Source organism: Bos indicus x Bos taurus, chromosome 23 (genome assembly GCF_003369695.1).
Source record: "Bos indicus x Bos taurus breed Angus x Brahman F1 hybrid chromosome 23, Bos_hybrid_MaternalHap_v2.0, whole genome shotgun sequence".
In the NCBI taxonomy this organism is placed as follows: domain Eukaryota; kingdom Metazoa; phylum Chordata; class Mammalia; order Artiodactyla; family Bovidae; genus Bos; species Bos indicus x Bos taurus.
The window spans coordinates 52,952,166-53,240,523 of record NC_040098.1 but is presented as its reverse complement, the minus strand read 5'-3'; the positions used below and the strand labels follow the sequence as shown (position 1 = coordinate 53,240,523).

At 48.7% G+C, this 288,358-nt stretch overlaps 2 protein-coding genes across 10 annotated transcripts; one reads left to right on the top strand and one right to left on the bottom strand.

The window, feature by feature from the left end:
- Positions 1-21,691: 21,691 nt before the first annotated feature.
- Positions 21,692-38,837, top strand: IRF4 (interferon regulatory factor 4). 2 transcript variants are annotated; one of them, XM_027525032.1, is made up of 9 exons: positions 21,692-21,739; positions 22,916-23,191; positions 24,170-24,356; positions 25,099-25,187; positions 25,826-25,967; positions 27,927-28,034; positions 30,040-30,393; positions 33,440-33,552; positions 35,442-38,837. In XM_027525032.1, exons 2-9 carry the CDS (start codon positions 22,976-22,978, stop codon positions 35,583-35,585), a joined length of 1,353 nt encoding a protein of 450 aa, XP_027380833.1. In that variant the 5' UTR covers positions 21,692-21,739; positions 22,916-22,975; the 3' UTR covers positions 35,586-38,837. The 2 variants fall into 2 exon arrangements, with proteins under 2 accessions (XP_027380833.1, XP_027380832.1); XM_027525031.1 differs by having other exon boundaries at positions 25,823-25,967.
- A 31,124-nt stretch (positions 38,838-69,961) lies between these two features.
- Positions 69,962-193,520, bottom strand: EXOC2 (exocyst complex component 2). Of its 8 annotated transcripts, XR_003508148.1 has the most exons (30): positions 193,139-193,520; positions 168,892-169,049; positions 163,775-163,951; positions 161,226-161,352; positions 154,041-154,154; positions 152,581-152,705; positions 151,094-151,174; positions 144,209-144,354; positions 143,999-144,080; positions 143,148-143,250; positions 139,838-139,956; positions 129,618-129,743; positions 126,656-126,780; positions 121,639-121,704; positions 121,307-121,464; positions 120,825-120,946; positions 119,492-119,553; positions 114,245-114,325; positions 113,948-114,007; positions 113,197-113,258; positions 111,644-111,710; positions 108,877-108,993; positions 102,711-102,852; positions 80,544-80,599; positions 78,529-78,651; positions 75,250-75,311; positions 73,890-73,949; positions 72,160-72,286; positions 71,410-71,478; positions 70,815-71,360 (listed from the first exon to the last, which is right to left on the bottom strand). XR_003508148.1 is itself a non-coding variant. In XM_027524838.1 (29 exons), the coding sequence occupies exons 2-28, from the start codon at positions 169,007-169,009 to the stop codon at positions 72,193-72,195; spliced, it is 2,775 nt and encodes a 924-aa protein (XP_027380639.1). In that variant the 5' UTR covers positions 169,010-169,049; positions 193,139-193,520; the 3' UTR covers positions 69,962-70,638; positions 72,160-72,192. The 8 variants fall into 8 exon arrangements, 5 of the variants coding, with proteins under 5 accessions (XP_027380639.1, XP_027380638.1, XP_027380640.1 ...); XM_027524838.1 differs by lacking the exons at positions 70,815-71,360; positions 71,410-71,478 and adding an exon at positions 69,962-70,638; XM_027524837.1 differs by lacking the exon at positions 193,139-193,520 and adding an exon at positions 192,496-192,667 and having other exon boundaries at positions 70,722-71,478.
- Between the last annotated feature and the right edge of the window lie 94,838 nt (positions 193,521-288,358).

The following is a 288,358-nucleotide window of genomic DNA, read 5'->3' as shown; positions in this document are numbered from 1 at the left end:
TGCCTGCTTTATGGTGGCACCCCTTTTCTCCAGGTTTCTCGGGGAAAAGTCTACACTCTAGGTTGTCTCTCAACAGGTTCTTCCTGAGATTATGAAAATTTATCCACCCCCCACCCCGCCCATAAAAGGCATCTACAATGGCATTCAGAAAAGTACTTTGGCTTGGTCAATTCATTTTGCTTCGCAAAATGCTCCCATGCAGAGAGCACCTGCAGGCTCACCTATTCGTCTTCCCAGCAGAGCTGCGTAGTGGCCAGCACCGGCGTTCAGGCAACCTGGAACTCAGGTCCGACTCCTAGTCCAGTGCTCTTTGCTCTACAGCACGTCAGAACCAACGGGCTCTCCGTGTGAGCAAAACAAAGATGACCGCCAAAATAATTTGGGCACAAAGGTTGAAGCAGTGTTGCCATGTGACACAGCCAGGTCCCAGCGGATTGATTTATGACTTAATAAAGCAGAATTGAATCGCAGAATCGCAGGCTGCAGTTACCTGGTCTCCACATGATCCACTCACATAGGAAAGTGTCATTCCTGGAGGAATGTGGCTCTGAAACTGTCTTGAGGCTTGTAGACTGGAGCTGGTTGTGTCACTGACGAGGCCCAGAGAAGCCAGTGGGTAGAAGGGCAGCAGGTAGAGAGGGGTCTGCTGGGGGCACTGTGGGAAGAACCGAGGCAGAGGTGCAGACAGTAAGCTAGAGGGGAGCGGCAGCGGGCAGGCGGCCTGGGAGCCAGAAAGACAGGGAGGGGGAGTTGGTCTAGCAGAGGGACGGACCAGGAGCGGGGCCCGCGGTCCTGGGGGCTGCCCAGGAGGAGTGCAGTGTGCTGCTATCGTGCTGGACAGGTCAGCGTGAGTCACACATTCTCCAGCGCAACTCTAGACCAGTGGCGGCTCCTCAGTCTCCACCGAGGCATCAGACATACCTCAACATACCTTTAAGACCAGAGACTTGGTCTCCTCTTATCCAAAATTCTTTTACCCTAAAACTTAAAAAAAATAGATCTCAGGTCCATGGAAAAGAACTGACTTTTTCAAGAGAAAATTTGAGTAGGAAAGGAAACCATGGGGCAGTTGAAAAGTAGTTACAACAACCTATCTGAAGCGGCAATGGCAACTATTTTCATGGACAAGGGTTAAGTATGGTGGTGACAAGGGTTAAGTATGGTGGTGACTACATCTCTGATTCTCTTCACTAGAATAAACCTAGCTGAGTTGTTGAACCAGTAACCCTGCCTCCCGCTTTGGTTTCTGTAAGTTTATAACTTGAAGCGTAGAAAGCGAGTCACCTAGCTTGCATCACTTGGGCGGTGAGGACCATGCTGCTCACTCTGGTCATGGCACTCGACAACTGTCAACATTTGGAAAGAGAACTTTCAAAATTACTCCTGAAGCTTATCTTTATGTATCTGTCCAAAAGAAGTAGGCAAGGAAGCCCCAACTCTGGGTCTGCTCTGGCAACGTCACCTTCTCCCCCAGCGTTAGAACGTGCTTGTTTTTGCGTGTTCGTTGCCCGGACCCTACTCGGCAAAGCCCCCTGTGACGCTGTGTGTATTTCACAGGACACGCGTGAGGCAGCCTCTGTCTTTCACCATCCGTTGTTGTGGCTGATCCGCAAGTCAAAGAGAACACTCTACATGACACTTTCTAGGAAAGCAGTGGGGTTTAATCGGTAGGTCAGCATCCTTCCTGCCCTCAGCTCACTTTGGAGGTTAGGCCTAATCAGAATTATTGATCATTCATTCAGTTGCTTTTCCTGAGACGTTGGCAGGCGTTGTTGGGTGAACCTCCTCCTAGCGCCTTCCATCGGGGCTGGTGTGAGTTCCCATGTCCTCAGTTTGCTGGCCTTCAAGTAGGGACAGGACTTCTCAGAATTTCACTGTCTTGTAACATATCAGATGTAGAATCATTAAAACAGAAAGTTGTCTTTTTGCGTGAGAGGCCTTGGGGGAAATTTAAATTGTTAAATTTAAATTGAAAATGAAATCATCTCTTCTCTTCCACAAAGTCCCCACAGCTTCCAGCGAAAGGAGGTGGGGGATGAATTCAGTATCAGCACCTTTATCCAACACTTGGCCACAATGAAGTGTTGGGATAATTTACCCAACAGCCTCCATCTCTAACCCGCTGTTCACGTTTCACAGGTCCATTAGAGCTGAAGATTCTAGAAATGTCAAGTGCTGCCTCATGGAGGGTTGAATATGTATTGGGTATTTATGGTAGGCAATTATAACTTCACCAGGAAGGCTCCAAACCCCTGGGAATAACCAGGATTCCAGGTAAGGGAGAGTATTTCTGTTCCCCAAGAAGAGGCCCCAGAATTGTTTGAATAGCAACAGTAGCTGTTGTTTAACACATAGCAAAGGAGATAGGCTTCTTTTTTCTTTTTTTTCACTGTGGCAGAGCTTTGAGTCTGCCATGGGGGATTCTGGGGGGTTTCAGGCCTTTTTCCCCTTTGCATCTCATGTCACAGTGGGCATGCTCCATCACGAATGCCCCCCCACCCCGTGAAGAATGCACAAGGTCCTCCAGGGCAGACCCCGCTGGCCGCCTGTCTTCTTCGTGGCCAGGTTGGACATGGGTGGCCATGCGTGCACGTTGTTTTCCATAGAAGACGCACATAAGCACTGACTACACAGCCCGTTGAGTTGCATCAGGTGCTAACAGACGGTGCAGCTGTTTGACCGGCAAAAACATCTTGCTCGCTCTAACGGTCACTGTGGTCAGCGGCATGCTGGGGACTGGCCTCGGTTTGGGGGGACCACGGCCCAGAGCCCAGGGAAGTCCCTGGGACGGGGCTGCCATCCTTCTGCAGTGCATTTACCCTTCTATTGTTTTGTGTTTTTTTCCATTTTTTAAAAACAGCTTTATTGAGGTCAGATTTACATACTGTAGACGTCGCTTGTCTGGAGCGTTCATCTCAGTGAGGCTGAGAACCCAACCTGGCTGTGCAGCCGTCACCTAAAGCAGATGCGCCGTTCCCACCAGCCCGCAGCCCCCACCCACCCCGCTGCCCACCCGTGCACTGGCGTTCCCTGTGAACTGCCTTGCAGAATGTGCCACATAAACAGGCCCATGCAGTGTGTGACCTCTGGGTCTGGTGTCCTTCCTGGCATAAAGTTTTGAGAGTCATACATGGTGTAGCATGTGCTGCTGTTTCTTCCCTTTTTATTAAACAGCCTTTGTTTTAGTTTAGTTTTGTTTTGCTTTTTACCAGAGTTAAGGATTCACCGATAGTTCTCCACTGGGATGTCTGGGGGCACAGTGCTGTCACGTGTGGAGGCAGGCTGCTCCCAGCATCTGGTGGAGAGGCTGGCGATGCTGATAAACAAGCCCAACAGCGAACGTGACCTGTGCCAACATGCCAGCGGTGCTGAAGCTGAGACTCCCTGAGCTGAGCCTCAGGAAGCATCCTCTCACCCTCTAGGCACACGTTCAAAGCCAAGCATCGCCTGCGTACCACGTATCACTGACGTTCTGTTTGTCTAATTTACATGTATGTTTAAAACACAAACTCATTTGTAAAACTGATACTCTTTTTTACCATTTGGGAAAATTTTGCAATCTCCAAAAATATTATTCGACAGGCTGCATTGTCCACCAGGGAGAAAGAGGAGGAAGAGGGGTACACAGTTCTCGTTTCCTGGTTGAGGTCTCAGTAGAACTTGGTTCTGAAAATTTATTGACAGAAAAGGGGCAAATGGTGTGGCTTGTATAGCTTAAATTCTAGGAGCTTCAAGAATCGTTGAGGGCTTATAATAAAGGAATTTAATAAAGGACATTAAGTTTACTTAGGGAAACATTGCACCATAATTTCTGTGGCATAACAGCATTATCTACTCTGGTTATACTTTTCCATTTCATCTCCAGACCTTTGAATCTCAATGTTATTCTTAACATTAATGAATAAAGTTTACAAGGAGTTAGACAGATCCAAAAAACAAAACTGAAGACTTTCTTATCACCCAGCCTAACACCTCTCTTGAGAAAAGGAAATCAACCAGAATGGAAATACTTTGTTTTCCCTGAGACTAGGGTCCTTGCTGGACTTTCCCTCTCAAGCAGTTGAGGTGCCAAGAGATGGGACTGTCTCTGGGTCCCTTTGAGCTTCGTGTGGTGATGAGTAAGAAACAAGGTTCTCTGGAGCTTAGTAACTCAAGAGGGGACCCAAGTGCTGCGACTGGAAAAGCCGCCCCAGCAGGGGCACCTCTGGGTATCTGGCAAATAAGCAGTGTGCTCCCGCCACGCTGGGTGGCTTCTCGCTCAGACCTCAGACCACTCCTGTGTCCCCGCAGGTGAGGCAGGGCGCGGGGCAGGCTGGGTGGGGTCTCCTGGAAGCTCGCCTGCTTTCTGACCTCCCGTATTGCCCCTGGGTCTCATCAGCTCCTCCTGCCTTCACGTCAGAACTATGTGGTGGAGGTAAACTGAGGGCAGATGCAAACATACACGTGCTGCTGTGCACACATGTATGCACACGGGCGCGTGTGTGGCCACATGACACACACGACACACACATGTGCGTGTGCACAGTACACGTGGTCACGGCACAGGTGCACACATGTGTGCACACATGTGTGCACACGGGCACATATACAGACACATGACACATGACACATGACACACACGTGCGTGCGCACACAGTACGCATGGGCACGGCACAGGTGCACACATGTATGCACACGGGCACGTGTACAGACACATGACACATGACACACACGTGTGCGCGCACACAGTACGCGTGGGCACGGCACAGGTGCACACACATTCCTCAGAATGACCATAAGCACTGTGGAGACACAGGCATCACCCTCAGGTAGTTATTTTGTGTCTGTGTTACAGTTGAGGACCCAGGCTCAGAGAGGTCGAGTGATTTTAACAGGGCCACACAGCTGGTAAGTAGTGGAGATTAGAATGGAGTTTTCTCTAAATACAAATTCCCAAAAGAGAAGCAGTACTAAAGGAGATCTGGCCTTTAAAATCTGTACCCAACATAAACAGACCAGATGATGACAAGCATTTATATCTCCCGGTTCTAGAGGCAGAAGTCCAGGGTCAAGGCGTCAGCAGATGTGGCATCTGGGGAGGCCCCTTCCCGGTTCACAGATCTCCGTCCTCGCTTGTGTCCTCTTGCGGCGGAAAGGCCGAGGCAGCTGCCTGGTCCCCTCTGCTGCTGCTGCTGCTAAGTCGCTTCAGTCGTGTCCGACTCTGTGCGACCCCATAGATGGCAGCCCACCAGGCTCCCCTGTCCCTGGGATTCTCCAGACAAGAATACTGGAGTGGGTTGCCATTTCCTTCTCCAATGCATGAAAGTGGAAAGTGAAAGTGAAAGTGAAAAGTGAAAGTGATCTGTGGGGATGCTAATCCCATTCCTGAGGCTCCATCCTCAGGACCGATCACTCCAACCCCCAAGTCCTAGCCTCCTAACACCTTCACCTTGGGGGCCAGGGCTGCAGACGCGAATGCCTGTGGCACCGATGCTTCAAACAGCCGTCTGGGCAGCTCACCCTTGGGCACCCACGCTTCAAACGGCCGTTCTGGGCGCCTCACCCGTGGGCACTGACTTCCTGTAAGGTTAGCACTGCACGTTCCTCACCTGGAAAGGCGGTGGACACAAGGCTTGTGTTTAGAGTGAGGAGGCTCTGCCACTTCTATCCGCTTGCTCTTCATTCCTGCCGCCTTCAGTCACAGTTTCTTGCTAATGGTTCTTTGGGGGCCTGTCTGCTCAAATCCACACACAGGGCTCTGCAGTGCCCATGCTGGTCACCTCTAGGAGGGGCCACTATCACTCTCTTGGCTAAGCGAGGCGTCGGCTCATTTGTTTAAAGTGAAGTCGCTCAGTCATGTCCGACTCTTTGTGACCCCATGGACTGTAGCCCACCAGGCTCCTCCATCCATGGAATTTTCCAGGTCAGAGTACTGGAGTGGGCTGTCATTTCCTTCTCCAGGGGATCTTCCTGACCCAAGGATGGAACCCAGGTCTCCCACATTCCAGGCAAACACTTTACCGTCTGAGCCACCAGGGAAGCCTTTGTTTAGACTTTGCGTTAAAACAGACAGAAGTTCTGGCATACCCATCTGGAGATCTGCTAAGAACACACAGCTGGCCTGCGGTGCTCTGGCCCCTAGAAGGGAGCTGTGCAGTGGCGGGTGCTGACACAGGCTCACTGGGAGAGAGAAGGAATTTGGACAGAAGTCACCTTCCTGTCAAAGACTAACAGGGCCAGGTGATAAACCTTCAGGTGGAGCTAAGCCTCGGAGCTCCGTCTAGTCTAGGGGGCAGGGTGCTCAGGCAGCTTTCCAGACTGTGCCTCATGGAGTCTGAGCCGTGAAGTGGTGCCTCTGGATGGGCAGGGAGTAATGGGGGGCCAGGGGGAGACTCGGGGTGTAAACTCTGCTTTCTGTGCTCTCACCTCCCAAAGTGAATCGGGGGCCAGGCTGACACAGACAGCACATGTGCCCTGTAAGCTTGCCTCACACCTTCAGCACCGGGGCCCTAGGAGTCCTCCAGGAGCCCTGGGTACCACCCTCACACAGAGGTGGGGTTCACTCAGGCCTTGTCTTAGAGAAGTCCGGTATCAGAGTATCTCACAATAATAAAGATACAAGTAAAAGTGCTTCATTTTAGGTGAATTCAACAGTCACGCTCAGGACGGTGTGTCACCCTCCAACTCGCTCCTGGGGCTGCCCGCCCCCAGCTCTGGATGCCCCAGTTCTGGACGCCCCCAGCTCTGGATGCCCCCGGGCTCTGGAGGCCCCCAAGCCCTCAACGCCCCAGCTCTTGATGCCCCCAGCTCTGGACGCCCCCAAGCTCTTGACACCCCAGCTCTGGACGCCCCCCGGCTCTGGACACCCCCAGGCTCTGGACGCCCCCCCCCCCGGCTCTGGACGCTCCCTGCTCTGGATGCCCCCAGCTCTGGACGCCCCCAAGCTCTCGACACCCCAGCTCTGGACGCCCCCAGCTCTGGACGCCCCCAGCTCTGGACGCCCCCAGCTCTAGACCCTCCAGCTCTGGACGCCCCCCGGCTCTGGACACCCCCAGGCTCTGGACGCCCCCCAGGCTCTGGATGCCCCCCACTCCCCGGCTCTGGACGCTCCCTGCTCTGGATGCCCCCAAGCTCTTGACACCCCCAGCTCTGGACGCCCCCAGCTCTAGACTCTCCAGCTCTGGACGCCCCCCAGCTCTGGACACCCCCAGGCTCTGGACGCCCCCCAGGCTCTGGACGCCCCCCCCTCCCCGGCTCTGGATGCTCCCTGCTCTGGATGCCCCCAGCTCTGGATGCCCCCAAGCTCTTGACACCCTCAGCTCTGGACGCCCCCAGCTCTAGACCCTCCAGCTCTGGACGTCCCCCAGCTCTGGATGCCCCCAGGCTCTGGACGCTCCCAGCTCTGGATGCCCCCAGCTCTGGATGCCCCCAAGCTCTCGACACCCCCAGTTCTGGATGACCCCCAGCTCTGGATGTCCCCAGGCTCTGGACGCTCCCTGCTCTGGACGCCCCCAGCTCTGGATGCCCCCAAGCTCTTGACACCCCCAGCTCTGGATGCCCCCAGGCTCTGGCTGCCCCCAGCTCTGGACGCCTGCCACCACCACCCCCGCCTCCCCCGTGGGCTTGTGTGTCCCCCACGAGCATGCAGAGGAGCCCTGACGACCTGTTGCCTATGTGCCCTAGCGGCCCTGCCCGCCGATGTCCTAAGACACACCTGTCCTGAGTCCTGGCTGCTCTGACAGCGCTCAGGGTGACTTACCCTCTCCTGGACTCTGTTTCCTTACCAGCTACTTTTAGAATTATGAGACGCTTGATTCCTAGTTTCCGGCTCCCCAGGCTGGCAGAAGCTGGAACTGCCTAAAAGCCTGATTCCTTCTGTGTCCCACATGCAGGCTTGGCTCCAGAGCAATTTGCGGGCAGGGGTGGGGGGAGGGGGATGGGCGAGGGTGGGGTGAGGGGTGGATAAGGGTCGAGGTGGGGGCTGAGGGGCACCTCTGCCAGGGATGGACGCAGGGGCCTTGCTCCAGGAGGTGTGGATTGGGCACAACTGTGGTTGTGAAACAAGACTCAGAAACAGTCAAGTTCAAGCCCCGCCGCCCCAAGGGCTGATTCCAGCAAGATGACCTGCTGTGGGCGAAGTGAGGGAAACTACCCAGGAACCCGAGATGAGATGCGTGGGGCCAGAAACCTGGCCGGCTTGAGGAAGAGAGGGAGGAGCTGAGAACACAGTGGCGGCACAGGAGCCCGGCCACTCCCACCCCCAGGCAAACGCGCCTAATGTGAGCGGCCAGCAGACAGGAGCTTCCAACCCATGGATTACAACTGTTGGGTCCTAATCTATGGAACAAAGTAAGCGTCCATGAGTCCACAGTGATGGATATAAACACATAAATAGATAAGCAAAGGACAGAGCCAGGCAGCTCCTCCTTACAGAAGAATTCAAGCCAACAAACGTGGAAAAAATGAGGAAAGGGCCGAATCACCAACAGGCAAACTTCACAGTAAATGACATTGCAGGAAAGATCTGCTCGTGGACACAAGTCAGGGGACTTTGAGAGGAAAATAGGATGTTTTCATAGTCTCTTATGAAAGATACGTCTTATGATAAGACAGGCAACTTATCGCTCCCCAGAGATTGATCAGTTTAAAAGAAAGAAAATAACCGCACAGTCCGAATCGTGGAGAGCACCGTGGTAACCGGTGAGGAAGGCCCATCTCCAGGAAGAAGAGGCACCCCGAGGTGATGCTCGCAGAGGACCACGCACATCTCTATGGGATTCCTGCCGAAATGCGCCACCTCAACCACTCTGCACTGAGGAAACACCAGGCAAGTCCTCACGCTGACACTTTCCACAAGAGCATGAGCCCAAGGGCATGCAAGACAAGGAAACGTTGAGAAACCATAGAAAAGTTCTAATGATCTGCTCTCCTAAAAAACAAAGAGATGATGAGGGTTGAGATGCAGAGAAGCTCGTGAGCCTGGCCTGAGCTTGGCCTCACCTGGGAGCCTCGCCAGTCCAGGGCAACGTGGCCCCGAAGTCTCTGTCGGGATGAAATGAGGCGTGAGGGAAAAGCACCTGAGTGTGGAGGTGGAGACGGACAGTTAAGATGGTACAAACGCAGATGTCTGTTTTTTTTAAATTAATTTAGTCTTATTTGAAAAACTACCTGAATTCTTGTTGCCTGCCTGAGAACTTGCTTCGTGTAGAGCACTATTGTAAGTCCTTGGAGAAAGAAAAGAATTAGAAAACACGATCCTTACCCTTAGAACCTCAGGGGAAATAAGGCATCGCAAGATGAAGACACAAATCAAAGATTAAAATATGCCTATAATCATTAACCACACACTTGCCTCAACTACAGCACTTGCTAACTCTAGTCGTCAGCCTCCAACTTGCGAGTGGTTGGGGGTTAAATCGCTGTCTGCACGTCTTTGGCAGCGCTCAGCCTCTGCTGCTGGGTGCAGCCTGTCTGCAGGCGCGGGGCAGCCTTCTCGTGCGGTGGTCTTCCTCATTGCGCAGCGGGTGCTCGGGGGCATGTAGACTGCAGTATGTGCAGAGCGCAGGCTCGGAAGTCCTGGAGCACTGGGGGCTCAATCGCCCCAGGACATGTGGGAGCCTCCCAGATCAGGGGCGAACCTATGTCTCCTGCGTTGGCAGGTGGATTCTTAACCACTGGGCCACCAGGGGCGCCCTAGCGTGCGGTTGTTTGAAGATGGTGCCAACCTGCCAGTGCCGGCCTCACAGCCCAGGGAGTGCCGTGCATGTTGTTAAAGGTACTCAGGAATATTCGATCCATGAATAAAATGTCTGACAATTTCTAAAAATGCTTATGATGAGTGGATAAAGAAATGTGTTATATACATACATGGGAATTGTTTGACATGATGGACGGACCTTGACGATGGCTGTTGTACTCGGTGAGGTGGGCAGATGCTGAACCCGGGGAGGAGGGCAGACCTCGTACCTGGGGAGGCAGGCGGATGCAGGACAGATCCTGTGTGGCCTCACTTGTGTGCAGAATCTCAAGTTGTCACACTCACAGCAGAGGGGAGAAGAGTGGCCGTGGAGGCCAGAGGAGGAGAGCAGGTGATGCTCAGACAGCGCCGGCAGCCGCAGGCACCAGCTGCACGCACAGGTCCTGGAGTCAGTGTTGAGCCTGGGGCCTGCGGCTGACGGCGCCGTGACGCAGTTACACTTGGCTGAGGTGATTGGCCTGTATTAAGTGTTCTTGCCGCAGAGTAACAACAACAATAGTAGTAGCAATAGTAATAATAAAAGGGGTGGGAGGAAGCTTTGGGATGGATATGTTTGTGGCCTTGATCACGTCCCAGACGACACTTATTCCCAAACTCAAGTTATATACATTAAGTAGGTACAGCTTTTCACAAGTCATTCAGACCTCAATATAGCAGCTCACAATTTAAATACATAATTAATTGACTTTCAGAAGCCATGCACAGAGACATGAGATGAACTCTGAGGTGGAACTCCTGCTAAGCAAAGGGACAGCCTGTTAAAAGTGAGCAGCACAGACAGGGCCAGTCCAGGAAGATGCAGTCGAGAGCTGTGGGTGAATGCTCGAATTTGGGCTGCAAGGAGAGTATTCTGGGATGGAGCGAGACCTGCCTTTTTCCACAGAAGACACAGTACTCGGGCACGAGGAGACGGAGGTGGTGGAGTTGAGACACATCAGTGAGGTTTGAGCTTCTGGTTAAAGAGAACAGAATAGGCCGTTGGGTCCAAGGTCACGAGGGTGATTGTATCAGGAAGATGGATGTCTCCGAAGTATTTGGTCAGATGATCAGGGCTGATTCGAGAGTACTATGAGGCCAGGAGATGCTGAGAAGCAGGAAAGGAATTTAGCTGGATGCCAGCGGAAGATGAAAGCAATGAAGACAGAGCAGGAGGTCTGAGCCCATTGTGGAGGAGGGGTTGGTCGGCCTCTGCAGAGGAGCCGAGAGGCCCTGAGACTCAGAAAAAGGAGGGGGTGTTGGATTTCTGCCAGGAGAATGTCCTTGGTGGTTTATTAATAAAAGTAGCTTCTTCATGGTGAAGACCAGAGAACCGACGGTCAACTGAGATCACGTCAGGGGCAGCAGGCTCGCTGTATTTATTACATCTCTGTGCACGCACGCTCAGTTGCTCCGTGTCCGACTCTTTACGACCCATGGACTGCAGCCCTCCAGGCTCCTCTGTCCATGGGATTCTCCAGGCAAGAATACTGGAGTGGGTAGCCTTTCCCTCCTCCAGGGGATCTTCCTGATCCAGGGATCGAACCCAAATCTCTATTGTTTCCTGTACTGGCAAGTAGGTTCTTTACCACTAGAGCCACCTGGGAAGCCCAGTAAATCTCTGTGTTTCTGCCCAAATACCCAACGCATCCAGAAGACCATCCTGGAATTCTGACAGTGGAATTCTGTGTTTCCCTGCCAAGAGCTTCAGTCCAAGCCAGACTTCAGACAATCCAGGAAAGCATACCAGCGTGAAGATGCATAACTTGCATCAAAGACGTTGGAGGAGAATTTTACAGCAAGAAGAAGGGGAGCGTGGGGCTGGCATAGACTGAGGGGCTAGAAGAACATGCAGGGCAGGAGGTGGCATCAAGCTGTGAGCATCTGGTGTGTGCAGACACCGCCCCGCCCTCACGGGCTGCCCTCCGGAGAGCGAGCATGGGTGACCGGCCAGGACAGTGACGGGAGCGGAGGCCAATGGTCTCCGACCTGAAGGACCGTCTGACCCAGGGCTGTTCCTGTGCCGTGGTTTTCATGCCGGTCGCACTGGGCTCCGCTCACAGGAGGCAGGTGGCTGAGGGGCTCTGTGTCCCGCCCATCTGTTGACATGGGTGCTCCTAGCACCCCCTGATCTCAAGGGTTCATCCCTAAGGAGAACCCTAGCACCCGCCCCGTCCTGCCTGCTCTCTGTGGGCAGCCCTGTGTGGCAGCTGCCGGCCAGAGGCGAGGTTGGCCCCCTAAGCCAAAGGTTCACCTTGTGGGGACCTCTGACCTCCCGACACGGGCAGGCCACGTGGGGACAGTCGTGGGAGCAGGTCCCTGACCACACGCAGCCAGCTCCCCACTTCCGGGGTGGGGCAGCGTCACAGTCCAGGCTCGGTTTGGGAGAAGAGCCTCCACAGAGCTGCTGCCTCCTCGGGGCGCCCCTGCCCTTCCCCGCCGACCCTCTCCTCCCTCCTGCCCCAGCGCATGTCCTTCCAGGACCTGGAGCCTTGAAGGAAGTCGCCTTGGGTGGCTTGCATCAGGGCCACCCCAAAGCTGTGCTAGGAAACCTCCTGGAAGGGAAGTGACAGGACCACGTTGGGGACCGTGTCCCTCCTGACCTCCACTCCCCAGCCTGAGCGCTCTGGGGTCCCACCATGCCAGAGAGGCTGGAGTACCCCCACCTCATTGCCTGCCAGGGCCTGTCTGCCCGCCCCCAGGCTTCTGAGGAGGACTCCACTGCTCTTCAGAGGACAGTCCACCCCAACGGCCCTGACCCCCCGTCCGGCTCCCATCCTCCACCCTGAATGCGGTCACCCTCTGAGCCTGCGTCTTGGCACCCCCAGGCCAAGCAGCGCCCCATCTCTCACCCGCTGAGCCGGCTCCTCCGACCCCTAGTGCCCCCGCTGTGAAGTGGCCTCCTGACCCCCGGCCCCCTTCTCCCAGCTGTGTCCAGAGTGAGTGGTCCCGGGACCCCAGAGACAAGTGGACAGAAATGCAGTTTTCTGGGCCCAGTGTCCAAGTCTGCACCCTGGACTCCAGTGATGCTGGACAGCCAGGGTCCTGCCCACACAGTGCGGGTCCCACGGCTTCCCTCCCTGAGGCTCTCGTGGGCTTCCTGGCCCTTTCTCCCCGAGTCCCCCTTCGTCCGGACCACGCTCTCCCACAGGGCCCCAGCTCGAACGTCCTTCCCGTCCTCTGTAACACTGATGCCGTCAAGCTCCAGGTCAAACACCATCTTTGTGACGCTGAGTTCCCTCAGTGCCGCCCCCTTCCAGTGGCCTGACCAGATTTCCTCTGGGGGCAGGCGGGCCCTCCTCCTGGGTTCCTAGGAGCCTGGCTCCAGGAACCCCGAGAATGTCAGAAGAAGATCTCTGCAGAGATCCAAGGTATGACTGCAGCCTGAAAGGGAGAGTAGGGTCCTTACTTCCGATTTCAGGAACCCTGCTTCTACAAGCCCTGCCTCCCACGAGAGGGGCCACAGCAGAATCTTACTGAGAGAGGGGACCCTGAAGTCGCAGGACTGTCCACTGCTGCGAGGGGAGGACCGTCCCTGACCCATGGAGGAGGGTGGGACCTGGACAGGTGCTCGGGCCTGGATCTCTGGGGCACCTGCTTCTGCTTCTCCGAGACCTGGTCCCACAGTGGGGGTTGCAGCCTGTGGCCAAGCCTGGGCCTGAGGTTCTGCTGCTGCAGGTCGAGACACCTGGACAACAGAACAGAAACCTCAGGATGAACAGACGGAGGGACATGGGGGGTTCATGGGGCCTCCTCACAAAGGACTGAAGCACCACCCACTGAGACCTGTGCGTGATTTTCAGGGCTTCAAGAATAAGCTTTTTTTTTTCTGAGCATTATCCTGTTAGCTAAGAGAAAAAAACAGCACACTCATCATACTCACTCATACACACTCATCAACTGGATGCTTTGAGATGCAAAGGAAACAAATAAGGACTTTGCTGATGGACCCTGAACTTGATTTTCAAAAGGAAGAAATTTTGAAGTAATTGGGAAATTTCATTGAGCTTTTTTTTTAGTAAACTTTTAAAAAGGATTTTATAAAGATGGAAGCACAGAAGAATGGGTTAGAAGACTTTCATTATCGATGCTACAAAGTCAAGGAACAACAAAAATGTATCCCCCAGAGGGATGACACATTAATTTATAAAATAAAAATTGGTATAAATCACAAACTGGCAAAATGTTAAGCCTCCTGAAGATTCTATGCGGGTCACCCAGAACAAACACCTCGGAGAACAACCTGTAAGAATCCATTCACCACTTGTGACCATCAGGGACGCTGGCAACACTTTGTTCAAGATACAAGCAAAGTGCATGAGCCAAAGAAGTGTGACTAGGGTGTGCACAGCACTGCTCCTGTGAGGCCTTACTTCTGTATAAGCTGGTTCCAGACAATATCGACCGAAAACAGAACAGAATTCAGTGAGCAGAAAGGGACACTCAGGTCCATGGGCTTATCCAAAGTGCCCTGCCTACTGGCTTTGAATGACGATTTTGCAAAGAGCTGAAGAAGCACAACCTTTAGAAGAGAAAGGGATTTTCTGAGGGGAGTTTCAAGACAAATTTCACTTTAAACAGGAGGAAGGACACAGGCTACTTCCGTAACCCATGAGAGCCTCCTGGACACGGGGTACCTAGGAGGAGCTGCTGGGGTCAGACTTCCCAGGGTGCTGGGGGACCACACCCAGCAGAGAGGACAGAAGGCAAGGACAGCCGGACACTGGCAGGGCCAGCAGGGGGAGAGTGGGCACCCGCGGGGACCTCGGTCATTCCCACAGAGCTGCCCTGGCTGCTGGCGTCGGGGCCGCGGCAGGGTAAGCCTTATGAAGACCACCCACTGCAAGCTCTCAAGAAGCTGGACAGCTGCCAGTGTCCAGCCCACCCCTGTCACTCCCCAGGGGCCATGAGCACCCTGCTTGCCTTGTCTCCCTGGCCACACAGACCGTTCAGACCTTTGAAGGCTGGAAGTCCAGCCCCCAGATGGGACTCCACGGGGGGACCTCCAGCCACCCCTCTGCTCCCGCCATGGTCGCTGGACAAAGGTGAGCTGGGCAGCAAGCGCTCTGATGCGGGAAGCACGGGAGGGCAGGAGGGTGGCTAGGGCGGTGGGCAGCTGTTCCTCAGGACCAGCAGAGCCGGGGATTTGGCACGTGAGGGCCAGGTCCTGGAGGCCTCGCAGAAAGGCCGGTGACAGATCCGAGGCCGGGGGCTGCAGCAAGCTGCATGGCCTCACGGACCAGCAGGTCCTGTTGACATCAGTGCCCCAACCCCACTCACGAGTGTCTACCTCTCAGATGGAGCCCTAACACCTGTCTCATTTCCCCACTAGCACGTGGACAGGCAATGGCGCCACCCTGCCACCCACCGAGCTCGGAAGGGGCAGAACAGCGTGGTCTGCGGCGTCCTGCGTGCATCTTCTGAGGGAAGACCCAGGCCTGGCCCCCCCAGAGCCGAGAATCCACACTGCACTTCCCAGGGCATCTGCTCCCACAGCCCTGGGAGCGTGGCGGGCTCAGTGGACAACCTGTGTCCTCAGACGCAGTCAGACTTGGCCCCCTCACACTTCAGAAACAGGGTGAAACATCCTCATTCATAAATGAAGACCTTAGAGCATTAAAGAGAAAATACGTTCAGATTTTTTAAGCTGTGGAGAGTAGCGGAAAGAAAGTTTTTTAGTATCCAAATTAAGGTTAGCAACTCAAGCTAAAATCACTTAATGCGTACAGAGCCTCTAAACAGCTGAGCGTCAAGGGCGTCTAACACAGAAAGCACAGAGCAAGCAAGGAACCGACAACTTCCAGGCAACGGGGACGAGGCTGCTTCCTGGCCATGGAAGCCCCCTCCAGAGCCCGGCCCCACTTCCAGGCTCCCCGAGTTCCTGTACCGTCGCCCTCGGCTCCCCTGCTAGAACCTCCAGAGAGGTGCCGGCCTCCAGACCCAGGGAAGCTGGCCAGGCGCAGCCCGTGGTGGGCACAGGTGAGGATGAGGGGGCTTGCAGGGTCCCTGAGCGGAGCCCAACCGCAGCCTGTCCTGGAAGCTGTGAGCAGGCAGGAGCGCCCCTTCCTACGAGGCTGCTGCTCCCCTATCCGGAATCGACACAGACAACACGCATCCCTCAGACTTAGCCCCGTTGCTCCTCCAGGCTGGCCACTGGGGTCAGGGTCCTAGACAGCCTGGCTGGGGGTGAGGAGGACCCCAGCCCTGCCCAGGGGAGGCACTGGCAGGATGCAGGCCAGTGCTCTTGGATGGGCTCTGAGGGCACCAGGCGTCCAGTCTGGGGACCTTCAACTAAGGCAGACGGGACTGAACCCCCAGCGAGGCCCCCCAGGAGACGCCGGCCACACGCAGGCAGGAGGCGAGAGCAACAGCCCCACCCAGGGGGCAGCGGTGGGAGCAGGGCAGGACCTGCAGGTCACAGTCTTCACCACTGGCTGCCCAGGTGGCTCAGGGGGCCAGCGTGGGAGCAGTTAGGGGGAGCGGGGCCATCACCCCCCGCGACCATGTCGGGGAGGTGTGCCCCCAGTGTCCTCTTCACCCCGAAACCTGCTGCCCCCACCCCCAGTCTCTGTGCCTGGAAACACCTTATTTCAGCTCCAGCTCTCTGCACCCAGGCCCCCTTCTGCCCTCCTCTGACCACCCTCCACACACCCTGGACTGAGAGCCCCTGCTCTCCCTGGGGCCCTGGGTTCTTGCCTCACCCAGGCCCTCCTGCTTTCCATGGAGAGTCCTCACCTCCCACCAAGGGTGCAGGGGTCATGGTGAGACAATGCTCAGAGAACCAGCACCATCTCTACATTGTGTGACCAGGAACGTTCTGGGTGCATGCAGCTTGCTTGGCCTGAATTCTCAGAGTGGTGATGGCCACGTGTAAACAAGAGGCAGCCTGCGTGGTTCCAAGACCCTGAGACTGGAGGGACTGGGTGCCGGGCAGAGCCAGTTATCACAGCCTGCCCCCGACAGGACCCGCAAGGCTCAGGGTGACACTTCTTATGTGTCAAGTGACGCGTGCCCCACAGTGTCCAGCTGGAAGAAGGGGTGAGCTTGAGAAGAACCCAGCTGCAAACGGGAGGAATTGGCTTTTCACCTATTGCTTCAACTTTCAGAAAATTGCCCAAAGTCTTTGCAAACCATTTGCCCTTTTGTTGGCTTGGTGAAGGGAGCTGGCAGAATCACAGGGTCCCTTGTTCAAGCCACGTCACTGCTGATGCAGAGTCAGGAAGACACGTCACAGAGGCTTCTCAGAACACTGGCAAGAAGAGGAGACAAGAGGGAACAGCTGTTTATACAGTATCTTTGATTCTGTGACTTTCTGTCATGTAATTGATTAAAGTCGCAGACCCATCTTCCTGCGTGCCTGGCAGGGGGTTGTTCTCTGTGCCTGCACGCAACAGGGTCCCCAGCCAGGCCTGGGCTCTGAGAACGCTCCAGGCTGCTCTGTTTCATGGAAGAAGCTCAGGCCACTGAATTAAGTGGAAAAGTGTACACAGACCTGCATAAAAAACGATCAGCTTTAGGGGTACTGTTGATATTGCCCAGGGATTCGTCATGGTGGAAAGTCCAGCTCAGTGCCTTTAGACTGGGTGTGTGGTGGCGACAGCATTTAAGGTTCTTGTCTTTTCCATCCAGAGCATTCCACTGCAACTTCTGTTCTGTGGAAGTGGTTGATAAGGTTAGACTTCCCAGAGGATGAAATATTCGCGAGCAGGATGCTCTGAGTGTGGAACGGAGCTGTATGGAGAAGAATGAAGTGGAGACCAAAGTTAGGTCAGCGGCTTGAAGAAAAGGCCGTTTTTCTTACTCTGAACTCACTGTAACCTGAAAGGCCGCTGGTTCTGAGAGCAGACGAGGAAACAGTTGTTTAGGGTTGGGAGAAGTCTCCCTGGTCCCTGCAGCCAGCCTCTGCAGCGGAAGGCCTCTCCTCTCTCACCGGAGCAGGGGCCTGGCTGCCCTGGGAGTGCTGCCCCCAGCAGACAGACCCGCCTAGGAGCCATCTCGACAGCAGCCAAGGCCCTGCAGGCGGCAGGGAGGACGGAACGTGGCCAAGGGGAGCCGCAGGGGTCTCGGAGGGCGGCCATGTCTCTCTCCTTAGCTGGGCACAGCCTGGGTGCTGCCCGCCCTGCCCCCGGGGCAGCTTCAGCTGGAGATCAAGTGAGGAAAAGTCTCTGAGGTTTCTCTGGATGTTGACGCATAAGTGACAAGAGTCTTGACGGGTTGTACACAGGGTGTGTCAGGCCTGGGTTCCCGCAGGACGCTGGGAGACAGGAAAGCCAGGAGCGCCACTGAAGTCGGAAGGGAAAACCTCGGTCAGTTCCGGCCTCGGGAGTCGGAGCCAGGGCTGCTGCCTCCGTGCCCGAGCGTCGAGTTGTTAATGACACCACACAGAAACGTTACTGTCTGCAGAATCCAGCCCCATGCCATCACAGAGCACCGTGATGCCTTAGTGGCACAGACGGTCTACTACTTGAGCACCATAACACGCGCGCACAGCCTCACTAGAGGGCCGGGGTGTGCTGCCCAGCACACACAGAGGCGTCCCCGCACTGCGCCAGTGGCGTACACTGTGTTACTGTGCTACCACGTAGCATGTATAACCAATCAGCTCAGTTCAGTCGCTCAGTCGTGTCCATCTCTTTGCGACCCCATGGACTGCATTATGCCAGGCTTCCCTGTCCATCACCAACTCAGGGGCTTCCCTATAGCTCAGTTGGTAAAGAATCTGCCAGGTAAAGGAGACCCTGGTTCAATTCCTGGGTTGGGAAGATCCCCTGGAGAAGGGAAAGACTACCCACTCCAGTATTCTGGCCGAGAGAATTCCATGGCCTACTATATATTACTAATAATACAATAATAACATAAAAATACTGTCATATAGGGTGCCACGGTCAAAGGTAATAATTAGCACTGCATACAAACAGCAATGGCACCCCACTCCAGTACTCTTGCCTGGAAAATCCCACGGGCGGAGGAGCCTGGTGGGCTGCAGTCCATGGGGTCGCTAAGAGTCAGACATGACTGAGTGACTTCCCTTTCACTTTTCACTTTCATGCACTGGAGAAGGAAATGGCAACCCACTCCAGTGTTCTTGCCTGGAGAATCCTAGGGACGGGGGAGCCTGGTGGGTTGCCGTCTATGGGGTCGCACAGAGTCGGACACGACTGAAGCGACTTAGCAGTAGCAGCATACAAACAGCCAAAGAGTGTTAGAGGAGATATTTATCTAAATGAACTACATCATAACAACCAAACATTTTTAGTATTTTCCTGGATTTTTATAAGCACCTAAAACCACTGCCCTATAAATGTTTTCAATGATACACGTAGTTGCACTGTTTTTAATACATTGTCGTTCCCGCCTTGGGCTTCCCTGGTGGCTCAGTGGTAAAGAATTCACCTGTAATGCAGGAGATATGGGTTCGATCCCTGGGTCAGGAAGATCCCCTGGAGAAGGAAATGGCAACTCACTGCAGTATTCTTGCCTGGAGAATTCCATGGACAGAGGAGCCTGGTGGGCTACAGTCCACGGGGTCACAAAGGGTCGGACACGGCTGAGCAACTGAACAACAGTTCCTCCCTTCTTGAAAAATAAATTAGTGAGAAAATAGTTTTATCCAAAACAAGTTTTTTTTGTATCTAGTATGGGTTTTTCTAAAATACTTTTCTTGCATGTGAATGTATAATTTTAAAGATTGATTTCTAAATTACTGAATTTAGGTAAATTCAACTTTTTTTATGGTTTCTCTATGATAAATGTGAAGTGAAAATTGAGCTCCTGTGGCGCCGTCTACGACAGCACTTGGACATCCAGACAAGTGGCTGAAGCAAATAACCCCTCACAGAACACGCTGATGGGCTCTGTTTCGGATGCACGTTCAACTAACTGATTTCCTACTTGCTTTCACCTTTTCACAGGTTGCGCCATTTGAAGGTAAAGTCTAGTCTTCTCTGAGGGGCACTCAGATCTCCTCAAGCGTGTGGGGGAGAGTCAGTCTAAACCTTCTGTCCCTTCTGTTTCAGCCGTGACTAAGAAAAGTCTGCAGTGAGCAGCTAACTGGTGAGGCCAAGCCCTCCCTCCCCACCTCCTGGGGCAGTGAGGACTTCAAGAGTTCAATAATTAGAACACATGATTCTCTGTATCCACCTCATCATAACAGAGAAACTACCACTTCTGGTAGATCACTATGACAAATGAGTAAGCCAGAAGATGGCGTTGAAGGTTTGCAATCACATTTTAAAACAAGGCCGATGTGGTTTTCAGTGTCTGAAAGTGCACGAGGGGAACGGTGAGACAACCGAGTCCTGGCAGAGGACACGTGTGCGAAGCGCAGAAAGCTCTAGCTGGCCGTATTTGTTCTGAGCAATCTCCCTTCTGTTGCTGGTGAGCACGCTGGGGAAAGCAATCCACTGGTTAAAGCACAAGGCAGAGGGGAGGCAGCCACGTCCACTTTGTTGGCTGAAGTATCCAAGTGCTGAGCTCAGCTCCTGACAGGTAGAGGGGCCCCAAAAATATCTGTTGAATGAATGAATCCATGAAAGAAGAAAGGAAGGAAAACCGCCGTGACCAGAATTTTCTTTGAAAAATACCCTGTTGTTTACTACATAGACTCTGATAGTGGAAAACTTACTTGAGTGAATAAAAACAGAGCATCCTGTTAATTTCTGAGAAAGTCGTTAGTTTGAGGAAAAGCTTACCCACTCTGTACCTCATGGCTGTTTTGCTCTAGGCTGAGCTTGGTTGTTTCTTTGGATGGGAGACAGTGGCCTGATATTTAAAAGAAAAACTGAGAAATAAGTGAAATCAAAAGCTTTTCAAAAGTTGCGAGTTGACCTAGGGTGGTGGTGGTCTAAAATCATATAGAAACCAGTGATCTGACGGTTTACCTGAAATTGGTAACTACACAAACATGCTGAAGCATTCAAGATGCTGTGGGGGGTGGGGGGGAGGTGGTTAGATCTTGGAACATGAAGTAAAATCCCTCTGTTTAAATATTGTTCTTATTCTGGCCATTTAAACTCCCACTTGTAAATCGTTTCTCCCACGTTGAGGTTAAAACTATGCCACTGAGAGGTGGACCAGGGCACTTCTTCCAGTTCTTTCCTGCTGCCACAACTAAAGCTCTGGGGGTGCTTGTCTCAGTTACTGAAGTCCTCCAGTTGAGCCGACCAGCAGGATGCGAGCATTTCAAGAGCAGACAGCGTGTGAGCGCAGTTTATAGCTCAAGGTATCTGGGCCATTTCCTTTTTTCTTTTCAATGAGTGTGATGTTCTCTAAACACGGCGGAGGGGCGGGGCTCTCGGTGACAGCCAAGGGTGCCCCCCACCCACCCACGGTCGGTCGACACGGACAGTCCTCTGTCTTTGGTTACGAGCTCTGCAAGCCCAGTCCCCTTCGCACCAGATTCCCGCTCCTGCACGCCCCCACTTCCCGCCCTGGCAGCGCCGCCGTAGCTGAGCTGCTGCTCAGCGGTCCCGGCGCGGAGGCGAGGTCCCCTCGCGCCTTGCCCTCGGCAGGAAACCGCCCGAGTGAGGTTCCCCTGGCCCGTGCGCCCGACTCGAGGTGCGTCCCCAGCGCCGCCCGGCCCCGGGCCCCCGGCTCTCCGTCCGCAGCCCACTACCCCATCCCGCGCACCCGGCTCCCTGCCCAGAGCCCCCAGACCAGCCCCGCGAGCCCAGCTGGGAGCCGGCGCTCCGCCAGCCCGGGTTCCGACCCGGCCCCGCGCCCCCCGCTCTGCGTCCGCAGCCCGTAGCCCAGCTCCGGCCCCGCGCCCCCGGCTCTCTGTCCGCAGACCTCGCCGCACCCCGCGCGCCCGGCGCTCTGCCCGGAACCCCCAGACCAGCCGCGCGCGCCCAGCTCTGCGCCCGCAGCCCCCACCCCGCCAGGTGGCGCCCCGGTTGGCCCCGCCCCGCGTAGGCCCCGCCCCAAGCGCGGCTTTTAAGCTTTATAAAGTTCCTCTTTCGTACCTCGGAGGCTTAGTTTCACTGCTTGGACTTGGGACTCACCGCTGCCCTCAGCTCGAGTCGGGGCGAGGTAAGACTTGGGTCGGGAAGGACCAGGGCTGCGAGCCGGGGAACGCAGGAAGCCGGCGCGAGGCCAGCCGTGCGGGGTCCACCTCGGGGCAGCGCAGGGCACCCCAGCGTCGGCGCCAGGAGAGAGCACGCCCCTCGAGGGAGCCCCGACGCCCACCCCATCTGCTCTTGGCCGGGGAGTCCCGCGGCCCCAGCGTCCGTGGGTCGGCCGAGCCCGGGCCCCGGGAGGCCACGCGCGGGACCGGATGTGATAACGAGGTCGCCGGGCCATCAGCGGCCGAGGGGGTCGTCGAAGCGACCCACACCGGGCGGCAGGCTTAACCGCGGGGGACGGACCCTTCTTCCTCCCGAGGCTGTTTCTGTTGCTCCTCGCTCTTGGGCTCAAACTCACCTCGGCCCCGAGCTCGTGGCTTCCCAACCGGTGGTGGAAGAGGAGGCGCTCCAAATTCAGGCCACTAGGGGCCCCGCGCTCCGCGACCCCCGCCTTCCCGGCACCTTCCCGCCCCCGCTCCGCCCGCGGGCCTCCCTGCCCGGCTGATGCTCGGCGCGGGGATCCCCCACGACTAGGCTGCGCTCGCCGCCTGAGGCCAGGTCCCTCTGTCGCATGTGGCTCCCGGGCCACCTGGTCGTTGCTACCTGCCTGGGGCTCCGGGGCATTCTTGGGGCAAAGAGTGCGCGGGTTTCAGAGAGAGCCGCGGGGGAGCTGCCGCCGCCCGGCACCTGGAAAGCCAGGCCACAGGGGAGCCCGCGTGCGGAACACGCGGGGCCACCCGGGAGTGGGGGCTCGGGAGAGGGCGCGGGCGAAAACTGACCGTGGCAGGGGAAATGGACCGTCCACGGCTTGGGCCTGGGCAGGGGAGCGGGAGTACGAGTGAGCAAACGGAGGGCCACGCGTGGTGGCGGCCGGATTTCGGGGGTGCGCGAAGATCAGAGCCCTGAGTCTGGGCAGCGCGCGGGCCGCGGGGGAAAACGCGAGTGGAGCGTCCAGAAGGTGAGGTCGCGGACGGGCTCAGGGTGGCGGCAGGACGGCGCGCCAAGGGCATGCACGAGCCGGGGCGGCCGAGAAGGGCCTTCTCTCGGGTCTTCGGCGTCACAGACTCAGCGGCGCGCGCCTCGCCGCCTCCGAGACTCTGCGGCCTCGTGGTCATTGCCGGAGGGCCTCCTCCTCTCCCCGCAGCGCAGAGCGAGTGCCGGAGCGGAGCCTGGGTTGCGAAGGGACAGCGTCGGCGCGCGGGGCATGAACCTGGAGGGCGGCAGCCGAGGCGGCGAGTTCGGCATGAGCTCCGTGAGCTGCGGCAACGGGAAGCTCCGCCAGTGGCTCATCGACCAGATCGACAGCGGCAAGTACCCGGGGCTGGTGTGGGAGAACGAGGAGAAGAGCATCTTCCGCATCCCCTGGAAGCACGCGGGCAAGCAGGACTACAACCGCGAGGAGGACGCCGCGCTCTTCAAGGTGCCCAGGGCGGGACTGGGAGGGGCCAGGGCCCGCGCGCAGCCCGACCCGGGCTCCGGGGGCCGGTCCGCGCCGCGCGCGCCGGGCCTCGTGCGGGAGCGCGGGTGTCCCGCGGCTCCTCTGGTAACTTCGCAGAGGGCGGACCCGGTGCCACGCCTGAGCGCGTGGAGCGCGCGGTCCCCCGGAGTCAGATGCCCGTCCGCGCTCCCGCCGGGTAGAGGGGTGGGCCAAGGCCGCGCCTGTCTTTCCCTGGGGCCCTCTTTCTGGAACTTTGGATACCTCCTCGCCTCCGCGGATCGACTGTTCTCTTCCTTGCGCGCGGGCAGGCGTGTGCGCTGCGCCCCTCTCCACGCTGTCCCTCCCTCGGGCCCCCTCTCTGGCCAGCGCTCTCCTAAAGGCTCTCTCTAGTCCTTCGGCCGCGTCTCTCCCTCTACCTCACTGTCTCTGTGTGACTCCCTCTTCCCGAGTCTCTCCCTGGAAAGTTTTCTCCGTGTCTCCCTTCCTCTTTCTCCTCTCTCTCCCTCTCAGGGTCTCCTTTGGGCCTCTCTCTGGGGGTTTCTCTTTGCCCTGTGTGTGTGTCCCTGTCCTGACCGTTTTCCCCTTGGGCAGTTCACCCAGCGGCCAGTGCTTTAAGGCCCAGCCCCACCACCTGTGGGCAGAGCGTGGAGGGGACTTCCTCAGGGAACTTGCCCGAAGAGTAAGGCTTGCCTCAGGCTCCCTAACGTCCAGAGGTGCCCTGTGGTGGTCTCTCAGCCCACAGCTCTGCCCTTGCTTCCAGCCTAACTGCTCCAGTGGGTGGGTGGGCCTTGCGGGTCCTCAATCTTACCTGTCTTTCATAAACACATTGTGTGTGTGTCTCTGTCCCACATTCCTGTGGATCTGAAACCCCTGCCGCCGTTCTTTCCTTTAGAAATACAATTTCCAGATTCTTTTTCGAAAGACCTGCATTTTAACTTTTCCCCGCTTCTTTCCCACCAGGCTTGGGCACTGTTTAAAGGGAAGTTTCGAGAAGGCATCGACAAGCCAGACCCTCCCACCTGGAAGACACGCCTGCGGTGTGCTCTGAACAAGAGCAATGACTTCGAGGAGCTGGTGGAGCGGAGCCAGCTGGACATCTCGGACCCCTACAAAGTGTACCGGATCGTCCCCGAGGGAGCCAAGAAAGGTGGGCTTCCCGGGCCGGGGCCGCCTGCACCTGTGCCTCCCGACGGTTCCCTGTTTTGCCGCTTTTGTAGCCTCCCACTCAAGCCTGGCAGGCGGTTTTCCCAGCTTCTCTGGGTCACAAGTTGAAGTTCCCGTGGTGTCAGTGCAGGATAATGTCTCAGACTCCTGGTCTCCTGCTGTGCATGTGCATATGTGTGTGTGTTCTAGTTTGTTCTCCCAAGATATGGGCCAGACTTCCAAGCCAAAAATGGGAAAGCTGTTTGAAGCTTTACTTATTCATCTGTCTCTCGTGATTAGCCATTTTGAGGAAGGGAAGGTTCATGACCTACACATCGTTACCATTTGTAGTAAGAGAAGTGTCAACATTTAGACTTTGCCATGGTCAACTGGGCTGCTTGTTAAAACTAAGGTTCCCACTTTCCAAGATTCTGACCCAGAGCAGGGCCCAGTTTAACAAACCACAGGTGACCTCACTAGATGGACATCTGCTGGGGGAGCTCGTGCCACGAGGCCCATCGTCCTCGGGCTTCTCTACTTGTGCTCGCTTTGTGGCACCTTGTAGGAACCAGTTTAATGGCCCAGACAAACAATTGCCCAAGGGAATTGCAGAAAAATGCCTTATTTGTCAACACTGTGCTATGCATTCTAGGAATTAGACTCTCAGGTATTTTTCTAAGATTTGGTATTTCATCCCGTCAGTTCCTTTTTCACACTGTGCATTTCCCTTTTCCCCAAACCCTCAGGAGCGAAGCAGCTGACCCTGGAGGACCCGCAGATGCCCATGAGCCACCCGTACAGCATGCCGACTCCTTACCCCTCACTGCCTGCTCAGGTATGGGAGGGGCAGGGGAGACTCGGCCTGCGAGAGGCACTTGGGCCAGACCCTACGTGCGGGAGAGACCTGTGAACAGAAGCAAACAGAACTCTGTTTTTGCTGTTTGTCAAACTGCCAAGCCACATCCCAGGTCACTGGATGAATGTTTCAGTCTCTACCTGGTGCTGCTGGTTTGAGGAGAGGGAGATGAGGGTGGGTGTATCTGCTTGCTGGTTAGATTTCCCCATTGACTCTGAAATCTTCTGGGAAACAGACCTTTTGTGGAAGCCAAAGGTTTTGGAAGCAGGGCTTTATCATGTGAAACCACAGGGCAGCTGACCCCGTCAGACTTTTCGATGTGAATTCCAGCTCTGTTTTATTCACTTTGCTGGAAGGGAGGCAGAACCCCCAGCAGGGCTCTTGGTTTAGCCATATGATGAAGCGTCACATAAAGCCTCACATAAAGCGTCGCTTTACAGCACTGTCTCATTTGTGCTTTCGATTCTTCGTGGCGAGTTTCCACCACAGCTTTTCTGATAATAAGAGGATTTGGCTGCCCGCCACACAAGCGGTCCCCGAGGAGTCTGGAGGGCTCCCCCAGGCCGACCCTGAGCTGGCCGCTCTCCACCCCAGCCCTCCTCTGATTCCTCCAGCAGGTTCATAACTACATGATCCCGCCCCACGACCGGGGCTGGAGGGAGTTCGTCCCAGACCAGCCGCACGCAGAGATCCCGTACCAGTGTCCCGTGACCTTCGGACCCCGCGGCCACCACTGGCAAGGCCCAGCCTGTGAAAATGGTAAGGGCAGGGCCTGGGGCCAGAGGGCCCCTCCTGGCCTGACCTCAGGGCAGTCGCGTGGCTCTCTCCCTGCTCAGAGCTGCCGGGGAGGGCCCTGCATGCGGTAAAGGAGGGCACGTGTCCCAGAGGACTCCAGGTCCACGGTGCCCAGCCCACCGTGTGCCTGGACAGACTCGGGGCTGCGTCATGGAACCAGGGGTTACGCCAGGCCCCAGGAAGCTGCCCTGCTTTTCACAGAATGTAAGCAGTATGCCCACAGCTGCCCAGTGAGACTGAGGGCTGGGGACCACTTCCAGGTCCCCTGACCCCAGAGCCCAGCTACACAGGACAGGGAACATCAGAATTCAGACTGGCCGACTTTATGTTTAGTAAGCTAACATGTTTCTCCCTCCTTGAACAATCTTAAATTTTATTTTTAATCTTGGGCAAGAAGTAGTTGATTTTGTTAGTGTTCCCAGAGAAGGCTGGACCGTCCTTTAATCCTGACTGTCTCTGTCTACACATCTGTAAAGCTGGCATCCCACAGCTGTGGCCCAGCCCCCCTGCACCCAGGTCAGCCCGCAGGGACCCAAAGGATTTCTCTTAAGCAGCGGTGTGTCCAGGCATTCGTTCCTGGGATTAGAGGTGATAGTAGGAAAGGGCCGTGTAAATCCTGTGAAGGAAACACAGAAGGTCTCCGCAGAAGAGGGCCTGGCAGGTGCTGCTCTTGGACTGGACGCCGTGGCCCCTGGAGGCCTTCCCCCACCCTCAGAACGAGGCCCGTCTCAGAAGCACTCGTCTGCTAAGTGCAGAGAAAATTCCACGCAGTGTGTCCAGGGCATCAGAGCAGAAGCCATCAGGACCTGTGAGTTAGTTGTTTACACAGCAATCCTGAGACCCGTCAACACCTAGATCTTTTGAATATTCTGGTAGTATCGGCTCCTTTTCCCAGTCATGTCCAGCTCACTCTTGGCTTATGGAATTGAAGAAGTAGCCTATGATTTAAGATTGGTTTTGAGTGACATATTTTTTTTTAATCACAAAACTTGGTTTTATTAGCTTTTTAGGAGTGATTTGAAGCAAAAGTCGGTTTTCCATATTGTGGTGGGAGAGTCAGCTGATGCTGGACAGGTTTATGCAGCTCAGACCCGGGTCTGGTGCATCAGCTCCGCTGAACTAGTGACCCGGGTGCAGAGGGCAGGCTGGTGGACAGATCTTGACACATAAGTGACCTTACATGATGCGCCAGCCAACTGAGGTTCTGGCACACACTCTCTGTTAACCTCACACAATACAGCTGCTGTGCCGGCTGGAGACGTGGTTCCCTTTCCTCCTGAACCCAGGAGCAGCAACTAATGAACCGGGCCTAGCAACGTGTAGGGTTTTGGAGGTTGGAACTCATGTAGAAACCTGGGCTCAGCTCTGCGGTGAGCTCGCTGTGCACATGGGGTGAATCGCACAGCCTCTGGACTCAGTCACCCTGTCCATCAGCTGTGCAGGGACAGGGCACAGCCTTCCAGCCAGGAGACGAGTGACACCTGGGGGTTGAGCCTGGCGTGCACGGTGAACGCTGCCCTGTGGCCTGGAAAGTGACCAGGACAGTAGGTCTCAAACATTCTCAGCAGACTCACACACACACAGGTGACTGTGAGGCGCTGGAGGGGTTAATGACAAAAAAGCAGGGAAGGAAGGAAGGGAGAGAGGGAGGAAGATTGCAGAGGCAACGCCAAGGTTCCTTCCGGCTACGGCTACGAAAAGGCTCCGTCCTTCTTCAGCCTCGGTTTTTCAGTAGGACCTCAGCCTCCTTGCCTCTCGGGAGGGGTGTGTGTGGGTGGGCAGTGTCGCACTAGAGGGCCCAGGCCCTTCCCTCCCAGCCTGGTGCACCCCCGGGGCTGACGGGCCACCCTCAGGCAGAGGCAACTTCCCTCTGTGTCCGAGGGACTCTGTTAGACGGCATCTGATTTTTATTTGCAAATGCAGGTTGCCAGGTCACAGGAACCTTTTATGCTTGTGCCCCGCCTGAGTCCCAGGCCCCCGGGATCCCCATAGAGCCAAGCATAAGGTCTGCCGAAGCCTTGGCCCTCTCAGGTGAGTGGGGCCCCCCGGAGGCGGCGTCTGCGAGGGTCCTCTCACTTTGGGTGGATTTGAGGGGTCCGTGAGCGCAGCTGGGGTCTGGAGTGGGTAGAAGAGTTAGCATCCGGGGCCAGCTTCCCAGGCTGGCCCACTTCTCCAGGTGGATCTGAGCCGTGTCAGCTCTTCAGGAATGTGCAGTTGCCCCAGTTCCGTTTGCCAAGGGCCCCCCACCCTTCAGCAGCTTCTCATACCACACAGCAGGGCTCCTCATCGTCCTTGCAGGCTTAGCTGCAGACAGGTGGCCTGTGGGCTTCCCAGGATGCTAGCTCTGGGTTCTTTCTCCCCATCACGTACAGTGCCTTCGCAACCAGCATCTTGCTCTTCCTCTGAGTGTGGTGTGTCTAACAAACAAATCCAGATCAGATCTGGTCTTTAGAGTTTCATCTCTAAAAGAGGCCTGGATCTCAGCCATCTCACCTGTTTTATGGAAAACACCTTGAGCTGTACTAAGCAGGTGTGATATATGTATATTTATCTTTTAGATAATGTTTTGATTGTTTTAAAATGAGACTTGCATATGTTAAAAATGAATAGCTTATGCTTTGGAATTCTCACCCTGCTCCCTGCCCTTTTTGAAAATCAGCGACAGGAAACAAGCTGGATTCTCCAGGTTTCAAGAGAGCACAGCTGGGGCCCTCCCTTGCTCCCGGGAGAGCTGGGCTGGCCGATGGGCTCTTTCTGGTTCTGAGGTTCTGAAGAAGGCTTGCTGCCTTTCTCAGATGCTCCTGGATGGTGGAGGGAGCAGAGGTGTCTGAGCAGAAAGGCCTGTGTTGTTTTTAGAAACTTTCAAACCCTTTCCTTAAGCACCTAAGACTTGAGTGTGTGCCTAGAAAGTAGGAAATAAACAGCTATTTATATCCCTGTGACCTCGTGATTTCGGATGACGTTCAACGAAATGAAACCCTGGGTAGCCAACACCCACTCCTTGGGGTTCACAGCGGCAGAGGCGGCTGGAGGCAGTAATGTGGATTGTCTGAGTCTCAAAACCTACCCTTGAGGAATGAGAGGCTTTCGTGGGTTTCTTTGGCTGCGCTCAGTACAGATTACCATCCTAGCCGTTTGTCCAAGGTCGGCCACCCACTCAGGCTTGAGCCCCACACGGTTGCCCCTCGTATTTCAGGTCTGGGGCCCTCGGCAAACCAGGTTGGTCCTTTCAGGCCATTGGTCAGATTTTAGAGAGGATTCTAAAATCAGCAATATTTCAGAAATGAGCTCATATTGTTTAGTTTTGGAGAAAGCACGACTCTAGAGCCATCCTCAGACTCAAACAGAAAGCAAGGTGCGTCTCAGCTGCCTTTACGCTTGGGCTGTTTCCTCCACGAGGTAATTTTATAACAAGAGTAGAATATGCACAGTGGGAAAATAAGGTAAAAATCAGCAAAGCAAAAATGTGAAATAAAAACAGTGCCGCCACTCAGAGCTCACCAGTCATCAAGGCTTGTCCTTCCCCAGACTTCAGTGTGTTTCTATGTGTGTGATTTTCTTTTCCTAAATGACATCATACTGATGTTTTTAGTGTAGTTTTGGATTTGTGGACATATTTGCCTTTTTTCTGAAAGATCATTGTACTTTTTTGCTAATAAGAATTATTTAAGGTAGGGTACTTCTTCCAAAGTCAAAACTGACGGCCAGGCTTAAAACGACCTCTGTTTGGTGGCCTGTGACGTGGTGCGTTAGACATGAATGCTGTCATCACCACTACTGAGCTCTCCCCCGGATTCTGTGTCCCACACATTTGGAGAAATGCTGGGTTAGAGAGCGTCACAGACTGATGCAGAAGTCCTCCACCATTGGGCGGGCTCAGGCTCAGAGAGGGTCATAGGCCTTGCAGTGTCTCCCCCCAGACTCCTTGGTACAGGCGTCCCACCAAGGATGCTCTTTTCGGGCAGTCGCCCGGCCCCCTGCTGAGTATCAGCCCCAGGCTCGGAGCCCGCACTGACCGTCAGCGCTGTGCTTGCAGACTGCCGGCTCCACATCTGCCTCTACTACCGGGAAGTCCTGGTCAAGGAGCTGACCACGTCCAGCCCCGAGGGCTGCCGGATCTCCCACGGCCACACCTACGACGCCAGCAGCCTGGACCAGGTCCTGTTTCCCTACCCAGAGGACAGCAGCCAGAGGAAGAACATCGAGAAGCTGCTGAGCCACCTGGAGAGGGGCGTGGTCCTCTGGATGGCCCCCGATGGGCTTTATGCCAAGAGACTGTGCCAGAGCAGAATCTACTGGGACGGGCCCCTGGCGATATGCAGCGACCGGCCCAACAAGCTGGAGAGAGACCAGACCTGCAAGCTGTTTGACACGCAGCAGTTCCTGTCAGGTGAGGTGGAGAGGCTTGGCCGGAATGGGGCGCCTGTGCGAGCTGGGCCTGGGAGTGTGGAGCTGCTGATGGTTGGTGTGCCCCCTCGAGGGTCATGGCAGCAGGTCGCTCAGCAGGGCTTCCTTCTCTGCGGCCCTGCACCCACCAGGCCCGACTCCGGAGTAGGTCTCCTGTTGGTTCACCTGTCACCCCATCTGCGGGGGCCTGGGGACAGTGGGAGGTTGTCCCGGGGCTGTGGTTCAGGCTGAGGTCTTAAAATTTTAGGATGTACCTACTCCTCACCGGCCAATAAGGCTCCTGTTTTACTGGCACAAGTGGTCTCAGCAAGCATATCTGCTGGTGTTTCAGCTCTTTTACGGTTCCTAGAAAAGTTTAAGGTAGAGCTGTGTCGCCAACGCTCATGGTTGTGAGATGTGTCACCCTCAGCAGATGTCTCCCAGCAGGTGGGACCCCGGTGAGTGTGCTGAACTGATTTTGCAGAGGGGAAATTATGAGTTGTTTCTAGATTTCAAATCACATTTTCCAGAGTCACCAGGTTTTGTTTTCCTAGTATTGATTTCGTGGCAGCTAAATCGGGTCTGGGCTTTTGTGAGTCCTGGGCCACCTTGTGGGGGAGTCCGTCCTGTGCCCATTCGGCTGCCCCCATCATCAGGCCTCTTCTGGGCAGAGAGCTGGTTCTCCCTCATCCTTAGCTCTTTTTGTATAAGCGCCTCCTTCAGAAACAGCCTGTATCTGGGCTTTCCTGGGCCTCCCCTTCCCCAAAGCTGCTTCTTGATTCAGCTCACCTGGAGCACAGCCCCTGCAGTCTGCCAGCAGAGACCATGCTCAGCTCCAGGGTTCGTGGCTCACATTTGCTGAGGCTGCTCTAGATTCTCTTTCGTTGCCCAAGTAAACATGTCCCTGGTGACTCACCCTCCCCCAGAGGCAAACCGGGAGGAGGAGGGAGAGCTAGCCTCTGGTCCCTGGCAGCAACCCCCAGGGCTCGCGACACATGGGGCTGTCCACCCTGGGCCCAGCGTGTGGACCGCCTGCCTCGGGGCTCGAGGAGGAGCCGGGAGTCTGAGGTCCGTGGCCAAGTCTGAAAGAGCCTGGCTCTGGGTCTCTTCGAGGTAACAGGTCTTGGATTCAGAAGGTTCACTGTGGGTGGGAGGGGCTTCATCCTGGAGAAGGGGTCCTCACTTCTTGGGGTGTCTCTGGCCCCGCAGCTGTAGGAAGGGAGCTCTGTTGGATATGGCTGTCAGCCTCTGGGACTGTGGGCCCCATCATGTGGGGCTGTGTGCTTCTTCATGGGGGGCTATACGCCCCCTCATGACGGGCTGTGTGTCCCCTCATGTCCTCATGGGGGGCTGTATGCTCCCTCTTGTCCTCATGGGGGGCTGTGTGCTCCCTCATGGGGGGCTGTGTGCTCCCTCATGTCCTCATGGGGGGCTGTGTGCTCCCTCATGGGGGGCCGTGTGTCCCCTCATGTCCTCATGGGGGGCCGTGTGCTCCCTCATGTCCTCATGGGGGGCCGTGTGCTCCCTCTTGTCCTCATGGGGGGCCGTGTGTCCCCTCATGTCCTCATGGGGGGCCGTGTGTCCCCTCATGTCCTCATGGGGGGCCGTGTGCTCCCTCTTGTCCTCATGGGGGGCCGTGTGTCCCCTCATGTCCTCATGGGGGGCCGTGTGCTCCCTCTTGTCCTCATGGGGGGCCGTGTGCTCCCTCATGTCCTCATGGGGGGCCGTGTGCTCCCTCATGTCCTCATGGGGGGCCGTGTGCTCCCTCATGGGGGGCTGTGTGCTCCCTCATGTCCTCATGGGGGGCTGTGTGCTCCCTCATGGGGGCCTGTGTGCTCCCTCATGTCCTCATGGGGGCTGTGTGCTTCCTCTTGTCCTCATGGGGGGCTGTGTGCTCCCTCATGGGGGCCTGTGTGCTCCCTCATGTCCTCATGGGGGGCTGTGTGTCCCTCATGGGGGGCTGTGTGTCCCTCATGTCCTCATGTGGGGCTGTGCATCCCTCATGTTGTCTCCGACCAGGAGCTGCTTCGGTTTTGCTCTTTCCCTGTGACCCAGGGCTGTGCTCTGTGCTGGTGCAACCTCTGTCTGAAGTGTTTTCTGAGGTTCGAGGAGGAAACTGTGAACTAAAAGCTGCAGCTGTGCAGACAGGCCCCTCCAGTCAGGGATTCCCGCGAACCTTCTCGAGCCTCCAGGCCTCTCAGCCAACTGTTTCAGAGAACTGAGCCAACGCAGAGGCGTGGGTGTCACCCCCGCCCCCTCACAGTGTGGAAGCCTGGCACATGTTCTGCTGAAGTCAGTTAGGTTTGATTTGAATTCTGGAAGAAAAAAAAAAGCAGGAAGTCAATGGTCCACTGAGTTAGCTAGAAACTTCTTCGGTTGAAGAGAACAGTGGAAATCTTTGATATCTACCCATTCAGGATCTGCAACCTCCTGGGGACAGCCCCGCAGCCCGCGCGCACATCTGATAAGGCCACCACGGCTGTGCACATGCGGCCGCGCCCATGTGAGCCTCTCCTCTGCGGACTGACATGTGCTCTGGGGGCGGGGCCAGGGCGCTGGTGAAGGTGGGCCGGTGTGGGCCGGGGCCGGGGCCTCATCCCACCCTCCCTTCTGAGGGAAGCAGCTCAGAGTCACTGGGTCTCCAAGATAACATCCTGCACTCTGCGGTGTCGGAGGTCGTGGGCACCACAGACTGTGGCTTGGAGGTTCTGGGTCAAATCAGAAACTTCTGATTTTTTGGAAAAAGCAGATTGTCCTCTGTGTAAACGATTCTTTTGGCTCAACATAGCTCCATTTCCTTTTCGGGCTCCCCTACTCCTTCTAAGACCTTTGCCTCCTTGTGGGTCCAAAGCTGCAAAACGAGCACCCCCTCTTGGGGTGCAGCCCCCTAGAGGTGAAGGCGAAGCGCCGGGGGAGACCCGTGGGAACACTCATGTGCACCCCGCCTCTGGTCCCACCCTCACTGCTGTCTGGCCTCCACATCTGCGTGGGCTCCCATCCCCGCCCCGTGTCCAGCGTGTGGGTCTCTGAACCTCTTCCTTGGTCTGCAGAGCTGCAGGCGTTCGCGCACCACGGCCGGCCACTGCCAAGGTTCCAGGTGACTCTGTGTTTCGGGGAGGAGTTCCCAGATCCTCAGAGGCAGCGCAAGCTCATCACTGCCCACGTGAGTGTCCGGTTACCTTCACGTGAATCAGGGCAGGGCCCCACTTAGAGGAGTTCAGATGGGAAATAAGCGCTCCGGACCCTGGGCGGGTTGGGAGGGAGGGTGTCCGGCGAGCAGGGCCTCCCCGCCCTGGACACCTGCCCATCACCACCGGGGGTGACCTCTGGCCTGTACTGTACCCGTCCCATCTGTTTTGTTTTCCAAGGAAATAGTCATATTCCCATTTCATAGGGATTTAAAAGGATGGGGCTAAAAGTTGCCCTTTAAAATTCTTGACATTTAATGTTACTTTAAAAATGCCTTCTAGCTGATCTTCCCTTAAGGGGAAGCTTTCCCCCTGACTTGAGTATTGTGTAAGCCCCCTCCAAAAGGCCCCCATCCTCTTTTATTTCTGGTTATTAGAATTTATTTAATTGTCAGGAGCTGAGGGCTGTGTGTGTTTGGTGGAGCGGAATCTCTTATGGCCTTTGGGCAGCTCAGGCCAGGTCACGCTTTCCAGCAGAGTCTAGCGTGGGCTCACCTGCACTGAGTAAACACCTTTCACAGAAAAGGAAAGAGGAAGGTTTAGAGAAATAACATGTAGCATTGATTGGCCACAGAAAGCAGAGTTTTGAGTACTTGGGATTTTCAAATTTGAAATTGAAGCGTCTGTGTGGTTGTGACCTGTGAAAGTTATTAACAGGCCCAGGTGACAAATAGCAGCAGGGAAAGTCACACCAAACAATAATAGAATTCAGGTCACGTCTTTTAAGAAAGATTTTAATTAAAATTTAAAAAAACTTTTAGTTTTATTTTAGAGTATAGCCAACTAACAATGTTGTGATAGTCTCAAGTGGACAGCAAAGGGGCTTGGCCATACATGTATATGTATCCACACAACCCCTGCTTCTTGGTCATAAAATCAAAAAACAACTGACCAACCAGCAGAAATGTAGTCCCCATAAACCTTTGGAGTTTTCTCGTGAACTCTCACTGGCCAACAGTTACTGATATGATAACGGCTTCTTGTTAACAACTGTCCAAGGCCTGGATGACCTCGGCGCGGGCACACAACACCTCGGAAGACGGTGGTGAGCCCTGCGTCTGAGTCTCGGGGCTGGCACGCGCTGGCCTGGGTCGGCCGGCACCCTGGGTGCACCCAGGAGCCTTGCTCCTCTTACCATGAGTTGGATTTGCTTCAGTGGCTTCAGATGAGTTATGCTCAAGCCACTGTATGTGGACTCGCACATCTGCCAGGACGAATGTGCTTCGTTTCTTACTGTGATTCAGAAGAAGCTGAGCACTGAATTCTCTTCGGTGAATGTGCTCCACCCTCGTACTGAGACTAGAGGCATCTGGGGTCAGTTAGCTTCTCTTTTTCCACCATCCCTGTTAAACGGCAGAGGTGGAAAATTAAGTCCATTGGTCTAACTTACCGGATTACCTTAAACTTTAACGAGATTCAGCTTTGATCCCTGGGTCAGGGAGATCCGCTGGAGGACGGCTTGGCAACCCACTCTGGTGTTCTTGCCTGGAGAACCCCATGGACAGAGGAGCCTGGCTAGCTACAGAACATAGGGTTGCAAAGAGTTGGACGCAACGGCTGTGACTGAGCACGCACGCACCGTGAATCCACCCTTAATGTGGTCATTTTACCAATGTGCTTCATTTAGTTCTAGTTTAGTGTACATTTCAAGCGGCAGTTGGTTTACAAACAGCATTATTACCTTTCCGTTCAACTGAAGCGTAGAATTCAGTAGATCCTGTTTGTAGGTCGGTGTGTCCTCCAGAAGGCTCCTCACGTGACACGTCTTCACGGTCGCAGCACCTGACTGTACGTGTGACCGTGTCCTTAGGTGTGGAGGGTTATTGCCAGATGGCCATGATGTCTTGTTCAATCTTCACTGCAGGTTGAGCCTCTGTTGGCCAGACAGCTGTATTATTTTGCTCAGCAAAACAGCGGACACTTCCTCAGGGGCTATGACCTGCCCGAGCACGTCGGCGGCCCGGAGGACTTCCACAGGCCCCCCCGCCACTCCTCCATCCAGGAGTGAGAGCCCTGGGGCCAGAGACAGCGCGCGCGTGAATACGCGCGAGGAGAGCGGCTGGCTGGGCCCCTGCTCTTTCTCTGTGAAATGTGGGAACGGGGACTTCCTCCTGAGGAGAACATTGGTAGAAAATCAACCTGACACATGAGCTTTTTCCAGAAGAAAGAATGCTTTTCAGGGTCTTCTGTGGACCCTGATGACAATGTGAAAACTCATCATCATGTGGTTTACATTTACTGACTTGCAGTCTTCAGTCTGATGTGAACTCTTTCTTTCATGAAGACCGAGAAACCTGTGCTTCATCGCTGACCACTAGGATGGCACGGAGGTACCCAAGTGCCAGTCTGTTTCTCAGGGAAGTAGAATCTACGTGTGAGGCCGTTCTGCCCAGAGGAGGGGTGCGCCAGCCGCTGTGGCTGACGTGCCTCGGGACGCTGACGGCAGGACAGACTCGGCTCCGGGGGTCCCCACCTGGGTGGCCCGCCACCTCCTGTCTGCAATCCCCGCACCCCCAGGCCCAGAACGCAGCTGGTGTGACCCTGTGGTGTTTCTCAAGCCAAAAGCATTAGGGCCACCCTGAGCACTGTGTTTTGTCACTTCGTACTGACTGGTTAAGATATTTTTTGTTTGTCTTTTTATCTCTAATGCTATAGAAATTATTGCTATAGCAAAAAGAGAAAGATTGACAGATCAACAGCCCAAGATGTGCTTCTGCAGCCTGGTGAGCGTTTCCCCTCTTGTCCTGTTTGTTAGGAGACCGGCTACCGTGGCAACACTACGAGGAGGAGCCCTCGCCTGGCCTGGGGGAGGCCCCGAGCGAGGGCAGGACGGGGCTCTGCAGATTGAGCAACTGCAGGCCCAGGGAGCTGTTTTTGCTTATTTTGTATATTATACGCTTCCTCATGCCAGTGACAGTTTGACAGGGCCTTAAAATTATTGGGCTTTTTCCAAACACAGCTTTTTATAGAATTACTAAGATATCTACTTGCTTAAGTGAACCTGACCACTTATTCATTGTTCCTTTTGGAAAAGTACTGATATTTGGACCATGGTATAGCAGCTTATTTTTGTCCTGCTAGGAAGTAATTGGAGAAGGCAATGGCACCCCACTGCAGTACTTTTGCCTAGAAAATCCCATGGACGGAGGAGCCTGGTGGGCTGCAATCCACAGGGTCGATAGAGTCGGGCACAACTGAGCGACTTCACTTTCACTTTTCACTTTCATGCATTGGAGAAGGAAATGGCAACCCACTCCAGTGTTCTTGCCTGGAGAATCCCAGGGACAGGAAGCCTGGTGGGCTGCCGTCTATGGGGTCGCACAGAGTCAGACATGACTGAAGCGATGCAGCAGCAGCAGGAAGTAATTGCCATGACTTCTAGGCTCGGTGTTCGAACCAACATTCTCTTATCCTAGTCTGTGTCTTTAAGTCATTCAGCAAACTTGCATTAGACAGATTGTCGCTTTTATCCAGCTTAGTAAGCAGTGAGGCCTGGAAATGTCATTTCTTCTTCTTCTTTTTTTTTTTTTGGCAGGCGTTTTTAGGGATGAAATAATACATATTAACTACAGAAATGTTAGACAGTATAAAAAGGCAAAACCCTTTGCCAATCCAAATTCTCCTCCTTAGAGGTACCCATAAGAAGAATTTGATTCTTCCAACAGATTTTACTTTTCTACAGAAACACACAAACTTAAAAAATCTCAGGGGTCCTTCGTGCCCCCACACGTGCAGATTCATCTGCTCTGGGGCACTTCTGCCAAGCCCACCTTGAGGCCCTCAGCGCAGTTTAAGCAGTTCATTAGCCACGCGGAGTGAACCCCTTCTGACAATAGATTGCACTCCGTGGGCTACAGTGACTTATGCATCTTATAGATGTGAGCATCTGGGGTACATTACCCCCAGGGGGCAGGAGACCACGGGCCCACTGCGTGGCTCTGCTGCGTGGCCGGCACCCCGCCCTCTAAGCAGACGTGCGGCTCCCTCGTCTCCTTTTCCAACATGAAACTGCTCTGACTCGAGCTCCGTGTCTGGCAGATGCTGTTGGCTGGGGCCACAGCCCGTCCACATGCATAGCGCATGTGTGTGGTGGCTTTCTGTGGTCTGGGGGACCCACAGCGTGGGGCAGCAGATGAACCATGAAGCAGTCTGGGTGAGGGACCCCGACGTGGGCTCAGCAGTTCAGTCTAGCCTGTTGTTAGTGGAGGATGCTGTCGAGTTTAGGCCCTTGTTATTTGGAAGAGTTTTAGGTCCGCGGGGAAGGTCTCGGGGGCACCCCTGGCTTGTTTCTTGTTCCTGAGGTTTGGGCACACCGCGGGCAGACACCAGTGTCTTTGAAGCACCACGGAGAGCTCCTTCACACCACGGCTTCGGAAGCTCCTCAGTCACCTTGCAGAGATCCAGCCAGGCAGTTGTTTTGCAACGGAGGAACTGTTCCACGTGGCCCAGCAAGCCCACGACCGTGGGGACCACCTGAGTCCAGCTGTACCCAGCATGAGCAGAGAGGCATCTATGGGCTCAGCTGTGAACAAGGCTGTCTTCCCAGGTCCCTGCGAGCAAGCACGGGTGCAGGTCTGACATGGGCTGTGTCCTCAGGCTGGTGACCGAGCTGCATCCCCAGGGAAGCCTGCACCAGTGACCGTCTTTTATTTCTGTGAATCATTTTATTCGTGAAAATCCAGACACAGCGTAAGCCCTTCCATTCTCCTGTGGTCACATCACCCCCCTTTCTCCACAGGCAAATCCCCTCTGAAGGTGCTGAGATTCCACAAGCTCAGCATCTTTGTTACCTGTCTCCCTAAATAGCTGGAGCTCACTGGCGTAGCTCACACGGTCTGTCCTGCCGTGTGCATCATCTTGCAACTCACCTTTCGGGCCCCAACTCGGAGCTGGACATGTGTCAGTGTGTGGGGAGTGGTCTCGTCTAGCCCTGTTTCCCGATGTGGAAGACTGTGAGGGCCGATTCCCGGTTTCTCTTTTCACGGCTTTTAAGAAGGCAAGTGTGAGGAGCACAGCTGAAGTACAGGAGAGACAGGCCAGCCTCCTCCAGGGCAGACTCGCCATTGGCCTCTTGGGGAGGGGGCTTTGCAGGTGCAGAGGGCCTCCCACAGCCCAACCTGCCTCCTGGGACTGCTCCAGGCTGAACAGTCCTTGGACAGTCGTACATAATCTTGTCATGAATTTTGCTGTAAATTGCTTTTCAAAGCAGATTTATATTTGTGATATTTTAGAATCTTAATAAAGATTTTTTTAAAAAGCAGTCTTTTATGGGCTGTGTGTGTTATTAAACCCTCATCTTGATAGCTTTTTAAATACTTCCTCCTTCTGTTGCATTTGGCAGCCTGTTTCCTTCCTGGTTGCTGTGAGCCTCCCAAAAATCAGATCTCACATGTTCAGCTTGTTTAAAAAAAAAAACAACACACACCCTGCCACGCATCCCAGTGTCAAGCAGCACCCTGCCTCGCTCCCTACCACCGTGAGGGTCTCAGAGCTGAGGACCTGTGTCGACGCTTCCTTCTGTTCCGTCGCTGTTGCTAACGGGAAGGGGGTGTCAGTTCACCAGCATCCAGACCGTGGACAGTGATAAGCTGCGTGCGGTGGGGCACAGATGAGACAGAACCCCACCCCAGGGCCTGCGCCCCTCCCCCAGATCTTCAGCCCCCGGCTCCTGCCCCGGCTTGTGCTGTTAAAATCCTTGCAGCTGGAGACTGTGTGATGCTCTCAGAAGCCTACGTGTCCTTCGCATCTAGGAATCCTAGAATGCTAGATCTGAATAATTTCAGATTTGCTAAGTGGTAACCAAATCAAAATAATGGGGAAATAAACTATTACACTGCTCTGGGGGCTCTGTCTGCTCAGAAACTGTAGGTGGACTTAGTCTCACAGCAAGTTTTATTCAAACAACCTGTCTGTGCGTTACATCTGAAAGAGGCTTTCAAGGGATTCTGTGCCCTTGAGCTTGGTCTCAGGTGATTCTCCGCATCTGTCAGGTACCACAGGGGTAAGCCTTTCTCCACCCACAGGGCAGGTCTGGCTGTCCGGGTTCAGTCTCCTCGACAAGCATTTCCTTTTACATGAAGCATGCCTCTGCTGGGAGAATCATCATCTTCCATGTCATCTCTCTGCAAAGAAGCTCCAGGGGTCAAGTGAGGTCATCTTTTTCCAGGAGATGCTGTCCCTGAGCTGACCTGGGCAACTGGGTCAGTGTTTTCTGAATTAGTTATGAGTCCTGGGCTGTTCCGGGCACCTGGTGAGCCAGGAACTCTTCAGTGACCCCCATCTGCCAGGGGACAGCGTGTGGCCCACAGCTGTCTGGGCAGACTTTCTGGAGGGTGGGGACCCTGGAGCTGTCAGTGGGCGTCTGGTCCAAAATATTATAAGGTTCATTTTATCCCAGTCCTTGAGCTAATGGTCAGAAGTTTGGAATCTGTGGACATCTTATGATCTTTGAAAGCTGTTGCTTCACTTCTTTAGAAATTACCGTTCTCCTTCCCACCTACCACCACCTGCCCCTGCCTTCCCATCAGGTGGGCATGACGGTGGCTTCGCAGAGAATCGTCTCAGCAGATAAGGGGTCTTTGCCTCCTCTGGTCTCTCCTCCGGGTCAGGATCGCACAGCAGCCTGGTGCCTCCTCTCCCGGAAAGCCTCTCCTGGCCGCCCGGCCGCTGCCCCTCACCCAGGGCCCAGCTCCGACTGTGGCCCTTCTGGAGGCGTTTCTTGCCCCACTGTGTACACCCCCCACACCCCGCCTGGCTCACTCCCAGGCAGAAAGACAGCACTGGTCCTTGGTGGGAAAAGGGAGGGCTCAAGGAGGCTGGGAGTTTAAGAAAGATCAACCGCTCCTTCAGCCCTCTGACGCTCACCCGGGCCAGAGAAAGATACTCAGAGCTGAGGAAAGGGGCCACGTGAGAAGGTACGCGTGTCCAGGCATCAGCTTCTCCTGGGTGAAGGCCAGCTGTGCTCCTGGAAAGAGACACCGCGGAGAAAACCTGAGAAGAGTGTGCCGGAGGAGCAGTCCATGCTCCACGCCGGGCTGGGCTGAGCCGCGGGTGTTGGGGGTGTCTGAGTGGAGGCCACACTGAGGGCCAGCACCAAATTTAGTGCCAGCTCGAGTGAAGGGGTGCGACCCGAAGGGAACAGAGGTCGAGCTCCCTTGGTGGACTAAGAGCTAAAATGAAAATTGCACTGCTAAGTGAAACACGACGTATTTCTTAAAAACATCAGCCACGACTTAGATTTGCACCTGCTGTGTGTGCGGCGCAACCCTGGTCACGCTGCATTCTGTGCTGTAGTCTCTGTTCATTAATTTTCTTTCATAAAGTCCTTGAAGACAGGTGCTGGGCCTCGCATCCTGGTGCATGCGGGGCCTGCCCTCGAGACTCAGAAGGCAGTGTGGGACGTGTGGGTTACGCAAAGGCCACTGCAGCATGTGCGGTGGAGAAACGCTCGTCAGGGTTGCACGGTGGCCTGTCTCCCAGGGCACGGAGCGTGAGCACGGGGCCCTGCTGGCGGGAAGCAGGGGCCTGCGCGCTCAGCCCTGCCCTGCCGGCCCGCCCCGCCTTGGGCCTTTGTCTTTCTGCTGTTTCCCCTGGGACACTCTCCTCTCAAAATGATCTCTTCACCAGGGAAGCTCTATACTGTGCTGAGCTCCACTCTGGCCCCTCTGTGTCTGAGGTGACCCCTCTCTGCATCACCCCACCCTCCCTGGGGACCTCCCCCTCCCCCATCCCCCACCCTCCCTGGGGACCTCCCCCTCCCCCATCACCCCACCCTCCCTGGGGACCTCCCCCTCCCCCATCCCTCCCACCCTCCCTGGGGACCTCCCCCTCCCCCATCCCCCCACCCTCCCTGGGGACCTCCCCCTCCCCCATCCCCCCACCCTCCCTGGGGACCTCCCCTCCCCCATCACCCCACCCTCCCTGGGGACCTCCCCCTCCTCCATCCCCCCACCCTCCCTGGGGACCTCCCCCTCCCCCATCCCCCCCAACCTCCCTGGGGACCTCCCCCTCCCCCATCCCCCCACCCTTCCTGGGGACCTCCCCCTCCCCCATCACCCCACCCTCCCTGGGGACCTCCCCCCTCCCTCATCCTCTTTGCTCCTGCAGGTTCACCCTGCTTTTGGTTCTACTGTTTACCTCATGTGAATGGTAAAAGGGAAGGTTGCTTGAAAACAGGAAGGAAAAGAACAGTGATGTAGATTTTTAATTGCGGTCCAGCACTGAAGTAAAACGTATGATTTTTAAGTGCACAGCTCAGTGGCACCAAGTCGTCACCTAACGCTGTGCCATCATCACCACCGTCGTCCCCGAGCTCTTCATCTCTCAGACTGAAATGGTCCCAAGAATACTCCCTCACCTACCCCTCCCTCGGGTGCTGGAAACCACCATCCACTTTCAGTCTATGAATCAGAGGCTTCTAGGGCCTCATGTAAGTCAAATTCTTCAGGACTTGTCCTTTGTGACTGGTTGATTTCATGAACATAATGTCCTCAAGGTCCAATCATGTTGTGGCCTGTGTCGGGACTTCCTTTTTAAGGCTGTGTGATGTTCCTTTGGGGGAAGGACCACATGCTCATCCATCATCCTTGCACAGATGGGCATTTGGGTTGCCTTCACCTTTGGGCTGCAGTGAATAATGCTGCTGTCAATATGTGAATACAATACCTGTTTGAGAGCCTTCTTCTAAATCTCTGGGGCATATTACCAGAGGTAATTCACTTTTACCTTTCGAGGGCCCTCCGATCGCTTTCCACAGAGCTGCATGGGCTCACATGCCCACCACCACTGCACAGGTGCTCCAGTTTCTCCACGCCCTCGCCACACTGGTTGGAACGTTAAACCAAATGCTATTCACTCTGAAGCACTTCCTGAAGACCCACTGTGTTCCCGGCCATCCTCATCCAGGGATGGTAGAGCAGGGCGTGGGCAGGCTCTCCCTGGCCAGTGGCAGGATGGCCTTCAGTAAAGGAGGTGAAGAAACTGAGGCTCAGGAACCCTAAAGTTACTGTTGGGTTGGCCAAAAAGTTCCCTGGGGTCTATGACAAATATCCTTATTCAATTCACTGTTATCATTTAAAATGTGACTTTTCAAAATACATGTAAAAGTACCTAAAAAATAAACCCTTTAGGTTGACTCACTTTTCGAGTTTAAATGTCTGCTTTAGCGTCACTGTAAGCAGTGGCAGTTTGTAAACACATAGTGGGTGTGATTGTTTTATTCCCATTTCCCAGCATCCACCGAAGCAACATGACTGTAGAGACACCCTCCCCTGAAGCATCTGAAATGTGCCTCCAGGGAAGACACCAGCCTTCTTGGTCCTCAGCTTCCCAGGAACACGGCGTGGTCTTTGTGTCAGTGTTTGTCAAATCAATGGATTATTTAACCAGTTAAATTAATTAAATAAGTTAATTAAAAAGAATTAATTTCTTAATTGACTACTGACTTCACGGGAAATATCAATATGTTCCATCTCTAACCCGGTGCCTTTCATTGGCAATGAAATCTCCTATTAGTGAAAATGCTGTAATACATCTCAGGTTCTTTTTCTGAAAAAGCTTCAAGGGTTCAGTGTGTAGAAATGGGTCAAGGCAGCTCCTAACGCACCCTGCGCCCACGGGCGGCTCCGGGCCCCAGAGGGTCCCCAGCGCTCAGGTGGGACAGGCCTGGAGGCTGGGGCCTCCCTGACTCTTGCCTCCCGCCTGCCTGCATCCTGGGGGTTCTCCACGCAGCTCCTCTCTGTAGACCGGGACTCGCCAGCGACTTCTCCCTGCCAGAGGACCAAGAAGGGCGTGCACAGGGCTCCCAGGCCCAGCAGCCCCGGCTCACTCTGGGACCCTGGTCTCCCTGGGACCCTGATGCCTGGACCCTAGCTGCCTGGGACCCAGCTGCGAGGGCTGCTTTCCCCTTGGGAAACAAGCTGCAGCAGCAAAGTCAAGGTCCACGGACACCCAGGCCCCGGTCATCTCGTGCAGCGCTACACTGTGGGGAAAACAGCTCCCGTGTGGATGAAAGTGTCTTTTCTCCTTCTGAAGAAGGTGTTGGGGTGTGGGCAAAGGGCCGGACGCAGGCCCTTCTCGTCACCCCTCCTCCTCCCTGTCTGTGACCGCGGCGGCCCTCGGGGCTCCGCACTCCTTCCAGCTGGACCCAGGACTCCAATACCCTGGGGACCAAAGATTCTGCCGAGGGCGCTTCCCCACTTGAGAGTCTAGGATGGGTCAGGGGAGGGCAGGGGTCTGCACCCTTCCACTAACACCGACGTCTTCTTGGGAAAGGGTCCTCAGGAGCCCCCCTGGAAAGGCAGCAAGACATCCAACCATTTCACACGGCCGTTTAGAGACTAACAAGACCTGTGGGGCAGAAAACGCAGTGGGCGCCGGGTGGGCCCCATGCGCCCGGGTCCAGGCGCCTGCGGAGGCGGCGGGCCGGGGAGGGGGCGGGCGGGGGCAACAAATGCGGTCTCCCAGGGCGGCCAGGCCAGTGCGTCTCTGAGGGACCCCCAGCGTCTTCCCCTGGCCGGGCGTTGGAGGGCACTGGACCCGCGGCAGCCCTTCTCCCGGACCCCACCCCCGGACCTCCACCGCCGGACCCCCGGGCGCCCCCAGCCCCGCCGCCGAGCAAGAAGCGCCCGCCTGTTCCTGGAAGCCCAGCAAAAGCCCCCGCAGCCGATGAATAACTGCTCCGCGATTAGAAAGCACCGCCCGGCAGCAGGCAAACCTCAGGAGGGGAAACACAGACCTTCCTCCTCTGACACCCGGGCCCGGGGCCCCGCCCCCACCCCACGCCCCGCCCCCACCCCACGCCCCGCCCCCACCCATCCCCACACCACCGCCACCCCCACCCCATCCCCTACCGCCCCACCCCCCATCCCCCTGACCCCCAACCCCCCATCCCCCTGACCCCCAACCCCCCATCCCCCTGACCCCACCCTTGTGGCTCTAGGTCCCTGCGGGCCATGAGAGGGAAGAGCCGTGGCCCCCATCTGAGGGCTCCACACCCCCTCCCCCGGGGGTTCCGCAGGGTGTCCACCTTCCCCTTCCCCTGGGATCAGGGACCCAGGCTTTCTCAGGCCACCAGGCCTCCTGGGGCTGGGGCTGCAGCTCCCACCCTCCTGCTGAAGGCGGGGGGCCTGTGGGGCTGTTAGGCCCATGGGGAGGGCCCGAGGGACCGGGGTGCTGGCCAGAGAGGGGGCTCTGAGGCAGGAAAGAGGGGCAGCTGGACGGGCCCGCAGGGCGCCCCTGGGCCAGTGGCTGGGCTGGACACAGGGAGCCAGGCCCAGGGAGGCGCCCTTGAACGGGACTGGACTCCAGGCTGCCCTCCCAGGTGTCTCCACGTGCCTCCCGGGGTCCGCTGCCTCCTCGAGAGATTTCCCATGAGTCAGAAGCCGGCGTGCCCTCTGCCCAGACAGCCCAGCTCTGCTGGCGCTGCCGTGAGGGCCCAGGAGGCGGGCGGCCAGTGCACACGCGTGGCTGAGCGCGAGCTGGCATCACGGGTCCAGCCTCCACCTCCTCCCATCTTGAGGCCGGGGCTCGGTCTGCTGGCTCCAGGGTCATTAAACAGAGCCATTATTGAAAATTAAATATCATAAATTATAATAAGAGAAAAATAGCAAATTCTCATTATTTTCAAATTACCTGGCCACCGTTTACTGCCATCTCTGCTCTGGAGTTTACAGGTGGCGTGTCTGTGCTGCGGAACACGGCGCAGCCCCAAGTCACTTTCTGCGTCTGTGAGCCCTGGGGGCACCCCTTCAAGCCCGGCTCAGAGAGAGGAAGGTGGAAGACAGGGACAGCTGTGGTGTCCCCCGGGGGCCCGGGGAGGGGGACGGGTCGAGCGGGGGTGCTCCAGGCCACAGACTGGCCTCGGCACGCCCGACAGTGGCTGCCCAGCCCTGGGCATTGCCAGCCTCTCTCCGGGGCCTTCTCCTGGCCACCACGAGTCTCTCCCAGGGCAGGCTCTCCAGCCCCCCAGGTGTTTCATGGAGCCCCTCCCTAGACACAGAAGAGACACCCTGCGGCCTGTCCCCCCAAGTCTAGGAAGCAGGAGAGGGTGTGCCCCGGGCAGGGTGACTGCAGGGCCAGCGGGGGGCTCTGCCCAGAGTGCGTGCCACCTTCTCTCCTTGATGGCATCTGCTTGGCCCCGTCCCCAGGCCGCCTCACCACCCGGCACCCACAGAGAGGGGGTGAGCTCCGGAGAGAAGGGGGGCGGGTGTGGGTGGACACTGAGCCTCGGCCTCCGTCAGGGGCGTGGCACTCCCGGGGGCTCCCCTGGCGGCTGGGTGGAGGGCTCACCCGGAGGGCGCACGTGGACCAGGGCGCCGGCCACCTGGGCTCCGCCCTCGCGGGGTGGACCGCGCCTGGGTGACCTGTCTGGTCTCCCCCCACTTTCTGCTCCTGAGACGCCGACAGTCAAGGCCAGTTCTCCAGGTGCAGACCGAGCCCCTCGGAACAAGGAGGGACCACCGAAGTCCTGTTTCTAGAGGCCACAGTCTTACCAGGTGTCTGAACTGATGTGCAGAGCCCTGTGTAGAGAGGGGCCGGTTCAGAGGCCGTGCGTCTGGGGTCACAGGGGTGTAATCTGTTTCCTGCATCTTTATTCCAGTCATCCTGTTCTAATGTGGACACCTTGAGTTCAGCTGCCCACCCACACCACCGGTATGCCATTATTAGTAATCCCAATTTCTTGCTTAATTTCCATGCGAGATAGGGCTTGCCTGTAAAATGCATTGACAGAGGCATCTTCTATATTTAGTGAAAGAGATGTTATCTCCAGATTACAGGGAAATGATTACATCAAGGTCCTCTGTTGATGAAATAAATAAACCACAAGAAAGAAATAAACTGTATGAGTCGCTGAGAACCAAAGTGAGTTGGCTTTCTTGCATCTACAGGTCCCTTTGCCCACAAGTGTCGTCCAAGTGAACGGGCCACGTGCCCTTCGTGGCTCAGGGAACAGCGGCTGGCAATCCTCTAGGTCCTGGGGAAGCCTCACCCATGGCCGCTGGGGCTGCAGGCCGCGTTTAGGGGCGCAGAGAAGCAAGCGTCCTTTGCCTTTAACGCAGTAAGACCCGAGGTGGACATCCTTCCGCTTTTCCGGACGTGGAGATGGCGGTGCAGGGCGGGGAGGCCGTGGAGACTCGCGAGCTTGGGTTCCACTTCCAAGGGGTCACCTAGACAGCCTCGTGACCTCCTCAGGCTCAATGCTCCCTGGGTGCAGAGCGAGGTGTAGGGGCCCTTAGGGGGTGACCTCCCCAGGGTTCTGAGAAGGGTGCCACTTCCTCAGACGATCAGTCACTTCAAGTTGTTAAAAACACGTTATCAGAAATCTCCCATATGCCTTTTCTCTGATAATTAGTGATGCCGGGCATCTTTGTATGTGTTTTTGGCCACCTGTATGTCTTCTTGGGAAAAATATCTATTTAGATCTGTTCATTTTTTGATTGGGCTGTTTGCGTTTTTGACACAGAGCCGTGTGAGCTGTTTGCATATTTTGGAGATGAATCCATTGTCCTCTTTGTTTGCAGATACTTTCCCCCTTTCTGAGGGTTGTTTTTGCCTTTTGTTTGCTTTGGCGCATCCAGACGAGCTTTGATGCGACAGAGGACTGGGCGACAACACACCTGGGGGGACGAGCAGACGTCAGAGGCAGGAGGTGGGAGCAGGTGGACGGCGTGACTCGCCCGCGGTCTGTGGCCGCTGTTCAGGCAAGCTGAGGCTCAGCTGACGGGCTCTGGCCTGTGTCCAGGGTGGAGGCCCAACCCACAGGGGCATGTGAGCACGAGACCTCGCGCCACCCCGGGTGACTCTAGGAGACACCTCTCCACGCTGAGCGTCGCCCCTGCCCTCAAGCAGCCTTGAACCACGCTCTGCCCGTGGGGCTTGCGTGCAGCTGCCTCCTGGTGGCCAGGCCTCCTCCCGCCCGCCCTCTGCTCAGATGTGCGTGGACACATACTGGGCCCCAGAGAGCTGATGGGCGGCGGGAGCTGAGGACAGAGAGGAGGGGGTGCGGCAGGGCCGGGGCTCGCCGGTCACCAAGCTCTCACGGCCCTTTCCCGGCCCTTGGCGTTTCTCTCTGGCTGTACAGAGTGCAGAAGGCCAGGACCCAGGAAATGAGCAGCAGCTCCAGTCAGGGTCTGCAGTCCCTCCTCTCCTGGCCAGCACACTGCACGCTCCCTGAGCCCCTGGCGGGCCGTGCTGTGCAGATGCGGGTCCCTGGGTGCAGGCATCCTCTGTCCACTGCATCCTGGGGCTGCTCGTGCTGCTGGCTGCGTCTGACTGGACCCACGTCCTCAGGGACTGACGCCTGGTTCCACGCGACGGCCTGGCCTCCTGTCCTGGCTCTGCCTCTTCCAGGCAGGGGGAAACAGAGGGGAAAGGTGAGCAACCTCAAATGAGTTCTTTGCACAGCACCTCTGACCACACACACTCAGAATGGACATTTCATAACTGACATGAGAATTACCTTAATCACAGAATCGGCCAAGTGACACTAAAGGGGGTGTGTTCCATTCCCCCGGCCAGGCAGGACCGCCCAGGGACCCTCCGTGTGCTGGGTGTCTGTTCTCTATGCCAGGGCGGGGGCTTGCCTGCGAGACCCCTGGCCTGCAGAGCAGCGAGGACGCAGCTAGGAGGAGCCACAGCCAGAACGAGTGGTCAGAGCAGTGACTCATCTCGCTCTGCAGCAGCAATCAACGTTCGCTTTCAGGGGAAAACGCCCAGGTCAAATGCAGTTCTTCAGTTATTAGAAACGCTGCGTGGTTCCCCGTCCTTGGCCTGAGTCACTGGCACGAGCCAAGTGTGCGAAGAGAGCCGCCGGCTCAGTGGCCTCACTTGTTTTTGATTGAGATGAACTTTGTGTTGGAGACGGGACATAGCAGCTCTTTCTGAAGTTCAAGGGCCGCATCTGGCTCAGGACCTGCAGAGCCAGGAGTTCTGACCCAGAGGCTCCTGCGCGGAGGTCTGCTGGCCACAGAGGAGCCGCCATGATCAGAGGGACGGGCACCGACGTGCCCTGCCTCCCGGCCTCGGGGCCTGCGGGCTGGCCTGGGCGTCCAGGCTCAAGACGCTGAGATGGTCCCACGTGTGAGCCCTGGAGCCAAACGCTGCGCCGCCTGGACCCTGAGTAACACTTGGCTGCCTCCCCAGATCAATCTCACTGACGACTGTTGTGAATTCTCTGAAGAACCTGCAACACTGTGCCCTTGAAAGACTTCCAGAGGGGAGACGCCGGCTCTGACTCCAGCTTTATACACAGAACGTCACACCGACTGTCCTGACTGCTCTGACGTGGCGGCCCGGCGACCACACGCACAGCCACCCTGCAGTGTGGCCATCGCCACACAGCGCTGTCCTCTGAAACTCAGAGCGACGGCCCGCCCGCCTCAGCCCCGGGCCCTGGGCCTGACTCCTCCAGGGGCCTCCTGTGAGCAGAGCCACACGGCATTTGTCTCACCACGACTGGGTCACTTCACTGGGCGTCACGTTCTCAGAGTCCGTCCACGGTGTAGCCTGGGTCGGGACTTCCTTCCTTTTGAAGGCTGATTCAGCGCTGTGTGGATGGACCACGTTGTCTGTCCTTCTGCGGACGGACACAGGGCTTGCTCCCACCTCCTAGCTGCGGGGAACATGCGAGTGTGAGTAGCTCTCGAGGCCCGGCTCTCCTGGCCCCCGGTGCGCACCCGGCGTGGGACCGCTGGGCCACGTGGCGCTCCCTTGTCAGGGCCTTGAGGAGCCGTCGTGCTGCTGCCGGGGTGGCTGCGCCGTGCCACCCCCGTGCCACCCCCGCCTCCTGGTCCAGGGGCCGCTGCAGCGCTGCCGCCTATTTAGAAACAAGACGCGTCTGCTCCTCATGGTTCTGGGGGCTGAAGGCCAGGACAGCGGTGTGGGCGGGCGCGGTGTCTGGGAGGACCTTTCCGGCACACAGGTCTCTGCTCGTGTCCTCACGTGGTGGATGATGGGGGCGCGGGGGCTTTCAGGGTCCCTCTGACTGGGCCACCAGCCCCGAGCAATGAGCCTTGAGACCCAGCCCTCTCCCAGAGGCCCCTCATCCTGAGACCGTTCCCTTCAGTCAGTTCAGTCATTCAGTCGTGCCCGACTCTCTGCGACCCCATGGACTGCAGCACGCCAGGCCTCCCTGTCCATCACCAACTCCCAGAGTCCACCCAAACCCATGTCCATTGAGTCGGTGATGCCATCCAACCATCTCATCCTCTGTCGTCCCCTTCTCTTCCTGCGCTCCATCGTCCCAGCATCAGGGTCGTTATTGGAAAACACCCTGAGGGGTAGGATTTCAGCAGATGAACTCAGGGACACAGGCATCCAGACCGCAGCTCCCTGGGACCGAATCTTCTCTAAGTTAGAGACAGGCAGGTGCAGCGGAGCTGCAAATGGAGCTGGAAGGTAATTGTGTGGGAGCAGGAGCCCCAGGAGAGCCCACCACGTGACCAGCGTTTCTGGGGCCTCTTCGGGGCATGTGTCCTTGTGAAGGAGTGCACTCTGGCGGGAGGCAGGGAGGGTCACCCGCGTGCTGGGTGGCGTCCTCGATGGGGATGGGGGGAAGCTGGGAGGTGAAGTGCAGCTGCTTGAACCTGGTGAGACTGGGCAGGGGGACCACGTGCCTGGGGAACATGTGGGGCTTTCAGATTTTGGGGGCCTTTTTGGCCCGGAGGTAGATCTAGGGGAATCAACTCAAGGGACCTGCTGATAGGAGTTCAGACACTTCAAGGGTAATAATCACAGTAAACCTGCAAAGAGCTGTGATTTACAGGTGTCAGTGCACTGACTCCCTTCACAGCTCCACGAGGGAAGAACTACAAGCCCCTACTTTACACAAGTGAAGAGTCACCCAAGGTCCCGCCGTGGACGGGGAGGGGCCCAGCTCGGGGAGGGCCCCGGCTCAGGCTGGGTCATCTGGCTCTGCGCTGGGCTCTGTCTTCTCTGCTCGACACCCAGGCGCCCGCTCCCAAGGGAAGCAGACACACAGCCAAGGGCGGGGCGGGGCGGGAGGGACAGCCCAGAATGTTCTGTCCATCTCTGCGGCCGCTCCTTGAGGGCCCGCTGTGGGGGGACCGCGTTAGACAACACTTCTGGGGTCCCCGTGACCGCGGCTCCAGTCGGGCTCCGTTTGTGGAAACTGACATTTCAAGTTCCCGGGAGGGCCCCCGGGAAGGGCTGGGGATCTTGTGCCTTTGTCTTAGATGTGTCTCTACCAGATACTGTAGCAGAGTCTGCACAGCACGGTCCACGGGGCCAAGCCATTTGACTGGGTTTGAAGTTTTCACCAGCCTTTAAAAAAAATGTGAAACACTTCTCAGACCTCATTGAATGGTATGTGACCTCATCGAACAATTTCCACGATCGACAGCAGCACCAGGAATTGCTCTGATGCCTTAAATGACCTTCTCTGCCCAAAGTGTAAATTTTGGCCATTCCCAGCACGCAGCCCAGGGCCCGTGCCCTCAGCTGCTCTGATGGTTCCCTGTGTTTGGGTTTGTGGGGTGAGGGTCTTGCTCCATCTGTGACCCTGACACTACTCTCACTCCCAGGATTAGTGTGAAATGAGTCCCAGGCATCACACCAAGAAATAAATGAGTTTTAAAAGCACATATGCCTTAGAAAACTTTTTATTTAACATATCAAGCAAATCAATTAAGGATTATATTAAAAGTCCACAATTTTGTATTGTTCAGATTCATCTGGGTTTACCTCAACATTTCCTGACATAAATGTGCCAAAGACGTATCTCTGATCTAGTTGACCTGAAATCAGATTCCAATGCACATTCATTTGCCAAAAAAAAAAAAAAAAAAAGAATGGTCAAAGAGAACATCACGAAATATTAGAAACACACGAAAGTTTAATTTCCCTGGAGAGCCCTGCGGATGTACGGCCGGAGGAAGCCCAGCACGGACGGCTCACAGGCGACGCGGCTTAGACCAGAATCGTCCCTGGTCATCAGCGCTTTGTGCCCGGAGCCCAGGGCATAAGGCCCGTGTGATACCCACAACAGGCTGGCAGGCGCCCCCTGGCCCTGGGAGTCCGCCACCACCCGCCGGGTTTCTGGGAGACTGGAAGATGGCACCTACATCATTGACCAGAGAGCCTGGTGCATCAGCCCTGTTTGGGGGCTTCCTTGTGGGTGAAGGAAGGTCGCTCAGCCCTGCTTTGAGGAGGGAACATTTCAAAGCCCCCAGTTCCACCTTCATGCCAGCTGGGGTCTCCCACCCTGCGCCTGCGCTGTGTCCACATCAGACACTGCATGGATATGGAGGGTGGCCACCCCGCTCCGCCCCCTGAGGGTCCCGGGATGCAAGCTGGCCCCCGCATCCAGGCTCAGGGACAGCAGCCTCCTCACTGCTAGCATGCTGTCTCCACAGCAGGACCGGGCCACATGTCAATCCCGTCTGGATGTTTGGGGCACAGGTGAGTTCAGAGCACCCAGAGGAGCGAGGGGTGGGGGAGCTCCCCTGCTGCCTCACTGGGGGCAGTGCCAGCCTCAAAGGGGCAACGGGGGCGTCAAGCCTGGGGGGCACGGAGCAAGTACGAGGGGAGTCCATGTGACAATGTGGTGCTGAGTGTTGAATGAACTTGAAATCAAAGACAAAACCACAGCCCATGAGAGGAAGCGGAGAGGCTGTAGAGAGTGAGGCTGCAGGGATGGAAAAGCGGCCGTGGGGGGCGGGGCCGCAGACACCCAGAGACACGGGGCTCTGCTTTTTCCTTCCCTGATGACAGCGGTGATTGTTTTGTTGTTTTTCTGGTTTTTCAGACTTTGAAGTGATCCGTTAGGGGATTCATAAGAATCAGGGTAAACAAGCAGCCCAGCACATCTCCATGACATGCCACTGGCCTCTGTGGCTTCCGAGCGGGCGTTACGACAGAGTCTGGAACAAACACTGGTGAGGCGTGGAGCTTCGCCCGGAGCCCAGGTCTGGCCTTTCCGGAAGCTGTCATGGGAACCGATCAAAGAAACTGCAGGAAAACGGCAGCAAGTGGATCGGCCACGATGACCACACCTGCCCTTGACAGAGCACAGCCGGAATGAGCAACAATCAGAGACGGGTGAGGGGCACGGCGGGCCCCTCGGAGACCCTGGGGTGGAGACCCCCGAGTCTGCAAGTGCACAGCCCTCGTGGGCCCTGGGGTCGGGAGGCCCGGGCGCTGGACTCCAGCAGGTCCAGCCCTCGAGGAGGCGAGGGCAGGGGCCTCGCTCACGGCACGCAGGGGCATCGGACCTCTGCAGGCTCAGCCGCCAACTCACGGTTTTAAGGGACGTATTTTCGGCCTGTCCCTGAACACCTGCCCGGTTCCGATCCTGTGTCCCCTCCAGGCTGGGGCTCCCCGTCCCTCCCCGGCCGATTCCCAGGGTGTGGAGCCCGCCAGTCCCCTCCCCCGGCCTGCCCGGAGGATGCAGGGCGGGACACGCCCGTGGGGCAGTGCCAGGCGGGGGAGGGAAAGTTCTAGAGCAGCGTGACCAGGGGGCTGCAGACTGACTGACAGGAGGGGCCCCGCTGTTGTGCGGGCCGCAGCCGCCCACCGGGGGTCCCGGGCTTCCAAGGCTCCTGCTGCCGCTGAGCAGGCATCACCCCCGGCCTGTCCGGAGCCGGGGTCAGGGGGCGCTCTACTGTGTTGGGAAGGTGGACGGTGGGTGACGAGGGGCGCTTACCCCTCAGAACCCACCTGGTGACTTTAACACAGCACAGGACAAACACAGACAACCCACCGCTCCTGAAGGTCCCGGGAGAGCAGGCGCCTCGGTGGAAACAGTGATGGAGCCTCGAGGGGCCTGGGCAGCGGAGCCGCGGCCCCGGCCTGACTCAGGGAGGAAGTCGTGTTTCCACTCAGCTCAAAACAAGTGGTTTCAGGACGGCGCGTGTGTCACCGGCATTTCCCTGTTGTGTTTATGAGACGAGGTGGGAATAGGCCCCGTGGTTACTCTAATCTTGCCTTTTACAAGAAACAAGAAGCCCCCAGTGGAACACTAGGAGGGGGCCGAGAGGCAGGAGGTGCCGGGGAAACCCGAGGACGCCCGAAGGGAGGGGGCCCGCTCCAGGCTGGGCCCCGGGCCGAGCCCCCTGTCCAGCGGCGCCTTCTCAAGATGGGCTGTGCCAACAGCCGACATCCGGGGGGCAGGAGACACAGGTCCACCCCAGGGTGAGGCTGGGCCGGGAGCCCTGGAGGATGGTCAGCATGCAGCAGGTGGGTGGGGTGCCAGGCCCCTTGAAAGGCTGGGGCCCAGGCATCCTAGGGACCCTGAGGTCGGCAGTTTCCCCAGAAACCAGTTCAGAGGTCACAGCTCCTACCCTGTGGGGACAGGGCTACACTGTTAAGGGCTGAAGTGAGAAAATGGCTGTTCTGTTGACATGTGAATGGTGTCCGCCACCCTGGGGAGGCGGCCTGACTCCTAGAACACAGCGTCTGTGGGGGCCCAGCCCCAGGCCCCAGTTGTGGAATGTGAGCCAGGGGCCGGGGGCCAGGGACCAGGGACCAGGGACCAGGGGGCCGGGGGCCTGGGGCCGGGGGCCGGGGGGCCTGGGGCCGGGGGCCTGGGGCTGGGGACCAGGGGGCCTGGGGCCTGGGGCTGGGGTCCGGGGACCAGGGGGCCGGGGGGCCTGGGGCCGGGGTCCGGGGACCAGGGGGCCGGGGGGCCTGGGGCCGGGGTCCGGGGACCAGGGGGCCGGGGGCCTGGGACCAGGGACTGGGGACCAGGGGGCCGGGGGGCCTGGGGCTGGGGCCGGGGGCCTGGGGCCGGGGGCTGGGGGCCTGGGGCCAGGGTCCGGGGACCAGGGGGCCGGGGGCCATGGGCCGGGGGCCGGGGGCCGGGGGCCTGGGGCTGGGGCCTGGGGCCGGGGGCCGGGGACCAGGGGGCCGGGGGCCTGGGGCCTGGGGCCGGGGGCCATGGGCCGGGGGCCTGGGGCCGGGGTCCGGGGACCAGGGGGCCGGGGGCCTGGGGCTGGGGCTGGGGGCCTGGGGCTGGGGCTGGGGCCCTGGCCTCCTGCCCTCGGAAGCAAGGTTCGCAGGAGGCTCCAGGATGAGCAGCCCGGGTGAGCTGCCTTTGAAGTGCCACGCGGGTTTGTGTCTATATTTAAACCAGAGTGAAAGACAATGAACCAGATGAAAGAGTTCGCTGAAAACAGCCTCCTCGGCAGTGGTGACGCCGGGCAGCCGGCCGTCTGGGCGAAGCGTGTGTTCCACTCACCTGTTTGGGTGGTGATCAGGCAGCAAAACAACGGGAGAAAAAAATCCCCACTTTTTCACAAGGAGGCTTTACTGGAAAATCTTCTAATAAACAGAGTCGGAAGCACAGCAATCTCGAAACCGCCTTCTCTTCGCTCAGTGCTGTTTTCACGATGGGCTCTCTCCGTGGCCAGCGCCCTGAGGCCTGGGCACCAGGTCCCCCCTGGTGGCCGGCGGTCACACGCCGCACCCCAGGCTGCACCCCTGTCATCCGTCAGGGGCTGAACTGGTCCCCTCAAGATTCATGCGCTGCAGCCCTAACCCCGCACCTCGGGCCTGGAGACGGGCCTGTAAAGAGGTGAAGTGGGGTCCCTCGGGTGGGTCCTGACCCCACAGGACTGGTGTCTCAGGCCAAGAGGAGGTGAGGACACAGGCCACACGGCACGCACAGGGCGACCACCGCCTGGGGGCAGGGGCACGGGCGGCACGCGCAGGCCCAGGACAGTGGCCTCGGGAGGACACCCTGGGCCCGGCCGGCCAGCCTCCAGGGCTGAGTGCGGACACCTTCCTGGCCCAGCCACCCTGTCTGTGGTGCTGCTGTTTGTGGCGGCCTGGGCAGACCCATACCATCTTTCTAGACACTTTTTTAAGAAAAAGGAAGCTTGGACGTCAGCAAGTCCCCCTCACTTTACAGATGAGAAAAATGAGCCCCCAAATCTGTGATGCATCTGAGCTCAACCCACAACCACTGAGCAAGTTGATGGGCTCCCCCTACCAGGAGGCTGGCCAGGGCAGCGTGAGAACTGAGGCTGCCAGGGGCAAGTTCCGGACACACTTTAAAGGCAGACAACAGGATCTGCCAATCGATCCAATGTGGGCCAAGTCCCGAGACCTGGCTGCAGAGACCCGAGGTCCTAAGCTCAGACAAGGTACCCAAGGTCTCGGCGGGGCCGGGGGGTCCAGGCGAAGCCAAGAGGGAGCGTGGGGCTGCTGAGAGGGTCATAGGCGGGGTGAGGATGCTGGGAGGGGCCGGGACTCGCGCCCTGCAGACGAAGACGGCGCGCCCAGCCCTCAGTGTGGAAGAGCTACAGGCCACTCCTCCGCCCCTGGGCTCCGTCATGAATCCTACGTCTGCAGGTTACAGACCCCATGACACGTTTTCTTACTTTTGTTTTAGACAGGCTTTTAAAGCAATTAAGAAAAAGTGTCATTGATGTATATTCTTTCTCATTTTTAAAACATTCAGTGTCCTTCAGTGTGTGTGTAGGTCATAATTTCCACCTAGCGTCTTCCCCTTTGACTGAAAATCTTCCTTGAACATTTCTTATAAAGTAGGTCTTTCTTTGCTGGGAACGAATTGCTTTACTTGGTCTGAAAACACCTAAACTCTACCCCCTCATTTTGGAGAGCTACGCTGACTTGGTAAAGAATTTCAGATGGGCAATTTGTTTCAGTACTAAAGATGTTTATCCACTTTCTTTGGCAAGGTTAGTCCTCCTATAATTTCCACTCATCAAATCCACCTGTTTAGGCTACAAATATGTTCAATACATCTTCTATGAGACAGCCATTCAAATACTTGAAGACAGGTATTATTGAACAGTATATTAATTTAAAGACTCAGTGCCAAGGTGCCAGGTACTGTCACAGGAAATCGGCGTAACTGTAGCTTTCCAAGACGGTGTGGCAGGTGAACCTCCATGGAGCCAGCGAGGCCTGGCTGGTGAGGCTGAGTCAGGGGCTGCGGCCACCCTATCCGTGGGGAACCACCACCCCAGCTTCACTCGGCATCGTGTGTCCTGCTGAGAAGCGGCCTCAGTGGCCGGCCAGGCCTTACCCAACTGGCTTGAGGCTGTAGAAGCTTAGAATTTATACTGGAAGCCTGAAAGTGAAAGTGAAGTTACTCAGTCTTGTCTGACTCTTTGTGACCTTATGGACTGTAGCCTACTGTGGGCAGGAATCCCTCAGAAGAAATGGAGTAGCCATCATGGTCAACAAGAGAGTCCAAAATGCAGTACTTGGATGCAATCTCAAAAACAACAGAATGATCTCTGTTCATTTCCAAGGCAAACCATTCAATATCACAGTAATCCAAGTCTATGCCCCAACCAGTAACACTGAAGAAGCTGAAGTTGAACGGTTCTGTGAAGACCTACAAGACCTTTTAGAACTAACACCCAAAAAAAGATGTCCTTTTCATTATAGGGGACTGGAATGCAAAAGTAGGAAGTCAAGAAACACCTGGGGTAACAGGCAAATTTGGCCTTGGAATACAGAATGAAGCAGGGCAAAGACTAATAGAGTTTTGCCAAGAAAATGCACTGGTCATAACAAACACCCTCCTCTAACAACACAAGAGAAGACTCTACACATGGACATCACCAGATGGTCAACACTGAAATCAGATTGATTATATTCTTTGCAGCCAAAGATGGAGAAGCTCTATACAGTCAGCAAAAACAAGACCAGGAGCTGACTGTGGCTCAGACCATGAACTCCTTATTGCCAAATTCAGACTGAAAGTGAAGAAAGTAGGGAAAACCACTAGACCATTCAGGTATGACCTAAATCAAATCCCTTATGATTATACAGTGGAAGTGAGATATAGATTTAAGGGCCTAGATCTGATAGATAGAGTGCCTGATGAACTATGGAATGAGGTTCATGACATTGTACAGGATATAGGGATCAAGACCATCCCCATGGAAAAGAAATGCAAAAAAGCAAAATGGCTGTCTGGGGAGGCCTTACAAATAGCTGTGAAAAGAAGAGAAGTGAAAAGCAAAGGAGAAAAGGAAAGATATACCCATTTGAATGCAGAGTTCCAAAGAATAGCAAGGAGAGATAAGAAAGCCTTCCTCAGTGATCCATGCAAAGAAATAAAGGAAACCAACAGAATGGGAAAGACTAGAGATCTCTTCAAGAAAATCAGAGATACCAAGGGAACATTTCATGCAAAGATGGGCTCGATAAAGGACAGAAATGGTATGGACCTAACAGAAGCAGAAGATATTAAGAAGAGAAGGCAAGAATACACAGAAGAACTGTACAAAAAAGAGCTTCACGACCAAGATAATCACGATGGTGTGATCACTCACCTAGAGCCAGACACCCTAGAACGTGAAGTCAAGTGGGCCTTAGGAAGCATCACTACAAACAAAGCTAGTGGAGGTGATGGAATTCCAGTTGAGCTATTTCAAATCCTGAAAGATGATGCTGTGAAAGTGCTGCACTCAATATGTCAGCAAATTTGGAAAACTCAGCAGTGGCCACAGGACTGGAAAAGGTCAGTTTTCATTCCAGTCCCAAAGAAAGGCAATGCCAAAGAATGCTCAGACTACTGCACAATTGCACTCATCTCACACGCTAGCAAAGTAATGCTCAAAATTCTCCAAGCCAGGCTTCAGCAATACTTGAATTGTGAACTTCCTGATGTTCAACCTGGTTTTAGAAAAGGCAGAGGAACCAGAGATCAAATTGCCAACATCCGCTGCATCATTGGAAAAGCAAGAGAGAAAAACATCTATTTCTGCTTTATTGACTATGCCAAAGCCTTTGACTGTGTGGATCACAATAAACTGGAAAATTCTGCAAGAGATGGGAATACCAGACCACGTGACCCGCCTCTTGAGAAACCTGTATGCAGGTCAGGAAGCAACAGTTAGAACTGAACATGGAACAACAGACTGGTTCCAAATAGGGAAAGGAGTAAGTCATTTTGTACATTGTCACCCTGCTTATTTAACTTATATGCAGAGTACATCATGAGAAACGCTGGGCTGGAAGAAGCACAAGCTGGAATCAAGATTGCCAGGAGAAATATCAATAACCTCAGATATGCAGATGACACCACCCTTATGGCAGAAAGTGAAGAGGAACTCAAAAGCCTCTTGATGAATGTGAAAGAGTGAAAAAGTTGGCTTAAAGCTCAACATTCAGAAAACGAAGATCACGGCATCCAGTCCCATCACTTCATGGGAAATAAATGGGGAAACAGTGGAAACAGTGTCAGACTTTATTTTGGGGGCTCCAAAATCACTGCAGATGGTGACTGCAGCCATGAAATTAAAAGACGCTTACTTCTTGGAAGGAAAGTTATGACCAACCTAGATAGCATATTCAAAAGCAGAGACATCACTTTATCAACAAAGGTTCGTCTCGTCAAGGCTATGGTTTTTCCAGTGGTCATGTATGGATATGAGAGTTGGACTGTGAAGAAAGCTGAGTGCCGAAGAATTGATGCTTTTGAACTGTGGTGTTGGAGAAGACTCTTGAGAGTCCCTTGGACTGCAAGGAGATCCAACCAGTCCATCCTAAAGGAGACCAGCCCTGGGATTTCTTTGGAAGGAATGATGCTGAAGCTGAAACTCCAGTACTTTGGCCACCTCATGGGAAGAGTTGACTCATTGGAAAAGACTCTGATGCTGGGAGGGATTGGGGGCAGGAGGAGAAGGGGACGACAGAGGATGAGATGGCTGGATGGCATCACCGACATGATGGACGTGAGTCTGGGTGAACTCCGGGAGTTGGTGATGGACAGGGAGGCCTGGCATGCTGCGGTTCATGGGGTCACAAAGAGTCAGACAGGACTGAGCGACTGAATTGGACTAAACTGGAACTGGACTGTAGCCTACCAGGCTCTTCTGTCCATGGAATTTTCCAGGTAAGAGTACTGGCGGGTTGCCATTTCCTTCTCCAGGGGAACTTCCCAACCCAGGGATTGAACACAGGTCTACCGCATTGCAGGCAGACCCTTTACCATCTGAGCCACCTTGGAAGAGCCACCGGAAGCCTGGCTAGAGCCTTTTGGGTTCACAGCCCTGGATTTAATGGAGCGAGATCTGGCAGGGAGAGGCGCGAGGTAGGGGGAGGACTGGGCACCGGTGTTTGTAAACAGCACAAGTGGTCAGAGCAGGGACCCCCGACTTTCCAGGACGTGAGTCAGCTAAGGCACCAGGTCTGAACACTTCTTCTAAAAAGTGGACTTCAGTGTGACCTCTTCCAGAGCCTCTGTGTCCACTGGGACCCCTGGTGCCTCCTGCACGCGCCCTGACCCCTGACCCAGGAGTTCTGTCCTGGACCCGCCGGTCTTCCTGGCCAATGGGATCCGTCCCTCCGTGCCTTCTCGTTCTCACAGCCCTGGGGGTCCTGAGTAGGTACATCCAGCTTCTTCAAACCCAAACAGAAACGTTGGGCTGCTGGGCGCGATGAGGATGAAAGCTGGTAAGTCAGACGAGCCTGACGGGGGAAGGGCCCCCTGATCATGGGGCCTGGCCGGGGTGCAGGGTCTGGGGGGCGGCGCGCAGGCCTTGCGGCCTGGGGTTTCCGCGCCTGGGCCCTGTCCGTGCCGGTGTCAGGAGCTGGGCGAGAGGCTGGGCCCCGGTGGGGCCGGAGAAGGGGCCAGTGCGGGACGCACACCGCTCTCGCGTCACCAGCAGGCGAAGACGGCTCCGTCCTTCGACACACGGCAGTTTTCCGAGGCTCCGAGAGGAGCCCGCAGGCGCCGTCTCCGCAGGCCGGTCTTGCGGGCGGCACCTCGGCCCCGGCTCCCGCGCGGGCTCCGCGCTCTGAGCTGAGCAGCCCGGGCCCGCCCCGGGGCCATCCCCCCACCCCCGCGTCGCCCCACCGCCCTCTCCTCTGACGGCGGAGGTTCCGTGCGGGCCTGCGCTGCCCGCTGACCGTCGGCGGGGCCAGGGGTCCTGTTTGAGCACAGAGCCACCTTGTTTTTGAGAGGCAGCTTGCGTTTCCCATTTCCCCTCCATCTGGCTCCATCTCCGCCGCTCCTCACGCCGCCCACCTTCGGGCCCACCTTCGGGCCTGCCTCTGTCCAGCCTTCGCAGCCGACCGCCCCTGTCGAACCCGTTTCTTTTGGGATCGCCTTTCCTTATCACCTTTGAGTTCGACGCTTAGCTCATTTTCAACATCTCTTCCTCTTGGAGTTTTTCTTTAGCTGCATCTCACATTTTGGTGTGAAATTACTATTCAGCTATTTTTTCTAATTTTTGCGATGGTTTCTTTGACCAATGTGTTCTTCAGAAATCGGGTCTAAAATTCACACGTGTACGTTTTTTTTTAAGTTCCCTTCTCATCACTAATTTCTAATACAGTTTTCTTGTGGTTAGGGAACGTGATGCTGATTGTTATTTCTTGACACTTGCTTTATGGCTGCTATATGATTAATTCTCTAATGATAGTAGGCTTCTATAAACTTCCGCCAGATTGCTAATTGTGCTTTTCAAGTTTTCTTTAAATTTTATAATTATTTTGCCTTCTTAATCCATGAAATACTAAGAAGAATGTGTTTTTTTTTTTTTAAAAAAAAAACCTACCAATCTGACTGTGGATTTCAGCAGTTTTTAAATTATATTTCTTGAGATCATATCATTAAGTGTACCCTAAGTTTAGAACTATTTTATCTTCCTGGAGAATTATTACTTTTACCATTACATAGTAACAATTTTTATTCCTGAGCACATTTTGCTTTAAAGTCTCCTCTATTTGATATCAAATTAGCACTACCGCCTTCATCAATATTTTCCTGGCATACTGTTTTATTTTTTCCCTGGCCTGGCATTCTTTTGCTTTCAATCTTTATGAATCTTTATCTTTTAGGACCTGTGTGTGTCTAGGCATTCAGTCATGTCTGACTCTTTGCGACCCTGTGGACTGTAGCCTGCCAGGCTCCTCTGTCTTTGGGATTCTCCAGGCAAGAATACTGGAGTGGGCTGCCATGCCCTCCTCCAGGGGATCTTCCTGACCCTGGAATTGAACCTGCATTTCCTGTCTCCTGCACTGCAGGCGGATTCTTTACCTGGTGGGCCGTCAGGGAAGCCCGCTTAGGATCCAGAAATAACATATTTAAAAATACCATGTACATGGAATTTGTTATTGTTCTAATCTGAGGTTCTAGTTTATCTGAAAACATTGTGATATTGTTTTAATTAGTTTAAAAATATTTTTACTTTCGTGTTCACATTTTCTATTTACTTTTTTATACTTCGCTTTCCCTCAAATTAATTCCACTGTTTAATTCCTCACCAACATACACTGATTTGAAAGTTTTCTATATTTTTCTTTTAAAAGAGGGCAATTTTTCATTTTAAAATAATTTAAGACATAAAAAGTTTCAAAAAATAGTATGAAGGATTCACATATTCCTTCTCTTCACCCAACTTCTCCATATATTAGTCACTGAACAATGACCCAAACCAGGAAATCCACATTGGAAAGACTTATTATTAATGCATCTGCCGATCTTATTCCAGCATCACCAAGTGTCCCTGGAGGTCCTTTTCCCGTCTCAGGGGACTGTCGTGCCTCCAGCCTGGGACAGCGCCCGGTCGTCTTCCGTGGCTCTGCGTCCCGAGGCGGTTAGTGCCACACTTTGTGGACTGTCCCTTAGACATGCTTGTTTCGTGCTTCTTTTTGATTAAATTTATGAGTGTTGCTTCTCTGACATTTTTGCCAAAAAGTATGTTAATGCTGCCAGTTGGCAAACTGGAGGTGTTTTGTTCCAAATACTGTGCTTATCAGATACCGTTCTGGCTGTACCTCCCAATTCAGTGGGACAAGGTCAGCCCCAGGGAGCCCACTGCCTCCCACAGCCCAGAGAAGCTGCTGGGGCAGCTGTTGGAGCAGCCTCTTGGGAGCTGGTCTGGTACTACTCAGAAGGGCGGTTTATTCAACTGTAAGATCCAGTGAGGTGTGCTTCCTTCTGAACATTAAACCATATTCTAAACTGCTATTGCAGGAATCCAGTAACTTTGAGAAAGAACCTCCTTTAATGAGAGCTGGGGAAAAATCAGAGATGCTCCTTGTACCTGTCTTACCAGAATTTATTTTGAGGCAGAAAATTTTGACTTTGCTCAGTATCTGATTAAATCTTAAAAATCATGCAGGCAACTTATAAGGGGAAATAGACCCAAAGAACAAAGACAGTGATTTTCCAAGGGCCTCAGGAGCAAGTCAAATAGAAATCTGCTTGGATCTCCTGCCTCTGGTTTGCACTGACTGAGAACAAGGTCACTGGCAGGGAAGTCACTGGCAGGGAAGCCAACCGTCTGGTGCTTGAGGCAGAACTACTTGTGCCACGTCTGTGCCCCTGAGAAACATCTGAGTACTGAGAGAACACGCCAGCCGATCTTGCAGCCTGGAGACGGAGTTGTACTCTGAGGCTTCATTTATTTGGCATCCTTACTGAGCAACTGCCAGCACTTGCCTACGGTTACAACCCCACTTCTGTTGCTTTTCTGCCTCGGAAGCACCTAGCAACCTAGAGCACTGCGTGTGTCGTCTGAGCCTGACCACTTGCTACAGATGAGTCAACAGATGCATCGAGAGTTGAAACGCATCCCGGCTGCTGCAGAGCTGAAGCGGAGGCTGGACAGAGGGGCCACCCAGAGCCTCCCATGCCATCCTTTGCCCACTCATGTGGGCTTCCTCTGCTCTTCCCAACCATGGGCGTGGAGAGCGTCTACCCACCACCACCTCCCACCTAAAACGAGCCTTTAAAGCCCGCAACCCTCCTCTAAGCACTCCCTTAGCTGCATCCCCCCAATTTTCTGTTTTCATTCAGTTCCTTTCCATTTCAAAGTATTTTCTAAATTCTCTGGTGATTTCCTCCTTGGGTTAGGTTCCAAATATTTGGAAGTGTGTTAACTTTGGAATATTCAGCTTTATTTTATTGACTTCTAATAAAAGTTGACACAGTTTATTGACTTGAATTCTCCATGCGATGTACATATGTCGTGTGTTAGGTCTGTCTGCAGCCCCGTGTAAGCTCCGTCTGTCCTGGCGAATGTTCTATGGACCTTAACAGCGTGTATCCTACAGGTGCTGAATGTAGAGTTTCATGAATGCACTCAGATTAAGATAGGTGGTGGTATTACTCAGAACCTACATCTTTCCTGATTTTTTTTTTTTTTGTCCAGTTTTATCAATTGCTAAGGAGTTTAAAACTCTCCAAATATGGTAATATCAGAATTGCCCATTCCTCCCTTTCTCATTTTTCCTTCATGTATTTCAATGCTCTATTTGTTCTTAGGTCAGACACATGCAGAATCATCTTTTTGAATTATAATTATGAAAAGTCCTTCTTTGTCGCTTGTGACATTTTCGTCTTGAAATCCACTTTATCTCATATTAGTAGAGCCACTTCAGCCTTCTTTATGCTTAACTGTTTGCATGGTGTACTTTTTCCATCCAGTTACTTTCGATCTAGGCTTCCCTGGTGCCTCAGCTGGTAAAGAATCCGCCTACAATGCAGGAGACCTGGGTTTGATCCCTGGGTTAGGAAGATCCCCTGGAGAAGGGAAAGGCTATCCACTCCAGTATTCTGGCCTAGAGAATTCCATGGACTGTATAGGCCATGGGATCGCAAAGAGTCGGACACGACTGAGCAACTTTCACTTCACTTTCAACCTATCTGTGGTTTTAATTATAAAGTACGTCTTTTTTCTGTGTCTTTAAATATAAAGTGAATCTTCTGTATTTAGCGTAATTTGGGTTTATGTTGCTTAATATCCATTTGACATCCTTTTTGCGCTTTTAATTGACATGTTTAGCCTTTTAATGTTTAATGAAACCATTGCTGTGGTTTTGTTTGGGTAAACCACTCTATTGTTTGCTTTCTATTCTTTCAGACATTTTAAATACTAGAGTACAACATATTACTTCAACTGTAACTGAAGTTTTCAGTTTTTCTATTGCTTTTCAGCTGTACTCCTCTATATAACTGTTTTAGTGATTGCTGTGGGATTGCAGTGCATCCCCTTTGCAGTCCATTTGCAGTCAATATATATTTCATGCAACTTGCAGAAACCTTGCAACTGTCTGTCCATACCTTGTTCTCTCGTTACATCTTCAAATTCTATAAACCCACATGAAAAAATTGTTCATTTTTACTCTAAACAATCAGATATGTGTATGTCATATGTATTAAAAGTCTTAACAGAAAAGCAAAAAAAAAAAAACAACTTTGCATTTCCTGAGATGTAGTTATGCGATGCATGCAGGTATCTGTACAAATACTGAGATGTATCCACCATCCCAGATGCCCTCCGTCCACTGCTGAGGACCTGAGGCCTCATCAGATGTCCCTTCCTCTCAGTTTGAAGAACTTCCTTTAGCATTCCTTTTGGTCGAGTTCTGCTGGCAACACGTCCTCAGCAACACGTCCTCAGAGTTTTATCTGAAAATGTATTTTGCCTTCATTCTGGAAGAGTATTTTCCTTGATGTAGAATTCCAGTTGACCTCAGACATAGTCATCTCACTTTTCTGGGTCTGTGGTTTCTGAAGTGAGGCCAGAGTGAATCCAGAGGTTGTTTGTCTGAGACAACTTGTTTCTCTGCTGCTGCTACTGGATTTGCTCTTGATCCTTTTGCCTCTCTCTGTTATCCTTCTAGAAGTCCAGTTACACATGTCACACTATCTGACAACATCTAATACTTTATCCCAAATATTTTCTTCTTTATCCTACATTTTAGATTAAACCCAGGGACCTGTAGACGTCAGTCTCAGTTGATTTTTCTGTTCTCTTGAAAATGTCCTCCATTTTCCTTGTTCATGTGTTAGGTGATTTGGGGGTTTTAATTCTAGATCAGTTCAGTTGCTCAGTTGTGTCCGACTCTTTGCGACCCCATGGACTGCAGCACACCAGCTTCCCTGTCCTTCACCAACTCCTGGAGATAAATCGCTAATAATCTGATCAGCAACCAACTGCAGCTGGTTGGTTAGACTTACATGCAGAGAGTCTGTGCGAGTTTCTTGCCTGTAGCTTTAATCTCAGGCTGTATCTTGGTCTTTAGCTCAACTGCTCTACTTCTCAGGTGTTCAGGGGTGTTGGCCAGAAAGTTAGGTAGAATTTGGGGGTCTTGTCTCTGGCTCCTTCTTTCCTAAAATCCCTCCTCTCTCTCCAGTAGGGGTGCTTTTCTGGACACAATCTTCTAAAAGCAGAAGCACATCAGTCCCCCCTGGAGCCCCTTGCCACCCTCCTCACCGTGCCAACTGCATCTGGTTCCTAGCTACAGGCCACAGAAGCAGGAACTGCTCCAGGCACTATGATCGTCGAGTGGATGCCACCTGCTCCGTCCACTCCTCAGGGCCTTCAGGTGGTTGCCTTATGGACGATGGCCAGAGTTCTTGGTTGTCAACCCCAAGAGTTATCCGAGAGGATTTTACCCAGCAAGGAGAATTAGAACCCTACCTTTTGAAAGACTAAGCTTTACTCTGACGGTAATAGCATCTGTCTACAATGTGAGAGACTGGGTTCAATCCCTGGGTTGGGAAGATTCCCTGGAGAAGGAAATGGCAACCCACTCCAGTACTCTTGCCTTGAAAATCCCATGGACAGAGGAGCTTGGTGCAGGCTACTATCCATGGGGTTGCAAAGAGTCAGGCACGACTGAGCAACTTCAAAACACTAATACTCCTAGGATGCATAAGGGAAATACCTGTTTTTTCTATGTAAATTTGTCTCCTTTCATAGAGGTCATCTTTTTCTGAGAGTTACTTTCAGAATACACCCACAGCAATTTGGCAGGAAGGACTGCTCCACCTGTTGGAATCTGTGGCCGGTGCCATGGCAGCAGTCATCAGCGCCCTCCTTATGCTGAGGCGAGACTGCAGCTCCGATCCCTCAGGACATGACCCAGGACAACGTGCCTTAACCAAGAGCCTCAGCCACACCTTCTTGTTTGGCAGTGCATGCAGGCAAGTGGTGGTGCTCACAGGGCCTCACGGCCCCTCGCTGGGCCTGACGCCCGCTCACCCTCCAGACATCTCTTTTCAATCACAAAAGGGTTCCCGTCAGTCACCTCTACTAGCTCTACTGATTGTTGTTGTTCAGTCGCTCAGTCGTGTCCGACTCTTTGCAACCCCATGGACCGCAGCACACCAGGCCTCCCTGTCCATCACCAACTCCCGGAGTTTGCTCAAACTCATGTCCATCAAGTCGGTGATGCCATCCAACCATCTCATCCTCTGTCACCCTCTTCTCTTCCTGCCCTCAATGTTTCTCAGCATCAGGGTCTTTTCCAACTGATTACACTTTAGTATAACTGAGCCGGGCTACTCAGTGGCTATCTTTGCATGTCTTTCCTGTTTAAAATTTTACTATGGAAAGTTTCAACTGTGTCAGAAGTAAAGAGGATGATATATGGATGTCTCTCACTTTAAGCTTAGTGAAAGGCGAGAGGCCCCTTGTGCCAGCGAGCCAAGCCGTAATAGCGAATGAAAAGTCCTTAAAGGAAATGAAGAGCGCTGCCCTCCTGAACACACAGGTGACAAGGAAGTGAAACAGCCTCACTGCTGATACGGAGAAAGTGGAGAGAAGAACGACCAGCCGCGTCATCCCCTTCAGCTGACGTGTGATCCAGAGCAAGGCCCAGCTCCCTTCACTGTGAGGCCAAGGCAGGTGAGGAGGCTGCCGGAGAGCAGCGTGAGACCAGAGGCTGGCTCGCGGGGCTGCTGGGAAGCTGCCGCCTCTGGGACAGGAGTGCTCTGTGAGGCGCTGGTGCCAAAGCGCAGGCAGGTGCCAAGAGGATGGAGCCACGGCAGCCACGGTGCCACCAGCCATTGTCCAGCGGAAGGAGTGCCATCCGGGACTCTGGTGCTCAGAGAGGCCCACGCCAGCAGAAGGAGTGCCATCCAGGACTCTGGTGCTCAGAGAGGCCCATCGTCCAGCGGAAGGAGTGCCATCCAGGACTCTGGTGCTCAGAGAGGCCCATGCCAGCGTCCAAGCTTCCAAGGGAGACTGACGCTCTTGGTAGCAGCTCTGGCAGCTGGTGACCAAGTGAGGCCAGTGCTCATCTACCATCTGAAAATCCTGGGGCCCTTAAGAATCGTGTTAAATCTACTTTGCCTGTGCTCTGTAAATGAACAACAAAGTTGGGATGACAGCAATTTACTGCATAGTTTACTATTTTAAAAAATTTCCTGGTGACTCAGATGGTAGAGAATCTTGCAGGAGACCCAGGTTTGATCCTTGGGTCATGAAAATCCTTTGGAGAAGGAAATAGCAACCCACTCCAGTAATCTTGCCTAGAGAATTCCATGGACAGAGGAGCCTGGTGGGCTACAGTCCATGGGGTCACAAAGAGTCAGACATGACTGAGCAACTAACACTTTCTTTCTTTCTTTTTTTTTTTTTTTTTTACTATTTTAAGCCCACTGTTGAGACCTACTGCTCAGAAAACAAGATTCTTTCCCAATTACTGCTCACTGACCAAGAGCTCTGACGGATGATGAGGCTCGAGCTGTTTCACACCTGCTAACACAGCCAACCTGCAGCCCACGGAGCCCTGACTTTCAAGTCCTGTCATTTAAGAAACCCATCTCACAAGGCTATAGCTGCCATAGACAGCAGTTCTTCGATGGATCTGGGCAACCTCCTGGAGAGGAGTCGGCATTTCAGATGCTGCCAAGGACGTTTGTGATCTGTGCAAAGAGGTCAGAACGTCCACAGTAACAGGAGCTGCAGGAAGTGGATCCCAGCCCTCAGGGGTGGCTTCTCAGGGCTCAAGATTCTTGTTCATGTATGACAAAAACCCACAAAATTCTGTAAAGAAATACTCGTCAATTTAAAAAAAAAAAAAGGAATAAGAGACTTCAGTGGAGGAAGCAGCAGTGAGTGTACTGGAACAGCAGGAGGACTGCAGTCACACACGGAGCCTGAAGACGGGACTGAAGCGCATGGACCTCAGGATGAAGTCTGAACAGAGGAGGAGCTGCTTCCCATGGATAAGCGAAGGAAGCGGTTGCTTGAGACAGAATTTACTCCTGGTGAAGATGCTGTGAAGACTGTGGAAATTATAACAAAGGTTTAGGATATTCTACAAAGCTTAAAAGCTAAAACAGTGGCAGAGTTTGAAAGGCTGGACTCCAATTTTCAAAGAAGCTCTACTATGGGTAAAATCCCACCAAACAGCACTGCTGCTGCAGAGAGGTCACTGGTGAGAGGCAGTCAATCCACGAGGCAAAGTTCACCGACTCATCTTAAGGAACGGCCACAGCCACTACGACTTTTGGCGACCACCACCCTGAGAACTGGCAGCCATCAACACAGAGACGAGACCCTCCACCAGCAGAAAGACCGTGACTCACTGGGGCTTGGGTGGTGCTCGGTCAGCACTGCTTAGCAATAAAGCATGTTTTAACGGAAGTATGTACACTTTTTAGGTATGCCATTGCAACTTACCATGCAGTGTAAACGCTCTCTGAGAATCCACCAATCTTCATGCTCGCCCCTTCTACTGCGGGGGCCTGGGCTGAGCCCACGGTCGAGGCCGACCGCAGCAATTCTGCTCATCATCCACGGCATGCTCTTCACTCCCCTGTATTTCCTGTGGATTATGAGGTAGACAGACCCAGACTTCAAGTCTCACTTTTTAGCAAGAATTCGTCGTTGTATTGTGAGATGTATTTCTGATTATGGGATAAAAGGTATGCTCTGCACACTCAGTCTGACTTGGTACCAGCAGCTCCTGGCACGGGGAATGGGGTCGTCAAAACAGGAGGTTCATGGCTCCTTTTTCAATTTTTAAAAGTTGCCATAAATACTCATGTCTGTGAGTGACAAATACGAAGCACGCACATGTAAGCAGTTTGGTGTTACGATCAAACAAAACAAAAAAACAAAAAGTTAACCTGAACTTTCAGTTACAGACGGCAGATTGAAACCACACATTAACCTTACCTCTAACCAAACCCTACGAAAATGACACAGCAGTGTGTGCACACACCATTCACGCCCAGTGCACGCACAGTCCACCTTCTGCACACAACACAGATGTAATTACATAGACAGAGTTAAAACCACAGTTAAATAAACACACAGGAGTTTAAAAGCTGCCAAGAGTATGGGTGAGTGGAAACTGATGGGTCAAACTTCGATCCTTAGTTGGCGGCATGAGAACAAAGATGTAGCCTGGTTCACTGCAGAACTGAGCCCGAGAGTCAAGAGCTTGTGCTACGGGAACTCCCCAGATGGGGATAAAGCCCAGCAGTCCACAAAGGCTGTTAAGAAAGAGGCAGCTTCCCCCCACCACCAACCCACCACAGTGGAGCCGGGGCTTCCTTCTCCTCAACAGTGAACGCAGGAGCCTGTGTGGTATCAGGGCCACAGCAGCGTGGACACTTGCATGAAAAGCTCTGCCCCAGTCCTGCCAGAGGACTGACTAGGGACAGCTACTTCACACGAGTATTAATACATGAGAGACACTCAACTCTATGTATTTTAGGAAACTTGTCTTCATTAAAAGCTGGTGGAGACACGTTTTGACCCTCATACAACCACCGGCCGAGCCCGTAAGCACGTGAGCAGGACAGAGGCAGCATTCTCTGAAACCATGTCAGAGTAAAAGGCAATCTCTTCAGTTCACCTTCAAGAAAACCGGCTGCAGGATGGGGCGGGACTGACTCGGGTACCACCCCCACGGCAGTGACGCTTGTCTTCGATGACGGGGGTCGTTTCTGGAATGCACTTTCACGGATGCCACGGTTTTGCAAACCCAGACTGTTTCCGGGACTCTCCTAGCGCAGAAGGCCAGGCCAACGTGCAGCTGTGGCCATGCCAAACGCAAGGGCCTCTGCGCACCTCACTGCTCAGCACCTTTTTCCCTCTTTGTAAGGTTGCTCCACGTCCTGCTCTACCTCTTGGCTTCCTCCTAACGCCACTGCATCCAGTGACCTCCTCAACTACTAAATTCTCTTCCACAGCCCAAGCAGGTCTTCTCCAGGAGCTGCCTCCTCCGTGAGCCCGGCTTTGAGTCTGGAGTTCATGTGTGCCCACGCTCCACTCAGAACTGGACACGCTGAGTCTCTGCATCACCGCCACTGTCCTCGGGTGCTGTGTGGCTCCGAGGCCGACGCTCTTCGTCTGGCTCCCAGGGGCCTGGCAGGGGGGAGCCACCGACAAGAGGACAGTTAGCAGGACGCCTAGTAATGGTATCCAACAACGATCAGAAGACACAGGTAAACCGGGATTTAAGTGTTTACTCTGGGTGTTAAAATTAGACATACAAAAAAATTACACAGCAAATGAAAGTGTTGAAATAAAAAAAATACCAATTATGTCTCGTATTAAAGACACATTCTTTAATGACTGAAGAAGGGTCTTCATCATACACTTAAAATAAGGCAAATGCTCAGGACTGTGGCTCTGCACTCTGAGTCACAGCCACAGTGGGCACAGGGGTGAACATGCCTAGGAGAGCTCCGCCTTCAGTGCATTTCTTCATAAGTTTTGTTCAAGACAAAACCTTCCTTGACCCCAAACGAACAAACACAAGACTGACTTCAAGTGATGGACACAGCACATGGCCACGGAGGACCTCAGAGCTCCCTGTACTGATACACTAACGCCAGCGTCAGAAATGGGCCTGTGGCCTTGGGGAACGATCCAAAACCTGACTCAGCTTTCTGAAGCAAATGGTGTGACGAAGGCAGGTCAGGGGAGCCGAGTCTGCAGGAGGACACGGCGGCCCGACCTGTTCTGGCGACAGTGTCACCGGTGGCTCCCGTGCCTGCTGACACAGACACCACCAGGGCAGACACCCCGAGCCACCAGGCAGGACGCCGGAGAGGCCAGAGAAGTGGTGCGGGTGGGCAGCAGGGCGCCCGGTTCTGGAGGAGACGCTGACTGCAGCCCCTCACGTGTGCAGGGGTCGCGGGGGCAGGAGGCCCACGTCGGGTTCAGGGTGAGTCACACAGAAAAGGCCTGACGACGTGAGCGCTGTGAACACAGAAGCCAGGCGGCAGAGTTAACTCTGGAACCGAGGCCCACAAGTAACCTCCCCAGCGTAACACCTTGGTAGGCAGACCGCACGCTTTTCTGAAAGTCCACTTGGGTTAGGAGTGCTAGAGCCATCGGCGTGAAATGAAGGCTTTCACACGGCTGCAGAGTTTAGGGCAGCTCCAGGTGTTCATGTGTGACTTTCTGCTAACCCACGCATCCCCTCCCAAGGTGCCTGGGAAGCTGCAGAAAACCCAGGAAGATGCTCTGGGTCTGAGCCGCCCTGCCTTCTGTAGCCTTCACCACGCAGCACGTAGCTTCGACATGCTCCCTAATTTTTAGAAAGGTATTTTAAAGTCACACTGTGAAAGTCGCTCAGTCATGTCCGACTCTTTGCTACCCCATGCACTGTCCAGTCCATGGAATTCTCCAGGCCAGAACAGGAGTGGGTAGCCTTTCCTTTCTCCAGGGGATCTTCCCAACCCAGGGATCAAACCCAGGCCTCCCGCATCGCAGGCGGCATACAGGGCCTAGGGTAGGAAGAATGGCAAAGCAGACACTTCCTGGGCATTTTAAATCAGGTCAGTTTGGTTGAAATAAAACACACACCAACATCTTTCTAAGCTCCCCAATCAGGGGAAAGAAAAGAGAGAGGGGCAGCCTAAGCTTCCATGCAGATACCTGTGGGCGCTCAGCGAGCATCGCCTGGAGGCTCTACGTCTTCACGGCGGGTGGGGGGGCAGCCTGGAAGCAGGCCAGCTGCAGGTGCATGCCACTCTTGACCCGGCTCAGCAGCTCCTCCAGCAGCCTGTGGGAGAGACACAGACAGCCACATGGCTCCTGCCCCGTGGTGCTTCTCCAGCCAGAAAAGTCACTTTTCTATGGGCTCTGAATTCCATGACAAAAGAAAGTCAACTAAAGAAGGTCCTCTAAGGGAACATCTATCTGTAGACATACTTATATTTATACACAAAACCGTCCTTCTGCCCCTTCCCCTGAATTAACTGGACCCCTCCCTAAACAGAGTGATGTTTGGGGTCTGGGCACTCCAGAGCTCTGACAGGCACTCTCTCTGACTCTGATAACACAGCGCAGCATCTCACGACCCCCATGTCAGGACAAGCCCTCTTGTGCTGCCCATCTGCAGTCACCTTTGCCCTCACCCCACTCCTTGGCAATGACTGGTCTATTTTCCATTCTTCTTATTTTGCATTTCTGCCTTTAACAAGTATTGGAGAGGTGAACTGAAGGGGTGAAGCAGGCACCCACAGAGTCAGGGTAACTCCTGCACTGTAACTCCATCTGGCCCCTGTGCTGCAGCAGTAACTCCATCTGGCCCCTGTGCTGGCCAGATACAACTGGATAATTTCACAGCCATGAGGGGTCTGACAGCTCACTGGGCTCAGATGAAGCAACCAAGAAACAAGCTTGCTGGTGCTTGGGTCAAGGGATCACTTCCTGGTTTAACGATGCTCCCAGCAGACCCCGTCTGGCCTTCCTCACGGTGTCTGCTTCTCTCAACCGCCGCAAACCACTAGTCTTCTGAGCAGACGAGTGAGCCCCACTTGCATGGGCTGACGGTTAAGTGAGGCTTTAAATCTTTCACTTTTAAAGGACTGCACAGGCTTTGAACATGTGGTCAGTGAGGAGGTGGGACGGGAAGACAGGGCTGCCCAGCTCCTCTCAGCCAGACCAGGTCACCCTGCCCTCCCAGCCCTGTCCACGCCTCCGGGGCCCCCCTGCCCATGTGGGTCCACCACGCTCCCCCGCGCCGTCACAGCTGACCCTGAGGGCTGCACGTGGTCGGGGCTCCGTGCCCACGACCTGTCCAGCAGCTGCAGGGTGGGGGACCTTGGCTGGGCTGGGGAAGAGCCCAGGCACGCTGACATCTGCCTGGCCTAGACTGTGTCTCAGGTCAGAATTTCCTGTTACATGAGTAGCAAAGTTGAAGGCCAGGCCGAGACTGTTAATACAGAACTAGTGGAACATGTGTGACTTCATTCCGTCACGTGTGCACATTTACTTTCAATGCTTCACGTCACACGGAGCACGAATGCACGCTGCGGGCCTACTTGAAAGACAATGTCTCTGAATCCTGACTTTACCATGCTGTCTTCTCTTTCACATTTCTCTAAATACTATCTTCTTACAAATTTCAGATAATAATACAGTTTTCTGAGTCAAAATAAACTTTCTTATAAAAGTTTAAGTGACTGGTATAGTTACTTAAAACAAGGAAAGAACTAATTTCTGAAACGTCATAAACCAGGTTCCACCTCCTCCTGCCATGTGGGAGACGGGCTAACACAAGGCGTGTCCAAGGGCCACCGAGTCCCACCTCCCTCCAGGCTCCGCCTGAAGAGGAGGTGTCCAGGTGACAACACGCCACCCGAGAGCAGCTCAAGACTTACTTTCTGTCTGCTCCGCTCGAGAGCTGAGGCAGGGCTTCCAGGGCCTGCTTGAAACTGGATCTGTAAGAGACAGCATCCCAGGTGGGGACCCGCCGGCCCCACCGGGAACAGGGACATTGGAGAAAAGCATGCCTTATGTTCAGAGGAACTCACAGGCTGGTGAGGCAAGCAGAGCAGGAGGGAAAGTGAAAATGAAAGCGAGGGTTTGCAGAAGCAGGGCCAGAAGAACCAAATCAGGAGATAAAACATGACTTTAAATGCAAAGGAGAAACTGAATTTTACACAAGGTGCTTCTAATAGTAGATGAGAGCTTGGTGTGTTGTTGTTAAATTTAAAAAGGTCTTTACTTTCAAAACAAACTGAACTATACAAATAAAGCAGCTGCTAAGAAAGGAAGGGAGCTAGGTAGGAACAGGGGTGATCTTGTGCAAAATGATACAAAGGGGGCACTTCTGGAACTGACACGTGCCGGGCCTGATGTACAGCCAACTTCTTACAATAACTGAACATGTCTTAAGAGCACTTAGCTATTGTATCTAAAATTTGTACAATAATGGAGAGGTATGTGTATATATATGCATAACTCGACATCATTTCATTTCGTGAAATGTGGAAAAGGGAGAGAATTTTAAGAATGATTTGGTATGTCTAAGTTTCTAAAGTAGAAAGTACCAGCAGAGTAATTAAATCAAGTAGTAACGCAGAGCAGACGGCGGCGGGAGCCATCAGACAAGCTCCTGGTGAACAACCTCAGGTGTCAGGAAGAAAAGGAAAAGTCTTCCCGACTGCATGGTGACAGTCAGGATGAGGGCCTGAACACGCCATCCAAAGCTGGGAACAATGGCAAATGCATCATGGGACACGTTTAAACAGCTTCCTTGTGGACCCGGCACTTCCCAGGCAGCACTGCCAATGGGGTAAACAGTCTTGTGTAGGCAGAGCTGTTTCAGTTCACCTAATGATGTCTCAATGATAGGAAATCCTGACTTTCATTCAAAACAGCTAAAAATTATCATCAAATTTCCACTACAAAATTTTGCAGAGAAACCACAAGGCTTCCTCTTATGCTGATATTCACTAAGAGTCTGCGATGAGTAAACTGACTCAATTCTTATTTTCTCCTTTTCAAAAGAAGTACATGATGCTCTGTGATAACACTTACAAGCCCGAGGCTCATCCCCACCTTGAGGAAGAGCCTATGTGTCCTTGGCTTGGTGTCACTTCGTGCGTTTAACAAGACAACCGGTCAGATAAAAACACGAGATCGCCGAGTCACGAGTGCGTGTGTGGGACCACCACCCGAACCAAGAGCCTCGAGGGGGCTCCCGGGGCGTGCAGGACGCAGCATGGAGCACCTCACCTGCTTTCCAGTGTCAGGTGGGCCGCCACAGTGTCCCGCAGGGTGCAGATTTCAAGCCTGGCCTGGGGTGAGAAACGGACAGGTGACCACAAGGAACCATGTCGACTGTCCAGCAGAGAGAAGCGAGGGTGAGCCCCAGCCTACTCCCTGCAGAGCAGACCGCCACGGCCACAGCAGCAGCTCCTTACAGCAGACCTTCTAAATCAGCCCCAAGAGACTGGCTGTGACAACGTTCTCTGTTACTGAACAAGGGCACGAGCTGTCAAGTCTGACTCTGTGAAGGCAGGGGTCTTGCTCTGAAAGGTACAGATTGTGCCAGGGCCGTCCAGCCACCGGGCCTCACCACTCAACAGCACCTCCCCTGGTCTCCTCGGGGAGGAAGTGAGGTCTCACTGCCGAGGCTGGTGGGGATGCAAGGAACAGGCTGCCTCACCGCCCCCAGCCGCCCCCAGCACCGCGAGGCCCCGTGGTGCTAAGTGCTGCAGACTCAGTGCAGTGCTGTCAAAGCTGCAGCTACTTTTCTCTTTTGCTTTTTCTTCTCTTTTTAAAAACAAAACATGACAAGTTGATCCCAGACAAACAACATGGAAAAGGAATAGCACAGCTAGAGAAACTCAGACCTCCAGACTTCAGAATGTACTGCAAAGCTACAGTAATTCAAACAGTGTGGCCCTGGCACATGGCCTGACATGTAGATCAACAGGACAGGACTGAGTCCCAGAAACAAATCTTTACATTTACAATCAAATGACTTTCCACAAGGTGCCAGGGCCACTCGGCGGGGGAGGTGGTCTCTCTAACGCATGGTGCTGGGACAGCAGGACACGGAGGTCACACTCCCAGGGCTGAAGCTGAGTCTCTGCCTTAAAACAGACACCAGCTCAAAGCAGAGCACAGACCACGCACACGATGAAACTACAGAACACCTGGAAGGAAGCCAGAGTGGATCTCTGTGATGTTAGGCTAGGCCTGCCTTCTTAGGAATGACAGCAAGTACAAGTGACAAAAGAAAAAAGAGAAAACTTGGAATTTCTCAGAAGTAAAACATCCTCTGCTACAAAGGACATCATCACAGGCATGATGATCACACAGAAGGAGACACCCTTGGCAGACACGGGAGGGCCACAACCAGCCAGTCACACACTGCCGATGCGGATGTGGGGAATCTAGGATCTTCACACACCGCTGGTAGGAAAGCAGCTACGGCTACTCTGAAAGTAGCCAAATAACCCAGCGATTCCAGTCCCTGGTATTTGCCCAAGAGAAATGAGAACATGTGGCCACAGACAATCTGCACACAAGTGTTCACAGAACCATTTTTCCTATCAGCCAAAAAGTGCAAACCCTAATGTCCATCAAATGATGAGCAGACAAACACGGGGCGGCATACCTACACAATGGAACGTCAGCCACAAAAAGGCACGGCGCAGGCTACCACACAGATGGTCCTGGAGCCACCCACCACACGCAGGCTACCACACGGACGGACCTGGAGCCGCCCACCACACGCAGGCTACCACACGGATGGACCTGGAGCCACCCAGGAGGCTGTTTAAGATGCATGGCCCTCAGCAGCACAGGCGCACACACACAAACAAGGACGAATGCCAGGGCTGGGCTTAAATCCACCAACAGAGAGGAAGGCTGACTTACATAAGGTAAATGTGCAGTCTAGAAAGCAGATATTTGGTCCCATTTCTCAGTGGGTTAGAAGCCTGAAACAGCTCATAATGAGAAAGTGTTCATGGGACTATCTGTCTTTACTGTTTACGTTCTAGTATATATAAAAACGGACCTACACGGAGAATATCGAAGAGAAAAAATAAGATAGAACTTTCAGCTCAATATTTTAGGAGATGGATTAAACCACTATAAAACTAATCTTTGCTAGAAACTTTATTCAGACAAAGTGATAAAATGCTTTAATTAACCTATAAATTATACCTATTGTAAGAGCTGTGATGATTCACACAAAACACTCGGGCTGCTGGCCAGCAAACACTCCCCCTGGCTGGCTCTCGGGAAGGTCTGAGACTGGTGGCCGCTCAGCCCTTCATGTCAAGCCCTCTTGGTCACCTGTTGAGGAGAAGGTCACACACAGGCAGCCCCAAGGGCAGTGGGCAGAGGTTTTCAGAATAGAACTGACAGTGTCTCCAGGGGGCACAGGGCACGGGAGGCCAGGCGGGCATGGAGGCTGGGCCTCCAGCTGATTCTGACGTCTCTTCCGGCCCCTTCCTGTCAGCGGTGAGAGAAACTCGGCCATCAGCTAGATGGGCTGCAGAGAAGGTGTGGGGAGCGGGGATTTCTGTTGTAATTCCAAGACCCCTTGGGCTTCCCTGGTGGCTCAGCTGCTAAAGAATCCGCCTGCAATGTGGGAGACCTGTGTTCGATCCCTGGGTTTGGAAGATCCCCTGGAGAAGGGAAAGGCTACCCACTCTAGTATTCTGGCCTGGAGAATCCCACGGACTGTACAGTCCATGGGGTCACAAAGAGTCAGAGACAACTGAGCGATTTTCACTTTCACTTTCAAGACCCCTTAGGCCCAAAGCAGATACTGCAACTTCCCTTTAATTCATCTTCACACACACAAGGTTCCTGTTAAGAGTCTTCAGGTTTTTCTTTTTACTGATACATTTTCTTATTTTTACTATTACTCAGGTTTAAGTTGTTATCTGAAGGGGGTTGGCCTGAGAGGAGGGCCTCAGCCAGTACTAGAAGCAACACTTCAGGGACTTTTAGAAACCCTCACAAGGCCCATGAGGCCCATTGGCGGGGCTCAGGCCCCCACAAGTCTGCAGGCCTGGCTGCTACAATCTGGCCACATGCAAACCCAGACCCATTTGTTACATTTGTTACTGTAATTATGTAATTCCATGAAAGGCAACATAAGCCAATGGAGTATGACTAGAAAGAAATAGTTGTCATTTCTATACAAACTGCACTGACTGCTCTGCAAAGACTATTTACAAGTAAGTTGCTAAAAGTTTCCTGTTAAATTAAATGTAGTGAAGACATTTGTAAAACAAACAACAAAAACATCACCGAGCTGCAGAAGGGCTCTGCGTTCAGACAGGAACACAAGCACTGTCACACTCTGCAGGGAGAGCAGTGCTGGGACCACTGACGTCCTGCATGTGGTCCCAGGGGATGATGCACCCCGTAACTGGCAGAGGCACCGAGAAAATAACACAAGCCTGTGCGGACCTCTTGGGACTACAGCTGACACACATCTCCGTGGTTCAAACAACTGAGTCCACGTGCACGGCAGCAGCACCGTACCTGCAAAGCCCCGTTTCTGCTGAAGGATGAGACGCACTGCATGAGCCGGCTCAGCTCCTCAGAGACCGCCTCCACCACCCTGGACAGCACCCGGGGCACCAGGTCCTTGGAGACAGTGAACACCTGATAGAAGGTTGAAAACACAAAGAAAGGGTATGTTATGGGGGCTTCCTCGACCCGAATGTGTTGGAAACAAAGGGATGCACACAGCAAAACCACCCCCAGGTCTCCTCAGCCACGAATAGAATGGAGACACGGCTGACACTCAAGCTGTATTCACCATGCTCGATAAAAGGTAACCTCCGAAAATAGATCGGCAGACAGAATTCTGAAAGGTGCTGTTGATGGTGACAAGGTGAAAGAGTTTTAAGGATTTTTTTCCTCCTCTTATCCTTTTCATAAGAAGAAACGTGATTTCTAAAGAGGAAACTGTAGAAATAAAAACATACTGGGTCAGGCTCTCCTTGGATCAAAACAACTGCTACTTCATGCTGGGAACATAACTCTGTATTGCACAAGAGTTCCCAATTTTACTATCTGCTGAATTAAAAATATGTTTCCTTTCATTTGACAAAACCACCATTTTCAAGTTTTGAATTTGATAGTTGCAAACTAAGAATTACTATATTTGGTGAAACATTACTATCCTGACGTCTATGTTAAACTAAATCATATTTTTTTTTAGCTTTTCCATTTTTCAGATTCAATCACTAGTATTAAACCTTCGGGTCAATCCAAACATAACCTGAGCACTGAAGAAAATTCTGGGCAAGGTAAGATTGTTTGGGAGCAGTAAACAGTAAATGTTATGTACAGAATTCTACTTTCAGCCACTGGGATGTGTGGAAGAGGGACTGGAAAAGCCTTTTTTTGTTTTGTTTGTAAACGATGACAGTGGTGCCTCAGCAGGAGTCACCGTCATCACGCAAAGGCCCAGGCACCCTGCAGCGCCTGAGGCACCACCTGGGATGGGCCGGCTCCACCGCCTGAGGATCTACCGCCACACTGACTTTCCCAGAAGCTAACCTAACAGAAGAGCGCTTTTGTAAAGGTCTCTGATGTATAAAAAGTATCAAAGTTGAAAGTAAGTCACTCATCATAAAAAGGTGTACGTGGTAAATTCCCACCTGAGCTAAACCACGTAAAACTTTATTTCACGGAGAACGAGTGTACCATGCCTCACGAGGACCTGCGAGGGATGGACACAGCGGGCCGCTCTCTGAGGAGGCTGCTGGGTTTGGCTGCCTCGGCAAGCAGGCAGCACTGTGTCCTTCACTCACTCTGGTTCAGCCTCCATGACCACGTATCTCCAGGTCACCGAGGTGACCCAGACAGCACGTGTGGGCACAGAGGGTGATGCAGGCCTCACCCCCTGACGCGCCTGCACAGAGGCAGACACTCAGGAGGAGCTTTTGCCAGTGGTCACCACAGCAGCAGGCTTCTACCGAGAACCCCTCTGCTGGACGACGGCCCATGGGCTGCAGCCGAGACTGAACGATGGTGGATGGGACACTAGCGGAAAGCTCCCCGGGAGCGGGCCAGGCGTGACTGGCAACACCAGCGTCCGGGAACCGTCAGCCACGCAAGGGAGGCCACCGCCTGTGCCCTGCCACAGGCCAAGCCTGTCCTCCAGCATGCACCATGGCTGCCAGAATAAGACGCCAATGCTCACTGGTACACTGGTGAAGACCAGGGAAGCGGATGCCCAAGGTGGAGAAAACACCCTTTCACCCTCTTATCGCTTTACCTGCCTAATATCCATTAGTCTTAATTATGAGGAAAAAACATACCACATTTCGAAAAAAGACTCTCACAGTGAAAACATGCACATATGTGTATTGAAACCAGATACTGTGTTTTACTCAGTAAAACTCAGTGAAACACTCAAATCTGTGTTTTACTCAGACTAAAAATACATTCTGAAGGGAGAAGACCCCCTGTAAGAACCATTGAATTTACCCCTGCTCCCTTGCCTAGTTACCCACACCCCTTAGGGATAGCTAGCAACAGCTTACCTCTGCGTGCACGGCGATTATATTCACCAATGCTTCTTTCAAGTAGTTTCTGACACCTGCAATCAGACGGGGGAGGGAAAGGCATTCAGTGGAGATGCGTGCCTCGCACCTTCCAGGAGGCAGAGGGACAGCACAGGCCCAGGGCTCCCGAGGGCAAATGGCCAGAGGGCTATGCTCATACAAGTTTTTTAAAAGGTGGAATTAACTGCAAGTTTTCTTTCATAGTTTTTCCATTTCTGTCATTGTTCTGTCCTCTGTAATCAGTCTGCTTCAAAAGTGAAATTTAAAACTGCCCGTCAACGTGTTCATACATATGCACGCACACACACACGCACGGAAGACCAGAGGAGGACATTCCCCAGAGTCTACAAAATGCCCGCTGCACATCTACTGCAGCATCTGCTTCCAAATTTAACATTAAATTATGCAGAATGACTGTTTTGATCTTAAAAATATAAACTCTGGGAGAAAATTCTGAAAAAGACACTTTCCACGTAATTCTGTAAGCAAGTGAGGGACCGGACAAATCCATGACCCGAGGATGGCAGGGCTGCCCTCCAGCACGGGCACACGCTGGGGAGGGGCGGTCAGCAGGTGAGAGTGTGGGTCCAGCCCCGTCTCCTCCTCACGAGCCAGGACCTGCGGCAGGAGGACTAGGAGGCCACCCCATCTCCCATCCACAAGTGCGAGGTTCGCACCCTTGTGGGGTTGCAGTGAGGAGGCCCTGGTGCTCACAGGGTTCCTAAGAGCCCCAGTGCTATTTTTCAAGAAAAACTATAAAAACAAAATACTGCTCTAGTAACTCTAAAACAATTACTTTCACTTGGAGGAGAATAGTATTTCAGGATGCCTTCGAGAGTTAACAGCACAAACTGAGAATTTCTTCTGAAACAGAAAATCCTACTGTGTTGCAAATTCACGTTCCCCGCAATCCGCCCAAGCTGCTGATTAGTTGGAGGGCTGGACCACCCCCCGTGAGGACCCAGTGCGCGCGGGTTCTGAACACACAGCTGCGTCAGTCTGTTGTGTTCCAGGCCATGTACGGATGCTCACAATTTTTGAGGAGCCAATCTCATAAATATTTCTTTGGTTCTATTTTGCTGATGGAATAACTGAGAAAACAGATTGAAACATAATTAAATACAATCCAGAAGTAAGATGATTCTTCCTGAGAACAAGGACAGCTGCAGGGTAGTGAGTCCTCTCTGGGAGGAAACAGCCGTCCTCGCGAAGGTGAAAGGTGAAACACGCGACTAGTGCGATGACCAGCAAAGCTGTCTCCCCGAGAGGAGCACCCCCCAGGCCAGGCAGGGGCTTGTGGGGCTCAGCGCTGCGCTCTGGTCAACGCGACCACTTGGAAACTGAACCGTGTGGAGGGCCGGCTTCTGCACATCCAGAGGTAGACGCAGTTCCTGGGCCCGCCACAGTGAAAACACACACACACACACACACACACACACACACACACACACACACACGGAGTCCTCCGGAGGCTGTGAGCCCGCTGGAACTCTCTGGTCACTCTCTGCACGGGTTTGGGAAGGATGGTGCATGTCGCTCGCCCCAGGGAAGGGGCACCTGGCTCCCAGGTGACATCAGGGCACTGGGCTGAGTAAACGAGAACCAGAAGTCCGACCCGCGGGCCCCAGCCAGCCCTGACCTCAAGCCTCCCTGGTGGCCGTGCTCAGCCTCCCTGGAGCTCCTGGACAGCCCTGACTGGTGGGCTGCCTGGGGCTGCAGCAGAGATATTGCCCGCTCCACACAGGGGCATCTCTCAGAGGACAGCAGGGTGGGGAGCTCTCCCCAGTGCGGCCATGCCAGCATGCAGGACCCCCAGGCCCCCCGGCCAAGGCCTGGCTAACGCTGTCTCCCTGCCAGACTGTCAGCTCCGTGGGCACGGGGCTTGTCCCCTTCACCGCACCTCTGGAGCCTCAGACCCACCACACAGAATAAGAAACAAAAGGGCAAAGGTAGCATGTGCTTACTCACAACGACGCTCCTAGGACTGAGCCCTCTTAAGCTGAAAAGTGAACGCGTGAGTGAACAAACAGGTGAGAGAAAAAGTACAGGCAGGATTCTGCAGTGTCCACAAAGAGGGTCAACACTGGGGGTCTGCTAAGGCGAGTCTCTCCCCTTTCAGGGGATTTAAGAAAACAAAGACAGCCTTCTGAAATAAGTTTTCAGGATCCATTTGAAAAATACAACTTGAATAAAGAAAGTATAGCAGAATATAATACTGCTGAGGCTAAATACATCTGTTTTCAGTCTGATTTTTCCAGCTGTATCCCTGAGCAAATGGCCTGCTCCAAAGAACAGAGTATCAACATGGCCTCAACGCTCACTATGCCAGGTACTTAGAAGACGCCCGCTTCCTAGAACCGTGAACACTCGGGACGGGTGCTGGCTCTTGGGTCGGCCCAGCAGCGGCGGGTCACGAACGCCAACCTCAGGGCCTCGAGGTGGTGGGCAGGCACAGGAAGGGCAGAGCAAGCACCGCTGTTGTGATGCGGCAGTCGGTGTTGTTTGTAAGAAGGTTCCTCTTAGATGAACGCCCACAAGTTTCCATGTTCTTCAGACACAGAATGACAACAGCTTCTAAGTATTTACAATCTTGCCTCTTCAACTCTGAATGTGGAATCAGTGTGTGTCACGGTATTTGACGAGAGAAGTGTCCCCACCCACACAGCACCAGCCCAGACTGTCACCGAGCAGCACGCCCAGCGGCCCAGCGGGAATTCCCCACGGAGAAGGCAGAGCCCAGCTCTTCTGGGCAAGAGTCCCTGGGCCCCCGGCAGGGTAGGCTTCTCATACAGGGGCCTGGATCTCAGGACATGTTTGCCAAAAACGAAGGTCTTGCTTTTCATACATCAAAGTGGAAAAGAAGTCTCTCTTCTAGCTGTATTTATTGGTTTCCTGTTTTAATCAAATAGGGAGGACACCATTTTGGAATAACTACCAGAATTTTTAGTGAATGCCTATTACTATTACCTGCCAGACTCTGTTCCATGTGCTGGGGACACAAGAGTGGCCTCAAGAACAAACTCACAAAAAACAAAGCCCCCTCATGCCCCTGGGGACACGGCCACTGTGCACAGGAGAGTTCCTCAGTGGTCTCGGAAGCAGCCCTCAGGAAAGCAGGCGCCAGGAACAGGACCGCTTGCAGCAGTAAAACAGAGCGCCTCTGCTTGACGAGACCCCTCAGCACTGTCTGTGGAGAGACGGGCCCTGCCAGGCGGAGAGGAAGCAGAGCCCCTCTGCACCTCCCTTAGGAACAACACTCAGCGATAGCCTGAAACGCGGGTGCACAGGGGCACGCGGTGACTGAAGCTTCAGGTTTTCCTTGAAATACGGGGGACTGTTTTTTTCAATTAAAAAGTGTTATACAGGCAGACTTGAATCTTCCTATAATAATTTGGACAAATGGCTAGGCAGACCTCTCTAGAGAGTATCCACATTAAAGACCAGAATAGTGAAAACTTTGGACTGATCAAGCCTATATTCTTGTTTTGAAAATATTAAATAAACACACACTGAAAAGAAGACAAAGAATTGTAAGTTTTCCTAATAACAAATAAAAGTCCAGTCAGCTTCCCCTTTATCTTTCTCCCTAGCATGGTGTGCCTTCTAGATCTTTTCCTATGAATGTGATTTTTTTCCTAAATAGCGAGTCCTGCTGCTTCTTCCCCTGATGTCCACGCACCCTTCCGTGCTGGTGTGCACACACTGCCCGCACCTTCACTGGCTGCTGAGGCTCTTTGTGGACGTGCCGTGACTTACTTATCCTATTTATTCTAGGTTGTTACATTATTTCTACTTACTCATAACTACTCGGCAGTCACGCTACCTTTCAGTATACACCACCATAAACACTACCACGAGGCTCCCGGTCCTTACATTCTCAGAGAATAATTTACTCAGGTACCTTCCAGAAGTGAAACTGCTGAGTCAAAGGTTTTGATCCATTCTGCCAACCTGAAATTGAAAAGGCTACTCAAAATTAAACCCCCACTTCCTCATGCTCTTTTACTTTCTTAACTTGGATTCTCTACTTACTATAATTAATAAAAACCATAATATGTGCTTCTCAACTATGATGATGACAAAACTTTCCATCAAAACACTGTAAGAAAAATTCAAGCAAAATACAAAGGTCAAAGGAAATTTACTTTGTTATATAAGACTCAGAGCGACAGAATGGAGTGTCTGAGAAAGAGTGGACAGACAGACACTGCGTGCACTGAACAGGTGCCCCTGCACACGCCCAGCTCTCCCCAGGCGTTTCCTGGTAAACACACGGCTGGTCTCAGGCACCCCTGCCTCGTGTTGTTCTGAAACGCTGCACTCAGTCAGTAACAAAAGTGACTCTGGAAACTCTGGAGAGGTTGCCTACTTTATAAACCACATTTCCTGTTTTTAGCCCTTGTGCCCTAAATCAGTTACCAGTCCTAGTCTACAGATAAAAATAGATTGAAAAATACTATAAATATCCCACAATGTACTTTTTTTTTTGGTCAAACTGAAACATTACATGAAAGAACTCTGGGGTATTTCTTTTCAAGTAAATCATCTATTCAATTACAGTGCGAAGACACATTATTGAAATTACTGCCTATCAGAAGCAACTAGAAACGGCATCAACACTGTCAGTTGGAAAGGCTCGAACCTTGTGCAGCAGAACCACTTGTGCTGGAGCAGAGGACGGCGTCAGGTCCAGGTCTTCATGTTAAACTCGCTCTTTCTTGACGTATCTGGGATTTCCAAATGAATGCTTGGGGGTCAAAAGAATACATTACGAATGTAGTATATGAATGAATAAATAGGTCTCTACAATTTTCTATTTTCTTTCTCAGAACACTTTTTTTTTGGGGGGGGGGGGTCTTTAATTAATATATCTCAGATCATGAACTCCTTATTGCCAAATTCAGACTTCAATTGAAGAAAGTAGGGAAAACCACTAGACCATTCAGGTATGACCTAAATCAAATTCCTAACAATCATACAGTAGAAGTGAGAAATAGATTTAAGGGACTAGATGTGATAGACAGAGTGCCTGATGAACTATGGATGGACGTTCATGACACTGTACAGGAGACAGGGAGCAAGACCATTCCCAAGAAAAAGAAATGCAAAAAAGTAAAATGGCTGTCTGGGGAGGCCTTACAAATAGCTGTGAAAAGAAGAGAAGCAAAAAGCAAAGGAGAAAAGGAAAGATATACCCATTTGAATGCAGAGTTCCAAAGAATAGCAAGGAGAGATAAGAAAGCCTTCCTCAGTAATCAATGCAAAGAAATAGAGGAAAACAACAGAATGCGAAAGACCAGGGACCTTCTCAAGAAAATCAGTGATACCAAGGGAACATTTCATGCAAAGATGGGCTCGATAAAGGACAGAAATGGTATGGACCTAACAGAAGCAGGAGATATTAAGAAGAAGTGGCAAGAATACACAGAAGAACTGTACAAAAAAGATCTTCATGACCCAGATAATCATGATGGTGTGATCACTCACCTAGAGCCAGACATCCTGGAATATGAAGTGAAGTGGGCCTTAGGAAGCATCACTACAAACAAAGCTAGTGGAGGTGATGGAATTCCAGTTGAACTATTTCAAATCCTGAAAGATGATGCTGTGAAAGTGCTGCACTCAATATGCCAGCAAATTTGGAAAACTCAGCAGTGGCCACAGGACTGGAAAAGGTCAGTTTTCATTCCAATCCCAAGGAAAGGCAATGCCAAAGAATGCTCAAACTACTGCACAATTGCACTCATCTCACATGCTAGCAAAGTAATGCTCAAAATTCTCCAAGCCAGGCTTCAACAATAAGTGAATTGTGAACTTCCAGATGTTCAAGCTGGTTTTAGAAAAGGCAGAGGAATCAGAGATCAAATTGCCAACATCCAATGGATCATCAAAAAAGCAAGAGAGTTCCAGAAAAACATCTATTTCTGATTCATTGACTATGCCAAAGCCTTTGACTGTGTGGATCACAATAAACCGTGGAAAATTCTGAAAGAGATGGGAATACCAGACCACATGACCTGCCTCTTCAGAAATCTGTACGCAGGTCAGGAAGCAAAAGTTAGAACTGGTTCCAAACAGGAAATGGAGTACGTCAAGGCTGTACACTGTCACCCTGCTTATTTAACTTATATGCAGAGTACATCATGAGAAACGTTGGGCTGGATGAAGCACAAGCCAGAATCAAGACTGCTGGGAGAAATATCAATAACCTCAAATATGCAGATGATACCACCCTTATGGCAGAAAGTGAAGAAGAACTAAAGAGATTCTTGATGAAAGTGAAAGAGGAGAGTGAAAAAGTTGGCTTAAAGCTCAACATTCAGAAAACAAAGATAATGGGATCCGGTCCCATCACTTCATGGCAAATAGATGGAGAAACAGTGGAAACAGTGACAGACTTTATTTTTGGGGGCTCCAAAATCACTGTGGATGGTGACTGCAGCCATGAAATTAAAAGACGCTTGCTCCCTGGAAGGAAAGTTATGACCAACCTAGACAGCATATTAAAAAACAGAGACATTACTTTGCCAGCAAAGGTCCGTCTAGTCAAGGCTATGGTTTTTCCAGTAGTCATCTATGGATGTGAGAGTTGGACTATAAAGAAAGCTGAGCGCTGAAGAATTGATGCCTTTGAATTGTGGTGTTGGAGAAGACTCTTGAGAGTCCCTTGGACAGCAAGATCCAACCAGTCCATCCTAAAGGAAATCAGTCCTGAATGTTCATTGGAAGGACTGATGTTGAAGCTGAAAATCCAATACTTTGGCCACCTGATGTGAAGAGCTGACTCATTGGAAAAGACCCTGATGCTGGGAAAGATTGAAGGCAGGAGAAGAACAGGACGACAGAGGATGAGATGGCTGGATGGCATCACCGATTCAATGGACATCCGTTTGAGTAAACTCCGGGAATTGGTGATGGACAGGGAGCAGGTCTTGGGGTTGCAAAGAGTTGGACATGACTGAGCAACTGGACTGAACATATCTCCTAGTTTTTAAATATGAATAAGAAAACTCTGTCCTATGAAAACAGAACATACAATATCACCATCCATAAAGAAACAGTAAATTTATTTCATGGCTCATTTTTTCCATTTCTAGGAAGATGTATATTCGTAAGAGTTTAGCTTTCATAAACTTCAGAGGCAGACTTTACCTTTGAAGACTCCAGTACAGGCAAGGGAGTCACAGTCTGTCCGATTTCAAGGTCAGAACCTGAGTGTAAGAGAGTCTGCGAGCTTATTCTGACCTAAAATAGTATAGAACGCGACACACTTAGGGTGAAATATCCGTTTCAACATTCAAAACTGGTACTGAATTTTAGACTTAAAGGTATAAAAATTTAATATAACATTAACATAAATCAATTTTATTTGTTTCAATTTCTTCTTTTGGCAGGAAAAAATGTTTCCATTAGAAGGCAACTTCAATTAGAAAAGTAAAAATGAATGAATCAGTTGAACTGAGGTGGACGAACCTAGAGCCTGTCATACAGAGTGAAGTAAAATAAAAACAGATATTGTGTATTAACGCATAAATACGGAATCTAGGAAAATGGTACTGATGAGTCTATTTGCAGGGTAGGAATAGAGATGCAGACATGGAGAACAGACTGTGGACACAGCAGGGGGAGGGCAGGGTGGGCGGATCAAGAGAGTAGCGCTGACACATACGCAGCCACGTGTGAAACAGCCAGTGGGGAGCTGCTGTATCACCCAAGGAGCTCAGCTCAGTGCTCTGTGACAACCTAGGGGGCAAGTGGGATTGGGTGGGAGGGAGGCCAAGTGGGAAGGGATACATGTTGTATTTATGGCTGATTCACGTTGCTGCATGGCAGAAACCAACACAACATTAGAAAACAATTGTCCTTTAATTAAAAATTAAAAATATAAAGGTGACAGGAAAATAGAACTCATTCTATGCACACAAATGTGTTTTGTTTCACACTGTGAGGTGTTACAGTTACATATATACTTCATAAAGGTCTGTAGAATCTTCAGATTTCACAATCTCTAGGAGCCCCGCCCCAGCCCTCAACAAGAATGACCTCAAAGGAAATCAAACTAATAAATGCTTGTGATGGAAGCCGGACTGCAGACCATGGCTCTGGAGCCTGACAGCCTGGTTCAGGATGGCAGCCCCACCATCTGAGCCACGGCCGCGGCTGAGGACGCTGTGTGGCCACTGCAGGTGGCCTGGCCCTGAGAGCTCTGCTTCCAGTGCTGGGCTGGCATGGTGAGCAGAGCACACAGCGCCATTCTCAGGACCGCGTTCCGCCCACATTTTAAGAAGCAAGGTCCAACTAGGCCAAGTTTCTGCTATTAAACCAAAGACAGAGGAGCTGTAAGGAAATCAAAGGCAGAAAACCATGAAAGCCAAGAATTGTCCTGGAGCTTCGTCTTCATTTATATCAGAAGGGATCTCTGGAGTCAGAATATGGAGAAGAGTAATTGTGAGGAAGGGCTGCAGGCCTGGCCGGTTGCCGTGGAGACCCTGACCTTGTGGCTATCAGAGCGGAGAGAATGCAAAGCACCACGGCAAGATGTGAGCTTGGAAACAGCGCCAATGGCCATTTGCTAATTGTGATGTTCTGCTGGCAAGGTTTCTAAGTCTCAAGTAGGAGTTGTCCCCTTTTCCAATTAAGCAGAACTCGCACCTAGGAAAGCACGTAAATCCTGTTTCCCACACACACCTGTACCAGCATCCTGATGGAGACGCGGCAGCCTGCTCCCCGCAGACACTCCCGGACCTCGTCCCTGTGGGCCCAGGACTGGGAGGTGGCCCTGCTGCCTGCACTCCCCATTAGGGGAGGGAACGCACAGCAGCACGCCACACTCCAGGCTCTCTTCAACGTCAGAGTCTGGCCTCGGGCGGGACGGGTCTCCCTGCCTGGATGAGCACGTCACGCTCGCGTGCCCACTCCATGCTATGGGCACTGACTGGTCTCCGGCTTCCAGTTACTTCAGGCAGAGCTGCAGTGGAGACGCCGCCTGCCGGTGCAGAGACGCTGCCCTCGGGGACGTCCTGGGAGGGGGCGGGCCTCTGCCAAGCACACCGCTGCCTCTGCCGGCTCTGCCAGCCTTCTCCCGGGGAGAGCAGAGCGACCCTGCATCCCAAACACCCATGTCAGCAGCAGTCTACATGCCATTTAGGTGGATACAGACTCATGAATGTGTCCAAAAGGAGCACTTGCTCTAGTTTAAAAAAAAAAAAGGATTTCTGCACCTATTTTCCTTAGTATAACATGAAAAAGCCACAGCACAAAGGAAAAAAGAGGAAAAAATCTAAGAACATACACCAATTTTTCTTTTCACTAACACAACCCAACCGTGCAATATAAGAAGGTGTGTACCTTTCATTTCCATCACATCTGAAGTCCCTGAAAGTGTCTTTGGGGTTTCATAAAGCCTACCATCATCTCTCCTTCAATACACAAACCTGCTCAGAGTGACATGCACTCCACGTACATCTCAGGTCCTTATTACTGTAATCACAGGCTGTCACACCATTTGCAATCAGTAATGAAAGCAACTGCAAAGCTGAAAACTGCATTTTAAAATATATCATGCTTGTGAATATACTTTGGTTGTCACTCAAACACTTTATTAGTATGAGATATTAACAGAAAATTGAAGTAAAACGATCCAAAAGAAAACTCTTACTCAAGTACCTTCCTGCACAACATGAAGGTTTTCTTCAGTCTCTTCCAGGTGTCCTGTGGAGGACACCTGCCCTGCATTTGTGGTGCCCTGTCACCAACACCTGATCCCCAACTGACTGTGGGGTAAGCTGTGCCGCTGCCCCATGTGAGTGGTGGAGACGGGGGGCTGCCGGAGCACTGGCTCACTGCGCTGAGACACAGAGCAGCCCTGCTTCTGTCAGCCATGCATCCTCGGCTTCAGGGAGGGAGGCCGGCCTGGAAGTCTCCTTTCTATCGTGGGCTCCCAGGAAATTCTCGAGACGCTGCTTTAAAACACACACAAGTTTTCCACCAGAATGTGCAGAATAAAGGGCCATCAAAATGGCTGTTAAGCTATACTCAAAATAGTCAGGGGTTGGCTTTCTTGGCTCATTATTAAGAGAAGACAGTCACGAAAGTTCACCTGGAGTTGGGAGAGACACAGAGAGCTGGCATTTCTGGTCCAGCTGTGACAGGTCAGAGGGGGTGAAACATCCAAAGACCACTCCGTGGTTTGGTGTTCTCCTGGAACCAGTGAACTTCGCAGTTTCCGAGTGAAATGCCAAGTGAGGGTGAAGAGGCGTCCCTGAGCACGCCCTGCAAGAGACCTCAGCGTGGGAAGCCTTGAAGCCGAGCTAGCAGAGGCTCGGGGCTATTCTCCCCCAGCCAGCGGTGGGGAAGGCTCATGCACAACTTAAATGACACGACACACTTTGGGGTTCACAGCAAACCCTCCAGAAACAGTCATCGCTATTCCTGCACAGAGGAGAGCAGCTCTGCCTAGAAGACAGCAACTGGGGGCCCTGACTGACCCACCCCACTCCAGAAACCAAAGGGAAATGCGAAGTTCAAAACAGAAACTTTAGGAAGGTAGGTGAGAGAACACAGGCAGTGGAAGTGAATACGGAAGTATGAAAAAAGTTCTGTCCTTAATGTCTTTCTACCCTTTCCACACTGAGTCTTCAGATCTGTCTACCCATGGCTGTTCTGTAATTTCTCTTGCTCCCTTTGAAATCAAAACGTCTGCACCACGGTTGGAGGTAAGGCTGTCTTGGGAGGTGGAAGTGGTGTGCTGACAAGGTTCCCTAGTTCTGTGGGAGAGGTAACAACTGCACCATGTCATCAACGATCGTCAGTCAAGGGAGGAGACCATGTACACGCGCGCGCGCACACACACACACACACACACCCGTGCACCGGAAGCTTCCCGGGTTTCCTTTAGTCAGTCTGTCCTCAGTTTCACTACCGTGACTTCAGTCCTTCAGAGTCTGTTAACCACTAATTTATTAAAACACTTTTGATGGTGACCTAATTTGTTAGTCAAAATACAACAACTGGAGTCATCTGAACCTTACCTTTCTGCTGTGGGGCATGTTTTAAACAACTGGGAAAGGGAGCGTTTGTCCCCATTTTCAGGTCAGAGCAACAATCTGGAGTTGTCTTCTTACCATGCTACGCACACACCTGGGCCCCCAAATACAGGGGCACTACAGCGCTCCAAGGAAACCCACACCCGACGCTGAGTCGAAGACCAGCGCCAAGCAGCACTGGGAGGACAGGCACACGCCTTTGGCTCTGAGGAGGAATCTGAGTGGAGACAGCATGGCTGCAACAGCCAGGCCAGGCTTGCTCGATGACGGGCCAGTGCTCCTGGCTGGGCCGCGGTGTCCACTCCATGGACGCGTGGGGGTGCCCGCCTGCTCACGGGCTGGGTTTGTGGACAAACGGAGGGGCCAGTGCCGCTGTCGGCTCAGCACGCTGGGCCACGGCCTCTGCCAGCCTCCAGGTCGTGCGCTGAGCTGGAGGGCTGAGCCGGGGCAGACCCTTTGGTGCCCTTTCAAACTCCTCACCCAGAACCGTCTGCAGACAACACCTGGAAGTTCAGAGTGTGCACCGAGCTCACAGCAGCTAAGGTCACAGGAGGTGACGAGCAGCTGGGAAGCAGCAAGGAGTGCCCAAAGGGCAGGATGTGCACGAGGGCCCCGCCATCGCCCACGGCGTACACACGCTTTAGAAAATGACTCTTGGTCATTAGACAAAATCAGGTGAAGTGAGTGAAAAAACCTCCGACACTGTTCACAGGACCTAGAAACGGAAGTTCTGCAGACTCACAATTATGAGATGTCCATGCAGTTTCCCGAACACCAGAGGGGACACAGCCTGGCAGGACCTGACAGGCAGGAACCTGTGGTTAAGGAATGGGCCACTGATGTGACTGAACAGAAGCGATGGCACTGCTGGGACGTAAGAAACCAAAGGGAGTGCAGCGCTCGTCTGCTCGTGCAGGACTTCCGGGTGCAGTTTAACAAGAGAGAAAGGGATTACAAAAGGCAAGGGGGCTTCTAGGGAGGACAGACACAAACGTAGAAAGAGTAAGACAAATTTGACAGAGGCAAGTTTTTCCCCATTTCCTATCATTTCACTCCCGACTGACGGCTGGCTGCACATCTGGGAAGAGAGGGCACTCAATGGGTGTGGCCTGGACACAGAAAGCAGGCAGGGCCCGGAGCCCCTGTGCAAAGACTCCCAGCCAGAGAGGGGACAGTTTGATTACTAAAACAGCAGCACTATGATAATGAATTGAAACTCAATTAAATATGCTCAAGCTGAGTTAGAAAAATATGCTCAAGCCATGATTAGAAAACATCTTCATTACCTTTTGAAAAAAAATGGTGACGGAACCAACTCATTCTGAGAACGAATTAGAAAGTAAAATCAAGTTTTACCCTGCCTTTCCTGTATGAACTGGACTTCAGAGTAACCGAATCGCTGATGAAATTTTTTATTTTTTAATTTCATGCTCCAGCTACCAATCATTAGTTTGCAATCTCCAAGGAAATAAGGCCAATACTTTGGCTACCTGACGAGAAGAGATGACTCACTGGAAAAGACCTTGATGCTGGGAAAGACTGAAGGCAGGAGAAGGGGATGACAGAGGATGAGATGGTTGGATAGCATCACCGACTCAATGGACATGAGCTTGAGCAAACTCCAGGAGATGGTGAAGGACAGGGAAGCCTGGTGTGCCACAGTCCATGGGGTCGCAAAGAGTCGGACACAACTTAGCGACTGAACAACTAGGAAATAAAAGATCATGGCAACAATTACCAATGGTGCTAAAACTAATAGATGAAAAGTTTGACCGTTTTAAAGGGTAGAGCGAGCTGATAACACTTGAATGCAGTTTTCAATCCTATCACCAACAGGGAGACAATCAAACATTACAGACATCCTGGTGACAAAATCCAAATTAAAATCACGCCTGAAACTGATAAAACTTCATTAATCGTAAGTTTGGAAACACAAGAAGCAGAGAAACATGCTGCTGACACAAGGAGGAAACAACATGGAAACTCCAGAAAATGAGAGCGTCCGTAGAACCATGATTTATTCAACAAAGAAGCTGACGAAAGGGCCGTCAGTCAGTTCACTCACTCAGTCATGTCCGACTCTCTGCGACCCCATGAACTGCAGCACGCCAGGCTTCCCTGTCCATCACTAACTCACGGAGTTTGCTCAGACTCACATCCACCAAGTTGGTGATGCCGTCCAACCATCTCAACCTCTGTCACCCCCTTTTCTTTCTGCCTTCAATCTTTCCCAGCATCAGGGTTTTCCAGTGGGTCAGTTCTTTGAATCAGGTGGCCAAAGTATTAAGAATTTCAGCTTCAGCATCAGTCCTTCCAATGAATATTCAGGACTGATTTCCTTTAGGATTGAAAAGGCCCTAGAGATAGGAAAAAATACTTCAGAGACATGCGAGTAAAAGCAACACACAGACCCTGACAGGAGCCCTGATCTGACTGAACTGTCTAAACAACTTTTATGAGAATGGACACTGACTGTGTTCCAGAGTCTAAGCTCAGACTGCTTGCTGCAAAACAGGCCAGTAATCAAGAGGCGAGCTGTCAGGACAAGGAACGTGGCTTTATTCAGAAAGCTGGCAAACCGAGAGGATGGTGGGCTCATGCCCTAAAGAACCTTCTTGCCTGAGTCAGGCTCCTTCTACACTGAAAGGGGAGGGAGTAAAGCCAAACACTTCCCTGTTCCTGCCAGCCTCCAGAGGGCATGTGTGAATTTTTCCCTCCCTGCAGCCATTCACAGGGGGCCTGGTGCAGAGGGTTCCTGTGAGCTAAACCAAAGCATTTTATTAGCCTGATGCTCATGACCTGGGCGGCAAAATTCCCAGAGATGAGCCATGTACAATCTAAGCTTACAGGCACCATCCCTTGAGTGATTAATCTGTAATAGAATACAAAAGGTTCTTTCCTATTTCAACTGGATATTTGATAAAATTAATGGATTGTTACATTTTTTCCCAGATCTGGTAATAGCATTGAGACTACATTTTCAAAGACATCATCCTTATCTGATCCATGTGTGGATGAAACGACCCTTCATCCAGAGAGGGCGGGGGATTGGCCGTGAGCTCAGGGCTGCTGAAGCCGCCACGAAGTCAGCTCTGCGCTTCCCTGTTCTGCTGTGATCAACCTCTAGGAATGTCCAAAGTAAGTTCAAACAATGGCCTTTTGCACAACAGCACATTAATTTACCCTGGTGCCAAAGAGCTATCAGTTTAAGACACAATAAAATAAATACTTCAGCAGATAATACATGCAATGACGAAAGTATGTAGGCCATAGGTCATCTCAAGGTTAATGCAATTCACATTGATACCATCAGAGCCAACACTCAGCTTTACTGAAAACGCTTGGCAGATGCTGCAACCAAATGTCCAAAGCACTGCACGGTTTTACAGCACTGACAGTGATGCGGTAAACTGCTTATAAAAAAGGAAAAATGGCTGGGAAAAAAGTAAAGTTAAATAATGAAAGTGCGATTTGAAAAAAAGAGGACTGACTAGGGTCATCCTCCTTTGAAAAATATAAAACTGCTTTTCTCCTATAAATAAATGAAATACAAATTTATTAAAATCTTCCTGACAGTATTTTTAAATGAAATTAAGAAAAACAGTTCAAGGAATTGATAAAAGTACTCTGAGTTCAGCACCAGGAAAGACCACTGAGTTGGATGTCTCTTCAAAGGTAGAATTCACTCGACTGGGCTCTCTTTCGGTTAAAAGCAGAATAGGGCGTGAGAAACCTGTGGAGGGCGGCCAAGAGCGTGGCAGGCTAGCGGGCACTGCCACTCGGGCTCCAAGTTAGAGACGAGAGCAGACGTGCACGGGGCCTAACGCACAGCGCCAGGGATGTGATGCTCACAAAGGCGCCCTCAGAATTCTGCAAGGCTTGGTCTTCAGAGTCAATCTGGAAAGGTGGAATGACACTCAAGAGACCTTTGGGTTACACCTATTTTGTAATAATCTAATTACTTCTAAATGAATAGCTCCCATCGTGTTTTTGCTAACTGTTTTCTTATTTAATCAACCAAAATTCTCTTCTTCAACATTAAACTGAATTAAAAAATAATTCAATCTGATATCCTGTTGAAAATACCTATTAGGGTAAAAGCCAAACTGTAAATTAGTATTTTACTTGACGTGTGTTTTCCCTGTCACCTCTGGCTTGGGTAATTTATGCCAAGGTGTTTCCCACTAAGCAACCAACGGATGGAGGAAATGTACTAGGGAAGGTTTTCTCTACACCGGCACCGAGGAAGGCCACAGCACAGAGGTGGGGATGGCGTGGAGGGAGGCCTGGAGACAGTGGGGAGGAGACAGAGGGAGGGAGGAGTTATGGGTGTGCAGGGGAGACACTGCTGAGTCCCTGTCTAGGTCTACACGTGCTGTGAACTGACCCTTGAATGGCTGGCTGGGCTATTTTATTAGAAATAGGAACTAATATTTGGATGCTGAAATAACTCCTTTATTAATGGGACAAAACAAACTTTTTCTTTGCTGAACTCAGCTCTTATCTTTTGCCCACACGCCTGGAGCCAGCCCTGGCTGGAGACTGGGTTTAAGGAGAACGGTGTCTCCTGGCACTGCTGGGTTCCGAGTGGGGCTTCCCTGCGGGAGGGAGGAGAGCCTTCGTCCACCCCTGGGGGGATGGCAGTGCACGGGCTCTGTCCCCTTCTTCTACACTCCCTGCCCTGCCTGTGGGAGGCAGCGAGAGGGCAGAGCAGGTACCTGCAGGAGGAGCTGGTGAGGGCTGGGCTCGCTTGGACCCTGCGGCCCCCGCATCCCCGCCTGCTGGTGCCTCTGTCTTATCCTTTGATCAGTGTGAGGTCAGGAGAGACGACTGTCCTTCACCGGTTCTGGGGCCCAGAGATTCTAATGGTGTTTCCTGCCTTTCCTTCACGCAGGCTGAAGCAGCGATGGGTGAGAGTCCCTCCTCTCCGCCCCTCTGATGTGGGACACGACTACTCCTCTCTTAGGAGGATCCAAGGAGCTGTCCCAGCACTTAGTAAACCTCCCCACACACTCCAGGAAAAGATTCTCCCTAGGGTTGTGCACAGTTTAACAAGGAATGAGATGGGTGTTTCCATGGAGATGCTGATTTCATGAGACAAATGACAGGCAGCCTGTCCACCACCCCAGTGTTCTTCACTTGAGGTAAGTGCAATTAGCTCACTGGAATACAAGGATCTGGTTAAATCACAAAAGAGTATTAGAAGAAAAGTGTTGGGGAAAAAAGAGACATACAACAGGCAATCAAGATACTCTTCACACGGCAGTGGAAATGCATCTACAGGCAGGAAGAGGTGGTCACCTAGGATGAAGAGCACCGGCTGCAGGCTGGTCTCTGCCTCCGCATGCGGGATCCACGGGGAACGAGGGAAGCGCCCCGCGTCCCACACCAGCCAGCTGCCCTCCCCGCCCACCTGGCCCCCCACACTCACAGCATCCACCACACAGATGTCTTCCCTCGCCCGATACTTCCAATGACTACAGTTAACAGGAAAGCATTTTGAGGCAAAAATCGGCTAAGTACTTATTAAAAAATGGTTGATTTTAAATTAATCTATTACCTTTACGAATATATGTAAACATACATGTTCTAGATAGAAAAGAAATATTTAAGTGAAAATTTAAAGAAAGATTACTTCTCTTATTTAATATGTTCTTAAGATTTGAACTTTCAAGTGTACTTGTAAATAAGATTATTTTTAACTGAGCTAAAACTTATCAAACGCAAGTACTCAGAGCTCTTAACAACTGAGGATAACAGAAAAATGACAGTCAGTTAAGTGACTCAGAACTAACCAGAACGATCTTTCCTGATATATATTAAATTAAAGAGGTGATCAACTGGATTTTTAAAAAAAATTACTACAGTGTCAGAAACTACAGCAATACACAGGTACCTATATGATTTGCAAAATTCAGCTCTGAAATGAAAAATGAAATTGGACATGAAAATTCTAAAGATAATACTAAGGTAACTGAAATTCTTCTGGAGGACTAAGTCAAACTATTGTGGCTGCTCAGCTTGGTCTCAAAACTTCAGTCAACTTTAAAGAAACGAAAAGTCGCTCTATGACTATGAGAGATTGAGGTTCAGCTGGGCATCCAGTCAAAACTACACTGAGAACAGAACTAGATATAGCTTAGAAAAGTCTGTAAAAGTGGGTGTTGGTTTCTAAGAGGTTTTGGCACCAGAGGAATGGCACGTGAATGGCGGGTGGTACAGTGCTGTGTGCATATGCCAAGGAGAGGATGCTTGCCTGAAAGAAAGCACCAGAACCTCCATGCCACACGGCCAGCAGCACCTCAGTTTGTACAAAAACCTCCCTGGTAACTATGACATCACTTTGCATCCATCATCACTCACAGTGTGGGCTGGGAAGATGTGAGGGGCAGAGAAGGACCCCAGACCTGGACACTGAGTCAGTCCACACCTGGCAGCAGGGAAGACCCGAAGAGCCTGGTGATGCACCCCCCTACCCTGCCCTCGCCCTCTTGAGTCCTCACAAGGACTGAGCAAGATGCACCTCAACTGTCCCTGAACAGCACGTTATATTGTGCACAGAGACGCCACACAGAAATGCTCTCACGTCAGGTATCCCTGACACTCGTGTTTAAATCAAATGCAATTACTGATGACTGAGGGACTGCACGTAGCTTCCACAGGGCACAAGTGCTAAAACGCTCACCTCAATTAAACAAATACCAATATCCACTGTGCACTATTTATTAAAAAGTGAACAAGAAGATTAATGGAAATGAGAACATCACACAATTTACTTTCCTATCGAAAAGCAACTGAGAAAAATCACTGCCGAACCACAGAACAAATACGGAAAGATAAACTGAGGCATGACCCATGTTCGCTCAGACTGTGAACTATGAATTCCCACTGCACAACTGGAGCTTGGTGGGGAGGTGGACCCTGGGAACCAGGAGAGGCCCTGGCTGCCTGGAGGTGGCATGGGAGGAGCCAGGAGCAGGACGAGCAGGACCAGTGCCCATGAGCGAAGGTCTCAGCCTGGGGAGAGGGGAGGCCTGAAGGGTTGAAGCAGGGGGTGACAGATGGGCTTTGCCAACAAGGGGCTGGGGACAGGAAGACGGTGTGGCCCTGAGGTGACACGGGGCGCCCTGCAGGAACTGGGCACGGTGGGGGCAGAACTAGGGCCTGAGGAGGAACAGCACCCTGGCAGCTGACCCAAGGGGTGAGGAGGGTGCAGGAAAGTCTGGGGGAGACATCTGTCCCTGGAGGAGGGAGGTCAGGCCACAGAGTGGATGCTGGAGGCAACAGTCAGCTTGCTCGAGTGGATGAAATCTCGGAGTCTGAACAGGGACTGGCAACCCCAGGGAAGCCGGTGTCGAGGGCCACTCCCAGTGCAGGGGCCGCAGGGGAAGGAGGCTGGGGCCCGCTCACCACAGGGGAAGGGCAGCAGGGCATGGGGGGCGTCTCTCCCAGGAGCAGGACCAGCCTGGAAGCACTCCGCAGAGCACCAAGGCCAGCAGGGCCATGGATCCCAGGATGGCTGGAGATGTGAGAGACACGAGAGGACGCGGGCCTCAGGTGGAATCTCCGAGGCACCACCCAGACAGCTAGTTCACGCTGAGCTGTTAAGTAGAATGTGTGGGGCTGTGAGCAGTCAGAGCGACAGGAGCTCAGGGGGTTCAGAGCCTGAGGTCCTGGCCAACCTTCCCCCATCCTCCAGAGGGAACCAGGATTTGTCTTAAGACAGCTGAAATTTAGAAAACTGTAATAAATTGGCTTAAAGCTCAACATTCAGAAAACTAAGATCATGGCATCCAGTCCCATCACTTTATGGCAAATAGATGGGTAAACAGTGGCTGACTTTATTTTTAGGGGCTCCAAAATCACTGCAGATGGTGACTGCAGCCATGAAATTAAAAGATGCTTACTCCTCAGAAGGAAAGTTATGACCAACCTAGACAGCATATTAAAAAGCAAAGACATTACTTTGCCAATGAAGGTCCATCTAGTCAAGGCTATGGTTTTTTCCAGTAGTCATGTATGGATGTGAGAGTTGGACTATAAAGAAAGCTGAGCGCAGAATTGATGCTTTAGAATTGTGGTGTTGGAGAAGACTCTTGAGAGTCCCTTGGACTGCAAGGAGATCCAACCAGTCCATCCTAGAGGAGATCTGTCCTGGGTATTCATTGGAAGAACTGATGCTAAAGCAGAAACTCCAATACTTTGGCCACCTGATGCAAAGGGCTGACTCATTTGAAAAGACCCTGATGCTGGGAGAGATTGAGGGCAGGAGGAGAAGGGGACGACAGAGGATGAGATGGTTGGATGGTTATCACCAACTCGATGGACATGAGTTCGGGTGAACTCCGGGAGTTGGTGATGGACAGGGAGGCCTGGCGTGCTGCGGTTCATGGGGTTGCAAAGAGTCAGACACGAGTGAGCAACTGAACTGAAATGAGTAAGTATTAAGAGGTAAGTGTACACAAGGCACATGCATTACAGGCACACAAATGACTGAAACTGTGAGGAGTAAAACACCTAGCATGTGCATGAGTGTGCACGTGTGCAGGGCCTGCTGGACAACAACTCTTTTATTTGTGAACCAGGGATTGGTTAACTGTTGTTACAAGCATTTGGTACAGCAGGGTCCAAATTTTGTTTGTGAATTTGCAAAGTCCCAATAAACCTGCACAGTGGGCACATGTCACCTGAACTGACAAGGATCTTGATTATCACTCCTAATCTAATTTCACCCATTTCCTTCCGGAATCGCTACTGGGATGTAACATGAAATGTGGCATATGCACCATATTACCTTCCTAAAGCTCCCAAATGTTGAAATTTCCAAAGTTACCTAGCCCAAGGGTTTTGAAAAAGACTGCAGATCGAAAGCTCCAGAGGCTGCTGACAGACAACCTTGAGACCAGTGATCCACCCAGGGAGTTAGGTGTGCTCATACGAAGTCAGGAACTCAGCTTACACTGAAGGTGCATGTCATCCACTGCCCTGGGTAACTGACCACTACCCCTGAGCTCACGGACCGGGCTGTAAGAAGCTCCACCACCGTAAGGGCAGTGCTGGAACCAATGGACAGGATACTCCCTCGTAGATAATTATCTTGCACATAAAACACGCATAATTCCCATAGGTTCCATCTAAAGCACCACGCCCACCCTCCACTGGCCGTATCACACGTGCAGAGTGGATGGCTGGAGTCTTGACACTTAAGCAGACGCCTGAGGACAAAGGACTCCTGACCATACGGGCAATGGGAAGATCCTGCAGGGAGGACGTGGGAAGTCTTCCCTGTGTGCTATGGGCAGCTGGCGAGGCCATGGGGTAGAGTGTAGGGTCAGTACTAACCGCGTTGCAGATTTTACTGTAAGACACTACAAAAATTTTAAGCAAGTTTCTGACAGGATCTGACATACTGTAAAAGGATGTATTTGGGATGTGAGCTGTCATCCAGTCGGGACACAGAAAAGAATGTATGTATGAACAAACCTAATTCCCAGGGTAGATCACTGGTCTCAAGGTCATCTGTGAATAGCCTCTGGAACTTTCGATCTGCAATCTTTTTCAAAACTCTTGAGCTAGGTGACTTTAGGAATTTCAACATTTGGGACCTTTAGGAAGGTATTATAGGAAGGAGCATTGAGGAAGGTAATGAATGCCCTTAGGGGAGAAAGATCAACTATGATCTGCTTTAGGCAGAAGGCTCAAACGTCTATAATGATAGATGGTGACTTCAGGAATTAAATAGCTACAATCACATAAACATTACTAATTTAATGATTCTGATTCTTAGCTTATACTTCCGGCATCATTGCATCATTACCCCTAATATGAACAACTTGATGATTTCAAATTGTGGTGCTGGAGAAGACTCTTGAGAGTCCCTTGGATGGCAAGGAGATCAAACAAGTCAATCCCAAAGGACATCAACCCTGAATGTTCATTGGAAGGACTGACACTGAAGCTGAAGCTCCAATACTCTGGCCACCTGGTGTGAAGGGCTGACTCACTGGAAAAGACCCTGATGTTGGGAAAGACTGAAGGCAGGAGGAGAAGAGGGCGACAGAGGATGAGATGGTTGGAGGGCATCACCGACCCGATGGACGTGAGTCTGAGTAAACTCTAGAAGATAGTGAGGGACGGGGAGGCCTGGCATGCTGCAGTCCATGGGGTTGCAAAGAGTGACACGACTGAGCAACTGAACAACAGTATGAACGGTAACAATAAAAACAAAACATGTTTGAAGAATAAATGATGCTATCACCATCTAATAAAAGCATCACACAACAATAACGACAGGATATCACAACACGCTGTTGAACGAATAAAGGTAACACAACTTTCCAGCAGGTCGCGGGTACAGCCACACACGCCCCAAAGACCTGATGTCTAATAAGAACAGAACCATTTTCACACCAGGCGACACCAACACGTTAGTAGGTGGCCTGGCTTTATGTATTCCATGGTACTTCAAACAAAGAAACAAGTGTCTATCAATCAAAAATGTATTTCTTTCAAGGAGCAAGTTATTTCTAAAACACACATTACCAAGTGATCTAAGTGACATTTATTTGGTGTCACAGTGATAATACTGGAACTGTCTGCCGTCTTCCCGCAGCTGAATTTTCTCTGCTAAATTATGATGCTCTTACTCCCATACCCTCTCCTTGAATCTTTCATATCTTCGGCAACTGTAACTGGGTCTTACGTAGAAGCGATCAAACGTCTTAAGTAAATTTCCTGCAGTTTTCTGACTGCAGAAAACTTCACTCAGTCTACTGCTTCTATGCAAGCAAGAAGCACCCCAGGAAGCAAGTGTGTGTTACTGAGATGATCACATACTCTGAGGTGTAATTAATTATCCTCTGGAATTTAAGATTAGCTCTAAGCCATTTTAAGCACTAATAATTTAAAGTCTCCTAAACTCCAAACTATCAAAAAGTGGGTTTAAGTTAATAAAGATTTAAAAATCAAGTCAATCCCTTAGTAAATATGGAAAAAATGGGAACAAAAAGAAAAGCATCTTAAGCACGTATCAAGAAAAGCAAATCTATATTCACGTCTCAGGATGCATGGACCTGGAGACCAGTAAACTGAAACCACCCACCTGTTGGGGGCAGGCAGTCCCTCCAGTCGAAGTAGCCAGCGTAAATGCCAGGTTCCAAGGAGCCCACGATGGGGTCTGCCTTCAGCTCAATGTAGCTTTCAAACAGCCTCTGGTCCAGATCTTTGAGTGAGGCCATGCTCACCTGTGAGCACAGTGAGAGCACCCCAGTGAGGCCACGCCTGCTCACACACACAAGTGGAACACGCACGGCGTCTACTCGCAGGTGAAGAAAACAGTGAAACAATGTAAGTAAACGCTGAGTAGGTTTGAACAGTACTTACCGGCTTTCCCACAAAAAGGCATGACTTTTGCTTCGCCGCTGGTGATAAAGAGCACTCTAGCATGGCAGGCGCCCTGCTTACCCACTGTCTACACTGCGCTCTGAAGCTCACTCAAAACAGTTACAGAAACATAAAATCATGGTTTTATTTTAATGTTTCCAACTTAAATTTTCTAGTTTACTATTTAAAAACCTTTTTTGGTAAGAATAATTAGTAAAAATTAAACTTCTGAGAAAGAAAAAAATAACATAAAGAAAGCCCTGTTATTTTCATTTCAAAGATGACAGAAAGAGCACTTTTAATTGAGCCAGCGCTATAGAAATAAACTCACTGAACTATAATCAGAACCACTATGGGGAGCGGTGGGCAGGGGTGCAGACTGCTGGGTAAGACAGGCTCAAGAGGCTCAAGGATGGACTGTGCAAGACTCTAAGACGAGGAGCAGGGCCACTGTTTTGTACTAACTGTAAATGGAGGGTAACCTTTGACAGTTGTATTTTAAAAAAACAACAAAATTTTAACTAGAATAAATACAGCAAAAAAAAATTATATACAATTATGCTAAAAATAATCAAATATGTAAAATATATTGCCTATGGTTCAAGTGACTCAAAAATCTTTAAAACTGTTTGCTGTAAAGGAGCTTCCCTGGACTTAAAAAAAACAAAACCTGTCCTTTCTCTATCTCCACGCTGAAATATTGGAAAGAGATTTACAGGCATCACAGAAAACATCACTCAAGAATTGAATGCCAAACTAAAAGACTCCACATGCTGCAACTAAGATGTGGCCCCGCCAAATAAGCAATAAATACATAAAAATGAGTATACATGTCTAGAAAAGAGAGCCTTCCCTCCTTGGCCTGTGAATGTCTCAGGAGATAGAAGAGGTTGGGGGTGGGGGCCCCATCCTATCCATTTCTCTCTAGGCATTCGACTTTAAAAAAAATAATTTAATGCCAGACTTTAATGGCTATTATAACATTCTTGGGTAGATCAAAAATCTGCAACTATCCAAACTGCAAATTAGATCATTCTTTTAAAAAGACTGGCACAGAGTACACCAGCTTTTTATATATGTAAAGGTCATTCCTTGGGTTTATGTAATTACAGCTACTAATAAAATTATAAGCCAAAGTTTATTAACCATACAGCTCTGGTTTTCCCTTCTCAAAGGGCTCAGAGACTGGCCTGCAGCCTCTGAGCCCCTTTAAAGAGACCATTCTAGCCAATGAGCATATGAGAAAGTGTTAACCTGCTAAGCAGGGAAAGACATGCAAAAGAAAACACCACAAGAGGATGTTTCCTATCAAATGAGAACTAATTGGCAGTGATGGCCAAACGCAAGGGCGCAGCTTCTGAACAGCAGCCCGGCAGGCAGAGTCTGCCGGGAGGGAGCCTCTGCAGCGGCAGTTCACTTCCAGGAATTTACTGTGAGGAAGGGAGGAGGGTGACGCGGCCAGCGTTCCCTCTCAGTGACAGCCACAAAAACCACCTGAAGGTTCCCAGCAGGAAAAAGGGAAAACAAGAATTATACAATGGCACATCCAACAGTAACAAATACTATAAAGCCATGAAACTCACATTTATAAAAATGGAGAAGTGCTCCCAACAGAACAGCCAAGAGAAAGAGCTATATTCGTTATAAACTAAATTCAGAAAATTGTTTCATATTTTAATGACATACACAGACACAGGTCTATGTAAGATACTAATTACTATATATTCTAAAATAAGACAGTGTTTATCTTTGCTGGATTACAGGTGATTAAAAAAAACCTTTTTTACATTTCTTAGTATTTCTCCTTTTAAAAAATGATTAAGTCTTATTTAAAAAAAAAAAAAAAAGAACGTTTGCTTTGGCTGTGCTGGCTTTCTGCTGTTGGGGGGCCGTCTCTGGTTGTGCTGCAAGGGCTTCTCACTGCAGCTCCTCGTGTTGCACAGCATGGGCTCCAGAGTCTCAGCAGCCCCGGGGCATGAGCTTAGCTGCCCTGCGGCATGTGGAATGTTCCAGACCAGGGACTGAACCTGGGTCCCTGCACTGGCAGGTGGGTTCTTAACAACTGGACCACCAGGGAAGTCCAGAGGTCTCATTTTTATAATAAGAAAAAGAAAATGCACAATAAAAAAACGTTTCCAACACTTGAGACTGGGAGGCGCTGGCACCGCAAGTGGAAATGCACAGGCGCGCAGGGCTCCACAGCACAGCCCAACAAAGGCCTCCAACGGGGCTCATTCGGACCAAGTGTCTCGCAGAGAAAGAGGATTTGGAAATGCTGACAAGTTTCATGTTTATTATTTAATGCTGCTTTATAAAGTTCAAAATGATATACATTTAACCAACCGGCGTCAGATCCTATTCCTCTGGTGTCTTCTCATAGAAACAATTTTGTCATTAAAAAAAAAACCAAAAAACAATTTTGTCCTTTACTTTAGGGCATGTATGATGCCAGACCAACAGGCACTCTGGACTTAGCCTGAGAAAACGTGAACTGGAGGCCTGCTGTGCTAACCTCCCTCTCTCTGAGCATCTTTCTGCATGAAAAACAGAGTTAATAATACTTTCCTTAATTACTTCAGAGAGCTATTTTCATCAAACAAAACTGTAAAAAAATCATTCTAGTTTTAAAGAATGAAAAGTGAAAAAGTGAGTGAGTCGCTTGGTCGTGTCCGACTCTGCAAGCCCATGGACTGTGGTTCACCAGGCTCTTCTGTCCATGGGATTCTTCAGGCAAGAATACTGGAGAAGGTTGCCATTCCCTTCTTCAGAGGATCTTCCCAATCCAGGTATCCAGCCTGTATCCCCTGCATTTCAGGCAGATTCTTTACTGTCTGAGCCACCAGGGAAGCAAGCCCCAAAGGATGAATGATAATTAAATTTTAATAAACTCCTAACAAGCATGATTATTTATGTAAAAATTAATTCTACTCTTGCAGATGAAGAGCAAGATAAAGGGGACTGAAAAGACCAGTGAAGGTCTTCGTGAAACAGAATACAGAAGGAACTATGCCTGGAGAAACTTTCGCCAAGTCCCCAAGCACAGCTCGGGGGAGACCTGTGAGAGGTGGGGTCCAAGGGGTGAAGACGCCCAGCAGCAGCTCTGAGGCAGCCTTCCCTCTGACAGCAGAGCAGAGCATGGGTGACCAGTGTTCAGGGGATCTGAATGCCCCGGACTGCTTTGGGATCTGGGCCTCCAGAGTTACGTTACCTGAGAAGGGAACCATGAAAAACAGGGGCAGCTGGCAGTTTTACCTTAATGCAAGAAATATATTTTACTTCATTGTCATCATGAAATTAAGGAATTCACTCATAAAAAACAGAAACAGCACAGAGACTATAAATCTAGTTTACTGTCTATTCCTTTAATGCTTAGTTGAAAGCTTTCAAAATATTCAATTCCAAATTCTGAGTGCCACAAATAGCACCCCCCAGATCCTCAAATCACCTTAGTTTCAGAACACAAGAGCCTGGACAAAGACGTGGAAGGACACGGTCAGTCTCATTCTGCTTCTTACTGACACAGGCTGACTCTAACAGAAAATCTCTAAGTATAAGAAAGGCTCAAAATTCTCCAAGCCAGGCTTCAGCAATACTTGAACCGTGAACTTCCAGATGTTCAAGCTGGTTTTAGAAAAGGCAGAGGAAACAGAGATCAAATTGCCAACATCCGCTGGATCATCGAAAAAAGCAAGAGAGTTCCAGAAAAACGTTTATTTCTGCTTTATTGACTATGCCAAAGCCTTTGACTGTGTGGATCACAATAAACTGTGGAAAATTCTGAAAGAGATGGGAATACTAGACCAACTGACCTGCCTCTTGAGAAACCTGTATGCAGGTCAGGAAGCAACAGTTAGAACTGAGTACGTCAAGGCTGTATATTGTCACCCTGCTTATTTAACTTATATGCAGAGTACATCATGAGAAACGCTGGGCTGGAGGAAGCACAAGCTGAAATCAAGATTGCTGGGAGAAATATCAATAACCTCAGATATGCAGATGACACCACCCTTATGGCAGAAAGTGAAGAACTAAAGAGCCTCTTGATGAAGGTCAAAGAGGAAAGCTGGCTTAAAGTTCAACATTCAGAAAACTAAGATCATGGCATCTGGTCCCATCACTTCATGGCAAATAGATGGGGAAACAGTGGCTGACACTATTTTGGGGGGCTCCAAAATCACTGCAGATGTTGACTGCAGCCATGAAATTAAAAGACGCTTACTCCTTGGAAGGAAAGTTATGACCAACCTAGACAGCATATTAAAAACCAGAGACATTACTTTGCCAACAAAGGTCCATCTAGTCAAGGCTATGGTTTTTCCAGTAGTCATGTATGGATGAGAGAGTTGGACTATAAAGAAAGCTAAGCACCGAAGAATTAATGCTTTTGAACTGTGGTGTTGGAAAAGACTCTTGAAAGTCCCTTGGACTGCAAGGAGATCCAACCAGTCCATCCTAAAGGAGATCAGTTCTGGGTGTTCATTGGAAGGACTCATGTTGAAGCTGAAACTCCAATACTCTTTTCAAATACTGATGCATTTGAAAAGACCCTGATGCTGGGAAAGATTGAAGGTGGGGGGAGAAGGGGACGACAGAGGATGAGATAGTTGGATGCCATCACCGACTCAATGGACATGAGTTTGAGTAAACTCCAAGAGTTGGTGATGGACAAGGAGGCCTGGTGTGCTGCAGTCCATGGGGTTGCAAAGAGTCAAACACGACTGAGCGACTGATCTGAAATCTTTCCCTGCTTTTATATGCAATTCCTAATCATTTCATGTATTTTTAAAATAATAAAAGACTTCTCCAATACTAATGTTAGTGTCATTATTATTACTGCATAAAAACAAAATGCCCACTTTCTACAAATACTAACTTTTTACTGCAAGAGAACACCTTGCAATTCTCAACCAAAAATTTCTGGAAATAAACTCGACATTTGGCCCTTAAGTCACAACATTTCTCATCAGGATGATTAATCTTTACGAAAAGGCAGGAAAACAAGACATAGCCACCCACTCTGACATTTTCAATCTTTAAAAAAAATCCCAATCAAGTTCATGAACTGGAACCATCATTTGTAAAAAGTATGCAATCTATCCAGAGCACTTTTTGATTGTAAGATTAACAAGATCACTATCTTATTCTTTGCACTAAGAGAACTGCACTGACATTAAAAAAAAAAGTGGTTCTAGCTTGCTTTACTTAGAAATCTGATAAACCTTTGCCCAGGAACCAAGCAACCTTTAATAATAACAAGATTACTTCATCTTTTTCTTTTCTGATTACTTGAAAAATATAAACACCAAAGTGCAACATCATTAAAAAAAAAAAACAAAAAAACACTCCAATTATTTATTTATGCAGGACTCATTTTTGTCCAATTCTCCACATGCAGGACTGGAGAGGGGAAGGGGTGTGTTTTTCAGCAAAGACAAAGCAACCTAGAGCTGTGCCTGCGTGCATGTGTGTGCACACGTGTGTGTGTCTGCACCGCACCCGTGCAAATACTTCGGCAGGCACGCAGAAGCTCTGCTGTGGTCCCCGGAGCAGGAGAGAGGAAGGAGAGGAGACTGTGCAGGCTTGGGGCTTGATGTTGGCTGGTGACAGCTCTAACCTGAAAGGAGCCGCATCTGAGATGCCTCTGGAAGCCTTTCTCTCCTTTCCTTCCCTCACTTTTGGGAAGCCTGGGTGGGTAATATGCCAGCTCTACCCCTGCAAGGACTTTGCTCCAGAGAAAGAGAAGAGCATTAACTCCAGGTGAGCTGTGAGGAGATGGGACCGGGAAGTGAGGGTGGAGGAGCAGGGGGCGGGGCGAGCGGGGTGGGAGGAGCAGGGGGCGGCACCGGGAAAACAGCTGACACTAAGCCGGTGTGAAGACCACTGACCTGTGTTATTTTTTCTATTCCCTGGAAGTTGTGTTTTTCAAAATGTTCTGCTATGTTTAGGAAGGTGTGACGTTCTAGGTAGCAGCAATTACTTAGGACTATCAAAAGTCGCTGTTCCTAAAACCAAAACAAAATTTTAAAAATTACATTTCTAGTAACAAATTGAAAGTCTAACAGATAACATTTCCCACTTGCTAATTCCAATCTCTTCATGTTTCATATCAATATTCAGCACTTTATCTTGGTTCCTTCTTTCCAGTAACAGAGAAACATAATACAAATCTGTAATTCTACTAACTAACCGCCTAATACACTGAAGAGTCAAATCACGTTTACCTCAAATTCCTTTGGAACTCTAACAGCTGTATGGAAAGCAGACGGACGGAGCACAGGTAACCAGTGAGGTGGGGCCAGATGCTGCTCTTAGGTGGGGGAGGAAACGGCAGCCCACTCCAGTGCTCTTGCCTGGAGAATCCCAGGGGTGGGGGAGCCTGGTGGGCTGCCGTCTCTGGGGTCACACAGAGTCGGACACGACTGAAGCGACTTAGCAGCAGCAGCAGTTCTTAGGAAAGGGTTCTACTTTGCTGTTTATTCTACATGTTTTGCACCCAAAATAGCTATAAAAATGAGTATTAAAAATAAGTGCCAAAAAACGGTGAAACTCTTGGAAAATAACTTCTAAATTTTTCATAACTTGGAAGAAAACTGTAATGGCTCCCTCAGTCACGAGGCTGTTGCAGCCCTCCTCATGGAGTCTCCCTCTTGGGGGGAGCGAGGGGACAGAGCCGGGCGCCCGCCCAGTCAGGCACGGAGAGGGCCATGCTACACCCCCAGGCTTCTGGCTGCTCATGGTGATTTCACATCAAAGTGACCAGACTCCCAGGCTGACGAATCAGTCCTCTTCGTAGAGTTCAGAAGAACTGGCTTGTAAGGAAAGTTCTAGGAACAGCTCTGTCCCATCTCCTCAGGGGAGGGTTTCTCCAGAACAAGTGTGACTAATCTGAGGCCTCGGTTTAGATCCTGACTGAACTCGAGGGCAGAGATCCTCCCCAGGAGACAGTCCCGCCCGTCTTGGGCTCGCTGTGGTGCACTTATCAGTGACTGAGGTCAGTGACAGAAAGGCAGGTGTGCAGACCACAGGGCCACCCTGGCTGGGCCCACATCACCCAAGAATCCCATTCAGTGTCTTCACAGTGTGTACATTGCTAGGTCTTTATTTAAAATTTTATTCTTTAGTTCTGGCACAGTGTGATCTACCTGTCTTTTGTGGTCATCAAAAAATGTAATTAAAAGGCCCAGAATTATTACGGTGCTTTTAAAGCAATGAAACGGCCTGGATGACTCTATGGATGAGAAGTGGAGGCTAAAATAAGGAAAATGGGCTGTAATCTACCCTACTCCATGCTCCACCTTCAAACCTCGTGAGATGGGCACCGTGAGACCGGGGGTGACAGGCGAGGCTGGGGGAGGCTGGACCCCTGCCTGCGCCCCCTGCTGCTACCATATGGCCCTTGTAAGGCACTTGGGACGCAGTCACGTGACTCCTCTGCAGCCAATCTGATCTCCGCTGGTCTCCCAGGCCCACAGTCCATCCTTACTCGCCTTTCCTGGGGAGCTGGCCGCCAAGCACCCTCCCCCTGCCCCGCCTGCCAGTGGCCTGCTCCAGCCTGCCGCGTATCCTCTGCCCTCTTCTGTGGCCCATCCACGGCAGGATCTGCAGACCGAGGACTCCACGGCCTCAGGCACTGTCCTGGCCCTCCGCAGCATCTCTGTGATGCAGGCATCAGGCCACTCTCCATGGTGCCTGAAGCCCTTCAGTCAGTGAACGGCAGCCAGAAGAGGACCAGGGATGAGCCCCCTTTCTTCCCACGCTGCCCTCGCTGAGAACCAGAACAAGACCCTACAAAGACCTGAATCCCCAGGGCCAAATCTAATGCAGTATCATCTAGTGGAGAAAAGCACAGGGACTGAGCTTGGCACCAAATCTGGGACAATCTCAGGAGAGGGGGACAGGAGACAGTGTGACTCACTCAGGCTTCTGGCTGAGAGCAGGCAGATGGAGGCTAAGGCGTGGTTCGAGGTAGGGTCCAGGCTCTGAGGAGAACCAGGCCCAGCGGGCGGTGTCAGCCCGAGAAGGAAGATGCCGAGCACGCGGCAGCCGCCTCCGTGCTGGGAAGACTGTCGTGTGCCAACAGGGCCTGTCCCACCGACCAGGAAAGGGGCAGCGCTCCTCTCCACAGAGAAGGACACTGTCTCGGCATGTGCTTCTCCAGCCTTCTCTTCATGTTCATAGTGGAAGCATCGTCTGAACTCAACAGACGGCCTCCACTCACCCCTGACCCAGTGTAGGCAGTGCCCCACAGCCGTCCACACACCCCCACGAGCCCTGGCTTCCGTCTGACCCGCAGGCACTCCAGCAGTCTGCTTTTCCATCTGGATTTCTTCCTCTCTGATGTTTCCTTCTCTGGAGCTCCCAGGCTCTCTCTTCAGGCCTCCCCTTGAATCCTGAACCCCAATAGGATTTCTATATATGTGGTCTCCTCTCCAGCCACTAGGATTGTCCCTCATACCCTCATCCCATCCCAGGCCTCACACTGCTGATCTACAAATCTGTACCTGGACTTCTCTCCGGGGGGCCAACAGCCCACTAGACCACAGCAATAACGCAGCAACAAAGGACTTTCAGGCTGAGCTATGCGCAGCCATTGTGCAGTGTCCAATGACATGCTTCACTTTCTATTTATCATCTCTTTACAATCTCACTTACAGAAGTCAGACTGAAGTCTTCATGGATACTTCCAAACAAATCAGGAGAAGAAACATCAACGGAGAGACTGAATAGAGAAGTAAGGAAGAGAACAGTTATAGTTAAAGCACTAAAATTAAAAACATTAATATAATGTCAATTATACCTCAGTAAAAAATTCCATAAAACCTATGTAAATTTGACTTTAAAATCTTTTGGTCAAAAATCATATAACTTTCTGCTTTTTAATATTTAATACCTAACAGCTCGAAGTAGAAACTGTGAACTATCTGTTAACATGGGCCATATAAAATGTGTTTGTGGGGTCTTCCCAATAATTTAATTTCTAGGTATAGACTCTCATAATTGAAATGTTTTTGCCCATCACAATCTAAAGGGAATTTGTTCAAGCTCATGTTCACAGTAAATGACTAACAGGAGAGCTGAGTTAGGAAATTAGTTACTAACCCACAAGTGACCAGATACACAGAAATGCAGGGGAGGAGACACCAAAGAGCTACCAGTAAATTTACAAGACACGGCAGGTGACAAGTAACACCTCAGCAGGCTCTCTTTCTTTAAATCTGACCAACTGATTTTAGAATTCATATGGAAGATGAAAAAGATATCAAATAATATTTTAAAATAGAAAAAGCAATAAAAGGATAGCAATCTGAAAGAAGTTAAAATAATGATAATTAAAACAATATAAACTGATAGGAAACATCTGAGTAAATAGAGCAGAAAAAGTTCAGAAATACCTTCACTACTACAATTCAATGACGTGTGGAACAGAAATCGTAACAAAACAAGACTTATTTAATCAAAAATATCAGGAAACTGCTAACAATATAAATTCCTGGTAAATGAATGTGCTAAACATAAAAAATCAAAGACAAACCAGAACTGGATATTTATTAGGCTTCAGAGGAATAAATGTCTTATACAGTGAGAGGCAAAAACCAGACAAATATGAGAAAATCTCCAGCTGTCAGTTAGATTACAGCTTTAATTAAGAGGCATTTATTTCAGTATTATTTGTGTGCAAGCAGAAACCTCAGGTACAGTAAGTCCCATGTGCCAAATATTCAGAAAGACGAAGTTTCAACAACCCCAGGGAGCAGTACGATGACAGAACGATCTCTCGGATCTGGAAATGTCAGGACTTAGGTGTGCGCTCTGGGCTCAGGTAACTAAGCCGGCCGGGACATCACTCCACCCACACACTGCGGGCCTCTAACAGCAGCTGGGACAACGCCCAACACAGAACCACATGGCTGCCAACGACGAGGAGTTGTGCATTTTCCCTCTATTATTACAAACCCTGCTCCTCTGGACAGTTAGGGAGCTAACCACGTACTCAGTTTGCTCAAAGTGCCTCTAGTAAAGCTGAGACAAGTTCAGAAGATGAAGAAACTGTGGGAAGAATAGAGGCCAAATACAGAAACATGGGATTCACATGAGCACGCGCTCTCGTATTGTGAGTCTCAGGATACAAGACCAAACACGGAACGGGAGGCTGTGTTTTCAGTCTGCACAGACGCTCCAGCGAGGCTGATCGCAGCTCTACTTACTGTGCAGTGTCTACATCGGCATCAGGCTTGGTGCTCAACTGTTCCAGACAGTATATAAAAACCTAAGTCAAAAATGGGACATTTCAGTGACAGGAACCCTCAGATGCTCATCTGTCTGGACAGCAAAGATAATTTTCCATAAGTAACCAGAAATACAGTGTATGCCTTGCAAGTGGTATATATGTATATATGCCTTGTTAGGGATAAACTGCACCCCATATACAGGGCGTATCTACACATGCACATTTAAGAGCATAAGCACTGGGAGTACATGTCCCCATATATAATGCTAAGTGATTAAAAAAAACAGCACCTATGTTTTGACCCCACTGTTAAGTTGATGAATATATTTTATTTCCTTCCTCTCACTCATGTGTTCAACTGTGTATATGTGCCCACAAAGCACTGGCCCCAAGGAACTTGGGGCTCTAGATAAAATGTACATCACTGTCATTTAATCTGTGCTCCAGCAGAAACATATATATATACACAGACATATACAAATATACATGTACAAAGTCCCACGAGAACACAGAACAGGCAGCATAATAACAATGAGTTACTGGGGGAGGTACTGCTAAGCAAGCTGCAACTATTCTTGCCTTGAACTTACCTACCATAAACTATTATGGACTCACACAAAATGCAAAAGGACACATACAATTGTCAGCATCTGCTCTACACTGATTATAAACAGGAGGGAGACCAACGGTCTGCACTGTCTCAAGTCTCCACTGCTTCTACAAAGTACCTGCATGATATTGATGCTCAGTTGGCAAACCTCCTCCTGGGTTTTAGGGTGCTGGAAGACCTGTAAGGAGGAATGAGAATTTTTGTACTTAGCTAAAAAAACCTTTTGTTCATGGAGCTTGATGTAAACAGTGAACATATGGACAAGGGCATCCAGGGTGGGTAACCCGATTCTGAAAGGGGACGCAGACAGAGAGCCGGCCTCAAGCCGAGTGACAGGGCGGCAGTTCTGGTGCTGCAATGACCCAAACCCGTATCCTGGGCGCCCCCTGCCCAGGAGCTGCCCCCCGACACTCACGCTGGCCTCTCCGGGCTTGCACTCCAGGACACCACGCAACGACTGCAGGGACAGCACCACGCAGCGCTCAAACCGGCAGGGCTGCGGAGACAGAGCAGACAGGCCTGGGCACGTGGCCCCGACACCCAGCTTCCAGGTGCGCAGAGAGGACAGGGCCACATGCGGTGTCCCGGCCACCTGGGCCAGCGCAGTCTGCACCGGGTGTTGACAGACAGTGACTCCCAGCAGTGGAGAGGACGTCTAACTCAACTAGAACACAAGTCAGGTAAAGCAAGAACTCTTCTCCAACCTTCTCTTCTGGAAGAGGGCAGGGGCCAGAATGAAGCACAGCCGTGACACATTCGGGGAGAAGCGTGAGCCCCAGGCCTTGCTCATCTCTGGACCCATCAACATGAGGTGCCGGCAACCATGACCGGAGGAGGGCTGGCACCTGCCATTCAGTACCGTCTCTACAGTCACCTTCTGTGTCCATCAAGTCAGAAAATGAAACTTGAAAATATCTCCTTTGAGATGAGTCTGAACAAGCCCCAGCTGCTCCTACGGGTTCCCTCTGTGCGAGTCCACTTCAGGGGACAGCAGCACGCATTCCTGTTACTTGTACATTCTGGAGTGGAATCAAAACTGTCACTTTTTACAAAAAAGGCACAGAAATAAAACAGTAGATGCAATGGAGAGAAGGACGGGGCCCTCAGAGGAAGATAAACGAAGGGATCTGTCGCGGCAGGAGAAGCCCCTGGGACAGCGAGGCCTGAAGGGCAGGGGCATGGACAGAGGCGGGGGGAGGGGGGGGCGGGCGGGAGGGGGGGCGGCGGGGCATGGACAGAGGCGGGGGGGGGGGGGGGGGGGGGGGGCAGCAGAGCCTGTGTGGACAGCCCCGTGCAGAACCTGCAGGCAGAACTCTCCTCCACACACGCTTGGGTTATTAACAACGTGGGGGGAAACTGAACAGAAAAAGGAGACATCGTATACAAACCAAAGAAACACAAGTTCATGCTCTCTCACAAGAAGGAATCCAAGCCTAAGAAAAGCTAACGGTACCTCAACTTGATGTCATTTTAATACTGCACTTTGGAGCCACCAGAGGGCACCAGAGAGAACATGCCAAAGTCCAAGTGAAAACAGAAGGTTGGGGGTGGATACAGAATGGAATGCCACCCACACCAAGTATTTAAAGAGTGAAAAGCCTCTTAGATCAGCCTTGATGAACCCGCCTACCTGCCCCAGAAGGCAGGAAGATCTAAGATGTTACCACAATAACACTGGGAGCTCAACCCCAAATTTCAACGGCGGGCAGTTCAATGCTGCTTTCCTGCACTAGGGTCAGGGTTAGGGTCAGAAAGTGAGCAGAGAGCCTCAGGGCCAGAAGGCACGGGATCAGGTGAGTCTACACGGCTGCTACTTCTTTTTTTCTGAAAAGAAAGAAAAGGCACCGCCTCTGCATTGTGTCAGGGAATCACCCGAGTTAGCACATTGTAAGTTGTCATGGTATCATTCCAGTTATTCTGAAAGAAGAAAATTCTCAGAATTATCCAAACTGAAAGAAGGCAGAAAACATTTTCAGCACTTGTAGAAAACAGGATGCTCTCCAGCAAGTGTTTCAGGCACAGGCATGGGGCAAAGCTTGTGTGCATTTTCTTAACTCGATAAGGACTCACAGGGAAAGCAAAACAGCCTCATGTCAAAAAATGGGATCAGTACTACAAAATGCTAAGACAACAAAGTCCTGTGTGTAACAGCCTTTGAAACAACTGACTCTCTGTTCAAACCTGAGAACTCCAGATGTACTACAGGTCAACACTCAGGACTGGACCCTGTATGTGGCCCCGAGCCTGGTTTCATCTTTTATCCCGGGAAGTCTGTGCCCTGGGCTGATAGCCGCCCAGCTCAGGCAGGCTGATGGGGTGAGCACGCTTCTTCAACAACGGTCATGAGACATGCTGGCTGGCGCCAAATCACCATGAGTGGTTTAGATCTCTGGCTTGTGTGTCATGAGACATGAAATCAGCGATTCTACGGTTACAGTTTCTTACCACATTATAGTTTAACTTGACTAGGAACAAGTCTCTACAGTCACCATCTCAGAGGACCTTCCAGGGGATTCGTTGTCTACAAACAACCTCAGACGTGGCCAACTCTGCACACACTGTGGACCCAGGTGTGCACCCACCACACTCACTACACGTGTGTACGAGGGACACTGACCGGCAGAAGGGCCTGAGGCCAATACCTATTTTATGACTAACTTGTTTGATTTCTGTCAGACTTTTCTTTTTTTAAATGAACATAAATCCCTGAAAGCAGATGCTGTGTTTTCTCAAAATGAACATACATCTTTTTCTTTGTACAAGATGATCTGAAACCGGAACCAGGACCCAGGGTCAGGCCGGCACTATCTGCTCTGCCCTGGCTTGTGTCATTCCAGGCAGGTATTCAGAGGGGCTGGTCCAGTGATGTGTCTGTGGCCTGCCAACCAGGCTCGCTGTGATAACTAGGAAGGACAGGAGTATAGGAGGAGCTTTGATAACAGTAAGGCTTCATGTAAATGTAGGGTACTTTTATTACAGTGGTAATAAACTAAAATCCTCTGTATATGTGTAAAGCTTTGTGGGTTACAGCGTTTTTCTATAGCATCTTGTTTAATTCTAACCAACAATACAGTGAACAAACGTTCTCCTGCTTCTTTAACTAGAGGCGGAGAGGTTAAGTAGCTTCGGAAGATGCACCATACTGAGACAGCAAGGAGAGCCAGGTCAGATGCTGAAGCCATGCAGCGCCGCCTCCTCACCATGCCCGACACAAGCACAGCGGCCAGCCAGACACACGCTGTGGGTGAAATATTTTAGCTTCCAGGAACCACAATATGGAAAGTGAAAGAAATTTTAATTTATAACATGCAATATATCAAAGTATTATTTCAACATGTAGGCAACATAAAAAGTTGAGTTATTTTTCTTTTGAGTTGCAGAGTCTGAAGCTATGTGCCAAGTGGCTGCATGCAGTTTGAATGGTACACGGTCGTTCCATACCTCCTCCTTCTAAATATTTAGTTATAGGAGAGTTTGTATTTAAACACAAATATATGAAAAATAAACCAAATAAAACAAAAATTTTTTAAAATCCTTTAAAATATAATTGTAACAGAGTTATTAAAAATAAATTTCCTAATTTCAGCCTGATTTAATTTACAAAAATTCAGAAGCATGTGGTATTCCACACACACACTTGCATATCTTTGTATTAACTTAAAAGAGAATTTTGAAAAGAAGGAAAGAATTTCAGCTTGTCAAAAATTCCTCAACTGTCAGAGAAAGACTGTGGACAAGCACACACAAAAATTCAAGGGCGTGAAGAAGCGTTACAGGGGACGGCTCCCCTCAACAAGGGCAGCCCACCACCCTGTTAGTGCGGGCGAGGCAGACCACTTTATTCTAGTGCCCCTGTCCCCTGAGGCAAGACAAGCGCCTGGACAAGCAGTGTGCTCGGCTCAAAAACTGGATTTTCCCCACATCTGTTGCAGATAGTGGTGGGCATGTGGATAAATTCTGGCCAATTAGATGTGAACAGAGCTGTCAGTTGTGGCTTCTGGGAAAATGCTGGACTTCCCTGTGGACAGGAATAAGGCCTAATGTGATGGCTGGAATTGCAGTTGCCACCCTGTGACCATGAGGTATCCTGAGAAAGAAGCCACACTAAGGATCACAAAGCAGAGGTCAGAGGAGCCCTGGACCCTGCCTGCATTGCATGCTGCAGCTGCCACACCAGTCCCAACCTCTTCAGTGCGAGAGAAAAAGGACATGCCCCCTTGTTTAAGCCACTGCATGTTTAACCTTGCCTAAAACCCACCTGAGAAACGCTGGGCTGGAAGAAGCACAAGCTGGAATCAAGACTACTGGGAGAAATATCAACAACCTCAGATATGCAGATAACACCATCCTTGTGGCAGAAAGTGAAGAGGAGCTAAAGAGCCTCTTGATGAAAGTGAAAGAGGAGAGTGAAAAAGTTGGCTTAAAGCTCAACATTCAGAAAACTAAGATCATGGCATCTGGTCCCATCACTTCATGGGAAGTAGATGGGGAAACAATGGAAACAGTGTCAGACTTTATTTTTGGGGGCTCCAAAATTCACTGCAGATGGTGACTGCAGCCATGAAATTAAAAGACACTTACTCCTTGGAAGGAAAGTTATGACCAACCTAGATAGCGTATTGAAAAGCAGAGACATTACTTTGCCAACAAAGGTCCGTCTAGTCAAGGCTATGGTTTTTCCTGTGGTCATGTATAGATGTGAGAGTTGGACTGTGAAGAAAGCTGACCGCCAAAGAATTGATGCTTTTGAACCGTGGTGTTGGAGAAGACTCTTGAGAGTCCCTTGGACTGCAAGGAGATCCAACCAGTCCATCCTAAAGCAGATCAGTCCTGGGTGTTCTTTGGAAGGACTGATGCTAAAGCTGAAACTCCAATACTTTGGCCACCTCACGCGAAGAGTTGGCTCATTGGAAAAGACCCTGATGCTGGGAGGGACTGGGGGCAGGAGGAGAAAGGGACGACAGAGGATGAGCTGGCTGGATGGCATCACCGACATGATGGACATGAGTTGGAGTGAACTCCGGGAGTTGATGATGGACAGGGAGGCCTGGCGTGCTGCAATTCATGGGGTCACAAAGAGTGGGACACAACTGAGCGACTGAACTGAACTGAAAACCCACCTATAGGGCTGTTGTGGGATCCATGAGACAGACTTGAAGACACACAACTCACGAACCCTGACCTTAATTTCAAGGGGACTCTGAAAAACCTCAAAGTCCCCTCTGAAAAGATGACAGTGCTAGAGTGAGAGACTATGTTTTAACCGCCCACCCAACTCTGTGTGTATCTGGAGAAATTCTCATTGTCCTCTGTTTTGCCTTAGGGTATAGCAACAACATTTTGTTTTTTTCTATCCTGTTGTTCTGAAAAATTCAAGTTGTTGGGAAGCTTAGAATTACATTAAAAAATGTTAACACAAACAAACAGGAGTTACAGGATGAAGCATGATCACTCTAAAGGTGGTCCACTGTTTTACTAATTTTTAAGCATATGTGGTTAGTGTTAACCAAAAATGACTATGAGAAGGAAAACTTTAAGAAGTTTGCTTTTCCATTTCCAGAAAATTTTTAGGGTTGCAGCAGTGCACTCACTCATTATCATCATAATAAATCAATTATTCTGAATGTAACAGACACTAATGTCTAGAGGAATTTAAACTTACTAGAGACGTCAGGCCTTCGCTGTCGACAACCCAATCTTCCTTTTCAGCCAATCTCTTTATGTCTGCAGTGAACACAAGTACACAAGCACATCTTACTATGGTTATTTCACTCAACTTCAGAGACATAAAAATCCATAAAGGTTATGGTTTTTAATTTTTTTATATAAGTTCACAAAAAATTAGTGAAAACAGGGATAGGCTTCCTTGGCTCAGACAGTAAAGACTTCCCCTGCCAATGCAGGAGAAGTGGGTTCAATCCCTGAGTTGGGAAGGATCCCCTGGAGAAGGAAATGGCTACCTACTCTAGCGTTCATGCCTGGAAAATTCCATAGTCAGAGGAGCCTGGTGGGCTACAGCTCATGGGGTCACGAAGAATCGGACACGACTGAATGACTAACACACACCTAATTCTGGATGACTCAAGGATTTAAATGTGTGTTACTCAGTGGATTTTTCTAATAAAACATTAATGTAAATAAAACTGCCTACTATGCAGCCCAATATGAAGAATGCCAGGCCAGGTTCACTGACAACTTCACACTTACTCAGCACTCCTGGTAATATTCAACAGGTACAGTATAAGACACAAGGCACTTCCCCCGAGATTTCTAACAACCAGTGTGGACTCTCTCTGTCCTGCACGTTCCCAACAACAAAAGCACGATGCCCACGGCGGGAGGAACAGACCTGGGCACACTTAAGGGCGCAGCTCCTCACCAGGGGCAGGAGCCAGTTTTACGCAGACATGGCCGGCCTACGACAAAGTCCCAAGGAAGACACTAGCGGCCTGCGCCGTTCCTAACAACATTCTCAACTGTTTCTGAAACACGTCACACCCAAAAGGCTGCTCCGTAAAGATAATCTTTCTTGTCTATGACTATATGCAAAAACCCTGAAAACTCTAAAAGTATTAAGAAAATGAGCATCGCCTGTAGCTTCTGCTGCTAAGAGAAACTTAAGTCTTTCTTCTGACTTAATGCTGATGTTTCTAAATCAAAAATTTTAAATATACATGTATATTCTCCAAATTAAGTTCATACTTTATACACATTTTATAGTCTACTTTTTCCATTTGACATTTTCCATAAGGATGGTCTTATATCCTTAAGTGTTTTTCAAGAGTATCCATTTAATTTCTGCATGGCCCGGCATCTCAAAGTAAACAGGATTTGAAAGAAAAAAAAAACAAAAACTACATTGAACAGCGACAGATAATCTGAAATATTCAGATTTCTATAAGAGCATCTTTCTTGTTTTTGAGGATTTGGACACTGGACAGAGAGGCGTGTGTGGATAATGTTGTTGAACCAACGTCATCAGGTTCTCCGCAGACCTTCGGCTGTGTGTTGCAGTGTGACCAGCACACAGCGCACGCGGAGATCCAGGACGAGGTCCTGGATGGTCTGCAGCAAGTCGTTAGGGATCTCAAGGGCGGCCAGCGACTCATACGTCAGCCTGTGGAACAAACACAGTGAGACGAAGGTGAGCACAGGGGCCTGGAGTGGACCCTAGCATCGTTCTGGCGTCCCACCACGCTCCACGGCGGCACTGACAGGCTACCACTGTATGCTGAAAACAGGATTGTACAATCCATGACAGGGATTGTAACGCCACAGTAACACTGGTTAAACAGTGACAGAGGTGACACTCTCATCAGACCCAAGCATCAGGAAGGCTTAGGAGCTGAGTTATTAGATGACACACAGCAAACAGCGGACACAAAAGACAGAGCAAAACTTTTGCTGAGTGTGTCTTTTTTTCCCCTAAAAAGACAAAAATGTTTACCCCTTCTCTGGAGAATGCACCCACGTTTACCTGAGGGTCTGGATGACGTGAGCCAGCCACGGTCCAGAGAGCTCAGCCTTCCCTTCCCAGCCTCCGAGCTGTCGCCCGCTGCCCTCTGCCGCGCCGAGTGGGAGTAGGGCCCCACGGACCAGCTTCACCAGACACTGCATGACTTCCTGGATCATTTTCTACATGTTAACGAACAAGCAGAACTGCATTAAAAGGCATCAAACTTGACTGAATCAAGTGGGGGAGTCAGCCTGCACAAGACGAATGTCTTGAATGTATATCAGGCCTTCCAGTCACTTTGTTTGAGAACGCCCTACCCCAAGAAAGAGTCTACATACTTATCCTTAACTTACCTTAAAATCATTTTGTCTTTGCCTTACATTCTTTGATCTCTCAATGTGGCCTGACTTCTCAGCAGTCTGAAAAATGAAAATAAAAAAACAAAAAACCTATTAGTTGTCTCTAGAAATAGTTCATAAAAATAAGACATGCTTAGCTGTTGTATGTAAAGAGAGCGTGAAATATGGTTATAACGTGATTAAAAGGAACGTATAAGTAGTAGTCTAAGTCTCTGATTAAGGGATGACTAATTAGAAAACCCTCATTATTCCAACAAGAAGCTATTTATCTTCTAAAAGCTTTAAGTACAATTCCCATAAATAAACCTAAGTATGAAGCTGAAGCTATCCTTTCTGTAGGTGAATGTCACATGCCGTTCTCGTCTACAACTTTCTACGGTTAAACCTACAGGCATGCAGCCCACAATGCTGCTCCAGCACCACTTCCCGGGAGTGGGTGTAGAGACGAGAGCAGGAGCAGCTCTGGGGGGGTCCACCGCCCGCCTCCCTCAGTGTGTGTGTGTGCTCAGTCGTGTCTGACTCTTTGTGACCCCATGGACTGTAGCCCACCAGGCTCCTCTGTCCATGGGATCCTCCAGGCAAGAACATTGGAGTGGGTTGCCATGCCCTCCTCCAGGGGATCTTCCTGACCCAGGGGTTGAACTTGCGTCTCTGGTATCTCCTGCATTGGCAGGCGGGTTCTTTACGAATGCACCACTTGGGAAACCCTGTCCCCACACTCCCCCCAACAGTATTCGCGACTGTGAGAGTTAAGAGTGAATGGTGGTATTTTATTTTTTAAAAATTACGCATCAGCACTCTTCTTCCAGGGATTTTAGTCCAGTTTGGAGGGAATGTATTCTAGAACTGACTGCAGAGTCATGTTTTCCTCTGATTTCTCTTTCTCCTTAGAGCAATGTGTAGAAGACCACTTTACACTGATTAAGAGAGAAATCTGTTCAACTGGATTTCAGTTAACTTTTTATTATCAAATTTTCTTACAACCAAATATTATTCTATAGAATGTCCTAGCAGGACAAACTTAGGACACTTTCCGAAGGAACAAGTCATCATGAAATGACATAAAAAAACTCACCACCATAACCTTAAAAGGTAAAACACTGGTGTATTTAGGTGGAGAACTTTAAGTTAGGAATAACTGCATTATAAATGACTGTGATACTGACACCAAGGTAATTTTAAAATACTTCAGGTAATGTCATTTTTTTAGGTATAAGCTAGAGAAACTGTGGAGAGTCATCTACATGATCAACACTTTTGACCTGAAGGAGGAAGACAAGGATAAGGATGCTGGTGTTTTCACCAAGAGTCAGACACCCTGACGGACAAGGCAGGCACACACAGACACACACCCCTCTCTGGCAGTAACTCACACTTCTTGTGCAACTTTTAATGTTTTTTTCTTTGTAGTGATGCTTTTTTGAAAGAATGAAAAATCACGATAATAATTCAACAAGCGAATTCCTAAGTCTCTTGGCCAACAACACTCAAAATTCTTTGTACACCAAGATTTACAGAAACTGATGCTTTTCTCCCTTTATTTTTAAGACACTTGAGAAGCAACTGAAGTGATGCAGAGCTGTGGTGAGATGTGACCAGAGGAGCTCATGGTGGAGTGACCATCTGGAAGGACAAGAGGCCCAGGGCGAGGTGTCCCCGTCCCCGGGGCTCCTACTGAGGCTTCATCATGCAGACGCACCTGACGAGACCCCTGGCGACTGAACGCAGCCTCCAGCCCTTCTCTCTGGGGTGGCACTGAAAGTTCCTACCCTCTAAACCCACGGCTGGTCCTCTGGACAACGAGCCTGGCCTCAGCGGGGAGATGAGACACTCACTAACATGCCTGCACTGTGACTTAGGAAGTCACAATATCAGAAGTGAAGATCAAGTACATACTTCTCATTATAAGTCACAAGATCACAGCTCCAAATTCACATTTCCAGCCCAAATCTTTCCTCGCAGAAAGATCTGCTTTCCAAATCTGAATTTCAGATTGCCTTCTTGGTGTCTGCAGAAGGCCTGAGCAGAACAGTGAAAGAGTGGCTTTCTGGGTCTGGAGTCTGCTGGCCTGCAGCTGGGAACCACAGGGTCTCCAGCACGCCAACTGCGGACCTCGGGGCTATTAACTCCACAGTCCTGGGAGACAGTTCCTTGGAACAAATCCGTTCTCTCTCTATATATGCTGCTGAAAACAGAGCCAACATCCTAGCAGCTGTTTTTCTGAGCCCTGACCACGCTGTGGCGGTGGCGAGGGACTCTGAAAGAAGGCGTAATTTGTCTCCGTGAAGGGTTGTGCCCATATAAAACTAAGTATCCTGACTGCCAGATGGTGTTTTTCTTATATCTGCCATAGCACTAAATGCTTGTCCAATGGGAAGATTACTTCAAAGTCCTTTGTCCTGTGAAATAGCTCTGAATCAACGGAAAGAGTAAAAATCAACTGTTAAAAACATCATACTAAAATTAAGGCTAAACTTTTCCACAATAGTTTTGCCCACCAAACAGGTGCTAGTGCATGCATGAAGACGCCGACTGGACAGAATAACCATTTAGACTCCGAGGGCGTCTCCAATCACGTAAAGAAGTGAGCAGGTGGAGTGAGTGGGTGGGGGAACCAGTTATAAGGCCTTCCTCTTCCAATTGTTAAAAAAATTTGTTACTTATTGTTTTTATTTGATAAAGAGTTGAATATCTCCAACATGCTGAATTATGTGCAGTTTGCCCTGCTTTTAAAAAGAAAATTTTGAAACAGGAAGAACATTTTAATTTACATACTTACTATGAGTTACATAATTTTTTAAAATGCTGATTCCTAATATTTAAAAATCTGGATACTTTAAAAGTTTTCACCTGAAAATACACTACATTTAAAATGTATCTAAAGGTGAGATCTTACCCTACTACTAACCATTTCACTAGCTAAAACCCTTAACTCTTTCCTGCACACACAGACCAAAACTCCTTTGTGGTGAGACCAACGGTCAGACTGCACTGTTTTGATTCACGTATGTTACTTCTCATGGCCGTGACTAGTCTGAAGAACTATTTGTTAAACTGTTGGAAACTCCATCTAAATCTTTTAACGGATGAACTCTAAATAAAACAAAAACAGTTTTACAACAAGAAAAGAAATTCAAGTAAGTTGCGACTAAATATTTCAGAGCTTTCTTGTATGAAATTAAATACCAAAAACCCTGGAATTCTTCCCAACGTTAATTTAAGTCTCTGGTTTCCACTCATGACGTGACAGTTCCCTCTCCTAACTCCTCCATTCCTCCCACTGTCCTCTGGGGTCTTACTAGCTTTCCAGTAGAGGGTAACTTAATTTAAAAACACACCCAAATCTGTGGAGTAAATTACACTTAACTAATATTACTATAAACTTTTAAGAGAAGTTTATGACTATTAATAGGTAGAAACTCCAGAGGCAAATCCACTCATACAACTAATTACAAGTGATTTCTTTTTTTCAGGGCTAATATTATTCCTGAGCTCATTTAGTTTTCATCTGCAATTAAATACTTCATCTAGACATTTACCACAACTAGGTATAACTTGTAAGGCAGGAAAATATAGTCCCTTTTCACTACATTATTCCAGATCAAAAACTCTAAAAAGACTCAAGATGAGATAACTACTGTCCATGCAGAGGGGGAGAGCACCTCCAGAAACTGATACAACTGGAAGGAAAAACACTCTGCTGGAAAAAAACAACAATGAGTTTCAGCCAGTTTCCAGGGCGCCGCTCCCTTAGGTATGTGAGCCCCTGCCTCAGCGTCGCCCTGCACATCTCTGGTCAACACCACTGCCTCACTTCTTACAGCTATGAGACACCTACTGTGTGCCAGGCCAACGACACTTCAAATACTGGAAAGAATACTTTCTCCAAATAGTAAGAGCAACATCTTATTTATCTGCCAGATACTGTCATAAGCATTTCACATACCGTTAGCTGCCACATCACAGCTAGTCAGCGACACACACTGGGTGTTCAAACGCTGACACTCGGCACAAGAAGCTATGAACACACCTGTCCAGGCACTGGTGTGGAGGCACCTCCTCTTTCCAGTCTCAAGAGGGACCTGCTCTGGTGGGGCAGGTAAGAGGGTGAGGGTACGACATGGCAGTGGGGGCGCTGCCTCCCACAGAGGCTGCTACCCTCACAGCCATGATGAATGAAGACATGGGCTGGTGGGGCCCGTGTGCAGTGGAGCGCTGACAAAACCTGCTTCAGGACATCTGAAAGCATGCTCCTCCTTGGGCAGCAACAAGCAGGTCTGCATTTGTGAAGGCCAAACTCTGTACATGCTGTATGGGAGACTGACCTCTGCACAATTAACTTTCAACAGAGCTTTTTTATAACCACTAACAAAAGGCTCAGTCTACACCCTGGGACCTGGGGGTCGGTCACAGGTGGACAGGAAGGGGGACAGCAGAGCCGCTTCTTTACGTCCCTAACTTTTGTGCTACCAACTATGATCAGGACACTGAGCACATGTGCAGCTTCTGAGAATGTAAAGGCTTAAGCAACTTCTCAGGTGGATCACACAGGGGCCAGAAAACAGGATCTTTATGTTCTGTCCAACCGGGAAATTCCTTCTCACTTCAGACCCGGTGCAAGATGCGAGCATTTTCTCCTTGTTTTGTCATTTGCTTCCTGTTAACTGCACAACAGTCTCACCCACAACACGGCCTGACTGGCACTGTCCTCACGCCAGAGTCTTGTTCTCTGGGTGGCCGCCTCCCCAAACCCTCACCCACCTCCTGGGAGACACTCACTACTCTCTCTCTACAGTCGAGGGCCTGAGGCCAGAACAGGGAGGGCACTTGATCAAGGCCACACAGCTATTAGTGTTAGGGCTGAATAGAATTTTCAACTAATCTTAAAATATCTGACAATAGAGGCTCTGGGCTTCTGAGGTTTTAAAAAAGTCACTTCAAAATCTAAAATGATTAAAACTAGAAACTCACAATGACTGAGCTACATCTATAGTCAAATCTGTACACATACCTCGCTGAAAAGGCTTCCATTAACATATGAAATCCAGAGTTTCCAGAAGTTGGGCAGCTGACTTAAAACAAGCTTGGTCAATTTTTCAACAAATGCCACCCGATGGGGAGTTTTGCATCTCCACGCTAAAGGGGAAAAGAAGGTAACAGTATTAATATACTTTTGAATCAAGAGTGAAAATCTCTTTGAACAACTGCTGAACCCACAACTAACTTCACAGCAGGGCAGTGGTGCAGTCAGGAGCCCAGGGAGCCTCACAGCCGGGCAGTGGGGAGGGCAGGGGCCCAGGGAGCCTCACAGCAGGGCAGTGGGGAGGGCAGGGGCCCAGGGAGCCTCACAGCTGGGCAGTGGTTAGGGCAGGGGTCCAGGAGCCCAGGGAGCCCCACAGCTGGGCAGTGGGGAGGGCAGGGATCCAGGAGCCCAGGGAGCCTCACAGCTGGGCAGTGGGGAGGGCAGGGGCCCAGCAGCCCCACAGGCAGGAAAGGAGCAGTCCTCCTGACCAGCCCAGTCCTTTCAGCAGGGGCTCCAGAAGGAAGGCTACTGCTCCAGCAAATTAACCACAAGCCTTACAAGAAACACACTTATTTGCAAGTAACTGATAAAGTCTCACACTCTTTAAAGGGAGACAACAAAACCCAGACACTTAACTCTGAACATTCCCAGTGTCTGAGAAACAAAAACATGACTAGCCAGGATGAAAGGCAGGGGAAAGAGAATCAGAACGAGAAAACTGGGAGAAAACTAGTTAAGAGTAAATGACAGAGATGGAATTAACCCACAAGGACAATGTTCAAGTAAAGGAAAACACGAAAATGACGAGGAAAGAAAGGGAAGAAATTCAAAAGAACTAAATGGAACTTCTAGAGATGAAAAAACAATGTGAAATGTTTAGGTTAGCCACTGAAGATAAAACATCAGAGAAGCTGAAGGCAGAGTAATCAACTCTATAATGAAGCAGAGTGGAAAGACGGGTGAGGATCAGACCTCTGCAGTCTATGGATAACCCACTGGCTCAACAGACATGCCACTGGGGTCCAGAAAAGGAAGCAGAAAGTCTGACAAAGTGATTGCCCAGAATCTCCCAAATTTGATGAAAACTTTCAGAATGTGATAAAGTAGATGCAAGAAGCTTGACAAAACCCAGGCAAGATAAATCTGAACTACTCAACATGGATCATGGCAAACTAAGATCATGGCATCTGGTCCCATCACTTCATGGCAAATAGATGGGGAAACAATGGAAACAGTGTCAGACTTTATTTTGGGGGGATCCAAAATCACTGCAGATGGTGATTGCAGCCATGAAATTAAAAGGAGGCTTGGTCCTTGGAAGAAAAGCTATGACCAACCTAGACAGCATATTAAAAAGCAGAGACATTGCTTCACTGAAAAAGGTCCATCTAGTCAAAGCTATGGTTTTTCCAGTAGTCATATACAGATGTGAGATTTGGACTATAAAGAAAGCTGAGCACCGAAGAATTGATGCTTTTGAACTGTGATGTTGAAGAAGACTCTTGAGAGTCCCCTGGACTGCAAGGAGATCCAACCAGTCCATCCTAAAGGAAATCAGTCCTGAATATTCACTGGAAGGACTGATGCTGAAGCTGAAACTCCAATACTTTGGTCAGATGTGAAGAACTGACTCATTGGAAAAGACCCTGCCTGATGCTGGGAAAGACTGAAGGCCGGAGAACAGGACGAGAGAGAATGAGATGATTGGATGGCATCACCAACTTGATGGACGTGAGTTTGAGCAAGCTCCAGGAGTTGGTGATGGAAGGGGAAGCCTGGTGCGCTGCAGTCCATGGGGTCACAAAGAGTTGTTCACGACTGAGTGACTGAACTGAACTGAATTGACTCGAGATGGAGATATAATTCAGTCAGCCTCAAGTGTCACTTCTGAGTTAAGCCTGTTAGAGGGTCGGCTGGAGGCAGGGCAGCACAGAGCAGCAGGGAGAGGTGCACACAGGGTTCACAGACACCGCACCGCCCTTGTCAGGGAAGGAGGTGTGCTCTGATGCTCAGCAGTCTGACTGTGGATCAGACCCTGGTGGCCTCTGCTCACAGGGCTACATGCTCCACACTGGACAGAAGCAAGCAGCCCCGTTCTTCCCGATATTTACTCCAGTGTCTGGTGGGAGCAGGGTAGGAAGGGGGAACACTGACAGTTATAGAGACAGCCTTTCATTTAGCACAAAAGAATCATCTGATTTTAAGTTGTGCTTACGATGGACACTCATTCATATTATTAATAAGTCTCTACTCTAATACTTGAAAGAATAATATGAAATACTTTGAAATAACCTTCAGAGGTATTTGAAATTAATAAGACATGTTTCTATTACCTCATTTGCATTCCTTATATTGATTATTGAGGTTGTAAGTCACCAGTGACTGACAGCATCAACCTTTACATGAGTGTACTGTGACCACGTGTTTTATATCTCACATATGAAAACAAACAACAGATAAATGTCAACCTCAGGAATAAATGTAACAATTACAATCTGAGATGCCTTACTTACCCCAGGAAAGACGATTACCAATTTATGATTAATATTAAATGAGCAACTCTTTTTCAAACCAAATTTTAAAATTCGGTAAAGAATTGTCTACTATTTTTCTGTACTGCCTACAGAAATCAACTTTTGTTGCAACATTCATCCTGAAGAAGTTCTCAGAGAATTTTTTCTGTGGCATATTTTGAAAAATTCAACCACAGAAACGTGAGTAACACTGACCTATGCCCAATGGTTTCTTAAAAAATCAAATGGCATTTCTTTAACGTGCAATGTAAAATACACTGTGATTTGCTAAGTTTAATTTCTGGGCTGTTACTTAACAAGTAGAAAGCATGATGGCTGGTAACAGCAGCAGGAACACAAGTAATTATGGAATTTTCCAGGAGAAAAACGGCAGCTACACAAACACAAATCTGAAAGAAGCGGAGGGAGACACGCACCGTCATCCCGACCAGGCTGGAAGCTGCTGCCCCTCTTCAGCGACGCCGTCTGCCCGAGGTGACTGGGCGCGGAGGCGCGCACCTCTGCGTCGAGGTCCAGCGAGGTGCTGTGAAGGCCTGGGGGCCCTGAAAAGAGAGGCGGTGTTTCCTTGGACTCCTGGAAATTACTAGGTAATTAAATGGACTGAAATTTAGACCTTGCTCTAAATTTCCATCTTTTAAATAAGGCATCAACTGAAGTAGAACTAGAAATATTTTGTCTAAATAACTTTTAAAAGTCACTCCCACCATACAGATTTGGAGGATTAAATCTGTTACTCTGGCTTAGTACAGACACAAAACTTAGGTATCATTTTAGAATTAATGTCTGGAAAACAGAGGCGGGGGATCATAAACATAAAAACCAGGATGAAAACTCATTTTTTGAAAAGCAGCTTGGCTGGGAAAGGAAGGCACAGGGTCTAGTGAGCAGACTTGCAGCAGAAAGCTCTGCTTGCTCCCGTTAAGCCTCTGAATCCACGATTCTGTTTCTGGGCTGTGGGACCTGGCTTCCCATTTCTCTTCCCGCTGCCAGCTGCCCGGCCTGGGTCCTTCCCAGCCCACACTGTGAACATCCCAGAAGCTGACGTGTCACTGACAGGGCCGCAAGTGAATGCTACACTGTTTCAACAGTAAATCAGATGTTCAAATGCCAGTGTACTTATCACTAGTCTCCATTTTAATTTGGAAGCTAATTTTGTCTTTTCAAATTAGATTAAGAGACAAATGCACAATCGTGTAAAACACTGCTGAGCTGCATCTAGTACGAAAAGGGCTTAAATAAACTTGCACTGCTGACCCGCAACAGCAGCAATTCTAACGGGACGCACCGTGAATCAGATTCACAGCACCCTGAACATCATCTCGATACCTCCTCCTGAAGAAGGACAAAAGCGAAAGGACGACCAGGCCCCACTGCAGTCACACCTGGCACTGTTCTCCGATCCCTCTCTCCTGGATCTACTTTCTTCTGTATATCCTCTATGGCTTACAAATCTCAAAGAGAGCGAATAAAATCCTACTACAAGAGTCTGGAAGCACTGCCTCTTCTAAAGCCACTGAAGCAAGGGCGAGCAAGGAGGGCACAGCCACGCAGGACTCGGGTTGGGGGAAACACGACCAGCACTGCCCACTGGGACTTGCCTTTTCTCTTTAAATCAACACCGTGATCAACAATGTGAAAAACATTCAGGAGAGAAACTGTTTTTTTAAATCTCCAAAAAATAAACTTTAGAAACTTCCTAATATATATCCTCATTATAACAACTTTAAAATAAAACTTACGGCCTAGAGGAGCTATCCACGTTGAAGGCCAGGAAGGGCCGTGGTGAGGAGATACCCCTTGTCCAAGGTAAGGAGCAGTGGCTGTGCCTTGCTGGAGCAGCCATGAAGATACCCCATGCCCAAGGTAAGAGAAACCCAAGTAAGATGGTAGGTGTTGCAAGAGGGCATCAGAGGGCAGACACACTGAAACCATACTCAAGGAAAACTAGTCAATCTAATCACACTAGGACCACAGCCTTGTCTAACTCAATGAAAGTAAGCCATGCCCGTGCGGCAACCCAAGACGGGCGGGTCATGGTGGAGAGATCTGACAGAATGTGGTCCACTGGAGAAGGGAATGGCAAACCACTTCAGTATTCTTGCCTTGAGAACCCCATGAACCCCATGTATGAAAAGGCAAAATGACAGGATACTGAAAGAGGAACTCCCCAGGTCAGTAGGGGTCCAATATGCTACTGGAGATCAGTGGAGAAATAACTCCAGAAAGAATGAAGGGATGGAGCCAAAGCAAAAACAATACCCAGCTGTGGATGTGACTGGTGATAGAAGCAAGGTTCGATGCTGTAAAGAGCAATATTGCATAGGAACCTGGAATGTCAGGTCCATGAATCAAGGCAAATTCGAAGTGGTCAAACAAGAGATGGCAAGAGTGAATGTCGACATTCTAGGAATCAGCGAACTAAAATGGACTGGAATGGGTGAAATTAACTCAGATGACCATTATATCTACTACTGCAGGCAGGAACCCCTCAGAAGAAATGGAGTAGCCATCATGGTCAACAAAAGAGTCCAAAATGCAGTACTTGGATGCAATCTCAAAAACAACAGAATGAGCTCTGCTCGTTTCCAAGGCAAACCATTCAATATCACAGTAATCCAAGTCTATGCCCCAACCAGTAACACTGAAGAAGCTGAAGTTGAACGGTTCTATGAAGACCTACAAAACCTTTTAGAACTAACACCCAAAAAAGATGTCCTTTTCATTATAGGGGACTGGAATGCAAAAGTAGGAAGTCAAGAAGTAACAAGGAGTAAGAGGCAAATTTGGCCTTGGAATATGGAATGAAGCAGGGCAAAGACTAATATAGAGTTTTGCCAAGAAAATGCACTGGTCATAGCAAACACTCTCTTCCAACAACACAAGAGAAGACTCTATACATGGACATCACCAGATAGTCAACACCGAAATCAGACTGATTATATTCTTTGCATCCAAAGATGGAGAAGCTCTATACAGTCAACAAAAACAAGACCAGGAGTCTTACAAATAGCTGTGAAAAGAAGAGAAGCAAAAAGCAAAGGAGAAAAGGAAAGATATAAGCATCTGAATGCAGAGTTCCAAAGAATAGCAAGAAAAGAAAGCCTTCCTCAGTGATCCATGCAAAGAAATAGAGGAAAACAACAGAATGGGAAAGACTAGAGATCTCTTCAAGAAAATTAGAGATACCAAGGGAACATTTCATGCAAAGATGGGCTCGATAAAGGACAGAAATGGTATGGACCTAACAGAAGCAGGAGATATTAGCAAGAGGTGGCAAGAATACACAGAAGAACTGTACAAAAAAGAGCTTCACGACCCAGATAATCACGATGGTGTGATCACTGACCTAGAGCCAGACATCCTGGAATGTGAAGTCAAGTGGGCCTTAGAAAGCATCACTACGAACAAAGCTAGTGGAGGTGATGGAATTCCAGTTGAGTTATTTCAAATCCTGAAAGATGATGCTGTGAAAGTGCTGCACTCAATATGCCAGCAAATTTGGAAAACTCAGCAGTGGCCACAGGACTGGAAAAGGTCAGTTTTCATTCCAATCCCAAAGAAAGGCAATGCCAAAGAATGCTCAAACTACTGCACAATTGCACTCATCTCACACGCTAGTAAAGTCATGCTAAAAATTCTCCAAGCCAGGCTTCAGCAATACTTGAACTGTGAACTTCCTGATGTTCAACAGGTTTTAGAAAAGGCAGAGGAAACAGAGATCAAATTGCCAACATCCGCTGGATCATGGAAAAAGCAAGAGAGTTCCAGAAAAACATCTATTTCTGCTTTATTGACTATGCCAAAGCCTTTGACTGTGTGGATCACAATAAACTGTGGAAAATTCTGCAAGAGATGGGAATACCAGACCACCTGACCTGCCTCTTGAGAAATCTGTATGCAGGTCAGGAAGCAACAGTTAGAACTGGACATGGAACAACAGACTGGTTCCAAATAGGAAAAGGAGTTCGTCAAGGCTGTATATTATCACCCTGCTTATTTAACTTATATGCAGAGTACATCATGAGAAACGCTGGACTGGAAGAAACACAAGCTGAAATCAAAATTGCCGGGAGAAATATCAACAACCTCAGATATGCAGATGACACCACCCTTATGGCAGAAAGTGAAGAGGAACTCAAAAGCCTCTTGATGAAAGTGAAAGTGGAGAGTGAAAAAGTTGGCTTAAAGCTCAACATTCAGAAAACGAAGATCATGGCATCCGGTCCCATCACTTCATGGGAAATAGATGGGGAAACAGTGGAAACAGTGACAGACTTTATTTTTCTGGGCTCCAAAATCACTACAGATGGTGACTGCAGCCATGAAATTGAAAGACGCTTACTCCTTGGAAGGAAAGTTATGACCAACCTGGATAGCATATTCAAAAGCAAAGACATTACTTTGCCAACAAAGGTCTGTCTAGTCAAGGCTATGGTTTTTCCTGTGGTCATGTATGGATGTGAGAGGTGGACTGTGAAGAAGGCTGAGCACAGAAGAATTGATGCTTTTGAACTGTGGTGTTGGAGAAGACCCTTGAGAGTCCCTTGGACTGCAAGGAGATCCAACCAGTCCATTCTGAAGGAGATCAGCCCTGGGATTTCTTTGGAGGGAATGATGCTGAAGCTGAAACTCCAGTACTTTGGCCACCTCATGCAAAGAGTTGACTCATTAGAAAAGACTCTGATGCTGGGAGGGATTGGGAGCAGGAAGAGAAGGGGACGACAGAGGATAAGATGGCTGGATGGCATCACTGACTCGATGGACGTGAGTCTGAGTGAACTCTGGGAGTTGGTGATGGACAGGGAGGCCTGGCGTGCTGCGATTCATGGGGTTGCGAAGAGTTGGACATGACTGAGCGACTGAACTGAACTGAAAATAAAACTTATTTTATTAACGCATCTAATATACGTATAACAAGACGTTTACTGTCTTTTTAAGCACAGAGCTGTTTTTGTAGTTTTGCAGAAGACTTGAGGAATCTGTACCAAGTCTCCTAGTGGAGGCTACACCTAACCAGCTGCCCAGGAGCCACTTGAACCTACGTTATGGAAACACTAGAATTAAATTTAGTAACCCCACTGATTGTCTACATAAAGGTCCCAGCTGTATTTTTTAAATATCAAGAAAAAAAAGTTTAGTTATACTGCATCCATTCACAAAACTGCACATAAATTTGAAATATAATTTATGCATGTATTTTGGTGAGCTTCAGTTGAAAAACACAGCCTTTTTATATTTTAAGACAATTGGATAAACAAATATTTTTATTTCAGCAAATAATTAGCTTAATAATCTGGTCAATGTCTGAAATATTTAAAAGAGGAGAGAGTTAGCACAGCCTCTATGCTTAATCCCCTGAGAAGGAAATGGCAACCCACTCCAGTACTCTTGACTGGAAAATCCCATGGACAGAGAAGCCTGGTAGACTACAGTCCATGGGATCGCAAAGAGTCCGACACAACTGAGCAATTGCTTGCTTGCCTGCCTATGCTTACTATTTTCCCTTTATAACAGATCCATACTGTGATGGTTCAGATCAAACCTTTCCCGTGTGACGTATCAGTCTACATTTCCAAAGAGAACCCGAGCCACCCAGAAGAGTCTTTCCTCCTGCCATGTGACTGTGCACAAGAAGCTCCTGCTTCTACCTACTCTGGAAGCGCTGCTCTGCCTCTGCCCCACCACGTCGCTGGGAAGTCCTAAGGCCGCAGCAGACTGATGCTCCCTGGAGTTACTAGATAAGAGTCAGCATGTATTTTAAGACTTAAACTTGTTTTCAGAACAATGGAAAAAATGCCTTTGAAGGCTACCTTTAAAAATCCTGTTTGAGAATGTCGGTAGGGGGTTAAACCAAAGGCTTTTCCTGACAGGAAACCTGAAGATTTAGTCTCATTTTGGCCCTATTTCATAGGAATTTTAAGAGACAAATGACACTTCTCATAAGGTGGTAAAAGTTTTGGAAGAGAAGCCGAACAGTTAACTACCTCAGGCTGGAAGAAAACAGATTCGTCCACAGGCATTTACGCTTTAAAGATGAATTCTTTAATGCCGATCTTTATTCCTGCTCTTTCCCCATCTTTGTCTCCCCTTAGAAAAGCCAAAAGATAGCATGTGGGCTACAGAGGCAGGCCACGAGGAGCAGCAACGCGCTCCCGGGTGCCCGGCTGGCCGTGTGAGGGGCCGCGGTCACCGCCTGTCTGAGTCCTGGTACGTACCATCAGGCACCACTCACCAGGCTGGTCTGTGCTATGACCATAAAACTGGCATCCAGAGAAGGTGCTGCTGCAGCATCCACAAGAATAGCACCCTGGGACCTACCTCTGCGGACAAAGCTTCATATGCAAACAACCTGTCCTAGAAAAACACAGCTTTTACGGAGGACTTGGCTCAGCCCGGTCATGTTTGACTCTCTGCGACCCGACGGACTGCAGCACACCAGGTCTCCCTGGCTCAGAAAATCTGCCACCATCTCTGCTCATGAGCTTTTCTTGAAGACCACAAGACAAATACAATTGGCATTTTTAACACAAACCACCATGTAAAACTTTTTAAAAATTATATTAGGTTCCTTAAATTAATGCATAAAAACCAGCTTTACTTACAAAGACATCTTCTCCTGTCTGAAGTATTTACACTCTATCTTTTAAAACTAGTTTCACATCACAAACACTGTCTCAGGTCGTAACCCTTCTGCCTGGGGTGGGTGAATCAATTTCTCTTCTTTGGTGTTCAAGTCCAAGTGCAGATGTCACAACAGAACTCACAATCCATTCTTTAGATTCAGAACCCAACAAGCCTTTGTTTTGAAAACAGGTTCCTGAGAGGACCTGAATGAAAGTGAAGAAGATTCACAAGAAATGAGACGTGCTGGAAGAGACGCAGGCACTGCCACCACCACGCCATTAGCTCATTGTGTCCAGAAACCCATCTGATGGAACATTAGCTTCAGCAACAGAACAGAGGTCCATGGCACTGTGTGCCCGACTGAGAGAAGCTGAGCAGTCATGCGGCTCCTCTGAGGCAGTTCCCTCATATGCAAAATGTAGACCCAAGTCATGTCTGAACCAGACAGTTTCCCAGGTTTCTACCAGACCCACAAGGTTGTAATTATGAGAGGATGCCAACAGAAAGTCCAAATGATATTTAGGAATCCTGCCCCGTACTGACCTCATTTCTCTTACACATAACTAGGATATCTGTAAACCGGGAGTCCATCAGAACAACTGGTTGTGAATTAACAACAACAACAAAAACTAGTTATTCCAAGCAAACTTATAACTAAAGCCAATATTTTATATAAACATCCACCTACAGACACAATAACCTCAGATATGCAGATGACACCACCCTTATGGCAGAAAGTGAAGAACTAAAGAGCCTCTTGATGAAAGTGAAAGAGGACAGTGAAGAAGGTGGCTTAAAGCTCAACATTCAGAAAACTAAGATCATGGCATCTGGTCCCATCACTTCATGGCAAATAGATGGGGAAACAGTGGCAACAGTGGCTGACTTTATTTTTCTGGGCTCCAAAATCACTGTGGATGGTGATTGCAGCCATGAAATTAAAAGACGCTTGCTTCTTGGAAGAAAAGTTATGACCAACCTAGACAGCATACTACAAACCAGAGATAATACTTTGCCAACAAAGGTCCGTCTAGTCAAGGCTATGGTTTTTCCAGTAGTCATCTATGGATGTGAGAGTTGGACTATAAAGAAAGCTGAGCGCAGAAGAACTGATGCTTTTGAACTGTGGTGTTGGAGAAGACTCTTGAGAGTCCCTTGGACTGCAAGGAGGTCCAACCAGTCCATACTAAAGGAGATTAGTCCTGGGTATTCATTGGAGGGACTGATGTTGAAGCTGAAAATCCAATACTTTGGCCACCTGATGCGGAGAGCTGACTCATTTGAAAAGACCCTGATGCTGGGAAAGATTGAGGGCAGGAGGAGAAGGGGACGACAGAGGATGAGATGGCTGGATGGCATCACCGACACAATGGACATGGGTCTGGGTGGACTCCGGGAGCTGCTGATGGACAGGGACGCCTGGCGTGCTGCGGTTCGTGGGGTTGCAAAGAGTTGGACATGACTGAGCAACTGAATTGAACTGAACCATACACACACGCCTTCACTACATCACTACATACCTGCACACAGCAGACAGGAGCACAGTGCAGAGCTAACATGCCCAGGGACAGACACACTGATGACGACAACCAGGAAAGCATCCAGGGGCCAACCGGCCACGGTGGACGCTACGTCGCCAATGGCTAATTCTCGTAAGAAATACAAGTTCTGTCTCCATCTGCGTGACGCCTCCGCACTGCCATCGTCTGCCTTTGCACTGACCATCGATTAAAAAGTCACAGTATCTATGTACTTCAAGAGCTACTGGACATATTAAACTGCTTTTGAAATTGACAGTTAACTGAATGCTTGATATCAAGAAAGTACTGATAACACTTCAAGTAATGATAATAGCTTTCAAGAAGTTCAAGTGATATAGTTTTCACAAAGCATGTTTATCTTTGAAAATTACATATTGAAATAACTATAAATGAAATGAAGTGACCTGCTTCAAAAGCAATTCAGGGTGAGGGAGGAGCTGTAGGTACAATGAGACGGGTTGTGAGCAGATAACTGTCTAAACTGGGCAGACTCAGAAGAGGTCATGGGGTCACCCTTAGTGCTCCTAAATAGGTTTGGAATTCTCCAAAATAATAAACTCCTTCTGATGTGAGCTCAAAGAATACACCAGATTTGCAATTAAAGAGTATGGACTTGTTAGGACTGTCTATATTGTTTGTGTTAGCTGTGTTGCTGACAACAGGTGGGTATGGCTCAGGATGTTCTTCTGAACGTCAAAAGACAGTTAAGATCATAATCTATAAACATCTGGCTAATGGATTTAGGAAACTTATACTGCATTGTCATGAAATTTATGGAGTAAGTTCAAAGAGCTATAAACTGTTATGTTGCACTCTTCAATCAAAAAGACCAACTTATGGAAATAAGTTTACCTAAACCTCATCACTAACAAGAGGTTCCAGTCAACGCACATTCCTTCAACCATGCCGCCAGCAAGGAACAACCTCTACAACAGGCTTGGTCAGAGTAAATAAAAAGGCAGGTCTCCAGTCACACAGAAGCGAATGTCTTTTTTCCCGGAGATGCTGCCTCTCGGCAGTGGTGGGTGAGTGAGTTTAGCAGCACGAAGCGTCCAGATGACAAGGAAGGACTCCACCAGGTAAGGGTGCATCTCCATTTACCTCCAAGAAGGACCCAGACTAGTGATGGGATATTGAGTATCAGAGCTTTCAGGTATGGATGTAATGAGCATGAAATTTCCTGTGCGGTCTTTATAAATTAGACATGTTTTCCAGAAATTTGAATATTTTCAAAACTAAACGTGCAGCCAGATTGTTTCTTACAAGCCTGAGCAGGGAAGCCTTCTGACAGACCACAGCCCTGTCTGTACTCCGGGCCATCTGACCACCTTCCAGCGGCCTTTCCCTGGAAAACCACACTCCTCCTGGAGGCTCAGTGGCAACAGCACCTCCTCCAGGAAGACTCCGGGGCCTCCGGTTAACCAGGCTGAGGCAGAGCTCTGTACTCCCCACTTCGGAATACCTCTCACAACTATACTTACGTGACAAATAAACACCCATGTGGCTTTTTAAACCACTTCTCTCTCACCAGAGGACAAGCTCCGAGAGGCTGGAGACCACCTGGGTCCGCTCAGCACAGCACTTCAGCCCTGAGCACGCACCCACCGCACTGCCTGCCAAGCCTGCTGCACCACCACCTGGAAGCTTTAAAGCCACTGGCGTGTGGGCGCCACCAGGAGAGAGTCTAACACAGTGGGAGGGGAGGGGAGGAGGCCGGGAGCGACAGTCTTCAGAAACACCAGGGGACTGTGTCAGGCAGCCCGGGGCGAGAGCCTGCCCAACTGAGCAGACTCCAAGCACAAGAAACTGAGGCCTCCAGACATCCACATCGACCTCAGACTATGTGTGCTGCTTGTGTTTTCACTTGTTAAAACTTGTTAAAATAATTAATGGCACAACAGGAGTTTGGATATGGCATCAGGAAAGAGATATTTGGGTTTTCCTAAACATTAAGAATAGAAAAAAACTGATTCGCAACTAGAGAACACTCAAATCCAAGCCAGCTAACCCACGACAGGCTGTCACAAACACCCGCGGCCTCCCTTCTGCGCCAGCCTCGCTCCCACACTGCCTCACTCTCCTCCCAAACCCAGCGTCGCCGAGAGGGGAGGGCAGGGCCCATGTCTGCGCCCCTGGACTTGGCTCAGGGCCTCGTGTGCAGAAGAGCCCAGCAGGCAGCTGACGGAGTGACGAGTGCACGTTTCTGCTGAGGGACACAGGTACCATCCCTACACGCCGTGTCACTTCTGCTGGAGTTACTGTCCGCTGCCCAAAGCTCTGTCCATGCAGCCAGACCGCACGAGACAGGCGTGCTGAGGCTTACCCCATGCCTCTCAGTCCCTGGCTCAGGGAGGGTGCTCGAGGTGGGGGTTGGGGTGGGGAGGGTGGCACAGGCACAGGCACGGGGAACATGAGCCCCTCCTCAGCCAAGTGCCCCCAGAGCGTGTCGAGCGACCAGGGGAGGGCCTTGCCTTTGAGGTCCCGCACGCAGCCCTCCCGGCAGCCGTGCATGAGCTGGAGGATCCACCGGTGCTGGGCCCCGATGCACTGCCACGCAGGGTCGCCAGGCGCGTGGAGGTCGGACAGGTACCTGAAACGGCAAGGCAATGGCTGACCGAGTCAGCTTCTGCTGCACAGCCATAAGGTCAAAACGAAAGCTAGTGTATCTTAAAGTCACGGCTTTTAAGGATACTTAAAACTCTCGTCAACTAGTAAAGCATTCATCAATACTTACTCTTTAATATTCAGTTCTAAATGAAACATATTTAAACTTCTTTGCATGCAATTAACAATAAAAGTACATTTTAAAATGCTAGGACTTTATAAAAAGACAACCAAGATGACAGAGACAGCGTGCAGTGTCCTGATCAGAATGCGCCTGCTCAGCTCTCGGCCACACAGGAAACACCAGCACAGTCTCCGCCAGACGACCTTCTTCTCTGGTCTGAAACTCACGGCCACCAGATGGCAGTGTGACCCTGCTTTCTTTATGCTCCGAACAGGGCAGCTGAGACTTTGGACCACATCACAGAGGTCTGGTGACAGCAAACACTGACCTGTAAGCCTAAACTCTGATTCGTGAGAAGACATTCCTCAAAACATACAGTGGAGGTGGGCATTTTTCTTGGTTTTAAAATAGGCTGAAAAATATTTAAAGTCTTATTTGTCTGTGAAAATTTCCAACCCAGATAGACAACTGAAGTAGATTTCTGCTGAAAAATTGACAAGTATTATTCAAAACTTAGCCCTCATGAAATACGTAAATATAACAACTTAAAGCAAATTAAATCAACTCCAAAAGCTGGACTTGCTGTCTTAAAATTACTACAAACCGTAAGCTGTCTACTGTCTTGGGGCTGAAGTTTCGTCTAAGAACACACAGTCACTAGTCACAGTCACAAGCGTGGCCTCTCGCAGGGACACAACTGGGCGTCTCTCCGGGGCCCTCCAGCAGCAAGCACTTCCTTACTCAGGCTTCTCAGCCAGCAGCTAACCAGAGGAGAAGCAAGTCAGTGATAAACAAGACCTGGCATTCGGGAACAACCCCTGCCCCGCTCCAGGACGAACCAGGCGGTGGTTTTCCAGGAGGGGGCGCGATCCTGGCCCCACTCACAGGGGCCTGGAGCCCACTGTGCTGAGCCTGTGGACTGTCTGCTGGAGCTTCGCCTCAGGCAGGAGAAGCTGTGTGTGCCCCCAGGGCTCCTGCAGCACCTCCTCCAGACGCCTGGGCTCACACAGCACCCTTGGAGCCACACCAGCAGTAAACGCAGCACCCCCGCCCCGCGCCCGCCTTCCTCTCTGACGCACGCATGGAGCAGCACAGCTAGGCGATCAAGACGTCCCTCTGCTCAGCACCCCCTCAAACTGTAAGGCCCTTCAGTCCTTCCAAAATTTAAGAATAATCCTCTTTCTACCATCTTGTTAATGGGTATTACACAAAAGAGTTTTATAAAGAAAGATAAATTTGTTGTCTCAGGAACTCTACAGTGTTTCAGTTCAAAAGTACAACTTGTGTTAAGGCTTTCCCCTGGTTAAATGACTTAATCCAGTAACTTTTCTTTTAGGATGTACATTAAAGACTGTAAACTACATTTCAAAAATCTTGGCTTAGAATACGATACAGAGTATTGCTACTTCCTTTTAAACTTCGTTACCAAAGAATACTTTTTAAAAGGGCTTTTTAGTGGGGAAAAGGTAAGGAATGTTAATTATGGTGAGCATAGACTCAAATTTTAAAATTTAAGAGTTAGAGCCGTTAGGCATACTTAGACATGATTTTTAACAATGACCAAGGAAAGAATCACACTGATATTGCTACAGGGTACTCTGCTTCTCAATCAAGCTGCTAGCAGCAGCAGAGGAGGGAGAGAAGAAATTGTGAGAACGCCTCGAACCAGAGTCAGCACTGAACAACCGCACGGCAACAGGGGAGAGCCCCATGCTCACGCTGTGCACAGCTCCCAGTGTGTGGGGCTCAGACGCACAGCCCTGCTGGCGATAAAGTTGAGGGCTCCCCCCAACCTGGTGCTCACAGGGTGGCTCATCACAGATTCCAAACTCCAACAGATGTTTGGCCTGGTTGTGATGTTTTTCCTATTCTTTAATAACTAAATCCTTAATTTAAAAAAGGATGATAAATTGCTCCATGTAGTTTCAAAGTGTCAAAAATAAAGATTAAAAAGTAAATAAATTACTTGACATTTTCGGTGACATTCTTGTTCTTTTCCTTTTGAAAGGACAGGGAATAAAGCAATAGGCCATTTAAAAGAACCTTTTTTAATATTACTATCTTTTAAACGGTATCCAGTAGGTTAACCGGTCACGGAAACTGCATGAGTTATCACACAACGGCAATTCACTACATAAAGAAATCCTGCACTCGATAAGGTTTAACATCATTTTCCTACCAAGAGATGTAACAGAATAACTGTAATTATTAGTGAAGCAGCATGGCAAAACACAGACAAGACGCTAAACAGTTTTGTATCCTAGATGACAGATTAGCCTTCCTGGAACTCTGTTACTTTACATGTTAAAAAAAAAAAAAAAAGGCAGTTGGATAACAACACACAGTTAATTAGCAGCATTAAATTTCTATGATTCTACAAGCCAGAAAAATTCCTGTGTGTGCTTTCTTCTGGGGACACTTAGAGAAAAGCACAGACAGGCTGTGAAGGCAGACAGCCAGAGGCCCCCCACCTGTGGAGCAAGTGTGACCAGGTGCCACGCAGCGACCGCGTGGCTTGTTGGGGGGCAGCCGGCACCCCAGCTCCCCACGCCAGCCCACGTTAAAACTCCCTCCCTCTTGAGCAACACGGTTCCCACCACACCATGGGGCCCACGCTTCTGCTGCTACTGCCGTCCTTTCCAAGTCAGCATCCCCACCTCCTTTTCAAGCCTGGAAGCTTTCAGAACCCTCAGCTGTTGAGCCCTGCCCCACCTGCAGCACTGGAGCCCCGTGGGACAACGCCACCCTCGAAGCCAGTCAGGGAGCAGCCCCCCAGCCAGGCTAGATCCTGTGGACAGGAGAAGGGCAATGAGGCCGCTTTCCCTTCACCCAAACTGGCAGGATTCTCTTGCCTTTAAAGGGTGACTGCTCCCCAGTCTCTGAGTACACACAAGACCTGCTGTCCTACATGGGTCCCCACACTTCTGCTGCCTGTCTTCCCTTCTGCCGTCTCATCACTCTCCCAGTCTCCCCGAGTCTCTGTAAGAGCAACAGGACGTATCCAGCATCACCCAGATACATGTGATTCGTTAAAACTCTCACAGAAGGTTTACCTTATATAACGTTTCTGGTCATGTAAAGTTGATGGTGTCTCAAGCAACTTCTCCAGAAGTAATTCTCTTAAAGCTTCAATCCGTGTTTCTACTTCAGCATAATCTAATTAAAAAGGAAATAATTACATGATTTACAGAATGAAAGTTTAAAATCAAAGTATGGAAAGCAGACTGGCTGTGCGGACGGAGGGGCTGACTGAGAAGAGGCAGGAGGGGAACTTCCCCAGCGATGAAAACATTCCCTGCAGGGTTCGGGTTACAGGGTGTGTGTACCTGTCAAACTCACTGGTGTGCAGTGTGAGAGCCTGTGCGTGCACGCGCGCGCGCACACACACACACACACACACACACACACTGTAAATTTATCACAATAAAAATAAACTTTTCTGGGTCCTTTTGGATTTCTTTACAAATTTAATCAAGTCCTGTGATAGTTCTCCCAGTTAATAAGGCATTTTAGGCTTTATTTTCTGTAACTCTACCATAGAGATAATTTCAAAATTTGCTTAAAGTAGGGTTAGAATTCATAAATATATTATTAGTCTTTCTAAAGAGGGAAGAATAAAATGTAGGTTTCCATTTCTGTAAAATACCTGTAACAATTCTTTCCAGTAAAAAAGACCTAAGTAGCATCACAATTATCAAGCATCAAAGGATGTCCACCCGCCCTGTAGTTCTCTCTCCAGGTCACTAAGAAACTCCACTAAGCTACTTCTGAAGTACCCATCTTACACTTGAAAAGGGGCACCATATAAACAAAAGCTAAAATGCATGTTAACATTCTTTGCAAAATCCATTTCACAATTTTCCTATAAAAGCAAAGTAAAAAATCTTAAAGTAATAAATCTTACATTTCTTGAAAACTTGCACCTCTGTTTTCCCAAAGAGTGACTTGGCCTTTTCATAATCATTAATAACCACATCATAATCACCCTTTAAAATAAAGAAACATTTTGGAGATTGTCAGTAAAGTTTAATTAATTTGGTTAAGATAAAAAACATCCTCACAACTCTAAAATGTAAGACATCTGCGCCCACAGGCACATGAACAGGCACTGTACCTTCTGGATGTTCCTTTCAATATTTAGAGGGAGGTTGAAAAGAAACTTGAATCGCTGGAGCACATTGAGTGCATTTCTAGTGGAATCTGCCTTGTCCTTTCGACCTAAGACTTCTTGAAATAATGTATCTGCAGTGTTACTTGCTCCTGTTTTAAAAGGAGAAAAAGAAATTTAGATAAAAACTAATTTTAGTCATAAAACGTGCAACTGGACAAAAGAAACAAAATGTTAGACTGCTATTATACTTGATATTATAACTCAGCAGACTTTTCTAAAAGTCAATTATATTGGAGTTTTTTTAAATTTTTTACAGTTTGCTTAAGCACAATTTCCATCTTGCTTGCTAAGTCTTTTCATATGTGTATACCAATTAATGGTACCCAATTAAGAATAACCATACGTACCAGGCCCAAATAAGTTCTCTGATGTGAATCTACATTTATTTTAGCTTCTTTTAAGTTTTACAGCATTATGGACCCTTAGGTTATTTCATTAATTCAGATAATAGGTTAAAATACACACACATACATGATGTGTGCACACACAAGTACACTAGTTAATTCTCTGGATTTAGTATCTATATATTCATAGTAATTTAAAAAAAAAGGAAGAAAAATTTTTCAGAAAAGTTATTCAAAAGAAGTATTTTAGACCTAACCCTATTCTATGTAAGATTATCTATGCAGCAGGCAGAAAAACTACATAAGCAATTTAAAATATCAAATGTTAACACACTATCATTAATGAACATTTCTTAAACCAGCTTAACATTTCTTAAAATGATACACAAACTGGACATTTTATATTTACATATATACATATGTATTTTTTTACCTTAAAGGCCTCAAATTATATGAATCACTAACGAAAGTTTATCTAAAACAAAATTTACTATATATAAAAATACTTAAGCTTTTTCAACTTGTGAATTATTTTTAATTAGTCACAAGGAAAGTGGAGAAAAAGGATACTCTTTTTGGCTGTTTGATCACTGTTCATATAAAGTTTCTACATTATCTGGTCTAGTGACTATACTTTAAGCAAAGATGAAAAAAATGACCTCAGTCTCGCTGGGTGGCTGGCATGCCGCTTTCTCTAGTCCACACTGTGGGTGGCCTGAGTGTGTTAAAAGTCGTCTTTATAACATAATTGTTTTATCTAAATAATGTTTAAATTCTGTTGAAATTTTAAAGGCCTGATATAAAAACTTTGTTTTGTCAGTATAGCTATTTTCACCACATTATTTAACGTACAATACTAAATTTCTACTATGAGAAAAATATATATATTCCCTTATTGCCACCAAATCATATAATGAAGAGTAAATGAATATTGGAAATCTGATTAAAGTTAAAAGTACTTTTCTTGGAATGCTTATTATTAAGCATTTATCATTTAGAAACAGACTTCATGAATTGAGGCTTCATAAATGAACAGATTCCTGAATGAGGATTGAGTATTTTTAAAGGCTGATTACTTAGGTGTGTGCTGTGAATGTTAAATCCTCAAGCACTTTCTCTACAATGAAGGAATACAAAACATCAAAATTAGATTTTTTTCATCTTGAAGACAATAAAACAATACTAACATAATTTTAAACACTCCTAAAAAGCATGAAAACAAGTACAGGTAGAAAATCCATTTAAAATTAAATAATATAAATATTTAATACAGAAATCGCAGAGGCAGAAATTATAAGCTATCAAATTATAATTATACAGAAATATATACAAAATTTTAATTTACACACAAATTTTAAGTTATGAAATTATGATTTTAATTTATAAAACACTTTGCCCATAAATTATTATTCTGTTGTGAACTTTACTGCATTCACAATATTAACTTTGGGAGCTCGTAACTGATAACTGGACGATTATATACAGTAAGAAAATAATGAAGGCAGTGATGCCAAGATTGGGGCAGCAGATAAAAATCAGCAGCAGCTCACCAGCCACACTTGAGGTCTTCATTCTGTGGGGCAACTGAGAAGAAAAGGACAGGCCAGCTCCCGGAGCTGAGGCAGGACGCCCTGGAGCAGTCCCATCGCACATAGCAGCCCCAGGCCTGCCCGGACTGAAGGCCGTCCCTCCCCCTTGCAGGGACAGTGTGTCCTGCTCTCGGGGACGGACACCCCCAGCATGGACAGCAAGCACAGAGGCCTCAGCTGGGCTGGCAGGGCAGTGACATGTCCCTCGGCCTAAGACAGGGTGACAGGCACGGGCCTGGAGGGCTCCAAGTGCAGGCAGCCAGAGGCGGACACTGCATGGCTCCGGCTCCTGGAGGCAGACGGCCTGGGGCCGGGGGGGTGGATGGGCAGCCTCAGGAACAGAGCTAACGCCACTGCACGGCAGCCATGTAGGGAAAACAACACTTCCACTGGAGAAAATCTCACGCCCTCCCACCACAGATCACATGCGGCACTGCACATGGCGGCAGTACCGGGGGACGACACATGGCATCACACATGGTCATCCAGCCATCACGTTGTGCGCTTTGAACTTACACAATATCCGTGTCAACTGCTTCTCAACAGAGCAGGAGGAAAAGATGGGGAGACGGGTCACTGCAGCACTGCCCCCGGATCTTAGGCCCTCAATGATGGGAAAGCCTGAGCCTGCACCAGCAACTGTCACCCGCAGAAAACACCATGTGACTCTGAGGTGCCTGGCCACCTCAAGACTATCAAAGCAGACTCAAGCTCTCTGTGGCCCTGCTCAGGGCACTGGCACCGGGCACAGAGCACAGCCCAGGCAATGGCGACCCACGTCTCTGCCTGGGGAGCTAGGGCTTCCCCGACCCATCACGCTATTCACCCCCGGAACAGGAAAACTAACCAAAGTTAAGGCAAACTTTTCAACATACAGTTAAACTCATGGCAAAACTCCGACACAAAGAGACTGAGCAACCTGCCATGTGTCTTGTTTCTCCTAACAAACTCCAGAAATGGACAGACAGGCAGACTTCACAGGGTGACACCAGCTGACAAGGTGGCTCTCCGAGTCACCCAGCGCTCGTCTCCAGCCCGCCTGAGGCTGAGCCCCCACCAGCCTCACGCCCCCACTCACGCATCTCCCTGGCTCCTCTTCTGTTTCTACCCAGCTTCCTTCCAGTCCATTCTCAACAAATGGCAGAATGTTTAAGTTCACCGTGTGACTGCTTTATTTAAAATCCTTCCGGGGCTCACCAGTAGCCTCAGAATAGACAAACTCCACGACATTGCATGGAAAGCTCCTCACAAGCAGACCCCTCGACCTGCAACCTTACCCCTCATTTCCTGCTTACTGAACCGCAGTGGCTCCCCGGACCGGGGACGCACGTGGGCCCACAGAGGGCAGGGCAGCGCAGGGCCGCGTGCAGGACTGCATCAGGGATCGGGCAGCTGAGCCAAGCAAACAACCCTAACAACCAAGTGGAAGACGACGCTTATTTTGTGACTTCTAAAAATTTTTGCTGAAATGTTAAAAACTTGCTGTTGGTTAGAAACGAAAAAAAAAGAAAAAACAGTAAAACTAATTTTTATTTAGTACACTATTAATATAAAATATTAGAAACACTGAAAATTCAAGTGCTTAATTTCTTTGTAAACAACATTATCAAGACAGCCTGCCTTCTCTTCTCGTCATAAAATCTGCAGCATGTATCAGGCATCCTTTCTGCGCTCCGACAATCACCCTCGTGTCCACACCTGTCCACCGTGTCCCAAGCATCCCAGGTGAGTCCCTCATCATACCCTCCTGGTTTCTGTGGGGATGCGCACCCTCACCGAGCTCCTTGGGGCTCCCACATGGTGACAGCGCCCCACTGGTGCCTGTCTACACCCCAGCTGATGGGCTCTGAACCCCGCTTCCCCTGTGCTGGTTCACGGTCATCTCTGCGGACCACGTCCTCCTGCGAGTGTCTCTCTGGGAGATGCGGAGGCCACACACAGGCACGCTCTGCGTCTGAGCATGACTCTACCACGAGGGCAGCTGGGCATCCGTGACTGGTGAGCGATGGGTGGGTGGACAGCCAGAAACCAAGCGAGCACTGACGCAACGCGGTGAGAATGCTGGGCGCTGACAGCCACGAGCTCCAACCCAGCAGAGCCTGTCTGCAGTTTACAGCACAGACTTGGAGCCAGATCTCCAGGCCCAAATGCCACTCACTACGCAAGTGACTCAGGGAATGCATGTCGTCTTTCTGAGCCTCAGCTTTTTCATCAATAAAATGAAGACAACAGAACAAGCTTCCCAGAGTAACCGCAGGGCTCAGCACCTGTAGGGTGCGGAAACAGCGCCTGGCCGGGCTGGTCACAGCAGCGCCTGCGAGGTCTGGTCACAGCTGCAACCATGACGCCTGGGCCACACCATCCCTCCCTGCAACCGGCGCTATCTAACCCGCAGCATCAGGCACATGGGGCTACTTCAGATGAAATTAAAATTAAAAACTACATTCCTCAGTGACACTAGCCATGATTTAAGTGCTCGACAGCTACACCTCCACTGCCACAGGAGCTGCTGGCTGTACACTCCTGGGACAGACAACAGACACAGAGAGGAATGCGGATTCCACAGAAATCAACAGTCATCACTGTACACAGAAGTGGTACCGGACTGTGTGGCTGTACACTCCTGCAACAGGCCACACACACAGAGGAATGTGGATCTATAGACATCAACAGTCATTACTGCATCACTGCTTTGAAATTAAGAAGGAATTATTAAATACCAAAGCAAATATGAGAAATGTATCAGTGAGAACCTGTTTTTAAGCATTTCAATGAAAGGTTTCAAAACTGGTAAATTCTGAACAAAATGGACTAAATTTCTTATGGCCAATGTCACCCTTCAGAAACTTAAAGTGAAAAGGATTTCCCAAATCTTAAGAAGTTTCATTTAAAATAACTCAGGAAAAGCACATGTAAGTTAGCATGTGATCACGCCCCAGACTGTGCCCACACTCCTGTATAATCTCTGCACAGCTCCTCAAGAGCAGTGATCAGGTCCCACTTTCTGGGCAGGGACCTGCTTGAGGGCGGCAGTCACATGCCCCCAGTCACATGACCCAGCATGACACTGGACACCATCAGCCGTACCAAAGTTGGCCAAGCTCACCTGAACTACAAACTTATCCTACAATAGCAAACATCAACATACAGCTGACAGAAAAATATTTCTAGGAAAAAGGGACTGTTACAAAGGAATATATTCTACAAAAAATGTTTATCCCAGAAAGTCCTGAATCTCAAAGGATTTCTCAAAGAAGTGACATTCATGTTAAGCCAGTTTACTCAAAAAAGAGCAAACTTTCAGCAGAAATTTAAAAGGACACATTTCTAGAAAAAGTTTGTGCTTATAAAGGAATAAAAGTAAAACAATTTCCCTTACAAATTTTACTACCACAAGTCTCAAGGGAGAATTATCTAAACTACTGAAAAGAAAAAAGTTATACACTACATTGGGCCTCACCATGAAACGGATCTTAATTTTTTCCAACATTAACAAATATCCATTTTCTTCTACTGACAAATTGAGATACTTACTAAGCCAGCTTGTTCTCACAAATCACCTTTTCAAAGTTACTATCATTTTTTTTTTTAAACAGATATCATGGTTTGATGGCAATTTCCCCAGGGAAAATAGCATCCCCAAGTAGAAAACAGCCTTCCAACCCTTTAAAATGTCTGACTTTGTTAATACAGAAACAGCTTTAGTAAATGCTTATTTGGGCTGAATTCAGACTATATTCATTTGAACAAAGCTGGTGACTGGATACTCAGACAAGAAAAAGAAATGAGGTAAAATCTCAAGGCAAAATGATAGTAATACAAAAAAACAGAGAGAAAAATATTTAAAGTGTTGTAAAACTCATAAATTTTGAGATGAAATCGAAGTAATCAAATTCTACTACCAAGGAAAGCCTATATCAAATTAAAACTTCTTTCTAGAAAACACTTATTATCAGAGATCCCAAAGTTTATGAACAGATTATTACAAAAAAGCCCACAAACTTCTGCTGATGGAACTAAATTAAGATAGAAGTGCAAAACTGACTTGTTATCACAGTCCTACATTATAGAATCACTAAAGGGCCGACGCTGGGGGTCTTCAATATTTTAGTTATTCTCGACTCTACTTCCTGGTGAAGTTGTATGCTCTACATGCTTACACTCGACGACCAGGAAAGTCCCCTGGACATCACTGCTCCTTGTCAAGTGTTTCACTATATTCGTGAAGACAACAGTTTACTTTCAAGCCACTAATATTATAACAGGGACTGATTTATCTGCTGAGTTTCTTCTAAATCTATAGGGTAAGTAGCTGGAAGTTCATATGTCAGCAGAAAGAAGGGGAGGTGGAAAGAGCCTTGAATTCCATGTATCAGTTTCTCTTGGCCTACAATTCTTACAAAATGTCTCAGAGTTAGAAACACTCAAGAATGCAGCTGTCTTAAATTTGTTTTGGAAAAAGGCATGGCATAAACAAATAGACAGCTCGGTATCTGACTTCCAACAGCTGATGTTATCACTGTGTTACCACTGGCAGATGCTTGAAGACGCTATTCTATGTTCTTGGTCAATGATGATCCTGGCTACAGCCACAGCAATTTTTTTCCTTTGATGATGTCATTTATGCACTGGCCTCCTTTATGGTGGCAAATTTTACTTTTTAAGAAGCATACTGGTTTGCTCTCAAATGATGATTTCTCATAAATAAAATGCAAACAGAAAGAGAACATTCATTTTCAATATTTTTATTCTCTATGCTCATTAAATCACTGCTATTTAGAAATAAATAACAAAATACAACTTAACTGCCTTGTTCTGTGAAACCAGGTCCAAGAACTCTATCAAAGCTTGTTATAAAGTCCATAAATAAGTTTGGGTAGTAGGACAAAACTTACTGTTCAGAACATTCTCCAATTTCTGCGTCATGGATCCTTCTACTTTTTCCGTTCCATCCGCTTCTAGTTTTTGATGGATAGCTAGAAAAAAAGCACCAAGTTAAAATGTAGGCTATTTTAATGGGTGGCAAAATATTACATCAAAAAAGACATTTTTAAACAGCTCTGGTTCTATTTTCACTGCTAGAAAGAAGCACAAACACACAAAAACTCTGCAAAGTAACCAGCAGACACCAGTCTAAGTCACGGTGAAAGTGAAAGTGAAGTCGCTCAGTCGTGTCCGACTCTTTGCGACCCCGTGGACTGTTGCCCACCAGGCTCCTCCATCCATGGGATTCTCTAGGCAAGAATACTGGAGTGGGTTTCCATTTCCTTCTCCAGGGATCTTCCCAACCCAGGGATCGAACCCAGGTCTCCCGCATTGCAGGCAGACGTTTTAACCTCTGAGCCACCAGGGAAGTCACGGTACTTTAATGCTATTAAAATAGTACATAATACATGTACTTAGTCATCTGATCATGAAGGCTGAGTACTAAAGATGACTGAATTAAAAAAAAGAAAAATAAGGCTTAAATTACTAATACGTTTGGTATTTGGCCACAGGAAAGTCATTCTTATCAGTTTCACCATCTACAAAATAGAAGTGCGACTATTTGATATATATCAACCTCAAAATATTTAATTTCAGCCGTGGGACATAACATGGCAAAATACATATTATTCATGTTCTACTCGTCTATACTTCCCTGGAGGTTCTCAAGAAATATCTAGCAACATCTACCAACACGTCAATTTGTGGATGGGCAAATTACATTAGAGTTTTTTTGCTAGTATTTATATATGTCTGAATGATTCTGATAAATTATCAGAAAATCATTAATTTATATGTAAAAACTTTTACCTACTGATGAGAGGAAGTTTTAAAAGCAAATCTGGTTTCTTCAAGTGAATCATTAAGAAAATTTTCAAAGTAAATCTCCAAAATACAATTTGAAATTCAAAACTGTGACACAGTTAAAGTAATAAAAAATAGCAAGATAAACATTACTGAGACATGACCTTAAGCAGAGCACCGTAATAAGTTTCTAACACACGATGTGCATCCAATAAGAAGCCAGTGACGAGGTTCTAACGTTACTTCTATTTCACAGATGGGGAAACCATGGCTCAGTGAAATTAAATAAGTTGACCAGGTCATACAGCCAAACCCAAAATTTGAGCCAAGGCAGCGCAATCCCAGGACACAAGCTTCACTCCATCCGACCCACACCTCATGGGCAGGTGACCCAAACCCCTCAGCCTGCTTTCACGTCCATAAATTGGGAACACAGAACTATATGCATGGGAAAAGCATTCAGTCACAAAGAGGAGATTCTCTCCACTTAACAGCTGTGCACACAGCCCCGGGATCACAGCCTGCTAGCCCTCTGCAAGCTCAGGACTGGAGTCAACAGGGAAGCCCCAGCAGACGCCCGAGGGTTACCTACCTGAGAGGGCGTCCTGTGCCTCAAAGAAAGTACTGAGCCCCCCTTTCACGTACGCCAGGCTGCCCTCACTCTTCTTGTTAGCCTGTCTCTTCAGGTGGGTGATCGCCATTTTGAGTTGTTCAAAACTGAAGTGAAACGAAGAAGCCATGAGAAGACAATGTGTTAGTTGTAAAATACTGAAGCTACACTGGAAAGACAGACTAATACAGTATGTAATCAGATGAGACCACGCTTTCAAATTCTTACCCAGGTCTAACCCCTTACACATTACAAACACCAAAGTCACAGCAGCTGTACAACAGCTTTGTACAGCCTCATGCGTCAGACCCCTGAGAAGTAACTATACACGTAGATATGCTTACACTTGACCCAAATCAACACAGCATTTGCCAGGTAAGGAGTTCTGAAGAGCATCTCCCAGATGCAGAGGCCTGGACCACACAGGGCTGGGTGGCAGGACCCCCCGGACAGGCCCCACCATTAATGGTGATTTCACAGGAATCACGGGGGTCAGCTCAAAATTCACATTAAGTGAACAGACCATACTACTTCATCTTTATAACTCAAGCAGAGAAAAATCAGCTGGTCTCTGTATTTCACAAGTTTTATTTCCACTAAAGCTAAGAAAATCTGGCTGTAAATTGTTGACTATATTCTTGAGTGCCAAGATGGTACTACACAGAGACGAGAGATCAATCCTGACTTAGGGTAACAGAAAAGCACATCTATAATGTGAAATCAGAACCATCTTCCCCAAAGAAAGACTTCAGACATTTGCTCTAAAAATTTACCAGGCCAAATTTACTCCAAGTATATACCAACTTTTCTTGTTTTCTATGATGGTTTTGATCCCAATAGGTGAAGGAAGAATTTCTTCTAAAGTGTATTTTAACAAGTTGGGGTGTTTCAAGGATATACATTTTAAGCAATAAGCCATTTAGTCAAACATTTCTACTATAGGAGAGTGTTCTAGCTAGCCCTGCATGCGAGCCACAGGCCTGCTGTCGCCCAGAGGGCAGGCAGACTCTCAAGCAGCAGGAACAGAGGGGCACTGTACCCGGGTGCGTGGCCCGTGTGTACTTTTTGCTGATTTTAAATCAAGTCTTTGAAAAATGTTAAACAACTCATCTTCCTTTGCTCTCTGGTCAGGAAGGAGGTGTCTTCCTTGTTTTAGACCAGTACTTGAGAACTCTGTTACCTGAGCAGGGAGGGGTCACACGCAGACGCAGGACAACAGCTAAGACCCAAGTTTTACCAGGTGGCCCAAACAACGAAACATACAGAAACATCAGGGTAGAAGGAAATAGGGCTCCTGGAATCAATGATCCCGTTTTATAAATAAGGACCAGATACTCTGATGTGTTCACAAGCACCCAGGGTCAAGAGGGCTGCTAACCCCACGCCTCCACGCCTGATGCGCTGCACCCCAAGAAGCCACACGGCACTGCCCGCGCCCTCACCTCGTGTTGGAGTGGTTCTCAATTAGGTACCAGGCAGCGGAAAAGTTCTCACTTGTAAAGTCAGCACTCATTCCAGGGAACAGCATTTCTAAGTCCTTCTGGGGAAATTTACCTCTGAGGGAGGAAAAAGGCTTAAGATGTGTTTAGAGTGCTATTACTACAAAGACGTAACCAACAGCAATAGACATGGACACAAATCATTACAATGATGCATGAGACATTACGGAGTCTAAGTCTGTACACGTGAAAAATATACTTCCTACGCCATATAAACTTCAGCTGTATGTATAAACTTTGTATGTATATGATAGAAAATTAGTTATAATGCAGAAATTATATCAGTAAAAGAATATAAAACTTAAAGAGGCTGAGTTGATACTTCATGAAATCTGTCCAAATATGAAATCATTTCCTATCCAATAGACAAAATTTGGGTACACTGACATTAAAAACAGTAAAATCAACCTGTTAAAACACTGTTAAAGACCTATGTGAGAGCTAGCTTAAGACACACTGATGCTGACAACAGTTGCTGACCCAGGCAGATCTATATAGCACTCACGCTTCTATGCACACGTCTAGATCAAGTTCAAGGAAAGCTGATGCTGATGGACAGTCCCTTATCTGCAGCCCCTCTGCAGCTAGGAAGAAATATGTGCTGCCCCGGGTGGAGGATGGCAGAGCCAGGCTCCTCGCGGCTCAGTGACACTTCTGGGTCCTGACTCAACCAATCGTGGAACCCACCATCTCTGGACTTCGTATATTATGAGAAATAAGTATCTTCCTTGCTTACACCACAATGAATTTTTGTTTTCTATTACTTACAGCTGAAGGCACCCTGAATCTACCCCAAAATAAGATCTGTGACACAAACACCTAGAAAGCTGACAACGAGTGACACCACTGGAAGCAGTGACGCCCTGTGGGGAGCACACCCATAGGGGCAGAGGCAGCTCGGGCAGCATGGGGAGCACACCCACAGGGGCAGAGGCAGCTCGGGCAGCATGCACAGGTTTACAGAGTTTCTGAATAACCTTGAGGAAATTATTTTACCTCCCTAAGGCTCCATTTTTGGAGAAGGAAATGGCAACCCACTCCAGTGTTCTTGCCTGGAGAATCCCAGGGACGAGGGAGCCTGGTGGGCTGCCGTCTATGGGGTCGCACAGAGTCGGACACGACTGAAGTGACTTAGCAGCAGTAGCAGTAGCAAGGCTCCATTTATTCATGAGGATAATAAGAGCATATCTTCCTCTTAAGACAATGCTGAGGATTAAAGTAGATAATGCATGTGGAAGGCTTAACAGTTTTTGACACTTAATAAATGCTCAAAAACGTTACTCTGTTACCTTTAGTCTTTATACTTGGTTCTCTATATTTAATAGAGTCTTTCATTAAGAACCATTTTATCTGATTCTCCTAACAACATGATGAGTTATATAATCCCATTTTACAGTCAAAGAAACAGCCCCAGTACTTGTGTTGTCAAATAAACAACCGGAGACGCTTATGAAAAATGTCTACATACATAGCTGTAAGTCTAGAAAAACAGAAAGTGAGGGAGAGATTCAGAATGCAGAGAACTGCTAATGGTCTTAGTCACAGCATGAGGAAGAGCAGAAACACCGTGTCAAAGGAGCATGAAGTCTGGAGACTTAACCCTCTGTCCAGAGTAACTGGGTCTTAAGGTCTGACTGTCTAAGTGAAGTCATAGATTAACAGCAAGGCATATTCTAAGTGACTAAATCCACACTTCGAACTCACTAACCAGATAGTGCAAGCAACACAGAGTCTAATGTGTAACACGTGAAGTGATTTCACTAAGGAACCAACAGTTTCAGTAACTGACAACCTTCGTGCCCCCACGGTGCACGCTCCCCATTAGATGGCAGTGTGAACTCAGATTACACCTTCCGAAGGGTTTAGCCATGAGGACCCAGGTACAGTGGGCAGGTGCAGAACTACAGGAATGTCCTCAACTCGGCAGCATTCACTTTCAAAGAGGAAACTGACCTGATGACCTCCAGTCAGCAGAAGAACAAAAGTCCTCCTGAGAAAAGTTCCCTGCCCCCGCAGAGAGCTGCATGGTTGAGCCCAGCCCGTGCGCTCCAGCTCCCGACCGCAGGCAGAAAGGCAGGAGGGAGTGGGGGAGCGCGTGGTCCGCACAGCTGCTACTCCAGCGCCCGTGCTGCTCTGTGCGTTAAATGTCATCAGCCTGTTCAGGGCTGTGTGCTTTTCCCCTTTTTTGGCCTCTCAGTTTCTGGACGCAGGCACTGCACCACAGTCCACAAGTCTGTTCTTAAAGACTTCTAAAAGGTAACCGTCTCCAAGGCGCTTCCCTTCCACACTCTCACTAAGAACTACTTTGTCACCTCTCCTTGTTTTCTAACTGGAGCAGGAAAACGGGTCACCTTTTCTCGTTACTGGAAGGCAGCCTGGTGTGGAACATACCAGACTGCGCGGCTTATAAAGCCTCTGTGGACACAACCCAGAAGCCAGTGGGGCATCAACGCACTGCTCGAGACACCTCTTCCCAGGTAGTAACTCCTAACACACGGTGGATCATACAATAACGGGGTATGGTGTCGGGGAGAAGCCCCACTGTAACGCCCTCACTCCCATATACGGCAGTCCGCCTAGTCACTCAGTCATGTCCAACTCTTCATGACCCCATGGACTGCAGCACACCAGGCCTCCCTGTCCATACCAACTCTCGGAGTCTACCCAGACTCATGTCCATTGAGTTGGTGATGCCATCCAACCATCTCATCCTCTGTCGTCCCCTTCTCTTCCTGCCCTCAATCTTTCCCAGCATCCGGGTCTTTTCCAATGAATCAGCTCTCCACATCAGGTGGCCAAAGTATTGGAGTTTCAGCTTCAGCATCAGTCCTTCCAATGAATATTCAGGACTCATTTCCTTTTGGATGGACTGGCTGGATCTTCTTGCAGTCCAAGGGACTCTCGAGAGTCATCACAGTTCAAAAGCATCAATTCTTCAGTGCTCAGCTTTCTTCATAGTCCAATTCTCATACCATATATGACTACTGGAAAAACCATAGCTTTCACTAGACGGACCTTTGTTGGCAAAATAATGTCTCTGCTTTTAAATATGCTGTCTAGGTTGGTTATAGCTTTTCTTCCAAGGAGTAAGCATCTTTTAATTTCATGGCTACAGTCACCATCTTCAGTGATTTTGGAGCCCAGAAAAATAAAGTCAGCCACTGTTTCCATTTTTTCCCCATCTATTTGCCATGAAGTGATGGGACTGGATGCCAAGATCTTCGTTTTCTGAATGTTGAACTTTAAGCCAACTTTTTCACTCTCCTCTTTGACTTCCATCAAGAGGCTCTTTAGTTCTTCTTCACTTTCTGCCATAAGGGTGCTGTCATCTGCATATCTGAGGTTATTGGTATTTCTCCCGGCAATCTTGATTCCAGCTTGTGCTTCATCCATATATGTACCACCTCCAAAAGTTTCACTTACAAATACTCTCCTACTAGATAGAGAGGACTTTTAAGAAATAAAACCTAGGGAAGGCTTTTACTTATTAATATGAACCTGTTTTTATCTTCTTTTTCAGTTTAAATGGTTTGTCTCCATCATAATTTAAGCAGTGTAAAAAATGCCCATTTGTGACAATCAGTATAATAAATTAGAAATACAGACTTTTTACAAGCAAATCTTAGTCTCAGTTCAAAGTGAAGTTATTTTTTTCCAAGTAATTAGTAACATTTTTATAAGTTTCAAGGCACTGCGTGTGCAAAACATCAGTTAAAAGCCTAGAACCATGAAGGCCTTTTGCAGCCGAAGGAGGCCCAAAAAAGCCAACTGCAAGGCCTGTGGGCAGAAAGACAGCAGCACTCTGACGCGCATACAGGGAGAAGCGCCCCCTGCTGCCTCTCACTGGGGCTCACACTCAGAGGCCGGGCTCCATCCTGCGCGTGTGACTGTGGGACAAGAAACTCCATAAACATTCACACTGTCACAGACAGGAGCCGACTCTTCTCCCACAGGCGACCTCAGCACTGCAGTTTGGGAATAAATCAGGACCACAGCACTTTACAACAAGTAGTTCTAATTCTTCAAACCTTCTCAATTGATAAATTTCAACAAGTAAGTAAGTAAATCCTGTTATTCCTTCTCTGATGACATTTTTTAAAAAATTAAAAATAGGTTGTCTCCCATCTTCTAATTATAAAAGAAGCCCCAAATGGCATTAATAAACAGAAATAAAAGAGACAGTAAGAGGAAATGCTCCCAGGGCTTCTAACCTGAGTGCAACACCATTCTCTACAGGGACCAAAGCTTTTATCTAAAAAATATGAAGTGAGTCAGGGAAATAAAATCCATACCCATATTTTAACATCTGCTCTTCCTTTCCCATCCTCTTTTTCTAAAATGAGGCTTCTCTATTTGAGGTCAGACTTCAATAAAACAAATGCAGCTTTCCTGACAGTATCTTTAAAAGCTAAGAAGGAACCTGAAAAGCATTTTTCTGGCCAAAACTACTCTCTTCTCTTGGTTTCGATACATTTTCTGACTTTCACCTTCCATTTTCTTGCTTTCTGGAATCTCTATTCATTCTTCCTTTTGATGAGAACACTTGTGAGAGACTTCACACGGGCCGTCCTCCCGCCGTGTGGAGGCCTGCCAGGGCCCCCACACCATCCAGGCACGCCTGCTCTCTGTGTCACAGAAGCGGAAGTGGGGGCTGAGAGCGACCAGGGGGCTGGCACAGAGAGGCCTGTCGGGTGAGGGTGCACCTGGGAGACCGCCGGGCAGGTACGGGGCCGGCATGGCGCCGCCCGGCACTGCGCACTGCCCACTCTGCCTGTGCCCTGGAACTCCCTCTCAGCTGGCTTAACACTCCACTGGGCTCCCCACTAATTAATGAATTAAATAAAAGCTTGGACATGTCTGCATTTTGTATTTGTATGACAGTCAAGCTTCTACCTTTTCTAAAACTATCCTTTAGTCATTCCATGACTGAGCAAATTATTATTGAAACTTTCAAGGAACAGCTTGAAAGAAATATTATAGTAAATTTTATCACCATTTGAGCACTTCTTGAATGTACATATTACTATTTTAAGATCTGAATACAATTTATCACCCTGAAATCCTAAGTCATGAAAAGATTCTTCTCCTGGGCAGCAGAGCACTGACTAATATGCTGTGAGCACACAGCCAGCCCCCCTGCCCCGCCCACTCACACGCCCACCACAGGCCCCTGCCTGCAGCCTCCAAGTCACCCTGCAGGCAGAGGGAGGGCCCGGAGCCAATTGAGAGAAGGGCTTGGACCCAACTAACTCCTTCAGAGGAGAAAGGAAAACCATTTCCAAAGAGTCACACCTTGAGTGCCTTCTGGCTGGCCACCATCACATAAGGGTTACCCTGAAACCTACTCAGAAAGAGGGTGCTACTGGATGAGAGGGAGTTTGGGGGAGAACAGATACATGTACATGTACGGCTGAGTCCCTTCACTGTTCACTTGAAATTACCACAACATTGTTAATTGGCTATACCTCAATACAAAATAAAGTTTAAGGTTTGAAAAATAAAGGAAGAGGGCAGTAAGAGAGAGCTCAAGCCCCCTTCATGGTTAGTGGCAGCAGCAGCGACAAGACAATCAAAAAATGAAAAGGTAAAGAGATTAAACTGTGGGTGGATTACAAGATAAACAAAAACTCCAGGAAATCATTTTATGATAGTGAAAGTCACTCAGCCATGTCTGACTCTTCATGACCCCATGGACTATACAGTCTATGGAATTCTCCAGGCCAGAATACTGGAGTGGGTAGCCTTTCCCTTCTCCAGGGGATCTTCCCAAACCAGGGATCAAACCTATGTCTCCCATATTGCAGGTGGATTCTTAACCAGCTGAGTGAGCCACAAGGGAAGTTCATTTTATGACAGGAAATAACCAATTTAATCCTAACTTTGATAGTTCCGTCTAAGGCTCAAACAAAAGTCACAATGTATTCCTATACTCCTGTGCGAATCTTTTTCAGAAGAACAACCCAGGGGGCCCTTCTGCTCCACACTGCACGTGGTGGACCTTAGAAAGAAGCAGAATCCAGGGCGCTGAAGCAGGCACTGGAGGATTTACTCTCAACCACAAGGTCCCCTTGTGCAGGAAACCCTGTTCAAATAAAGACCCAGCAATTACCTTTCTTTCCTGGATGTTCTTTATCTTTAAACTCTTAATTTATCAGGCACTGAAACCCTTAAAACAGCTCCAGAATGACCCATGGTGGCCAAAGAGCATCACAGCTGTGGCCCAGAACAGTCCACGCTCACTGAAACCTGCCTTTTAAAACCCTCAGGCCTTTTTCAAAACAGGACAACCTCCCAAGACACACGTGCCCCCTCCCTCTCAGCTAGCACAGACCCTAGCAGGGGAAAAGCAGCCTGCTGGTGGCCGACTGGTGGTCTTCAAGGGGAGGCTTGAAGGCTAAATACATCGAGGTTAGTGGCAACCTTCCCCATTCCTAGAGAAACCTAGAGAAGCTATGGCTAACGGATTAGCAGATTACTCTGTCACCTGCAGAAGTGTTTATGAAGCAACACTCAGCAGCACTATCGCCAGCAGAGTTGCTAAGGCCGAGGGACAAATCAGACAGGACTGATGTGCAGGGGAGCTCCAGCAGGAAGACGCAAGGACAAAGGCGCTGACGTGAGAGCGCTGGGAACTCTGCATCTGGTCCAAGACATTTTGAAAGATACCATTTACTTGCCGTAATTCTGGGAAAGTAAGTCTGAATTAAGTATGAATTACAGGTGGAGAACGTAAACAGAATGACAAGACCGCCCTGGGTCTAATTACTATCAAATATTTCCTGAAAAATCAAGTACATGGAAAACTCTACTTTAATCTCAAATACCATCTAAATAGTTAAACTTACCAGCTCCAGACAACACACTAACTCTCGTGTCATTAGAAGGATTAGTTATTAAAAATTTCAAAATACTTTTTTCCTTCACAAAATGAAAACTCAAAAATTAAAGAGGTAGGTAGGTTTTGCCAACATTTTAATTGGAACGTTCTCTCTAGCAGCTCCAGAAATGACACTGACTCCAACGACAGAGGCATCTTCCGTTGTGCTTCCTTGCATGTTTCTGGAGCCTGAATGCATGAAACTCTTCAGCACATGGAGAGCAAGGCAGCTGAGGCGAGGCAGTACTCACTTTTCAATCTCGATGCCGAGTGGGTTGGCAGGACGCAGGGACAAGGGAGGAATCCCTTTATTCCTGTCAGTGCGCATGTCATAGTAATTCATCTCATCAACCCACACAGCGGACTGATCCAAAATGCCTACCAAAACAAGGAGCACAGACTTAACAGGATACACGGTCCCCAGGTGTTGTCTAAATTTTACTTTACTGCTTTACTGTTTTAAGACCTAACACAAAATGCACACTAAAGTAATTTTTTAAAGATCTGAGGGCACAAAAGCTTTAATTTCTTTCTTAGTTAAAAGCACTAAAAATCCATAGAAAGGCAAAAATAACACCTCTTCATTGTACTGTACATTATTCAATACAGAAGATAAATTAACATCTGAGAAAAAGTTGTTAAAACAATTTTATTTTACAAATAATAAGCAGTACAGTTAATTTGGTATATCAACAAAGTATCCAACAATTCCTTATATAAAGAAATCAGTCAAATACCTTCCAAGGAATGCACAACTTGGGTGATGGAAATGACTGAGACATTCAGGAAAAACAAAACGTCATCTCTGAAAGCAGCACCCTCTCTCACATGACTGAGCCCTTCTTCACGCTCCCTGGCACGATGCTTCCCAGGGTCCCCGCTCAGACCCAAGGGCTGGGCAGGGAGATGGGTGAAGCAGAGTGCAGGGCGGGGCCTGAGCCCCCAAAGGAAGGGCTCTGGGCCCAGGCAGCCTCCAGTGGCAGGACTCCTTGTGAACCCTCTGTTTCAATCAGCACCACACTTGTGCCAGGACGCAAGGAGGCTGTCAGAGGGAAGTGCAGGTCCAGACACTCCCAAGTGCGGTTCTGTAAGCCTTTCCTGAGCCTGTACGTGCTAAGTACTGGGCAAAGCGTTTTAGAATAAAGTCAATACTTGATAATAAGTTTTCTTTATCTGCTGTATAAACATGATACAAGATGGTACTAGATTCTGTCAAAATATTTTGACAAAATCAAAAAGGTTCCTCCAGAAAACTGAAGACCAGCTCCTACTTTGTAATTTCACAGTTCAGTTTTCAAAGACATTAAACAAAATTAAGCAAAAATAAGAATACTGTGCATATAAAAATGTGTACATATATTTGCATACACATTTGTATATCTATGTACAGGGCTTCCCTGGTGGCTCAGACAGTAAAGAATCCGCCTGCAATGTGGCAGACCTGGGTTCAATCCCTGGGTTGGGAAGATCCCCTGGAGAAGGGCATGGCAACTCCAGTATTCCTGTCTGGAAAATTCCATGGACAGAGGACCCTGGTGGGCTACATCCATTGAGTCACAAAGACTTGGACACGACTGAGCAACTAAGCACAGTACAGCAAGTACCTATATGTAAACCACATTTTGAATTTTCCCTTAAATCCCTCAAATTTTTATTAAAAATTTTTTTAAATCATTTATGTATTAAAAATGTTAATGATATAATGGTAAAAAAAGGTTTTATGCTCTAAGACAGAAAACAATACTCACAAAATTCTTTGCTTTTCTATATGAGAGATGTATGGCCTGGGTTTAATTATGCCTGTGATAGCTCCACATTATATAAGTATTTATCTGCTGACCATGTGCCAGATACTACAAAACCAAAAAGATAAAGCAGGGGAGATGCTGTGCACATGGAGAGCTAGAAGAATTAAAATGATGGTTGATAGAGCACTTACTCCTACTTCCTGTAAGGGGTTTTGCTAAGCACATCCCTGAATGTTCCAGCTCATCAGCTCTCTGGCGTAGGACCCTGGGACTCCACTCCCACCTACAGCTGGGGGCTATGTGTATGAGCCGTCGTGTCTGACTGTTTGCGACCGCATGGACTGTAGCCCGCCAGGCTCCTCTGTTCACTCCAGGCAAGTACACTGGAGAAGGTTGCCATTTCCTCCTCAGGGATCATCCTGGGATCAGCCTGACCAGGGACTGAACCTGCACCTCCTGCGTCTTCTACATCGGCAGGCAGGTTAGGTGCCACCGTGCCACAGCTGGGGGCTGCCCCCAGACTATCCAGAGTCCTGCCTCACACCAAGCTCTGCCCCAGACCAGGAAGTGCAGCCAAGTGCACAGAGGGAACACAGAGCTGCCTGGTGCACAAGCAGCGGGCTTTTCTAATCTGGAGACGAGAGGCACACCTCCGCCATCAGTCTTGTCCAGGCCAGGAACACAGGAAGGAAAGAAAAATGAAACATGATTCAGATGGTATCACTGGCTAATCTGTCACAGAAAGAAATGCCATTACTGTATTCATGATCAAGAAACTAAAACTGGCATTTTGACATGTTAAATGAGCAGACTTTATACAGAACTTAAAACAACCTTTCTTCTAAGAATTATCATCCTTAGGGTTTACTGTTAGCTCAGTAAACTGCTTTTTCAAAAGTAATACAAATTTTAACCAATACCCTATTCCTAGAGAAAGAAACAAACTGAATCTGAGAGTAAGTAAATTTTATACTAATTTACCAATTGTCAATTTTAAAAGACAAAACCCAATTTTAGTTTATTCTTGAGAGAAAAGTCACAGGAGACGATACCTATTTTCTCAGGTTTGAGCAGCTTGAAAGACACTGTGGAGGTTCCTTTGCCACCCGACTTGGTCGTGACGATAATGTCTCCTTTGTCATTCTTGGCCTGTCCCACGCGACACACGATTTTACTTGCAGACATCCACTCTGCTGTCAGGAGGCAATTATGCCCACAAATTGTCAGACCTGAAAGTAACAGCACACACTGTAACGAGTCCAAAACAACGGCTATTTCCACAAGAGGACAGACCTGAGAGTAAAAGCACACACTGTAACGAAGAAAACAACGCTATTTCCACAAGAGGACAGCGCCGCTAGCGTCACTAGGCATTTTTCACGAGCTGAAGCAAATACGAAACGACATGTCCTGGTTCACTAGTTATTCCCAGTTTTTAATATAGCCAATATTATTTGCAAATAAACTACGGTCTCTACCGAATTCTGGCTAATTTGTTTTTTCCTCTAATATTTAAGACTTCCTTTAAATTACATTTAATTTTCTTCAAACATCAACAGAATAAGGAACTAATAACCATAACAACGGCTAGGCATTCTAGATTACTTAACTATAAGAATCTTAAATTGCCTTCATAGGAATTAGGAAATTGTTGCTATTTTTAGAAGCCTAACTTATTGCTGTAAAGTTCTAAAGTGTATTATTAATAAACGCGTACATCATTCTCTAAAAAAAGTTTACCGTTTTCCTAACAACAGTCTGCACATACTTTTCCTGGTGTTTGCTGCTGCTGCTGCTAAGTCGCTTCAGTCATGTCCGACTCTATGCAACCCCAGAGATGGAAGCCCACCAGGCTCCTCTGTCCATGGGATTTTCCAGGCAAGAGTGCTGGAGTGGGGTGCCACTGCCTTCTTCCTGGTGTTTAGTTACACCTAATATTATAGAATGAACTAAAGCACACTTCACGTTAAGCACAGCCTGGAGTCTGCTGAGCCAGTAAGTGCTCGCAGGCATCACGGGATCACCAGTGCATTTTTCATGCCTGCGTCACTCCTGCAACGGTGCTGGTCCTGCCGCCTCAGTGTTTTCCTAGGGTCCTTTCGCTGCACTACACTCTGCTCCAAAAGCTCAGCCGGCGCCTGGCATCTCTGCCCACCCCACGTGAACTGTGAGGCAGTGAATACACAGGGAAGACATGGTCCCAGCAGGGCACCAACACCCCCCCATGCACTTTTCTGCAGCACACACACCAAAGTGGTAAACATTCAGGGAGAAAAGAGACCAAAGTGTATGTGTGGCAAACACATGCGCCTTTGCTTCTCATCATTTAACTTCTGATGCTGCTTAGCAGTCAAGTTTGAAATGTAATATTTTTTTTAAAAATCAGATACCAGGAACACCTCAATTTATGCCAAATTCAGTTTAAAAAAATGTAGCAAGGGATTCAAGCCATCTTTTGTTACAACTTAAAGCACTATTTAGTAAGAATGCTATATTAACCATAAACGAATAAAAACAACTCCACTTTATATATTGAAATAATTACTGAAAATAATTATGTTATAATAATTTATTGAAATATATTCAACCCTGAATATTCATTCACTGGAAGTACTGATGCTGAAGCTCCAATACTTTGGCCATCTGATGTGAACAGTCGACTCATAGAAAAGACTCTGATGCTGGGAAAGATTGAGGGCAGGAGGAGAAGAGGGTGACAGAGGATGAGACAGTTGGATGGCATCACCAACTCGATGGACAGGAACTTGAGTGAACTCTGGGAGACAGTGAAGAACAGGGGAGCCTGGTGTGCTGCAGTCCATGGGGTTGCAGAGTCAAATAAGACTAAGTGAATAATAATTGAAATAATTAATTTCAGAGATTTTCCTACAAGATCTATTATTATTTATCCATGTAAGAAATTTAGTTTTTCTATTGCTAGCACTTAAAAGGAGAAGGCAATGGCACCCCACTCCAGTACTCTTGCCTGGAAAATCCCATGGATGGAGGAGCCTGGAAGGCTGCAGTCCATGGGGTCGGTAAGAGTCAGACACGACTGAACGACTTCACTTTCACTTTTCACTTTCATGCACTGGAGAAGGAAATGGCAACCTACTCCAGTGTTCTTGCCTGGAGAATCCCAGGGACGGGGGAGCCTGGTGGGCTGCCGTCTATGGGCTCACGCAGAGTTGGACATGCTGAAGTGACTTAGCAGCAGCACTTAAAAGTTCCTTAGAATTAAGTTTTCTATTGTTTTTAATGTGATGACATTTACATATTTTAAAATGCAATCCTAACTCAAAATTATTTTTCAAAATGGGAGTGTTTATTGGTTTTCCTGATACTTAATTTTTATTATGAAAAATGTAAGCAATGTAAGAAGCTGTAAGCACCCATGGAACACCTTTCCATCTCCAAGATAAGCCTGAAAAACACTTCAAAACATATTTCCTCAAATACCTTTTATGCACACATTCATCAGACTATGTATTTAAATAAATGGAAATAAATGTTTTAATTTATGAACTGTTTAATTACAGATGCTGGATATTTTGATATCACTGTAGGTCAATACATAAGTTGATATTTTTAAATTTTATAATATCAAGATTTTGTGATTTAAATAACTTCAGAAAGGAAATAACCCAATGATAAATATCAGGACTCAATGCATTAAAGTTCCTAATATAAGTTCACTGTTGGGGAGCTAGCTTACAATTAAAACTGAGAAATGGGAGATTTCAGATATACAGACAAAGTTGTAAAAACACACCCAGATGAGCAAATACATATAAGAGCCATGATGGCCCGCGTTTGCAGGAAAGGAACCAGAGTAACAGTTTGCTCATCCCGTTGCAGCGGTTACCAAGGTTGCTCAGATTCAATAGGCCCTGTATTTGTACTAAAAAAAAAAATGAATAATCATATTATTTAAAACAGATTTAAATAGGTCATTTTAAATGTTATGGAAATTAAATAAAACCATAAGATCTATTTCTTAAGCATGTTCTGCTAAGAAATCTGCTTCATGAAATATAACATTTTTTTAAAATACCTTGTAGAATTCCAAATAAAGTGTTTTAAAAGTGTTTTACTTGGCTAGTATAGATGTCATCAGAGTTAAGAATGTTTAAATTGTTTAGTAGGTTAACTCTGCTTTTTAAAAAGATGGTTTCTTGGCGATGCCTGGACAAGCCGAGAGCTGAACTAGCAGGTTTGTGGAAGCCCAGCAGTGACCACACGGCCTGAAGTAAAGAAGTTGCCTCCACACAGGCCTGTGCAGTCCCATGTGGGGGCTCAGGGACCACCGGTTAAACTGCGGGGCAGAACTTCCAGCTAGACGGTCATTTCCAAGAATTCTAGGGATGTTCCCACTTTTTATAAAGAACAATCTGGAATGAGCTTTGTCCAGAACCAAGACATAAAATAAGACTATTTTCATAAGGTAATAAACTTAGGTTTTATTTACTTAACAATCACAAACCATAGCTAAAGAAAACAACATAAAATGAGACATATTTAGGTAACCCTAGTGAAAAGAACAAGCTGGGAAGGGTAAGACTTAATAACTAAATATGGTACCCAACTCCCGTCAACTTTCTCCTCGGCAAGGGATTTCTGGGCGGCCAAAAACCAACGTCCGCCAGCAGCGACACTGCAGGAGAAACAAGCGCAGCTCCTCATCTCTGGTGTTTACCATGCTGCTGTTGTTCGACTGCTCAGTCATGTCTGACTCTTTGCAACCCATGGACTGTAGCACGCCAGGCTCCCGTCTTTCACCGCCTCCTGGACTTTGACCAAACTTGTGTCCATGGAGTTGGTGATGCTGTCCAACCATCCCATCCTCTGTCGTCCCCTTCTTCTCCTGCCCTCAGTCTTTCCCAGCATCAAGGTCTTTTTCCATTGAGTCGGCTCTTTGCATCAGATGATCAACATACTGGAGCTTCAGCTTCAGCATCAGTCCTTCCAATGAATATTCAGGGTTGGTTTCCTTTAAGACTGACTGGTTTGATCGCCTTGCTGTCCAATGGACTCTCAAGTCTTCTCTAGCAACACAATTTGAAAGCATCTATTCTTTGGTGCTGAGCCTTCTTTACGGTCCAACTCTCACATCCATGCAGGACTACTGGAAAAACCATAGTTCGGAGTATACAGACCTTTGTCGGCAAAGTGATGTCCCCCATTTTTCAATATGCTGTCTAGGTTTGTCATAGCTCTCCTTCCAAGGAGCAAGCGTCTTTTAATTTCATAGGTGCAGTCACTGTCTGCAGTGATTTTGGAGCCCAAGAAAATAACATCTGTCACTGCTTCCACTTTTCCCCTTCAGTTCGAGATGAAGTGATGGGATTGGATGCCATGATCTTAGTTTTTTGAATCTTGAGTTTCAAGCCAGATTTTCCACTCTCTTTCACCCTCATCAAGAGGCTCTGGTTCCTTCATAAATTAAGAAATGAGTCAACAGAATGTCTGAATCCAAATAAATTAAAGTGGGAAATCAGAATACATATTCAGAAGCACATCCTGAGATGCCTCCCTTCCTCGTCCTGAATGTATCTGCACACCCTCAGAGTTAGTTCACAACTGACCACACAATGACATCGATGGTTTGCTCTCTACCCACAGGCATAAGTTTACAGACAGCCTGTGGCTGTACATCTGGAGCCTTGGTGCTCCCCACCCTGAAGGCCATCTTCGTGCAGACAGGTGGCCCGCAGGTCCCAGGTGTGGCCAGGAAGAGAGCACAAGCTCCTCCAGGTGGAGGGAATTTAGATTTGGTTCCAAGAGCAGTAGGACCAGAAGAGGCTAAGCTGACCTGAACCTGAAGAGGAACACAGATGGCCACGCAAGGAGAGGAAAGCAGAGCTGGGCAGCCGCACTGGCAATCCCGGCAGGGAAGCCAACACTGAGCAAATAAGGCAGTGCCCCACTGCAGGGGTTTGTGTCAGGACCAGGAGAAAGACAACACAGACAAGAGTTGATAAAATAATGATTTTAACAAAAAATCAGAAAACCAAATAATTCTTTCATTTCCATCCAGATAACCCTGCACAGACCTCAGGGGTGTTTTCCTACCACCTTCACTATTTCCAAACAGTGAACTGGCACCTTGCCTCGCTGCCAACATAAAGATGCCTTTACTATGAACACACAGCATCGGCCCTGCCCTTACCTATGAGGTCAGCTGGCCCAGTCCCCAGGTGTTCTCCTCTAATCGTGACCTTCGTCCATGGGATGCCTTCATTTGGAGAGATGCCTGTCACAAGAGGGGGCTGTCGGGATCGAGACATTGTGCTTGTTGAAGAAACAAGGTCGAGCTACAGAAGTGACCTATGAAAAGAAAAAGAAGAGTTAGTGCCAACTGAGACCAGCATCCACTAGAAACGCGAGAGGTACGCACACAGTACCAGCCGTCGTCTTCACACACCGGTGCTGGGTTTCAGCTGCCGGTTAGCCCACTGGCCACATCTCCTGAACATGAGTGACCCAGGACATGAGCTTGTGCGGGGAGGAAAAGCAGGCATGTGGACTTCACGTCAGGAAAGACAGACTGAGGCCTCCTGAGCTCCACACACCACCTCTGCACCCCAGGCACATGCTGGAAGCGCCTCAAAGAGGAGGTTCTGACCTAAACAGATCCATAGAAGTTAAAGAACGTCTCCGTTCCCATAGGTGTATGGAATTTCATTTTGTTTTCATATTAGACTTGGCATAGCAACTTTTAAACGTGTTCAGATCAATACACTGACATTTTCAACACGCAGGCAGAAGCAGTGACTTGCCGACTGTCCCAGACGCTGTGCTCTCTAGTCCTGGCACTCCGACAGGCAAAGCACAGCACTGAGTGCACCGGGCGCGTGTCTGTGCTCGGGCGCTGACCCATGTCCGACTCTCGTGACCCCGTGGACCGTAGCCCGCCAGGCTCCTCTGCCCATGGGATCCTCTAGGCAAGAGTACTGGAGTGGTTGCCAGAGCCTCCTCCAGGGGATCTTCCTGACCCAGGGATCGAACCCGGTCTGTCTCCTATATTGGCAGGTGGGCTCTTTCCCACTAGCGCCACCTTGGAAGCCCAGTAAATGAAGAGAACTCTTCAAGTGCTGAAGACTTGAGATGCCCCAAAAGACGAGGGGAGGGTGGGCTCAGGGGAAGAGCACTGAGAACTTGCTGGCTGCCTGTCTTTTTCTGGGCAGTCTAATAAGTTAGACTGTGGCCCCTGCCTTTGCCCTGCCATCAGCCAGGTGAGAAGTTCAGTCTCTGACGTGACCCAACAGAAAGGACCAGGACTCAGGCACATCAGGCACGGGGGGAGGAGGGTGCCCACCCTGTAGCCTAACTCCACCCTGTCCAGGCAACAACAGCCACTCTGGAGAAGCTAAGGGGCCCTGAGAAGAGGGAACCAAAGACTCCAACAGGGAAGGTCTTCCCGAGAAGAAGGCCTCGTGCAGCCACATCACCCAGAGAAAAGCCAGACACAGACCAATTCTGCCCACGCACAGACGAGACGAACAGCTGTCACAGCCTTGTCCTAAGGACAGACAGAAATTGTAAAGTGGTCAGGGAAGACACGAGAGGTGAAAGATCTAAAAAAAGACCCAGAGGAAACAGAGATAAGGCTGGTGGTGTGGGCTAAAGTGTTTCCCCAAAACTTGTGCTGAAGTCTGTCTCTCTGTATCTCACTGTGCACACTGTTCGTTGAACCCATGGTAGGCAAGGCGTGAGCTAAGAAGCTGGAAGACAATGCACGGAGCCGTAGAACTGCAGATGCGTCTCTTCTCTCCTGGCTGATGCAGCAGCCGTTAGCAGCAGCCATAAAATAACTCCAAGTGCTTTCCAGGTGGCGCTTATACATGCTTACAGAACAAAAGTAGCCTGCGGCCAAGCGAGTACCTCGCAACGTGCACGTGTGGTGTGCAGTGCTGTACGTGGCCTCAGCTGTTCACATCATTATTTACAAAATGCGGGGCAAGCGGAAGAGGCCACGGGGCCAGAGAGCCTGACCGTGCTATCTTGGCTAACCTGCTCTCTCTCTACCAAGTCCTGACGCAGGACCTCAGAGAGTGACTGTGTTTAAGAGTCGGAACTCTAAAGACCATCCTCTCTAAAGTGAGGTGGACGCGGTCACTAGATGGGCTCTGGTCCCACAGGACCAGCGTCCTCACGAGAAGAGGCGCGAGGACACAGACACGCAGAGCACGGCCACACGATGACACGGGGAAGGTGGCGCCCCCAGGCCCAGGGAAGGGCTCCGGAGAAGCCAGGCCTGTGACACCCTGATCTTGGACTTCCAGCCTCCAGATCATGAGAAAATAATGTCTGTTGTTTCAGCCTACTGTACTTTGTTATGGCAGCCCCAGCAAATCAACACAGTGGATAACAGAAAAAACAACAACAACAACAAACCACCCTTCAAAAGTACAGTAAACTTTGATCCCAAATAAGTATCTGCAGAAGGAGAAAACTCTTACACTTAGAAGAACAAGATGCCATGAAAAGGAATCAATCCAAGAATAAAAGCTCTTGAAACACTCAGAAGAGGCAAAAGAAACAAGATTTATATTGTCCTGTTACTGTAGGAACTGTTGGTTTAACCAAAGTGGTAATAACGCTGCAAATAGGCAGGTGTGTTTCTGGGAAGAGGAGGGAGTTTTAAATTTCATCCAGAAATGACCATCAGGATACTGGCAGATTAGCCACGGAGTCCAGAAACATGGAGGTGGTGCTGGCAGAGAGCTCAGCGAGTCTGGGGTGTGGGGGATAATAAGGAGGTGACGGGCCTTTGCCCCTGGGTTCTGGTGGGAGATGCAAAGTCCAGGGAGTGTCTTCACTTTCCACAGCCCTAGTACCATTCGTACGTGCTCCTCAGGACAGCTCAGTATCAGGGCTGCCAAACCAGAGAGAGCAACCCTGTGAGTAGAGGGCTGGGGTTCGGAGCCAGGTGCCATCAGCTTGTCTCCTCTGGAAAAAGCGAGGAAGCTGGAGACTGGGTTCAGTCACACCTGTGTGACTCATCTAACATGACTAAAACAGCAAAACAGCAGCAGCAAGAGGGGTAGGGCCAGAGCACGTTACTGTTCATCCAATAAACCAAAATGGAACCCGAGGCTATCTCGACTCCACTCCCTCCCCATCGCACCCCGTGAATCAAACAGTCAGAATCCCCCTGCAGAGTGCGAGGTCGACTGCTTCTCTCCCTAGATGCCAAAGCCAGCCAGCTCCTACCTGGTCACTCTGTCCCTGCTAGCCCTCCCCTGCAATCTACCCTCAGCAAACACCAGAATCAATTCTCCAATTGAGTAGACCTCCAATTACAGGTCTAATCATCACTCCTGACTCAAAAACAGCCTCCATGACACCCACTGCTCAGTGGTCTCCAGTGCCCACAACACCCTCAGCACTTATTAAAACCTGGCGCAATCAGACTTGTCTACCCTACCTGGCATCCTCATCCTCTCCGTCATCCATCTGACACTAACTACACGGGCCCACTCACTTCTTATGAACTACTGAGTTCTTTTATGCCTTTCTGATTTCATTTACCTTATTTCAACTAAATGGAATGTCTTTCCAAGTTTGTTAAATCCTTACTGATATTTCAAAGTCAAGCTTAAATGTTACTGTCTCGCTGTAACATCTACCGACTATGCCAATTATCTTGCTGTTCTCACTGTTCACTGAACCCAGGGTAGGCAAGGTGCATGGGGAAGCTGGAAGAAAACTCGAGAAGCTGTAGGTACTACAGACACATTTATCCTCTCCTGACTGGTGCAGCTGCCATAACGTAGCCACAAGGGATTTTCAGGTGGAGCTTATATGCTTACAGAACAAAAGTAGCCCGTGGTCCAGCGTACATGCGCAGTGCTATGAGTGATCTCTGCTGCTGCGTAACCACGCATTTACGAAACGAGGGGTGAGAGTAAGGGCTGTGGGGCGACAGAGCCTGACCACCGCCCTCTTGGTTGACTGGCTCTCTCCCTCAGGTCACTTTCTCTAAGAAGTCTCCTGGATCTCTCCTTCCACAACACTTCATCCTGCTGTGAAGCAGAACTGAAATTAAAATACCTCTGGACTCAAAAAAAAAAAAAAAAAAAAAGCAAGCATGTGTGTGCATACACACAACAAAACAACTAGGACAGACAATTCAGTTTACTCCCAAATTTCTAAATCCATTTTGAAGGCATTTACAGAGGATCATAATCTTACTTTTGACATCCTCAAAGTTTGTCCAAGAAAAACAAAGTGGTATCTGGTAATAACAGGTAATTATCTGGGCCACAATGGACAGCCATGAATCACAAGCACAAAATCTATTTTCTTATTTATGACTGAAAAAGTACAGCTCTGCTCCAGACACACACATCAAAGGCAGCTGAAAATCCAGTGTTCATTACATCGGTTCATATGCAAAAACTAAATGGCATCCCCTTGCCATGAAGCATCATCTACATATCTTCAAGCATGGACAAACCACTATCTCAGGAGACCAGTGAGCCATTTAAATTACAAATATAAGAGCATCTGCTTGCCACATTCCAACATCCACAATCCACATGACAGTACCCACCCACAAGGTATGCACTCCGTAATTATCTATGGAATGAATCCTGGAAGATGTCTCTTTTCAACCCACCTCCAGTCAGAAGCATCTTGCATTACAGATAATGTTTTAATATTTAAAGTCAGAAATACATGAAATATACTACCATCATTCTCAAGAAAGACTCTAAGCCTCAAAAAAACAGAATTTAGTTCATGAACATTTCAGTTTCATAACTCAGGCTAAATTAACAAGGATACTTTTAAAGGGAAACTTTCATCTATAGTTGTCATTAAGTGCCTATGGATTTTCCTCACAAGGATTTTACAAACGCGATAAAGCAACAGTCTGAAATTCTGTCTTAAGATCTTTCTTATATAAATACACTGAACAGAGGTTAACAAAAGTCTGACTTTGCTGTCATAAGCCTCCTTTTTAAATTAAAACAATATCCAGCCTTTACAATATACAGGCATATAAGAGTGAAAGAGGTAAGGAATAAAAAGTGAACCTATCTAAAATTACACACCACAAGCTAATTTTATCTTTTGAAAGCAGAATGACAGAAGCAGGAGGTAAAGGAGCTATTATTACTCAAGTAAGGAAAATTAATACAGATACAGAATAAGCCATTTTTAAGGCAATATCCTTACCCAAGCACACTAATAATGGAGGATTCAGTGATATAAATAGACAGATGATAAAGGCCGACAGCACTGGAGCAGAACTTTACACAAACACACGGGCATGGGCAGAGGGGCCACAAATCATTACACACTGGCTCTTAGCCTTAGCTCCACACTTAAAACCTGTTAGGTACCGATCAGGGCTATAGGTTTGCTAAAAAGGAATCATACAAAAATCTGCTGTGTTGCTAAACGGTAGTTTCTAAACATCGTTAGTTTCACAATTCATGCCAAATTAACAAGGGTATTTTTAAAGGAAAGCTTTCATCTATAGTGGTCATTAAGTGCCTAGAAAGAAAATAACCCCATTTAAAATCACACCAAAAGAATAAAATACTTAGGATAAAACTTAACCGAGGAGGTGAAAAGCCAATACTCTGAAAACTATAAAGCATTCATGAAGGAAATTGAAGATGATACAAAGAAATGGAAAGATATCCCATGTTCACGAACTGAATGAAATAATTTTATCAAAATGTCTGCACTACCCACAGCAATATACAGATTTAAAGCCATTCATATCAAATTCCTATCCATGACATTTTTCACAGAACTAGAACAAACAATCCTAAAACGTGTATGGAACCACAGAAGACTCCATATAGCCAAAGCACTCTTGAGAAAGCAGAGATGGAGGAATCGTGATCCAACTTGAGACGTACTACAAAATGATAATACTGGCATAAAAACAGATATACACATGAACAGAACAGAGTGCCCAGAAATATACAGTTATTCATGACACAGGAGGCAAGGCTACACAATGAGGGAAACTGCCACTTCAGTAAATGGTATTGAGAAAACCGGACAGCCACATGCAAACAAACAAATCACATTTTCTCACACCACGAACAGAAATTCAAAAGGGATTAAGGACCTATATGTAAGAAAACACAAGAACTGCACTCTTTCACATTGATTTTAGCAGTGTTTTTTGTCTCTGTCTTCTCAGCAAGGGAAACGAAAGCAAAAATAAATACACGGAGCTACATCAAACCAAAAATCTCTGGCACAGCAAAGGAAACATCATGAAAACAAAAGTGTAACCAACTGAACATAAGATGTTTGCAAATAATACCGCTAATATGGGTTAATATACAAAATACATTCATACAACTCAAGAGCAAACAAACAACCTGAATAAAAACTGGGGAGAGGACTCAAACAGGCCATTTTCCCAAAGAAGACACCCAGACGTGAAGAGGCACGTGGAAAGACGCTCAGCATCACCAGTCTAAGTGCAAATCAAAGCCACAACAAGATGTCACCTCACATCTGTCAAAATGGCTATCCTCAAACAGAGGAGAAGAAAGCGTTGGCCAGGCTGTGAAGAAGCCTCATGCGCTGGGTTGGTGGGAGTGTAAGTCGGTGCTGCCACTACGGAAAACAGTACAGAGGTTCCTCAAAAAAAAACCTAAAAGTAACTACCATATGATTCAGAAAGTCCACTCTGGGTATATATCTGAAGTAAACAAAAACAGTAATTCAAAAAGATACACGCACCCTGCCAAAGTTTATGGCAGCTTTATTTACAATAGCCAAGATATGGAAACAATCCAAGTGTCCATCAACAGAAGAACAGATATACAAGATGCGGGGTGTGTGGGTGTGTGTAGATATACACACACGTACACACACAGATACACACACATTCACACACAATGGAATACTACTTAGCTATTATGCAGAATAGAGTCTGCCTCTTGCAACAATATGGATGGACCCATAGGGTATCATGCTTAGTGAAAAAAGTCAGACAAAGACAAATACTGTATCTTTTCACTTATATGTGCGTGCTAAGGTACTTTAGTAGTGTCCAACTCTTTACGACCCCACGGACTGTAGTCCACCAGGCTCCTCTGTCCATGGGATTCTCCAGGCCAAGAATACTGGAGTGGGTTGCCATGCCCTTTTCCAGGTATCTTCCCAACCCAGGAATCAAACCCACATCTCTAATGTCTTCTGTACTGGCACACGAGTTCTTTACCAGTCTTGCCACCTGGGAAACCCTATTATAAATAGGATTTAACAAAGAAAGCAAATGAATGAAAACAACAAAACAGAAACACACTCACAGATACAGGCATCAAGCCAGTGGTTACCAGCAGTGAGGGCGGGATGGGATGAGTCTTATCGGGGACGGGGAGGAAGAGGTACGACTACTGCATATAAATCACAAGGACGCAACGTACAGAACAAGAAATACAGAACTACTTTATAATAATGTTACATGCAGTACAATCTATAAATATTGAATCACTATGTTGCACACCCGAAACTAATACAATCAGTTCGGTTCAGCTCAGTCATGTCCAACTCTTTGCGACCCCATGGCCTGCAGCACACCAGGCCTCCCTGTCCTTCATCAACTCCTGGAGTTTCCTCAAACTCATGTCCATTGAGTCGGTGATGCCATCCAACCATCTCGTCCTCTGTCGTCCCCTCTCCTCCCACCTTCAATCTTTCCCAGCATCAGGGTCTTTTCAAATGAATCAGTTCTTCACATCAGGTGGCCAAAGTATTAGTTTCAGCTTCAGCATCAATCCTTCCAATGAATATTCAGGACTGATTTCCTTGAAAATGGACTGATTCAATCTCCTTGCATTCCAAGGGACTCTCAAGAGTCTTCTCCAACACCACAGTTCAAAAGCATCAGTTCTTCAGTGCTCAGCTTTCTTCACAATCCAAGTGACATCCATACATGACTACTGGAAAAACCATAGCTTTGACTAGACCTTTGTTGGCAGAATAATGTCTCTGCCTTTTAATAAGCTGTCTAGGTTGGTCATAAATTTTCTTCCAAGAAGCAAGCATCTTTTAATTTAATGGCTACAGTCACCATCTGCAATGATTTTGGAGCCCCCCAAAATAAAGCCCCTGTTTTCACATCGATTTGCCGTGAAGTGATGGCACTGGATGCCTTGATCTTCGTTTTCTGAATGTGGAACTTTAAGTCACCTTTTTCACTCTCCTCTTTCACTTTCATCAAGAGGCTCTTTAGTCCTTCTTCGCTTTTTGCCATAGGGGTGGTGTCATCTGCATATCTGAGGTTATTGATATTTCTCCTGGCAATCTTGATTCCAGCTTGTGCTTCACCTAGCCCAGAGTTTTTTATGATGTACTCTGCATGTACGTTAAATAAGCAGGGTGATCATGTACAGCCTCAACATACTCCTTTCCCTATTTGGAACCGGTCTGTTGTTCCATGTCCAGTTCTAACTGTTGCTTCCTGACCTGCATACAGGTTTCTCAAGAGGCAGCTAATACAAGAGTATAAGTCAGTTATTTGTTGCTGTTTAGTTGCCGAGTCATGTCTGACTCTTTTGTGACCCCATGGACTGTAGCCTGCCAGGCTCCTCTATTCTTGCCTAGGATTTCCCAGGAAAGATACTGGAGTGGTCTGCCATTTCCTTCTCCAGGGGATCTTCCCAACCTGTGTCTCCTGCATCAGTAGGCAGGTTCTTTACCACTGAGCCACCAGGGAAGCCCAAGTCAATTATATTTAACTTAAAAATTTTGAAAAATTTAAAAAGCAATAATTCTGACATGTCTCCAGACTCATGTTAATTTACCAAGAAGTTTTCAACTACCTGAACCTGAATGGGAATAAACAGGACTAAGAGGACCCTTATGGGAATTAGACAGACAATTCTCTCATTTCTTTTTATGTTGGTATGGCGTTGATGTGTTTACACTGAAAAAAACATACACTTAAAGAGGGATTTTTTTTTTCAGTAATGGAATTAAAAAGTCACTGTATCTTATGAATTGCTGGTCTAGTTTTTAGTGAATTATATTTAGTGGAACAATAAAAACTACATTGAAACATTTCTGGATATAAGGAAGCACTATAATACTACATTCTGTCAATGATTTATTCTGTAGATACAATGAAAGTTAGAACCTAAGTGTTTTCTTGCTTCTCAGCACTGTTTCTCTAAAATAAAGAACTGGAAGAAGCTGAAATAAATTCTAAACTTGATGCCTTTTTTTTTTTAATGTGAGGTACTGGTTTACCACAGCGTTATCATTTTGTGGCAAATATATTCCTTCCTACCTATAAGAACAAAGGACATCACACAAGGACAATAAGGGTATCTTCAAAAAGGTTTCAGACAGTCATTTAAATTTTATCTTTTTAGGTAATAGATCACATGGTTATCTAGATATATTTTAATAAACCAAAAATATTCCAAGCCATAGGTCTCTGAATGAAGCTTTGATAGAACAACCTCAAAAACTGAATATCTATTAATAGTGTGGAGATCTGGGCTCTAAGCTGGGCTCTGGCACCGACAACTGAAAGCCCTTGGTTACCTCCATGTGCCATCAAACAGTTTTCTCATCTGTATATAAGGCAGTTGGATGAGATTACTCTTAAGGTCACTTTTTAGCTCTTGATTCTATGAAAGTCTTACTAATTAGGACAAAGGTTTTAAATTCAATTACTAATGTAAGACTATAGAAACTGGCCTTCCTAGCTTTTAACAATTAAACTATAATAAAAGCACGTTGTTATTCATTTAAAACTTCTTGTACTTATTATAAAACATTTCTATATATCAGAAGAATCTGAATTTTTAAGATCTTATATTACAATGTTAGGGTATTTGATAGCCTAATTTTTTTTTATAGTAAGTACTCATTTAATTCAAATAATTTCACTCTCGTATTTCATCAGTTCTTGAAATATTCTAAGATCTCTGAAATTTGGATGCATCTTATAATTGATGGCATATCATGGTTAAATTAGCAGTTTTTCTTTCTTTAGTGGTATGTAAAATAATTGTACATACTACAAATAGGTAGCATCTAAGATCCAATATAATATGGTATCAATGATAGAAGCCACAGGAAACTGTAGCCCAGCTCTCTGTGAGCGAGACACTGCCTTGGCCTTGGCCTTCCCACTGTCCTTTCCAGCTTTGCCTCCAGCCATGGTCTCGGCCGCTCGTGCCCTCGGTCCCCCGAGCCGCCGCCATCGCTAGCGCAGCACCGACCGCCGTTGCCGCCGCGGCCGCAAGAGCCCGGACAATCTGATAGCCTAATTATCCCTTTCATTTCTGAAAGTTATATTGCAAAGAATCCAAAGTTATCCAAAGTTAGAAATAAATTATTATCCAAAGTTAGAAATTATCCAAAGTTAGAAATAAATTATTAAAAGTAAACCACTATAATGGGCTTCCCTGGTGGCTCAGACAGTAAAGAACCCACCTGCTATTGCAGGAGTCATAAGAGACGTGAGACGCAGGTACAATCCCTGGGTTGGGGAGATTCCCTGGAGAAAGAAGTAACAATTCACTCCAGTATTCTTGCCTGGAGAATTCCAGGGACAGAGGAGCCTAGCAGGCTACAGTCCATGGGGTCGCAAAAGAGTAGGACACAACTTAGCAACTGAACAACAGCAACAAACCGTAATAACAGTTACCACAGACTAAAATATGCAATTATTCATTTTTAAAGACAAACCACAGGTTTTTTTCATTTCCCCAGTTTCATTAAAGAAGAAACAGAGAAAGAGATGAACAGAGAGAGGGAAGGAAGGAGAGGGGATGTATCATTTAGGTAAAAAGAGAGAATTTAACTATAGCGTAGAAATTCTCATTTAATTAATAAACCAAAGGAAAATGTGGAAAAGATACTAGAAACAAGCATGATATGTCATTTCTGTGTGATGGCACAATAAAAAAAATACAGATCTTATAATTTTCTGTGTTAAAGATCTGTTTTGCATTTTTTACCTTTCATTTAAGGTCTATAAAAATGCCCACAAGGTCAAGGAATTTTAAAGCATTAAAAGTAGTTTTTAAAACAATCTTCACAAACAGCTTTGAAAATATTCACCAAGCACTTGAGTATAACTCAGGAATCGGAAAGTAAACAGCTTCACAAAGCTTAAACTTTCACTCTGAAATGGTTATGCATTATTAATTTTAAGACACTACTTTTGAAAACAAGAGTTTAATTGTCCTATATTATAACCTGCAAGAATTAGAATCTATTCAAAACCAAAACAGACTGCAGGAGCCAGACTTCATGGGACTTGCCTAGGTCTTGTGTTTCTGTGTTCTTTTCAAAACACCAGGAAAGGAATTCAGAAATCAGCAAGTGAAATAAATTAACAAAGTATTTTATCACCAAATCTAGTAGGAAATTATTCATTACTGATAGAAATAGAATTGTGGGAATTTACTGAGTATGTAAAAATAAAGGCTGCCAAGTTAGTGTTTATTGCCTTATTAACAAATGAACATTCAAAGTCAAAGAATATGAACCTCCCCTCTTCACAAGATTTTAACTCACTGTACTAGCCTTTTATGATCTCTTCTTCCTCTTTTTAAACTAATAAAGCAATAAGAATTATTTTCTAAATAGAATACTGGAATACCATGGGGAAAACAAGGGAATTTGGTTTACATAAATTACCCATAAAAACATCTTGGTCCACATCAACTTGACTGTTTCTTTGAATCCCTGTGTGAATAAGCAGCGCTGGGCCCCAGCTCTGCCCACCGTGAGCCAACACCAGCTTTGGGGTGCCCTGGAGCCTGCACCCAGCCCTGTCAGCCATGGGCCCCACCCAGTGGTGGGCTGGCATCAGCTCAAGGACCCCCAGGACCCTGCAGAAGATACTCAGGAATCTGCTCTACCCACCAGGGAACCCACTGGGCCCAGTCTCCGCCCAGGTCTGTAAATACAAATCTGCACTAGTTTCAGGCTCCTCAGTATTCCACTGTATGGGTACATCATCAAAACGGCATTCAGATGGCTTCTGATTTTTTGTTATTGGACCATAACAATGAACACTGGACCACAAAAGATTTTTGCACATTTACCCAGCTATTAATATTTCCTTTCAAAACATTCAAAGAGGGATTGCTGCCAAAGAGTGTGACATGAATACCAAACTGGCCTGCACACTATCATACACCCTCCCACCAGCAATGGTGGGCGGCAGCAGCCCGTCTAACCTGCAGCTATCTGACAGGCAAAGCACAAGCGACAGTTTCAACCTGCACTGTGTGTGATCCCATCTTCATCCCCTTTGCACCTTTTTATCAGGTTTAACTCCCTTAATTACAAACCTCTAACGCGAATGCTCACTCCCTGCCACACTGCCCAAGTCTCCCAGTCACTACTGTTCTTCACGTTGCTTATGGCGCTCCTGAGGGCTTCCCAGGTGCTGCAGCAATACAGAACCCACCTGCCAAGCAGGAGACGCAGGTTCCATCAATCCCTGGGTCAGGAAGATCCTCTGGAGAAGGGAATGGCCACCCACTCTAGTATTCTTCCTGGGAAATCCCATGGACAGAGGAGCTACAGACAGTCCATGAGGCTGAAAGAGAGTCAGGCATGACTTGGCAACTAAACAATAACAACGGTGCTCTTGGCCCTCCAGAGATTTTTAGTCTTTTAACAGCAAGCCTACTGACCTTTTCTTTGCTACTCTACAGTCACGCATTCAAAGTCAAGTCCCCTTATTTTAATGCTGTTTTACCTTTAAGATTATCTAACTCATTTGGAATCCATTTTAGAGTACTGAGAATAGCTGGCTGACCACAATACCATCTCACCAAATAGCCCAGCTCCCCCACTGACCTGAATGCCACTCTCATCACTGACGCAAGTTCTCGTTTCGAGTCTGCTTCTGCACCGTCTTTCATCCTACTGATCTAATTTGCACGATGACATAATTTTACTTTATAATCAATTGTCTGACAGTACGAGTAATCTTTAACAAGTTACCTTAGCCAGAGCACACAGATACTGGTCCAGATGAACTCTAAAATATTTTATTTCATTGTAAAACTAATCCTACCAGGATTTGGATGGGAAGTATCACCACCCTGAAACACTTTATTATTTTTTCGTCTGTGTCTACTGACTCAAGTTCCAGTAGAGAAGGGGTTTTGTCTGCCCCATATACTGCTGTATACCCAGAATGCAGAACAGAGTGTCATACGATGAATGCTTAACACATTACTTGTTAAATGAACAAATGTATCAATTACACAGAATTTCTGGGTAATTTCAGAACAGTTAAAATATCTACAACGTTGAATCTTCCCACATACTCATCTCTTTTAATGACTCAGTTCAGTTCAGTTCAGTCGCTCAGTCATGTCCAACTCTTCTCGACTCCATGAATCACAGCACACCAGGCCTCCCTGTCCATCACCAACTCCCAGAGTTCACTCAGACTCACGTCCATCAAGTCAGTGATGCCATCCAGTCATCTCATCCTCTGTCGTCCCCTTCTCCTCCTGCCCCCAATCCCTCCCAGCATCAGAGTCTTCTCCAATGAGTCAACTCTTTGCATGAGGTGGCCAAAGTACTAGAGTTTCAGCTTTAGCATCATTCCTTCCAAAGAAATCCCAGGGCTGATCTCCTTCAGAATGGACTGGGTGGATCTCCTTGCAGTCCAAGGGACTCTCAAGAGTCTTCTCCAACACCACAGTTCAAAAGCATCAATTCTTCGGCGCTCAGCCTTCTTCACAGTCCAACTCTCACATCCATACATGACCACAGGAAAAACCACTGGCCTATAAAACCATCTCATTCTAGTACCATGTTGGGTATAATTATTGGGTGTGATCTGGGTATTATTTGGGTATGATTATTTCCTTCATGATCATGAAAGTGAAAGTCGCTCGTTTGTGTCCAACTCTTTGCAACCCCATGGACTACACAGTCCACAGAATTCTCCAGGCCAGAATACTGGAGTGGGTAGCCTTTCCCTTCTCCAGGGGATCTTCCCAACCCAGGGATCGAACCCAGGTCTCCCACATTGAAGGCAGAGGCAGATTCTTTACCAGTTGAGACAAAAGAGAAGCCCTAACCCTAACCATGATTCTGGGTCTGTAGTTTATAAACCTGAATGATTCTGGGTCTACAGTTTATAAATCTGAAGACAATTTTAGTGTCTTTTTCCGAGAGTCAGTTATTTTGTTCTGATTTTCACGTTGACTATCACACTGCTTTCTCCCAGAGCCTTGGCTCTATTGTGTTCTTCACTGCCTTGAGCATCTGTAAACGTCTCTTCGTGGCTCGACTCATCAAGACTTTGTTTTAATGACCTTTTATAACAGTCCTAATGTAAGCTATACATTCTATCTTCTTTTTCAGGAGCAACATTACTAATTCATTTCTGACAACTTCAACATGTGTTAATCCCTCTTCCTTGTATTTTATTTTGCTTTTCTATCTGTCTGGACTGAACACTTAGTTAATTTGTTCTAATCCAATATAATTCTCACTCTTGATGCCCCACAGGTAAGGATCTTTTTCCTCTGGCTTACTCCAAGATGTTCTCTTTGTGATTCTCTGCGGTTTGAATGCAACATGGTCAAATGCAGATTTTCTAGCACTGATCCTGCCTGGTCTTCTCCAAGCTTCCTGGATCTGCAGATTGTTTAATACTGGAAGAGTCTCAGTCACTATTGTTTCACGTCGTTCCACAGAGAGGCCCTCATGCAAAGGAGACTCACCTACCTGCTACCTAGACCCCACCCCCCATGTTCATCCCTCCACCCCTCCACCCTGTCCCCTAAACTGTATGCTGAATAAGAAAACAACAACAACAAAAACCCTTTAAAGTGGTTTCTAACAGTAGTTCCTTATGAGGTCACAGTGAGAAACGGGCCAACAGTAGCTGGAGATAATCCACAGTGGTTTTCTGTTTTGGTCACAAGACCCCTTAAACTCTTTTTTAAAAAAGAGAGGGGGTACCCCCCAAAGGGCCTTTGGTTTATGTAAGTGATAGCAATTAATATTTACTTTATTAGAAATCAAAACCTGTAGGATGCTTCAGGGCTTCCCAGGTGTTGCCAGTGGTAAAGAATCTGCCTGCCAGTGCAGAAAACTAAGAGATGTGGGTTCAGTCTCTAGGTTTGGAAGATCCCCTGGAGAAGGAAATGGCAAGCCGTTCCAGTGTTCCTGCCTGGAGAATCCTGTGGACAGAGGAGCCTGGCGGGCTACAGTCCATGGGTTGCAGAGCGTCGGACATGACAGAGCACACACACAACACAGGATGCTTCAGTGGCTTTTCTACTTCTAGTGTGGAAAGCTGAAAAAGCTCATAATGTCTACACTCTAACTCCTTTCCTTTAAGCTAAGTGATTGGTCCAACTTTGCCAACAAAGGTCCGTGTAATCAGAGCTATGGTTTTACCAGTAGTCATGTACGGATGTGACAGTTGGACTATACAGAAAGCTGAGCACTGAAGAATTGATGCTTTTGAACTATGGTGTTGGAGAAGACTCTTGAGAGTCTCTTCGACTGCAAGGAGATCCAACCAGTCTATCCTGAAGGAAACCAGTCCTGAATATCCATTGGAAGGACTGATGCTGAAGGTGAAACTCCAATACTTTGGCCACCTGATGTGAAGAACTGACTCACTGGAAAAGACCCTGATGCTGGGAAAGATTGAAGGCAGGAGGAGAAGGGGATGACAGAGGATGAGATGGCTGGATAGCATCACCGACTCAATGGACATGAGTTTGAGTAAACTCCGGAGTTGGTGATGGACAGGGAGGTCTGGCATGCTGCAGGCCATGGGGTCGCAGAGTAAGACAAGACTGAGCGACTGAACTGAACTGAAGTGATTGGCCTCAAAGTGATGCCACGAATTAGCTGATAGGGTGATACTCTAAATGTTCTGAAAAGAATGCAAGACCAAGAGAACATTTAAACAAAGTGGTTAAAAAAAAAAAAGACATAGGTAGGCATACGTGTGTGCGTGCACACACACACACACATATTTAGCTAAATATTTGTCATTTCAGAATACTTACTACCAGAAACCTTTTCTATAAATTTTAAATTATATATATATTTTTATATATACATATTACATGTACTTATATATTGTAACTTTTATAATACATGTATTTAGCAACTAAATACATAAACTTAGCAACTAAACAACCAAAAATACCTATACACACATATATATGGATGTAGGTGTGTATACACACACACATAACACAATACACAAAGCTTCCATGGGATAGCTTCCTGACCAGATGTTTAGAAAAGCTGCAGCCTGCATAGCAAGCGACCTTCCTGGACAAGACCCTGTTGTGAAGAAAGAGCAAAACCTGCCCAGCTGGCAGCAGCTCAGCACAGAGAGCCTTGAGTTACTAGGGAAGCCCCAGAGAGCCTCCAGGAACAGGTAAGCCTGGTCCTGACCTTGGAGGCCTGGGACCCCCAGGAGTGACACCGGGCAAGCACCACTGTCCTTCCTGGCCCCTGGGGCCACAGCCAACCTGCAGGTCCAGATGCAGGAAACAGGCCGGCAACCTCAGCCAGCTGTGTTTGAAGAGTATCAGCTTCCTCAAAGTGGGCCTAGAAAGTCCTAGAAAAGTGCCCCAAAGCTGGCAAGAAGTGACTGACTCTTGTTTCCTGCAATCAATTGAACGGAAATTCAACCTCTAAGCTAGTAATTTATATGAGCACTTTCAACTTTTGCAAATAAAAAAATATAATTCCTTTTTAATAAAATTAATAATTAGATAATCTATACACTGGTAAATATGTTACTATATAGTTTATATATATATATTGATTTTTAGAATGTACAGAAAAAGTTTAGCATTCTAAAATGCTGAACAGTTTGATTAGTAATGGTAAGACATTAGAGATTAGCTTGTCCACAGTCACAGGTAGAGAGCAGCAGAGTTGAGATTCAAAACCAGGCCTCTGGGCCACGATATTCGATTCTCCATGTGATTTTTTTAAATTTTTATCATGGAAATTTTAAACATACGTAAAAGAACAGAGCCCAGCATAAGGAACCTCCCCATTCCCATTTTGTCCATTTTCAACCACATCTCCTCCTCAACATATGTTTACACTGTTTTCAGTGAGCGCTTTAAAGCAAATCCCAGGTACACTGTCTTACCCATAAACACTTCAGTGTGTGATTCTGTAAAGGGATACGCTAACTGTGCTTAAGAATTCCTGGGAGCATCAGGTTATCACTATCACCACAAACACAGAACCCCTCAAAAAAGGACACAAAGAGGAAATATAGGATTGCAGCACTTAAAAAAAAAAAAAAAACTTCTGACATAGCTAACTTCTAAAATCTTCTGATTGTGGCTCAGACGGTAAAGAATCTGCCTGCAATACGGAGACTTGGGTTAGATCCCGGGGTTGGAAAGATTCCCTAGAGAAGGGAATGACTACCTGCTCCAGTATTCTGGCCAAGAGAATCCCACGGACTGTGTAGTCCATGGGATCACAAAGAGTCGGACACGACTGACAGCCTTTCATTTTCAAGGCCAGGATGGAAAGCAAGCAAGGGACAGGAGGGAGGCTTTTCTTCTCAGATCATTTACCGAAGCTCAGGGTTAACATCAGCAGGAAAAGCAGAACAACCAGCCACCTATATGAGCTCCTCTGGCAAGTGTCAGTGGCCCAGCCTTTCCTTCCTAACAGGCATTGGCAACACTAACTCCACCCCAGCAAGACTGCTGGGAAGAGGAAGACGTGAAAAGTGGAAACCCCCAATACCACCAACAGTCTACCTGTGCTCACTTAAATCACAAGACACTTAACCTTCTCTGCGAGAGTGTTCAGGAACGATTGAGGAATGCAACTGAGAAACTATTGCTCAATTATTTACAATGAAAAAATTAGGGGAAAAAGATATTGTCCTAAATTTATATTACTGCATAAAAACAAAGTTTCATTTGTCCCATGGTGACATGGGCTCAGCACAAGTACTTCCATATGGGGCCTGTTGTCTCTTTTTTTTTGATAGTCTTGACTTGTCAGATCTTTACTACGTAGTCTTCACTTGTGTAATCTTTACTATGAATAGGTCAATATGACTGTTAACAAATATAACTACAGTAAATGGGTATGCCAAAATCACTGTCGATTTTCAAAAAAGGTCAAGGAATCAACTGTCAGTTTAAACTGGTCACTTTTATTGAAATTGTTAAACATGACTGAATGTCACTTAACTCCCAGATTCCTTTACATGAGTAGAGCTGGATTAATTTGACCCAAATTTTACATAATACCTTTCCCAATTTCTAAAAATGCATCAACTTCGTCACTTATCTTAAAACTTCTGCTTTAACTGCCTAGCTCTACCTCAAAAGAAACTTCCCCAAGGCCACAAATCTTGACACAGTGAAAGCAAAATCCCGCCGCACTCAGCAGCGCCATCATTTCTGAGCCTGGGGATCAAACGGGGAGACGCCTCCGGAGGAGGCTGCAGCCCAGCTGTGAAGGATGAAGCTGCGGCAGCGGAGCCGGCTTAGGAGGAGCTCTGGGCTCAGTCCCGGCATCTGAAGCAACGTAAACAGTCGTGCTCCCTCCCATCCAGCCTGTTAGCAGCCTCTCGGCTGAGGGAGACCACACACTCGGACCACACAGCGCCAGCTCAACTCGCACGCAACGTCCACCAGCTGTCACTGGGGGGAGGGGAACGCAGGAGGAGACGGGCGGAGGGGAGGGGCGTCCACCAGTGTCACTCCGGAGGGAGGGAGGGGAGAGGGAGACGGGCGGGGGCGGGGCGCGCCGCCGAGAAATGCGGTTTCCTGAGAACACACGCCGCCAGGCCCGGTGTGGCCTTGACCTGCACTCCCCCAACCAATTTAGTAGCTGATGAAGGATTAACAAAGCATCCATTTACCATCAATTAACCTCCTGTCCATCACAGGTCAAAAGAGAAAATTACCATTATAAAAGCCTTTCATTAAGATAAAGACCGATACGTTTTCTTATAATCTATAATAAATACTTAAATAAGGGCACATTCTTTTAGATTTATATTACCGTTGATTTTAACCTGCCTTCCTCTTTTCCTTTAATGAAGCACACTACAAGAATGTGAAGTGTTTCTGTAACAGAGGTCAGAAAACTTTAATTCTGAATTTTTTCCGTATTTCACTGTGGCACAATCTTTAATTTTCCAAAAGACTTACTGGTACAATAAAAGACAGTAAATGGTTTTTTACATAACTTCAGACTAAATATACATAGAAAAACATAACAAGTAGTGGCATTAGGGGAGAAAAAGCAGAAAATGTAAGCCCAAAAACAGGATTAAAAGGATTTAAATCAATTTTAAAGGATTAAAGCACTTTTTTTAAACTATTTAGTATGGAAGAATTTTTATCTGAATGCAGACAAGAAATGTGAACAAAACAAGGGATCAGGTGACCTTTCAGAGAAGAGGGCAGGCACAAACTGTAGAAAAAAGGCCACTGCTGAGGACACGACATAAACATCTGTCCCATCACTTCATGGCAAAGAGATGGGGAAACAAATGGAAATAGTGACAGATTTCATTTTCATGGACTCCAAAATCACTGCAGACAGTGACTGCACCCATGAAATTAAAAGATGCCTGATGCTTGTTAGAAAAACTATGAAAAACCTAGACAGTGCTTTAAAAAGCAGAGACATCACTTTGAGGACAAAAGTCCACATAGTCAAAGCTTTGGTTTTTCCAGAAGTTCTATATGGATGTGAGAATTGGACCATGAAGAAGGCTGAGTGCTGAAGAACTGACGCTTTTGAACTGTGAAGTTGGAGAAGACTCAGTAGAGGACAGCAAGGAGATCAAACCAGTCAATCATAAAGGAAATAAACCCTGAATATTCATTGGAAGGACTGATGCTGAAGCTCCAATAAATTGGCCACCTGATTCGAAGAGCTAACTCATTGGAAAAGACCCTGATGCTGGAAAAGATTGAGGGCAGGAGGAGAAGGGGATGACAGAGGATGAGATGGTTGGATGCTATCACCGACTCAATGGACATGAGTTTGAGTACACTCTGAGAGATGGTGAAGGACAGGGAGGGCTGGCACGGTGGAGTCCATTGGGTTGCAAAGAGTCGGACACAACTGAGCAACTGAACAACAATAATGCAACAAAAGTTATCATACACCCCCTGCCTAATCACAGCACTTTACAAGCGGTAAGGTCCTAAACAATTCACAGAAGCAAAACTAAAGGCCAACCTTGCCAAAAACAGGCCATTGGCAAGAGGCAGAGGGCCAGCTCTTCAGGGTTGCAGGACTCCTGAGAGCTACCCTACGGCAGGCACACCCTAGGTTGGGCCGAGGACCTACACTGTGCAGCTTACATTCTAACAAAGATCCAGGCTTCCTGAGTCCCGCGGTCCACCGTCCTTTCCATACTGGCACCAAGCTGTAAGTGGGAAACAGCAAGCAGAAGGAACCACTAACACCAAAACCAAAACTTAATCCAAAATGTATAGTCCACCCCAGTCTTAAATGCCACAAACAGTATTAAAGGAACTCAGCAGTGGCCACAGGACTGGAAAAGGTCAGAGTTTTCATTCCGATCCCAAAGAAAGGCAATGCCAAAGAATGCTCAAACTACCACACAACTGCACTCATCTCACATGCTAGTAAAGTAATGCTCAAAATTCTCCAAACCAGGCTTCAGCAATATGTGAACCATGAACTTCCAGATGTTCAAGCTGGTTTTACAAAAGGCAGAGGAACCAGAGATCAAATTGCCAACATCCACTGGATCATGGAAAAAGCAAGACAGTTCCAGAAAAACATCTATTTCTGCTTTATTGACTAAGCCAAAGCCTTTGACTGTGTGGATCACAATAAACTGTGGACAATTCTGAAAGAGATGGGAATACCAGACCACCTGATCTGCCTCTTGAGAAACCTGTATGCAGGTCAGGAAGCAACAGTTAGAACTGGACATGGAACAACAGACTGGTTCCAAATAGGAAAAGGAGTTCGTCAAGGCTGTATATTGTCACCCTGCTTATTTAACTTATATGCAGAGTACATCATGAGAAACGCTGGACTGGAAGAAACACAAGCTGAAATCAAGATTGCAGGGAGAAATATCAACAACCTCAGATATGCAGATGACACCACCCTTATGGCAGAAAGTGAAGGGGAACTAAAAAGCCTCTTGATGAAAGTGAAAGTGGAGAGTGAAAAAGTTGGCTTAAAGCTCAACATTCAGAAAATGAAGATCATGGCATCCGGTCCCATCACTTCATGGGAAATAAATGGGGAAACACTGGAAACAGTGTCAGACTTTATTTTTCTGGGCTCCAAAATCACTGCAGATGGTGACTGCAGCCATGAAATTAAAAGACACTTACTCCTTGGAAGAAAAGTTATGTCCAACCTAGATAGCATATTCAAAATCAGAGACATTACTTTGCCCACAAAGGTCTGTCTAGTCAAGGCTATGGTTTTTCCCGTGGTCATGTATGGATGTGAGAGGTGGACTGTGAAGAAGACTGAGCACCGAAGAATTGATGCTTTTGAACTGTGGTGTTGGAGAAGACTCTTGAGAGTCCCTTGGACTACAAGGAGATCCAACCAGTCCATTCTGAAGGAGATCAGCCCTGGGATTTCTTTGGAAGGAATGATGCTAAAGCTGAAACTCCAGTACTTTGGCCACCTCATGTGAAGAGTTGACTCATTGGAAAAGACTCTGATACTGGGAGGGGTTGGGGGCAAGAGGAGAAGGGGACGACAGAGGATGAGATGACTGGATGGCATCACTGACTCGATGGACGTGAGTCTCAGTGAACTCCGGGAGTTGGTGATGGACAGGGAGGCCTGGGGTGCTGCGATTCATGGGGTCGCAAAGAGTCGGACACAACTGAGCGACTGAACTGAATGAAGCTTTTGAACAAACGCAGTACAATTTTCCAGGAAAAAAAACAATACACAAACAACCTTATTAAGTCAGTTCCAAACTCCTCTTCCTGAACTCCAGGCATTCCATAATCTAAATGCACTCACATCTCAGCCCTGGGCCTCTGTTCCTAGTAAGCCAGCCAGACATTCATGTGCCTTCTCTCCAGAGGGCCACATTCTCCCCCATTAGGGTCTGATTTCCCTGCTGCTGCTGCTGCTAAGTTACTTCAGTCGTGTCCGACTCTGTGTGACCCCATAGACGGCAGCCCACCAGGCTCCTCTCCATCCATGGGATTTTCCAGGCAAGAGTACTGGAGTGGGGTGCCACTGCCTTCTCCACTGATTTCCATGAAGCCTTCCCAATTCCTCCAACCCCAAAACATCCTCTCCCCTCTCCGAATTCCTATTGTATTTACACTGAATATTGCAGCTTAGTTCTTGGCTATTTAATGGAGAAGACAAAAATATCCCCTTCTGAATCCAGACCACTTTTATTTCTAACATGTGTCAGACATATGTTAAAATTGGGAGACACAAAAATGACTAAGACTAATCCCTGTCTGGCAAGAGCTTCTTCTTTTGACAGACGTGTAAATAGCTACAACCCCTAAGATAACACAGGACAAGTGCTAAGTGGTTACAGGATCCACTGATTTGGAAACTTTCAAAGCAGGAAACTCTGAGATAATCTAGTTTTCTATATTCTCAGGAACAAGGAAACTGAGGCCCAAAAAGACTGCTCAACAGCTCAGCCCACACTACAAAGCAGGGAGTGGCAGCACATGGACCCGGAGGTGGAGCTTCAACTCCACCTCCAACTTTCCAGACTGCAGTCTAAGGATGCCTGCAGGTGTGTCCACAGCTCCAAGGTGTGTAATTTCTCCACAGTCGCTGTAAGTTTGTGTGTTTGTATCAATATTTCTTTTAAGCTAACATAACAGTGTGGAAAATCACATGACTGTAACTCAATACTTCCACCACGCGGTCTTACCAGGGGACCATGCACTCCAGGGGACCCAGGAACACCTTCCTAGGAATCTGAGAACAAGCAAGGCCCTAGCACACTGCTCACCAGAGTTACCAGCGTTACTTCCCATTCCAGTCCATCTAAAATCCTCTTAAATCCTAAATTTAGGCCAATCTAAAATTGGCCTAAAACTCACCTACTCAGCAAACATGTTAGCTCCAGTCTGTGGAGGTGCTGATCTAGGAATCCTGGCTAGATGAGATGAGTAGACTAGAGAAAGGGTGAAAAGTAATGGAGACACTAACTGTACAAGGATGCCAGGCCTGACACTAGAAATTGTTCTATATGTATTCAAGGACTGCCTGTGCAAAAATGTTAAGTACTAATTTCATTTCCCACTAGGTTTATCCATAACAGGCTCTCAAATTTTCGTGGAATGAATGTAAATTTAACTTGTCAGGTTAATATCTTTTAGAGAGGTAATTTTCAATATGATATTCGGTTTAGGAAATTAAATACCTGAAAGATCATTTTCTGCAACTTCCAAGCATTGTTCCATGTTACACTGGGGGACTCTCTGTTTAAAACCACAAAATTTTTACTCAACCAGACAGAAAAGAAGATTTCAGTACTAAGCACACATCACCCTCTTTCTATTGTCTCCCTTTGGGTCAGCAACTTTTAACACAGAGGTCCCTTAGGAAGCTTTCTGCTTCCAATCCCAGTGCCCTAACACCAAGCCTGCCTAGAAAATAATCAAAATATTACTATGCATTGGAAAAGGAATCCACACAACCTCGGCTAGAATTAGCTTTTCAAAACAGTACACTCAGATGAACTCTCTAAGATTTTTTAATATTTTTAAAAATTTTTTCCTTATAAGTTTACTCAGACTGAAAAAAAAAAAAGACGTTTTCTCACACATATTAGCAGGAGCAGTCTTCAGCGATGTAAGAAAAGCTTACTTCCATTCAGACAGCTGTTTCTTAGGAGAGTACACAAGAGTTCGGGCCCCAGGGCCTCACTGCAGGCTGTCACTGGCCGATAAACGCCATTTCAGGCTACTTACACAAGCATTCTGAGCTTCCGTCTCCCCGTCTGTAAAACGCGGATGACACCGTCAACCCAGAGAAACACTGACGGGCACCGAGTAAGTCTCAGTATAGCTCTCCAGTGACGCAACCGAAGGAAACAAGCAAAACCTGCCTCTGGGATTCGCTCTTCACCAATAATTACTCCAGCTTTACAGAGTCACAGGTAAGCAGGTGCGCCAAGGGGCAGGAGAGGCCAACTGCAACCCATTCCCGAGCGTCAGCCCGCTCCTGGGGCGCTAGCAGAGAGGAGGGGCCGGACTCCGGGACGCCCGCAGCTGCCCAGGAAGCTGGGCCGGGGCTCCAAGACCCTCTCGGTTCCCTGGTAGGCAGGGCTGGGGCTCCGGGACGCCCGCAGCTGCACTCCAACAGTCCGGGCTGCAGAGCGACTCGGGCCTGACTGCGGCTGCCGGCTCCCCGCCCGCCGCCCGCGCCCCCGGCAGCCTCTCCAAGGCCTTGGCCCCCACACCTACCTGCAGGCCCGCACGGACAGGGCCCCGCGCCGCGGCGGCCAGCGGCCCGCACCCTCACTTCCGCCGTCGCCGCGCCGAGGGCGTCGATCGGCCGCGCGACCGAGGGTCTAGCGCCCGATGACCGGGCCTCAGGGGCGGGGCGGGGGCAGGAGTTGGGAGACGGTTGGGAGCCGAGGGCCCGGCCGCGACCCCGGTCCCTCAGAAGCCACGGACTGACCCGCGTCTGGGCAGCAGCGACACGCGGCCCGCGAGGGCGCGGTGCTAGCGGCCAGCAGCCCTGAGCGCGGACACTCGGGCTCGGCCGCCGGCCCGGACACGGAATGACGGCCCTTGCGGGCCGGGCCAGAGGAAACCGGCTGCCTGACAGGGAGCTCCGGCCGCGGGTCGGCCGGAAATGACGCGCCGCCCCGGACGCGGCGGGACCGGAAGGGAGCATGCTCTTCCGGCCGCCGGGCTCGGCGCGCGTCCAGGGCTGAGGTTTGGCGGGGCGGGCCGGGGCCTCCGCCGCTGCCTGCCCGGCCCTTTTCTCCACGCGGCTGTGTGGTCACTCCAGCGGGTGCCCCAGCAGATGGGCCCGGGTGTTGCCCCGGGCCCTGGGGGTGTCGCGGTGCTGACCGCGGTAGAACGGCGCGCTGCGTCCGCCCCGCGGTGCAGCCGGGGGACCGGGCCTCCCTTCCCGGAGGTCAGGCAGAAGCTGGTGGCTGGCGGTTTCCTCAGAGCCGGATACGGGCTCGGGTTCGGGTTAGTCTCCCGTGACGGCAGGGCTCGAGCAGGCGCTGAGCGTCGCTCATGGTGTCTGCTGTATTATCCCATCTGCTGCTGGCACCTGGGACAGGCCTTTCAGAGGGAAAGCGCTGTGACAGAGGGGCCGGCGTCGCAGGACGCACTGCCCTGCCCCGCATCCCGCACCAAGAAGCCGCCATCCCCCTGGGATGGTAGAACGTCCTCAAGGGCACGGCTGTGGCTCCGGCCGGGAACAGCGTCTTGCAGCGCTGGGTGCAGTGCTGTGGGCCGCAAGGACTCCTGTGAACCTCATACCACACTGGTGCTGTGTCTCCAGTAGAGCCCTGGCTTCCGCGGCAGGGAAGGATGCTCTGCCAGGGCGTACGAAGGTCCCCTCAATCCTAAGCCCTCTCCTCTGGGCTCCTTATACAGGCGACAGAGAAATGACCCTTCTAATTAGGGGAAAATCGGGGCAGGGAGGGATACTTCTGGACTCAGGGCGCTCCCTGGGCATCTTTTCTGTGCCTGGTGATTCCAGCAAATGGGTGAAGCAGCACCCCTGGCAGGGCAGACATGGCAACAGGAGCTCAGACCCCACCAGGACAAAGGTCTGGTCTCATGGTCAAGCAAGCAGCCTAGGCTGGCTGGTGGAGAGTGAGGGAAATCCAGAATGAGTGGTAAAAGTGGAAGATAAATCTGGCCCCAGGCCCATAGCTCCACCTGTCAACACTCCTGGTGGGGTGTGACATCAGTGTGAAGAACCAAAAGACCACCTGAGCACAACAGGGCGCAGCCATGCTCACCAGAGCCCACCCCTCTGCTGCCCTCTGCTCTCACAGCTGTCCCTGTGCCTCGGGACTTCTCCCCTGGACACATGGTGGCTGAAAGCAGGCTGCAGCAAAAGACCAGCTGCCTGGCTCCCTGGGCAGCTGGAAAGTGGATCAGCATGTCCAGAGTTCCCCTCCTGGCTGGGGCCTGGTACCCAGGGGCCCCCCTTCACCCACACCTCTTTTTGCTTCCTCTCCTTTCCCACTGACTTCCCCATCCCCTCCTGATGTTTCCTGGCCTCACTTCCCAAGTTAAATACTAGCGTGGAAACCATATCTCAGGGTCAGCTTCTGGGGAATCCAGCCAAGATAGTCATTATCACAGAAAAAAAAAAAAAAAGGAACCGATACTTATTACAATTTGAATATGTGTTGAACACCTGTTAGAGAAATACATCCTGAGAAAAAGGTAATAATTTTGAACAAACACTCTGAGTTGTGGGACTTGGTGTGACTCAGTTTTCTCCCCCTCACCTCAGAGGGAATACTCCCTCCTGTGCGCAGTAACTCAGCTGCCCCAGGATCAGTCCCCTTAAACACAGGCAGCTGGCGGTACCGCCTCATGGTGAAGCTGAACCTGTTTCTTGTTGCTCTTTCTGTCTCCATGATGCGTCATTCCCAAGTCAGGCGATCCTGCCATTAAGCTGGTTTGAATGACTCTTGAGGACTCACAGGTCTCTCCTGGATCAAAAAGAGACAAGTAATACTGTATCCCTGAGACAACAATCAGAAGAAGGAGAGAGTCTTTTACTAATGTAAAAATTACTGGAAGTGTTTCCCTTCTTTTTTCTTAAACTTCTGGTCCACATCCTGGAGCCAGCTGGCAAATGTTAGTGCCATACATGCAGAAGCTGGCCGGAAATGAAAGCATTAAACCCCAAATTGCTGTAGTAGCTGTTGAAGCAATTAAATACCATTGTATAGCTTGTGTTTTCAATTCTGCATCAGATTTCGTTTGACCTAGAGAGGAAAAAATAATTCTGAAGCATGGAATTCCTTTGGTTTCAGTCAGGAAACACTGATGTCACAGTCCGCTATTCTATAGGTTTGTTGTTTTTATGAACATAAAGAGCATCTGAAGCGTTTCCTGCTACATGCATGTCAGTTCGCAATGGACCGTAGTCAGTACAGAGTCTAATCCTCAGACCAGTTGTAACCTGTCATATCTAGTGATCCTTTTTACCAAAGACTGACCGTTGTTTTGGAGAAGGCAATGGCAACCCACTCCAGTACTCTTGCCTGGAAAATCCCATGGACGGAGGAGCCTGGTGGGCTGCAGTGCATGGGGTCGCTAAGAGTCTGACACGACTGAGCGACTTCCCTTTCACTTTTCACTTTCATGCATTGGAGAAGGAAATGGCAACCCACTCCAGTGTTCTTGCCTGGAGAATCCCAGGGATGGGGGAGCCTGGTGGGCTGCTGTCTGTGGGGTCGCACAGAGTCCGATGCGACTGAAGCGACTTAGTGGTAGTAGTAGTAGACCGCTGTTTGTTCTGTTAATGCACAGTTTAACAAAGCCCCTTGCCGACAAATTCCTGTCTGTATTGTAGATACCACAGAGCCTTACACAGCAGGTGTTCAACACATCAGGCCAGCTGCCTTGTAATAGCACTAACCACAACCTAAATAAGTGTTGAATCGAAAACTGAAACTACCATGACGATACGTTATGATAGTGGCAGAGTTGAGAGAAGGTCTGTGTCAACATATGCCACGGCTTACTTAGAAGCAACAGTGGTGAGCCAAGCGTGCTCTAAATCGTGACGATATGTGAATTGTGGAGATGTTTTATTGAGTACCACCCAACTTTGTCATTCTTTGCTGGAATCCTTTATGGTTTAAGACCACAAAGATGATTTGAAATCCTCCAAGGTTGTAACGGTCATGAGGCTGTTTTAGCAATTCTTGGATTGGGCCTACTGAGTTAAAGAGTCTTGCTACCCTGTACTCCTAGCAAATGCCTTTGTGGGCGCTTGATCTATCTGTCTCCAGCTTCAAAGCTCTGTAGCACAAAGGCCTCAAAGTAAATGTCTCTAGTTTTACTGCAAAGCAGAGCCCTTATATTTTTCTGCTTACCTTCTATTTGCATATTTTGTTAAGAAAACTGTAAATAAAGCTTGGTCTACACAAGGATATGGCGTAACTCCACGGCTGCCACCCGGCACAAAGACGCAGCTGTGTTTATTTCGGGCTCTCTCCTGGGTGTCTGTAGGTGGTCTGGAGGAGAACAGAGGAACTGTGGGAAGTCACTGACTGCTGGGGGATGAGAGGTGTGCAGCCCTGCTAGGTCCTGGTGCTGCTGGGGATCTCCGACTAGGAATTTAGACCTCTTTATGCTCTAACTGAAGGTCTTCACTGAATATAAGGTTGCATTTTAATTCATTTTAAATCGCTAGGCAGTTGGAGGTGGTTGGGGGCTTTTTTTGTTTTGTTGTAGGTTTTTGCGTGTGTGTGTTTTGTCTTCAGACTTTCCACTTGAAGGTCCTGTGTGCTTTGCCTCTGTCAGTGGCCATGGAAGATGGTGCCATGTTTCCAGTTGATTCCACTGATGTGACCCTGCCCTGATGAACTGGGGCTCGGAGCCGCTGGCTGGCCGGGTGGCCCTTCTCCTCTGCTGTGTAGGAATGTCATCATTTCGGTTCCACCCAGGCAGGGAGAGGTGTTGCCAGCCTCTCGGCTTTGATGTAGGATCCCAGTCCTCTGGACACTTCTTTGTGAAGGCTTCCCACTTCTCAGGAGTTTCAGGAATGCCTCGCATGCACACATAGTCAGCCTGGCCTCAAATCTTATTCCTTTGATTTTTATCTGAGTCTTCATTACTCAGCTAACACCTTGTTTGCCACAAAGTCGATTAGAGATTTTAAACTCCCTGAAGGCAGTTTTCTCATCCTGTCTTTGGTAGGTTTCACCTACATCGTGAACTAAGCTGTCCTCTCTTGGGTAGTGAACATGAACCGGGGGGGCTCGTCCCAGCCCCCGGCCCCCTCCCGCTGGGAGCTCTGCCCTCTGCAAGCAGCAGCTGCTGCCTTCAGGGCCCATTGTCAGCTGGACCCCAGCAGGGATGAGCTCCCTCTGCACTTTGCTTGGCACAGAGGGGCAAGTACACAAAAAATTAAAAGCCAAGGTAATGTCCAATTCACTCTTCAGACAACAGCCTATACCTTTGTTCTTTCTGACTGGACCCTTATAACAAAAGTGATAACATAAAGTGTAGGCAGTAGATTTGAGTAAGAACTTATTTTTGTGCACTTCCCTGGTAGCTCAGCTGGTAAAGAATCTGCCTGCAATGTAGGAGACCCCAGTTCGATTACTGGATGGGGAAGATCCGCTGGAGAAAGGGAAGGCTACCCACTCCGGTATTCTGGCCTGGAGAATCCCATGGACTGTGTAGTAGATGGGGTCACAGAGAGTCGGGCACGACTGAGCAACTTTCACTTTCACTTTATTTTTGTGCTCCTGGTGGAGTTTGAGCAGTGAAATACTAAAAATAAAGAAACAAATATCCACGGTCCCTGAAAAACCAGGAATTGACTATATTGCCATTGGTTTAAATATACATAGTGGGCTTCCCTGGTGGCTCACATGGTAAAGAATCCACCTGCAATGCAGGAGACCTGGGTTCAATCCCTAGGGAACACCTTCTGGAGAAGGGAATGGCAACCCACTCCAGTATTCTTGCCTGGAGAATCCCATGGACAGAGGAGCCTGGTGGGCTATAGTCCACAGAGTTGCAAAGAGTCTGAGACTAATGACTCTTTAGTCTCAGACTAATGACTCAGAAAATGACTGAGAGACTAATACTTTCACTTTCATGGACAGGAAGATAGGGATATAGATTAATTACACTGAGAGTCCAAAAACCCACATTCTGAGCCTGGCCTTATGTGAACCCTGATCAGAGACATTCTCTGACCCCTTGAGAGTTCTGGTCATCTCATTTTTAAAATAAGGCGGTGGGTTGGAGCCACTGAAAAGTCCTTTAAGCTCTCAAATCTCATGACCCCTCTTCCCAACAAGCAGCTATTCCACAGTGAATTTTGGCTGAACTGCAGGCCTTCCTCTGGCAACTCCATCTGACCATACGTATAGGACAGGATATGGGAGGAGCTAGTGGCGTTTTTCCGAATAACTCTATGTGCCAATGGTAGTGGGTCACATTAATTGTTCTTGGTATTCAATTAAAGGAATTTTTTGTTCCTTAAATTTGCCACCTATGAGGCAGTCCATTTTAAAACAGAACTCCTAGGTTACTTTCTCTGAACTTGAAGCCAGTCATTGATCCTGTGCTGTTTGCATGACTTTTGCCCCTCCGTCCTGAATCACATTCACCCCTCCGAGCTCCCTGCAACCCTGTGAACTGATTGCATTGCTTCTGTTCCCCTGGCCCGGTTTTGAGTGGAACACCAACAATAGGTTAGCTGTAAAGGGAAATAATAAGAGAAGAACAGTGTAATGTAGACATGTGGGGTGATTGTCAGCCTTGTGTTTTTATTGAATTCCTACCTTTCCATAAAGTAATTCCTTCTAAGCTTGGCCTCATGTTTTTGGATCCCAGATGTGCGGGGCAGTGTTGGTTTGCACTGTTGCACTTTACACACACGAGTCATGCTGTGTGCCCACCCCACTAGCAGAGGCGCTCAGACGTGCAGACACACGGACAGATTTCCCCCTGTGCATATGCTGTCTTTCTAATATTCAAGAGCTTTTCAAACTGTAGACTTGTGAGTCTCCCTAACAAAATTTTGTTTGAAAATTTGTGAAGACTATGTCTCTAATGCTGTAATTATATTTTATCCTAGAAATGTATATGCTCTATTTGCTGATTTCAGGTTGTGGAAGGAAACTTCAGTGGCTGCTGGTAGTCCTTTCACATTATTTGAGCTTTGCATATGTTTAAATGTGTCATTCTCACTGCTGTTAAGTGGCCTTCTGTTTGTAAGCATGTATTTGTCAGAACACATTTAAAAGGAGGTTTTTGTTCTTTGGGAGAATAATTTTTGAACCAGAATTTATAAAACATATTTTCCTTGGTTACAATGCTGGCTTGGTCTGAAGTGCTAATTCTCTTTCGCTGTCTAACAGAAGAGCGACCAGCCATGGTGTGACAAGACACAATATGGATTAATAGCTAGAAAAAAAATCAAACACCATCCAATTAATAGTACTTTGCATAAACATGCTGGTAACTGTCGTTGCTGTAGTTTAGCCACTAAGTCATGTCTGGCTCTTTGCGACCCCATGGACTGTAGCCCAACAGGTTCCTCTGTCCATAGGATTTCCCAGACAGGAATACTGGAATGGATTGCCATTTCCTTCTCTAGGAGATCTTCCCTGCCTAGGGATCGAACCACATCTCCTGGATTGGCGGGCAGATTCTTTATCGATGAGCCACCTAGGAAGCCCAGCTAGTGACTGACTTTAAATTTGGCTTTTAAAAATTGGCAGCAATTTTTCTAGTAATATAATTTCAGACCAGAAACTATAATGTAAAGTGGAACATCATCCATATAAAGGGTGCAGTGCATTGCTGTACAGCCCTGTCTGCCCCTCCTGCCACGCCGGGGTGTTGGCATACTTTAAGAGAAATGGAGACAAATTAGTTCTTAAAGAATTGAGAATGTCTTCCTGAATGAGACCAAGCAGTGTCCTACATCAAACAGAGGCAAGCTTTTTGAATTTTTAGTTTATCTCCTTTACTTACAGAATTTTCACATGGCTTTCCTTTCTTGGTTTACACACCATCACACTCTTTCCTTTAAAGATGTCTAATTTCCAGACTCACCAAATTGTATACATTAAATATGTGTGATTTTTGTGTTCAATTCTACTTCAATAGAGCTGGTAGTAATTTTTTTAAACGTCTAAGATATCTATGTTTAACTGATGCTAGAGGCAGCTGAATTCTAGAAAGCACTTTCAGAAGTTTATTTTCTGCATGAAACTGATCGTCCAACCAGTGATGCAGACACTCTCTCTGTAGGAGCCCTTGGCAGCCATCCGAGCTCACTTTCAGATCAACAAGCACTGACGCAGCGCCTCGCAGTCTGGGTGCTGCTCTCCTCTCCTGCACGTCCTTTCCTGGTTTCTGTGAATTAAGCTTATCTGTCATTAAAGACATTATAATTATGATTTTTTGCAATATTTATTTTTCAAAAGTAAAATAAGAAAAATATATTTTGGATTGGTGGGAGTTGAGGATGATAAATGAAAAATCCTGTTTTTCGTCTTGGTATTTTTTGTGTGCAGGTCCTGTTTCATAAATATTTACAATTCAGGCCAAAACAAATTGATTGCCTGAGAGAATCTTTTGGGGGAAAACATTTAACAAATAAAAAAATAGCAGCTAAACACTGAAGAATCTGATTCTCCTGCTTGCTTTTCAAGCATACGCTAACATACTTAAATCAGTAAATTTTGAACGGAGACAAGTAAAGGACTGGGTTATTGGTAAGGTTAGAGCTGACAGTTATGTAAGCCATTAGGGGTGGAAATAACCCTGATAAACTTGCTGCTTTCAAAGCGAGTGACCTATACACTATTAACCTTTGAAATTTTTAATGTAACCTCATTCGTGTAGGAAGCAATATATATATCCACATTCTGTGCACACACATTCACGTTGTTGTGGTCTCTATGGAGACAGAGATATAGGCCTTTGGTAAGTTCATATGAGAATACATTTGCAATTAAATATACATTATTACCACTATTTTGGAGAAGGACAATAACAAATCATTCAAACGTGCTTTGAAACTATATGCCCATCCTGACTAGGAATCTAATAACTGCATGTTAAACGTTTTAAATTACTATAAATGTTACATATTTCATGACATTTTGTGAACCTAAATTTTTAGAACACTGGCCTTGCTTATAAAATATAGGGTCCAGGTAACTGTTTTGTGGAATCAAAGCCATCTCCTTTACCCAGTGAGATTTCATATTGTCTTAGCATTTAAACAGCAACAGCAAATTAACTTTTATAACCTTTAGGAACTTTACATTTTTTAAAGTGGAAATTAAAATAGTTCTCTTTGTAGAACCATTTTAATGAACTGCACTTCTAAGAAGACTAAACAAGCAGCTGATTTAAAGATGAAAAAATTAAAAATAAAACATTTTAGTAACTCTGGCATATGAATTTAGGCTGACTTAGCTTTTTAACATACCTGTAATATTTATACTAAAATTAATATTGCTAATAATAACAATTAATTATAGTCACCAACTGCTGAGAAACAGACCAAACCTTCCTTCACGTACAGCCTCTGTGGGAGTCTGGGGTGTAAACCTCTTCGTCTGGTGTTGAGTTCTCTTCAGGCCACTGTAAACCTAATGGCAGGGAGTTCCTTAAGGACAGTTTGGGGCTGCCAGCCTGGAGGGCAGGGGGTGGTGACCTTGAATCTACCAGTGACAGGAGCAGCAGGTGTCAGCTTCTTACCCCTTTTGCATAAACAATTCATGATGGATTCACAGGGGTTGATTATATCCTGTGGCTTTTGATTTTCTGAAAATTGCACTTTCATAGTGTAGAGAAAAATTGTTAGGAAACCAGAAAAGGCAGGAGCAGCAGGCAGGCAGACGAGGACCCTCAGCTGATGAGTGAGGATGGGGGATCGGATGGAGTGGGAATAGGGGGGTCCACATATGGGGCCCTCCCCTCCTGCACACTCCCCCTTCCATTTCCATTTCTCAACACAGCAAACACTTCTGAGAAAATTAAAAGAGTCTTAAGTGACTTCAGGGGCTTTGGCTTTCACCTTCTTTAGGCCACCTTTTTTATGCACACACACACACAGATGCACATGTATACACCCCCACACTTGTGCACACGCACACCCACACGTGTGCACACACCTACACATACATGTATGCACATGCATAAGCACACCCACACATATACATATGCACACATGCATGTGTACACAGCCACATGTATGTATGTATACACGCACACACACCATGTCCAGACACACACCCACAGAATGAAAAGCCGAGTTTGGAGATATCAGCAGCTGATAAGACTACAGGACAGTGAGCGGCTGCCCTGGGAGGCCCAATCCCACAGATGCCGGCGTGAGGATTGGGGCGCTGTGGGAGCTGCAGGCCTTGGATGTTCAGATTCCACTGTCTTAGCCTGGTTTAACCTAGCTGCGTTATCCTGTCTCATCAATCACAGTTCAAATATTTATTTTCCTTGCATCTCTTTAATCTTTCCTGTGAATTGAGGCCTTCGGCAGAATTCTGTGTGTGTGAAAAGAATGCTGACAGCAGTGTTCTAATTTTTAAAACGTTCTCCGATTGACACCCTTCTCTTTTGTGGCCGACCTCCTCATCACAGGAAGGTTGTAAACCGCGCTTTGCTTTCAACAGCTCTTGAGAGCGTCGGAGGCCGTGTAACTGGGGAACCGTGTTTGGGAGGCTCTGGGCTTCGTCTCTTCGTCCTGCAGTGAGTGGACAGTCCGCACTGGCAGAGCCTTGGCCTGGAAGTCTGTTAGGTGTCTGGCTCTCTTAGTTACGTACTGCACTTTGCCTCTTACAGAAAAGTGTTCAGAAGAACCAGCTTATTTTCTCAAGAAAAAGAAATCAGGACCAACCTGGTTTATTTTGCCTTGCGCTTTGGATAAACTAATCAGAATCAGGTGAACTGTCAGTTGTGTACAGTTGGACGTCAGACGCTGAAAACGACACACAGATCCAGCAGTCCCGGTCTCCAACAGTGCTCGTGCACCTCATTGCTGTCCGAGTTGTTACATTCCAAGAGGAAGCACAGACGAGATGTTCGTACTCAGGCTTTCAGTTTTCTGTTCTGCGCGACCCTCTTGGCCGCCTGTGCCCCCAGAGCCCGCACTGCAGGTAACAGCCACCTCGTCATAGAAACCCTCAGCCCAGGCTGGGAGTTTTATCAGGAGTAGTTTAGACATTTTCAGAATTAATGTCTGCCGGGCAGTTCCTGAATTCGGCTGTGAGCTATGTCAACGCACAAGCTCAGTGTCGCACAGCCCGACCTCAGGGAGCGGCAGCAGCTCTCTGCCACACAGGGCAGGGCTGGTCACAAGCAGGGCTTTGGTTCTCATTTCCCCTGTGAAGTACATTTCGTTTTAAAAATATTTTGCCATTTCACATCACATCAGCCATGCTAAAATTTATTGTTAACTCCAGCAAAGTGGAAACAATAGCGGGAAATATTAAAAGTATATAAGTTAGTTTTGAGACTTTGTACAAGTAGTGAAGTGTTACCTTCCCCCGTGTCTGTTCTGACTTAACGGCAGAAGGCGAGTCTCCTAATGGACTGCATCCGATGGCATTTATTTTCTTTAGAGGTCTAATTTACCCAATAAGACAGACATGAGAAGAGACCACTACTGGAAGAAATGATATGAATGTGGATAATGTGATTTCTTTTTAACATTTTATTAAAACAAGTGAAATGAAAAGAAAAAATCCTAAAAATTTATCTGAATTTACCAAATTAGTGAAAATCTGCCAGCCTGTTTTCTAAGCTGTTCAGGTCAAAAGAGCTACACTGGATTAAACATTTGGCACGGCTGTCCAGGGTCAAGTGTCTTCTTTATTTAAACTGTAATATTTTCCTATTTTCATACTTGGTTCCATTACTGTGTCTGTATTTTTAATAAACACAGACTTAGTTTCCTTTAATACCTTTTCTTAAAGTACATACTTTAATGTGCTTTTTAAACAAGCAAGCCTCAGAGAATTATTGTGAACCTCAATTACATATGTTGAAAAATACTTTTGTAGTTTATGAAGAGCTGTGTAAACATGAAGTGTTACCGTTATTACAGGAACAGCATTTCTTATAGAGTGACTTTCAAATACATAATCAGTAGCACATGAAAAACCATAATTATGTTATTCAGCTCACATCTGTATATTCAAAATCAGTACTTCAGCAATATTTGCATAGTCCCAGCAGACATTTTTTCTCTTTTAGCACCTTTAATTTTAAGACAAAATATATATGGAAAAGGAGTTCTATTTAAGAATTATAGTGAAGTTTTAATAAGTTTGATCACCGGAGCAGCCAGACACCTTCATGTATTTATTTTCATACGAAGATATGTGGCATTGTCATTGATTTTTTTTACAGTTTAGCACTATTTTTCATTTTTTAAAAAGTAACTCAGAATAGCAATTTAATGTTATTGGTTGTTTGATTAAAATGAACGGATGAAAACTTTTATTTCCCACATCAGTTGCCCAAACTAATTAGCACAGATATGTCTGAAGATTTCACTTTCAGATTGCAGCCTTGGAAGTCTTGCTGCATGGAAAGGTCTTCTAATGTCCCATTTGGGGTGAACTGACATGTGACTGGTGTGCCCATCAGTTACACCAGGGGCAGAAACCTGTACAGACCATGGGAAGACAGCTCTCCCGACTGAGAAAGTGGCCTCGACCAGCCCTGCATAAGACGCAAAACTGAAAATTTTTTCACCCTCAACTGGCATTCTTTCAGGGAGTCAAATTAAAGTACTTGTCTTTGTTAACTAATTTACTTAACATGTGCATTTGTTTTTAACTATTCTAAATTATGATTTTAAAATATTTCATGCAAAATGTATCAGATGTTAAAAATTCACTCTCTCTGTATACACTCATCTCAGAAATGAAAGACGCACACATTCAGGATGAAATGGAAAGTCAGTTTTAAGGTGTAAATTCTCTAAGCCATGTGTATAATTCAATTTTTGCCAACATTGTGTTTTATACAACTTCATTGAAGTAGATTCCCCTTTGAATATTAGGCAATACAAAATTTACAGCAGTGGTAGATTATTAGAACAACATGGGATAACATCTTGATAAAATTAAAAATTCCACTGTTAGCCTTCATATTCCTAAAGAGAAATGCCCATGCCAGCCAGGCTGTGATCTTTAAGAAACTCTGGTGCTGCCATGAAGCCTTCTTACACGCAGGAGTCCGACAGAGGATTTGAGCCAAAGCCTCTTATGAAGATTCAGACATGGACAGTCAATTGTTGAATTTTACCAAAGAGTTCTGAATTTTACCTCCTATTCATTGTTCATCTTCTCTGGTAACTGAGTCCATCACTGGGTTTTCTTTCTTTCTTTCTTTTTTTAAAGGAGAAAGCCAACTTGTCTTTTTAGTTTCCTGAAAAAAACAAGCATTTCTGATGGTTTGCATTTAGTTGCAATTTATAAACGCTGTCCTGCAAAGCCAAATGAGGCACAGTCATCTTTTGCTGACGAGGACTGGCTTTTCTTCTCATTGTCCTAGTTTGAAATGGAAACACTGAACTGCTGAGAAAATGCCATGAAAATATAACCTACTGCATTCCAGGAAAATAAATAAGCAAGGCCACCCAAATTTTCAATTAGAGCTTGTGCAGAATGCAGGAAGTGGCAGGAGATCCGTCCCGGCGCCCCAGGCAAGGTCGCGGACACGGCGCAGTGCAGGAGGCTGGAAGGAGCTGCAGGGCCTGTGGAGATGGCCCGCCTCCAAGGAAAACTGCAGTCCACTGTGGGCGCTGAGGCTGGGGCTGCCGGCGGCCTCCCACCCTGCCCGGGAGCTGCCAGGCTGCACAGCTCGTGAGTGTAGTGGTGGAGGAACACTTGAAGGTTCTGCTGCGTTATGTGTTAAATACCAAGCTTCCTGAACATTCTCACTGTCCCTCACATACGGAGTAGTAGCCGCTGGAAACAGACACGCTCCAGACACTTGGTAAGAATTGGAACATGCTCGTGAGTCACAGTGTCAGGCAGGCGGGTGCCTCCCCGTGGTGGCACAGCCTGCAGTCGGTGGGTGTGTCATGAGCCGGGGACCTGGGGCCCTTCCTGCCCCAAAGCGAGGGTGGGCTTCTTCTGAGGACAGGTGTCTGAGGGGTAGACAGTGACGCTGCAGAACTTCCTTTCCTTAAGTGTGTTACTGAGATGCTTAGTCACTGGTTTAAAGGCAGGAGAGCTGGAAGACAGCAGACTCTTCAGGGCTGTGTGTCTGTACCTGACTCTGTTCCCTCACTGGCTTTCTCTTTCACTTCTCAGGTTTCACTATGGCATTTGGAGTTTTTCAGCTCATCATGTTGAAGTTAGTTAAAGAAAAAGGGTTGTTTTCCAGCCACACAATGTTGGTTGAGCTCACAAAGCAGCCCCTGTTATTTCGATGGGTTTTATCTGTGCTGTGCGTCTACTTGTATTTAATTTCAATCCACACGAAAGCCTTGAGTCACCTTCACACTACCTTGATGGAAAGTGAATCTATACATTGGATTTACTCTTACAACAAGGGGTGAAATAACTGAGGCATTACTGTGGACTACAATTGTTAAAACAGGGAGAGAACTCACAGGCGGATCAGGGCTGGTGGAAGACTATGCCCGTGTCTGCAGCTGAGGATAAAGCATGAAATCCAAAGGATGCTTTGTCATTGTTGAAGCAAGGATACCGTGCATTTATTGTAAATGCAGGAGAGCTTTTAAACACCAATTATTCATCACCTTACAAACACAGAGTCAAGGGGACCTGAGCACTGGCTATTTTTATTCCTGGAGAGTTCCTTCTTGTTGGAAACATTTTCTTGGCAAATCAGCTATTTTGTTAGGTTTGAAAGGCTATCGTTTCCTTTTCACAGTAAAGTCACGAATGCCCATTTCACACAATGCTGCAGCATTTCCTACAATAATTGAAGGCTTATGGTTTGGGGGTGTGCTCTTCATCCAGTTTTCCTACACAAAATAAGAAACAGGGGGAAAAAAGAAACCTCTTTCCATTTGCAATAGTTTCTCTCTCTATGTATATATATATGCCTTCACATTTCGTAAGTGAAGCAGTTTCCAGCCCTGGGGAGATCTGGGGTCCCGCCCTGTGGGGAGGGAGCTGCCCTCGGGGGTCTCCACAAGCCAGGTACCCCAGGCCCCCAACTGCCGCCTCCTTGTCTCTTCTCCCTCTTCTCTACCGTCTTTGCTGTGACCGAAGCCATCAAACCTGCTCCCGGGAAGTCATCTGAGGAATTCCCACTCAAGTGTGTTATTCGTTAGGTTGAACTTATTTATTCAGCAAATGTTCTCATGCACCACACTCGGTGAGAAATACAGAAATGACGTTGGTGTTTGCCCTTTGGATAAGACACTGAAACAGATGACCGAGTGGCAAGTCTTCAGGCTCGACTCAAGACCACGTGGACTAAACCTCTGATTTTATGGATGAAGAAGTTGAGGCCTAGAACCTGACAGCCGATATAGTGACTGTTTTCAGTAAAACTCTGCAGGAGCCTGCTGGGCTAGTTTCTTTCTGAGTTGCTTTGGTGGTTTGTCTTTCTCACAGGTTGTGGCGGGTGACAGTCTTCCCTTCCCTGCGATGGGCTCCCTGTCCCCCGGGCTTGTTCTTTCCCAGGCTTGTTTTCCCAGGGGAGCTGCAGCAGCAGTGGAGGAATGGCCATCACCGGCTCTGTCCCCTTCTTCCCCTCTTGGAGGACGTCTGCCTTGTTCTGGATGAAGACGGCTTCTTCAGTCCGGGTCCTGGGAGAAGGATTGGGTGGAGCAGAGCCTCAGCCAGGATGGGGACCCCAAGAACCAGAGAGAAGCGCTGCTGTCATCAGTTCCGAGGGTCCGGGATTGTTACGGCAGCAAAGCACCACTCAGGTGACGTGGTGTTGCTGCGAAGGCAGACGAGGTCCCGTCCTTCTGCACTGCTTCACCATGATCGGGGTTCTCTACATCACTGTCCCAGTTTTTTGCACTAAGTTCAAACAGTGGGCTTGTGGAGGGCAGAGGCCCACACACCCAGCTTCAGGGACCTCATCTGACCAAATGTCAGAAGCATCAGCTAGGTGCCATGAGAGGAGGGTCTTTAGAAGGAAGGAGGCAGGAGAACTCTCTGCCTTTGGTGCCTTCAGGTCACCTCCACCAGGGCCGTGTGTCCCGCAGGCGAACGCCAGAGAAGGCTGCCATGTCGGGCAGAGGATGGTCTGTCTCTAAGATAGTCGGAGAGCTTGCACAGAGCGCCCTCGGGGATCCAGAAGGCCCTCTTGGAGGAGGTGGCCTTTCTGCTGGGCTCTGAGGAATGAACAGGAGCTCAGCAGTCCAAGCTCATGGGTTCACCGTGCTGAGATGCTGCAGGGGGAAGGCCTGGAATTCTTCCAGAGTGAACCTTAAACTCAAAGAATCCATATTTACTACATCAGGGCGAGTGTTCGTTTGTTTAGATGTGAGACAAGGTACTGAAATGCAATCTGTCTCTCCCAGCAGTTGCTGACAGTTTGGCTCAAGTCCTGCATTCGCATGGTTCCTCTGCCCTCACTCCTGTGTCCCCACTGAGTGCCCGGCGGTGTCTGGCTAAGCCGCGATCCTGAACCCGGGTGCTCAGTGAAGAGCAATCAGTCCAACTTGCCGGCCTTCCTCATGTCAACATAATGTAGGAAATAGTCACACTTTAAGAAGCAAAGGAAATCCAGGCCTGTACTTAACATGTAGAAAAAAATCAGAGATGTCAAGATTTGCCCAACATTTACGACGACTTTTCCTGAGCAGCAAGTCACATGTCTTCTTTCCATGAAGATCATAATTCACAGCTAAGCCTTATATATTCCTATTTTATGTGGAACTGTATGTGCCTTTACAATTTCATCAATGACTAAAATTTAAAAAAAAAAAAAAAAACTGGAAAAAAGCAATGTCTGATTGTCCTTAGAAATTGACTGACACACCATGGCTTTATTTCAGCTCAGTGTTTTAAAATGATGTTCCCCAAAATCTGAATTTCTTGTCCTGTCTCAGCTCCCGGAGGCACTGAGTATGTCCCTGAGTCCAGAGATAGAGGCTTGGTGTGCAGGGCAGGAGGTCCTTGGAGGAACACGCTTGTCCGAGTGCATCTGTCTGCTGGTCAGTGGGCAGATGGTGGGAACTGCCAGGTTGGGTCAACATGGAAAGAACCACAAAGACTGTTTAGTCCAATATAGATTTCCAAGAGGTAACAAATTTCTTAGCAGAAAAATGACCAGACCAGAATGATTTATATAAATAAAATAGTCACCGTATAAGTCAGAGTGTATTGCTGCCCTCCTCATTGGAGGCGGTGTGGATAAACACGCAGAGGTGGAAATGGGCTTTGGGACCTGAGACATGTGTGAAGCCCTGGTTCCGCCTGGCGGTGCTCTGGGCACGTGAACCCCTCTGATCATCAGCCGTGGAGACCATGTCTTCTGTTTCCAGCATCATGGTGTCTGGCACCAGGCAGTTGCTCCTTCTCTTCCATCTAAGTAACCATGGACGTGGTGAATATGAAATACTCATCAAGTTCCTTCTTGCTCGAGAGGTGGGCTCAGGGCACTGCCCAGGACTCCCCTTTTCCTGCCCTTCAACCCCCCTCCCCCGCCTCCCGCTGAAAGACAAACCCAAAACAGAGCCTGCTTAGAGGTCATGGCAGAGGGCCACCTCCAGGGGAGCAGGCCACTCTGGATTTGAATTTGTCACCATTTTCCTTAGAGGGAGTGAGAGGAAAAATGAATTTAATTTAGTATAAAAAATAAACATTTCTGGTACTGGAAACGTTTGTGGGGTTTAAGAGCTGTTATCATTAATCAGTCAAGCGTGTTTACCCGGAGTCCTGACGGCTGTGAAACTGAGCCGCTCGCCTGAGCTGGTCAACAGAGACGCCCCCACAGCTGGGATGGAGGGAAATGTGTCCACAGCCACCACCCTGTGCCCACCGCCTTGGGACGGGGCTGGCCGCAGAGTGCCTTCCAGGGCTGGAAGTGGGGTGGAGGCGGGCTGGGAGAGTGGACCAGAGCATCGCAGACCCCCTGCATCTGCGACCAAAGCCTGTTCTTAAGGTTGTGTTTGAACAGTTTCCCCGCTGCAGTTTTGAGAGGCAGCATCTCCTGTGGGCTGTCTTTCCTTGGTGTGAAGTTGTGGAAATTATCTCCACCAGCTGATCCTCTCCCAGAGAAGGAAGCACGGCTCTCAAGGGGGTGGGACAAAGTTGCTCAGGAGCAGACTCACAGCATCCCTGGTCCGACAGGTGGGAGGCCTGCGATGGGAGCATAGCTGGGACCTTGTCCTGTGACTGTGCTCCTTCCGTCTACAGGAGGAACCTTCCTAAGAAACTAGGGCACAAGGGAAGCCCAGAGCAGAGCATGTGAAAACTTGAGAATGAGCAGGTTTCCCGTTGAGAACAGGAGTGGCCTCTAATGGGCATATATGTATTAGTGGGTATCATTATCATCATTAACAGTGAGTTCGGTGCCAAGGGTGGTGATGGAGACGCTTGGAGGGGACCAGCAGGAATCCTGCTTGAAGGTGTTGCGTGGATGAAGGCTAAGCCCAAGTGGGCAAGGGCAGAGCTAGAGACACAGATGTGATCTTGAGAGCAAGGGTCCTGAGGACAATCATGAGCATGGAGCAGCTGGGGAAATGGAGGGGCCAGGAGAGGTGCAGGAGGGCCCATTGGGCTGGAGGGTGATGGAGCTTCAAGCAGAGGCGTGCTTGGCTGTGTTGATTCTGCCCCAGCAGTCAGTGCAGTGGAGTGTGGTATTTGGAGGTCTTGGAGACTGGGGCAGGAGGGGCTTCCATGTGGTCAGAAGTGGCCTGTGTATGCTTCGCGGGAGGAGTACAGGAGGTTCAGGGGCCCCTGGGGACAGCACCCTGGTGCCATCACTCATGTCGTCCCACCTGGGGTGTGCAAGCTCTGATCTTCAAGCCCTCAGCCTTCAGCTGGCACTTCTGTAGGGACCATGGTGTCCTCAGCACTTCCCAATCTTTCCAAGAAGAATTGAGAGGCAGCAGTGATAGTTCAGGCACTTAAGGAGGGAACTCGCCAGACACTTTATCCAAATGACACAGAAACTGGCTTTAAGAGGTTTGCAGGTGTAGTTTGGAAGCTGAGGGATCCTTTGTTCTAAAGCTAATCTATAGATTGTGCTCTTCAAGTAACAGAAGGTTTTCCTGCCCTTTAAAATGACCATATGTCCTTAATTTTTCCAGTAGTCATGTATGAATATGAGAGTTGGACTACAAAGAAAGCTGAGAGCCAAAGAACTGATCCTTTTGAACTGTGGTGTTGGAGAAGACTCTTGAGCATCCCTTGGACTGCAAGGAGATCCAACCAGTCCATCCTAAAGGAAATGAGTCCTGAATATTCATTGGAAGGACTGATGCTGAAGCTGAAACTTCAATACTTTGGCCACCTGATGCGGAGAGCCAACTCATTGGAGAAGACCTTGATGCTGGGAAAGATTGAAGGCAGGAGAAGAAGGGGACGACAGAGGATGAGATGGTTGGATGGCATCACTGACTCAATGGACATGAGTTTGAGTAAACTCTGGGAGTTGGTGATGGACGGGGAGGCCTGGCGTGCTGCAGTCCATGGGGTTGCAAAGAGTCGGACACGACTGAGCTGAACTGAACTGAATGTCCTTAATATATAAAATAAATAATACATCTGTAATAGCAAAGGCTGTATATTGTCACCCTGCTTATTTAACTTATATGCAGAGTACATCATGAGAAATGCTGGGCTGGAAGAAGAACAAGCTGGAATCAAGATTGCCGGGAGAAATATCAACAACCTCAGATATGCAGATGACACCACCCTTATGGCAGAAAGTGAAGAGGAACTAAAAAGCCTCTTGATGAAGGTGAAAGAGGAGAGTGAAAATTTGGCTTAAAACTCAACATTCAGAAAATGAAGATCATGGCATCTAGTCCCATCACTTCATGGGAAATAGATGGGGAAACAGTTCAGACTTTATTTTTTTGGGCTCCAAAATCACTGCAGATGGTGACTGCAGCCATGAAATTAAAAGATGCTTACTCCTTGGAAGAAAAGTTATGACCAACCTAGATAGCATATTCAAAATCAGAGACATTACTTTGCCCACAAAGGTCCGTCTAGTCAAGGCTATGGTTTTTCCTGTGGTCATGTATGGATGTGAGAGTTGGACTGTGAAGAAAGCTGAGCACTGAAGAACTGATGCTTTTGAACTGTGGTGTTGGAGAAGACTCTTGAGAGTCCCTTGGACTACAAGGAGATCCAACCAGTCCATTCTGAAGGAGATCAGCCCTGGGATTTCTTTGGAAGGAATGATGCTGAAGCTGAAACTCCAATACTTTGGCCACCTCATGCGAAGAGTTGACTCATTGGAGAAGACTCTGATGCTGGGAGGGATTGGAGGCAGAAGGAGAAGGGGATGACAGAGGATGAGGTGGCTGGATGGCATCACTGACTCGATGGACGTGAGTCTGAGTGAACTCCGGGAGTTGGTGATGGACAGGGAGGCCTGGGGTGCTTCAATTCATGGGGTCGCAAGGAGTCGGACATGACTGAGCGACTGAACTGAACTGAACAGACTGAATAGCAATGAAGAATAATCAGGCAGCTCATATCATTTTGGAAACCATTATAAATGCTTCTTAATCTAAATGAGTCTTCTTCCTGTTATGGACTGAATCATGTTCCCCACAAATTCATGTTGAAGCCTCACCCCAGTGTGGTGGTATTTGGAGATAGACCTTTCAGGAGGTAATTAAGGTTAGAGGAGGTCACTGGTGGGGCCCTAATCCCCGAGGACTGCTGTCCATATACAGACACACACTGTGAGACGTGGCCACCAGCAAGTCTAGGAGAAAGGACGCCTCAGAAGAAAGCAGGACGCCTGGTCTCGGGTTCTAGCCTCAGAACTGGGGGTGTGAGCGTGGGTCGTTGAAGCAGCCCCGTCTGTGGCGTTCGTTGCGGCCCCGCTGTCGGGGACTCTCCCAGCTTCTCACCGGGATGCCAGTTCTACCGCCGCAATATCTCTAGTGTATTCACTGTCCGCTAGTCCTCCTGGGGCCGTGTCTCAGGCACTTAGCTCTTTCCTAGACTGTTGAAGTTGCCTCCATGTTTGTCTCCACTCATCCTTCGTTAGCCTCTGAGACCAGAGCCAGGAGAGCAGGAGGGGGAGACCTGCCTGGTGCCGGGGACGTGGAGCTGAGGTGGGGATGGTCACAGGGGTCCAGCAGAGTGACCAGCACAGTCCCGGGCAGCTCACCGCACCATTGACTCCTTCGTTGTTTGGTTCACTAAACAGGCCACGTCGCGAGTGCTTGTATCCAAACTTGGTGGTGGCTGAACAAGAAGAGACCCTTGACCAGGATGAGTGTACATTCTGCTGGTGGAGCACCCCACACAGCAACTGGTGAGATGATGCAAGATGGGGAAGGTGCCTGGAGGTTGAGAAGGTGATGCAGCTGGGGGGTCATGTGTGGGGGTCAGGTGTGAGGGGTCAGGTGTGAGGGGTCAGGTATGAGGGGTGGGTGTCGGAGGGCGTGTGTGGGGGGTGTGAGGGGCGACTGTGAGGGGGTGGGTGTGAGGGGCAGGTGTGAGGGGGTGGGTGTGAGGGGCAGATGTTAGGGGGCGGGTGTGAGGGGTCAGGTGTGAGGGGTGGGTATGAGGGGGTGGGTGTGAGGGGGTGGGTGTGAGGGGGCGGGTGTGACGGGGTGGGTGTGAGGGGGTGGGTGTGAGGGGCGGGTGTGAGGGGGTGGGTCTGAGGGGTGGGTGTGAGGGGGCAGGTGTGAGGGGCGAGTGTGGTGAGGGGCGAGTGTGATGGGGTGGGTGTGAGGGGTTGGGTGTGAGGGGCGGGTGTGAGGGGTGGGTCTAAGGGGTGGGTGTGAGGGGCGGGTGTGAGGGGTGGGTGTGAGGGGTGGGTGTGAGGGGCGAGTGTGATGGGGTGGGTGTGAGGGGTTGGGTGTGAGGGGCGAGTGTGATGGGGTGGGTGTGAGGGGTGGGTCTGAGGGGTGGGTGTGAGGGGGCGGGTGTGAGGGGGTGGGTGTGAGGGGGCGGGTGTGAGGGGTTGGGTGTGAGGGGGCGGGTGTGAGGGGCGGGTGTGAGGGGGTGGGTGTGAGGGGGTGGGTGTGAGGGGGTGGGTGTGAGGGGTCAGGTGCGAGGGGCGGGTGTGGGGAGCGTGTGTTGGAGGGTGTGAGGGTCGGGTGGGGGCAGGAGCAGAGGTCTGGCCGGCACTGGATGAGCCAGCGTCTCGCAGGCCTTGGGGTTGTGTTTCCTTCTGTTTTCAGGGGCAGCAGGTGGAGGTTCATGACCTGGGGGGTTGGAGGGGCCCAGACCCCCTTAGGAAGTAGGAAGGGCATCGAAGAAGCATTGGGTGTGGCCAGAGGAAGGTGGGGTGCGTTGGATCACGGGAGGGAAGGCGCCACAAGCTCGCGAGCGTTGACGAGAGAACAGGCGGCTGCGGGAGAGGCCAGGGCAGCTGGAGGGGACAGCTGTGCGCAGAGGGCCAGGCTGTGGGAAGGGGCTTCATCCCAGGGTGGTCTCGACGGAGGGACTTGGCGCTTAAACAGTGGTGCCAAAGAAACTGAAGTCAGGCAGGTTGGTTCCTCCAGGTCATTCTTCTTTCCCAGGATTGCTTTGCCTATTCGAGGTTTTTTGTATTTCCATACAAATTGTGAAATTATTTTTTCTAGTTCTCTGAAAAATACCGTTGGTAGCTTGATAGGGATTGCATTGAATCTATAGATTGCTTTGTGTAGTATACGCATTTTCACTATATTGATCTTGAATTGAGAGAATAACACTGAAACATGTATATTATCATATGTGAAATAGATTGCCAGTCCAGGTTCGATGCATGAGACAGGGCGCTCAGGGCTGGTGCACTGGGATGACCCTGAGGGATGGGATGGGAAGGGAGGTGGGAGGGGGCTTCAGGATGGGGAACACATGTACACTCACGGCTGATTCATGTCAATGTATGGCAAAAACCACCACAATATTGTAAAGTAATTAGCCTCCAATTAAAATAAATAAATTAAAAAAAATAAAATGAATTAAATATAAAACAATTGAAATAAGGGGAAAAAAAGAAACTGAAGTCAGAGAATTGAAGTTTCTCCTAATTTTAAATGTTCTAAACCTTTGCAAAGATATACAGTTTCTGTCTTCCTAATTTTTGTAGAGCAGACAATTCACAATTAAAGAATGAACTTTTGTCTTTCTGCACTTTGACTATTAAACACTGTCTTTGATAGGATGTATAAGTATTAACATTAAAATTATAATATTAAGGACTGGTTTAAAGAATGATTAAGCAAATGCTGCACTAAAGTTTGCCACAAAGTAAAACCCTGTCCCTATATTTCCAGTGCAGTGAGGAAAAGGTACTTTTTCTCAGAGGGGTCAGGCATTAGCCATGGAGCTGTTTGAGGACTTGAAAGTCCACCTTAAGTGCTCTTTGTGGAGTCCTGACATGCCCTGTTCCCTGGCTCTGAAGGAGCTGCCAGCAGAGGGAGTCTAAGGGCTCTGGGAGCACACGCCACACAAAGCCCTGAGCAGACCTTCCTCCCGGCAGCCACCTCTCGCTCTGGCCACTGTCTGCTAGGTGGTGGACTTGGTGGTAATGCCAAACGCTGAAGCTGGAGAAGTAAAATTTCTCTTTATTTGAATATTTCTCCCGTAAAAGCACACCTGTTAACAAAGTTTCAGTATTTTTCAAAGTTTGCAAAGACACATCCCTTCCTAATGTCTGTAGAGATGTAAAAATGGGATCCAAATCCAAAGTGAAACAATGACATATTCTGACATAACCCCTCTGCTGTATTATGTTCTTAACTGGCCTTAATGGGAAATAAAAATGTAGGCTTCAACTGCTATATCTTTGTGGAATTGAAACCTAGGAGACTCCCTTCCCCTTCTGAGCAGTCCGCTCACTGATTTTAAACACTCAGTAAGTTCCCAGCCCTGAATATTCACTGGAAAGACTGATGCTAAAGCTGAAGCTCTAATACTTTGGGCACCTGATGCAAAGAACTGATTCATTGGAAAAGACCCCGATGCTGGGAAAGATTGAAGGTGGGAGGAGAAGGGGATGACAGAGGATGAGATGGTTGGATGGCATCACCAACTCGATGGATATGAGTTTGAACAAACTCTGGGAGATGGTGAAGGACAGGGAGGCCTGGCGTGCTGAGTCCATGGGGCCGTAAAGAACTGGACACGTCTGAGCAACTGGAGTTCCCAGGCAGGGAGCGAGTTCCCCGCGACGCTTCCTGTGGCCCCTTGTGGTGGTGGCAGACCGCTCCGCGGCTCTGTTCACCTCTGCCTGCCATTCCCAGACCTTTGTGGTTTCCTCTACAGCTGTGGGTCTTTCTCGTGTGAAACCACAGGTCAGTCCAGAACCACAGAACTGATCCTCACACTTGGAATTCTAGCCACTGTCCTGCAGGGTTTTCGGAGTCACAGCTGGTTCCGTACCTACATCCAGATCATAGATGATGACCATCTGATGCTCAGATAATCACTGTTTCTCCAGTGGCCCAGCCAGCCTTTCTCAGCTGTGCTGCCTATTGGTGGGCGTCCCCTCAGAGGGAGCCCTCTCTGACTGGAGACCCTATAGGAATGAGGGTGCCACAGCCCCAGCGCTAACCCCCATCCTTGTCTCTGCAAAAGGAAAGTGCCCTTCACAGGGTCTCAGACTGAGGTCATCACCAGAAACCCCCGAGGGCTGTGCCCCACCCTCAGAGTTTCAGATTCAGTGTGTCTGTGAGTCTGTGAAGGGTCATTAAGGAAAATGATTATTCTGATGCTTGTTAAATATAATAAGGTTTCATTCAAGAGGGCACTTCTGCTGAGCTGGTACCCAGTTGGATCTCAGCAGAATTCAGCTCCATCCGCACAGCCAGCTCAGCACCCTCTGCCCGCCTCCCCCGCCTCCCCTTTCTCTCTCTCTCTCAGCCCTCACTGCACCCAAGTCTTTTCTCAGGCTCTGCCCTGGGGAAAAGTCAACACTAGGACACAGACTACTCAATATCGTTCAGATGCAAAGTAAGTGGAGTGCAAAAGGGACACAAAGATCTGAGAAACACACAGTACTTAAAGAACTGAGGGCGGAGCTGCAACGATGGAGCAGGCAGTCACTCTTCCTTCCAAGGGAGAGAAATGGAGAACGATTGCTCTACATTCTGCAGAAGACTCTCTGTTGCCGATGTTCCCATGGCAAGTTCACACCCCAAATCCTGCTACTTGGGCTCAGACTCACCTCACAGCCTAACTCCCAAGCAGCGACTTCTGACGAGCCGAACCCTCGACCCTGCACCGTCTTCGACAGCAACGCTGCGGCCTCCTTCTGGAAACTTGCCCTGCTCCAGACACAGGCTCTGCGGTCTCTGCGCCTCGTTCTTCCTCACGCTGCTCACTTCCTGAAGTGCGGCTCTTCTGTCGCTTTGTTTGATAAATAAGAGTTGCTCCCTCCACCCCACGTTCCACTTATTTGTGCTACTTATTCTAGAACGTAAGCTAAAAAGCAACCATTTGAAAATAAGTTTCCTTAATTCATTCTATTTTCATTGATGTGGGGATAGAAATATGGTTGGAACACCTAGAATATTTATACTTGACCCCAGACCTGCAGAACTTGTAACATCGCAGGTATGGGGTGATTAACATGCCAGCTGGTGCGGTTTGTCATCTTTGAACCATGTAAATAGTGATCTGTTTGACACCTAGTAAACTTCAAAGAAGATGGTCTATCATGCAATCCTGTGTAAGAGAATATGGTGATGAGTATGTAATCATGAGAATGATGGGAAAAATTGAAACTCCAGAATAAGATTTAGATGCCCGAATAAACATAATATGGTTCTTCTGAGATGTATTTTATATGATAAGTGAATGCACCTTCAATAGTTATTTTCATATGAGAAGATTGGAAACCATATTCTAGCAAAATACTGCCAAGCAGGGTGTCGTTTTGGGGCCAGAGGTGCCTACAGTTGATGAGGCACCAAAATACAGGTGTTTTAAAGATCGGAGGGAACAGTCTCAACCTGGAGCTGAAAGAAGAACTTGCCCCTGTGACGTTAGGAGTGTCGACTGAACCCGTAAAGTGTGGACTGAGAGGTTCTTGCTTTATTGGAACACATTTGATTCCAAGGATCTGCTCTAATATTAAATGCTTGTTCACGGGAAGCAGAAGCGACCTGTCTTCCCTAGCAAAGCTGATCTGCGTGGGAAGAGGGCTGCTCTCCCCACAGGAACACTGTTGCCCATCAGTTGCTGGGTTGTGCCTGCCTTCTCTCCCCCGACCCACTTCTCTTCACACTCATGTTTGCACCATGAACTGTGCACGTCACTCTTCGTAAACATCGTGATTTTCTCTTTAGCTCATGACTGAGCTCCTCGGCCAAGCGCTTTATGGTCATGCAAGAGTGGGAATGTCACATAAAATGGAATGGGTTGTGAAAACAGGCAGTTCCCATCTCTCCCAAGACTCGGAGGTCTCTGGACAACCTCCCAGGAGGGGAGCGCCAGGGCATATTCCAATTTTATAGCATGAGGCTCAGGATATTGAGTGAAACACAGTTATGCCATGATTGGAAATGAAATGCTTTTCTGAAAGCCTTTAAATGTCCAGTGGCGCTAAGATAAGTTTTACTGCGTTCACGATGATTCTCTTTGCTCCTTTTCCTCCCGTGCAGGCCGGCAGCGGTGTGGAACAGAGGGCTGCGTTCATACACTCAAAGCTATTGTCATTTTTCTTGTCAAAGATGGCATTGTCGGAGGCAGAGTGTATAAAATTTCCTTCCTGCTGAGTAGACCACGTGGAAAAACGCTTATTTTATTTTTTCTTATAGGAATAAAATTGCAGTCTTTCAACAGAACATGTTGATTATGCCATCTGGCACATAATTTCCATGTTTAAATTAAGCTGAGAAATCAATTCAGTGTTGAAAGATATTATCCGTTTAACATTTTTTCACCTCCAAGCAATTTGAGAAAGTAGGGCAAAAATAAGTTGTTTTCATTGCTAAGTATGTGAATGATATAGGTCTTGAATATTTTCTTCTACACAGAGGGAAATTATAATTTATAAGTGGATCACAGTGACCCTTGGGATTTCTTGTCCCACAGTTGAGCCAAAGCTCTACTGTGTTACTGGAGCCCAGCAGGGGGTTCTGGTGCCTGGGGGCGGCGGGAGTGGCAGTTCCAAGGATTGGATGTGTAATTACCCAGTTAGTGCACAGACCTGTCCTGGGACTTGTTCATTTTGTTCAGACTTTTCTTAGTTAAGCAGTTTGTGAGTCCAGGTTGTAGTCAATAGTAAAGCTCAATAAACAGAGTATAACACGCAAATTAGGGCTGTTAGTGAAGCTGAGTAACTAACAGGTGGTGGAAACTCAAAACAAACGGGGTGAAGCAGTCACTTTCTGCTGGGGATCCAGGTTCCGGCATCAGACTCTCCTGATGTCATTGCCCAGCACCAGAGAGCTTCCTGCCAAACTCTGAAGCCCCAGGACCTTTGCCCACACCCTGAGTGGTGGGTCGGGCAGCCCAGGCATGCGCCATAAACTGCCAGCAGAAAGCAGGTTTGAAAATGAAGGCCTAGATTCATGTGGTAGATGGGAAGAGGTAACAACTGGTTAGATATCTGCTTTCATTTCTTTGATTTTAAAAAGTCAATTTTAAAATAATAGTTATCATTTTGCTATTTAGATAAAGAGCAATTTTTTTTTTAATTAAGAAAGAAAGAATGGGAAGTTCGCATTTATAGAGGAGGAAGAGTTACAGAGTTTTAATGTTCTGGGGTCACCCTGTCCCTAAGGCTCTGGTGGAGGCGCCAGAAGATTTGAGTGTTTTCACACCAAACAGAGCTTGTGGAGCTGCTGCAGCAGGCAGATGGAGTTTTTCAGATGGTTAGATTCTAGTTCTAGTTCAGCAATTCAGTTCACCCCATGAACCGCAGCACGCCAGGCCTCCCTGTCCATCACCAACTCCTGGAGTTCACTCAGACTCATGTCCATTGAGTCAGTGATGCTATCCAACCATCTCATCCTCTGTCATACCCTTCTCCTCCTGCCCTCAATCTTTCCCAGCATCAGGGTCTTTTCAAATGAGTCAGCTCTTCACATCAGGTGGCCAAAGTACCAGAGTTTCAGCTTCAGCATCAGTCCTTCCAAAGAATATTCAGGACTGATCTCCTTTAGGATGGACTGGTTGGATCTCCTTGCAGGCCAAGGGACTCTCAAGAGTCTTCTCCAACACCACATTTCAAAAGCATCAATTCTTCAGTGCTCAGCTTTCTTATAGTCCAACTTTCACATCCATACATGACTACTGGAAAAACCATAGCCTTGACTAGATGGACCTTTGTTAACAAAGTAATGCTTCTGCTTTTTAATATGCTGTCTAGGTTGGTCATAACTTTCCTTCCAAGGAATAAGCTTTTGTTAATTTCATGGCCACAGTCACCATCTGCAGTGATTTTGGAGCCCAAAAAAATAAAGTCTGTCACTGTTTCTATTGTTTCCCAATCTACTTGCTATGAAGTGATGGAACCAGATGCCATGATCTTCGTTTTCTGAATGTTGAGCTTTAAGCCAACTTTTTCACCCTCCTCTTTCACTTTCATCAGATAGAGGCTTTTTGGTTCCTCTTCACTCTCTGCCATAAGGGTGGTGTCATCTGCATACCTGAGGTTATTGATATTTCTCCCAGCAATCTTGATTCCAGCTTGTGCTTCCTTCAGTCCAGCGTTTCTCATGATGTACTCTGCATAGAAGTTAAATAAGCAGGGTGACAATATACAGCATTGGCATACTCCTTTCCCTATTTGGAACCAGTCTGTTGTTCCATGTCCAGTTCTAACTGCTGCTTTCTGACCTGCATACAGGTTTCTCAAGAGGCAGGTCAGGTGGTCTGGTATTCCCATCTCTTTCAGAATTTTCCGCAGTTTCTTGTGATCCACACAGTCAAAGGCTTTGGCATAGTCAAAAAAGCAGAAATAGATGTTTTTTTCTGGAACCGTCTTGCTTTTTTGATGATCCCGCAGATGTTGGCAATTTGATCTCTGGTTCCTCTGCCTTTTCTAAAACCAGCTTAAACATCTGGAAGTTCACGGTTCACATATTCCTGAAGCCTGGCAATAGATTCAGTCCATTTAGAAAGTAGATACTGGAAACGTTGGCACAGGAGCCGTGCACAATAATAGTAACAGTGAAGATCTCAGTGGCACTGCTTCCTGTGCCCGTGACGCCCGCGACTGAGGCTGTGACTGCAGCTGGGCAGGCAGACCCGGGCGCGCCAGGGAGACCTGCAGGGCCACGGGCGCCTGTCCTCGGAAAGCTCTCTCATTTGTTTCTAGATTGAAAATCGTAGGGAATTTCCTGCATTTATAAAAACAAGGGCAGCATGCCTGGGAGTCTGGCCGGGGGCATTCCTGGGTGAGTGTCCACGCACGGCTGAGCCTGAGACACGAACACTGAGGAGCCTCTTCCCGACTGTGGCTGCCAGTGAGGACTCGGGCTGCTTCCCTTTCTTCCGGACCCAGGCTGTACTTTTCTCCTAGACAATGTCGTGGAGACTGGGCACCATCCTCCTGAGATGGAGAGACAGAGACAGAGACGAGGAGAGACACAGAGATGACAGACAGACTAGGGGGACTGGGCACCATCCTCCTGAGATGGAGAGACAGAGACAGAGACGAGGAGAGACACAGAGATGACAGACAGACTAGGAGAGACATGAAGATGGAGAGACATAAAGACTGAGAGTCACAGAGCTGGAGAGAGAAACCGAGAGACGCAGAGAGAGACAGAGAGTCAGAGAGACACAGAGATGGAGATACGGAGAGAGAGGAGAGAGGGGCCCAGACAAGAAGCTAGAGGAGACAAGCACATCGGCAGGGACAGCCGTGGCCCAGCTCTCTGGCTAGAAGACTCCAGCTGAGTCCACGGCCAGAGGGATGTGCACAGTGGCGGCCTGGGAAAGAGCTGCTCTGATTGACGCCTTAGCTTCCGGATGCTTGTCGCAGTGGATCGAGTCCCACTGTGGAAGGAGGGAAGCTGGGATGGACCACAGAAAGCACAGAGCCCCCGCTGCCTGGGGGCCGTGGGGCCAGACTGCCTTCCTTTCCTCGTCCGGCCCCTTGACTCCAGGAGCCACCAGGGGGCTTCTCCAATTTTTCTGTTTGTTCAAGAAATTAATTTAAAAGTAGATTAAGTTGACTATTAAGTTCAGATTCGTCTGGTTCACCTCTGGGCTGTGCTTCACGCCCAGCAATGTCTCCCAGCTTGCTGACTGTTTTGGCAACTCCTGCCAAACCCTCCCAGTTACAAAAAGTCATCGAAATGATTGACCTCATTTTCAAGGCTGGGAAAAGGCATAAGTAAGAAACTCTAATAAAATTCAGACTCTCATACAGCTTGAACTTCCTACCTCTGCAATATGAAATGTACATTTTATACACAATTTCCATGGCCATTTACAGGTGTTAGATCAGAAGCAGGAGTCAGGGCAGACGGGACAATCGAATAAAACAGCCACGCGGTTCAAGCAAAGTGTGTTTCCTTTTTATATTATAGGGCATCTGCAAAGTTTCATGCAAATCAATCTTAATTTACCACGTGTTTTGGCTCTTTCATAAAATATTCTGACTGTGGTATTTCTCCATTTTAGCTGTAAAATTCTCCATAACTGGGGGCACTTATTACATTTTTAATATGTGAAACGATTCAGTTAGTACAAGAATTCAGGAGAAGTACTTATGCCCGGTAGAGAAATCAGCGTCTCACCGGTTCCCAGGAGACTGATAACACCTGTGTGTCTTTCGGGGTGGGGGCGGGGGGCAGTGTTGGAAGGCAATACCCCTCGTAACTACCTGTTTTTTTCCTACCACGATCGAGGGTACCTGTGGCCCAGCCCTGCAGATAGACAGGCTGTCACACTGAGTGAGGACTTCACAAATGCTCTCAAGTAAGTTTGGGCTGAACCGAAGAGTTGTGTGGGTCACTGAGCCGGGGCTTGGCTGTCCTGAAATCCACCGGTTCACGATCATTTTGGAGGATGGTGAGGAGAGGCCACCACAGTTTAGGGTTTGAAGAGAATCAAGTATGAAGCGGGGAGGTTATTCTCAGACAGGGGTGGATTAGGCCAGTCCAGTAAGCGTCAAGTTAGGCGAACACAGCAGAGCCTGGCACCTGGGGTCACTTAGGGAGGGTCTGAGGGCTTCCCAGTGGCACCAGTGGCAGAGAACCTGCCTCCCAAAGGCAGGAGACATAACAGACGCGGGTGTGATCCCTGGGTCAGGAAGATGCCCTGGAGGAGGGCACGGCAGCCCACTCCAGTATTCTTGCCTGGAGAATCCCACAGACAGAGGAGCCTGGCGGGCTACAGTTCTGGGGTCGTAAAGAGTCAGACACGGCTGAGCGACTGGGGACGCACATGCACAGGGAGAGTCTGAACAGTCCGAGGCTCTTCAGCTGTAGCCAGAGGAACTGGGGGCCAGGGATCCCCTGAAGGCCTCCTCAGGGAGCTCTCTTGAGCATGTGTGTGTGTGCCCTTGTTTTCACAGGAGGACCCGAGCTGCAGACCACCCGCCTATCTCACGCAGGGTCCCGCTCCCGGAGGGAGGTGAGCATCCTGGGCTTTCTGCTCTTGTGCTGACCTATGACGAGGGCTGGTCAGGGCTGGGGGATCTGGATTTAGCATGCTCAAACTCATTTCTTTTCCACATTCCAAGAGGATTTCTTCCCTGAAAAAGAGGGGACACAGGAAAGCAAGTTCCAGTGTTTTTATTCAAACATAATCCTTAATATCCTTTCTGGGCGCTCCCCAAAAGGACCGTTGTTTTTAAAAGGAAAATATCAGTTAAGACGAACCGTGTCACTCTGGGACCTTTAAAAAGCCAGTGGGCCTCTGCTGGACCACACTCGATGCAGAGATCACAATCTATCCCTTTCTTGAAAATCTCCAAAGTGTTTTTGAAATGGTTAGTAATAATAAACGAGACAAGGGAAGCCAGGTGGCCGGCCGGGAGGTGCCCGCAGCGGCTCCTCTGTGAGGCAGGTGTCTGAGCCGTGTGTTCTGAGCCGCGGCATCTTGTCCCTTTGGGAACTCGTGTTTCTGTTTTCTCTCTGGCGGCCGGGACACCTGAGTTAGCTTCATGCCGCCGCGTGGGCTCTCGGAGGAGGTGGCGCTGGCCAGCCAGCTGCTGTCTCACCTGTGGGAGCAAGGAGCAAATGCCTCCGGGGACTTGGAAGCACAGAACCGTTTGGAACGCACCCCACATTTGTGGTGAATCAGTGTTACTTCTGTTTATAAACTACCTGATTTTAAAAAAAGTGAACAATAAAACCTCGGCTCTTCTTGAGGGTAGAAACAGTGACAAGTGGAAAGGCTCGCTCAGCCCCATCCTGACCCTGACCCTGACCCCTGACCCTGGCCCTGGCCCTGGCCCTGGCCCTGACCCTGACCCTGACCCTGGCCCTGACCCTGACCCTGGCCCTGACCCTGTCCCTGACCCTGACCCTGACCCTGGCCCTGACCCTGGCCCTGACCCTGACCCTGACCTTGGCCACCACTCCTGTGCTGTTGGCTGTGGTCACCTTGAGAAGAGGCAGGGCTGGGCCCCGTGTTGTTCGTGGACACTGGGAGCTCCTGGCTCGCTGTCCAGCAGGACTGCCCTGGGCAGGGCAGTACCTGTCCCGTGGATGCCTCTGGGGACCCCAGGAGGAAGCTCTTTGCAACCTTGATCTCCAGATGAAGAGGGGGAGCCTGCTCAAGGGGTGCCAGGCAGGACCTCGGGCGGCAGCTGGACCTTGGGCGGCGGAGGAAGCCACGCAAATCCCCGTCTACTCTGCATGCCAGGACAGCACTGCGGTTTCACGGCTGAGCCTGCAGAGCATGGGCTGACCCTGTGTTGCCAGCGGGAGCTGTCTGGGCCAGGGCTCCCGTCCCGAGCATGGGCTGACCCTGTGTTGCCCGCAGGAGCTGTCTGGGCCAGGGCTCCCGTCCGGGGGGCTGTCATGTCGCTCAGGGCTCCTGGTCACCATGCAGGCCTCAGCACTCCCGTCCTGATCCTAACTGCTTTCATCATTCCTTAGTGAACACGCACCACTGAAAATGCCAGGAGTTAGATCTCTCACCAGGAAAAGCAGCAGAAATGAGGAGAAAAAAATAAGGTGTGGAAAGCGCCCGAGAGAGGCGGCCGCTGACTGCCGCTGGGCCTGCTCCCGGCCCTGGGCTCCAGCTCTGGGGGCCCGGCCCTGGAGTTACAGGGCGGGGGGCGGTGGGGGGGGTTGGCAACATCTGCTGATGTCAGGGAGCTTTCTCTAACATTCACCTAATTCAAAAGGTGGGCAAAGCGGGGTGTGAGCGCTAACGAGTGTCCCCTGCTCTATGATCCTGGTGCGGCTGCGAGGCTCAGAGGCCACCCGATGGTTTCGGTGTCAGACACCCCGGCCTCCCCGAAGGCCCTCGGCGCTTCTACCTGAAGCAGGTGAGCTTGGGCAGCCCCCTTCTATCTGCTCACTTGAGAACACTCCCTGCTGTCTGCTGAGTTCTGGGCTCTCTTCCGGTGCTGGAGACGCAGCAGGAACAAAACAGAACTCCCTGCGGGCACAGGGCTTACACTCCAGCAGGGAACACGGACAACAAAACACGTGAGGAGTGTGGAGACGTCAGACGCGATAGGGACCGTGAGGAAGCAAGTGCTGAGGACCTCAAGCCAAACACGGTGAGCAGAGACAAAAACGTTGCTATGTGGCAAAGGGTCAGTCCAGCAAGAGGATGTGATGTCTGTAAAGGTTTGTGCACCCAACGCGGGACTCCCAGACAGGCAAAGCAGGTGTTGACAGACGGGAGGAGAGGCGCGGCGGGGTGCGGACCAGGGCGCAGGCGTCCAGCCGCAAGACGGGTGAGGTCTGGGCGCCTTGTGTTCAGAGGGTGACTGCCCCGTAATGCATACGTGACGTCTGCTGAGAGAACAGGACCTGAATCTTCTCACCAAAGAAGACAAGGAGGAGGGCTGGGGCCGGGGGGCTGGGCAGGGGCTCACATAAAGTGAGGACGTTGAGGGAAGACGCGGAGACCTGGACGGGGGCGCCAGGCTGGAGCTATCTGTGTGGAAGGGCCAGCAGGGGCACAGGTGCCCAGGCAGGAGTGCCTGAGTGGGTTTGGGGTGAGCAGGAGGCAGAGTGGCCGGTCTAGAGTCCTACCCTAAGAGCTGTGTGCAGGGCCATTTGCTCTTGGCTTGCAGCTGTCCTCAGGATGCTAGGTCTGAAGGCTATGGGTATGCTTCAACTGAATCTAATAAAAATTGCAAATCACAACATCTATTTTAATTTCTTCAAGTACTTAAGAGAGAAAATATTAACTTTACTATTTCAACAGCTGGCATCTTCCATAAGTGGTTTGTGGGCTGTCAGAAACAACTCCCATTAATAAAACATTATTTGGTTATAATATAAATTAAGGAAATCACTTTAAAAATATAACACAAAGTTTTTGAGTTTGGAGTGAACGTTGGCCTCCTCAGTGTTGTTGTTTGGGAAGCTGGACACGTATTCTGCTGAGCAGCCATTCCTTGAAATGAGTACTTTACATCTCTTTTTTGGGGCTGTTTTCAAGTATTGGAAAATTAAAATAAACCCCATCTGTGGCCATTGCTTGGGATGTGGATTTGGGTTTTAGAAACTTGCACGTCATTCTCAGTGATCCCAGTGATTCTGAAGGGTCACCTGTGAGGGTATGACAGCACAGTGAGGACATGGGCCGCTTCAGCACCAGACAAGGCCCAGCTCGGTGCGTCTCTGATTCCTCAAGAGCCGGGTGCTGGTGATGAAGCAGAGAGGCAGTCATTGTGAAAGGGCTGTGAAAGCACGTCCTCGGGAGCGACTGTGGCCACACAGAGGTTAACATATTCATCGTGCTTTTTGTGGGCAACAAAGGCCATTTTCCAACTTGAAATTGCCCTTGATATTTTGACATGGGCTTGACTTCAGTAAAGGTATTTCACATCAAGCTAAAACAACCTGATGGAAAGAACGCGTGGATAATTTGGGGAATAAAAAGAAAGCGAGTCCTGGGCGCCAGCACTCAGGTGAGAGTGGGGTAGAGTGCAGCGGGCCTCCTCTTTTCCTGGGTCCCCCTCCCTCCCGGCTGGAAGCAATGCCCCTCCTCCAGCTGTTTCCTGGTCTCTCAGCGAATCTTCTAGCACTACAGGCCCCGGCTTTGTCCCTCTACTCCTGAGGGCAGCACGGAGACTTAAACTTGAGGTACCCGGGACGAGCACAGACCCGAAGGCCCTCCCGCAGGCTCCAGAGCCTGCCTCCGCCTGGGGACCAGGGCCCGGCTCGGCCAGGCGGGCAGGCGTCCGGTACCCGGCACTTCCACCACACCGCCTGCTCCCTCAAGGACTGGTTTCTGTGGATATCCAGTCCTCCAGGCTTTATATCAGACTGCCAGAACAACTAGTTCTGAAAGATGGTCTTGTAACACTTTTGGCTTCCTTTATTCAATGAACACTTTTTGGATGATATGATGCCAATAATTTCATGACAAAGGGGAAAAACCGGCTTCCAGGAGCTGCCATCAGCTGAGTGTTCTGTAACAAGGGAAAGCAGTTATTTTTAAAGAAAAAATGCTATAATATGGCAAGGGAAATAAGCGCAAGGAGAAGTTACGAGCCACTAAGGTCTAATAATTTCAAAAGTCATATGTTCCTTCCTAGGACTTATTTAATGACAGCGTCAAAGCCAGACGCCTATTTCCTTGCTTTTCCTGATGCACCGAATTAGAAAGCGTCTAGGCGAGTGTTTAGTGGGAAAGGATTGTCCTCGTAAGTCAATTTTTCACCTCACACCAGAACTCTAGCAGTGTTCAAGTGTGTCACCAGCTTACGAAGCTTCGCAGAAGGAGAACGTGCTTCTATGTGGGAGGGGATTTAACCCTGGGAAGTGGGTCAATTCCCATAATTCTACCCTTGCGTTTGAAGTTCTGGCCGATGGGCATTAAATGCTGCCATTAATTAGAATTCATTTGACAAGATGTTGGACAGTCAAGCTAAGTTCTTGATTTAAAATTGTGATTTGCGAAGAGCGACCTAGTGAAGCATTTGCCTCCATGTCAGCACCCAGTACCCACATGAGGGGAGGAGGGTGGTACAGCCTCAGGCTTGCCCAACGGGAAGTGCTTGGCAGCTTTAACATGGGTCGCTGGCCTTTTGCTTTAATTAATTAATTCCTTATCTAAATAGTAGTTGGACTGTTCTTATGACTCCCTCATTTAATTTTTAGTGAACTCCTTTATATCTTGAACACTTGTTTCAGCATTTTTCCTCCTTCTTCATCTGAAGCCTGGCTCTTCCTCTGTGCCTCCCCTGCAGACCCTTCCATGAAGGGGCTGGCCCTTCTCTGCAGGCGCTTTCTTTCTCTAGACCCCGCCTGCTTGCATTTCAGAGAACTGTCCTGGATCTCTCCTTCCATGTGTGCCTCACTCACCCTGTCTCCAGCGTCCAGCCAGCACCGTGGACGCTCTTGACAGCTAGGCCGCTTGTCTTCCTCCCTGACCTCTTGCTTCTGGACTCAACTGGGTCCCCTGCCCGGCAAAGCTGATCTACTGACTTGGGGCTGTGCTGAAGGAAAGCCCAGTTTCCTGAAGGCTCCCAGCAAGGAGAACAGGCAGCTCAGGCTCCGAAGACCAGAACGTGGTGGTGGTTGTCAGGGAAGGCATTCTATGGGAGGAGGAGGCAGAGGGTTTCGGGAAGCACGATCAGCTTGTGGACACCCTCTTGATTAGTGGGTGGTGGGGTGACAGGGTGGTGTTTTGGGAGGCCACATCCTCAACCTTCTGGTCCTAACCTGTCAGGGGTCCGCGTGCTTGTTTCCATCAGGGCGAGTCTGGTTTCCTTAAAACCACTTAGGAATGCATGTCAGACATTGTCTCCTGCGCCCTTCAGGGGGAGCCAAGGTCCCGGACTCTGCTCTGTTGTTTAACTTGTCCTCTGTTCCCTCGCACACCAGGCATTCACGTTTTCTTACTTATTAACTCCTAAGTCGGGCATCTGGGGCTTCAGGGAGGCCTGGAGCGAGGCCCTTGAGTTCAAGAGACAGGGGCTCTTGGGTGGGGGCTGTTAAACCCAAGAGGGTCCTCAAGGGTCCTGTTGCATGTCTGCTGCCAAGACTCAGCCCCACCCGGGCGTCTTCCTGCTTCTCAGCCTGCTAAGCCCCAGCTTGCATCTGCACACCACTCCATGGAACAGACTCACAGTGTCTTACCCATGTCCCCCGGGGCCCCCCAAGTGTGGCTTCTCCCCAGCACCTCCCACCAGCCCTCATGAACAGGGAAGGGAGCCATTTGAGTGCAAGAGTCCTCCGTCTAGACCTTGGAGGTGATGTGTGAGAAGGCATCTAGCTGTCCACTCCAGACTGTGCACCTCGTGGAATGCACCCTGGACAAATCAGGCTGCTTGCAAAAAGCTGGCGTGCGTAGGTTCCACGTGGGTGAGACTCGCCTATGGACACGGTGGGGGCTGCTTGTACTCTCGCCTCAGCCAGGACCCACCTCGTCGTGCACGTTAGCTGTACAGACGACCAAAGACAGAGCCAAATTCTTCTTGAATTTGGGAGCCTGGATTTGCTCGTGTGGAGGGTGACTGCTACCTGAGAACTTAGAATTCCGTCCATAGACAATAGGAGGGTGATTACAGGAGTTGTGTCAACTGTAGATGAGCTGCGAGGTTTTGGTCCCGTGTCCAAAGGGCCTGCTTGGCTGGGTGAGTGGCAGGGACGTTCCCACGCACCCAAAGCCTCAGTTTGGTTGATGTGAATGTTATTTAGATTCTGTGCAGTTAATACAGATCTCTTCCTTCTCATGGCGACTCAGTTTCTAAAGATTGTTCTCAGCTCATGAAAGTCAAACTACATCCTGTGTACAATTAAGTTTTGCCTTTCAATGCATTTTATCATATGATGAATCTTTGAAAATGTATGCTTCACATGTGAACAAGAGGGCAATGATCATTCAGGACATTTAATGCTGAATCTGTACCTCCAGCCCCACTGCAGAGCTTCCGTTCCACACTTTGCTGATTGTCCTAAACTTTATAAAATAAGCCTGTATTACTTTTAGAGATGTGGAATAATTCTATATAAAATACATATTTATATAATTTGGAGTGGGTAGCCGTTCCCTCCTCCAGGGGATCTTCCCCACCCAGGGATGGAACCCAGGTCTCCAGTACTGCAGGCGGATTCTTTACCAGCTGAGCCTCAAGAGCAGCCCAAGAATACTGGAGTGGGTAGCCTATCCCTTCTCCAGGGGATCTTCCTGACTCCGAAATTAAACCGGGGTCACCTGCATCGCAGGCAGATTCTTTACCAGTTGATCTACCAGGGAAGCCCCTATTTTATGCATATTATATATATATATATATATATATATGTATATACACACACATATACATAATACACATATTTGCTCTGGTGATCCTTCCTGAATTCTATACCATCTGCTGGAAATTCAGCTGCGATGTTTTTGGTTGTTGCTGGTTTTTAGGCATCAGCGAGGAGCTCGCAGGACCTTAGCTCCCACCGGGGATTGAACCTGCGCCCTTGGCAGTGAGCGTGCAGCGTCCTAGCCTCTGCACCGCCAGGAAAGCCCCTCAGACACCGTGTTTCCCAAGCGCCTAAGACCATCCGGTCTCAGATCAAACTCCTTCTTCCTTGCATCTGGGATGAGCCCCTCCATGGAGGCAGCAATCTGAACCACCTTCATCAGCATCCTCATCCACCTAACAAGGAGGCTTGGCCTGAAATTTTCAGAACTTCTCCTCCCACTTGGTCTCTCTTTACTGTCCCTCCGACCCACCTCCATAACGTCATAGGGTGATCATTCTGAAACACAGACTAGCCAGACACCTCTGCCACTTGGACAAAAGTCATACTCCTCAGCATGTCCAGGGACCCCATTGCCTGACTCAGGCCAACCTAAGGTCATCCCCCATCTACTCCCAGAGGTCCTGCTCCAGCCTGCCAGACCGCGGCAGTCCCCCTCACCTGCCTGGCTAACTCAACCACGCTGCTTGTCCACCCACCACCGGCCACCCACATGTCTTTCCAGACTGAACGTAATCTCCTACTCTGAGTCGTTCAATCCCCCCATTTTCCACCGCAAATGCTCTATGGTGTTTATCGCCTGTACTGTGATGAACTTGGAGCCTTTGTCAATTCCCTCTGTGTTTCCAGGCCTGTTTGCATAGCTAGCAGAGATCATTCGAATCAGGGGCCTATTTTGGACTGCAGAGCTGGGGTCTTCCTGTTTATTTCAGGACATCCCAGCACCTGTGCTGAGGAGCAGACTGGCAGGGACTAGATCTCTCAGCCTCATGGTTAAGCCTTGACTGTACAGGAATAGGCTTTAAGTAAGCAGAGCAAACAGCGCACTAAGAAACTGGCCACCTTGGGGCTTTCCCGAGAGCCATTCTGGGTGCTCAAGAAGAACAAACGCCTCCAGACTCGGGCTTGGATTAAAGGAGTTGGTTCGTCAACTGGTGCTTTGCTGTGTAGACGCAGCTGGTGTTAGGCCTTTGCATGAGATTGTATTTGACTTATTCTGACATCTAAATCTGCTTTTTGACAGGGAAACCTAAAAGAAAAAAATCTGCCTTGAATTTTGGAATGAAAACCACTGCACAGATTCCTTGTGAGACAGGGCTGCATTCAACTCGTGTCTTCCACAGGAATCAGAACTGTGTCTTTAAAGGAAGAAGGAGTTCTGGGGGACAGTGGAGCCAAGTTTCTGTCACGCTCTGTTACGCAGTGGGAATGGGGACAGAGAAGAAAGGAGTGTGTCAGAGCACAGGGGCGACCCACCACGACCCTCTTCCTGTGGCCTAATTATAGCTGCTTTGTGGAGGGCCAGTCATATAACAGATAAGTTGAGAGATTCTTAAACTAGAATGCTCTGCGTGGAGAACGAGGCCTGCAGCAAACAGGCAATCCCACCCGGAGACTAGCTTCGCTCTGCTGCGGCGCCCGCATCCCAAGAAGCCTATTGTATGAAGCATTACAGTCTGGCAACGTTGTAAAGGATGGTGGTTGTATTGTCTATTTTAGAATCATCTTCCCCTTTTTTGCCATCACCAAGCAGCTGCCCCAGCGTTTGCAAAGCAGCTGTTTCATGGCTAAATGGACCCCAGCTCCAGCAGCCACCAGCTCACTAGTGATTCACCCCGAACATCTCCATGATAAGTGATAAAGTCCTCATGTTTAGGTATGTTCTAACATGAATCACACCCAGAGAATCTGGGGAAGAGAAATGGGAAAAAGAATACAAGTGTCCAAGCTTTTTGTTTGTTTGTCTCAATGTCACATGTAAGGTTACTGTCGGAAGGAAGGAAGGAGTTCTGGGCAAAAGCCTTCATTCAAAAATGTCAATATCATTTAACAGCAAAAGCAGTATAATTACTCTATTCAATAAACAGCTAACAATACACAGACATTTTCAGCTAAAAGAGGACTTGCCAGAGTGTACCTTTTAGCAATTTAGTAGTTAATTAGTAAAAAAAAAATTTTAACAACATCTGGTGAACAGTCTCTAATTTCTGAAGTTTTGGAATGAAAATCCACTGCACAAATTCATTGCTATGAACGATCTTCCAGTTGTTTACCTTTATGCCAATCTCATTCCCTACCAGGAAAACATATTTCAAATGTGTTTCTGTATTAAAAACCGAAGCATAACAAAAAGAAATTTCAGATTTCTGGGCATGACATTAATGCCATGCAGTTCACCAGCTGCCACACATGGGTTAAGACGCCGTTATGGCCTTGGCCATAAAGTCGGCTGTGTTGGACAGAAAAAGGACGAACGGCTATCCCTCCGCTTCCATTCGACGCCTCCTCTACACCAGCCGAGCCCAGGAGCTGGAGGCGGGAGATGGGGCTGGGCGCCCGCCTCACAGTCCTCTCCGTGTCCTCTCCTCCGTGAGAGCGGGGTCGGCCTCAACGACCTTAGGGACAAGTGTGGGCACGTCTACACCCGCGGAGGCGCCGGCCTTGCCAGGCCGCGGGTGTTGCCGCCGTAACCTCCAGGCCGGCAGCGGGCAGCGCCGACAGCCTGAAGTACTTAGGCTGTTCTGCAGTTTAATGACTTGCCAAGGCCTGTCTCTTTTAAAATTTTTAAGAAGGTTTTACGGCTGAGTTAATTTACATGCCTGGTTTACCCAGACAATATCGGGCTACATTTTGCTTTGAAACGCATGACATTAGTCACTGACATGTATCAGGGTCAAAACTCGATCTTGGTAGAGTGACGCCTTGAATTGATTAGAGCTCTTTCTTCTAAGAAACACACAGTGTGTACACATTCACAGCCTGCGTCCCCAGAGCAGCCACTTGAATTTTCCAGGATAAAGTATAGCTTCAGTGTATCAGTGAGAAAATAAAGATGAAGGAGCCAATTTAATCAGAAAGGCGGTGCTCACTGGGAGGTGCTCTTTCATGGTCAGAAGGTCAGGCTCTAAGTCTAAGGACGGGCTGAGGACAGGCTGACCGCCCATCGGCTTTGAGGACTGAACGGGACACCCGTTCTTCCAGGGACCTGGCTTCCCCATCTCAAGTGGAGGTAAAGTTCGGTTCATTTTTGTAGCTTCTGTAGAACTGTAGACTCAGAGTTGCAATGGGTACTAGGTATAGGATTTCTATAAAAACCTTTTGGAAAAAGCCCAGTTTAGACCCTGTCCAGGCAAAGGCCTCCTAAGAAGGCAGACCTGGGCGTGTATGTACCCTGTCCAGGCAAAGGCCTCCTAAGAAGGCAGACCTGGGCGTGTATGTACCCTGTCCAGGGAAAGGTCTCCTAAGAAAGCAGACCTGGGCGTGTATGTCTGGGGGTGCAATCTGCCTGCCCTGGGAGATGAGACCCACCCCGGGGAAGGTGGGTGTCACTGCGAGGCTCTGAGTGGGTTCTGCAAAGTGGATTTGGGGAGGAATTGTCACAGGTCTTGTAGGGAAAGAGGCGGTGGGACCTGAGGTCATTCTCAGGGAAGGAAACCCAGGGAAAGGACGAAGCTGCCCAATAGGAACCTCATTACCCTCCCTTCTGGCTGTGTGCGACTGGGATCCTCATCCACGCACCCGACGTTCTGTGTGGACAGCCCAGTGTCACCTGCATGGGTCTGGCTGGACTGCAGTGCAGCTGGGGAGAGGGGCTGGCCCGCGGGTTTCAGGAAGGTTGCGCCAGGGGCTTCCTTCCATCCAGGTGACAAGTGAGTCGGGGAGGACCGTCTGACAGAACCCGGCAGGTCACCTGCGCGGTGCGTCCCGTCGCTGCGGCGGTGTGCCTCGCTGTACTAGTTAGATCTCTCTGGTCACTTGATCTGTCCTGGGCTGAGACATGTGAAATAAAGGTTTCTGAGAATAATGGACTTCTGTATATTTCTTCTTATAGTAATTATTAATTTGATTTATGAATGTAGGTACTATATTATTTGGCTTATAGAATTTAATGCATTTACCTTCTTTGCTTGACTTAATTCTTTTGCTCTAAAATCAGCTTTAAATAATATTAAAAACAAAGTTTTTGGTTTGTATTTGCCTAATATCTTTCACCATCATTTACTTTAATGGTTATATGGCTGCTTGCTCAGTTTGTCGTATCCAGCTCTTTTGCAACCCATGGACTGTAGCTGCCAGGCTCCTCTGTCCATGGGGATTCTCCAGGCAGGAATACTAGAGTGGGTCACCATGCCCTCCTCCCGGGGGTCTTTTTGACCCAGGGATTGAACCCGTGTCTCCTGCTTGGCAGGTGGATTCTTTACCGCTGCGCTATGTGGGAAATGCTATGGTTAGATTACATATAACATAATGTTGGGTTTTGCTTTGTGGTACAACTTCTAAGTCTGCTTCTATTATTAAGTATGTTTTGCCATTTGTACTTGTTAATCTGATTCTTATACCAGTTGCTACATGCCATGATTATTAACATTATACCTTTTCAGTTCAGTTCAGTTCATTTGCTTAGTCGTGTCCAACTCTTCACAGCCCCATGAATCACAGCACGCCAGGGCCTCCCTGCCCATCACCAACTCCCGGAGTTCACTCAAACTCATGTCCATCGAGTCAGTGATGCCATCCAGCCATCTCATCCTCTGTCGTCCCCTTCTCTTCCTGCCCCCAATCCCTCCCAGCATCAGGGTCTTTTCCAATGAGTCAACTCTTTGCATGAGGTGGCCAAAGTATTGGAGTTTCAGCTTCAGCATCAGCATCCTTCCAAATGAACACCCAGGACTGATCTCCTTTAGGATGGACTGGTTGGATCTCCTTGCAGGCCAAGGGACTCTCAAGAGTCTTCTCCAACACCACAGTTCAAAAGCATCAATTCTTCGGCACTCAGCTTTCTTCACAATCCAACTCTCACATCCATGCATGACCACTGGAAAAACGATAGCCTTGACTAGATGAACCTTTGCTGGCAAAGTAATATCTCTGCTTTTCAATATACTATCTAGGTTGGTAATAACTTTCCTTCCAAGGAGTAAGCATCTTTTAATTTCATGGCTTCAGTCACCATCTACAGTGATTTTGGAGCCCCCCAAAATAAAACTTGACATTGTTTCCACTGTTTCCCCATCTATTTCCCATGAAGTGATGGGACTAGATGCCATGATCTTCGTTTTCTGAATGTTGAGCTTTAAGCCAAATTTTTCACTCTCCTCTTTCGCTTTCATCAAGAGGCTTTTTAGTTCCTCTTCACTTTCTGCCATAAGGGTGGTGTCATCTGCATATCCGAGGTTATTGATATTTCTCCCGGCAATCTTGATTCTAGTTTGTGCTTCTTCCAGTCCAGCGTTTCTCATGATGTACTCTGCATGTAAGTTAAATAAGCAGGGTGACAATATACCTTTTATCTTCATTTAAATGTTTCATAATATGGTTTTATTTCCTTTTTAACTATTTCTTCTGATAACTTGGATGGGTTAAATTTTTGTTCTAATGATCAAGTTTATAAGTTTTCATTTCTTTAGACAATATCCTTTGACTTCCTTCTATTAACATTATGATTAATATATTTTCCCTTCTCACCTTTTTATTCCCCCATCACGCAATTTTATTTTATTCTTATGTTATCTTATATCTTTAAATATACCTTTATTACCTGATTCATCAGCTCCAAGTGGCATCACAGTCTGTCCAGAGTAAAAGATGAGGATGAAACTAGCAAATTTATGCTTTATTTGTACTTTCTTCTTTTTTTCTTCTCACACTGTTTGTGGCATTACTTCCACGGACAAGATTCATGAATTCACTGTTTTCGACCCGCATGTAAACTCCCGCTCCTGCAGTTTGCTGGGCTCGGTGCTCACTGCCGGCTTTCGGCCCGAGTCCAGCCTTCAGTGGTGTCCTTAGTCCAGGGTCACGGGAGCTGAGTCCCTTCATGTTCTGTGCTCTTGCTGTTGACTCCTATGTGAGAATTCAGTTGACGTGTCAGTCTCGGGCCTTCTCCTGTGTCACTAAGCCATCACGGGCACTGTCACCTGTCTCCTGAGTCACTTTTGACTTTGGGAGAAGTTGAGGCTGGCCTGGCAGTTTCTTCACAGAGAGATTCATCTAACGTGTGCTTCTTGTCCATGTACTTTGGATACTCAAAGAGTTCTTTCCCAAATTCCAGCTACTTTACTATGGTTGTTTCTTAATGTTGATCATTCTCCGTGAGCTTTTTTGGGGGACTTCTCAGTTGTTAAACTCAAAGCTAATTGTATTACTTCTAAGCGCTCCTGAAATATATATATATTTTAAAATTATAAAATAAACACAAAAGTATAGAGAATAATAGGAAGAAATTCTCCGTAACTATCCCACACTACCAAATCTTAAGCTTTACACCTTTTTTAAACCAAGATTTGTAGGAAAAGTGTGAAAAGATTCCTCTATCATGGATCTGTTGCTACAGTTAAGTTGGTTTGTTAAAGTGAGTCTGAACTTGTTAGCCTTGAAATCACTGGCTTCATTTTTTGAGATTGTATAGAACGGTAGCATTCCTCAGAATCTTTGATAGGTGTTGATAACTTAAGATATTTGTGACTTTGTGTCCTTGATGATGGCTTTGTGATGATCATATGGTCATCGTGTGAAGGGACTCTCTGGTTGCAAGACAATCACAGAAAGGGCAGACTGCAACCATCAGAGAAGCCTTCGTGCCAGTATCGAGACGTCACCTCAGATGCAGGATGTGTTTAAAGCATGGTCCTTGCCTTCAAGAAGCAAGTAAGTGGAGCATACATCCGTGAGCAGGCAATGGTGCAGACCAGCCTGCGGTGAGGCCGTGACGGAAGCAAAGGGCAGATGCTCATGACAGAGGCGTGGTGCCTCCACGTGTGGGAGCGACGAAACATTCCCCTCCTCCCCGACCCAAGCTGCCCCACCGCGATGCCTGGAAACTGGGCCAGCCTACCTCCCACAGCACAGGGAAGCTCAGGTTGCCAGTGGAATTAAGGCTGCTAACTGGCTGACCTTGAGGTAGGGGGACGATGTTGGCTTATCTAGGGGGACCCAGGGTCACCAGAAGTGTCCTTAGAAGTGGACTCGGTGGCAGGAAAAGTGAGTCGGGGGAGATGTGACCACAGAAGGTCAGAGAGATGGGACACGGCCAGCTCTGAAGATGAGGAAGCATCCTGAGCCCCGGATTCAGGGCCTCCGAGAGCTTGAAAGAAGAGAAGACGGAGTGTCTCACAGAAGCCCAGTAGGGCCGCAGCCCCGTCAAACGTGTGGTGTTAGCCCGAGGAGCCTGAGTCGACTCCGTCCCTACCGATGGTGAGAGAACTGCCCTGAGACGAGCCCCAGTGGCGGTCCTCAGTTACCAAAGCAGCGAGGAGACTGGAGCATCACGTCTGGGAGGGAGAGAGGAGGACGTCTCAGGAGAGGGTCTGGGCTGGGGGCTTCCTGCTGGTAACACAGGCGGCCATGGGCTGGAGCTGGATCTGGAAGGACCTCAAGTACTGGGCCTGGTCAAGAGTCGGTGAAGAGTTTGTGCAGCCGTGAAACTCTTGGTTTTGTCTTTTACAAGAAGTGGTGCTTCCAAGTGGAGCAGAGCCTGGGGTCCTTGGGAAGGGCAGAGGAGTGTTTTGGTTTTGATGGCCTCTGCAGAGGCTCTCTGCTCTGTTGGAATTCCCAGGATGGAGACTCTGCACCCCAGCTTGTAGGGCAGGGGTGTGGGGCAGGGGGCTGCCCATGCTGCTTGCCTGGGAGGCCCCCGATCACCAGCTGGCGGGTCCATTTTGGCTCCTTTATCACGTGTCCACATGAGGGCGGCTCACTCCAAAGCTGACTCCTTGTTGTTCTGCTGACAGTTGCTGCCTTGGGTTGCCTCTGTCTCTAGGTCCTGTCGTTGGTCTAAAAAACCAACTGCACAATTAGCCAAGCTGATGGAAGAGGAATTGGACATGAAGACAGCAGGATATGAAAGAAAGGCTGGATCAACTCTCCGCCCTCTTCTTCCCCCACTGTGCCCAGCCCGTGGGCCCCAACTTCTGCTACCCAATGTAAGTTGGGAAACCTCTGGGTAAGTACAGTGATTTAACTGTGAAGACCTGTGCGGAATACCCACCACACAGCCTAGCACGTCACTGGCTTATTTATGAAGTCCTTTTGCTGGCGTTCCTCCCAGCTGATTGCATTTTTCCTGAGGTCTCTGTGGCACCAGAGCATGGAGAACAGGGCATTATTATACTGCTGATTATGTTACTATATTATACCAGGCCTTGAAACTTGACAGAATTTACCTACTCTGTTTTGTACTTGCCCGAGACAGGCGGCCCCTTTGGCCCCTTGCCTTGACTAGAAAGCCAGTCCTCCCACCTCCGAATTTTCCAGCGTCTCATCCATATCTGGCTGATACGATGAGATTTATTTGCAATTTTGCACTTGGAGCTGCCACTGAGATAAGACCTTGGGGAAGCTTGGGGCGGTGAGTGTAAATTGCACTTGGGACAAATGCACACTTGGGGGGCCAGTAGGGGCTGTGCTCTAGGGTGGGAGAGCCACATGGGGGCCAGTAGGGGGTGTGCTTTAGGGTGGGAGAGCATCCTTCCAACAGTCACATTCACCTGGGATCCTAGACCCGCCTGGGATCTCAGTCGCATCCACCTGGAAACAGGGTCTTTGCAGGTGTTCGTAGTTAGGATGTGGTCGTACCTGGGCAGGAGGAGGCCGGGTGGCCAGCTCCAGAATCGCGGGAGGAGGAACGCACTGCTGCCGTCTGAGGTCGTCCGCTGAGTGCTTGTTCTTGCGTCCGTTGGTTTCCTCAAGTCCGCGTCTGCATGAAGAGGCAGGAAGCAGCGAGAGAAAGGGGAGCTCACCACGCTTTTTCCGGCCTGGGTGGCATGTGCCCCCTAAGAGCCCGTGACAGGCGACATGAAGTGTGAGGGGTGAGACAGTCCAGATGGTCACTGGGGCCGCATACAGTCCGGCTGGCTGCAGTCCAGGCAGCCGGGCAAGGAGCCACAGGCCAGCCTTCCGGCCCGCCCGCCCCGGGAGCTCCCGAGATGCTGAGAAACCGGCGTCTTCTCTGGTCATCGAAGACAAACAAGTTCCTTGTGGCATTTAAGCCTCTAATTTTCCTTTTATTGCTTTCTGATGCTGACTGCCTTGATCAAGGTTTCCCCTGGGGATTCACACACCTGAGCTTGCACTCAGGTCAGAGTGTTTACTCTGGGCAAAATGCAGCTTCCTGTTTCAGAGAAGAAGGATTTAAAAAGGATTTTAAATGGGCTCCCAAGACTCCTTGAATAGCAAACAGCTTTTAAAAGACAACGCTTTAATGGGGGTATGGGTAACCAGTTCAAAAACAAAAGGATTGAATATCCCTTTAAATGTATATGGGCTTAAAATGCAAGAAGGGAACAGATTTGGCAACGTTTCTTCTGGATTTTTACCGAATTCAAAATGCTTGAAAAATTTCTTCACGTGTGACCAAACACAACTGCAAAAAATTTGTAAACGATCCAGAGAGACAGCAAAAGTGATCGTGGAAATCCAAGCAGCTCGTGGGCGGCTTTGCCTGAGAGGAAGGGTCCTGTCTCCTGGGGCCCCCTCTGGGGGGGAGGGCGCCCAGTGGGCACCATGTGGGGCTCTCATTCCGACAGTGGACGGCGGGTCTTCATGTAAACAGTGGATTCTGTGAATCAGAATCAGCGCGTTCACTCAACGAAAGGTGAGCAGCGCCTGGTGCCGGGCCCATCCAACGGAGAACCTTGACCTGCTTAGGGAAGTGGTGCCAAGGAAGCCCAGACACTACCTGTGCTTTGTAAGCCCAGGAACCTCCTTCTGGGTGGAATCCGCGTGGTCGGCAGCAGGCCGGTCCTGCCTGGTCCATAGGCCTCTGGGCGTGCAGCCGCCTCTCCTGGGCAACCTGGGTCTTGACCTCATGAGTTACCACGCTGGTTTCAGGGCAGAGAAGGAGGATGCAGACCCAGTCAGTTCTGCAAAGCCCCAGCCTCTGCTGAGCGCAGAAGGGTGGCAGGAGAACCTCCCAGAGCTCCAGGGAAGGGGGACGGTGGGGCCTGCTGGTCTCTGTTTGGGCCCCAGAAGCAGATGCCGGCATGAGGGTTGAGGACCACCTGGGTGTGTTTAGGGGTGACCCCAGAGCCAGGGCAGAACCACAGAAGAGGGGAGACCAGCCTAGTGGGCGCCAGCTAGTCCCACTAGGATTCCCCGGGTGCGGCACAGAGGGCCTGAAGCTGGTCCACCCCCATGCGGAGACGGTAGCCACTCCCAGCCTCCCCCTAGCAGGTTGGTCGGGACCAGTGGAAAGCGGCGGGTTCTGGCAGCAGCTTCTTGTCAAGCGCCGAGGACCAGTCGGGAGCTCTGTGACGTCTGCTGTCGTGATCACTGGGTGAAGGGGTGCGTAGCAAGTGCCGGAGTTCAGAGGAGGGGAGAACTTCATGGGATGCGATGAGGGGCAACCTTTATAGACAGTCGGGAAGGTTGAGTGGGGAGGTCTTGGGGCTCCTCCTGAGAGCCTGAGCTGGTGAAGGAAGTTGAATGAGCAGCATGGCACGGGGCCCGGTCCCTCGTGGACTGTGTTGATAGGGGGAACTTTGAGCAGAGACGCATGAGGAAGGACTAGGTGTGGAGACTCTCCTGTGTGTCGCCCAACACCATCCTCACGTCTCCCAGAACAGAGGGATTTTCATATGCATGTGCCCGTATGTGAACGTTGGCTCCCACGACTGTGACGGGTGTACCTGGCTGAGAAAACGGATGGTTGGTGCTTCTTGGTAGGAGTTGCAGGAGCAATTATGTAAACCGCTTAAGTTGACATTGAAAGTGAAAGTGTTAGTCACTCAGTCGTGTCTGACTCTTTCCCGCCAACTGACCTATCAGGGAAGCCCCAGCTGGCATTAGGCAATTAATAAATTGTAATGTTGCCCATTTACAATCTAAGCAGGTAATGTAGCCCAGATTTGTGTAACATAGCCCATCAGAGATGAAAGGCAAATGTGCTTTTACTCTCAGTGGCTTTGTGATGCTTATTCTAAACTGAGATTAGAATTGAAGAAAGTGAAAGGTGTGAAAGTGAAAGTGTTAGTCGCTCAGTCGTGTCGCACTCTTTGCAACCCCACGGACTGTAGCCCACCAGGCTCCTCTGTCCATGGGATTCTCTAGGCAAGAATACTGGAGGGGGTTGCCATTCCCTTCTCCAGGAGATCTTCCCAACTGAGGGATTGACCCCAGGTCTCCCTCACTGCAGGCAGATTCTTTACCGTTCGAGCCACCAGGGAAGCAAGGCACCAACTGTGTGTCCCTGGTGGCTCAGCTGGTAAAGAATCTGCCTGCAGTGAGGGAGACCCCGGTTTGATTCCTGTGCCGGGAAGATCCCCTGGAGAAGGAATAGGCTACCCACTCCAGTATTCTTGGGCTTCTCTGATGGCTCGGTCGGTAAAGAATCTGCCTGCAATTGGGAGACCTGGTTTCAACCCTTGGGTTAAGAAGGTCCCCTGGAGGAGGGCATGGCAACCCATTCCAGTATTCTGGTCTGGAGAATCCCCAAGGACAGAGGAGCCTGGTGGGCTACAGTCCATGGGGTTGCAAAGAGTTGGATACAACTGAGCGACTGAGCACCATGTGTAGGGCTTGTCTCTTCATCAGAAGCATCACATTAGCATTATCTGCCAGCATCCCAGGGATGGTTTGGGGCAGTGAGCAGTGGGGTGCCCAGGAGCCACCTTCCAAAGACTTGGGGACCACGTCTCCTCTGTTGGGTGCCCAGTGCGACCGGCACCCTGGGCCCATGTCTGGAGCATCTGGGGCAGGGGCCTCAGTGCTGTGAGCCTTGTGCCTTTCAGGAACTTGGTGCCTAAATGCCCAAAAGAGCTTCCCCGGGATGGTGACTCTGCTGCAGGGTAGAGACTCAGGATGTGTGTGGAGTAAGTGAGGTGATGGAGAGCAGGGCTGAGGGGTGCCGGGCCTGCCTGATGGATCGCTGGATGACCCAGGCCTTCAGGAACCTCTCGCCTTCCAGAACCTTGGTCCCTGGGGGCGGTGTCCATCCCAGCTTTTGTTCAAGTTTCTTTTCTCTGACGAGGGTTCAGAGAGACTCTGGCCCTGCCCTTGCCTAACCAACCTCTTTCTGTAGATCGATATGTAAGCTCATGTCTTTAGTTTTTATTGGGCAGTAATTCTGCGACCCATATGTAATTCATTAGCATGTAAAATGCTCTGCTATTTGAGCCAAAATAATATCCAGGCTGTCTGAAAAGTCTGGCAACAGAGGATAAACTTATTTCAAATAGTTTATTAGTTACATTTTCAAATAATATACTTAATATGTTTCCCCTCAACCTCCAGACACCTTTTAGGTAAAGTAACTAAATTTAAAATAAGAGGTTTGATCTTTAGCCTGAAAAAATACAATAAATATACTATTTCCCCCATGTTTCCAGAATATTTGGAGTGTACTTATTGCAATTTTGTTTCAGATTAACAATAGGATCATTGCTTTAAATTTAGAGGTACTTCATCTGAAAAGCTGCCTGGAGGTTGAAGAAAAACATGTTGAAGATATCTTTTTTATAATGTAAATAACATGTTTAAAAGTAAGATTTTCATGTGTTTGCGGAATTTTTGTACATCGTGTAATTGATAAGCGTCCTGGGAAGTTTATTTTAAATTCTTTGTTATGGATTAGTTAAAAGAGACCAAGTGCTTCGACATTTATTTTCAAGTGTCTACTCTCAATACGTTCAGAAATAAAACATGAAGACTGAGGTTTGGCTTGATCCAAATTTTACACTCTGCAAAAAATATTTTAAAAGGAGAAAATAATACATTCAAAGTAGGAAGTAGGGCAAAGTGCCCAGCATTCTGCATCAACCACGTGTCTGATTAGAGTCCGCAGGCTCTGTAAACCCTACGGGGTCCTCATGGGTGGGGTCTGCAGGGGCAGAATGAGAGTTCTTCCAACTGATGCTCACAGGCCGAGCCTTCACATCTGAGCAAAGCCGTCTTGGTGGAAGATGGGGCACACTGTTTCACCGTCAGCCTGGGTCAAGTGCCCTTGGGATGCCTGGGTCGCCTGGAATGGTAAACAAATCTGTTTTGTTCCCAGAGGGGTTCACATCCAAGTTCAAGGTTGACAGGAGCAGCTCAGACTCACTCTCTGCACTGTGACATGAGTCAGGCGAGACCTGCTCCCAGGAGCCCCTTCGGATGAGTTTGTATATAAGCCCTTCCCAGGGACCCAGGACCAGGGAGGGCTGTGCTCACAGGGTTCATGGTCATCAGCCATACACCCAAAACTGCCGTGGTTGGCAAACTTGAAATCCCAGAAAAAAGTAGGAATGAGAGAGATTCAGTAGAAGTGGTAATAGCCCATTAAGACATTCTAGAAGAAATCTGCTTCCAAAACAAACTGGGTTTATTAATGTAAACCCTGATCACGGACCTAAGCCTCCCCAGCACCCTCCGAGGCCCGGAGCAGAGCTGGGCAGACCGGCTCCCAGGCTCACGGTGTAGCCGCACCTCTTTACAGCTTTGAACTAGTGCTTACTGGCTTGAAATGTAATATATTTTATGCTCCAATTTTCTTCTAGCTCTGTCTACATCTGCCTCAGGGGGAAAGTGCTCACATGTCCCCTGACCTTTTAATAAATTCCTGCTGTTTTCCCTGCACCTAGCATTGCTGCCTGTGCATTGAGGTTCTCTTTGGGGGCGTGTTGGAGACCCGTCTCGCTCGGGGGTGGAGGGGTCATGACAACTGTGGAGCTTTCCGTTTAAAGGGCCCGTCCGTGTAGACCCAGGACCGGCAGTCAACAAACACAGGGCCTGACCGTCTCGAGGCGTGCGGAGACTGACTCTCATGCTGGTGCAGAGCTCTACAGCCTCGTGATGACAAGCGGCATCATGTCCTGTGTGACCTGTGACTGAGTGGGGCCCCGCCTCCTGGGGTTACGGAGGTGGGGGCCCACCGTGACCACCGGACCCCCTCCTTCCCCATCATCCAGATAGGCCTATGTGACCAGCGCAGACTCTGAAAGTACAGTTTACGTGCTCAGCCGCCGGCAGAACCGTTCAGGACCCGTAACAGGCAGCCATTGATCTTGGATGAGACTGTTTCTGGTGAGGCCGCTGGGCATCCGTGGGCAGCGGGAACGGACCATCTACTGATGAGAAAAGGAGAACCAGGCAGGGAAGGTGGGGTTTGAACTTGGCCTTGAAACGGACAGGGTTGTCGTGTTTCCAAAGCTGAAGAGTGGGAGAGACCTTGTTACAGGTAAGCGCGGCCCGTGGGTGTGGCCGGCGTCTGGGTGGGGGGTGGAGGAGGGGGCCGCAGGAGGAGTGGGGTGTGGAGCCGGGATGGTGGTCTGGCCTTGGGCCGAGTGCTCGGGGCCGGGGCCCCACAGACCCCGTGATGGGACCCTGAGCGCCCAGCCACAGCACCTCTGTCTGTCTCTGTGGCTCCTCACCCCAGGCCTTCCTCCAGAGCACGACGCTGTCTGTGCTGGAACCGTGTAATTATTTCTGTGAAACTGCAGTCAGAACTCTGTGTTTCTTAAACTTGCATTTCTAATAAATTTTGGCGGTTTGTTCTTGCCTCCTCTCTCTGGGCTGGCGGTCGCTTGGCGTGGGCCGTGTCTCCTGCACCAGCCATCCCTGCCGGCCTGGTGTCTGCTGCGGCGGCATCACTGAAGCCGCCCCACCCAGGCCACAGGGAGCCCCTGGCCAACAGACACGCCTGACAGTTTCCTTCAGTTCTCTCTTCTCCATGATTCCCCAGAGACGACTAGATGTGGTCCACTTACGCTTCCCAGAAGGGCTGTATCCAAGTGCCAGTAAAAGGTGCCGGGAAGGCGCTTCCGGACACAGGCAGGTGGCGGCCACGCGGCCCTCAGGTGGCACCCGCGTCTCACCTGCAGGAAGCCCGGGCGACGGCCCAGGTCCTTCTGCACCGCCCGCCACCCCAGCCTGTTCCCAGGAGACGCGGGAGCGGCGACTGGCAGAGTCACAGCCTGGCAGGACTGTCGCAGGAAATCCAGCAAGTGTTCCCAGGAAGGCCTGAGAGAAGCAGGTCTGGAATCGATTAGTAGCTTTCCCTGACTCCACTCTGCCTGACTTCGCTGACGGGCACTTTAACGGAAGATCTGCCCTGGTGGGGCGGGCGGCCCTGCTCCCCGGGGGCTGTGGGCCCACAGAGAAATCTGGGTGTCTCTGGGCTCCAGGCCCACCCAGGCTGAAATGAAGACCACCGTCTGTGCCTGCAATAAGACTTCACCTCTCCACAGCTGCGCTTGGCGATCACGCAGGGCTGAGCCTGTTCTCTCTCTGAGAGACGCGGGCCTGCTATCCCACCCCTGACGCCCAAGGGATTTATGAAAAGACACCTGTGAGGCAAGGCCGCTCCATCCAAATAGCGAGACCGTTTCTCCTTTTCCTTTTGTTCAGGCTAAATGCCCATCCTCTTCTGTCCAGCTGTTGGCATGCACTTGAACTGGCTTTTCTCGTGTGTCTTCTTTCGTTTAACACCGGAAATTGAAGTGCTTCAGGCTTTTCGTTCTCACATAAAAGCTTGGCTGCTTTTTCTCTCAATATTGGAAAAGTCAAGGTGCCATGTGGGTTGCCCACACATGGGATGGGGCTGGAAGGGGTCCAGGGCCCTGTCAGTCGCCTCCCCTCCTTCCCTGCCTCCCCTTCCCCTCCCCTCATTCCCCTCCCCTTCCTCCCTCCTGCCTGGGACTTGTTTGTCCACCTTCAAGGTCTTTAAAGTGAAAGTTGGTCAGTTGTGTCCGACTCTTTGCAAACCCCATGGAGTACACGGTCCATGGAATTCTCCAGAATACTGGAGTGGATAGCCGTTCCCTTCTCCAGGGGATCTTCCCAACCCAGAAACTGAACCCAGGTCTCCCATATTGCAGGCAGATTCTTTGCCACCAGGGAAGCCCAAGAATACTGGAGTGGGTAACCTATCCCTTCTCCAGGGGGTCTTCCTGACCCAAGAACTGAACCGGGATCTCCTACATTGTAGGCAGATTCTTTACCAGCGGAGCTACCAGGGAAGCCCCAAGGTCCATAAAGTCCCCTGTAAACTCCCATCTGTTACCCACTCTCCCTGGAGGCGTCTAATTCTAGAATTACTCGCTAATGGGGACTGGGTTAGCAGTCTGCTGTGTGGACCGACTGGCACGGAAGCTCTTGGAACCACGGCTGCCTCGGGGGTCGGGGACGCTGCTCACAGACCTCAGCGGGCTGCTGTGTGGTGAAGACGGAGACCCGGCTTCCTTCTGATTTCACAGGAATAGGTCAAAGGGCCCCTGAACAGTATACAACACCCAGCTCAAAGTGGATCTTAGAAGACTCTGAAAGGAAGACCAAGACGTGGGATGCTGTGGGACGGAGTCTTTCATCCTGACCCTGTCTCGATTTTGATTAGCTGTGGATGTGAGACCAAAGAGAGGCTTCCCCCATGAGCGGAAGTTCCGAGGAATGACAGATATCCTCTGTCTCAGCATGATCAGCTCCCCAAGCCCTAGAACCAGGCTCACCATTTCTTATCCTTCTGCCCTAACTGCTGTATTACTATAAATTGTGGTCTTGTGGAAAGGAGGGCACAGTACTTTTATATTAGGCAAGTCCACTAACAAGATATAGCTGTCAAGCCATCGATCAGCTGACCAGTACTGAGTTCCCCGAAGTCTGTGTAGAGAGGTCTGATAACTTACCTGAAACTAGGGTGAAACAGGAAGAAACTGCAGAAGTAACAGAAGCTCATGGAAGGCAAAAAGAATTCTAAGGTGACAATTGCGAGGAAACATAGAAACAGTCCTCTCCAAACTCCTGTCCTGTGAACAAACCCTCTCTAAGTCTTGCCTTACCAGCAATCCTACAGTCTTTGCTGAAAGATTTTCAGTGTTCAAACCTGTGACCTAGCAGTGCGGCCGTTCTGCCTGCCCTGCAAAGAAGGGTCAGCAACCTTCTTTATCCTCGGCCAGAGTACATCATGAGAAACACTGGGCTGGGTGAAGCACAAGCTGGAATCAAGATTGCCAGGAGAAATATCAGTAACCTCAGATATGCAGATAACACCACCCTTATGGCAGAAAATGAAGAAGAACTAAAGAGCCTCCTGATAAAAGTAAAACAGGAGAGTGAAAAAGTTGGCTTAAAACTCAACATTCAGAAAACTAAGATCATGGCATCTGGTCCCATCACTTCATGGCAAATAGATGGGGAAATAGTGGAAACAGTGACAGACTTTATTTTGGGGGGCTCCAAAATCACTGCAGATGGTGACTGCAGCCATGAAATGAAAAGACACTTGCTCCTTGGAAGAAAAGTTATGACCAACCTAGACAGCATATTGAAAAGCAGACATTATTTTGCCAACAAATGTCTGTCTAGTCAAGGCTATGGTGTTTCCAGTAGTCATGTATGGATGTGAGAGTTAGACTATAAAGAAGGCTGAGCACTGAAGAACTGAAGCTTTTGAACTATGGTGTTGGAGAAGACTCTTGAGAGTCCCTTGGACTGACTGCAAGGAGATCCAACCAGTCTATCTGAAAGGAAATCAGTCCTGAATATTTGCTGGAAGGACTGAAGCTGAAGCTGAAACTCTAATACTTTGGCCACCTGATGCGGAGAGCTGACTCATTGGAAAACACCCTGATGCTGAGAAAGATTGAAGGCTGGAGGAGAAGAGGACAACAGAGGATGAGATGGTTGGGTGACATCACCGACTCGATGGACATGAGTTTGAGTGAACTCCAGGAGTTGGTGATGGACAGGGAGGCCTGGTGTGCTGCAGTCCATGGGGTCGCAGAGTTGGACATGACTGAGTGACTGAACTGAACTGAACTAACAGAGGGGGGTTTGCTCATCAGATGGGGGAGGGGGGTTGGAAAGCAGGCCTGGGTTATGCCTGGGTTCCACCTCCCCTGACAGGTGAGGGTGCTGGGGACTCAAGTCACTGAGAATGGAGACAGTGCGGGCCCACTCCACCTTCCCCTTCGCCTCCCATGAAGTCAGCTCTGCTCCTGTCAGTCTGAACCAGAGCCAGTAGCCCAATACTCAGGAGTTTAGGGTCCTATTTCTTACACAGGACTTAGAGTAGAGGGGAAATTGAGAAGTGCTCTATTCTGCCTACTGTCTAATGGGACTTGAGCTCTAAAAGGAGAAGTTGCACAAAACAGCAGCAAGGACTTCTTTTTCCAAGGGAAGCAGCGTGGCTAAGTGGCTGACAGACTCAAACCTCCTTCAGATGCTCTTGGCAATGACATAGCCTTGGATGCATATCCAGTGCTAGAAAAACAGATAGTGCTGGTTGCTAATTGTAGGAGGGGTCTTTTAGGTAGATCTGCTAAGAGAAGTCTGTGCCAATCTTCATATATTTTTCATCAACTTTGATTATCATCATGCTCAGTTGCTCAGTCATGTCTAATTCTTTGTGACCCCATGGACTGTAGTCCTCCAGGCTCCTCTGTCCATGGGATTTCCCAGGCAAGAATACTGGAGTGGGTTGCCATTTCTTTCTCCAGAGGATCTTCCCTCCCCAGGGATGGAACCTGTGTCTCCTGTGCCTCCTGCATTGCAGGAAGAATCTTTCCTGCTGAGCCACCAGGGTCATCAATATAGCTTTAAATCCTGGTCTTCGTGGGAGGAGGTGTGCTCACCTGCCCAGTCAGTCGTACAGAAGCCTGTGAGTGTGTGCTCTCCCCGTAGACTGTCAGCCTGCTACAGACAACATCCTCCTCCTTCTCACCCACAATGGGGGGTGGTGGAGCCATGCGCACCCTATCCCTCCAGGATTGGGTTTCTGTGCTATAGATCTGAAAATAGTTTATGCCCATGATCTGGGGACACCTCCAATTTCACCACCTAGTGATGTGATGCATTTATGTTAGAGAGGCTTAGAACGGGGCAGAACTGGCAGTTACAAGCAGGGTGAGTGGGAGTTTGCTTTGAGCCTTCTCTTCTGAGCAGTGGGCACAGGGTGTCTTGGTTATTCAGTATGTTCACCAGAATTTTCTTTAAAGTATCTAGGGCCCTAGACCCCAGTTATAGTCTGCTTAGGAAAGGTGATTTTTCTTTTTAAAATGGCAGTTAGAAATCATTTTGCTGCTTTTAGCAAAATTTAAAGGAATTAATTATATCAGTTTTTCATATGCATTATAAGGCTCTTTTATTCATGGAATTCTCCAGGCAAGAAAACTGGAGTGGGTTGCTATCGTCTTCTCCAGGAGTTCTTCCTGACCCAGAGAACAAACCAGCGTCTCTTGCACTGTAGGCAAATTCTTTACTCTCTGAGCTGCCAGGGAAACCCAAATACATATATACCTGTGACTCTTTATTGTGTTCATAGGAAGCACTTAAGTGTTCAAAATCAGCGTGAATTTGTGACGTGCACACTGGTCTGGGATGTGTCATGAGAAGTGATGATAAGTTCTGAGTTTAATCTAGTAAGTGGACTCTCCCATAAACCAGCAGCAACTTGGGTCAGATGCTTCCTTAACACTGGACGTTCCTGAGTGACTTTTGTGACGGTGGCTTCACCCCGTTCCTTGACTTGGCTGCTGTGCTGGGGAGGGTCCGTGTGGGGTGGGGTATGGAGTGGGAGCCCAGGATGACCATGACGTCCACTCTGAGGAGGCAGTGAGGGATCTGCTGGAGGAGGGTGGGGTTTCCAGGCTGACGGGCCCTCTGCAGCCCTTTCTGCCTCCTTCTGGTCTACTTACTTGTCTGTTGGGGAGCTGCGGAGTCCTGTCCTCTGTCTGGGGAGCCCCAGATGCTGTCAGGCCCCAGTCCTCTGGTGCAGAGAGCAAAAACGAGAGAGGAAGATTTGGAGGTTACACCTTCACGTTTTTTTGGGAAATTAAAAAATGGTTTCTTCACAGATAAGATGGCACACAGGGCTTCGTACCCACGTTCATGTGAGATGCATTCAAAACATTCCTGGGAGGTCTTTAGGAAACATCACATTCACACGTCACTGGTTCAGAAGATGCCAGTGTGCGCTGTGCAGACGGAGCTGTGACCCTGGGCACGCAAGCCTCCCCATCGCCCCCGGCCCCGCATGCAGACGGGACACGCCCGTCACTGCCGCCTGTTTCTGGGTCCCCACAGGGACTTAGGTCTGAGACGCAGAAGCAGGTATGAGAAGAAGCTGGTGAGAGACGAGCTACAACCAGACACCCCGAAGCGAAAACAGGAGCTCCTAGCTGCGTGGAGGTGCTCAGGACCTCTCGGGGTAGTCGGTGAACTCTGTCAGGGGCTTTACCGGGCTCACCAGAGGCCAGAACAGCACGTCTGTCTCCGGGAGACACTCCCCCTTCACACGCCCTCCGGCCAGGCTCCTGGTTTGTAGCTTCGCCCGCCTTGGGGCCGCTGTCAACGTGGCTGCTTCTGTCGTGATGCCTTTGTCTTTGTTCCCAATCTCTGCCTCCTCAGCAGAACGTGTGTTTCGCTGCATTGACACTCCAGCTGCTTCCTCAGTACACACCAGGATGTCCAAGGGCCACAGAGGACTCACCGATCTCATCACAGCCCGTGGAGCCTGAAGGGTGACTGGCTGTTTTCTGAGGAAAGAGCTCCTACGGCACAGCCGCTCCCCTCCCACAGCTCGTGGAACTAGACGCTGCCATCTAGCACCCCCGGCCCAGAGAGGACGGCATCCTCTGACTGTCACTACTTTTCTCTAGGCGGGAGGGATGCTTAAGCTAGTTTCTTACCAAATGCAAAATAAATTAACTGATAAAAATACTTAAGAAGAGTTTCTCTTTGACTTTTTGACAAAAGTGAAAGCAAAGACACAAAAGCACAGAAATATTTGTTTAAAAGAGAACCCACAGGAAATGAGAGAAGCTAATATTCTTTGTAGGCTTGAAACATATGAGAAACGAGGCTGTTTTATTTAAGAGGGGACAGGCTGGATCAGTCTTGTGGGCAGTGCTACATAATAAAGAAGGCCAGGGGACCCACCCAGCATTATTTTCTATATTAAAGTATGTGCATTTTTCCACCAGCAAAGGGAACTGATGGTAGTGAGTAGGGAGTACCACATGCTTTAAATGTGGCAGCACACACCCACACACGCACACACCCACACACACGCACACACACATACACACACGCACATATGCACACCCACACATGCACACACCCACACCCACGCACACACACACACATACACGCTCACACATATGCACACACACACACGCACACACCCACACACACACATATACACGCTCACACATATGCACACACACACGCACACACCCACACACACGCGCACACACACACACATACACGCTCACACATATGCACACACACACGCTCACACGTATGCACACACACATACACATGCACACACATACAGACACACACATGCACACACATACACATGCACACACACACACATACATACACACACACACAGGTCCCCCTGGCAGCCCTGAAATGCCCTGGTCTCCTCTGGGACGACGCTGGAGACGCCGCTTGGCCCCTCCTCCCCAGTGACAGGTGCTGACTGAGGTCCCTGGTGCAGAGCGCAGGAATGGGCTCCTGAGCCTGGTCTGCTTTGTCAACCTTCAGAAAAGAAAGCTTTATGTCCAAATGCAGATTCAATGCAAAATTCCCTCTTCCTGTATGTTGCACATATACAAAACTTTGTATTTTTCAAAGGACATAATTTATTATCCATATCTTATTTATACATTAAAATATTTTATTAAAAACTTAAAGTGTGGTAAACCCAATGCACATCCTATAACTCAAAAGTTTATTTATTTACACATAAACTGATTAAAAGTTTCTTTGCCTTAGGCAGTACATGGCTATGTTTTAAAATTTCCATAAAACAGAATCAAGTACTTGCTGTGAACTCACCCAGGACACACAAGTAACAGTGAAACAACTGAAATCCTCCTAAACACAGCATCTGCTCCAAAAGGAATTCTTGATGTATTTCTTCTTTGTTTTAAAATCAGGAGAGAAATTCAGAGTAATGTGTATTAAATAGAGCATTCACTTCTGAGAGTTTCTTAAACTTTCTGCAAGGTTGGAGATGACGGTTTTGAAAAATGGTTAAAGGCCTACTGACGCTGCTAACTGCAGAATCTGAAGCACTAGTCCTAGGATTACGCCGTTTTAGTAGCAAACCAGAGATAACTGTAATGTTTACAAAGCTGGAGTGCTAAACATTACATGATGAAGCCCACAGAAAGTGGTTTGTAAATTTTATTTTCTTTCAATGTTTATTCAGATTTCAAAAAACTTCAACCCTTAAGGTTAAAAAAATTCAGTAAATATTAAAGTTTCAATTTTAAAACCACTTAAAAATTTAGAAATTCTGAAAGAGCAATAGATACTGCTAACTAACTAAAAATAGCATTCACACGGGAGTTCTAAGCCTTCAGTCCAGTTCGGTCGCTCAGTCGCGTCCACTTTTTCGACCATGACTTATCTAACATAAGGTACTATTATTTATGCATGTTTTAAATTTTTATATTTCTTCCTTTTTAATCAGTAGTCTTCACACATGGTTTTAGTAAAATCTTTATCTCTAGAGGGTCTTATTCTTTTAAATAGTGAAGAAAGAGCTTTCCCAGTTTATGTTCTTGTTAGGATTGAAATGAAATTCTTTAAGATTCAGCACTGTCCTTGTGAAAGATAAAAAGTAAAGGTGGCATTTTGGGGTGAAGTTTTGATAAGAGCTTTAGGACTGACTCAAAGCTTCATAGTTTCTAGGGAAAGGATAGGAAACCTCTATCTTATACCAGTTAATGGTGCTGGTGCAGCGTCTCGGGAAGGCGGGCCGTGCGGGCAGGGGACAGCGGTGGGCAGAGCCCGAGCCCCCCAGAGCCCGGGCCCCCGGAAGCCAGGCTCCCCGCCGGGAGACCCCGTGTGCCCGCCCTCCGAGCCCCGATCACTGACAGAGAGTGTGTCAAGGTCTGAAGACATCATGACTGTGAATTGTTTTAGGTCTTTTAAAAATGGCTTTAGTTTAAAGGACTTTGTCTTGTTTGGTTCCATTTACATGAAGTGTCCTCACCGGGAGAAAGGGCTGGGGTGGGCTGGGGTGGGGTGGGAGTCCGGAGGGGGTTTAGGGGGTGTGGGGGTCCAGGATTAGGGTGGGGTGGGGATGGGGGTGGGCCGGGGTTCACTGGGGTAGGAGGGTGACGGGGTGACGGTGGGAGGGTGGGATGAGGGTGGGAGTCGGGGTGTGTGTGCGGTGTGTGTGTGGTGTGTGAGGTGTGTGTGTGGTGTGTCTGTGTGTGTGGGGTGTGTGTGTTGGGGGTGTGTGTGGTGTGTCTGTGTGTGTGGGGTGTGTGTGTGGGGGGTGTGTGTGGGTGGTGTGTGTGTGTGTGACGTGTGTGTGGTGTGTGTGGCGTGTGTGTGTGGGGTGTGTGTGTGGGGGGGTGTGTGTGTGGGGTGTGTGTGGTGTGTGTGTGTGGTGTGTGTGTGTGGTGTGTGTGTGTGGTGTGCGTGTGTGGTGTGTGTGTGTGGTGTGTGTGTGTGAGGTGTGTGTGTGGTGTGTCTGTGTGTGTGGGGGGTGTGTGTGGGGGGTGTGTGTGGGGGGTGTGTGTGGTGTGTGTGTGTGGTGTGTGTGTGTGACGTGTGTGTGGTGTGTGTGTGTGGGGGGTGTGTGTGTGTGTGGTGTGTGTGGCGTGTGTGTGGGGGGTGTGTGTGTGAGGTGTGTGTGGTATGTGTATGTGTGGTATGTGTTTGTGGTGTGTGTGTGGGGTTGTGAGGTGTGTATGTGGTGTGTGGGGTGTGTGTGTGGTGTGTGTGTGTGTGGGGTGTGTGTTTGTGGTGTGTATGGGATGTGTGTGTGGGATGTGTGTGGTTTGTGTGTGTGTGGGGGTTGTGAGGTGTGTATGTGGTGTGTGGTGTGTATGTGTGGGGTGTGTGGGGTGTGTGTGTGTGGGGTGTGTGTGTGGGGTGTGTGTGGTGTGTGTGTGTGTGTGGTGTGTGTGTGGGGGGTGTGTGTGTGGGGTGTGTGTTTGTGGTGTGTATGGGATGTGTGTGTGTGGGGTGTGTGTGGGCGGTGTGTGTTTGTGGTGTGTGTGTGTGGTGTGTGTGTGTGAGGTGTGTGTGTGGTGTGTCTGTGTGTGTGGGGTGTGTGTGTGGGGGGTGTGTGTGGGGGGTGTGTGTGGTGTGTGTGTGTGGTGTGTGTGTGTGACGTGTGTGTGGTGTGTGTGTGTGGGGGGTGTGTGTGTGTGTGGTGTGTGTGGCGTGTGTGTGGGGGGTGTGTGTGGTATGTGTATGTGTGGTATGTGTTTGTGGTGTGTGTGTGGGGTTGTGAGGTGTGTATGTGGTGTGTGGGGTGTGTGTGTGGTGTGTGTGTGTGTGGGGTGTGTGTTTGTGGTGTGTATGGGATGTGTGTGTGGGCTGTGTGTGTGGGCTGTGTGTGTGTGGGCTGTGTGTGGTTTGTGTGTGTGTGGGGGTTGTGAGGTGTGTATGTGGTGTGTGGTGTGTATGTGTGGGGTGTGTGGGGTGTGTGTGTGTGGGGTGTGTGTGTGGGGTGTGTGTGGTGTGTGTGTGTGGTGTGTGTGTGTGAGGTGTGTGTGTGGTGTGTCTGTGTGTGTGAGGTGTGTGTGTGGTGTGTCTGTGTGTGTGTGGTGTGTGTGTGGGGGGTGTGTGTGGGGGGTGTGTGTGGGGGGTGTGTGTGTGGTGTGTCTGTGTGTGTGGGGTGTGTGTGTGGGGGGTGTGTGTGACGTGTGTGTGGTGTGTGTGTGTGGGGGGTGTGTGTGTGTGTGGTGTGTGTGGCGTGTGTGTGGGGGGTGTGTGTGTGAGGTGTGTGTGGTATGTGTATGTGTGGTATGTGTTTGTGGTGTGTGTGTGGGGTTGTGAGGTGTGTATGTGGTGTGTGGGGTGTGTGTGTGGTGTGTGTGTGTGTGGGGTGTGTGGGCTGTGTGTGTGGGCTGTGTGTGTGTGGGCTGTGTGTGGTTTGTGTGTGTGTGGGGGTTGTGAGGTGTGTATGTGGTGTGTGGTGTGTATGTGTGGGGTGTGTGGGGTGTGTGTGTGTGGGGTGTGTGTGTGGGGTGTGTGTGGTGTGTGTGTGTGTGGTGTGTGTGTGGGGGGTGTGTGTGTGGGGTGTGTGTTTGTGGTGTGTATGGGATGTGTGTGTGTGGGTGTGTGTGGGCGGTGTGTGTTTGTGGTGTGTGTGTGGGGTGTGTGTGGGGGGGGTTGTGAGGTGTGTATGTGGTGTGTGGGGTGTGTGTGTGGTGTGTGTGGGGTGTGTGTGGGCAGTGTGTGTGTGTGGTATGTGTTTGTGGTGTGTGGTGTGTGTGTGTGGTATGTGTGTGTGGTGTGTGTGTGTGGGGTGTGTGTATCGGGGGTTTGGGGGGGGCCGGGGTTCCCCGGGGAGGAGGTGCGGGTTGGCTGGACGCGGAGGGGAGCAGTTTTGTGGGGGAGGAAACATCCTATAATTGTGGAGATGGATTTACAAGTCTGAAATACGACAAGTCATTAAATTCTACCCTTTAAGTGAATGGATTACGTGGTGTTAGAATTGTGTCTTCACAAAACTGTTGCCCGAAACTTATGGCATTTAAAAATCTTAGCGTGGAATGCGTCTCTGGCGAGTATTTATCAGGTATACACACCTTGGCGACTGGACTCTCCGGTCGGGGCCCGCCGTCCGCACCTCGTCCACTTGCCTCTCCGGTCTCCGCGCTGCGCTCGCCCAGACTGATGGACTGACGGGCGGACTGACTGGAAGCCTGGACGCTGAGGGGACTTCGCTCCTCCGAGACTTCTGTGCAGTGCTCGCACATCCGAGGGAGGGTGCAGGAATGGTTTTATTGTCTAGCGTTTGCTGAGCCCGCTTTGGAAGCAGATGTTTGAACCTTTTGTTCAATTACTAGGGTTTGGACATCTGAATAAAACATTACTTATATTTTAAAGTTTTAATAAAATTAGTTTTTTATTAAAATATTTAATTAAAATCATAAGAATTTCCAAAATTGGAATTTTATGTGTAATAAATGATATAGCAGGCACTCAGATTCATATATATTTCATGAATATATGTCTAACTACACTGCCTGACTCTTTAACTCAGCGTTTTTTTAAACTCAGAAAACTGGTGATATGTATTTTTCAGACATAGGAAAATTTTTGGAGAAATGTGTTTTGAATCACAGAAAGAAAAATTCCAAATTGATTAACTTTATATTCTTTCTTTATGAAGAAAAATCTTTCACTTCACTGGATCCTTACACGGTCAGTGACTGGGAACATACTAGCTCATTTGTTTTCTCTTCCTCTTCAGGACAAACACTTTAAAGACATCAAAACACAATGTCACCTGTCTGGTTCTCCTGAACGGGGTTCCGTCTGCAGGGATGTTCAGCCCTCGGCGTCCTGGAGATGAGAGTGAAGCTGACGGTTTTCACTCTGCAGTTTTCCCGCTGCCCCATCCTTTCCTTTCAGGTCTCACGGCCGCTGCCAACAGCAAATACGCATAAAGGGATTGGACGCCCCCAGCCACAGTAGAAGGGCTGGACCTGCAGGAGCGGCCTCCCTCCCGCGGTGATGCCTGAGTCTCTGCCGTCCACGGCTCTGGCTGCAGTGGCTGCATCATCCCCGTCTCTCCTGAGGCTTATTTCTTTGTGTTGGCCGTGTCAGCTCTCGAATATGCAGAGCATCTCCCATGTACAAGGAGAATCTTGGCGTCTTAGAACTGGCAGAGGGCTCAGAGGTCATCTGGCCCACCCTCAGCCCTGTAATACAGGTGCTCTCGTCAAACTCACCCCGAGTGGAGGATACGGTCTTATTTTTTCCAGGAACAAGCAGCCACTACCTGCTTTTGACTGCTGTACAGCTCACATGCTACAGCGTGCCCTGCCTCACACAGGGGCCTCCCTACCTGTCCAAGGCTGCCCGTCACCCCCAGGTCACCCGACCCCCCACTGAAGCCAGGGCAGCTCACTGCCTCAGACCCCAGCTGTGTCACTTAGACCTGAGGGAAGGCCACCAGGGAAGACCCTTGCTCCCCGTCCAGACACAAACCTGGGCTGCCCTGAGTGGTGGTCTCCAGTTACTCATATAATTTGTGTTATAGTATAACATACGATCGGAGAAGGCAATGGCACCCCACTCCGGTACTTTCGCCTAGAAAATCCCATGGACGGAGGAGCCTGGTAGGCTGCAGTCCATGGGGTCGCTAGAGTCAGACACGACTGAGCGACTTCACTTTCACTTTTCACTTTCATGCATTGGAGAAGGAAATGGCAACCCACTCCAGTGTTCTTGCCTGGAGAATCCCAGGGACGGGAAGCCTGGTGGGCTGCCGTCTATGGGGACACACAGAGTCGGACACGACTGAAGCGACGCAGCAGCAGCATAACATACGATACTAACCCTCCTGCTCACTTCAGAAATAAGAGCACAAATGCACCCGTGTACTTTTATCAGGAACAATTGCCTTAAAAGGTTTATTTTTCACAATCAAAAGGCACCTCCTAAGCAGTTACAGGCTTCGTGCCTGCTCTGTGGTTACACAGAGAGCATTGCTTGGCTTGCGTCTGTCCTCTGGGCTAGTGTAACTTACCCAGTAAGGAGACTTGGAATCATACTGTAATGATGCAGAGATGGCGAAATAAAATGTTAAAGCTGTGCACAATTTAGACACCTGGGTGAAGACCATCTTAGCACTGTCCGGCCTCACGTGGGCGCACACGCGCGCGTTTCCTGATGCTGAGGCAGGTGAAGCCGGCAGTGCGCCTGAGGCTGACAGTGTTGGAGGACAAGCCGGGGACGGGGGTGTTGGTCTGAGCACTGACTCTGGGGCTGACCTGCCAAGGTTCCCCGAGCCCTGCAGGCCCGGCTGCCACGCCTCTGGTGTCAGGGAACCTGCGCTCAGCACACGAAGGACAGGCACCCTGACGCGCGAAGGTGGGGCGAGGAGCGTGCTGGAGAAGTGGAGGTGGTCTAATTATGCAAACAATTTTACGTAAATATTTGTAGTCGCTTTTGAAGTTAACACCAAAATAAATCCGTGAACTACAGAAGTAAGTTTTCCCACAGGATATTTACACAGTGTTTATGCTGCAAATCGTAAACAGTGATAGCGTTTAGCCATATCTAATCAAGCATAGTGTCACTTGCAGAGCTGAGCTCAGATGGTGGGGTGTCCGTCTGTGGTATTTATTTACCAATTCTACACTCCACAATTTGCTGTAATTTAACCTAATTTCAGAAATTATATGATATGCATAATTTTCTCTGAGGAAAGACAACTGAATTTGCTTTTAGAGTTGCCAGATGTCCAGCTTTGAACTAGGCCGGCTGGTGTCTGAGCTTTTACCGTGTGAACAAACTGGGCCCCATCAGCTCGCAGCTCCCTGAAAGGTTCTGGGTGAGGTGCCTGCTGGGTCCAGGCCCAGGGGATCTCGGGCCCCGGGGACGTGGGGACGCCACCCCGCTACGTCCCCGCCGGGAAACGGGCAGCCTCGGAGGAGAAACATGTTTTCAGTCTCAGGCTGTGATTCAGTGGAGAAAGTTTTCTTTATTCTGGTCTGTAGTAATGCTGTTTTTAGGGTAAAGAATGGCTGATATCTTTATTTAAAAAAAAAAAAAAGGCTGGTGGCCAAACAACAAATCTTTCTTTCTTTTTTTTTTTTTTTTGCCAGCGTTTAAAGTGTTTTTCTTTAATTTAAAAAATATTAATGTTCTTTTCAGTATTTTCTTGTAAAAATAAAATGTCTGGCAGTGCTTAGTTAAACATACACACTCTCATTTACACAGCAGTTCTGCTCCTGGGCTTATACACTGAAGAAATCACACCTCGCTTTGCAGGGCAGGAGTCCAGGAGGCCTGGGTGTGCATCGAGGGGCCTGCAGGGTGGACTGTGCGAGAGACACAGTGCTGGTTACACACGAGGAAGGGCGTGAGTCTCAGCACCTTGATGGGCTTGTGCACGCTCAGTCGCTCAGTCGCGTCCAACTCTGTGCGACCCCATGGCCTGTAGCCCCCCAGGCTCTTCTGTCCATGGGATTCTCCAGGCAAGAATACTGGGGTGGGTTGTCATGCCCTGCTCCAGGGGGTTCCTGAACCGGGGATCGAACCCATGTCTCTTATGTCTTCTGAATTGGCAGGCGGGTTCTTTACCCCTAGTGCCAGCTGGGAATGCTGGTTCATGTAGTTCTCTTAATTACTGAAGAACTTCCATACTGTTTTCATAGCGACTGCACCATTTCGCATTCCTATCAGCAGTGCACAAGGATTTAAATTTCTCCACGTCCTCACCAATGCTTGTTGGCTTTTATTTTTTGATAGTGGCCACCTTGACGGATATGAGATGGTATCTCCTTGAGGTTTGATTCAAATTTCCTTGATGTTTGGTTACATGGAACAGTTTTGTATACCTGTTGGAGATTTTTATGCTTTCTTTGAAGAAATGTCTATTCAGGTCGTTAGCCCGTTTTAAATCAGTCGTTCGTTTTTTTGCTATTGCGTTTTCCTTCTGTATTTTGGGAGGTCAGCCCCTTGGGAGACATGTGGCCCCCCGGCCCGCACTCTGGAGTTTTCTTTTCATCTTGTTGTTTCCTTGTGCAGAAGCTTTTAGGTTGACGTAGTCCCGTTTGTCAATTCTTGCTTTTATTGCTTTTGCTTTTCTGTCAAATCATTGCCAAGGCCAATGTCATGACGCTTTCCCTCTATGTTTTCTTCTGGAAGTTTCACAGTTTTAGGTCTTAAGTTTAAGTCTTTAATCTATTTTGAGTTGATTTGTGTGTGTGTGTGGTACAATAAGACTACAATTTGATTCTTTTGCATGTGGTTATCTGGTTTTCCTAGCACTAGGGACAATCTCTTTCCCCTTGAATATTGTTGAAGTCAGTTGACCTTCTGTGTATGGACTTATTTCTGGCCTCTCTTTATCCTGTCCCATCGGTCTATGCATCTGCCTCCTGCCGATGCCAAACCGCTGTGATCCTTGTGCCTTCGTAATACATTTTGAAGTCAGCAAGTGTGATGCCCCCGGCATTGTTCTTTCTTAGGATGGGTTGGGCAATCCATGATCCTTTCTGATTCCACGTGAATCGTGCAGTTTAGTTCTATAGAAAAGGTCCGGGGGTTTTGACAGTGGTTGAACTGACCCTGTGGATCTCTGGGTGGTGTGGACATGTGGACAATGTTAACTTTTCCAACCCAAGGACACAGGGCGCGTTTCCATTTGTTTGTGTTCTCTTTAATGTTTTCATCAATGTTTTATAGTTTTCAATATCCAAGTCTTTTACCTCCTTAGTTAACTATACTCCTGAGTATTTTATTCTTTTTGGTGCTATTATAAATGGGATCATGTTCCTAATTTGCTTTTCAGAAAGTTTGTGTTTGGTGTATAGAAATGGAACTGATTTTTGAGTGTTGATTTTGTATCCTGCAACCTTACCGAATTTGTATATTATTTCTAACAGATATTTTTAGTGGAATCTTTAAGGTTTTCTGTATATGGGGTAATGTTGTTTACAAAGAGGGACAATTTTACTTCTTTCTTTCCAATTTGAATGCCTCGCGTATCTTTTTCTTACCTCATGGCTCTGGCTAGAACCTCCAGTATTTTGTTGACCAGAAGTATTGAGATTGGGCGTCCTTGTCTCATTCCTGGCCTTAGAGGAAAAGCTCCGTCTCCTGAGTATGATGTTAGCTGTGAGTACCCTTTATGGTTTTCATTATGTTGTGGTGCTTTTCCTCTATTCCCACTTCCTGAGAGTTTTTATTCATGAAAGGGTGTTGAATTTCAGCAGACCCTTTTTTTCTTTTATTAAGAAGATTGTGTGATTTTTATCCTTTATTCTGCTGGTGTTGTGTGCCACATTACTTGATTTTTGTATGTTGAGCCAACTTTGCATCCCAGGGGTAGCTTCCACTTGATCATGGTGCTGGATCCTTCGAATGTGCTGTTGAATTCTCATTTTGCTAGTATTCTGCTGAGTATTTTTGCATGTATTTATCAGGAGTATTGGCCTGTAATTTTCTATTCTTGTGATGTTTCTGTCTGACTTTAATATCAGGGCCCATAAAATGAGTTTGGAAGTATTCATTCCTTTTCAATTTGAGGGGGAGTTTGAGAAGAATTGGCATTAATTCTTTAAATGTTTGGTAGAATTCACCAGAAGCCATCTGGTCCTGGGTTTTTCATGGTTGGGAGGTTTTTGTTTATTGATTCAATCTCCTTACTAGTTAAAGACCTGTTTAGAGTTTGTATTTCTTCATGATTCAGTCTTGAAAGAGAGTATGTTTCTAGGAATTTAGCCATCTCTTCTAGTTTTTCGGTGCATAATTGCTTGTAAGAGTCTCTCACGGCCCTTTGTCGTTCTGTGGCATCAGCTGTAATGTCTCTTTCTACATATCTGGTTTTATTTATTTGAGTTTTCTCTCTTTTTTTTCTGGTTAGTCTAGCTAAGAGTTTGTCAACTTTGTCTTTTCAGAAAGCCAGCTCAGTTTCACTGATTTTTTTCCTATTGTTTTCCTATTTTTTATCTGATTTATTTCTGCTGTAATCTTCGCTATCTTTTTCCTTCTACTCGCTTTGTTCGTCTTGCCTGGCTCCTTGAGGTGTAAAGTCCACACAGCTGTTCAGAAGGGGAGAGGGCAGGAGTAAGCTCCCCTACAGTTTGCTTGTCCTCTGTTCTGAGGTGGTACTGAGCACTAAAAAAACTTGACTCACTTATTGGGCTTCTTTTGAGGAGAGTCAAGAAGAGGGAGGTTAGAATTAGTTGCTGAACTTGATGCTTTATTCCAGAACCGTTTGTTTCTTTTATTGGTTGCCAGATTTTAAAATTTTGGGGTTAAATTATTCTGTAGATGGGATAATAACGTTGTGATAATAACACAGAACATGAGACCCACCCTCATAACAAAACGGTAAGCATGCAGTTATGCCAGCTCTAAGCTCACAAGTGGACAGCCAGCCTCTGGAGAGTGTTCCCTGTGTGACTGAAACTTAGTACCTGTTGAATCACAGTTCACTGTCTCCCGTCCTCCAGCCCCCGGAAACCACCACTTCATTCTCTGCTTCTGTCATCTTGATTAGCTTAGATTCCTCCTTTATGTGGAGTCATGCGTGTTAATTCTTCTGTAACTGGCTTATTTCACTGAGCATAAAATCCCTAGAATTCATCCATGTAGTTGCAAGTGGCAAGATTTCCTTCTTACTGGCTAAATAACACTCCAGTTTTATGCGTCTACCACGTTTTCTTTATCCATTCGTTTGTTGATGGACATTTAGGTTGAAAGGAATTTTTGTGTAGGTGTAGCACTGGGAGATCTCGCAACGTCGTTTCCATTCACTAACTTGAAACCAGACGCGAGCCGCCCGCCAGCGCCAAGGGTGGGGCTGGAGTAGCACTGCCGGTGGACGGAGAGGTTCAGAGCCGCGTCCACGCGGGCAGCGCTGCGGCATCCCAGCCTCCAGCGGACAACAGGTCTGCTTCTTGTTTAGGCTTGGGACCTGCTATTTGACTCGACGCTTGAGCAAGTGTCAAACCCCCGACTCTTGCAACCCCTCGTGCACTACAGTCGTGAATTCTGCTGTGGCCCCTGCTTCCTCTGGGGCTTTATTTCAGGCTTTGCAGGTCGGCTCTAATACTTTATAGTCTGCCTGACATTTTCATCTGGTCAGAGAGGAGGAGGACTTTAGTCTGTGCTGGATCTGCCATCCTGACCCCAAGAATCAGCCTCACAGACATAAACTGTCTGGCATCATGAGACAGAACTGAGTCTGGGAAATAATAGATACTAACTGGTATATTATACTCGTCAAACATTCACGCACAAAATAAAGCTTAGAGAGTAAAGGAAACACGCAGATGAACATACACGACAGAAAAATGAAGCACCGAACCTCAAGTCTGGCCATGAAGCCTGAAACAGAACCAGAATACTGAGGAGAGAAAACAAGTCAAAAGAAATTGTTTTTTAAGTAAAAGGAAAACATTCTCCACAGCCCAAGTGGAGTGGATTTGCACCATCCGAGTGCGGAGCATGCCAGGGAAAGGGAGGAGCCCTCATGAAACCACCTAAGGTTTTGCAAAAAGCCAGATGTTCTTTATGGAAATATTTACCTGCTGTAACTGGGGCTTTGGGATACACTTCTGCTCTTTGTTGGAAGAAATGGTACCTAAATGTGGTGAATAAATATTGCACCACACCCTTCCTAGAAAAAGCACGTCTGTGATTTATGGGTGAGGCTTTAAAAGGATGTTCATAAGCATCTCACAAATTTTAGAAGGACACATGCATCTTATTATGGTTTTAAGCCTTTCCGACTTTAACTTGACCATTGCTTGAGAGCTAGGAATGTTCATAAGAAAATTAGTGACTAAAAATCTGAGCGCTATGGAATAACGTTATGAAGGAGTCACAGCAGACAGTTAACATGTATTGAACACTGCATGTTAAAGTCGTGAGAGCACGTTTGTTTACAAGTTTGCTTCACAGGATGTACACAGGCATTGGGGGCTCCCCCAGTGGCTCAGCAGTAAAGAATCCGCCTGCAGTGCAGGACATGCAGGAGACACAGGTTCATTCCCTGGGTCGGGAAATCATCTGGAGGAGGCAATGGCAACCCACTCCAGTACTCTTGCCTGGAGAATCCCATGGACAGAGGAGCTTGGTGGGCTACAGGCCACGGGGTCGCAAGGAGTCAGACAGGACTGAGAAACTAACACTCTCACTTAGTAACATCTATTGCACCTTTTAAGGTTGCCCAGTGTCTGCACATTATTACCCTAAACATCTGGGAGGAGAATTCGAATAAGGGGCAACATTTCTCTCCAGGCTTCCTTATGGTGAGGGGCAAAACAGGTTTGCGATGAATGGTATCCCAGTCCCATGTTATTCCCATTAGTAAGTCAACAAAAGTTTCTCAGAAAAGGTGTCAGGAAAACACTACGATTTTGTTCCAACAAATTTCCAAGCAAATACAAGAGACAAATAGTTGCTACTTGCTGCCCAAATTCCTGCAGAGTTTATTTGTGCCAAGCCCAAAGCCCAGCAATCTTCCAGGCCTCCTCCATCGTCAGTGTCTTTCCCCACCACTGGCCGCTGTCAAGCTTTCTGGAAAAATGTGACTCTTGGTGGTAAGTTCTCAGGATGAGATGAGTCTGAACTGCTCAGTGCTGACTGGCTTCCCAACGTCTTGTTGTCACACTCTGGGGAACTTACATGCCAGCACTCATCTCCTGTGACCATTTTTTAAAATCTGTAGTCATGAGGTCTACAGACTGGGTCCAGCATAAACTGGTAACGACCCGCTTCGGTAGCCAAGAAGCTCATGGATACCTCTGTGGTCTTAAATTTAGAGAAAGGACAAGCCTAACCTGTGGGACATTTTCTACACCATCTGAAGACATCAGGTTGCACCGCATCATTTCCCTTAAATAGCCTGCAACTTCCCCAGTCAAATCACACTATCAACTTCATGATGTTCTAAATTTGCCTAAATTCTTAAAACTAAGGACGTGTCCCTTTGGGAAGCCCCATGAAGACTTTCGGAGAAGGCAATGGCACCCCACTCCAGTACTCTTGCCTGGAAAATCCCATGGATGGAGGAGCCTGGTAGGCTGCAGTCCACGGGGTCGCTGAGAGTTGGACACGACTGAACGACTTCACTTTTGCTTTTCACTTTCATGCATTGGAGAAGGAAATGGCAACCCACTCCAGTGTTCTTGCCTGGAGAATCCCAGGGACGGGGGAGCCTGGTGGGTTGCCGTCTATGGGGTCGCACAGAGTCAGACACGACTGCAGCGACTTAGCAGCAGCAGCATGAAGACTTTGGGCTACTCCACACAGGAATGCTTTTGTTTGCACACTTCTCATTGTTATTTTGAAAAACAGTCGTCATGTGATTTTGACTACCACATTGGCAGAATGTCTTGGGATTATTAATGAACATTAAATGTAAAACCGTCTTGGCGGCTCCCATGGATTTGGAGTCGGAAGGGTGTGAAGGTCAACACAGCTCATGATGGGATGCTGGACACGACCTGCCACCTGCCTTTTGTTCTACGATGATCTTGAATCAGGAGGGGAGGACCTTGGTAGAGAAGAGGTTGTGGTCTCAGAGGAGGAGATGCATTAAAAAATGCACAGAACGTTTGGTTAGGAGGAACTTCAAAACGCCCGTCTATGTGACTTGGAATAAATGAAATCGAACAATGGTTTGCATGGAAACCTTTCCTCTTCCAAACCTGCAGCGGCCTGGACCAAACCTAACGCTGAAAGGGAGGGAGGACGCGTTCAGTTTGTGCTTCTTCTGTTCTCCACGCTGCTCAGCAACTTTGTCAAAGTGGCTACTTCTTAGCCCATGAGCCAGGATAGTGAAATTGTTCTCAGGTAACCCATGCCAAGACTTACAGGCAAAGCATATTAGTCATATTTTTTAAAAGATTGTTGTGAAGTGCTTCCAAGTGGGGAAGATTTGAAGTCTTATAACCAAACCCAGGTGTGCTCTTATACAACCATTTTTTTATTACTGTGAAGGGAAATAAGAATCACTGAAATTCACAGTTGACCATAAACCTCTAATTTTAATCTTTATGTAATTATCTTGCTTTCCAATATTTTGCAAGAAGTATTGAATATCAGTGAAGCAGACTTTGATGGAGCTGACCTTTTCCCTTTGACCCTGCATACCTTCTGTCTATAACTGGTGATGAAATGACCAGATTTCAGGGTCTGTGGGAGGTGGCTCTGCATGGCTGTGAGGAGGCTCTAGACACTAAACCATCTTTCTGCTGGCTGGTCCATCCCACAGCTCATCTTGCACCTTCTATCTCTCTTTACTGAGGGAGGTCCGAGGCTCAGATGCCCCAAGATCCAGACAAAGTCTGTCTTCACCTTGGTTTGGGTCTCAGCCCTCAGAAGTCCAAACGGAAGATGTCTATCTAGAGTCATGTCTGAGCATCTGTGCGGCCAGTGATACGGATGATCATCACACCCAGGAGGCTTGACAAGGTCTGTTTTACTTACAAGGCATTCATGTTTATTGTTGGGTCTCCCCAATGGCTCAGCAGTAAGGACTCTGCCTGCCATGCAGGTGATGCGTGGGTCAGGAATCCCTGGGTCAGGAAGATCCCCTGGAGGAGGACATGGCAACCCACTGCAGCATTCTTGCCTGGGGAATCCCATGGGCAGAGGATCCTGGAGGCTGCAGTCCATCCATGGGGCTGTGGGGTTGGACATGACTGAAGTGACTGAGGACACACTCACTCGTGCTTATTGTCAATGTCTCAATGTTTACTTTCAGGTAAAATGCCCTTTAAAGATGTGACTTGGAGTATAATAATATTCTTATTCTTATGTGCTTTATAGGTTGATATTGTAGGACTCAGTGGGGCAAAAATGCATGTTTATAACTGCAAACTGCTTTGATAATTAATGGTTTTGTGTACAGGCCAGCTTGGCCCCTCTCGGGTCCAGCTTCTATGAATATGAAGTATCATCTATGCCTGTGTCTCTCTCACTTGGTTCTGAACCCGGGGACGTGTTGACTTCTTGATGAAGACTTACAGAGCAAACGTGTCTCATGGCCCAACGCCAACTCCATGGGCTGAGATCCTAGGGGTTTCCTGACCTGTGACTTCAGTTTTGTTCCCCTTATATTACAGGATTCGTGTCCACAAAACAAATCGCATTTGCCTGGGCTCACTTGTGGAGAAGGCAATGGCACCCCACTCCAGTACTCTTGCCTGGAAAGTCCCGTGGACGGAGGAGCCTAGTAGGCTGCAGTCCATGGGGTCGCACAGAGTTGGACGAGACTGAGTGACTTCACTTTGACTTTTCACTTGCATGCATTGGAGAAGGAAATGGCAACCCACTCCAGTATTCTTGCCTGGAGAATCCCAGGGACGGGGGAGCCTGGTTGGCTGCCGTCTATGGGGTTGCAGACTCGGACACGACTGAAGCAACTTAGCAGCAGCAGCAGCAGAGCTCACTTTAGGTGACATCTGTTCCTTGAACCCATGCCGGAAACCAAGTGCCTTGTATTAATATTTCATGGAGCAACTTTAGGTTCTTCAGGAGCTGTATCTACTCAACGGTGATGTGAACGATGATTTCTGGTGAAGTGAACGATGATTTTTGGTGAACCGAAAAGGACTGAAAACTGGAAAGGAAAGTAATGCTCCCAAGATCACAAAAGGCAGCCTGGAAAAAGGAGTTGGAAAGGGGGCCTGGAGAGAGGTGGCTGTGACCCCAGTCTCTGGCTGTGTGAGTCCACGGAGAGTTCAGGGCCCTGGACTGGAGGCGCTGGAGGGGCTGGAGGTGCTCAGAGCCTGAGGATTAAAGGAACAGGCTTGGGGGTTATTTAGGCATAATAACTTAATCTCTTTCATTTCACTTTCAGTTCAGTTCAGTTGCTCAGTTGTGTCCGACTCTTTGCCATCCCATGGACTGCAGCACACCAGGCCTCCCTGTCCATCACCAACTCTCAGAGTTTACTCAAACTCATGTCCATCAAGTCAGTGATGCCATCCAACCATCTCATCCTCTGTCATCCCCTTTTCCTCCTGCCTTCAATCTTTCCCAGCATCAGGGTCTTTTCCAATGAGTCAGCTCTTCCCATCAGGTGGCCAAAGTACTGGAGTTTCCGCTTCAGCATCAGTCCTTCTAATGAATATTCAGGACTGATTTCCTTTAGGATTGACTGGTTTGATCTCCTTGGAGTCCAAAAGATTTCTTAACTTGGTTACAACTATTAAGGTTTTGGAGGAGACCAAAAAAATAGCACTCCCCCCACCGCCCAAGCTTCTGTGTTTGGAACAGAGTGCAAGATAAGGCCCAGGAGACACTGGGGTGGAAATCAAAGGTCTGGGTGTGCAGCTGATGGGGCAGCCGGGCCATAGGCGTCAGCTTGGCCGTCACGGCCCAGACGGGGAGCACCTTCTCTGCGTGGGCAGCTGAGCGGTGGCCTCGGGCCCAGGAGGCCCAGGGGAACCTGACAGCTGGGGGATGGCGGAGCTAGCTCTTTCTCTGCTGCCCAGCTGTCCCCCGGACCCCCTGATCTGAGCGCCAGGGCGCAGCAGTGAAGGAAGCAGGATGGGGCGGGGGCGGGGCGGGCACTTCGACACCCGCCCGGCACTGCCAGGGGCTTAGGAAACCCACGTGCCCCGCCCACCACCCACAAGTGACGCTTCTGCAGGTGAGACCCAGGCACGAGAGCCCGGCGTCCAGCCAGGGCTGCCGTGGACTCTCGCAGTGGGCGTGGGGCTGAGGGGGCAGCCCCACCTGGCGCCTCCCAGAGAGACCAGTGGGTCCGGGGCTCCGTCTCTGTCGTGGGCGCCGCTGTCTTCCACTGTGCTCTTAAGGTCTTCTCCTTAACTGTATCAGTGTGGTTTTATTTTGAGATGGTTGTAGATTTACAGGCAGTTGTAAGAAATAATGCAGAAAGAGCCACTCACTCTCACTCCAGTTCCCCCTGGGGTGGAGGGGGAACATCTGCAAATGGGCTTGGGTGCCAGCCCCAGACTCTCCCACTGGCGCTGCCCAGTTCTGGGTTGGCACCGAGACACAGCATGAGCACAGGGTCCCGAGACACAGTTGGGGCCCAGAGCTGGGGTGGGGGGATCGGCCCCAGGACCTCTGTGGGTCTCAGACATACGGCAGCTGCCCAGCCACCTGGCCTGACCTCCGTGGCCGCAGGCCTGCGTTCCATCTCTGTAACTACTGCTGAGGAGTGTTCACTGCTGTGTATGTACCACCATTTGGCTAATAATACACCCATTAAAGGACATCTGGCTGGTTTCCAATGAAAGAAACATCTATTAGATGTTTCAGACCAAGACCCCAGGTGGACCCCAAGACCCTGCATGACGGCCTCAACCTGCCCCCGTTGTGATCCTTTCTTCTTGCCCACGTCCACCACGTGACATTGCTCTGCTCCTGCCGGCATCGCTGGCCACTGTAAAGGAAGAATCTTTTTCTAAAATCAGAGGTGAAACTCTCCCCGACCTCAGGACAATCGCTCATTTTCTCTTTGCTCCGTTTTCCCTTCTATATATGGAGTGAGTGTTTCTGCTTCGTGTGCTGAAAAGGTTAATGGTATCACTTCTGTTTACAAGGCTGAGGAGACAAGTGTGATAAAGATAACGCAGACACCCAGGTGTGGACTGGGGCTCCAGGGCTCGAGACCAGCTCCCCTCACCCGCGGCCCGCACCCTTCCTAGGATCACTGAGCTCCCAGAACCCCGCCTTTCCAGGCCTCAGTGCTCAGGCTTTGCGCAGTGCAGACCATTTAGTTCAAGTTGGCAGGTGCCCCAGATTGCTCATTATCAGCTACTTAAGGAGGAATGAGCTGCACCTGCAGAGGACTGGACTCGAAACTCAATTAAGACGTGAACTAGAGACATGACTTGATAAACCTCAGGCAGAACCACACGCACGTTCTCTCCAGGCTTAAAGTTTGCCTTTTCTGTAGACTCTGTGCTTCATTTGTCTTATTTGGATTCATCCAAGTACCCGGAAGGAATGCTGGTGCATTTAGGACCATCATGCTAGAAGTCCTGGAAATTAAGACTCAGTGGAATTCCAACCAGGCCTCAGTCTGGATGGGGACAGACGCCTCAGGCTGCAGGACCACCGTCTGGGCATCTGGGTCCATGAGCCGCAGCTCGGAGGGGATGCGGAGCCCTTCTTCTGGCCCCCAGCCTGAAGCCAAGCACCTCCGACCTGGGCATGGGTTCTGAGGAGCCTGGTTTCTAGATCTCCCCAGTGACAGTTATCACCAGCTGGGTACGGGGAACCCATTCCAGAGGCGTGGGAAGAGAGCCCCGTCCACATCTGTGTCTCCTCTGGGAGCACGCAGCATCAGGAAACAACACGGAGATGCGGAAGCGAGACCTGGAGGGGAGGGAGGCTGGACGTGCACGTCCCAGTGGAGGCTGTGTGGCCCCCGGTGGGTCCCTGAGGCCGAGCCTGTGTGAGTTCAGCCATGGTCAGTGGACACTCAGTGGACACACTCTTTCAGGTCACTTCTCAGGTCACCAAATCCCACAGTCTGATGGGGACCAAGCTTCCTTGCACAGATCAGTGAGGACAGTCCAACCCTGGGCCCCTGGGAAGCTGAGCAGAGGGAAGCGATGTGAATGTGTAAGAGCTGGTTCCCACACGTGGGCGCTGTCAGGCACGGCTGCATCACAGAGCAGGTGCCTGCAAAGTCTGGGCGCTGCGACCGCCCAGCCTGAGCAAGTTTCATCTTTAATTCTGTAGCCCAGACATCTTCTGAGGCTTGTAGGAGTCTGGAAACAATGACTTGTCCTGTGAATGAAGCTTGTTCCCAGGAAACCACTCACGCCACGCATGGATGAGGGCCAGGTCTTACTTCATTCATAAAAATTGATCATCTATCACATCACAAAGGTAAGAGTCAGAAAAAAGTAGCGTTGCCGGCGGCACTGCCTGGGCACAGTGCAATAAAGCCAAACGTGGTGAGCCAAGACCAGAGCCAAATTGTCCTTTAAAAAATTTGCTTTCAAATTTTAAAACATGAAAAATTTAAAACCTTCTATAAAACAATTCAGGTAGAAATGTCAATATAAACAGAAATTACTTAATTTTAAACAAATGGATGATAGTGAAGGTCCTGCCGATCAGTATCTGTGATCAGTCTCTGTATCTACATTCACACCAGTAATGGGGAAGACCAGGCCCTTTTGTGTGTTAGCCACCCAGCTGCGTCCGACGCTTTGCGACCCCATGGACTTATAGCTCACCAGGTTCCTCTGTCCATGGAATTCTTCAGGCAAGAATACTGGAGTGGGTGGCCATTTCCTTCTCCAGGGTCCTTTTGAGCCACTTAAAAAAATTCTACATTGTTGGCCTGAACTGGTCAGGTGAACCTGCCTGTGGGTGGGGACCTGTCACCCAGAGATGCTGGACTTGAGGAGTCAAGCAGGCACCCCCGCCTGCTCACACATCCCGTTTTTGTGCAGCAGGTGATGTAACTTCTCACAAAGGTTGTGTGGTGTTTAAGAGTGCGAGCTCCAGAACCACATCGTCTGAGCTACTCGAGCTTCGCTACTTTCTAGCTGTGTGCCTGGGTCAGTTACCGAGCATCTCTGAGTTGTAGTTATCTCATTTATATCAATAAAATAAGGATGCTAATAAAACTTACCAGGAACGCTGGTTGTGAGGATTGTGTTCATGAACGTAGCCGGACTCTTGAGTTTTCAGCACCTGCAAGTGTTATTCCTTAAGGGGCTTTTCTGGATGGACGCCTACTGGCTGGTAGGTGCAAGACCTGGAGTAGAGTTTGAAAATTTATTGTTGTTTGAAGGTGGGCTGTGCTTTTATCACATGTTGCTGGAAAACCTTCCCAACCCAGGTCCCTCTGTCCCATCCTTCCTTTTCTCTTTGCCACACAGGCGAGTGAGGCCTTAGGCCAAGTGACAGCTGCAACACGCCTGTGCTGATGTTCGTCAGCATCAGAGGCAGTGACGTTGCACAAATTTGAAGGTCTTTAGTTTTCGTGGGATTTCAGAGAAACTGATCTCCATGGTTCCCATTATTTTAAAATGAATTAGCTCAAAGTTCACTGGTGCTCAAGATGATGTTTTAATCGGGATTTATATGGAATTCATTCTGCATATCCCCGGCTCCCATCCCTCCAGAGACTCTGTTACTGACAGACGTTTGTGCTCTGGGGTCTGAATAAGACCCTTATCAAAGGGGCTAAGCTCTGTTCTCACCACCATGTAAGGCAGGAATAATCTCCTTTACTAACTGCCTCGAGATCTGCAGGTGTAGAGTTTCATTGAAGGATTTTGTGGGGGTATATACACATGATCAATGTTCCAGTGGATATTCTTGCTTAATCCTAGGGTTTTATGGTTGCTCTTGGTTATGCGTGTTATGAAACTTACAAAGTCTTTTATTCATTGCAAAGTCCCGGGATGATTCTCACATGGAGGAAAACTTCTGACCAGTAAAGTTGAAGGAGCCCCTGCTAAGGCAAGAATTCAGGAGAAATAACTTCTTGTGGTTGGCTTTTTGTTTTCTTAGATCTAGATCCAACTGGGAACATCATCTCCCTGTGGCTTCTATGTTGGTCTCCGTACACGCAGCCTAGGTGTTTGAGGGTCTGCACCAGGCCCAAAGCTGTGTTTATTCCAAGTTTAATCAGCACTCCATAAAATTGCAAGGAAACAGCAAATGTACATAAAGTAACACTGTAGGGACACATCAGATCAGATCAGATCAGATCAGTCGCTCAGTCGTGTCCGATTCTTCGAGACCCCATGAATCGCAGCACGCCAGGCCTCCCTGTCCATCACCAACTCCTGGAGTTCACTGAGACCCACGTCTATTGAGTCAGTGATGCCATCCAGCCATCTCATCCTCTGTCGTCCCCTTCTCCTCCTGCCCCCAATCCCTCCCAGCATCAGAGTCTTCTCCAATGAGTCAACTCTTCGCATGAGGTGGCCAAAGTACTGGAGTTTCAGCTTCAGCATCATTACTTCCAAAGAAATCTCACGGCTGATCTCCTTCAGAATGGACTGGTTGGATTTCCTTGCAGTCCAAGGGACTCTCAAGAGTCTTCTCCAACACCACAGTTCAAAAGCATCAATTCTTTGGCGCTCAGCCTTCTTCACAGTCCACCTCTCACATCCATACATGACCACAGGAAAAACCATAGCCTTGACTAGACAAATCTTTGTTGGCAAAGTAATGTCTCTGCTTTTGAATATGCTATCTAGGTTGGTCATAACTTTCCTTCCAAGGAGTAAGCGTCTGTTAATTTCATGGCTGCAGTCACCATCTGTAGTGATTTTGGAGCCCAGAAAAATAAAGTCTGACACTGTTTCCACTGTTTCCCCATCTATTTCCCATGAAGTGGTGGGACCGGATGCCATGATCTTCGTTTTCTGAATGCTGAGCTTTAAGTCAACTTTTTCACTCTCCACTTTCACTTTCATCAAGAGGCTTTTGAGTTCCTCTTCACTTTCTGCCATAAGGGTGGTGTCATCTGCATATCTGAGGTTATTGATATTTCTCCCGGCAATCTTGATTCCAACTTGTGTTTCTCCCAGTCCAGCATTTCTCATGATGTACTCTGCATATAAGTTAAATAAACAGGGTGACAATATACAGCCTTGACGTACTCCTTTTCCTATTTGGAACCAGTCTGTTGTTCCATGTCCAGTTCTAACTGTTGCTTCCTGACCTGCATACAAATTCCTCAAGGGGCAGATCAGGTGGTCTGGTATTCCCATCTCTTTCAGAATTTTCCACAGATTATTGTGATCCACACAGTCAAAGGCTTTGGCATAGTCAATAAAGCAGAAATAGATGTTTTTCTGGAACTCTCTTGCTTTTTCCATGATCCAGCGGATGTTGGCAATTTGATCTCTGGTTCCTCTGCCTTTTCTAAATCCAGCTTGAACATCGGGAAGTTCACGGTTCACATATTGCTGAAGCCTGGCCAGGAGAATTTTGAGCATTACTTTACTAGCGTGTGAGATGAGTGCAATTGTGCGGTAGTTTGAGCATTCTTTGGCATTGCCTTTCTTTGGGATTAGAATGAAAACTGAGCTTTTCCAGTCCTGTGGCCACTGCTGAGTTTTCCAAATTTGCTGGCATATTGAGTGCAGCACTTTCACAGCATCATCTTTCAGGATTTGGAATAGCTCAATTGGAATTCCATCACCTCCACTAGCTTTGTTCGTAGTGATGCTTTCTAAGGCCCACTTGACTTCACATTCCAGGATGTCTGGCTCTAGGCCAGTGATCACCATCGTGATTATCTGGGTCATGAAGATCTTTTTTGTACAGTTCTTCTGTGTATTCTTGCCTTCTCTTCTTAATATCTTCTGCTTCTGTTAGGTCCATACCATTTCTGTCCTTTATCGAGCTCATCTTTGCATGAAATGTTCCTTTGGTATCTCTAATTTTCTTGAAGAGATCCCTAGTCTTTCCCATTCTGTTGTTTTCCTCTATTTCTTTGCACTGATCGCTGAAGAAGGCTTTCTTATCTCTTCTTGCCATTCTTTGGAACTCTGCATTCAGATGTTTATATCTTTCCTTTTCTCCTTTGCTTTTCGCTTCTCTTCTTTTCACAGCTATTTGTAAGGCCTCCCCAGACAGCCATTTTGCTTTTTTGCATTTCTTTTCTATGGGGATGGTCTTGATCCCTGTCTCCTGTACAATGTCACAAACCTCATTCCATAGTTCATCAGGCACTCTATCTATCAGATCTAGGCCCTTAAATCTATTTCTCACTTCCACTGTATAATCATAAGGGATTTGATTTAGGTCATACCTGAATGGTCTAGTGGTTTTCCCTACTTTCTTCACTTTCAGTCTGAATTTGGCAATACGGAGTTCATGGTCTGAGCCACAGTCAGCTCCTGGTCTTGTTTTTGCTGACTGTATAGAGCTTCTCCATCTTTGTTGCAAAGAATATAATCAATCTGATTTCGGTGTTGACCATCTGGTGATGTCCATACAACGCATCAAAAGGAGTGGGAAGTGTAGGTAAAAGGGTAAGAGCACATAGATAACTGTCTAGTGTTTATGCCAAATAAGACACAGCAAGATTTAGACATTTTAATAGACAGACCAAAACAGCAATTTTAATTTCACGAGCAGTTTCAGGGGGTGGAACGGAAGTATTGTGGAGATGAGGGGACAGGCACGTTCAGGGGACACCCGGAGGCCCTGGGCGGACTCAGTGATCACAGAGCCCAGGGCCGTCCTAGGGCTGCTGGTGGGACTCGGAGCAGCTGGAGGCTCTAACCGCTGAGCGTCTGGTCCTGCGGTCAAGGGTCTGAGTGGTTTGTACATCTTAAAATAGCAGGACTTTCGTTTTCTTCTAGACACCAGGTTTGACTACTGCAGCTTCATTTCAAAGGGCCCTATAGGTGGGTGGAAACAACAAACAAAAAACATAGCTTTTTAGCTGATTTAATTAACACTTTCATACTCCCGAGACTTCAGCGTGCCGTTTTTGTGGGCAGTGAAGGCAGTCGGGCTTCTGCCGTGTCCCCGGCACAGCTGCCTGAACCACCCCGTCAGTGGCGTCAGTTCTGCTCAGGAATGCCGTCTGGCCGCGAGGTCTCCACCTGCTCCTCTGCGGCAGGTTCTAAAATCACGGAGGCCTGGAGCTTCTGGCGGCTTCACCTCCGGAGGTTTCCGGCTGTTCCTCCGTAGACGGCAACCTTGTAGGAAGGGGACGCATCTTCACTCCGGAAGCTCGGTTGGTTGGGGAAGGAGCCCGTTTTACGCGGAGACAAATCCCATTTCAACACGTTCACAGACCTTTCGTTCAGCAGAGCGTCGTGACCATCCCGGGAGCCTCGAGATGTTAAGTCGCCACCACTCGTCAGGCCCCAGCCTCCTGCAGACCTGTGCCCGGTGCTCCGAGGGGACACGGCCGTCGCGGAAAGGCCCGTCCCCGCCCTCCGAGAGCAGCGGCCGGAGATAAAGGGTCCAGCGACCACGTGGTCAGGCCACGAGCCGGGACGGAGGGGCGACGGCCGCGTCGCACGGGAGGGTCAGGCCGCCTGTCGCAGTGGGTGACATTTGCGGTGCCTCTTGGAGGTCACCTGGGTCTCTGGAGAAGGAGCGAGAGGGCGTTCCTGGTCGAGAGAGGAGCCGCTGCAGGACGGGAGGCTCCGCGCGGCGAGCTGCTGCCCTAGCCGTCCTGAAAGCAGGGCCTCGGCGGCCACTGCCCGGGGCTGGGACCCCTTAGCCGGCGGGTGTCTCCAGGCGTCTGCTCCGCACGTTCGTCCTGCCCCGCAGCCACAGCAGCCCCTCGGGCAGAAACAGCCACTTCCCGAGCCGGAGCCGCTCCCCTGGGTGCTGGGCGTCGCAGCGAGATTTCATCTGTTGCTCTGGTTGCCCTGGGTGAGGGAGCGTGAAAGCGGGAAGTCACCGTTGCAGCCCTTGTGGTTTGACCCGCGGGCTGGAATGACCTCCGTCTTTTCCCTCTGTGAGTTTAGAATCTGGTCTGTGAGATTCTACACACTTCTCTGCACTTTTGGGATCAGTGTCCCTGCCTTGCTCAGCTCATGAGCAGTATGTGAACATAAGGAAGTGACGTTTGGATCCTTGAGCCATTTCCCAGACTCCTGCCATAGGGACCGCTTGGGGGGCTTGATACGCAGCAAGACTTAAGGGCTGGCCCCTGGAAGTCCTGATCGGGGGGAGGGGAGGGCTGTGGGCTCTTTGTTATGTTTTTAACGAATTTCCGAGCAATTTCTATGGTGAGGCTGGTGAGGGAAACACAAGTACTAAGCGCATTACGAATGTTAGGCACCAAACAAATGCTTTCTCCTCCAGCGAACCAGGCATGTGGGATGCTGGTGGTGATGAAGGTGTGTGTAGAAAAACTGGCATAAAACTCACCATTAGTAAGGGAATGACCTGGTCTCGAATCAAAGCTTTGGGTTCCCTTACATTATGGACTGAATGATAGACTCAAACATGGTAAGATGTAGTTGTGACATACCAGGGCTTCAGAAATTAACTTTGTTTTTGCTGGACTCCATTTGTCAAAGTTACACTACTTCAGATAGCCATAGGTTTTATTCTGTAGTGATTAAAAATAGTTGTTCAGAGCAAATCAAGCTAAGTTCACTTTGTTGGAACTGAGACTTTATGAGCCCAGAGATAGCTAAGTTAAAATAGCTTTTTTTTTTTTTTGCAAAGAGGCTATATATTGTTTAAAAAGTTAGAAGATGTAAATTAAAAGTATGTGTTTGTGTCTTTTTAAAATTAAACAAACCAAAAGTAAATAAGTAAAATCAACACACAAAAGTAGACTAGAGAATTCTTTTATGGCAATCCAATTATTTTCTCACTAGTTATTTCCTACAAACCAGCTCTATTTGCTAAACAATACTAGTTATTTTAGTTCATCTTAACTCATAATTTTGTAAGAACCAGATTGAAATTTGACCCTGAATTACTCACTAGAAAGCTGTTTGCTCATCAGATTGATATCATAAGGAGCTCCAGAGAAAATAAAATGCATTTTTCAAAATCTTCTATACAAACGCAGTTAATTACGAATCACTCAGCACAGACCATACAGAACCTGTGTAGTAACCAGTGCCTATTATACTTGAATATATTAAGACAATGTCTAGAATTTAAAAAGTAATTCTTTACCATTTTTACACTACATTCTATGATGTAAACAAGTGTTGGTCAGTTATGTCTGACTCTTCATGACCCCATGGACTGTGGCCCTCTAGGCTCCTCTGTCCATGAAATTTTCCAGGCAAGAATACTGAAATGGGTTGCCATTTCCTTCTCCAGGGGATCTTCCCGACCCAGGGATCAAACCCAGGTCTCTGGCATTGCAGGCAGATTCTTTCCTGTCCTAGTCACTAGTTCAGTTCAGTTAAGTCGCTCAGTCGTGTCCAGCTTTTTGCAGCCACATGGACTGCAGCCCGCCAGGCCTTCCTGTCCATCGCCAACTCCCGGAGCTTGCTCAAACTCATGTCCATCGAGTCAGTGATGCCAGCCAACCATCTCATCCTCTGTCGTCCCCTTCTCCTCCCACCTTCAATCTTTCCCAGCATCAGGGTCTTTTCCAATGAGTCAGTTCTTCGCATCAGGTGCCCAAAGTATTGGAGTTTCAGCTTCAGCATCAGTCCTTCCAATGAATATTCAGGACTGATTTCCTTTAGGATGGACTGGTTGGATCTCCTTGCTGTCCAAGGGACTCTCAAGAGTCTTATCCAACACCACAGTTCAAAGGCATCAATTCTATGGCACTCAGCTTTCTTCATAGTCCAAATGTCACATCCGTACATGACTACTGGAAAAATCATAGCTTTGACTAGAAGGACCTTTACTGGCAAGGTAATGTCTCTGCTTTTTAATATGCTGTCTAGGTTGGTCATAGCTTTTCTTCCAAGGAGCAAGTGTCTTTTAATTTCATGGCTGCAGAAACCATCTGCAATGATTTTGGAGCCCCCCAAAATAAAATCTCTCTCTGTTTCCATTGCTTCCGCATCTATTTGCCATGAAGTGACGGGAACAGATGTCATGATCTTAGTTTTCTGAATGTTGAGTTTTAAGCCTACTTTTTCACTCTCCTCTTTTACTTTCATCAAGAGACTCTTTAGTTCTTCAATTTCTGCCGTAAGGGTGGTGTCATCTGCATGTCTAAAGTTGTTGATATTTCTCCCAGCAATCTTGATTCCAACTTGTGTTTCTCCCAGTCCAGCATTTCTCATGATGTACTCTGCATAGAAGTTAAATAAGCAGGGTGACAGTATACAGACTTGACATACTTCCTTCCTGATTTTGAACCAGTCTATTGTTCTGTGTCCAGTTCTAACTGTTGCTTCTTGACCTGCATACAGATTTCTCAGAAGGCAGGTCAGGTGGTCTGGTATTCCCATCTCTTTCAGTATTTTCCACAGTTTGTTGTGGTCCACACAGTCAAAGGCTTTGGCATAGTCAATAAAGCAGAAGTAGATGTTTTTCTGGAACTCTCTTGCTTTTTTGATGATCCAGCTGATGTTGGCAATTTGATCTCTGGTTCCTCTGCCTTTTCTAAATCCAGCTTGAACATCTGGAGATTCATAGTTCATGTACTGTTGAAGCTTGGCTTGGAGAATTTTGAGCATTACTTTACTAGCATGTGAGATGAGTGCAATTGTGTGGTAGTTTGAGCATTCTTTGGCATTGCCTTTCTTTGGGATTGGAATGAAAACTGAGCTTTTCCAGTCCTGTGGCCACTGCTGAGTTTTCCAAATTTGCTGGCATATTGAGTGCAGCACTTCACAGCATCATCTTTTAGGATTTGAAATAACTCAACTGGGATTCCATCACCTTCACTAGCTTTGTTCGTAGTGATGCTTCCTAAGGCCCATTTGACGTCACACTCCAGGATGTCTGGCTCTAGGTGAATGATCACACCATCATGGTTATCTGGGTCATGAAGATCTTTTTTGTATAGTACTTCTGTGTATTCTTGCCGCCTCTTGTTAATATCTCCTACTTCTGTTAGGTCCATACCATTTCTGTCCTTTATTGTGCCCATCTTTGCATGAAATATTGCCTTGGCATCCCTAGTTTTCTTGAAGAGATCTCTAGTCTTTCCCATTCTATTGTTTTCCTCTATTTCTCTGCATTGATCACTGAGGAAGGCTTTCTTATCTCTCCTTGCTATTCTTTGGAACTCTGCATTCAGATGGCTATATCTTTCTTTTTCTTCTTTGAGAAAAGGAGTCACCAGAGAAGCCCTATTTTATGATGCATTCACTTTAACTCATTATATTTGTTTCTCTCTGATTAGTTCAACATAGAACAGTTTTACTAACCTCTAAAGTAAGAGTTGTTGCTTCCTATATGAACTATATTTCAGTCACATGTGATGGGGTGTTGGATTTTCTAGATTACTTGGGGTAGGCTGTGATTATAATCCTCATGGTGGGAGCTGCATTTGTGTGTATCAGTTCTGTGTATTTATACATTTATTCATTCTGGAGCGATGATGTAATAGGTTGCTAGCTGGGTGGTTGGAATAGAGACCAGCAGGTCGCTGACCCTGCCTTCCAGGAGCTCCGCATCCAGCAGGGAGGCGGGTGTGACACCCATGGTCATTCCCTGGTATCTCAGGAGGTTAGAGGAAGTCATTCCCTCCTCTGGGAATGCAGGGGCAGGGCACTTTTGGGACAAAGGTGCTTTAGAGACGTGTCAGTTGATCAGGTGGAAAACTTGAACCTGGGGGTGGGGAAGAGGGCTGGAAGTCCAGGCTAGGGGTGCTGGCCAGCCCCCCACCACGGGGCGTGTTTTCCGTTGCTTCTTTTGTGATTCATTATTATTGCCATTTAACCAAATTTTATTTTCCCTTGTGGAAGTCTCTGTTTATCTCATGTGGCATATGGGTTTCATAATACTTAAAAATCCCCAGGATTATTTAAACATCACTGCCCATGATTCTAGCCTTAGTGAAGTACAGCATTATAATTGAAATAATTTCTCTTGGGAGTTACTCCTACTAATTGGAGCTTTTCATTTATTCCAAATCTTTCAATCTGATTTAGAGTTCTAATAGTGTGAGCTAAAAGTTAAAAAGACAGGTTTTTGGCATATCATAGTGGATTCTAGGTGGAGATGTTATTCTGGAATAAAGATTATTTTGGTTAAGGCATGTTACATTTTTGGTGAGATATCCAACTAAAAGGTATTTCCAAACAAAAGTTAGAATTTGAAAAAGTCCAGCAAATTAAAGGGCTTCACAGGTGGCGCTGGTGGCAAAGAATCCACCTGCCAGTGCAGGCGATGCAGGAGACCAAGAGACTTATTCGATCCTGGGTGGGGAGGATCCCCTGAGGAGGAGATGGCAGCCCACTCCAGTGTTCTTTCCTGGAGAATCACATGGACAGCGGAGCCTGGCGGGCCGCAGTCCTGGGGCCACAGAGAGCTGGACGAGACTAAGCACAAATATTTCAAAGTCAGAACGTCGATTTTCAGTGTACCCCCACCCAGTGTTTGATGTGTTTTAAATATAGAAAGCCTCAGTAATTTTGGACTGTTATCTATGGCAGTTTATTTTAGCACTAGGAGAAATGAATTTTGGACCACTGATAATATTCACTGGCAGAACACTCATAAGAAGTAAATGCTAGTTAAATAGTTTTGCTGCGAGTCAGTCCATTTTGGAAAATGTGACCTGGTTTCATTGCTCTGCAGGAGAGCAGCCTGCGGTGTCCCCCGCGGGGGCTGTCGCCGGGGGTCTGCCTCTGGGTGGTGTCCCCCGCGGGGGCTGTCGCCGGGGGTCTGCCCCTGGCAGATGGTGTTGGGTGGCACCCCTCTCTTCATCCTGCTCACCACGTTTAGCTGCAAACGTGGGGCTTTATGTTCAGGAACATATGTTGAGTCACAGATCAAGCCCCTCAGCTGACATTTTTCTGCCGCCACTGACCTCCCAGCCACGCAGGAAATCCCTGGGTAAGCAAGCTCCCTCCTGGCCCCGCTGTTTAGTCTGCGCCGCGCCGGGCAGGGCTCGCTTACTCCATTGATTGGCAAGCCCAGAACTAGGAAAACAAATGCACCAGGGTCCCACAGAAGCTCACTGCCCTCTGTCTTCCCGGCCTGCAGACGCCTGCAGATCTGTTTGGACTGAGGCTTGACAAGAGCGTCACAGGAAGCCCACCCGCCTCCCGGAGCGCTGCGACAGGGGACAGGTTCTCACAGTTGCAGCTTCCAGGCTGCAGGGACCCGTGCTATCCACGGCTTGGGAACTTTGAGTCTCGTCAAAGAAGGAAATAGCTCAAGTGGTTTGTTTTCACTGAAGATGAAGTTAATTGTTTGACTGAATCTGCAGTTCTAATGACACCATGATTAAGACGGGCAGAAACAGTAGGCAAGTCATGACACACGTGAGGTTCAGGGAAAAAAAGAAGAAAAAGATGTGAGGATAAGGAAAATTAAGGAAAAAAATCAAATTCCACTTTTTTAAAAAACACAAGCAACACAAGAAAAACACGAGTAGACTAGACGCGCTGAGACCCTAACCTTTTGCGCTTGCCAAGGTCACTGTCACCAAGAGAAATGAGCAAACCCACAAATGGGGCAAAACGTTTGCAAATCATAGTCTGACAAGAGACATGCATTTAGAATATGAGACTTTCTAATACTTAGAAGTGGAATTTAGAGATCTTACAGCTCAATGAAGAAAAGATAATGCAATCAGAAGCGGGTGAAGAATCAGGATCACGTGGTGAAAAGGTGATGGTGGTGAGCCATCGGGCCCATCAAAACCACGGTGAGACACCACGTCCCCCCACCAGGGTGGCCAGACAACCGAGACGGACCCCAGCGGGGGCGGTGAGGACGTGAGGGTGTGCACGCTCGGACACGTGGGCAGAACGCTGGTGCCACTTTGAAAGGCAGTTTGACAGTTTCTCAAAAGTTAAGCACAAAATTACCAAATGACTCAGCAATTCCAGTCTTAGGTAGGTACCTAAGAGACTGAGACCATATGCCCACACAAACACTTGCAAATTATTGCCGTCTCATTAAAAAGTTTCCCCATTTCACTCTTTATTTACTGTGTTCCGGCTTTGTCGAGACATGATTGACATGGAGCTTTGCTTAAGGTTAAGGTGTAGGGCATAATGACTGGATACTCACACATGTCGTGAGATGATCACGGTGTCTAGCTGGCATCCGTTAGTGTACATGGCTTCATTTTCCCTTGTGGTGAGAACCTGTAAGACCTACTCCCTTAGCAGCTTCAAACATGCAGTAAGTGCAGTGCTGTGAGCCGTAGCCATCCGGCGGCACCGTGTCCCCGGGACTCGTTTGTCTGATGACTGGGGGTCTGCCCTTTCTGATGCCCTTGGTCCCTTTGCCCGCCCCCGCCTCTGGGAACCACCAGTCTGTCTTCATTCCTGAGAGCTCAGCTTTTTTAGGTTGCACGTGTAAGGAAGAGCATGCAGTATTTGTCTTTCTCTGAGTTATGTTGCTTAGCATCATGCCCTCATGGCCCATCCATGTTGTCACGAGTTTCCTCCTTTTTATGGCCTAATAAGATTTCATTATATATATATGTATATACATACATACATACATACATACATATAGCGTTTGCTTTATCCATTCGTATCTGTTACTGAATTAGTTTGCTCCCATAGCCTGGCTATCGTGAATAGTGCTGTAGTGAACGCAAGGGTACAGGTATTTCTTCAAGATGGTGATTTCACTCCCTTTTGGGACACAGACCCAGAAGTATAATCACTGGATCATTTGATAGTTATTTTTAAATTTTTGACAAATCTCCACGTGTAATTGCCTGCACCAATTTACGTTCCCTCCAAAAGTGCACAAGGGTTCCCTTTCCTCCACCTCTTCACCAACACTTGTTATCACTTATCTTTTTGTAAATTAGTCATTCTGAGCTGTGTGAGGTGATACCTCACTGTGGTTTTGATTTTCACTTTTCCAGTGATGAGTGATACTGAGCATTTTTTCATACATCTATTGGCCACATTCTTTGGAAGAATGTCTATTTGGGTCCTTTGCCTTTTTTGATTATTATTTATTTCTTTGCTCTTGTGTGAGCTCCGCGTGTATTTTGAGTAGTAACGGTCATCAGCTGTGTGGTCTGCAAGCACTTTATCCTGTCAGTAGGTTGTCTTTCCCTTCTGCTGATACTCGCAGCTTCTTAGCTAGACGGCGTCCCGCTTGTTTGCTTTCTGTTCTGTTGCTTCTGCTTTGGGGTCACATCCTGGAAATTGTTGCCAAGATCCATGTTAGAGAGCTTTACCTCTATGCTTTCTTCTGGGAGTTTTTTGGTTTCAGGTCTCATGTTTAAGCCTTTAACCATTTTGAGTGAATTTTTGTGAGTAGTGTAAGTTAGGAGTCTAGTTTCATTTTTTGCCTATCATTTTCCATTTCCCCAGCACTGTTTACTGAGGAGACTGTTTTTTCCGTGAAGTATCTTGGCTCCTTTGTCAAATACTGCTGCTGCTGCTGCTAAGCCACTTCAGTCGTGTCCGACTCTGTGTGACCCCATAGACTGCAGCCCACTAGGCTCCTCTGTCCCTGGGATTCTCCAGGAAAGAACATTGGAGCGGGTTGCCATTTCCTTCTCCATTGTCAAATACTAGCTGACTGAATTTGCACAGTTTCATTGCTGGGCTCTAGATTCTGTACCTCGGTTTTCGTGTTTGTTTCATTGCCAGAACCACACTGTTTTGGTAATGGTAGCTTGCAATCAGAAAGTCTGATCCCTCCAACCTGGTCCTTCTTCCTCAGGACTGCTTTGACCATTTGGGGTCTTTGGTGATTCCATGAAAATTTTAGGATCGTTGCTTCTACTTCTGTTAAAAATGTGGTTGCAATCTTGATGGCATTGGATAGTATGGACACTTTAACAATATTAATTCTTCCAATCTGTGAGCATGGCTAACTTTCCATTTGTGTGTATCTCCTTCAGTTTCTTTTATTATGTTTGCATGTTGACAAAATACCCTTGATTATATATCCGTCTTCTTATTGTAAGTTTATCCAAGGGCACTGAATGGAAAATATGAATTTACAGGTCACATCAGCATTGAGTATGTAGACATTCACTTTCATGAAAACACGGGGATCCTCCTGGATGTGGAAGGTTAGATCCCATCCTCACAAACTAATGAGCCTGACACGTGGTCCCAGCAATGGACATGTGTCTGACACTGAGATCTTTTAGAAGGATGTGCCTTTTTCATAGTTAAAAGGTGGCCTTCTGTGATAGGGCTTTCCTGATAGCTCAGTTGGTAAAGAATCCACCTGCAATGCAGGAGACCCAAGTTCAATTCCTGGATCAGGAAGATCTGCTGGAGAAGGGATAGGCTACCCACCCCAATGTTCTTGGGCTTCCCTTGTGGCTCAGCTGGTAAAGAATCCGCCTGCAATGTGGAAAACCTGGCTTTGATCCCTGGGTTGAAAAGATCCCCTGGAGAGGGGAAAGGCTATCCACTCCAGTGTTCTGGCCTAGAGAATACCACCGTCTGTATAGTCCATGGGGTTACGAAGAGCTGGACATGACTGAGCGACTTTCACTTTCACTTTTAAAAGGTGGCCTTCTGTATAAAATTCTAAGTGAGGAAAACATCTTTAAAAAGTTAAGCGTGGGCAGAATCCAGCCATTGAAAGTGTGCTCTGGGTTTCTGAATTTTCTCAGTACTTGAGCATAGCACGGGTCTGTGTTCTGTGGGTGAGCTCTGAGCTTTCTGATCACAGACAGACCCCTGCTCTCTACCTCTTTCACTGAAGCAGCCTCCTGTGCTGCTCTGAGAGACAAGGTGTGGAGGAACACGCATCTCGGCTTTTTGACATCCCCGGCCATTGGTTGTCAGAGGTTGAGACACAAATAGTTCTTCTAAGAGAAAAGAAGCCCTGGTTTTACTCCAGCATTTTTTATTATGTGACGAGTGGACTGTCCTCTCGTCCACACGAGTGAGGCCCCGGCTTCCCGGAGGCAGCAGCTCCCAGAGCGGCTCAGACCGTGCTGGAGAGATGAGCGCAGAAATGGCGCTCTCCGGCTCTTCTGTGTTTGGCTCCAGCAACTTGGAGGCTTGGTTGTCAGAGCGGCAGATATTTTTCAAAGACTTAAAGGGGAAGAAGGTATCAGATTCCATGCCCGCGCCCATCACGAATCGCCTGCCAAGAAGGGGCATCTGAACAGAGTGCCTGGGGCAGGGACATACCGAGGCCTGCAGGGAGGCCCTCGGAGATGACTGTCTTCTGAACAAAATGAGTTCGTTCTCAGGGCTGGCTCACTCTGAGTTTAGCCCTCAGGTGTGCTTTTATCCTCAGAGGGAAGGAAGCCCGACCCGCGGGGCCCTGAGCGTGGCTGGGAGGGTCCGCTCCCAGGCCCAGCTTCACCCTGACCTGAGCCTGGAGCATCGTGGACGCTCGCTGTGTATCTGGGCTCTGCAGCTGCCCAGAAGATCACCGGGCTGAAAGCCCCCCAGGGTCCCCAGGGTCCCCGGATCCCAACTCCACTTTGATGAGTTATAGTTTTCCCAAGAGGCAGACCACCTCACGATGGCGTGAGAGGTGGGCTTAAAGGACGCATGCGGCTGCGGGGCCTCAGGAAGCTGGTGAGCAAGGCTGTGCCCTGCGGGGTGGACCGGCCGCGCTGGACGTCGCCGCCTCTTCTCCCGTCCCCAGCATCCTGTCTTTGGGTGTCCGGAGTGTTGGTGGGGCTGTGGGCTGCACGGTGACCAGGTTCACATGTCAACGTCCTAAGTGCCAGCACCTCAGAGATGGGAATTCGGGAGGTGACCGATTTAAAATGAGGCTGTTGGGGTGGTCACCGCAGCTCAGCCCAAGGTGAAAACCACCAGATTTCAGAGACTGTGATGCAGGAAGACCAGCTGGTGCCTGATTTCATTCAGAAGAACAGGCAAAAGCCAGCCTGAAACCGATCAGTTTATACCACTTGTGTTTTCATTAAAGGCAATTGTGTTTAAGTGCCCGCCAGCCCAGGTGGCTCAGATGGCAAAGAATCTGCCGGCAGTGCAGGAGACGCAGGCTGGATCCTGGGTCGGGAAGATCCCCTGGAGAAGAGAATGGCAGCCCACTCCAGTCTTCCTGCCTGGAGAATCCCGAGGACAGAGGAGCCTGGCAGGCTATCCATGGAGTCACAAAAGAGTTAGACACGACTGAGAGACTAACATGACAATCCTACACACCAGGCCAGGAAGACACAGGAGTTGAAAAGAGAACCAGTTCAGTTCAGTCTATTTTATTTTGAATTGTTTGCTCTTAATTTGACCAAAAGGCACAAAAGTAGTCTTGCATCTGCTCCTGCCCCTGCCGGTCTAGAGCTCAGCTGGGAGTGTCTGGCTGAGGCTGGAGCTCCTGCAAGAGGACGGGAGCTTCTGCTCCGCCAGATGCTCCTGCCGTTTGCCCGCGGCCTCCCCTCTCTGAGTCTGGTTGGCTCTCAATCCAGCGAGAATGGGAAGAAGACGGGCTACCTGAGCAACGGGGTTTCTCACGTCAGTTCTGACTCTGAGGTCGGTTTGTTGGCTGCCCAGGAGGGAGATTGGAGACCAGGGCCGTCGGGAGACCTGGAGTCTGCACCCACCAGGAGGGCGCGTCAGCCCAGTTCTGGTGGAGGGAGGGAGGTGTGGCGTGTGGATGCCCCCCTGGGCCCCGCCTGGGGTGGCCCCCCGACGCCGAGGCCTGCCTCCTCCCCGGGGTGTGCGCTCTCTGGAGGACGAGGCACGTGGGCATCCTGTGTGGCGAGTGTGGCTGATGGGCCCTGTGCCAGGCGCAATCACGGCTTTACTGCTGCAGAGCCATCATCTGAGCGGCATCTTTGCATTTCCTGAGATGGGCAGGAAAGGAATCCGCCCAGACCTCCCGTCCCCCGTGGGAGGTCTGGGGGGGAGGGGCCGGGGATGGCAGGAGTTCTCCGAGTCTAAGCAGTTCCTAGTGATCTGTATTTTTTTTTTAACTAAGAGTAAACTGTATGTACAAAAGAACACATTAGTGTATACACACACACATACTCACATACACACACACCGTCCAACCACTCCCCTCACCCCCGCCTGAACAGAAACATTTCCAGCGTTTGGGATCTGGTTTCTGCTTTCCTGCGAGCAGCTGCTGTGCTGCTTGATGGGAGGGTTTGCTGTAAGATGAGCAGACACCCAGAACGCTCTGGGCCATTGTGAGCCTGGCGGCCGGGACACACCACAGGCTGACTCCAGCTCTCCTTCTAAGAGTGTAATCCCATAATGCAGAACAGAGAGGTTTTGCTCCTTTGAATTAAAGCCTTAATACTATGCTTGATTTTGTTGAGGGTTTTTTTTTTTTTTTTTCCTTTTGAGTAAAGAAAATTTAATCCAAAATCGTCATGCGAACTCAAACATCCCTCCTCTATTTTAAGTGTGTTCCCTCTTGAAACCATCAAAGAGGAGAACAGGGACGGTCTGGTCTTAAGCGGGTTAATGCCTTCCTGACCAGGACAGAGACATGTG

What these genes read in the sequence shown, in the direction of transcription:
- EXOC2 (XM_027524838.1), bottom strand. Translation starts at nt 169,009, where the DNA reads ATGTCTCGATCCCGACAGCCCCCTCTTGTGACAGGCATCTCTCCAAAT. An exon ending in CTGCGTGCGGGACCTCAAAG is followed by an intron (nt 129,744 to 139,837) that starts GCAAGGCCCTCC and finishes CTCTCTTTTCAG; the next exon opens with GGCCCCCAGGCCTTCACAGC. An exon ending in CCAGCCTGGTCGGGATGACG is followed by an intron (nt 126,781 to 129,617) that starts GTGCGTGTCTCC and finishes TTTCCCCTTTAG; the next exon opens with CGTGGAGATGCAAAACTCCC.
- IRF4 (XM_027525031.1), top strand. Translation starts at nt 22,976, where the DNA reads ATGAACCTGGAGGGCGGCAGCCGAGGCGGCGAGTTCGGCATGAGCTCC. An exon ending in CGAAGCCTTGGCCCTCTCAG is followed by an intron (nt 28,035 to 30,039) that starts GTGAGTGGGGCC and finishes CTGTGCTTGCAG; the next exon opens with ACTGCCGGCTCCACATCTGC. An exon ending in CACGCAGCAGTTCCTGTCAG is followed by an intron (nt 30,394 to 33,439) that starts GTGAGGTGGAGA and finishes CTTGGTCTGCAG; the next exon opens with AGCTGCAGGCGTTCGCGCAC.